At 39.7% G+C, this 221447-nt stretch overlaps 14 protein-coding genes and 3 long non-coding RNA genes across 33 annotated transcripts; 9 read left to right on the top strand and 8 right to left on the bottom strand.

Annotated features, from left to right (window-relative positions):
• Positions 1-250: 250 nt before the first annotated feature.
• LOC147218601 (uncharacterized) lies at positions 251-2116 on the bottom strand. The gene is made up of 3 exons (XR_015108839.1): positions 1893-2116; positions 734-853; positions 251-572 (listed from the first exon to the last, which is right to left on the bottom strand). It is a non-coding gene; the product is annotated as an uncharacterized LOC147218601 (long non-coding RNA).
• Positions 2117-12224: 10108 nt separating this feature from the next.
• LOC147218602 (rabphilin-3A-like) lies at positions 12225-38738 on the bottom strand. 3 transcript variants are annotated; one of them, XM_086173941.1, is made up of 19 exons: positions 38603-38738; positions 38339-38511; positions 25285-25370; positions 25162-25173; positions 23533-23664; positions 23276-23405; positions 23074-23157; positions 22837-23005; positions 20736-20915; positions 19785-19943; positions 18004-18083; positions 17795-17869; positions 17029-17138; positions 16801-16927; positions 14754-14810; positions 14483-14637; positions 14311-14392; positions 13567-13663; positions 12225-13468 (listed from the first exon to the last, which is right to left on the bottom strand). In XM_086173941.1, the coding sequence occupies exons 3-19, from the start codon at positions 25353-25355 to the stop codon at positions 13338-13340; spliced, it is 1851 nt and encodes a 616-aa protein (XP_086030067.1). In that variant the 5' UTR covers positions 25356-25370; positions 38339-38511; positions 38603-38738; the 3' UTR covers positions 12225-13337. The 3 variants fall into 3 exon arrangements, with proteins under 3 accessions (XP_086030067.1, XP_086030066.1, XP_086030064.1); XM_086173940.1 differs by lacking the exons at positions 25285-25370; positions 38339-38511; positions 38603-38738 and having other exon boundaries at positions 25162-25168; XM_086173938.1 differs by lacking the exons at positions 20736-20915; positions 25285-25370; positions 38339-38511; positions 38603-38738 and having other exon boundaries at positions 25162-25180.
• A 19-nt stretch (positions 38739-38757) lies between these two features.
• LOC147218603 (uncharacterized) lies at positions 38758-42368 on the bottom strand. The gene is made up of 3 exons (XR_015108802.1): positions 42349-42368; positions 39418-39493; positions 38758-38811 (listed from the first exon to the last, which is right to left on the bottom strand). It is a non-coding gene; the product is annotated as an uncharacterized LOC147218603 (long non-coding RNA).
• A 401-nt stretch (positions 42369-42769) lies between these two features.
• On the top strand, positions 42770-50154 carry vps33a (VPS33A core subunit of CORVET and HOPS complexes). Its single transcript, XM_086173766.1, has 13 exons — positions 42770-42919; positions 43153-43218; positions 43317-43444; positions 43571-43757; positions 44317-44433; positions 44551-44725; positions 44846-45039; positions 45768-45894; positions 46039-46106; positions 46299-46436; positions 47000-47137; positions 47249-47417; positions 49687-50154. Exons 1-13 carry the CDS (start codon positions 42818-42820, stop codon positions 49878-49880), a joined length of 1803 nt encoding a protein of 600 aa, XP_086029892.1. The 5' UTR covers positions 42770-42817; the 3' UTR covers positions 49881-50154.
• Positions 50155-50388: 234 nt separating this feature from the next.
• Positions 50389-52111, top strand: LOC147218605 (uncharacterized). The gene is made up of 3 exons (XR_015108816.1): positions 50389-50667; positions 50898-51003; positions 51588-52111. It is a non-coding gene; the product is annotated as an uncharacterized LOC147218605 (long non-coding RNA).
• A 715-nt stretch (positions 52112-52826) lies between these two features.
• ppp2r2aa (protein phosphatase 2, regulatory subunit B, alpha a) lies at positions 52827-72931 on the top strand. Its single transcript, XM_086174262.1, has 10 exons — positions 52827-53127; positions 53423-53500; positions 55917-56014; positions 56479-56644; positions 56842-56954; positions 57729-57906; positions 58452-58616; positions 59010-59179; positions 59328-59419; positions 59974-72931. The coding sequence occupies exons 1-10, from the start codon at positions 53121-53123 to the stop codon at positions 60251-60253; spliced, it is 1347 nt and encodes a 448-aa protein (XP_086030388.1). The 5' UTR covers positions 52827-53120; the 3' UTR covers positions 60254-72931.
• A 2046-nt stretch (positions 72932-74977) lies between these two features.
• On the top strand, positions 74978-81073 carry bnip3la (BCL2 interacting protein 3 like a). 7 transcript variants are annotated; one of them, XR_015108826.1, is made up of 7 exons: positions 74978-75090; positions 78291-78546; positions 78629-78710; positions 78804-78910; positions 79019-79162; positions 79584-79768; positions 79993-81073. XR_015108826.1 is itself a non-coding variant. In XM_086174268.1 (6 exons), exons 1-6 carry the CDS (start codon positions 75039-75041, stop codon positions 79630-79632), a joined length of 690 nt encoding a protein of 229 aa, XP_086030394.1. In that variant the 5' UTR covers positions 74978-75038; the 3' UTR covers positions 79633-81073. The 7 variants fall into 7 exon arrangements, 5 of the variants coding, with proteins under 5 accessions (XP_086030394.1, XP_086030391.1, XP_086030393.1 ...); XR_015108825.1 differs by having other exon boundaries at positions 74999-75102; XM_086174268.1 differs by having other exon boundaries at positions 79584-81073.
• A 1093-nt stretch (positions 81074-82166) lies between these two features.
• Positions 82167-94493, top strand: dpysl2a (dihydropyrimidinase like 2a). Its single transcript, XM_086174269.1, has 14 exons — positions 82167-82508; positions 87244-87332; positions 87418-87602; positions 87733-87897; positions 88760-88821; positions 88967-89047; positions 89125-89193; positions 89308-89428; positions 89523-89679; positions 90000-90141; positions 90227-90397; positions 91464-91643; positions 92025-92220; positions 92306-94493. The coding sequence occupies exons 1-14, from the start codon at positions 82467-82469 to the stop codon at positions 92395-92397; spliced, it is 1752 nt and encodes a 583-aa protein (XP_086030395.1). The 5' UTR covers positions 82167-82466; the 3' UTR covers positions 92398-94493.
• A 2556-nt stretch (positions 94494-97049) lies between these two features.
• On the bottom strand, positions 97050-110562 carry adra1aa (adrenoceptor alpha 1Aa). Its single transcript, XM_086174270.1, has 3 exons — positions 110087-110562; positions 105149-106622; positions 97050-99079 (listed from the first exon to the last, which is right to left on the bottom strand). Exons 2-3 carry the CDS (start codon positions 106044-106046, stop codon positions 98526-98528), a joined length of 1452 nt encoding a protein of 483 aa, XP_086030396.1. The 5' UTR covers positions 106047-106622; positions 110087-110562; the 3' UTR covers positions 97050-98525.
• A 7482-nt stretch (positions 110563-118044) lies between these two features.
• On the top strand, positions 118045-122124 carry tmem230b (transmembrane protein 230b). The gene is made up of 3 exons (XM_086173771.1): positions 118045-118339; positions 120987-121109; positions 121191-122124. Exons 1-3 carry the CDS (start codon positions 118244-118246, stop codon positions 121329-121331), a joined length of 360 nt encoding a protein of 119 aa, XP_086029897.1. The 5' UTR covers positions 118045-118243; the 3' UTR covers positions 121332-122124.
• Positions 122125-126514: 4390 nt separating this feature from the next.
• Positions 126515-157733, top strand: igsf9b (immunoglobulin superfamily, member 9b). 3 transcript variants are annotated; one of them, XM_086174271.1, is made up of 22 exons: positions 126515-126860; positions 132449-132544; positions 134129-134335; positions 142826-142972; positions 145820-145971; positions 146155-146272; positions 146544-146685; positions 147023-147168; positions 147265-147407; positions 147500-147640; positions 147724-147840; positions 147931-148081; positions 148197-148308; positions 148771-148946; positions 149023-149261; positions 149863-149947; positions 150164-150334; positions 150463-150499; positions 151401-154751; positions 154895-155067; positions 155248-155459; positions 155694-157733. In XM_086174271.1, the coding sequence occupies exons 2-21, from the start codon at positions 132484-132486 to the stop codon at positions 155445-155447; spliced, it is 6069 nt and encodes a 2022-aa protein (XP_086030397.1). In that variant the 5' UTR covers positions 126515-126860; positions 132449-132483; the 3' UTR covers positions 155448-155459; positions 155694-157733. The 3 variants fall into 3 exon arrangements, with proteins under 3 accessions (XP_086030397.1, XP_086030399.1, XP_086030400.1); XM_086174273.1 differs by having other exon boundaries at positions 154898-155067; XM_086174274.1 differs by lacking the exon at positions 155248-155459.
• A 416-nt stretch (positions 157734-158149) lies between these two features.
• On the bottom strand, positions 158150-161292 carry gatd3l (glutamine amidotransferase class 1 domain containing 3, like). Its single transcript, XM_086173901.1, has 7 exons — positions 161057-161292; positions 160932-160984; positions 160746-160859; positions 160104-160235; positions 159925-160017; positions 159679-159844; positions 158150-159031 (listed from the first exon to the last, which is right to left on the bottom strand). Exons 1-7 carry the CDS (start codon positions 161171-161173, stop codon positions 158897-158899), a joined length of 810 nt encoding a protein of 269 aa, XP_086030027.1. The 5' UTR covers positions 161174-161292; the 3' UTR covers positions 158150-158896.
• Positions 161293-161823: 531 nt separating this feature from the next.
• Positions 161824-164318, bottom strand: tmem127 (transmembrane protein 127). The gene is made up of 4 exons (XM_086173893.1): positions 163927-164318; positions 163563-163850; positions 163306-163470; positions 161824-163192 (listed from the first exon to the last, which is right to left on the bottom strand). Exons 2-4 carry the CDS (start codon positions 163798-163800, stop codon positions 162882-162884), a joined length of 714 nt encoding a protein of 237 aa, XP_086030019.1. The 5' UTR covers positions 163801-163850; positions 163927-164318; the 3' UTR covers positions 161824-162881.
• Positions 164319-165765: 1447 nt separating this feature from the next.
• Positions 165766-168995, top strand: ciao1 (cytosolic iron-sulfur assembly component 1). Its single transcript, XM_086173742.1, has 8 exons — positions 165766-165854; positions 165999-166153; positions 167049-167197; positions 167276-167387; positions 167691-167779; positions 167851-168052; positions 168262-168331; positions 168551-168995. The coding sequence occupies exons 1-8, from the start codon at positions 165835-165837 to the stop codon at positions 168783-168785; spliced, it is 1032 nt and encodes a 343-aa protein (XP_086029868.1). The 5' UTR covers positions 165766-165834; the 3' UTR covers positions 168786-168995.
• On the bottom strand, positions 168993-182012 carry snrnp200 (small nuclear ribonucleoprotein 200 (U5)). The gene is made up of 44 exons (XM_086173741.1): positions 181781-182012; positions 181398-181561; positions 180780-180951; positions 180487-180679; positions 180335-180390; positions 180114-180212; positions 179885-180037; positions 179651-179750; positions 179395-179531; positions 179223-179300; positions 178806-178979; positions 178558-178695; positions 178314-178469; positions 178057-178227; positions 177451-177644; positions 177236-177359; positions 176941-177090; positions 176586-176828; positions 176328-176516; positions 176041-176238; positions 175722-175874; positions 175535-175615; positions 175202-175285; positions 174845-174951; positions 174643-174761; positions 174415-174569; positions 174135-174324; positions 173873-174046; positions 173613-173773; positions 173295-173522; positions 172996-173187; positions 172685-172863; positions 172443-172594; positions 172241-172349; positions 172038-172146; positions 171770-171959; positions 171512-171676; positions 171280-171401; positions 171010-171153; positions 170282-170458; positions 170051-170211; positions 169802-169883; positions 169613-169705; positions 168993-169532 (listed from the first exon to the last, which is right to left on the bottom strand). Exons 1-44 carry the CDS (start codon positions 181823-181825, stop codon positions 169383-169385), a joined length of 6411 nt encoding a protein of 2136 aa, XP_086029867.1. The 5' UTR covers positions 181826-182012; the 3' UTR covers positions 168993-169382.
• A 2672-nt stretch (positions 182013-184684) lies between these two features.
• Positions 184685-191759, bottom strand: zfand5a (zinc finger, AN1-type domain 5a). 2 transcript variants are annotated; one of them, XM_086174433.1, is made up of 6 exons: positions 191470-191759; positions 188074-188235; positions 187644-187746; positions 187378-187463; positions 186755-186883; positions 184685-186600 (listed from the first exon to the last, which is right to left on the bottom strand). In XM_086174433.1, exons 2-6 carry the CDS (start codon positions 188231-188233, stop codon positions 186452-186454), a joined length of 627 nt encoding a protein of 208 aa, XP_086030559.1. In that variant the 5' UTR covers positions 188234-188235; positions 191470-191759; the 3' UTR covers positions 184685-186451. The 2 variants fall into 2 exon arrangements, with proteins under 2 accessions (XP_086030559.1, XP_086030560.1); XM_086174434.1 differs by having other exon boundaries at positions 191474-191683.
• Positions 191760-193332: 1573 nt separating this feature from the next.
• tmc1 (transmembrane channel-like 1) lies at positions 193333-218438 on the top strand. Of its 6 annotated transcripts, none has more exons than XM_086174435.1 (19): positions 193333-193715; positions 206019-206493; positions 206598-206786; positions 206910-207000; positions 207099-207180; positions 208664-208770; positions 208907-209005; positions 210071-210213; positions 210287-210431; positions 210523-210717; positions 212523-212702; positions 212773-212925; positions 213384-213512; positions 213632-213699; positions 213783-214040; positions 214117-214242; positions 214741-214819; positions 216349-216484; positions 216623-218437. In XM_086174435.1, exons 1-19 carry the CDS (start codon positions 193481-193483, stop codon positions 216799-216801), a joined length of 3069 nt encoding a protein of 1022 aa, XP_086030561.1. In that variant the 5' UTR covers positions 193333-193480; the 3' UTR covers positions 216802-218437. The 6 variants fall into 6 exon arrangements, 5 of the variants coding, with proteins under 5 accessions (XP_086030561.1, XP_086030562.1, XP_086030563.1 ...); XM_086174436.1 differs by having other exon boundaries at positions 213801-214040; positions 216623-218436; XR_015108840.1 differs by lacking the exon at positions 214741-214819 and having other exon boundaries at positions 216623-216761.
• The last annotated feature ends 3009 nt before the right edge of the window (positions 218439-221447 follow it).

Consider the following 221447-nt stretch of genomic DNA (forward strand, 5'->3'; position numbering starts at 1 on the left):
GGTACTTAAGCTAGCATATCTTTATGGCATATGATTTGAACATTGGTTAAGTGATTTTCAACTTTACTGATAGCTTTTTAGGTAAGCACAATTTTATTAATTGACAAAAAATTGGGATACTATTTTTAGTTGTATTTCCATTTTCGAAAATATGCAGAACAATTTCACAATTCAGTTTGAAACAACCGCAAGCAATCGTAAAATAATTAGAACCATAACCACAGACCATTTTATTTTCTTACATCACTGTAGATAGAGTTCCAGTCTTTTTTTTGTATCCATGAAATACTGGATCCAGTATTTCAAACACACTTGTATTTACACCGTATCGGACACAAGAAATTCTGCATGAAATGTAAATCCAATAAAATTCATGATTGCTTAGTCCATAATCACGCGGGCGTGCCATAATATCAGCTTCTTTATTCAGCCTTCAGCATCGCTTATAAAAACGAAGAAGAACTCCTCTTTTTCTGTTGTTGCCCAGATTTCGCACTCCAGAAGTGTCTTTCTCCTCTATCTTCTTAAGTGCTTGAAGTAGGTCAGAGGCATTAGTGAAGCCTCCGGAACAACTGGAGAAGAAAAAATGTTTTTAAAAATCAGTGACAAACATGAGCGATCCTTATAATCCATGATAAGGCAAATAGAGTTACAATTCTAGACTATAGCCTCACAATGCTCGAACCAAATGCTGTCTTATAGTAATATGTATAAGCATATTTAAGCTTAAAACCTTTTTTTGCTTTGGCACTCTTTCTCATTCTGCAGTATAAAGCAGTATTGAGACACAAAATTCCTCAAGAGTGAAGGGAGGATGCCAGGTTGTTTAACGCTTTCAATCTGCCCAGCCAAGCTGTAAAATTGACACAAAGACAAGTTCGGGTCATTTAAAAGCTCACATACAATGGCAAAGAAGAAATATATATCTCTAACGTGAACGTCAACACTGCACATTTATACTGGTTGGGAGAAAATGAGAATGACGTCTACGAGAATGCGCTCTCTTCATAGCCAGTAAAGATAAGAAATAATATTTCAAACCGTTCATTCATGAACTCTAATATCAATGTCAATAACCAGGGTCATGCGTTTTAGAATATATGGAGAACAAAAAGGTACTAATATAGAAATTTGAATTGTAAAACTCCAGTATTAATATATTTGGAATATATGGTGAACAAAAAGGTACTAATATTAAAATTTGAATTGTAAAACTCCAGTATTAATATATTTGCTCGAAGGACCCTGGTTCTATTCCGACCTGTGTGGAGTTTGCATGTTCTCCCCCTTCTGCGTGGGTTTTCTCCAGTTTCCTCCCACAGTCCAAAAAATACTGTTTAACTTTAAAAACATATAGCTTAATTTGGGAAAATTGCATGAATGAATGCTTTGTTTGTCTATATATGTGGCTCTGGAACCAATCAATCGCCTCTTCCCCAATGACAGCTTGGATAGGTTCCAGCACGTGCAGGATGAGTGGAAGAAGATGGATGGATTGATGTTTTTGGACTGTGAGAACAAACTGAGAACCTGCAAACTCCACCTGGTTCAATTTGCCTTGTTGGAATTGAACCAAACTTCATGCTGTGAGACTGAAGCGCTAACCACTGCGCCGCCATGCCGCCCCCAAAAAAGAAACAGTTCTTTTATGCTCTCTTGACCAGGGTTAGTCATCATGCAATTTCTGCATTTTTATACATGAAATAATCCACTGCAATCTAAATCAGGAAAGGACATTATCCTAGCAATACTCTGTAAAATCCTCAGCGATCCAGCTCTACATATATACAGGTTTATGAGTGCATGCATCTGTCCGTCCGTGCGTTCAAATGTGCGTGGACGGATGGACCGATATTTTGAATTATTAAAAAAAAAGCCTTTGGGTATGTTACCGGCTGGTACAGTTGCAGTGGTAGGCAGTCTTTGTCTCTCTGTTCTGTAGATTATAGTTCCTCCCCAAAGAAGGGATTTTATAGTCACATTCATCCAGATGTCTGAGACTTTCAAACATTAGCTGATTGTCTGGAAAAACAAGAACAAAAACAGGTTATGTTTGACAGGTATGTTTGGTTATCTCTATGTTGTCATAGAGATTCAAGATTTAAAGTGTTTATCAGGTGTGCAGTCTAGAAATGTGTTTCTGTCTACAATGAAATTCTTACTTTGCTTTCCACGGTACAGCCAGATAAGGAGTGAGAAATAATAAGTAGTAAACATATTGAAGTAACCAGACAAGCAAGAGAAAACATCTGTCAAGGAGAGGGCCAAGGTTTTTTTACATTTTAACAACATAGTGCTTTAACTCAGCAGCATCATCATTTAACTGTGTTTTGCTCAACAAAGACATTATACATCATAAGTGTTGAAAGATCAATGCATCTACCTGTAGGGGGCATAGCAAGATAGCTTGATAACAGAGCAATTCAATTCATTCAAAATAATGAAATAATACCACTTGAAAAGCAATAATCCCTGAAATGTTTTTTTCTTTCTGAGTAACCAGCCCTTTGCACCAAATAATGATAACTCTGCCATTGCTGCGCTGGCTGATCCAAACATAAAGGAATTCCTAACATTTCTTTAAGGTTTTGGACTGTTCCCATGAATTTGAATTCTCTGGATAGTTGAGACCAAATAACTTACTCCAGTGATATTGTGACTATTAAGTGTTAATAAATTACTGTGATAGTTTAACTTTCTACTTAACAAATGCAAGTCACATGTCACCAAAAATGTAAAGAAAACAAAAATAAACAAAATGTTCTTCTGCAACAATCACAAATACCAATATATACACAATAAGCCTTTAGCTATTCCACACACCCTGATATCATTTTAAACTAAGATCAAGCACATAAAATGCAATTAATTTTGTACTTATTCTTTGTTGTCTGATATATAGTTTAATGGACAGACTTGACTCTGATATGGCTGGCCTGAGTTTCTTGGGGAATAAAATAACCCAAACCAGAATACATATGTGTTTATTTCAATTATTTTTTGGTTTGTTTCTTTTGAATGCAACCAATTAGATCTGATCAAAACAAATGGATACCACATTGATCCAAAGGGGCTAAATCCTATATGTATTATATGAAGATGCTGGATCTATATATGTGGTCACATATGGAGAGGCATAGCTACAGTTTCTAAATAAAAGTGCATGATTAATTGAAACTGGCAAAGTGTTTGCTCTGGTTAACTTGGGAAAATACCGTACTGTTAAAAGCTGCAGGAGGAAAAATGGGGGGCGTCTCTTACATGCCCTCACCTGTCACGTTGTGGCATGCATTGTATTTTTTAAGCTTTTGCTGAATAGCTGAGCTCCCGCAAACATCTTCTCGCACCAGCTCCTGAATTCTTTTATTCCGCTGTACATGTGAATCAATTTTCTCGACTTTCTTCAAATTGGTGGTCGCCACCTCAGGTTTTGCTGTGAAACTTGAGGATTTGTTTGCATTGAAGAGTCTCTCCAAAAATCCTTTCTGATGAGATTCTGCTCTATTTAGTGAATGAGTCCAAGTAGCATTCACTTGCTCCATTTCAGTCGTTGTTGAAGAGGTTGTGTTTTGTTCCTGACACCTGCATAATTGTTCAATAGTTTCACCTCTTACAGGAATTTCGGAACCACAGCAGCAATTTTGCCGTCGAACTTTGATGTCAGTTTTGCTTTTTTCTGCCGGTGTCTGTGTTAAACATGAAGTGCTCTGGATTGCGGTTGTGTTGGGACATTTTTTATGAGCCAATTGGCACTTCCTTGTGTTGTTCTTTTTTCCAACACTGCTGTTATTCAATTGTGTCTGACTACTGGAGGCATTGGTAAGATACAATTTCATGAAAGGTCTAGTTGAGTCCCTTTGTGATATTGGTAGCTCTGCTTCTGTAGGTGTTTTCTGACATCTTTTACATCCTTGACCCTTTCTCCTTGGACAGTGGAAATTGTCTCCTCTTGGTGGATCTCCAGCGCTACAGCCATATTTTTCATGAGATGACCTTCTGTCCACGTTGATAGTCGGGATTTCTGTGACAAGCTGTTTATTACTTGATATCTTGCTGCTGTTCATGTATTCCCCATATTTAAGTGAACTATGTGATGTATTGTAGTACAGAGGCCTTTGTAGAACAGCACGAGTGACCTCCTCAATTGCCTGGCACCTAGAAGAGTGAAATGCATGCTAAAAATAGGCATGAAAAAGACACTCCCTTCTAGTTGCCACCTTTCACTTGATTCACTTGCCTTGCATATTTATGTGGATGCAAATTACTTTAGCGTTTTAGTCAGGGAAAACACCTGGTGGACGGTAAAACGTCCATTTAATAAGCAATAGCTGTTATTGGCCACAGCCACGCCATACAAGCCTACAATACAACTACTGTTCCTGCTCAATTCTAAGTAAAAAAAAAAAAAAAAAACAGAATTCTTTGCATCCCAAACCACACCTACAAAAAAAAAATCCCAGCAACCCCCAAATCACACAGAAACAAGCATCAACAAAAACCCCACTTGTCGTGAATCGCTACATTACTATACCACTAATTGGGGCCATTCTGCCATTACAGTAGTTTATTTACCATATATTTCTGAAAAGGACACCATAAAGTCAGGGTTGACACCCAAGAGGGCACACAAACTGTATATTATCATGTTTATAGGACATGTGTGTATTTCAGGGTTTGTCAAAAGGGGGTTGACCCAGAAAATGTCATCACAATGAGAAATAGCTGAGTGTCAATAGTGAGAGGCAGCTGGATACAGCTTAATGGCAATTTTCAGAAAAGGAAAATCAAGTTTTATCCAACAATGTCCAAAACCAAAAGTTTGAATAAAAGGGGAAAAGGCCCACAGCAAATTAAATTCATTTTTTGGGAAAGCGATAAACTCCATTCTTATGTAATCGTCCAGTTCTGAGTGAGATGTGCACATCCCAAGATATAGTGAGCTCTTATTGAGTTTGCATAGTGATACTTATGTTCAAAACCTGATATCTGTGGACTCTGTTTTATGCATGTGAGGATGCATAAAACTAAGGTGGCAGAAGTTACAGTGGAGATTTCGGCTAAAAAAAATCATGAGGTGAATTCAGTCTTTTCAAGTAAGGTTTACATAGTGGGGCTTGCTCAGACTCAGAGTACAGACTACTTGTCTACTGTCTACCAGACAGGATTATAATGCTTTTTAGTTTTATCATTCTAAAATGCATGCCTATAAGTTTTGTTTGTTTCGGAGGAAATTCCAAAAGCTATTTTCTCGTTAAGCACCTGACATTTTTATGTGGACCTGAAAACGTTTCCCAACCTTCTACTGATATACGGGCTAGTAGATTTTGTACTAATAGATTGTTATTATAATACCGTACATGGTTTGGTATTACAAGGCAAATTGTTGCAAGGCAAATTACATCATAAGTCAAGAGATATGTGTTTATATGCTGTCTATGCACTCATATCAACCCTCAACAGTCTAAAACTAAGTCTTCAAAAAGTATACTATCAAAACATCTCTTACTTTCTCCACCAATTAGTCTTTGTGCATTGCTTTTCTTGTTTGAGCTTGAAGCACGGGACCTGCAGGATGTTAAAGAAGCTGTAGCCGACCATGGTGGAAATGGTATCATTGATGCCAAGAAGACACTGTTGAAACCTGTTGAGAGGCAGGAAAATAACAGTGCCAAGATCAACTCAAATGACAGTCCGTAAATCGAAGTCAATGAGGCCAATCGAAACCCCAATTTATTATAATCTGACTTTTGCAGACAGATAAGAATTACATACCGAGTTCAAATAAGAGCAAGATCCAACCCTAGATTGATAAGAGAGAATGGAATGCTTTCTGCCTTCAATTAAAAAGAAAATAGCACATGGCGAGTTCACTCGGGTTTTTGCTGAGAGCTGATTCCAGGGTTCTATGAATTACGATTGAATGAATAGAATCATCACAGACAATGTATTTGCCTTCTCATATATGTTATTACTACAAGAGTCACAAAGGGATATGATATAAGCGTTCAAGAGATGAAAGCTATTCAGAGAGTTGAAGAGGGAATGGACTATTCTAAATTGACCATTAGTATTTTTAAAAGGTAGTAAAGGCCTAACATGTGCGTTAAGACACTCACCTTTGGTCACAGTCACAGTGTGAGATGGTGTAGAAGTTGGAGTTGAAGACTCCGTAATTCACCGTGAAAGCAGGGATGATATGCAGGCACTGGTCGTGCTCACGACAGCATCTATCTGCACTCTCAAACATCCCTACGCACGATTACACTTGAATTCAATAACTTCAGTCTTTTTCATAGCAAATCTGTAACCAGATGTGACACTGACAAACTAAATCACAAAAAAATATCTATCCTCCAACTGCATGCTCAAATTCAATTATATTGCACAAACCAGGAGGATATATTTTACATTGCTTTCTCTGTCTGTCTATCAAAAGTCACTCAGCAAATGGCCATGAGACAAATGGGAAACTTGACAAGGGAATCGTGATTATAGATACATTTAACTTTGGAACAGTTCAAGAACTATCATTTCCATCAAGAAGTATTGAGACAGAACATTTAGTTGATAGAATATTCATAGAAAATCAAACTCTTATACCTGAGTCATGCTGCTCCTGAGCAAGTTTGAGCAAATCTGACTAAGCACATTGGACTATGTCATGCTTGTCTGAACTCACAGTGGTCGGTTCTTTCAGTTGCACTTTACTGGGAGCATTATGTACGAGCAGAGTAACTAAAGTCGAACTAAACGTCTAACCAGGTTCTTATCAGAACCAAGGAAATGAGGGGAGAAATGAGCTAAGAGCTTAAAGAAATAGTTCATTGTAAATACAAAAATGAGCACATGCTGTAAACATTTCTTTCCATTAGAACATTTGGGTGACAAAAATGCATTATAATTTAGCAAAATCATATATTCAAAGATCCCTGGCCAATAAAACAGGTGATTGATTGGTCTCCTCTTTTAAAAGAATAATTTTGCGAACAGACTTAGAAGCCTGAAACCTAATCTTCGGCACTGACAGCTGTGGTATTGATCAATTGATCCCCTATCTTCTGCTTGCTTTTTTTCACCCAATAACTCTTAAAATATTTATGCAATGCACTGCAGTATTTGCTGTATCATTTTATCAGTTGAGTAAAGTCATATTATTTCATTACGGCATGTTAGATAAACATGCTGAATGGAATGCGCAACACATATTGTAAGGTAGATGCAAACAGATGTTGGTGTGTTAGAGATTAACAGCTGGAAGGACCCCCTAATATTCCCCTGAGGTCGGTAAATATACTTTTGGGGACACCTGGCATGTGTCAATGTAATGTAAGTTTCCCTTACACACACACACACAAACACACACACACACACACACACACACACAAAAACACACACACACTGACTGAAAAAGACAAACATTTCCTCACCCAACTGTGTGTATCCAGCAGCTTTGCTTCCAGTACCGCACCACAGCGTGCCTGGGAAATAAATCGAGCGTCTCCGTCGCCTTTTCTCCGCTCTCCCCCCTCTGAATGTGCGCCTGGAAGAGTTTTGCGCACCAGGGATGAGCGCGCACGGAGTGTCGGCGGTCAGCAGTGCGCTCATATTGATGGAGCGCACGGGGGATTCGTCCAGGCTCCGAGCGCCTCTTTGACCGCACAGGATCCTGTAGCTTTCCACCACGACCGGGTTGGTGGTAACCTGACAGGCTTCCAGGAGCATATCTCCCGACCACAGGGTCAAGTACAGGGAGCTCACAGCGGATCTGTTCTCGCGCAAAAACGTGACGCGCGTCTGTCCATTTTCCGTGGGGCTCCATTTGAGACATGTGGGACCGGATCCCACCGCGCCTCGGTTGGCAGACTGGAGGAGCAGCGACAGGACAAGTTGAAGGACATTTAGGCTTCTGTTCTGCATCCTGGTCTCCATCCCAAGTCTCCTCTTTGACGGGGAAGATGTGGCACCAGTGTGTGTGTGTGTGTGTGTGTGTGTGTGTGTGTGTGTGTGTGTGTGTGTGTGTGCGTATGTGCGTGTGTTTGCAGCTGGCGTGAAGGTTTTCTGGCTGAAAGAAGCGGATCTGGTCTCTGGTTTGAATTGGAAGGTAGAAATATGACACTTCTCAAGTTTGTGTGTGTGTGTGTGTGTGTGTGTGTGTGTGTGTGTGTGTGTGTGAGGAAGAGGCTTGAAATGACATGGTCTTGTTATAACACGACTATAAGATAATCGTGAATGCATTGTTTTATCCACTTCCAACGTTTCGTTTCAACTGATGTATTTTGTTGCTTTTTTTAAAGATATAGACCGAAACATGAAAGAGTGGTGAGCAACCTAAATAACTGCGTTACCAAATAACACAAAAGTTTTGTGTGTAATGTATGGGAAATAAGTCCATGAGTTGATTTTTAAATAAATGGGTTCTGTAAACTACCTTCAAACATATATTTACATCTTTTTACATTTTGTTAATAGGATGTATTTCCTAAACGTTTTACACTTTGGATAAACAAACTGAAGTATGAATTGTACAAATATCTATATACCTGTCTAACACCAAAGAGTCGTGGAAACTGGTATAAGCCAGGTTAAGGTGACAGAAATCTAACCTTTAGGAATTAAATAGTTTTGAATGAATAAATATTTTCTTGTGTGTGTTTCACAATCTTCTCAGACAGTTTTATGTCTGGCATTAAGAACGAGACTGGATTTTACATAATTAGTGCTCTGTTCTTTGATTTCCATTTCTGTTATCTTGATACAGGTTTGAAATGCAGCCCCAGGGGGCTAAAAGGCAGTTTTCTCCTTGAGCCAGTGCCAAGCACGGATAAATGTAGAGCGTAGTATAAGGAGGAGACTGCAATGTAAAACGTGTGTGAGATTAGGTATGGAAATCAACCCTATGACTTTCATTCTGTATCACTCATTGGTGCTGATGATATGCAGGTTACATGTGGAATTTGGGCAACCGCAGATCAAAGAAGGAGACAAGAAGAGTCTGTCTGAAGCCAGAGAGAGAGATAAAATGACATGGGTCTGGGATAAAGAGGAGATACTAGGTAGGTTATTATGGTTGATTCGCATGTTTGGTTTTGGCAAATTTTACGCCGGATGCCCTTCCTGATGCAACCCTCTGCATTTATCCAGGCTTGGGACCGGCTCAGGGAGACACTGCTCGGTGCTGGTACGGGGAGACATCGGCTAGTGCCGCCCTGAGGCGGCATTTGGAGGGGTAGTGTATATATTGTTAGACGGATGCTGGGGTTGGAGCTGCCAGGCAAGAGGTCTCGAGGAAGACCAAAGAGAAGATTTATGGACGTAGTGAGAGAGGATATGAAGGTATTTGGTGTGAGAGAGGAGGATACACAGAAGACGGTTAGATGGAGAAAGTTTATTCGCTCTGGCAACCCCTGAAGGGGAAAGCCGAAAGAGGAAGAAAAAGAATTGGTAGGTACTCGATGTTGGAATCATGACAGGAAAAGCGAGAGTTGTTTGTCATTATGGAGAGTAGAAAGGTGGATATCCAGGTTAGAAGCTTGAGAGCCGGATTTAAGTTTTTCAGGAGTTACCCTAAAGAGTGGGTTTGTTGGGAATGTTGTAAAAGTGAAAAGAGCGTCTGATCAAATGATGAGTCTGAAGCTAGAAATTGAATGTATAATGCTCAATGTTGTTTGTAGACATGCCCCACACCTAGGATCTGAGAAAAAGAGAAATTCTGGACTGATGAAGATGAAGTTATACAGAGTATCCGTAGAAAGTGGTAATTGGTGCAGGCTTCAATGGATATGTTGGTGCAGGCAATAAAGACGACCAAGAAGTGATGGGTGGGTTGGAATCCAGGATAGGAACACAGAGGGACAAACTGCGGTAGACTTTGCAAAAAGGATGGAAAGGGCTGTTGTGAATACTCTCTTCAATAGGAGGCAGGAACTTAGGGTAACCTATAAAAGCGGTGGTTGGAGCACAAAGGTGGAATACACCTTACAGTACATAGACAATATAGTCTGTAGGAGATCAGTGACTGCAAAGTAGTAGTAGGTGAAAATGTTGGCAGAGAGCACAGGATAGCGGTTTGTCGTCTGACTCTGGTAGTAAGGAACCCGAAGAGGCCAATGGCAGAGCAGACAATGACGTAGTGGATGCTAAACAAGGTCAGGAGGAGCTTTCAGACGAATGGACAACTGCAGTAAATGTTCAGAGAGACAGGAAGGAGAGTACTAAGTGTGTCATCTAGAAGAAAGGTAGATAAGGAAACTTGGTGGTTGAATGAGAAAGTGCCGAAGCTTTGCAAAAGGTTCGCAAAGAAGAAGCGGAACACTGAAGGTACTGTCGAGAGCAAAGTATAGGAAGATGTGGGGTAACGTGAAGGTAGAGGGGAGAAAGGCTAGATAAAGGTTGTATTGTGACTTGCGGTGGTGACTAGATTGGACAGTAAACAGGGAGGGACTGATTTGTTGGTCAAACAGTGAGATAAAAATCGGAAGGAGCATGCAGACAGTTAGGGTGTTCAAGGATAGACGGGAAATTTGTGGACAGGTGCCATAAGAGTGATGGGAAGGCGAAAAGAGCAACTAAATGAAAATGAGTGAGAACTGGAAGTAAAGGAGCTGATTGTTTTGGACCACAAAGTAGCAGCGATTCATTCGTGTGAACTGAGGAGCCCATTGAAAGGGATGGAAAGTAGAAATGCAGTTGGTCCTGATGTTATTCCTGTGGAGGTATGGAAGATCTAGGAGAGGTGGTAGTTGAATTTTTCAGCTTTTTCAACAGGATTGAAAGAGTTAGGGGATGCCTGAGGAGTAGAAGAGAAGTGTGCTGGTGCAAATTTTAAAGAACAAGGGGGGTAGGCAGGGTAGTGTCAACAACAGAGGAACAAACCTGATGAGCCTTGCATTATAGTTATGGGAAAGATTAGTGAAAGCTAGTCTGAGGTTAGATGTGTGCAGGATGGTTTCATGCCAGGATAGAATACTACCAATGCAGTATTTTGTTATTTTGTATTTTGTTGAGAAGTATCTAGAGGATAAGAGGGAGCTGCCTTGGTGTGCCTTGGTAGATGGAGAAAAAGCATGTGAGAGGGTGCCAAGAGAGGAACGGCAGTAGTGTACGAGGTCTGGCGTGCCAGAAAAGTATGTTAGCGTGGTGCAGGACATATACAAGAGCTGTAAGACACTGGTAAGGTGTGACAAAGGAGTCCAAGGTGAAGGTAGGACTGCTTTGGGGATCAGCACTGAGACCCTTCTTGGTGATGGACGGGTTTACAAGTGAGGTTAGACAGAAATCACCATGGAGTATGATGTTTGAACCTTTGGGATCTGTAGCGAAGAAACGTGTGTGAATGAGAGGGACCAAAGTGCAATGGTGATCTACAGGGATCCCTGAAGGGAGCATCCAAAAGGAAGATAAGAGGATATAGACTTGACAGCAATGCTTTCATAAAGATGTACATACACAAGTCAGTTTTTATTAGGTTTTATTGATCCGTGTAAAGTCTCTGCAAAATCTTTACATGCAACAGTATTTGCAAACATACATATTCCAGTGCATGCATATCTATTTACAACTACTGTGATTGATCAAAAACATTAGAAGACAGCTACAGTGTTAGCTCCAAGTGAAACCTTTAAGAAACAATATAATTTAATACAATTTATATTAACTATTATGGCTAATGTGGCACAACATAGGTTAATGTATAATGCTACTCTCATCAGGCGTTTAATGCATTGTCACAAGGGGGCTGACTCTGGATGTTAAAATGTGTGCATGAAGTGGAAACAAGAGTTGAAACTCAAGAGTCTATGGATTAAAGAGGCATCTTGTGGACATGCCCAGGTGAGATCAGATAATCCAGCCTTTATCTTGTGGATGCTATGAGTCTTGTTTATTTGAATTACATCATGCAGAACATGGTCTCTCCTATATAAAGAGGAATGTTATAGGGAGGCGTAAACATTCATGGAATTACATCTGCGTTTATTTCTTACAAAGTCTCTATATATTTTTTTTGTGTATATACACATACATGTATGTGTATATATACATACGTATATGCATACACACATGTACATATATGTCTGTATGTATATATATATATATATGTATATAAATATATCTATCTTGAATCACAAGACATTTCATGCATAGAATTCTTTGTATTTGTTTCAGATAACTTGCAAACAGCTTTATAAATTGAGGTCATTCCACTGTGTAAGGTGTGCTTTTCTTGGTTTTACGTGATTAGTGCAGAAACACACACTAAAGCCTTACATGATCAGGGGCGTAGCAGAGGGGAAAAGACCCTGCAAATTTGTGCAAAGTGTGTGTGGGTGTAAAAGCAAGCCACGACTGTCCCAGGCACACGAGTCACGAGCACAGTGCATGCAAGGAAAGCTGCACATACTTATGACATAAATATTCTACCTTCAAACTTCCTGTTGTCAACAAGAACATTTGTTAGTCAAACTTGTAAGAAACCTGTCCATGTGCATTCATTGTAAAAACTGCCATAGAAAACCTCTGAGGTGTCAGAGAGAACCACAAGCTTCAGAAGTGAGTTAATACTTTCCACAAACAAATATTTCACAGCTTGAATATCCATACATAAAACTCCTAATATTTAACTAGGTGTGCTATAATTGTAAATCACAAATTAACAGCAACTGCTGACAGATTCATCTAGCTCATCTATATATCAGATTTCTGTCATCTCTATGCTAACCTGAGCAATGTTATCAGTATGTAAACATTTCTTCATGGAAATATACATCATGTTTAGGGAGCACAGTTGAAATATTTGAAGGTGCTGCTGCATGTTTTATTCTGTCTGGGGTTTGGCATGCTTATACGGTTCAAGTGTTACACAGAAGTGTGAGATTATCACACCAAATCAGAAGTAATACCCTGAAAGCCTAATCGATATCAGGCATGAGCTTGACCCAGGGTTTTATGACCTTAAATGATGGTAGATGCCATACCATATTGCTTTTTCTCTGCCAGTGCAACATCTTTTTTTTTTTATCTCAGCAAAGACTATGTCAGGTTTAGCACTCTGCAGCTTACGAGATCACTAACAGGCACGGCTGTTCATTGGGAGAAGGATCAGATACTTTAATGGAATCTACAATTCATTTATGTCATGATTTGTCCCAGAGGCAGATTACATACCCACACAGGCAGAATTTTTTTTTAATAAGATGGTAAGTATATCACATTAGAGAAGAAGAGGCCTGTGAGATGGTCGGATAGTAAAAATTAAATGGAGAAGGGCAATAGGCGATGATGAAGATGCAAACAAAGGAGGGATAAGACATTTTAGCTCATGCTGTTGAGGCGGAAGATGGTTAATCACTGGAGGTATGATTCTCATTCATTAAGGTGTGCCAGCGCTCTATCTTCTTGTCCTTGTTTTTCAGACACTCATACCAATGCTTTAACCTTTCTCCTTTAGCAGTGATGCCCAGCTGACACCCGCCTGTCAAGAAGAAATGGAAGTTTAAAAGGTGACAATCTGTTGAGCGAGTGAAATTTCCCTTTTCCCCATCAAAGCAGTAATTCTGATCAAATATTCACCAATATAGTCATTGGACTTTCCAATATCGTAATCCCAGACAGAGATATCTAAAGTCTTCTTTGCCAGTTCACTGTGTTTGATGTCGTAACCAAACTCCTGCAAAGCAAACAAGACACATAATGCATTAATGTTAAAACCATCCCCCAAATTAGTAACCAATACTATTTATGTGAATTACGGCCCAATCAAGTAGGACTGGATTTCAGAAATAATAATGAAGGTTGAGGCTGCCAAATCGTCTGACGTTGTATATGCTAAAAGAGTACTGTCAGCAAAATGTATTATATCATTGATCTTGCATATGCACTTCAAAAGGGTCCAAACTAATGTTTCATTGATGAGAGATATTCTTTACACAACAACATTTGAGTAGAAAATGCTTGTTGTCTGAAAGTGGAAATCAATTTCAGCACACAGACACTGACTGTCTGGTAGGAGCTGGAAATGAGAGGATTAACTTTAGGCTCACCATGGGAGTGGAAATGAACAAAATATCCATATCCCTTGACATATTGCATTCAAATTTGGAGATTCAGAATATGTATGATTGTACATTCCACATTTAAGCCTAGATATTTAAATGCACGTATTGTACATGTGTATATATATGTGTGTGTGTGTGTGATTGGGAAGGAGGGATCACCAATAGATCGCATAATTAAAGTATTGATCGGTCTTTGTTGACACAGAATTTCATGATATTTTAATAATTGTAGTTTTCCACCATCCACTCTGCCACGAACCTCATTAAACTCTGGATTTAAAGTCCTCTTCTTTATCTGAGTTTTGCACTTGGCCTTCTTCCCCATATCCGGTTTCAGACATCTGTTAATTATTGAGTTACACAAATTAAACCTGGGCCAATTCTCAACAGTTTTATTTAGAACATAAATATAAAAGTACTGATCTACCTACATTTTGACATAGGGGTCAGAATACCCATTAGCATCCATGGCAGCCAGATGGACGCAGCGTACAACGCCCACAATAAGACGGCTCTGTTGGGAGCTGTACATGAGAGAGATCAGAATACGACCACGCTCCTCTACTTCGCCTCCATCTTTAGCAGACTATAGAAGTAGAAGCAGATGGGAGAAAAATAGTTCAGGAAGACTGTTAATGAGATTTGTCTCCACCATTGAAGAAATCTGTTCCATTTAAACATGCATGAAAAGAAAGTTATTGCCTCATCTTCATAGAGGGCGATGCCTCGAGCTCCCCCGGCTGTAGCAGTCCTCTTTGTCTAGGAGTGCAAAAAATATTATCGCAGGTCAAGGCTTTGAGAGTTAAGAGAAAGGCGGGGGAGGGGTGGTCATGAAATTTAAAGCAAAATGATTTCAATTCATGTGAAGCGTTAATAGTATCCTGATTTTAAATGTAAATTTAAACCGTATCGTAATCTATCCTGAACCGCAAGATATCTGTATGACTTCTTTCACCACTCACTCGCTGTCGATTGCGAGCCAATTGCTAAGCCAAGGTTCATCATCAGAGATTTATATTTTTCTCGGCAAATTTATGTGCATTTGTTTTATTTCTCTTCAATGATAGTCTCTAAAAAGGCACGGAAAAAAGAAAAACATGAACTATTGGGATTTCATCACAACCCCTTTTTTTATCAATATCTGCTCAATTACAGAAAATCACAAGCAACAGAAGCGGGCAATAGTGCACTAAAGCTTTATCAGATATCTATATAAAGGAAGAAATTGTGTATGATAATGTAATAAAAAAGACATTCTAGCTCTGAACTTCCGCTTGACATCATGTCTTTTGCTGAGGAACAAATAAACCGTTGATGAAAGCTTTGCGTCTGGCTTGTCTTTGCTTTCTTTGTACATTTTAGGGAAGGATGTGTTTTCCCTACCAGAAACGTTTCATCCGCAACTCTACTGACATCTGACTGGGCTTGATTTACATCCCTACAAAATTTATTTTAAAATCTGCCCTCGCCCTCTTTCAGCTCGATAGAAATACTGAAACCAGTCTCAAATAGAAGGTCAGTACTCAGTATTGTCATTATTTATTTAGTTGCCTTAAAAGATTGGTCAGATGCCAATTGCTTTGATTGCAAAACATTAAAAAACTCTCTGCAGTAACCCCTCGGCTGCCAGGAGAATTAGCAGCATGACTTTGCGCTTTCGCAGGCTGGTTACATGACAGCAGTTTTTGGGAAACGATCAGGATGGAGACTGAATCCGTCCACCTGCTCTCTGTCTCACACACACACACACACACACACATACATACACTCAATCTAAGCTTCACAGTTTGATTCAGTTGTTAAAGAACAAAAAACACTGGACTATTGATTGAGGTTTTAGGTAAAAGCTCTTCTAACAGAGTCTGACAAAATATGTTTGCAAACAAAAGCAACAGGAGGACACAAATCCCAGCTTAATAAATCTTTTACTAGACACGTTTTCTCAGGTGATTGCAGCCGAACGTTGCTGCACACATAAATACAATTGAAACTGCTAAACCTAAACCCTGCTCTGCCCATCTACATAACACAAATGTTGCAAAAGCCTTTTCCAATAAAGTGAACAAAATACTCTGACTTTGGTCAGATTCATGTCCAGGATGTCAGTGATCTCAGCTAAGGCTGCAACTAACTCCAAGAATGAATATTCAGGATCCTTCACAGTGAGTATCCTTTCTGACTTTAAGCCATGTTTCTTGCCTGAGGTGCAGCATTCAAGCCATGTGGTAGGATGCAATTGGATCGTCATACTATCGCATCATTCAACAATAACACATGTTTTCTAACATCATTTATACTCCTACTACACCAGACAATAATAGATGGCACAGCCCTGGTGTGACAGTGAACTAAAACTGAATTTGATCCCCAAGCAAAACAGGTTATTTTCAGGTAATTCCAATCTTGCCTTCTAAGTGTCATATACAGGACTGTCTCAAAAAATTTGAATATTGTGATAAAGTTCTTTATCTTCTGTGATGCAATTACAAACACAAAAATGTCATACATTCTGGATTCATTACAAATCAACTGAAATATTGCAAGCTTTTTATTACTCTAATATTGCTGATTATGGCTTACATCTTAAGAAAACTCAAAAATCCTATCGCAAAATATTAGAATATCATGAAAGAGTATTTTTTGTTTTTTTAATTGCATTACAGAAGATAAAGAACTTCATTACAATATTCTAATTTTCAGAGACAGTCCTGTATGTGGTTGAATGTGACAAACCATTGTCTTCACTTACTGGGACACATCTCTCCAGACACACGTTAAAATTTTTCTTCTGGTTTAGCTTCAGTTTCTTCAGCGCTACCCGTGTTTCCCCGATAAATTCGTTGTGACCAAACTTGTCTTCGTCACAGACAGACAGCCTGAACACATCATTTAAGAAGACAACTTAGAATAGAAAAAAAAAAGTTGAAACATAATCGAGGCTGTCGATATTAAGTGAGTGAGCTAAATGTTTATCCACCTGAGGGTCTTGCGCTGCATGTCTTCCTCTGTCAGGCCATGATAGGTAAGCGTCTCATTCCACATGGGGTTACGAGTGTTCCTCAATGTCTTCGTGCGAAGCTTTGTAGACTGTTGTGTAGACACAGGGTAAGACTACTTGGTAGAATTTACAATTATATACAATCTCAGACATCTGCAGTTGGGGCTGGTCTGTCACGGGATGCATCAATAGCGGGTGTGGGATATTATTTCGGCTGGCGGGCCGCATTTCTTATTTAATTTTTATGCGCGGGCCAACTAGGTGAACAAAATGAAAATTGCAATTTAAATATTTTAATTTTTTGGCATTTTATTGAAATTTTAAATTCATAAACGATCATATAAATGTACCGATCGACATTATTTTGTATGTAATCATCCATACAAAATTAAACAAAAGGAAAAAATACATTTCTAAAGTCAGTATTGATTGAAAATACTTGTTAAAATATTCAAAGAAAATAGTGTGGTGCCCGGATAAAAAAGCAAAACGGGCCGGATGTAGCCCGCGGGCCGTAAAATGCCCAGATCTGATCTGTAGGGATGTATTTAATCTGAGCATATGTATTGCCCTGCACTTTTGCTGTGGGCAAATCAGTCATTTCAAACCACAAGGTGTCAGACTTGAGCTTACAAAAGGTTTTCATTTTTACTATCTAAACCTAGTTTGCTTTTAAAGAGTGTATGGTCATCTATCTTATTTAATGAAAGAAACCACTATCTAAATTAATATGTAAACCGTTTACCTTGCTGGCCCCTGGCAGCAGGTGGAGCTTCACATAGGGATCTGCCAGTCCATTTGAATCCATGGGCTTCAATCCCTGGGTACAAGAAGAATCCCTCATATCATGAACAGCGGACACCAATTACACTAAAGTGCCACTCAGGAGCTCTTTCACATAATCCACTCATTTGTAATTTTCCCTGTGCGTTAAAGTATATGAGGTAGCAGTACCTTTGCTTTGAGGATGCTACAGTAGAGGCTGGTGCTTTCCTGATCGTACAGCAGACTGAACTCCAGAGAGCCCAAAGTGGCTAAAAGAGACCCGAGCAAGTCATTACACTGGACTACTGACACACTGCAATTCTGTTCATGAATAATTGAATGTATAAAAACAGGGTAAAGGCTCTTGCAATTAAACAGCATTAAGCGTGTGGACACAAATGAGAGAAAGCACTGGGACGTTATTCGAGGAAAAGTGCAACGGCAAAAGGACAAATGGCAGCCTTTAATTTAGTTCTATTAAACAGCAGCGAAATTTTGTTAGAAAGAATGTCGATGTAAAAGTAATCAAATAAACACACATCTCCATGGGAGACATTCAGACAACGAGAAACTGCTGCCCACGCACACTTTCCCGGTAGGAGTTGAAGTGCCTTGCTTATAGCTGCTGGAGGAAGAAAAGACTTCATGTCATTTCTTAATTTCTTTGATACAAATGTTAATTATCCTGGGCTGAATCTCACCACCAGTATCTCATAACAGCGAAGAGTTCTTCCAACAAGACCAAGCTCTGTTGGCTCCGATTTGCTTTGGGCTAAATACTAATGCTGGCGCGTTACCATAAAAGTTGCTCAAAGATGCTTAATGGAAAAAAAGCACCAAAAATGTGAACGTGTATACTTCTTGGCTCTTGAGTGGGCACAGTTACCCCTAACAACCTCAAATAACACATTTGCGAGCTTCTATCACACAAAAATGAAAAAGCATTTGGTTCAAGGTTTCATAAGTGCATCTGTTCCAATTCCTGATTATTCAACCTGGCATACAGGGCAAAAGTTCGTGCAAATCCTTCAAATTATTATTCACATATTTTTTTCTCAAGTCATTCCAATTAGAAAATTTGTAAATATCCATTCCTGTGGTAATTACCAGAATGTAAAGTTTAAAACATAGATACATCATGTCCACTGAAATTGGCCAAAAAAATGTAAATATCAGAATGAGAATTATTTCTAACAAGCATAACAATGATCACCATAGCACAAATTGCCGAAACCCCTTTGTTGAGGATGGGTACACGCGTTTATTACTTCCAATTTCTCCATCAGGGGACTTTGTGAACCCAGTGGGAATGAGCTCATTAGCCCTGTTGTATTTTAATTTTTTTGCACAGCACCGTGTTCCTGGACCTAAATAAAATAAATTAATAGCCAATCTCCCTTGACGGCTCATGAAGGCTGATTGATGCTTCAGGCACGATGGAATGACAATTTTCAACTTAAAATTAGATTCATAGGGTTAAAAAAACAACCCATGCAGCTTTACCACTTATGTAATACAACCAGTTAACCCATTTGCAACTTAATTCACATCGGAATTTTGGTTTCTATGATACTCATTTGCATGGTACTTGGGCACCGGATAGTACGGATCAGTTGTAATTCTTAAAACCGGTTGAGGGATTTGGCAGAATAATACTTGCCACGACTACCTGGAAATTCAGAGATCCGAATATTATTGCCAGTAGTCTAAAAGCCAGAGTTCAAGCATCGACACAGCGTGATTCAAAATCCCTCAGGGGAACACTAATGCTTCCAAATTAGGCGCATTTACATGTCAGAACAGTATTTTTTGGCTTTGTTGAAAACAGCACCGATGAAGAAAACACCCCATCTGGTGGTGTTTTGTCAGAAATTAGTAAAAAGAAATGTCAAACTGTACACAAGGTGAAATGAAACCAGACATATTAAACAGTTTACTCAATGAAGAAAGTGAGCAGATGGCATACTCACTGGCTTCATCGGAGTCATAGTCGTTTGCCTCCTCCTCCTCGGCTGGGGGAGGTTGCTGTCGAGCAGCACCGTAGGCAGCGGGCTGCCTCCTGTCTTCTCGGGCAGCAGGGGGGGCTCTCTGTTCTGAGGAGTAAGAGCCTGCGTCTCCTGCAGCTGGAACTACAATTACATCCGATGATCAGACACTACAAACACATTACTACACGGGAGAAAACATTTAGTTTATGTCGGCATGACGGAGGCATAACAGAACCTGGATGCAACACTGTTCGATCTTTGTCAGCGGTACAGGATGCAAAATCCTGTTTGGAGTTGCCGGTTTGGTCATGCACTTTGTGGGGGCCGTAGAGCACGCGCATAAGCGACTTCTCTCTCTATCCTAATGTTTAAATGGGGATAAAACAGATTTATATTGCTGTACTTCTAGACATTGCCCTCAACTCTAACCCACATTCCAAGAAAGAAATCATGTTATGATTTTTGAATGAATACCTCTTCACTATGCACTACCCTACTAATCAAACTTAGCCTCCAACCCAAAAAAAAAAAAAAAAAAAATGGATGAAATTAATGTATGTATGTATATGGTTCTGCGATGGCTATTTGGTTGAGTGGTCACTTCTGACTTCCGACTACTGGTGCTTCGGATCTTCGGTGACTGAATTGCACTTCTTGTAAGTCGCTTTGGATAAAAGCGTCTGCCAAATGAATGTAATGTAATGTAAAAATGTAATGAATAATTTCCCTGAGGCTGTGGCTTTCAAAAAACAAATCACTGTTTTGTAACAACTTCTTCCTCAGTTTAATCAAAAAAGGCTTTTTGAGCCAGTATGCATCATCTAACCGTTATTAAGTTTGCAGACCTCACTGTTCCTGTATCCAGGTTTCTTTATACCAGCGTGTTTGGAAACCTCCATGCAGACTAGTGACTGTGCCCAAGATGAATCTCACCCTGTGGAACAGCATTGGCAGTCGTCCCAAGCTGCTGTCTAGCACTCTGAACCGGTACCATCTTTTTCATCACGACTGGGCTTCCATGTCCCGGCTCTTCAGGATGTGCCCCACCCGTGGCCATGCGCACAACTGATGGTTTAGGGGCCACTGGTGGGTAACCAGCCCTAGCCTGTGTCTCTGGTACCAAAATAAGCAGGAGCATTATGTAGTAAAAGTATATCCGTACACTATTCATAAGAGACAGGCATATTAACACTTCAGGCTCATACTGCAGTGGAATCTATAATATCCCTTGGACTCTCTAGATACTTTTGACGCTGCAGTGTTTTTCTCGCAAAGGCATTGACCTACATAAATTACAACAAGACGTGGCAGTCGGCTACAATCCATATGGCCTCATACGGTCTACCTATAGGGTCAAACTGAATATTCCACTGCACAGGTAATCCAACCTAAAAGAGTGATGTGACCCATCATGCACAGACTTTCCACAGACAATCCGCTGTATCAGTGTGAAGATTCTTATCTTAATTATTAAATACTGAATTCCATTAGTAGGCGGCTAAATTTGAGGAGCAAATGATGGTTGGTGAATAGATACTCAAAGGGGTGGTGTGGCATGAGAAGCGATGTTCAAATGATGTTTTTATGACTGCAAAACATCTCTAAATGGACAGCACCTTCATTTCACCAGTGTTGTAAATGGTTTGTAGTGATTAACATATTCCTCATTTTAATATCAAAAGCTAGGCAATAAAAATGTAGTCCTTAACTCCTCGATGTAACAAACAATTGATGTTAACTTTTGATAATCCCCATCTGTGTTTAAAGAACTTATTGATAAACATACTATTGCAGAAGCTTCCCATTACTCACTGGGAGTTAAAAAAACAAATGAATATAAAATAAGACATCTGGCCAATGTCTAAAACCAATGTGTACTGTTCTTAAAAGAATACAACTTTGAATGGAGCTGAATGGCATAAATAGAAGTCTTAATCTGTTAAAACATTAGAACTATGTGGAATTTTGTATTTGTAGTTTTATGGCCGGTGGCAGATCATGATGGAAGGTGTGTTACCTAGGTGCATTTGCTCATGAAAGAGTTTGTAGGAATGCATACAATATGCACTACAACACCAACTAGTAACCGTTAACAAAGTCGAGTCCTGCTCCAACCACTGAGGATCTAGACCAGTGGTCCCCAAACTACGGCCCGGGGGCCGAATACGGCCCGTATCCAAATTTTGCCGGCCCCTGAATAATACTAGAGATGCGCATTATGATTTTTTTTTTTCCCATTCAGGCCACGTAATCGTGACTTGTACATGCATAGGATGTCACATTCTATTCCACCCTTCTGCAGTCTGAGCCTTATCTGAGGCCCCTCTCTCAAAAAAAAAAAAAACTGGACACGCCCCTGTCAAATAACGCGTAATAATGGCAAAAAGATTAGGTAAGAGAAAAATAGATTCAGATTGCAGGGTATTTAACCTAATAGATGTATTTAACTTGGCAGGTGTTTGTATCAGTTCGGTTTCATAGCCTTCTTGCTTTCTGGTTTCCACAGTGAATTTGATATTAAAGAGCTGCAAACAGTTGTGTCTTCAAGAAAGTTAATGTTCCTTGGTCTTTTTCTGGGAAAAACTTGAAGAGGGTTATTTGGTTATCATATATTTCATAAAAAGTGTTATTTATTTCATTAATAATGTTATGGTTAATTTTCTAATTTTTTTTTTCCTGTCAAAATTCCAGAAAGGGTTAATATTTGGTTACGTGTGGCTTTCTAGAAAACAATAAATGTTTACGTTCCGACACCTCTGGCATCGTCACACAGAAAAAAGTTTGGGGACCCCTCATCTAGACGATGAGTTTCTGCTGAGGATGCTCAAAGTATTCCACAAGTGGAATTTTGCACTTCCCATTGGTGAAGATTTGTCAGATCTTCTATTTATTTTGTCATCTTGCGTATTTATTTGCAATCATAAGAACTCCTAAATACAGACAATTAATGAAAAAGGTCTTCACATTCCCCTGATTAAATGTGACTGTTAATTTCAAACAGCTGACAAAGGGGTACCACATAGGATGCACTCACCTGGTGGTTGCGGCTGGGTTGCCTCCTCTCTGGACTCAGTGGCCTTTGGTCCTTCAGACTCTGCTGCTTCCTGGCCACATGTCTCTTTCGGTTTAGATAAAGGCATTGGTGCGGGTAAGAAATGTTTTGGAAAACCTTTAAAGAACCAAGCGCCGGATCTCTTCCACACCTGACAAAGCAAAGACAATTTTATTTTCATGATTCTGAATGAAAAACCATCCCAATATTGTCGCACACCTCTCTCTGTTCTCTGCAGATCTTGCACAGCCACACAGCGCGTGGCCGGCTGCTACACTGTGTTCCACACTTGGTGCACATGCTCTAGATAAGACAAGGAAATAAAGATTTAAACCTTGGGCCAGAGTAAAATCTCATGAGAAATACATACCAAAAAAAGACAAATTTTTGCTTGGTAATAACTTGCTTACTCACTACCCACCTTTTTGCAGTCCTCACACACCACTGAGCTGATCCCAGGTGTGCCTAACTGCTCTCCACAGAGCACACAACGGGACACTCCATCTCCACACACTGTCTTCTTCATATCGTCAAGCCGGTTTATCAAGCGCCTACAGCAGGAGTGGGTGACACCTCACTTAAAACGTCATGATTAATTAATCTCATTTGCCTCAACTAGTGATATTTTCCTGTACACGTATATGTGAAAAACCCACTCGGTAATTTCCAGTGACTCACCCGATCCTCTCCTGTTCCATGGCCTCCATTTTTTCAGCACGGGCAATCACACTGTTTATTATCTCTTTCTCTTCATCAGTCAGATCTGGACCAGGACCAGGTCCTGGGCCTGGCTGCATGGTCCAGTTGCCCCTGTGAGCCAAACATGTTCTCTAATTGTTCACGTATTAGACATGAAATGATCTGATATATAATCGCACTTCACATGCAGTTGTTGTAGGGGTGCCAGTGTCAATCAAAGGTGGGACGGACAGGGGTACTAACAGAAGGTCACATATTTTCATCGACTTTTTGTACCCCTTTTAGGAAAAATATAACATGCTGACTATTATGGGACTGATATAAACCCACAAAACATAGCTCCAAGTACTGAATACATAGAATGCAGGGTTCACATTCGCTACACCCTGGACAATGGAACCTAACTCGAAAATTCTCTCCCTTCCTCTCTCTCTGTCACGCAAACAGAGCTTGCGTCACATGCGATTAGAATATATGCTGATTTCTTAAGGCTAGAGGTGACTGAAGTCTGAATTCATGTTCCTTTAAGTAGAGACTGATATCTTGCTCATTTTGAAGAGGTATAAAATGTATACCAAGGTTTGAAAAATGCCCTGTATACTGGCTGAAGCAGCAGGTGTGAGAGGATGATCTGTAGTTAAATATACTTAATTATCTAATTGCTTATTGAAAGTTAAAAGGTATTTAGCTTTTTTTTTTCTGTCTCTTGTCTGAGATCCACAACATGCTTCACCCTCGGTTCAACAAATGAACTCTCCAGCTGCAGCTGGCACTTTTATTTGCAGCAATTGCACAGGCTACTATTTGCTGTAGCCTGCATCAAAATACAGCAACTATAGATTTTTCAGCACAAGCTTTGAACTGGATTTCTGGTCAAATTCAGGCAAGAATCCAACCCAATACAAAGGAACATTACCATCACCCTGTTCATTCTTTGCTGACGGAGAACATTATCTTCCGAGAATAACAGTCTGATGAAGGGGATAGACTGGCAGCGCACACAGACTTACGACTCACGTTATCGTACACGGGATCTCATCTTACTGTCCTAATGTCAGCTGAACACTTTTACATAACATAGAATAATTCATTCAGTCTCAATATCATTCATGCAGAGTGGTGGGGGGCTGAAGTCAATCCCAGCTGGTAGTGGATGAATTCAAATTCAAATTTAAATTAAAAAAAAACTAGTATGAGAAGCAGGGTCACAATTTGCGAATACTGAGACTAACAATCATTCAGCCTCCTATTAAAATCTGCAGTAAGATCATGCAAAACTCAACAGAGGCAGGTAAGGTTAACATCCTTAGTTAATATGTCAAAGGACATTATTTGTTATTTAATCTGAGTCTCTCACATTTTTTGCAGAAAAAAATTCTATAAATAATATAATGATTTTCTGGTGATCATAAAACGCCATCCTGCACTGCCCTCGAATCCCCCCGTTTCACCAGGTATGAATGCTTGGGTAAATACAAGAAATGCTGCAATGAAAAACTTCTTTCTGCATGCTATAAAAACACGTTTGTCATATTTATCAGTTGTCACACATTCATACCAATTGATATACACAAAGCAGAGAGGTTGAGAACAGCTTTAGGTACTTACTGCTCTTTATCACTGTCACAGATCACATATCAGAGGGAAGCAGGTGAAACAAAAGATTAGTGTTTAGTGACAGCACAGGCATAAAGAGGGATGTCAACAAGATGCTGTGATGATCCAGCTCACCCAGTGTGCATGTTTCTCTGCCTGTTGTTGGACACCCAGTGATCTGAGCCACTGCTCACCGTGTCTGTCATGGCTGCACTGTCAGTCTGAGGGTGCAGAGGAGGATAGACAGAATCCATGAATTCTAAAACAATGGGTAACTTATACTTGAACTAAAAAAAATACAGTAGCTCTGTATTTCAGGCTCCTACTTTAGGTAGGCATTCTTTTGTTGTCATGATATACCAAGGGCAATGATTCAAATGCGGGGATCAACAAGAGAGGACTGGTAAATGACAGAAGTATCTTCGTAGGAGTAACTTCCCGTCCTGCCGAAAAGAGATCAGGGGGTTTCAAAGTACAGCCTGGCAACTGATGAGGGGTTTGAGTGGACACTCTGAGGACCAGACAGGGAAATGCAGGACACGTCAAGCAAGCAGCCTGAGAGCAGGGCAGAGAGCCACGGCTTCCCAGGAGGTTAATCCTAACACTGAAGATGCAGACAGATCCAGAGGGCCTTTAACTGACTCGAATGATACCCTCTGTTGCAGCAGGGATGACGTCCTATATTGGAGTAGAATAAATTGTGAACTGTGACAAGACCGATGCAAATCAATGATTTAAATAATTGTATTTTCTCTTCTCCCTCTCCCTTTCAACAAATTTGCATAACAATCCTGAAATAGCACCAAAATATTACAGTATCAACTGCAATGTAAGCAAATTTTCTGGCCGAACGTTTACAACCTAATCGGAAATAACACATGAAGTCATTCTTTTCTTTCTACGGATAAAAAAACAAGAATCAAAGATCAAGAAAGGCATGGTGAATATGGCACTATTTATCTGCACAGAGAAGTGTGTTTGTGCACGTTTCTGTGTTTGTAAAAGAGAGCAAACCTATTGTGAACAGTGACAAATGACAATGAAGTGGGTGGTCATTCAAATTTCCGTCATTTAATCGTCAGTGCTAAAAAGTGGGTGGAAACACCACTTCTGTGAAGCTGTGAGGACTGTGCCATCATACATGAATTACAAAACAGATAGTTAGACTTAGCAGTAGTTGTTTAATTAAGGCACAACACAAGTAAATAAACACAGATTTTAAGGGCTTGGATATATACAAATAGATTCATTATTTTGTATGACTTGTGGGATGCATTGTGCTGGAAGAAAATTATCCAAAGGCTTTAATTTTGCCTACTTTTTGCATTCCTGTCATACATCCCAATGACAGTATGCATTTAGCCTAACAGTAACAAGTTAATGTGTATTGATATAGGAAAGCAGATCAATGCTCCCAGGGTTCATGATTCCAATTTCCCAGATTCATAGAGCGCATTTTAGGAATATAAAAAGGAATCTACTTTTCCAGAGTTTCTGTTTTGCAGTCCTACTCGTGTGATTTTTTTTATGTACAAGGCCTATGGAACCGTGATGTGAACTTTAACCTCAAGCTAATGTGAGTTAACAGAATTTTGGATTTGGGAGCATGTCTCAAGGTGAACAGTCTTTTATCTGCTGTATGTTACCTCCGCAGAGTATTATTCTTTCATATGGGAATAATGTAATCAGTTTATTTCTTTGGAAAAGTCACAAGAGCCTGAGAATGATTGTGTCATCAGTGTGTTAAAAATTAACCATGGAGAACATACTTACTGGAAATATGCATTTTGTATTGTTTACAGTGGTTGGGTCATGTGATTGTTGGCTTGACGTAGTAAACCAATATCACCTATTCACACTGGTTTTTAATTTATGGACAAACGGGGTGAAAATGAAGCTTTCAACTTTGCTGGCCGCCATCACCATGCTGCTACCACAATTATTGCTGTGTTTGCTGGCTTTAACACTTTTGACTTTGACTGACATGGTCATATATTTTAGATGTGTACCTAACACACCTCTGTTCTTTTGCCATTAAATCTATGAATGCATGTTCTGATCTTTGCAATCCCTGGCCTATCACATTGGAACTCAATGCCGAGCCTCTCGGTGACTGAAATCAGATCAGTAGTTGCAAAAATATGCACAATTGCTTTTGCAGTTCTGTCATTATAGTATTACACATGGTGAATAAAAAGGTGAAGAAAATCTAAAGTGGTACAGGAAGTAAAACATGTGTGTCTACGAACATTTAACATGAGAGAAGCTTTATATAGGCGATACAAGGTGTACTGTATATTAGGCGTGCGTCTATGTATTGGAAGACGGGGGGGAGATATGTGGACATGTGTGGGTGTGGGCGCAAGAATTGCTTCAACAATACAACATGCAACAGTGTTAGTCCTGAGACAAAGCGTGGACAATCTGAGAAGCCCTGCAGGCTCTGAATAAAAGAAACATGACCCTCAGTGAAGACTTTAGTATCTAATGCCAAGATCTACGATAGTGCAGGAAATACTGTATCGCCACTGTAGGGCAGAGAACCACAGAGATAAGGAATAATAATGAACATGTTAAAAGGAAAATCAATGTTTCTCCTGTCAACGGCTTTTTCCCTTGCAATCATTCCACAGCACTATAATCACGATGGAAGGTCGGTAAGAATTGAAGAGAGCAAAAGGATGGGGGTCGCCACTGTAGTTTGCATTCGATTGCTTATTTTACACCAGAAAACCTTAAGAGTTCACACATTTTTGAGCTACAATATGTTGCTGTGCTGCCTGTGGCATTCACAGCATAACAACAAATTTGCTGTGCAAACCATTCACTGTCTGGGTGTGTGTGTTTTCCCTGTGACACTGCCGTTGCCGCATCCAGTCAACTGAGGCAATGCAGTCTTCAGGGAGCCCTTGTCTTCTTCCACTTTTCAGCACTATATCACCACTGAAACTATACGGTCACTAAATTGTGATAAGAGACTCAAGCCTGGCTCTTGCTACAACACATCCCCAATATGTTAATGAGAGACATGGGGTTTCTGGCCTGGGTCAACATTGACATTGTGGACTCAAAATGACGATGTTTAATGTGATAATTCAAACCGATATGTTCTACAGGTCATGTACATGCATTTGTAATACAGCTTGGACTCCTTTACTGTAGAAATATATAGAGTTAAATGTCAATGATGCCGTTTTTGAAGCGAAATGCTTGTGAGAGGCATCTAGATGTTACTGATATGTGTTTCAAGCCTTGAAATGAAAGCCAAATTAATTTATCCTTCATTTTTCTTGAAATAAACTCAGTTAATGCATATGTTACAGCAGTTTACCATAAATAATTTCTCATTGTCAAACAGATATATTCATGAATAATGATGGATGAAAGGACGACTGGGCATCACAATATTTCATTTTTTCCCTGGTTGTCGATCCCTACCTTCGGATCATATCCACCGAATGTCTCACCAAGCCTCATTATTTTCTGTTATGATGTCATTGCCATCATTAGTCAAGTCAAGGTCACAAATTCAGTTAATCTCTGTTATCCAATTTCATCTCAACAATCAAGACCTGGCATATAAAATGACTCATGTCAAGTGGAAAGATCTTCTCTGGAGAGCAGCAGGTATTCTTCAGTGTTTTTCCCAAAATGTCAGCCTCTCTAATAAAGGTTCCAGACATTGTGTTCTGCAAAGTGGTTTCCAGGAACTAAGCAAGCAATATTGTCCACAAATACAGCAGGCTTGAATAGTAACAGATCATGTGTGAAATGACAGCAGGAAGGAGCCAAGGGAGGGCATCAACTCAGATAGTCATCCGCTTTATCAACATGAACCAGCCATGCAGCAGAATCTCTACTGTATAGAATTTCATATGGGGGTGGAGAGGACCAATTTAGAAACGTATCTCGCCCCTTCGGGCAACAGAGGATGGTCAATACAAATTTGCATGTGAGCAACTTCAGGGATACAACTAATGCATATACCATCCACAGCATTAAATAGCTATATTAAAAAAAGGGCCATGCCTTCAAGTAAGTAGCTTTACATCTGTCTGGATCATGGACATAGAAAAATACTGTTATACATCTCTGAAAAGCAGGTTTGTGAGTCATTACTGCAGAATAGATGACTGAAGAAGGACTGGACTTCTCCATAGCTCCATAGTGTGGCTGTACAATTTTTTCTACCCAAAATTTGGGGTTTTCCACACAGTATGACAAATATAAGAATGAATAACTGGAAGATTATGATTAAAACACCCAGAGCTCAAAATGGGAGGACTCGAGTTGGGAAATTAGTTTTCTCCAATTCCAAGGTCTATGACCATGGTATTTTTACATCAGGATGACGCACCTAGCATTAAAACACTTTGCTTGTTATACAGTCAACAAAATACTTCCACCACAATATTTTCCTTTAAAAAACACATTTGATGTTTCATTCCCCAAAGGATGCTTTTTTTTGTATCAGAGTGTTCTGTATAATGTTTGCAGATGACATTGTGATCTGTAGTGAGAACAGAGAGCAGGTTGAGGTATGCTCTGGAAAGGAGAGGAATGAAAGTTAGTCGCAGCAAAACAGAATATATGCGTGTGAATGAGAGGAACCCGAGTGGAACAGTGAGGCTACAGAGAGTGGAGATCAAGAAGTTTGAGGATTTCAGGTACTTGGGGGTCAACAGTCCAGAGCAATGGAGAGTGTGGAAAAGAGGTGAAGAGACGGGTTCAAGCAGGTTGGAATGGATGGAGAAAAGTGTCAGGGTACTATGTGATAGAAGACTATCAACCAATATGAAAGGAAAGGTGTACAAGACAGTGGTAAGACCGGCGATGCTGTTTGGACTAGAAACAGTTACAATGACGAAAAGACAGGAGGCAGAGCTAGAAGTCGCAGATATGAGGATACAAAGGTTCTCTTTGGGAGTGACCAGGATGGACAGGATCAGGAATGAGTCGATCAGAGGAACAGCACATATTAGATGTTTTTGAGAGAAGGTCAGAGAAGCCAGGCTGAGATGGTTGGGTCATGGACAGAGGAGGGAAAGTGAATATATTGGTAGAAGAAAGCTAGAGAAGGAATTGCCAGGCAGGAGGTCTAGAAGAAGACCAAAGAGAAGATTTAAAGACGTAATGAGAGAGGTTGTGAAGTTAATGTTAGTGTTGGTGTGAGAGGGGGAGGATACAAAGAATAGAGTTAGATGGAGGAGGTTGATTCGCTGTAGTGACCCCTGAAGGGAAAAGCCGAGAGGAGGAGAAGTGTTCTGAATAACTTTTAGGCTTGACAGACAAAATACTTCACTTTAAACTAGGAGGTGATTTTATATGAATGTCTACCATTTCAGAATAATCAGCGATAAAAAGTAATAGGCAAATAATTACTCAGGGGAGTTGGCGTTGAGGAGCAAAAACAATATTTGAATTGTTTAACGACTTAAATGCATGCATATAAATTTACAATGAGTCATCTTTAGATGACAGCTTGTATCTTTCATCTGAGTTATGTGTATATAAGCTTGCCATTGGGTTAACATTTTATAAGGAAATCTTTTACCATGGTGATTCCTACTGTCATTTTCAAGGCTGCCCTTTCAACCTGATATACTAACAGACCTACACATTCATGGTGAGTTTCTAAAAAAAGATTTGTATGATGCAAAATTGTAACTCCTGAGTGTAAATTGCTAGAATTTCTATGTTCTGAACATCTGATTTACAACTATGATGGCTCAAAATAGAAATGGCATTTCATCCAATGCATCCTGGTTCTTTTGCTTTCTGACCTCCTCCTCCCATGATGTTTAATGCTGGGTGAACATATTAAGACTCAAGACGTAAGACTAAAAACATTGAAAATACTCATCTAAACAATCAACTCACATCAGCTCACATCTTAAGACTAGTTTTTAGAGTTTTAATTCTTAGTGTAGTCTAACGTATTCTTACTACGCTGAAACCAGGCTGAGATCAACGAAGACTACGGGTATCACAACTGAAAACTCATGGAAAACAACAATTATCTGAATCTGAATGAGTATCAAAGAAACTTTTTTTTTCCCCAAAGGGCAATTGAACTAGAACAGATTAACCTCTATAATTATATAAAATAAATATAAACATATAAAATAACGGGAGCATAAAGATAAGATAATAATGTGAAGTAACTCCAACATTATTATTATTATTATTATTATCCATCCATCTTCTGCCAGTTATCCTGCACTCAGGGTCGCGAGGGATGCTGGAGTCTATCCCAGTTGAGGCGGGGTACACCCAGGGCTGGTTGCCAGCCAATCGCAGTGCTACAGATACAGACAAACAATCATTCACTCACTAATTCGGGGCAATTTTCCCATTTTTTTTTCCAATAAACGTGCCGCATGTTTTTGGACAGTGGGAGGAAACCGGAGACCCCAGAGGAAACCCACACAGACATGGGGAGAACATGCAAACCCCGCAAAGAAAGGTCCCCTCGTCGGAATCGAACCGGGGTCCTTCATTCTGAAAGCTGAAGCGCTATTATTATCATTATTACTATCGATACGATAATTATTATTATTATTAGTTTTCTTTCTTCAATGATCATGATACGTTGGAGAAGTGACATCATAAAAGGGGCTGTTCTGCCCACAGCTCCTCCATCCTTTCCACTTCCTGGTCGTTCCATACTGATCGGGATGAATTCGCCGGTCCCGTTCATCCATACTGCAAACAAATACTGTCTCTGCCACCAGTACTGCTCTGTTGGTTTTTTGTCTACCGGGTTTTGTTTTTTCCAGTTTTGTTGGAGCTTATCTATTGGTTGTTAATTCAGTCTCTCCAATGACATAATGCTAAGAATTGCGATAATTTCAAACACATTTGATATCGTCGTAAGCCCGAGGACTAGGAAAAAGGCTGAGCCATAACAGCGCTAAGACTTAAGATTTCCAGCTCACACTTACGACTGAGATGACAGGATCGAGCTGCAACTCCGCTAAGACTGTCCAAAGATTCATAGGATTTCCTTATGATTTACTTGCAACTGCCGGTTTTAAGGCTGCAACTGAAAAATTGTAAGGTGTAAGCCATGCATAAGCAAGGTGAAACATGAGTGGTTGGGCTCTTCAGACTACAAATGGAAACCCTTAACAGTTGCAGTAAAAATATCTTGACTTGAATATTAATGCAGATATCTGTTTAAAGAGAATGAGGTGGCCTCGGTAAAGGCTTGGTTAACTTGTTTCCCTTGAAACTATAGAGCTGAAACTATGCCACTGATATTAATTTTTATTACACCCTGGTTTGTGTCCTATTTGTAACCGCACTGAATATGATACTGTAGGACTGCATTGGAATTTCAGGGCATGAATTCCCTTGTCATTCCCCAGGAGAAAAATTGTAAAATAGGTTAATGACAATCAATCAATTTGAATTCTCCCAACTTTCATTTATCTTTTATCAGACTCCTATTCAGATTTTGAAGCCTCGGGCTGGACTTGTAAGCAATGGAGCCGTTATACAGCTACTTCTTTATCGTTTCTTTAGTCCAGTGAAGAGTCAACACCAGTTCAGATGCGCATTTTAAATTAACAAATATTCTAAGGTGCTGATGGTGAAGAGATGTAAGTGTTTTTCAAATTTATGTTTGCAAAGCAGCATACTGCAATTTAACAATCCCATTGTAACCGTAAACATGCTTTCTGAGATGATGTGACCATCAATGTTCCGGCATGGAAAAACACTCTGCCATTCCCATTACAGCTTTAATAGCCACAACAATGTGCCATATTTCACAAATTGATGAGAAACTAACAGTCCTGGGATTGACTGCCTTAGATGAATTTATTATTCATCACGTTGAATCTAGGCGCACCATCAAAGCAGTTTTTAAACACTAAATGAAAACAGCTACTCTGTGCTGAAATGAAGCAAAATAATACTTTTTCTCTTAAATATCTTGCTCCACCACCTTGTATGGGTGTAGTTAACCTGGGCGTGTGTATCATAAAACACAAGAAAGCATACAATCCTCAGATTGAGGACTTTGCAGCTCCATATTCAGCTCAAGTGCTATGATGATTTGGAGATCGTGCATTGGCAATTTTTCTTTAAATAACAAGCCTCAGTTATAACTCAGAAGTGTAATAAACCTAAAAATCATTTGAGAGGACAAAAAGGGAATTTTTCAAAGGTTTCCTTTTATAGCACAATATAGTAGAGGCAGAAGAAAAATGAGCTAGGTGTTATGGGTTATCAGATAAAATGGTAATGGGATATTTAAGTTGTGTTAAATGTCAGCTCAATAAGTTAAACAGAGTTGAACTCACCTCTATCAAATGATACACAAACCAACAAAATAACATTTCATTAAAAATAATGACGTGAAAAAAAAAATCTTTTTAGATTGCTATTGTGAATGTCTGATTCACTGACAGGCCTTGACTGAAATAAACCCAGAAATATTGACAGATCCTTGATTTGCACATGGGCTTTAAGTGTACGACCAGCTTCTATTGTATATTCTGTGGCGACAGGTGAAGGAAAGAAGTTAGTAAAAGTCATTTTAAAAACAAATTAAAAGCCGGGGAAGACAGGGAAAAGTTGTGCAGCCACGGTTCCAACACAATACAAAGACGGAGAGTCCCAAAGACCAATTATTGCTGTAAACTGTTTAAATTAGAATGTAAATTAACACGTAACATATCTATAAACATGACTTATAAGAATCCTTAAAACAATGTGGTACCACAAAAATTGAGAGTTAAAGACAATGATAGTGCACAAGTGACTGTTTCCTCAGATAAATCATCTATGTTGCTGATTGGTGCAGACATGATCTATGACAGTGATTTGCTTTCAGCTTTTCATTGGATTTGTCAGATGCAAATTCTGAATATGCAGCTGCCAGAATTCTTATGTAAAGGGTAACATTAGACTCATGAAGCATTACATGGATTTTACAAATACCATTTCCTTTTGTACATTTAAAGTGCATTCACAAACTGCCCAAGAGGAAACATAGTACTACCTTACGTAACTTGCTGTTTTATTTATATTGACAGTGCAGTCTGTATGTAGATCTTCTTTTGTCTTGTTTAGGCCTTATCTTTGACATGTCTAAAACCTTGTGACATTCTTTAATGTTAAACTTTGGGCTCGGAAATAAATAAATACTGTGCAGTTGTTACTTTTTTTTGGTGGATGTCATCTATTTTTTTTCCAGATTGATAGAATAAATTTACCAATTCAGCTATCACTCTTTTTCTCAATAAATTAACAAATTTCAACACATTTTTTCAAACTGTTCGAAAGAATTTTCAACAAATTGGATTTTTGAATATATAACATCAACAATCAGCCAATCCGTCAATAATCTGCTAGAAATTGGCTAAAAATCTGTAAATAAAACACCTGAGAAATAAGCATGACACTGAAAATGGTAACAAGAATAAAAAGACGAAGGAGTTATCAGAAAATTGGGAGTTTAGGATATTTAGGTGTTCTCAATAAAGTGATCTTTTCAGCTCTATGACCAGCCCTACATTTTATTCACACAGGAAGCTGTCAAACACTGGAGAACAGCACCTGACAAAGCCACTGTCCCTGGCTGTCTCCAAGAGAACCTTGCAACACTAAGCTAAATGTGATAGAAATTTCCACTGATCAATTAGCCCCGGGGCGGGACATGTGAAAAACAACAGCGTACATGTGAAGAATATTTTTCATTTCTCAACTGATATCAGAGAGAGGGCCAATTGTGGCATTTTCTCTGAAGCTCTCTGAAGCTGAAGTCCAGCAGCAAGTACCGACAGAATGATCATCAGACTACGTCACTTGCCGCCCCAGTTCAGGCTCCAAAGATAAACAAGCTACATAGCTCTGCTGAATAATTATCCCACTTAAATGTATAATTATAATTTTATTTATAAAAGCAAAGCTATGTATTAATTCTAAATATCATGAACATTTGGTTTAAAAAGATTATCTCCCTGCAGAGTTTAGCCTCTAATCCTATCACTTGATGAGTGGGGGGTAAAGAGGGAAGATCAAAAACAGGAGACAGCCATCCACCTATATAGTATAACATATGACAACACACTGAGCCTTGGACCGGGGCAATATTGTAAAACACTGCACTGAGAAGCCCTTGACTGCAGGCAGAAAACATCACTCAGCATTTCTTAATTATTTACAACTCTCACCATCAGTGCTTTTCACCCTGTGTACAGTAAACCCCTCTTTATGTTACTCAGATCTTGTTTAAACATCAACACTGGATTCAGAAAATTGAAAAGATGAGAAAAGAGAGGTTACTTGGAATACTGGGTTTGGAGTGTGTTGCATCAACAAATCAGACAATGGTGTAGACAGGCACCGGCTGTGTAAGCAATCTGTGGAGACTCATCACGTTAAAAACAGAAAAGTGTTGGACGAATCCAACCACATTGGGAAGGCAGGCACTGCTCCAGGTCCAGCATGGCAGGAGAACAAAAAGGAAAGGGCATCCAGTGACTAACAAGCTGTTATCCTGCCATCATATTCACCCTTAACAACAAACACACAGACAAAAAACACGCAGGCTGATTTCAGCCTCAAATCATCTTCAAGTCGGTCTTTGGAAAAGACTTTATGGCAGATATGATGCCCAGATTGAGCAGAAAACACTGACCAACATGTGATAGAGGTCAAACTATTTTTATAAAAAATGTATTTTGGACCTATGACTATAAAGAGACCAGAGCACTCACTAAAACTGCACTCCAGCAAAACCCTGCAGTTACATCTCAGATTTGCAGGGAAGATGGTGATTCATCCATGTATGCCCTGGAGGCAATAGGTGGGACTTTGAGAAATGCTAACTGATGTATTGACCTGTAATTTTCCCACAATTTCCTCTTGTTTCATCTCAGGGAAATAAAGAGTTAACCTCGAGGATATTAAATCAGCATGTTACGAAAAGATTAAAAAAATACGATGCGTTTATTTTTCTGCTAACCAGAAAAAAAATGCACCTGTGGTCTGTAAAAATAGCTGGCAAGGCTGAAAACATACAGTACAAGGGTGGCAGCTCCTCAGCGTGATGACGGAAGTCTTGTATTGAGTATCTGGCAAAACTCAGCCTCTGAATATTTAACCTCTCTCTTGTCCCGCTGTCAAATGAGCAGGTACAATGCCACTGGGAGTATTTACCAGCTCTGTTTTCAAACCAGAACCTTTTGTGGTCTGGAACTGATGTTGTATAAACACAGTTGGGATTGAATGCTGCTTTAGTTTTTCTTGTGATCCTTCAGAAAAAAAAAAAAAATATCATCACTGCATGTGTGGCATGTGCATGACTGTATCACAATTATTCAATTATACTCTCGTTTTAGTGATTCTAAAATGGTAGAGGTAGGTCACACAACATGCATATTACTACATATTATTTCACAATCCAGATCGTCATCTTCAGGGGCTATTTTGAATTTGTAACCATCTATTTTGAGGTGTTTCATTAATAACGCCTGCCCTTTTCAATGTTGCAGAGTATCGGTGAATCACTTATCCAGCACTGCTCCGATGACAATTTGAAGATTAAGCCACTCCCTGGTTAAGATGGAACAAGATGAAAAATATGTCACAAATGTGGAAAAAAAATGTCACATTGTAGAAAAGACTCCACAACCAAACTCTGTATCTGACTGTAAGAGCACACAGGGGTACATGAACCTTTTACCAACTGTGGCCATGGCAACAGCAAGATAAAAAGAATCAAAATGATTAAACTGGATTTGTGTGCGTGTGTGTGTGTGCGTGTGTAAGACAGAGAGCGATAGCGTGCGTCTGAATCCACCAGTCTACTGTATGTAGTCATAGAAGTAGACCATAACTGTGCCAAATGTCAAAGCCCATGCTGAGTTGGCCACTGTTTTAGTGTCAGTGGATCAAAAAGGCAGTTACAGTTTGTCAGAAATGATGCATCTAGCATGGCTGAACGGAAGACAAACTGAAGACGTGGGATTCTGCCGACAGTTGCCTTGCATCTTTCAGCTTTAAATAATGCAGATAGCATGCAGAGCACTCCCCCCCCCTTTTTTTTTTACCTTTTTTCCTGCGCACTTCACTTCATGCCCTGATGTTTTACGTCACGTTTTCAGCTGCCTCATTCTTGCTATTTTATTGCCTTGCACAGACGACCGATAGCAAGGTATCACAGTAAGGGTGTTGTCCAATATAAACTGTAGGTGCTCTTATGATAGGAGGTAGCTGCAGATATCTCTCAGACCTTTCATTCAGTCTTTTCTCCCCTCCCCCATTTAATCCCCATGCTCCAAGTCTGTAGGAGGAGTTGGAGATGTTGGAATCACAAGGCATATCCCCTGCACCTTTTCTTTTCTTTTTCCTCCCTCCATTCTCATACAACGGCAGTTATTTGGTCTGGTCCGATGAATCAGTTTGCAAAGCATGTTACAATGACCCTCCCAGAGTAGTAAGAAATGGGTGCAGAACGAGGGAGCATCAATTCACTGGCAGTTTGAATCACCTGCTCTGTGGCTCAGCTGAAGTGGAGAGCTGCCCTGCCCACATCAGCGTTTGAAGCATCATTGATGCTTTTCCTCACAGTCTGCAGACACATCAAGTGTGCACTCCCTCCAAAAAAAAATCCTGCAGCAACGCCCTGGGACTGCAACCATACAATCTCCCACATGACTTACCGGGTCTTTTTTTTCTTCCATCTGTAACCAGGATGCATATCTCCAAGGGGAGAGATGAATTCAAATGTATCTTAAGGGCATTTAAGAACAAAGCTCTCGGTGCACCGAGAGTTCAACTTACCTTTGCCGTGAATAAACAAAGTGAAATTTAGTAAATGGATGCAACAAATATCACTAAGGAGGAAAGCGGCTCTATCCACCCCTTCATATGAATGATAGGACCATTTTGCTGCAGGGCAATGTTTTTCCCCCACTACGTCTTACCTTTTTATGTGAAATAAACATAATCATCAGAAGCATCCTCCTGCTTTATTCATAAAGGATTCTACTCATGAGCAATTGGTAAAAAGGCATGACACACCGTCCCCACTCCTCTTTTGTGAATGAAACGCTGCATTCATTCAACGTGGAAATTGGAATATACCGAGTTACCTGCCACACGCACAGTCCGCAAAGTGTTCAAAGGTCAAAGATGCAACGTTTGTAAATCTGACGAGAGTGCGAATCCCTACCTGAGAGCGCAGCACAGCCTCTCCCACGCCGAGATGTCACACAATGATGCGGAGTAAATGTCTGCGCGGCTCCGGCGGCGTCAGTCACTGAACATGGTTCCCGGCACCGACAGAGAAGTACTCCGTCTCTCGAGGCGGTATCTCGGCGATGCGTGGGGGATTCGTCTTCTCTCCTGCGTGGAGGATGGAAAGCCCTTGATACCCTGGGAAGGAAACCCCTGGAACTGAAGTGATAACGCCGATGCTCAAGTGGACACTTCTCACCTGATGCGATTGTCTCCGCGCACTGGCCGAGATCGCCTCCTAATTTATGCAACCCTGGCTTCGAACTGAGAAAAGCTCTTGTCTTGTCTTTGCTGGTTGACATCTGCGCATTTTTCAAGATGTATTTGAAGTCATAGCCACGCGTGGAAGCGTGGATATATCATTGTTTTAGCTCCATTTGAAACCACTGCTCCTACGGTCATATGTTTCTTGCAGCATCCACACACACAAAGAAAAAAAAAACTTCTTTAGCCAATGCACACTATCATCTGCATGATCTCGTTGTAACGAGGCAAGGGTTGTTTTTTTTTTTTCGTTTTTTTTTGTTGGTCAAAATACATACATTTAGGTTACTATTCAAGAAAATAACCGTGACTAAAAGTCAGAAGAATGGGCCTCTCCTTTTCTGTGCAAACATTGTGCCATCTAATGGATCAATTTGTCATTGCGCCACTTGAATGGCTTTATTTATCCCTTCTCAATCCAACTAAAGTGGAAATGTTAAAATGATCAGTTAATCGATCAATCTTTATTTTCATCTGATATGAATTAAATCTCACCAGAAGCACCCCTATCACATTCATACCCTGAACCACTTCAGCTGGGTGGGATTTTTCAACCTCACTCATCAGTCAGGATTGTCCTTTTCTCTCCAAAAGACGACAGCAAAGTCTCCCCAAGAAGGAGAATCGCCATTCAAGTGGAAGGCAAAGGTGAAATGCGAGACAAAACTGTGCTCAAGAAGTTGCAAGAGGTTAAATGAGGGTATTTCACTCAAGCAACAATAGGTCAGCCATGAAATCTCATGTAATCACCTCAGGTACTGTTAACGCTGAAGAACCTAAAAGTAACACGCTCATCTGCACTGCACAGCTCAGCTCGTTTCTCAGTCTGAAAAAGAAACCCACATAATTAAAATCAGATCTGTCTCCTAATTTGAATATAAACAGAGTGCCTCGCATAAAAGCACCATGAAGAGCCAATTCAGCAAAACTATCCTCTACAAGCTCATCTGAGAGTGAGGAAGATGACGAGTTCGCTGAGAGTGTACATACCCAGGGTGCAGGAAATAACCCGCAATTACCTTCATTCCTATTCCAGATACCGAGCATCATTACTCTTTCCTCTGCCAGTTCCTTTCCCATTGGACAACACTATTTTATCCAGCAGCCAAACGTTTTTTGCAGACCACATAATGAAGACATCAGCGGACTATACACACATACCAATAGAGGCATCCCACAACATACATAGGTACATCTCAAATTTGAATATTATGAAAAAGTTCAATATTTTTGTCACTTATTTCAGAAAGTAAACAAACAATTTAGGACACGGAACCCCTAACTGCTCCGCTGGTGGACGGCAGCCTACTGCTCATGGTTCATCCATAATCGGTTGATTGCAGAGAACACATTTCCCCACGAGGGATTAATAAATTATAAATTATTATTATACCGCATATCATATAAATTCATCACACAGAATGAAAATTTTCAAGCCTTTAGTTCTTGGAATTTTTGTGATTATAGGACACGGGTAGCGCGATGCAAAATTCGGTGTCTCGGAAAATTTGAATATTTCACAAGGTCAATAAAAAAAAAAAAAAAAGGATATTTTAAACAGAAATGCCAGGCTCCTGAAAAGTATGTTCATTTCTATGCACTCAATACTTAATTGGGCCTCCTTTTGCATGAATTACTGCATCAATGGAGGTGGCATGGAGGCGATTAGCCCGTGGCACTGCTCGGGTGTAACGGAAGCACAGGTCGTTTTAATCGTAACCGTCTCCTGGGAGCAGAACTGCCTGTTAAACAGCAGCTGGAAGGAAGGACCTGCGGAATCTCTCCCCAACACACTTGGAGTGAAGGAGTCCGTAGCTGAAGGCACTGCTCAGCGCTACAATGAATTTCTGCATGGGGTGGGAGACATTTTCCATCAGAGCCGAAAGCTTTGCCATCATCCTCCTCTCTTCCACCACCTGCAATTGGTCCACGGGACTCCCCAGGACAAAGCTGGTCTCCTTCAACAGTTTGTCCAGCCTCTTTCAGGAAAGGAGACAAGACCATCCCCTGGGGGGCCGCTATGCTGCAGACTACCATGTCTGAGACACAGTTCTATGATCTGTGGGTGGTTGGTGAGGTAGTCCAAGAGCCACTTTGTGAGGTGATTGTCAACACCCATGAGATCCAGCTTGTCCCTCAGTAGCAGAGGCTGGATGGTGTTGAAGGCACTAGAATGTGATCCTCACAGTGCTTCTTGGCTTCTCCAGGTGCAAAAGAACTTAGTGTAGATCAGGGGTGGGCTATTATTTTGGCTGGCGGGGCACATTTCTTATTTAATTTTTATGCGCGGGCAAACTAGGTATCATGTAAATTGAAACAAATGAAAATTGCAGTTTAAATATTTTTATTATTTGGCATTTTATTTAAACTTTAAAATCATTAATGATCATATAGATGTACCGACATTATTTTGTACGTCATCATCCATGCAAAATTAAACAAAAGGAAAAAATAAGGAGTTTGTAAATTCAATATTGATTGAAAATACTTATTGAAATAGTCAAAGAAAATAGTTTGGCGGAGCGGATAAAAAAGCAAAACGAGACGGATGTGGCCCGCAGGCCGTAAAATGCCCAGTTCGACTGTAGATTATTGCATCATTCACCCCAATGCCAGGCTTGTAGGTGAACTGTGATGGGTCCATCAATGGTCTCACCAGAGGTCATAAATGTGCCAGGATCAGCCACCCCAGTGTCTTCATGTGGTGTGACGTCAGCACTACCAGCCTGTAGCAGATAAGATTATTTTCTTGCAGCAGCTGTGGCACCAGCGACACACAGAATGTTTACAGAGTTGTGGAACGCCCCCCAGTTTCAGGCTTTGGTTAACCCTCATATTATGTTAAGGGTCAATTTGACCCATTGGGTCAAAGGGTGAAATGGGTCAAATTGACCCTTACATAATATGAGGGTTAAAGACATGCTCCACAATCCCGGGACTTTACACAGGACTTTACGTGCCTGTGGCTGATGCCACCTGGATCCACTACCTTTCTTGCGTTGATCTTCCCGAGCTCTTTTCTCAACTGGTCTGTTGTGAAGGACACTCTTTGGCATGGGGGCAGGGAGCTTGGAGGAGTGTAAGTAGTTGGAGGCTTGAATGTAAGTGAAGCTACAGGTGTATATACGGCACTTTATAGCTTGAGATGGATTTTAGGCCTCTACTTAACTCCACTGACATTCTGTTACAGCTGGTCTTCTTCCTGTAGTTTCTCTCCGTGTCTAATCCTCCACCTCAACTGCCTTTGTAACACCTTCATGTCCTCCTTAGTTCCTGATTTAAAGACCCTCTTCTTCTCCTTATGGAAGGCCTTTATGTCTGGATTAACCCAGGATTTGTTGTTAAGAGAAGCACCATACGGTTCTGGTAGGTATAGTGTTCTCCACGCAGAAGTCAATTTGACTAGTGATAGCGTCGATGATGTTGTCTATGTCCTCCCCATGAGGATCACAACATTTCTCCCATGCTGTTTTTGCAAAACATTCTCTCAGAGGCCCTCCGGTCTCCTTGGATCATCTTCTCACTGTGCAGGTCGCAACTGGTTGTCCATGAATGAGGGGTTCATACAAAGACTAGAGATGAACCAGGTTGGGGTCTGATCTCCCCAGGGAGAGAAGGGTGTTAACCTATGTTGGCATAACCTGTTGGCATAAAAAAACATTTGTGCAAAAGGTGACGTACCGTTTGAATTTTGAAGTGTGTTTTAAATCCCAAGAGATAAGGAAGAGGGCATTTGGGTGCTGTGTTTGCAACCTGCTCAGGGTTGAATTCAGGACCTCACAGGCCTCATCACTATTAGCAAAGGGGGGAATATACACAACAATAACAACTGCAAGAAAAAACTCCCTAGGTTGATAAACCTCTGTATTCAGTGAGGTCCAATAGCGGAATATTAGGGCATTTCCCCGATATGTTTTTAATTTTTTTTTATAACGTATTTATCTAAGTAAGCCGATATTTAGAGTCGCTTTAAAATACCGTTGTAGTTCTGAATAACTTTTAAGTAGTTTTCCGGATTCTGGCAGTGACTCGATGGGAATTTAAAATCTCTGGCTTTACGGTGACGTCATGTTATGGCAACTTTTTTTTTTTTGGTCACGTGAACAAGTCTTGAGGTCACCTGACCGTTCTTCCTTGTCACAACAAAAAGATGGCAGCCCACCTTTCTTATGGAAGAGTCAACTTAAATATTCTGAGGGAAGCAGCGCGGAAAGAGCTCCGGGAGTTTTTGGATAGGTGTGCTGGCAGCAAGGTAGAACAGGGCCAGTGAATTGGTGCTAAACACTGCATGTTCCGGCTAGTAGTGAACCCGCTTCCTCTTTAGCCTCTTTGCTAGCATGGAGCTCTGATTTGTAAACACATTCCAAAAAATACGAAATATGAATGTCGATGGCAAGAGTATCCCCTCAGATGTGAATGAAGTTTGTTCTGCAGCTAATACATTTATTATTGTTATTATTATTAACGCGTTCTGCTATTTCTCAGGCCATTGTCTGGGATGAATATCTCACGGGACCTTTCGGATTAATAGCACAATACTCTCTGCTTAAAGTAAGTACTGAGCGAATGGTACTTTTGCAAAGATACACAGCGATCTCCGTCTGACATCCCGATCTCTAGATGCTGAACACATTTTACTGACATTTCAGGAACATGAAGTCGAAAAGATGTTCACCCTCAAGAGCGGCCGGCTCCCCTCTGCTGATGTCAGGAATATCATCTTCTTTGTCCGCCCAAGATTAGAGTTGATGGACATCATTGCTGAAAATATATTTAGGTTATTTAATTTTTTTTATCTCAGCAACACACTCCACATTTAGACAAAAACATTATTTTCCCACACATTAAATCCTATCCCCTACTTTACTGTGCAGTTCATACTTATTTTATTTTATTTTTTTAGTGAAGATAAGATCCATTCCTCACGGGACTTCCACATTCTGTTTGTGCCTCGGCGGAGTATGCTGTGTGAACAGAGGCTGAAGGAGCTGGGTGTGCTGGGCTCTTTCGTCAACATTGATGAGTACATCCTGGATCTGATTCCTTACGATGGTGACCTGCTGTCCATGGAGTATGAAACTGCCTTCAGGGTGTGTTCACTGTTACATACCCAAGAAGAACCATAGAGCTGAATGGCAGATAATTCATATGATTTTATATGATATGATTTTATATGATAATATAATTACATATTACTTCTTTCTGTACCAATATGTGATGATATATTTTTTTGATGTGGGATTTCACTTGCCAACAGCACAGGATGTGAATATGTGTTTTCCCAGTATAATGAGTAATTTACTTTCATTTTTATTTAAATAATATAAATCTGATAGGGTTTATTTCAACAATGAGAAATGGCCATAAAATATTTTCTTCCCAGTTTTGAAATAGATTTTAAGTATTTATTTAAAACTACTTAAATTCCAATGATATTAAAAATAATCTATTAATGTATACTTTTTAATTTTCTTGGTTTTTTTTAGCAGTTTTTAAATCAGTAAAATTTGAATGATTAAATTTAATCGCTGGATAAATGATAATGATGATTTCTAAATCAGAGTTTTGTAATGTCTTTTGAATTAATTGTTCGAACCACAATACATAGTTGCACAGCCCTCTTTCTTTATTTTCTGTTGCCAAGTACAGGAGTGCTATCTGGAAAATGACCAAACAAGTCTTTACCACACAGCCAAAGGCCTCATGACCTTACAGGCGCTGTATGGTACCATTCCACAAATTTATGGAAAAGGAGAATGTGCACGGGTGAGTATAGTAAAGCCTTAGATGGTAATTAGTAATATCAGAAAGGGTCTGCTTTGGGATTTATCTTTTTTTTTTGATCAATCAGATTTTGTGACAAAGTTTTTTGTCTTTTCACAGCATGTTGCCAACATGATGCTAAGGATGAAGAGGGAGTTTGCTGGTATTCAGAATCAGATACTGCCAGTGTTCGATACTTTGCTTCTCTTGGACCGGAATGTCGACTTGCTAACCCCTTTAGCTACACAGCTTACCTATGAGGGTCTCATTGATGAGATCTATGGAATCAATAATGGTCTGTATGATCATTTAGAATATGTAAACATATGTCATACTCATGCATTCCTGTATTTCTCAGATATTGGTTAATCTTGTTTATTTGCCAACCCTTGTTATTGCTCCACCTGGTTCATAGGTTATGTCAAATTGCCACCTGAGAAGTTTGCACAGAAGAAGCAAGGTGAAGCCAGTAAAGATTTGCCCACAGAACCTAAGAAATTACAGCTAAACTCTGCAGAAGAGCTTTATGCAGAAATCCGTGACAAGAATTTCAATGCAGTCGGAGCAGCTCTCAGCAAGAAGGCCAAAATCATTTCTGCTGCCTTTGAGGTGGGTCTTGCATCAAACTTTTTCACTCTAGCCTGTTGTAACCAGATTACAGTTAACGTGCTTCCGCTTTGAAATATAGCTATCGTGTCTTGTTCAGCTGGGAAGCTGCTTACATCCTGTTTGAGGCAATGTAATTGTTATCTCAGTGACAAGGTCATAAGAGAAATCCATGAGGTTGGGGATGTAATGGCATAAGCTAAGATAAGGTACATGTTCTTCAAGCACAACACTCAACAAAGGTCACAGATCTTTCATCAGCTTAGCAGAAACAGCATCTTAGATATTCAGATTGTTAATGAGTAAATGGATGCTCCACAGCTTGGGCACCCAAACCACAGAATAGTTGATCAATAGGGGACATCCATATGTATCAACGTGAATGCTTGGGTATGAAGAATGGTGCCGGATACATATCAAAATTAAATTAATTGAATTGGTTGTATGCATATTGAAGATTAGATTCTTCCAATTGCTAATTGTATACATAATTGTGGATTTTTACTACATAATTTCTCAGTGATTTATCAATAATAAATCTTGTTGTCTGTTATACCTGATTTTTGGGGGGATTTATTTTTAGAATTTAATTTGTGGAAAAAAAAAAAAAATATATATATATTTTTATGTGGATTTTAAATGCATCACCATCTTAGAAGACTTCTTTGGCTACAATATCAGAAACGGTAATATCTGAAAGATCAATGCTATGTCTTTGTCTTGTCTCGCAGGAACGTCATAATGCCAAAACAGTAGGAGAGATAAAGCAGTTTGTGTCTCAGCTGCCTCATATGCAGGCAGCTCGAAGTTCACTCGCCAATCACACTTCTATCGCAGAACTCATTAAAGACATCACTAGTAAGTAAAACGTCCTCTGACTTTGGACTTTATCCATATTACTAAACCCGGAAGGTCATGATCTATGTGAAACACTGAATGATCTCAGCCAACATTTGATGGTATTAAAATACCTATACATTTAATATGATTTTTTTTTTCCAGCATCAGAGGCCTTCTTTGATAACCTGACAGTGGAGCAGGAATTTATGACTGGCGTCGACACAGACAAGGTACCTACCATTCCTCCCTGCTGTTTGTGAGTAGTAACATAGAAAAGCATTTTTCATGTTTTAATTAACTTTTGTTAAATATCAGGGTCAATAAAGGGCTGTCTTGTTTGTATCAGTAACATTTTATGTTCTAAGGGAAACTGAGAAAGATGGATGAATGGATCCACTGGTGAAGGGTATATTATTTTCCAGGTGAACACTTACATTGAAGACTGCATTGCTCAAAAAGATCCCCTGATCAAGATTCTGCGCCTTGTCTGCATGCAGTCTGTCTGCAACAATGGCCTGAAGCAGAAGGTGCTTGACTACTACAAGAGAGAGATTCTCCAGGTAGAGTTAAGGACACATAATAGATTCCCTGTATCAATGTTTGTGAATAACTGTGTACTGTGAGCTTCTCTAAATATGGCTATTGATGTACTTTGAAAAAAAAAAATACTTGACACAAATCAAAAACAATGTCAGTTTACCATGCTGACAATTAAAGATTTGTTAGCTGAGATATTGTCAAAGCTGCCTGAAATGTTAACAATAGCCCAGTAAGGAAGATAGAATAAATTATTTGTCTGTAAAATAAGCACAATAATGTCAGGGCATTTTAAAGGCATTTGGTCCTTTTTGTCAAGTCTATGCATTATCCAGTGTAACTTAGGTATTGTTTCATCGCATTTTGGGTTTATCTTTTGCTTTTGGCTGCGTTCTTTGTTTTGTATCCCAGTTGTTCAGGACAGAAAAGGAACAAATGCACGATATACACTAAAACATTTTTGAATAAGGAAGCAACATTTAAACAATCCCACTGTTTAAATACAGTATATGTATTAATGAGTGCAACAGATACATGTATATGCTTAAAACTGAATCTGTATCTCTCATTTGTGTCATAAATGTAGACCTACGGTTACGAACACATACTAACACTGAATAATCTGGAGAAGGGGGGTCTGTTGAAGCCACAGACCAGCTCAAGAAATAACTATCCCACCATTAGAAAAACCCTTAAATTGTGGATGGAAGATGCCAATGAACAGGTATGACACTTTCAATGATGAGAAGACAGGGGCTTTAGGATCCTTGAACTTTTGAGTGTGTATGTGGAGAAAAGGACCTCACTGATGGTGTTCTCTGTCTTTTTATCCTAGAACCCCAATGACATCTCATACGTATACAGTGGCTATGCCCCCCTTAGCATCCGGCTGACTCAGGTTTTGGCCAGGCCAGGCTGGCGTAGCATCGAAGAGGTGCTGAAGATGCTCCCGGGTCCACACTTTGAGGAGAGACAACAGTTGCCTGCTGGACTCCACAAAAAACGTAAGGACATACAATCTCAGGCAACATTGAAATAGTCCTTCCTTTTTTGGAAACTTTCGAAATAAGCCAAATGATCGTTAATCACTTCCAGTTATATAAAAATTAACTCAAGGAATGTGTAGTAGTTTTACATATCATTTCCTTATAGCACAAGAGAAACTGGACTAATGCTTATGAAAGAAAAGGAGATCATTTTATAAATTATTGAAGCAACAACATGTATAGGAACAATTCACAACTAAAACCAGAAATATATATTTCCTTATGCCCTTTGAAGTGTTTCCCCATCTTAGGGAGGTTGCCACTTAAAACAGTGGAACAAAATTAAATTTCTGAGTGATTTTCATTTAATTCGAAAACATCGTACTCTTAATGTCAGTGCCTATATATTCAAAATAATCTAGATATTGTTGTGACTAATTTAATGGGAAGCCCCCATACCTCCCAAAATGCTCACAAGATTCATATGAGTATAACAAATATTCACATTTCCTTCATTCCTCATCAAACCAGGAATTATTCATAGCTAAATATTGCGATGATATTATTGAACCAGACTTCCTTTTAAACATCTCTGAAAAACAACCATTCTGTCCATCTCACAGTTTGAATGTGTAAAAAAAAAAAAATCCAATAAATTATCATGACATCACAGGTGACCTGGTTTTGATTGTAATAATCAAAAAGATGAGCTAGTGTGATCAAGTTTGGATGATTCAGGATTTTGTTTTGTGCTATTATCAAATGAGTTTAACAGTGCTTTGAGCAAAACCTTAACAGGCTCGGTGGTTTCTTACCAATCTTTTCGATCGAAGGGCACACAACTTACGAATAAATGTGCTCATGTATTTAATCATTTAATACTTTGTCAAGCCCCACAGGCAAACAGTGAAAAGTTTGCTGTTACCATGAACCAAAAATGTAAGTCCACAATGTTTTAAATGAATATGGTTAAGACTGTTGCCTTGTGATGACAGAGGGATTAGCAACTATCCAAAGTTGACGAGGGCACAAATCATTGTATGTCTTTATGTGGTCCTGTGATTGACCGTAGTTTGGACCATAGTGTCCTCTGCTTTTCACTTAATGTCAGGAATTTGCTCCAGCAACCCCAAGACCATGTGCAGGACAATCAGTATAGAGAAAAAATGATTTAAACTTTATTATTTATTGCTTTTATAAACATTCATAATTATAATGGTTTATACCCTTGTACTAATTGAAACTGATGAGGATAAGTTAGTTTGCTGAGCATTGACTATCTCTGTGACAACTATTTCATTTTACTTTTCTTGCTGATCACTTATATTCTATTTGTATTCCAACCATTGGATTAATCCAGTTAATTGGAAATAATATAGTAAGAATGCAAGTGGGCTCATCTTTGAAATATTTCAGGTTTTCCCAATGGAAAAACAACAATAACAACAATACTAATGACAGTACATAATAATTCTCCCTTGTATAATTGAAATAAGATTCTCATTTTTCTATGTCCCTAGGTAGGACAATTTTTATTTGTCCTACCTAGCCTTGATCTCAGGGCATGTTCGATCAGGGTCAAAGTAAAGTGGGTACAAAAAGCAGCTAACACTAGGTACTTTCAGGCTGTAGACTTGATTTTCTGTTTTCCCTGCTGCTCACAAGCAACCTTCATTCTGCTTAACACAGATAAGACACAGGCTTTGTTCATGTAATGTCAAATGCTGCGCAGCTACAGATAGATTGCACTAAGCCAATGATGCTACAGGTCATCTGTCACTGTTTGTCTTGCTTTTTGTTTGCATCTGTGTTGAAGAGGGTAGATTTAAAACATGCTCTGCTGTGTCATTTGACATCCAGTGCTCTACTTCAGTCTGTCTTTAAAACTGCTGAAGCAGGGGTACGTATTTGTGTTAAATTGATGCAAATAATGAATTTATTTCAAGCTCAAACTGAAATGTGTTAATTAGAACTGTTAGATTGGGTATTGGATCTGTTTCTACATGCTTGTCTTAGGACAGATTTGAAAAGGTGATAATAGGAGTCCTATCTAGAGGAAAGATGAGGTTGAATTTAATGTTCTAACATGTTGAATATTTAGCAGATGGGGCTTGGCTCACTTTTACGGTCAGTTGTCATTACTAAAGAGGAACAGCAAAAAATCCCTGGAATGACTGTCTTAAAAAATCAAAAGTGAAATGTTCTCATCCTTTCCAAGCAGAAACTCATCAGTTTCCATTTCTCTGAATTATTTTCAATTCTCTCCTGTTTTTTCTACTACTGACAGGCCAGCAGGGGGAGAGTCGGACCACACTGGTGTTTTTTCTTGGTGGAGTTACGTATGCAGAAATAGCTGCTCTGCGTTTCCTCTCTCAAATGGAAGACAGCGGGATGGAGTACATTATAGCCACAACAAAACTAATAAATGGTACAAATTGGATTAAATCACTGATGGACCGGCCTGAAGCTCAGGCCCACTGAGTCACCTGCGCAGACACTCACACACCTGGACACATCAAACACCCCATCATTCAGAAAAGCCCAGCTGCTGTGTTTCTGACCATATCAGCATGCTGCAGGTGTCTCCTTGATGTTTGTGCTCATCCAACAGCAGGAAGTTCCTTAAGTTTTTTTTTTCTTGTTCATGCTAATTGCCATTTGAATTTCTATTCCTGAAGTAATTGCTTTAACCTGGAGCTGTTGTATGTATGTATGTATGTATGTATGTATGTTATATGAATAAATATAAGTGTTGGGATGTTTGTTTTAAATTTTTACAGCATGCCATTTCATTTGACTTTTTTTGGGGGGGGGATTTATTTAAGTGGGTCTGAGTTCGGGGTGGCATTTTCTTCCCAGATAAAATATGGTTAAAATACTGGGTTGATGAAATTTGCTTTTTTTTATTACTTCATCGTGTGGAATGTGACTTTTGACATACAGTAAGTGGATGGTTTTCAGAAATACGATGAGGGAGGAGATGAAAGGTAGGGGGTGGGAGTGTCCCAGTAAGCAGTGTTCCAGTGCTCCGAAGCAGCAATTAGTGCAGTAACAGGCCTCCTGATAACCCGATAATGATCCTGCTGTCTGAGAGCTCAGCCCACAGCAGCCTATGATTTGACAGCACAGGATGCTGATTGAATTAGGAGGCCATTTGCTCCATGTTCCGGCAGAGGATAACTGCTGCAGGAGGGTATTTGATCTCTGTTTCATTCAATACCATTTCCTTGCCTTGCACCTTGAACATAGGAAGACTTGCCAACAGCAGGTATTTTTGTGTTCCTTACTTTGATAAATCTATTTCAATTTCCTACATGTTAAAAACCCTTATAAGTGCTTGATTAAATCCACTAGAATTTTTTTTATTCCGAGAGTTTGGCCAGAATGTATTTATTTGAGTAGCAGGTGCACAACAGACAGAGCCTGCCATTATTTATGTCCCAGGGGATTTAGATCCTTGTGAACAATTATTACATTTGGCTCCTCCTCTACCATAAGGGACTGAAACGCTGGATGCAGCACTCCCCAACTTGGACTTGAGGACTGGAAGTACTGGAGTCCATGCACCCTTTGAACAGCTCCTGTGCAACTCCAACTAAAAAAGGTAATATTTTTCAAAGAATCTCGACTTAAATATAGCTTATGCCTGGATAACGATGTCATGTTGACTTTTTTGGATATAGAGCTTTTGTTACTCAAATAGCATAATTATTAAATAAAACAGACATAACAATTACAACTTAAAATGGTAATCTGAAATTTCAGTGGTAAAGTATTGTAATTTGCATTATTAAAAGTAATAGTCTCTTTTTTTCAAAATGACTTTCCTGTAACATCTGTCACTATATATTTTGCTGAATTATTCAAGGAAAGCTAATCAATATCTCGCTGTATGTATAAACGCCTAAATTGGAACTGCTTTACTGTATAATTTCAGATAGCTGAATAAGAATCCTCTGTTTGTATAAATAACTATTCCAATAAATAATGAACCCATTAAGAGCAATTAGCCTTATTAATTATTAACAATGTTGTGAGGAACATGTAATTTTTGCCTCTTTCGCATATAAATAAATAAATGTGGTGTAGTGTAGTTTTTTGTTTATCTAATGTGCAATGCACTCAGTTATTTTAAGCAGACTCACCTTGTTGTTAAATAATTGTCTTTTACCTTGTTTGTGTGTGCAGAATGGGTCGAGGTGGGAACATGGGACATGGCCTGACTGCTGCTGGTTGTGGGCAAAAGATGCACCTGATCCATCTGGATAGGGAGCCTTTCTTTATCCGCTTTCTTCACACATTAAGAGAAGTCCTCAAATTTGTGCTCTTCAGCTACACCGTCCTCTTCGGTGCCTTGCTTCTTTCTCGATGGACAACATATTTTATGGTGGGAAAGTAAAGAGACACTGGCTCACGGAGTCTGCACTTGGACTTGAGGCCCATCAATGAAGCTGATTGGGCAGGTTTGGTGATCTTCAGCCGAAATAATCATATTTATTTCCATAATAAAACAACTTATTGCCATATGATCCAATATTCTGCATAATTCCTGTGTGTGTGTGTTGGTTTTTGCAAATAGAAGGGCTAAATGTTAAATGAGAAATTGAGGTAAACTCCTACATTGCAAAACGTGGGTTTGTGTGCAATCTAGAAGTACTGTTGTCTGTTGCATTATACTACTACGATGGCATAATAAAACATGCTTCTGAAAGCAACAGAAATCTCTTGCGCAGTAATAATTGACGCGGACAATGACATGTTTACTTGGGCAGATGACAGAAATTTATGTTCATGAGATACTGTATAATTGCAGGTGGGGCCAAACTATGTGAATAGATCAAAAAATGCCTTCTTCTGACATGAAGACAAAACCAAACTGAATTTACTGATGAGACATCAGGAAAATCATGAAAGTCATGGAGGACTACAGCTCATTTTTCTCAAGTCCGAGCCCTTGGGCCTGGAGTCTCCATAATATGCACTTGATCATTTTTTTCCTGCAAGTTCAACCACAGACCAGGTGCAAAACGTCCAGTATAGACACAAATATATGCTGCTGTAAGAATGATAAACTGTTCTAAAACACACACACGTTGATGCTAATTGATCCCATGTCATCCTAGGGAAAAACCATCCAACATCCGTGTGAATTACATGAGTGCGCCGGGCAGTTCGATTTCTGTCTGTGCAACAATTTACCAAGGCGGGGTTTAGTTTTCCCGGTGATAAGTTATGCGCTCCTTTGAAAAAAAGATAGAATTAAACATCAATTAACCGCTCGAAACGCAACAGAAAACTTGGTCTCATTTGAAATGAACAGGATAGATTTCAGGGAGCGGTGCGTTAGTCAGCAAAGAAAAGAATTCCTGGTGCCCCGTCGCCGCGCTGTCCGCCTAGGATGTGTTAAACGCCACCTGCGTTGCGCCATTTTGAAAGTGTAATGCAGGGAGAGGCAGAGGCGAGGGGAATCTCAAAGTCGAGAGCAAAGTATAAAAAAATCTTTCTGAGGACTGCAGTTCATTTAGTTGTTTTGAAAGCAGATTCCTACACTCTATATCGACTCGAACAAGGACTTGCATGTTTTACCAAATTTCGTTGAGCGTTTGTTGGCTCATTCCTCCACACCTTCTTGGTCCGAGCCAGCCATCCGACCGGGGTCACCAGTGCTCAAAGTCCAGGGCCCGAACCCTCCCCGGAGGTCCCCCTCTCTGAGTCGCAACTATGGCAGGTAAATATGATAGCCGGCTCCACCGGGGCGTTGTTATGCATCTAATTCGGACTATGGTCAACATACATGGTGAGTCTTAACTGTGGGTCAGGTGCGGGAACTCACCAGAGGCTAGCTAGCATGCTAGGTATCTTCCCAGATATTAGTGTGTCAGTGTTTTCTATGTCGAGTTAACGAGCATTCCCAACTATTCCCATTCTCAAGTTAGCACTGTTTTTAGCCATGTTAGCGCAGGGTTTAGTGTTCACGTTGTGTGATGCTGGTGTTTTAACACCGGGAACTATGACTTTTGCAGAGGCGGGTGGTGGGAATGCCGATGTACCGTGGTGCTTTTCCCAGGTAAAAGGGGCGATAGACGACGAAGTTGCTGAAGGTGAGTCAGTGTGGTGACCTCAGACAGCCACCGACATACTCTTGTCTGTTTGTCGTTTGCACGAATGTTGAGCTAAATGGTCATGTTATCATCAGTCTCGAAATTATTCTGGATTGCACGATCAAAATATATTTGGGAAGACTGCATGTGCACTAATTAAAAAAATAAACAAACTAACAACAACAAAAAAGAAACACAAACAAAACCAAGGCTGCGCTCTCACCTTTCTAATAGCCTTATGAGGCTGCAGTAGGTTTGGAACAATATAGTGTTTTAAAAATCTCTGGGATTGATTTATCTCTGAAATAAATAGTATCCAAAAGATAGAGAGTAATGCTGTAATGCAGAGGCACTACTTGTATTTGTCTGTGTGAGTAAACGTTGACTGCAACGGTTCTCTTCAGTCACAAATACCACTAACTGTGTGACATTGCTGAAATATGTGTATTGTTGCAACTACCACGGTTCTTTGTTTTTAATTTGTTTACCTCAGTGCTAAAACAGTATTTCACTGAACTGACTTGAAGGATTTTTATCATTCCAGGTTTTTTTTTTATGTTAAGGACAATTATTATTTCAGTCAGCTGTCTTGAAGGACTGTTGTTATTCTAGATTGTTTCCCATCACAGATATAGTACCCAGTGAAAAAAGGCTGATGATAAGATGTGTTTGTGATCTTCAGTTATGATGGCTGTTTCTTGAAACAGTTGCACACATTTTCAAAAAAATACTGATGTAGTGAGGGGTAAAGTTCCAAGAATTGTAATGAGTTGCTGCCTTTCTCTGGGCAGCTTATTGTTAAAACACTTCAGTTCAAGTTCAGTTAGTCAGCCATCCACATTTTAAGCTTAACTAAGTCTATGACTAAGTCTCACAGTTGAACAGTTCATTTATATATATTCATATTTACATTTCGTTGTGGACTGATGGGTATGCAATGGACCACATGAGTGTTTACAGTAAGCCTTGCCTGAGGACCAGCACAAATATTAGTTTCTCTATATGTCAGTACTCTATGCACACACAAAAGGTCACATTGTCTTTTCCCAGTTGTTATGAAAATATGAATATGTACATTGATAATGAAACATGCACATTGTGAAATGGGGAACTAATTTTCATGTTTTTTCTTTTGCTCAAGGTGAGAGTCCAAAACCATGAGCTTCTGTCACTGTAAATTTGCTATATTAAGCCTAATTCATATGATGATTAATTTACAGTTTTGAGCTGATGGGAACTTCTAACAGCACGTCACTTGGTCTTTAGACCTCTGCTCACTGGTAGTATCGATGAAAATCAACAGGGTTCACAATGATTGTGTGTATACAGTATATATAAATTTAATCACTACCATGAGAGCAAGAGTGCGAAAGAGAATCTTTGACTCTAGCGGCAGCTAAATATGTATACCTTCACACCTCTATGATTCACTATTGTCAGGTGATGCGCTTAGGAGTAATATCAGTGGGTGCTATCAAGACTCAGGTCACTGGTAAAAACAAATCCCTTTGCATTATACCTTTTGAGTTGTTGTCCTGTGAGCTCCCCTGACAGTTGTCACTTTTTAAAAAACATGTCTTGCTTGGCATGTGTCAGAGTAAATTTTTATTCTGCTTTTGAAATTTTTGAGAGGGAACCACCAAAAGGGTTTAGTTAACAGTCTTCACTGGTGTTAGTTACAGTTATCCTGTGAGACCACATAAAATTACAAACTCAGTTTGGAGGCTTTCAGGGCTTTTGTTGTTAAAATGATTTAAGCCATTAATCTTGGTGTTTTTTTTTATAAACCCCCTTTTTTGCCTTTTATAATTTAGATTGAGTATTTAATATTATATAAAACTAGTCGTATTTAAAATGTTTAGATACTGTAAAAACTGCAAAGTGAGTACACTTAAGTGCGTGACTGGTTGTCCTGACTTCTACATTTTTGACTCAATGAACCATAGACTGAAGTTAGAAAAGCACAGTAGTACACTTTTCCATGTAACTCCTGCAGAAATACTTTCTTTGTTTTTGCTGAGCTTGTGTGGTGTATGTATCAGGCAAACTGACTGCTGTCAGGAGAATTAAGCTATTTGCTTATATCAAGAATAGAACAAGCTAAGAATAGTGCTAGGCAGTAGATAGGGATTGATTGTTGTATTGTAGCATTTGATTAGAATGCTTGTCTTTGACGAATGCTGCAGAAGGGTAGTCAGAGTGTGTTGTGTATATACAGTTTTATGTTGCTGCACTCTTGTTTTAACCACAGTTGACATTGTTCCCCCCATTGCCTGCCAAAAGAAGTGTAGGGAGTGTCAATCCATTTCACTGTAATGTCTGCTGGAACAGCTTTTGCAATGAAAACAGTATCAAATTTTAAACTCTGAAAGGGTACTAACTTAATTTTTATTTATTTTTTAACTATTGTTGTCAGCTGACATCATATCTACTGTTGAATTCAACCACTCTGGGGAACTACTTGCTACTGGTGACAAAGGCGGCCGGGTTGTCATCTTTCAACAGGAGCCAGAGGTAAGTTTGCTGTCTTTTGTGATGGAAAGGGATTTCTGGATAATTCGGGGCTAAAAAAAAAACCTACAACACCTTTTATTTTTACACCTTATTTGCTTTTGGATTTTCAGGAAGTACCAAAACAAAAATACAGGTTTGAAAGTATAAAACATCCTTTTCAATGGTCAGACAATAGTGTGGATAGGTTTACTTATGGTGAGAATGTCATCAAAAATGAAAATGAAGGGAGGGGGAGATCTTTGCCAACAAAAAGAAGGCAGTAGTAATCACTTAAAAGACACCAAAACACAAGAAAACTGCAAAGAAAGAATTGGTAATATTACCATTGTACTATTACCATTATAGCACTATACTATAGTAATCACAACCTGTTGCTACTGTGTGAGCCTTGTAGTGCAAGTTTAAAAACAATTGAACTGATCAGCGTTCTGTTTTTTTTTTTTTGTTTTTTGTTTTTTTTAAAGAGTAAGAATCAGCCGCAGTGCCGTGGAGAATATAACGTTTACAGCACCTTCCAGAGTCATGAGCCTGAGTTCGACTATCTGAAAAGCCTTGAGATTGAGGAGAAAATCAACAAGATTCGATGGTTGCCCCAAAAGAATGCTGCACAGTTCCTTATATCTACAAATGGTTGGTTAACTTTTGTATTACAGTGTAAAGATACACTGCAATAAGACTTGATGCCTTGCAGTGTTTATAAATGTTTTTTGTATCTCTTTTTGTTTTTGTTTTTGTGTCTTAAAATTGCTGAGATTTTGCTGTTTTTAAGCTGTTAAGCCATCACAATTCATCTCTTTTCCTTGATCTCTTCTACCACCCCTTTGTAGATAAAACCATAAAGCTGTGGAAGATTAGTGAGCGTGATAAAAGACCTGAGGGCTACAACTTGAAGGAAGAAGATGGTCGATACAGAGATCTAAATACAGTTACAACACTGCGGGTTTGTATAAATTGAGTGCAAACATATGAAAAGTATGTTTACTAGAGATTTTTAAACAAACCTAGAGAGTGTGACAATCCTTTGACAGACAGGGGTCAAAGTGAATTTAGTTTATAAACCTTATTGAAACAAAAACATGCAAAACAATCATAATTGCACATAAATTCACAAAAAGTGGCAGTGTGATTATAGGGAATCCGCTAAACTCACCTGCATTCGGCCCTTATTGACAATACTCAGTGTTGTACTCAATGGCTTTTATTGACGTTTATACATTTGGAAAATTTCAGCCAAGAAGGTCAGACAGAAATAAGCTATTGAATAATTTCCATTTTTAGTCCACCCTGCGTACCCTGCATTGACAGGAAGTTGTCATGGTGTTGCTTTTTGTCTCCATATTGACCCATGAGCAGAACAGGCTGAATGAATAATATTTAACAATGTGTCAATTCTTTCAACATAACAATTTACGAATTCTGTGTTTGACTCTAAAAGCTTTACATTGTAAATGTAGTTTTTATTCCTAGTGACCACTACTACTACTACTAATACTATTACTGTCCAACGACTTCACCTTAAACTTTGTCAAAAAAAAAAAAAAAGATGTTTGATCAATTGGATACTTTTGCATAAAAAAATCACCTCTATGAATCGCTAAACAGCTGAATAATTTTCTCTGTGTATCTGTGTTTTAAATAATTAGATAGTAAAAAAAAAAAGTACAATATTATTATTTATATAGCAATGTGAAACTAAAGCAGTCTCTCTCCATAGGTACCGGTATTCAGGCCAATGGATTTGATGGTGGAGGCAAGTCCTAGAAGAGTTTTTGCAAATGCCCACACCTACCACATCAACTCCATCTCTGTCAACAGTGATTACGAGACCTACTTGTCTGCAGATGACCTCCGCATCAACCTATGGCATTTGGAAATCACAGATCGCAGCTTTAGTATCTTTTCAGCCCTCATTTATCATAACAAAAGATGTTTCAGATTTTTCTGCTGTCAAATGCTATGAAATATGCTGTCTTGCTTTTTCTTACCAAATAGAATTGGAGTTTGTAACAGTATCTGTTCTTTGTTTTGTATTTAATAGAAAATTGCTCGAGTAAAAAACGAACTTTATCCCTCACCAAATCTAGAGCTCAATACAATTACATTGTTGATAATTGTAGTCTTCAAAGTAGCTGATATATATTTCCTGCAACATCATTTCCATACTATAGTTGCAAAGCATTGAATGAAGCACTCTGGGCTCACACTAAAAAAAGGATTCTGAGTAGATGATTACACAATGGAATTCCCTCCAAGATTTGAGCCTGAGAGACCTAACAATGCTCATCGTTTACTGAGAAATTGGCCTGGCAGGGCGTTTTTTTTTTGTTACACTTTGCAATCAAGTTATTGTAATTTAATCAAATTATTTTCTTAGCCCTACGGAATTCACATTTTAAGTTTAGGACATGAACTTTTTCCCTGAACTTAATTTCTTCAGACATTGTTGATATAAAGCCAGCAAACATGGAGGAGCTGACAGAAGTAATCACAGCAGCAGAGTTTCATCCCAACCAGTGTAACACTTTTGTGTACAGCAGCAGTAAAGGAACCATCCGCATGTGTGATATGCGGGCATCGGCGCTGTGTGACAAACACGCGAAAAGTAAGCAGGTTTTACTGACGTAGGGTATAGCTAATTTTCTTCTGCTTCATGTTGGCTCATGAAACTACTTAATTGAAGTTGTGTGTCATGTTAATTTGTCATAGAACCTTAGAAAGGTATTCATGGGATGACAGGATGGTTTTTCTTCAAGTTTTCAAGGACAAACCCATAAAACCTTCCTTTTTATGCTATGAAATTACATTAGCTTCCTAACTAATGTGGTTATTTGGGGAATTATCTTTATTTTAATTAACCGCTCTGGAATACTCTTTAGTGGCTTAATTGTAATTTGATATTCATTCAATATTTCAGCCAACATTGTCAAATATAGGACTGTTTCAACAAAGATTTATTGTGGTACTTTGCAGCTAAATTAATCCTTTCTTTTCCTAGTGTTTGAAGAGCCGGAGGATCCAAACAATCGGTCTTTTTTCTCTGAAATCATCTCATCCATCTCTGATGTGAAGTTTAGCCACAGCGGACGCTACATGATGACCCGTGACTACCTGTCCATCAAAATTTGGGATCTCAACATGGAGACTCGTCCCGTAGAGACCTACCAGGTCTGTAAATCTTGCCCTTCTTTTATTCACCCTCTTATGTATTCAGGAATACCAATTTAAAAATGGATGTTTCTTTTCTTAAATAATTCTTGATTTTGACTACAGCAATTCTACATTTGATTATTTTTTGTATTTATTCTTTTTACAGGTGCATGAATATCTCAGAAGTAAATTGTGTTCACTGTATGAGAATGATTGCATCTTCGACAAGTTTGAGTGTTGCTGGAGTGGGAATGACAGGTAGGTACACTTCGGTATACAAGTTTTCAATCAGTAAAACTACTGTTATGATTTCAAATGGGATTCAGCAGTAAGTCATTGAACATAAGCTCTTCTGTTGATGTATTGCTTAACATTTTACAAACAGGTGTAAATGTTTTTTTCTCCTAATTTTGTTTAAAAAAAACTGTTACATTTGCTAGTAAGAATTTCTTCTTTAAAATTAAATCCAAACTCAGGTAGCATTTCCACAACTCGATTATAGTATGATGCTGATTAACCAGAAACCACTAAAATGCTATAAAAACATAATGTAAAAAATGTTTATCCCAATCATTTTGTTCAGGCTGACCCTGATAAATGACGCCACTAGACTGTGTTACGCACATCTTATCAATTAGGGTGGTTATCTTCTCAATGCAGAGCATAAGGTTGAATGGCTTTCAGTTTCAGTATTCTGTTGCTGGTCTTTTAGGTGTTAGTGACCAATTATGTTCATACTTTCATACAAAGAATCATCCAGATTCATAGGCCAGTGTTACTCAAACCTTTTGCCTCACCGTTTTCACCTGCAGTGTTGTGATGACTGGTTCCTACAACAACTTCTTCCGGATGTTTGATAGAGGCTATCGGCAGGACGTAACCCTTGAAGCATCACGGGAGAACAGCAAGCCACGGTCGGTCCTTAAACCACGAAAAGTAAGCTCAGGTGGCAAGCGCAAAAAGGATGAGATCAGTGTAGACAGTCTGGACTTTAACAAGAAGATCCTCCACACTGCCTGGCACCCTCTGGACAACATCATTGCTGTGGCCACTACCAATAATCTGTATATATTCCAGGACAAACTGAACTAGCACCTGATGAACCACTTGGTTTTTCAGTTTCTGCCTGATCCTTGCTGCTCTGATACGCAATCAAAACACATCAATCCTGCTAAATCTTCAGGTCTGGACTCCGTTATTTTTTAGTACCGAATGCAACAAACATAACTAACGGATCCCAGCAGGCCATTACAAGCACATTTTTCATCTCAAACTCACATCACCATGTAGAGCTTGTCGAGCTCAGTTGAGACCAGGGGTGCCCCCACTTCTACTTGCAAACTACTTTTAGAATAACTAAGTCAGAATGATCTACCTATTTAAATATGCTAAATATACTGTGTGCGTGCACATTACATCAAGTACATGTGCATGCGTGCACAGTATATTCAGTGTGTGCGCGGTATATTCAGTACATGTGCGTGTGTGCGCGGTGTATTCAGTACATGCGTGCACACGCGCACACACGCATATGTACCGAGTATATTTACAATAAACTATATGTTGACATACCTCTTATTAGTGTATGAACCCTTAAGACACAGTACAAATCAATACATTAATGGTCACTACTGTGCACTGAATCTTGTCAACCAGGGTTGCATAGTCCAGACAGTAGCTGCTGTTAGCCAACCTCTAACAGGCTTCCAATTGATCACCAGTAATGCTGGAAAAGTATTTGGACCTAATAATATGCATATAGGAAATTACTGACTAAGTAAGTAGAACTGGATGATGCCGTTAAGGAGGTAACACATTTCTTCACGTTGAAGTACTTTTCGTCTTTGACACTCAAAACTGTCCACTAGCCCTGGACTTCACGCCAGTGTCTGCCTGTAGTGTCAAAACCTCATTTTCTACAGTAGACAGGCTCAGGTTGGGTACATCAGGATTTGCAGATTTTGATACGACTGAAATTTAACCTCAATATCTTCAACAAATGTATGGCACATAAATGGTGCTGTTTACTCAAGTATAAGTCTTAGAATCGTTTGATAATTTTAATCTCCTCTGTGAAGATGTGCACACAACTTGTATTGTGTCTACAGTTCAGACACAGGGTTTTAGAAGTTCAACAAATCATGGCCACACAGCTTTGATGTTCGATGTTGCGTTTTTCAATTGAAAGCATTGACTGCTGATGACACAGGCCAGGTTTTTGTCCTTTTCCTCAACATGGCGGTCAGATCGGTTAAAAATGCCAAGTCAAGCAGCCACTGATAGTTATAAAGTTGCTTTAATTTTGCATGTTTGAGAAGGAGAAATCCTATTCCGCTGGGAGGTAGGTAGAGGAAGTAGTGCAGTCGTCTTTGGAATCGAACGTTCCTGGTTTCTGGCTCCTCCTAGTGTGTCGAAGTGTTGAGGAAGACACTGAACCCCTAACTGCTCCCCTTGCGCTGGTCGACGGCAGCCTAGTGATCATGATTCATACATAATGGGATAATCGCCGAGAACAAATTTACCCATGGCGATTAATAGAGGATAAATTATAATTAAGATTTATTTACATTATCTCTTGGAAGAGTTCTTGAAACTTCTGTTGAAATTTCCCCTTATTACGCCATCCTATGTCTGTGTGGATCATGAGGTAAGCCTCCTCCAGGTATGCGCAGAACTGTGTCCTTTGAAGAGATACTGCTCGAATAGAATAGGTGATTTTTTTTTTTTTTCCACATCCATTATCTCGTTAATGTTTTACATTATTGAACATAATTTTTATTCCTGTATTATGAATTGGTTATTAAGGAAGTTGGGTAAGCTGTCTCTTAACCAATTTTCACTTTGATGACAATTCAGTGGGAGCTGCGCCTGCTAGCTTCACCATCCTGCGGCATTTTTTCTTTCAGGGGGGTATTAACAGCTCCTCTTTTGGACTCATATCTGGACTGTATTGTTTCTATATGTAGTCCTGCGTAATTACAGTGAGAAACACTTGCAGTCCACAATGTCCTTCCTAATCATCGCCGAGTACTTCATAGCACCAGGTAACTGTACTTCACAGTTACACTTGTTGAACTTTGATTAAACATAATTTATTTTTTCTTTGGGGTATTTTTAATCCGAAAGCAACAAGTCTCTTGCGTCAACATAGACTTCATTTATTATCTCCATCTTGAATGGACTTTTTGTGCTTGACCCTAGGCACAGCATGAGTCAAAAATGACCTACAGTAGTTTATGCAGTTATTTCCTGCAGTCATCCAGGTTATTTCCTGGCTGAAGAGTTCCATGTTTTATCTTTTGAAATCAATTTAGCTTGATTAAATATTCCAAAATTCTTAAAAGTATCTGTTTTTGATTACCACATATGATTATTTTAATTGGTCTTTAATACTAAAAAAAAAAATTAAACGAGTCAAAAGTAATCAATTTATTCATGAATAATGTGAAATTAAATTACTTGATACTAGGATATTTTGTTTTAAGAATTTGCTTTTGTCCAAACACTTGCCGGTAGTCAAGACCGTCTGTCTTGTAACATACAATTTTCATGATATGACTCTACATGCCATAACAATAGTTATGATGAAACAACTGAGGCAATTGAGGTGGCTTACAGGTTTAGGTCAAGGGGTTGAACAAAAATAACAATTTGCAACTTTTTAAAATTTTTTTTATATACAACGTCTCCTTTTTTGAGTGGATCAAAAGTAATTGGACAAATTCCCATTACCATTAATGTTAATTTTAATACTATGCTGAGAATCCTATGATGCAGTGACTGCCTGAAGTCTGAAACCCATGGACTTCACCTAACACTAGGTTTGCTTCCCTTTGTGTAGCTTTGCCAGGCCTCTACTGCAGCTGTTTGTGGTGTTTTGGGGGTCTTTCTGCTTTTCTATTTGTCTTAAGCAAGTGAAACACATGCTAGATTGGGTTGAGATCTGGTAATTGACTTGGCTATTACAGAATTTTTGATTAACTTGCCTTAGAAAAATGTTTGAGTTACTTTCACAGTATGATTCAGGTCATTGTCCATCTGTACTGTTTAGCTCCGTCCAATCAACTTTGGTACATTTGACTGATTCTGAGCAGAAAGTATCACGCTATACACTTCAGAATTCATCTAGCTTCATCTGTCCTCTATCACATCACCATAAACCCGAGTGACCCAGTACCACGGGAAGCCATGCATGCCCAATGGGCAATCCCATGTAATCACACTGCCATGTTTCACAGAAGATGTGGTGTTTTTGCGACTAACCAGTAGATTGCACCTTGTGGTGAATCGTCCATTTTTTCTCTTGTCTTTTCTTCATAAATGTTGATTTGGCCACTCCTAAGGATTTCCCTTAAGGATGGTCTATTAACTTCCATTAAAAGCTCCTTTGACTGCAGGTCGTGGCTTCACAGCAACAACCTCAGGAATGCCAGCCCCACTCCTGGAATTAACTCCTGACATTTTACCTGCTTAATTAATAAGTGATTAATGAGGGAATAGTCCATGCAGCCTAGGAAATACCTTTTGTGTCAGTTCACTCTTCGCTCAGCTACACCCCAATTATTCAAGCTCCGAATCAGGATGATGATCCAAAACTAGTAAACTGCGGAATAACATTGACTTCAATTTATTACAAAGTGTAGGAAAAAATAAGAACTGGGTCACAAGCAACCCATGATGAAAATTTTAACAAGTGACTCACCCAGGAGGATGCTTCAGTGACTGCTTTTCCTTTTGAGTATAGGTTTCAGAAAAAATTACTACTGTCTAATCAACTGTGCTTTCCCTTCCTCAACTTTCATCCCACTTGTTTTTTGGAAGTTAGGTAATAGGGTTTATGAACAGCTTGAAAGTGCCTCTGCACATTTTAAGTCTTTGAAATAGTAATGATAAATTGGTCAATCAGAGAAACACAATTTGAATTTGACATGGGGAGAAAAGTCCTCCCAACCCACATTGTAGTGGTAAGTTTTTGGGTTCTTCCTTGGTGCATCTCCCCCACTCATTTCACATTCCCTTTTAAGTAGATCTAAAATGCAAGACCAACTAGGTCTCTTAGCTTGATAAAGTTTGCAGTAGGTTGTGCCTGATGACCCTATGTGCCTGATGACCTGTGTGTTAGAAGAGATTTGACTGGCTGCCTTGTACGCCAGTCATACGACAAATGCCATAGGGATGATGGACTTCTAAAATGTGAAAATAATGTAGTAGCATCTACCTACTCTACTTTTGTGATGAACCGTTTTTTTGCCATCGACAGTGGAAACCCCTGGTCTAGACTGAAAAATACAATCCGAGTATTCTTCCTGTAGGAGCATTTGTTCATCCAGCTACAACTCTATGACCTCCCCAAACCATAAGGAAAATGTATTAAAACACAAGTCAGTTTTGTTTCATAAATATTCTGTGCCATCATGAAATCATTCATTTGTTTTAAAGCTAGCGACTTTTCATAAGTCTTTGTAGCTTCGGAAGTGTAATAGTTTTCATAGGATATTGTGTTCATATTAGTAGAGCTTTCTTTCACATCATTTTTACCCTGGATGAATCACCGCTAACACTGCATGAATTTGCTCCAAGTATGTAAAATTGGCAATTTCTTGACCACTCCTCCCTCATGTCAGTTTATACAGTAGTAAAGCCATTGTTATGTTTGAGCATCGGTAAGCTCAATCTGTACAAAAGTGTATAATGCAAACTCTTATGCTGTAAATTGATATTTAAGTGCTTGAGGACAGCCAGAGGGTTACATTCAATTAATAACAGACTTTTTTTTTTCTTTTTTTTTTATTGCTATGAACATTTAGTCCACCTTGTCTTAGTCAATGATTGTGAGCAACACAGTTGTTAGGAGGAAGAATTATTTACATCATTGTATTGATTTTTCATAAAAAGCTTTTTTTTCTGAAGTAAACTTCTCTAGTTAAAAAAAAACAAACACATTTTCGTTTAGGTTAAAACGCACCATGTTCTTAACCAGTCCCTGCTCTGCTGCATTTCCACACCTTGTTTAAATGTTCACAAATATTTTGTAAATAGAAATGACTGCAGGAACAGGAAAAGTCCCCTGTTGGCCTTGAAACATATCACAATAATGGCTTGCGCACACATTGATTGGTTGTTGTGCTAACGGGAAATGGGGGGGGTGATCATCCCAGAGTAACCAATACTTTGTAAATCATAGGCTTGTATAGTTGTCCTGCAGATAAGGTGGCCCTGGTCAGTCTAGACATCTTGCAAACTTTGGGCCGATTTAAAAAAAGCTCAGGACAAAGACTTGTTAAAGGGCGAGATGTGGCCCAATTCTTTTTGTGAATTGGGGTCCTGTGGCATTAAAGTTGAATGCTGCACGCAACTTCCCCACAAAGTCTGTTTTTGCCAATTGATTGCTTTACCCACTGGATATATTTTTTTAGTAAAGTTTTTTTAATAATGTTTTGTACTGTACCTCTAAAAGAGAAAAATGATAATAGTGGATTTATTTTTGTATGAAATAGGTAATGGAAATACAGTCTAATCACTAGTTTTCTTCATTCTATCTCAGATCGATTGTAGATGGAAGGCTACCTGGCCTGGTAACCTTTTTTTGTCTTTTGACTTCGAGACGCGTTTATTCTGGCAGGTATTTCTTTGAAACCTTGACCTTGTGTAGCATTAAGGAAAAGAATGATTTCTATGGATGAGGACGATTGGAAATTTTATAAGTTAAAAGGAAATCCAAAAATCTCTACAGTTAAACAAACCGGTTTTCTGTTTTTCTGTAACTGAATGTAAGAGTTTAACCGCAGAGGGATGTATGTGCAGCCTGACGCTATTTCGGTTGGACTTTACTGTGCTGGGCATCTATGGAATTGCATTACTGCCACTTTAAAGCTTAGTCCTCCCTCAGTACTCAGTTCTTTCATAATCCGCTCTGAAAAGTGCTTATCTTTTAAAAAAAAATAGTTTTAATTTCTCTTTACTATATTTTTCAACTGTCTCCCTGCCTTTTGTCGATTGTGGTCTATCATTTACACAGTTTTTCTTGCATGTTTAAAGAATGCCATACAATTTCTGCCTCAGTTAAACAACATTCTTTGAATTATCCTTTGCTGCTGCTACTTGTGTCCTTTTATCTGAATTATGATATTCCCTTTGATTTTGATAATCTCATGTCATTATTACTCGCCTCTTCAATGTTTTTTTTTTTTTTGTTGCAATTTTTCCTTTGTTTTATACAATCCCACAATATGATGGAGGCCCTAAGAGTCATTTTTCTCCCTTTTTTTGACTCCTACTTAACCTTCATAGTTCACATCCTGATCTCCCATGGATTTGCCATCTTAATGCTTCTTAAATACCAACACATAATCCCCACATTAACGCACCCTGTTTAGTTTGGGTTTTATTGCCAGTCACAAATAAATCAAATGGTCACACTTATAAACAGTATCACTTGTCGGACAAGTTAATTTCATCAGTAAAGCTGTCTAAGCTCTGTGTTTGTATGAAAAGGTTTCATAGCTGTCGTAATCACTGACTAGATCTGCTGCCCAGCCGTGTTCAAGCTCAACAGCTGGCAACAGTGCTGCATTAATGTTTTTCTAATATTCTCCCACAACTCTTTAACAGGTTTCCAGCACTGAATTTTCCTGATATCTTCTAGATGTATATTTTGTAATATGGCTTACAAGATCTTAACCAAAGGGACACAAGTTACTTTATGCTAGCAGTTCTGAAAAGACAATGCTTTTTTTTTTTGTTTGTATTTTTGTCCAAATTCTGTTTCAAAGTCACGGTTCAAAGTTTTTTTTTTTTTTGTGTTTTGTTTTGCTCTCATCATTTTCTACTGTCTTGTTCAGCAGCTCTTTTGCCAGATGGGGTTCTAAATCCAGCAACTGTTGTGTTTTTGCAACTTGTTTAAACACTAGGCTCTCAGACTTAAACTAGATCTAGTAACATCAAATAAATAAGCAATCACATGCATGGTCCATCTCTTGCTTCTGCTTGACATTTGGAAGGAGCTCAGCATGTGCTCACAGAGGTTGACACCACCCATGTTGTACTCTCTAATGACCTTGGGTCATCTGAACTGGACCTGGACTTCGTCTTTATTCAACCGTCCGATGCGGACATGATCCTTTATCATATGCAATAGAAGCTATCAGCATTGGCTTATAGTCGTACCATTCTGTGATCACCAACATGGGACTACTACTGACTACTGTCACTTCTACTCATTCCTTGTCTCTTCAGTTGTTTGTCATCAGGCAACCGATACAGCTTTGGGACTTTAATATGGTTCCAGTCCAGATCCCTGGACAGCAAGACATTCATGGGGTTAATATATGTAACGTATTGGTTATTTTTATTTCCTGTGGGAACACAATCAACCATACCCAGGACTGCTGCTGCCCCAATTTGGATCCTTATACCTGCAATTGTATCCTTCAAAGTCAAGCATCAGACCCTGTGGAAAAGCAAGTAAAAATACTTTCAAGCCTGAAGGGTTGGCTTGCCTTGACCAAATTACCTGATCGGACAGAGGCCTCGTAAAGGGATCGTTTGTACATTTGGTGCAGACTTATCCTGGTTTCAGAAGGCTAAGGCAGCCTTGCCTTACTCTGTTCAAAAGTCACCTGACTCTTAAAGGATGCATTTCTTCTTCGTTTCCTCTGTTATATCCAAGTCAGTGATAATCTTCAGGGAGTTTCTCAAGTTGAAGAACCTGTTCTTTGACATTTTCTGGCTTATTATTGACAGTTTTGTTTCGGTCATCCAAAACGTTTTGATTTTGGGAAAGACTATTTAGGCCTTATGAATTTGCCTTGTCAAAAAAGCTCCAAATTTCTTCACAGGCGGCGTAAAGGGAGACGCCTTTTAACTGCAGCTCTCCCTGATTTGCAAATGCTGCCATGTCTTCAAAAACGTAGTCATCGATGTTTTGTTAAAAGTACTGAATGGGACTCTAGTCAAATTGGCCATCAGAAAACCTGGGTAGATCAGGGTTGAATGCATGTCGAGCTTAAAAAACACTATCACTGTGAGTTAATGAATAGATTATCTTACCATTCTTTATCTTTTGATTTGTCATTCGTGGTGGTCTTGGCCCACAGAGGACAGCAATTTTCCTGTTCATCTGTGTCAGCTCACCTGATGAGCCTCCTACCTCCTCTTTCTTAACTCAGGAGCATCCTCATCCTTAAAATTTTCCTCATCTGATCAGAGGTGAATTTCCTTCAATTATGCACCACAAAATTCTTTCAGCTCTGCCTCCCACCTTAGTGTAAAAAAGACTTTGAATAAAACTGTTATAAACAGACATGTATTTGTTACATTAATTACTTAATTACTTAATAAAGTAGATACATTAATCACATTTATTACCTCTCAAGGAAATATGTTTTGTGCCAAATATTTAAGGTAAAACCATGAACTAGCAAGCAAGTCAGCTTGTTAGCTATTCCTGTTAATACTCCTTGTGTCCTTTTCAGTTGATATTTATGAAGACTTATCAGTCTTCCCAATACAAAGTTCAACCGTAACTCCAATTTATAATTCCTGTCGTGCTCAATAAACAAAATAAATGATTACTATAGGTAAAACAATATCACAATATTTTACTTACCGCTTCTCTTTTCCTTGCATGTGCATTTTGCTGTTTTTGTCTCCGCATGAATACAGTGTTTCTCTCATCCCACACAAATGCATGAGATATCTTTGGAAAGGGCAGTCTATCAAGCATATCAGGCCTTATTGGGGTTGCTCAAATTATTTCAAAGATATACACCTAAATACAAGTACATCATTGAATCATCTGGATCTCAGAAGGCCACTATAACAGCTAGACCATGAAATGAAGAAACCTTACTTTAATCACTGAAGAACTTTAATACAAACATGCTTTAAGCACTCGTTTTATCCAAGATAAAAAGTGAGATGATAAGGTTAAAGCTTGGAATTCATTTTTTCTTATTTATTTTGACTTCCTGCTTTAATTTCAGCCTGACTTCACGCTCAGAAACCTAAAATATAAATTCTAAAAAAAATTGTAAATTACATGCTTGTGGCAGTAATCAAACATGTTGAAGCCCACATCAGTAAATCATAATATATCAAGGATAAATATTCCCAAATCGTCCTCTGTAACTAAGTCCAAAGAAAAAAAATGAGCCATTTGCCTTTTTTGTTAGTTTATTTAACTGATTTTATCAGATGTTGAATATATTTAGGTTTTTTTAGAGTTCTGTATTTAATATTTTGTGCCATGTCTTTGCTGAGAATATTATGTTCACTCGCCGTGAAAGCTTAGGCCCTTGTCGGCCTAATTGGGGAAGAGCATTTCTGATTGACATGTAAAAACTGTTGAATCACTTTCACTAAAGTAACTCTTGTCAGTTGACAAGGTAGAGACACTTATTGGATTTATTGTATGAAATATTTTCTCCTCTGATGCAGGAGAAGTGTTGTTATTGACATGTTTACTTAAAACAGGAGTCTGTAATGCACTAGCTTTGTTCTTCTATTGAAGCCATTAATGGCTTCTTCCATTAATGAAACTTCTTCTTAAGAAGCCAGGTTGCTTATTTGATTTTTTTTTTTTTTTTTTTCTGAAAATGCTGTTTTAATGGTAAACGAGTGTTTTGAATCAGGGTATGAAAGCTATTGCTCCACTGTTATTAAATGTCACAGTTTCGATCACGGGGATGTCAACATCTCCATCATGTGGCAATGTTGAGCTATTATTAAGTGTCACTTCCTCAGGGCTTTGGGTAATGTCCAGTTATAAGAAACTTTTCACCATCTTTATTTGGTGTGTTTTTAACTATTTGTTTGTTTGCAAGGATGTGTGATGGTCATTCAAGCAGTCATGTTAAATCTGTAACCATATTCCAGACATTGCAGGAGTCACTTGCTTACAGTGATGTCAGCATGGTCCTGTGTTTGATCCAATTGAAACATTGTTTCATACTTTTCATCTAGCCTTCTACCTAGCTGTTGGGAAAATGTGAGATTTTATTTTTTCAGATAGCTATGTAAATATTTTATTGTACCAGAATTGGAAAGAGGTTATTTTTATTTTTGGAAAACATCACCTCTCTAACACACGGCAGAGACTCAGTAGTGTCAGGCTAACAGAAGAAGTCATCAATTGACCTTATCACAAATACTTTAAACTGATATGGCTATTACTTCTTATTATATCCATAGATACTGTACAAGGCAATGGAGCAAACAAATACAATCAAAAGAGCCTTATTGCCTTTCTTACCGCATTGAGTCGAAATAAAATTTCCTAGTATCTCTCTTGCTCGGATTTTCAGGAGATTACTCAGGGGGAATTTACTGCTGCTGGTTTTAAAACCTTTTACCTTCAAAAAAAAAAAAAAGAAAAGCAGCTCTCTGTGCTTAACATGCCTTACCTTCTGGTCCAACATGTTTTTTTAATTTCTATGTGATTTCTGAGCCTTGCCTCAACTAAAAAACTGCCAACTCTATATAACTGTCTTCATTAGAGTTGTGAGGTTTTCCTGCTTGTAGCGGCATGATATGACTAATGTATCACAGAAGTAAAAAACAATGCACTTTTATTTTTGTGAATTGTATGTGTGAGCCAGTTTTTTTTTCCCCCCTCTCCCACCAAGTTCCTTTTAAGGGGCTCTTGATGGATGGAGGAGCTTGGTCAATTGCAGGAGAACTATACTGTTTCTATGTATAATTTTGACTCATTCAGAAGAAGCTAAAGTACAACTTAGATGAAAAGTAACACATAATTTCAAACCTACATTTGAATAAAATGATAAAACCTGTGTTTGTCAAGTCAAAATAATCTGGCTGCATTCATTTCCTTTCACCTATTGGGTGGGCATGTCCAAGAACATTTGGCTCATACAGAGCAAATATGGTTCTACCAGCTTCTGGCTAGATAGCAAATTTCCATCTGCAAGACAAGATAAGATAAACTTTATTGAACAACAGCAACAACATCAAGGATTCGAATGAACAGACTGAAGAAAAAAAAAGACGGTAAGGGTGAAATACGACAACCAAAACTAAACGACAAAATAGAGTGACAATAGCAATGACAAGAATAAAATAAACTAAAATAGGCAGGATTAGGTTGTGGTAGCACAGATGCACCTTTGGCTAGACTGCTGTTATTCAGTCTGATGGCCGTGGGCACAAAGGAGCGTCTAACCGTTGGCTAGAATAGCTGCCCATCAGCCACATCTCGTCGTGTGGGGAGTGGGAAGGATCGTCCAGGATAGCTCAGTGTGTCCTTCATCCTCCCCACTGCCACCAATTGAAGATGGTCCAGGTTCAGTCCTAGCACCGAGCGTGCTGTCCTCACTAGCTTGTTGAGCCTGTTTCCCTCACCAGTCCTGGCACCAACCCACCAGCACACTGTAGGGAATAAGAGCATGCTGGCTACCATAGACTGGTAGAGGATCTTGAGGAGCCCTCTACAAATGCCAAACGACCTCAGTCTCCTTAGGAAGAACATCCTGCTTTGACCCATCCTGTAGAGTGCCTCAGAGTTGTGTGACCAGCCCACCTTCTTGTTAATGTAGGCCCAAGATACTTGTAGGAGTCCACTATCTCCACCTCCTTACCCTGGATGGTGATTGGTACCTTTCTCCTTCGATTCTTCTGGAAGTTCACAACCACCCCCTTGGTCTTGGAGACGCGAATAGGAGGGGGTTCTGGTTGCTCCACTTAACAAAGCTCGCCATCAGAACTCTACTCCTCCGTGCTGTCATCGTTGATGCTTCCAATGATGGAAAAGTCATTGGAGAACTTCTGGAGGGGGCAGGAACCAGAGTTGTACCGGAAGTTGGAGGTGAAGAGGAATGGAGAGAGGACGGTACCTTTGGACACTCCTGTGCTGCACGCCACGGCCTCGGAAACACAGCCATCCACCTGTGGTCCCAAGGAGACAAAATGGAAAGGAATAAAACTTTTCATTATACACATACCGAGTAGTGCAAGCACAGTATTGCCATCCCTATTTGTCAATACCAAACATCAGAAGATTCTGTATAATGAAAACGCAAACATCTGGATTGTGGTCTAGCAAATAGCTGCATCCACATGCCATATGTTGTCCCAAGTGCCTAACAAGTTCACTGCATGTAGAAGTTCAAACTGCAGACCAAAACAATATCCCTATCCCAAAAACATATCCCTCTGTTGCAATTTTGCCATTTATGTAAATAATGGTGTCATCTGCATACATTTGAATGTTTACACTGTCACAAACTAAAGGTAAGTCACTGAAACTGTACATATTTTAAAAACCTACTTTTGCATAGTCTTAACATTGATTTGGCCTCTTATATGAACACAGTGCGTTCGATCTGTGTATTCATGGACAGTTTGTACTGGGCTAGTTTTGTGAAGAAGGGTTCATGATTCATGATGTCAAATGCAATGCATAAGTCTAGGAAAATACCTCCAACTTATTCCCTTCTGTCTCAAGGCAATTCTAAGTTGAGGTAGCAGCAGGTTGTTTCTGTAGAGTGGTGTTTCCTGAAATCAAATTGAGTCGAATGCAAGACGGCCTCAGAGTCCGGATCTGTTACTAATTATTCAGCAAACACTTTTTCAATTGTTTTGATAAGACAGAGAATGCTGACGGATCTGTTATTTTGTCATGTCCTGTTTGATGTCTGATTATAGCATGCTTCACAGCATCCAGAAAATGCACTGCTGAATTAATGATTTCATTATTTTTGTAAAAGGTGTAATGAGACCACCCTGATACTTTTAATAAAATCCGTGTCAAGCCCATCTTAGATTTATCTCAAATTTGTTTGTATGCTTGAGGTTTGATTGCATTTAATTGGCATCTTTTGTTATAATTTTGTGCAGTGATGTATAGTTTAGACCAAGTACAAGGACAAAAGCTTGAATAACAATCGTAGAAGTTGCAAGCTAAATGTAGATTGTGAGTTTGCAATGTACCCTTGTATTTGATTTATTTAATTTATCCTTTTGATGTTTTTCCTTACTATTTTATTATTTCCCTTTGCCTCTTCAATCATCCCCAAAAAGGCTTTTGTGGGATGTGAGGTTACTTTTCTGCATCAGAAAATGAAGGTTTAAATACTCAATATTCAGGCCAGATTTCAGACCTTTTTAAAGAGCAGAGCAATTTTTTATCAGTTAACTAAATGCCTCACAGAATCAGGGGAGACTATTACTTTTCTCTTGTATGTCTTTGCAATGTGTTTATAGTATATTTCCATATTGATTAACTGTCATCACTTTCATCAAAAAAACATTAGTTACCTCTTCACAGTTCGTACCCAGGATATTGTCTTCCCATTAAACTTGTTTCAACTCTTTTTTTTTTTTCTTACCCCAAAGACCATATAACAGACCATCATATAACGGAAATGCAATTGTACATTTCTGTTATATGATCTAATCTGTAAAAATCATATTTAGTAGTCTTTGCAAGTTGACAGTAATTCTAGTTGGTCTGTTGATATGAATAAATGGAACTTGTTAACAATATCCTTTATCCTTTCTACAGGATTCATCCATCCTGTTTGAATTGAAGTCCTCCATAGGAATTATTTTTTTAGTGCTCTATTGTTTTAATATCAGAATCAGAAATACTTCATTGAGCCCGGAGGAAATTATGTAAGATAAATACATTTAGCATATCAGTCAGGGAGTGAATAATATATCTTTAGCAAAAGGTGGCTTATAAGGCACAATAACAAGAAACTATGTCCCTGGGGTGGATGTCACCTTCACACCAACACACTCCGTTTCAGATTAGTCAATGTGCATACACTAAACGCCAGTTTTGACATAACCCATGACTGTTGCCCCTTTAGAATATATGATCATCCTGAAGATATTATAGCCAGGTATGTAAATAACACTTTGGAGCTTTCTGGGTTTTAGTTAGAATTCGGAAAACCATATGTAGTCTTGATTTGAGTTTACAAGTAGTTGTTGAAGTTACCAGGTTTTGCTATTATACTCCATAAATTCAGATGACTTCAGATCCTTTTTTGCTTCAGCTTTGTGTTATGCAATATTTTTGCCTGATCTGCATTCTGAAATAATTTTTTTGAGCTGCTATATGGTTGCACTAGTCTGTATCCTGCTTTGCATCACAGTTTTAGGGACGCTACATGCTCCACAAGAAGCAAGATTTGTTTCCAAGAGTCAAGAACAAGAGCAAAGTTATTTCTGGCCAAAAGTTTGCGGGAAACTCCAGGACCAGGAAGTTCTCACAGGCCCCAAGTACACGGAATCTAACAAACCACCATGCAGCGACAGCGGGTTGACAATGGCAGATTGAAACAGTCATATTGGTGGTAGTTTGAGGTCTTTTATGTGAGCAATGTGATACAAGTCAAGAGCTTTTCAAAAATAAAAAAAGAGTTCTAGCTGTTTCCAATGCTCTGCAGTGGTGACCAACAAAATGAGTTTACAGCAGCAACACTAAGCTCATTCGATATCCACTCATGGTAACTGATGTTTTAAAAGAAATAAACAAAAAAAATGTAGTTCAATCATACGCATGAGTGGTTTAGGTTGTTTTTCCCATAAAAAAATAACCGTTTTGTAGTTTAGATTTGTCAAAAATCTAAAATCTTAAAAAGAAATCAATCAGGAGTATTGGGAGCATTATTTCATACAAGTTTTCTTATGGAATGAAACAATGAACAAATTTCTTTTTTTTTAGGCAAGATAGTTGGTAATAAATTCACGGACTTGTACTGTTCGTGATTTCATCATCCTCAAGAAGTAAATACAAAAGTTGTTTTACATATTGTGCTCTGCAAACCGTGCATCGCGAGTCGAGCGGCTTTGCGCATGCGCACAACTCGATTTGTGTGCGTGTCATGTTGAACGCTGAAACTGGGTAGTCAACATGTCTACCGCTGCGGCTCAGCAAAACAATAACGAAGAGACTGGACTTCACGGTGAGCACCAACGTCAGTGTTCCGTTAAATTCGTTGCAAAAATCTACGTTTTTAGGATATAAAGGTAGTTGCCGTGAGAGAGGAGGATACAGAAAATAGGGTTAGATGGAGAAGGATGATTCGCTGTGGCGACCCCTGAGGGGAAAAGCCGAAAGGAGAAGAAGAAAAAGCTACTTTCTAGCTGTTATAAGCGGGCTCTTGTTTATGAAAATAGTTACGTAATGACGATTTTATTGTTAAAGTTCGGGGTATGGCATTTCCTCTTCTTCTGGGATGGGTGGCTGTGACGCCTTTTGACGTTACAGCAAGTTATCCAATGAGTTTGCACTTAGCTGTTGACTGACAGCATGATGGTCAATGTCGTAGTGCCGTTTGCGATGGGCGGGCTCTTGCAGTCATGAAAACAAGTTTGGGACAAAACATGAAATTAATTTGGCTTTTATTTGTTATTATACTGTGAATTATTCTCCCTTGGGTAATTTCAGCGGGCGGACTCGTCGATCTTTTTGACAAGGTGTTGACTAGCTAGTCATTCCATATTAGGCATACTGATAGACGATAGCCCAAGTTCCATGATCGTCACAATAAATAAAACACATACAACTATAATTTGCCTCACACTGATACTTGAAAAAGCAGAAGCAATGAGGACGAAACGAAACATTCAACTTGATCGGAAAATCACATGGAGCATTTCTATGTGACAACATCGCAGCTGGAACAGCGACGTGTCTGGACAAAATGTGCCTCTGTTATGCAAGACCTCACATGAGGACTGCAATGGTCAACCCGCTTTAAAAAGTACATTTTGGGATTCCTCGTCGAATAACGCACTAACGATCAAATGTATAGTTTCAAACCTACAAGGTGGAGTGTGGGAGCGTTTCATGCTGCCATACATTCAGTTCACTGCCAAGCTCATTGGCACTAGAAGATTACATAACCCCCTCTGTCTGAAAAAAATGTGCAATTTGATTGTAGGGCAGTGGCACAAAGAAATGCACCGTATCATGGATGCAGCATACAATGGATGCACCATGTCAGTTTTGCAGGTGATCACGCCCCGTGTATTATTGTAGTCTACCATAACAAGTAATTGGCATGTTTGGCTTACATGGTTAGGTTTTTGCATCAGAGAAATAATAAAGAGACATCATTCCGGTCCCTAAAAACGCCACGCATTCTGTCAGCCTTGTTTAACTGTCAATATATTGAAACAGATTAAATACACATACATGTTTTTTTTTTTAGTATTGAGCTGCTGCATTCTAGATGACTTGTGTCGTCATGAGGTCAGGAGGTGCACCACTTCAGATAAGCCTCAGTTCAGCTTCAGTTTTGTTTGTTTTTTCAACAAAAAAAACTTTTCTGTGTGGTTTCTATTTGCAGTTACTGAAGCTTCACGATGTAAATTCCAAGGACTAGGGTGTATCCTGCAGGTAGCTTGAGAGTACACATGATGGTGCTGTTCAAATGTCTCATTGCCTGGTTCACAAAGCAGTGTTTTGTTTTTATTTGCCTTGCACCCAGGTTAGAGAAAAACTTGCAAAAGATTAAAATTACCATGTATTATTGCAGAATACAACCTTGCATAAATTTCAAGAATCAAGTCCTAGTATAACTTTAAGAGAAGTGTGTTTTTCATGTTTGTATTGCAAACATTGTAAGAAGTCAGCTTTTTTTTCCCCATTCCTGTACCCAAAACTGGCTTGTTATGCATATTAAAGAAATTATCTAAAGGAATGTGAAGTCAATGAGCTACATTACTGCTTGCATGTTATGCCTTATGATTGACTAATGTTTGAAAAAATCGTACCTGAGAGGTATTACAGTGTGATATAATTATCACAATATTTGTTTTTTCAGCTTGTTTTGTTGCCCTCGTTATGGAAAAGAAAACGCTTTTCAGTGTTCTCTCTGGATTATATTTTTTTCTTTCAATTCCTTTTTTTTCCATTCAAAAATATCATGAAATAGATGGAAATTCTCTTAAAGGGAGAAACAATTTGTAAATAGCTTCAGGAAAGTTTCTTTTAATTAAAAGATTTGAAATAACATTGTAGCTAAGGTTCTTCTCATTAATTTTGTATATCTATATCTCTCTCTATATATATATATATATATATATATATGTATATGTATATGTGTATATGTTTGTTTGTATGTATGTGTGTGTGTGTTATAACGGCACAGTTTTAAATCTCCAAAAGTGTATTCCTTGTATGTTGTTCTCTGGATGCTTAAGCTTAAGCTAAGGGTCAGAAAGTTCTCCACATCATCACTTTTATGTTAAATAGCGGACCAGGATTGGCTTCATGTTTGTGATGTCATAAAGACTTCTTATAGACCTTACTCTTGACACTTTCACCAAAAATTGTGAAAAAACCTTCTGCTGCAAGCAGTTAACACAGAGAGAATAGACTATGTAAAAGACCATAATTCAGGCCTCTGTAAGCCAACTACCAGAAAACCTCACTGTAGAAGAAGTAGCTTTCAAAGTGTGCAGAAGAACTGAAGTTTGCCTGCTTCTACAAGGGAGTGTCGTAGGTTCCACTTAATTTTCAATCATGATAAATGTCATTATTTAGCACAACATAGCCATGTTGTGATTTCAGGGTGGGATTTTCCAAGAAGTGGGGAGCAAAATAGTAATTTAAGTGTTGAGCCAAAACAAACTGAAGACATGACTTAGAAATTCCAGAAGGTAATCTCAGAGGCTACAGACTTTCAGGTATCCACGAAAGTAAATGAGTAGATGAAATTGGCAAAAGAACACCTCAAAATGAGTAGCTGAAAAAGAGTATGTCAATATCAATGTCAAAAGTCAAAATTCAGTCTAAAAGGAAGTGCTAAAGGTAAGCACTTATGAACTCTGTCCACATTGATTTAGAAATGATGAGAAGTATTTGCAAAGAAGTAAGGATGAGCATGCTGGGTGTTTGACTTATCAATCTCAATATTATAGCCTGTTCATAACAGGAACAAGTCAAATAGCTGGAAGTATTTTAGTGAAGATAACACCAGAAAAAGGCATGTGTAAGAAAAAAATTAGTCAACGGTGAAGAAAACCTTTTTAAGAACCAAATGAGGACTGAAAGAATTTTGTTCTGGGATGTATGCAGATTGCTTTTAGTTTTCACCTTTAAGCAACAAGTCTAATTGCCCTTCATCTCCACCTCTTGACTTTTTTGTTGCCAAAGGTTCTTGGGTAGAGTTAAACGGAAACACAGGTACACCGGGGGTGCACACCAGCCTCGTAATGAGACCTGCTGCTGACCAAATAAACGCGAATGCTGGCATGATTCAAACATTGGAAATGGTACCTGAGAACGATGAAACACTGATCGGAGGACTAGAACACGTTCCATCTTCTTCCTCTATCCACAATGGAGACATGGAGAAGATCCTCTTGGACGCGCAGCATGAATCCAGTCCGAGTAGCTCCTCATGCGATAGGTAGAACTAAAAACATGCTCTTTAATGGTGAGATAAGTGCATTTTTTCATACACATGTTTTAACCCAAATACGTTGACCCAGTCCCCACAGGCCACCAAGTCCAGAGCAGGAAGAGGGTCAGATAACCTTCGATGTGGACATGCCCAGCCCAAGAGATAGTCAGGTAAAATAAAGCAACCTCAGATGTAACGTACAGACCCATCGCAGTGAATTTCATTTCCCCTGAAATCCTTATCAGTCTGCTTATGACTTGCAGTCAGAGGAAGATGGCCCAGAGAGGGACAGAGAGGAGGACATCCTGATGAACAAAGAAGTAGACTGGGTTGCTGATTGGTCCAGCCGACCAGAAAACATTCCACCAAAGTAATCAGGCTTGTATTTCTAGTCTCTTGCACTGACAGCGGCTCAGCTTTTTTCCTTCTTCGACTGTCTTCGTCATATGGTCGTGATTGTTTCCATTATTCTTGTTAGGGAGTTTCACTTCAGGCACCCCCGACGGTCCCTAAGTATGAGAAAGAGTGGGGTAATGAAAAAAGGGGGAATCTTCTCTGCTGAATTCCTCAAAGTCTTCATCCCTTCTTTACTCATCTCACACATCCTCGCTCTTGGCATCGGGTAAGTGCAAGTATATTCCACTTAAAAAAATAAAGACACAGTGGTGACTCACCCTCACCGGTGTGTTACTTTTCATTTAACACTGCAGCCTTGGATTTGAGAGCAACTATCTCTTGTCCACTAAAAAAAAAAAGAGTGCAGATCTGAGTGTAAACTCATCTTAAAACAGGGTTCTTGAATGAGTCACGAAAACCACCATTATGTAGCGTGAAAATGGTCAGAATGTCGAATATACCCCATTGTTTGCACTTGACTTAGATACCATTCCTCTCAATATTGACATGGAGAGAGGGAATCAGCTATAACAGCCGTATATACTTTTTTTTTCTTTTTGTCTGTTGTTTCAGGTTGTATGCCTAAACAAATGTTTTTCTCTAAGCTTGTTTTCAATGAAGCATTTTCTTCATGGTTCGATTCGTAGGGTGTACATTGGTAAAAGAATCGCCACAGCCGCCACCAGCTCTTACTGAATAGAAACTGACGCAGTGCCTGGATGTCCTTCCATCTCTCAGTCTTTGAACCACCCTGTAGTCAAGCGGTCTCTCTGCATTCGTTGCACGCCCATAATTCCCCCCAATCAACATAGAATTCCGTCACAGTGTAGTTGTAAGTATATTTATACACATTATGTAATGTGGTTGCACTCCATTAGACCATGACAGTCATCTTTGTATCCAACATTTGTCATCAACTTGTGTCTAGTAGAGAACAAATTTGGTCTGAGCTGATAAGTATTAGTCATGTCAGTCTAAAAAAATTAGGTTCCAAGATTTTGATGTCAGATGGGTTTTGGTTTGGGGATGTGCTTCAGAAATTTCTCTTTTGTTTAGATGTTATGTCATGAGAAGTCTCGCCCTCCCTCAAGGCTGTATCACCCCGCTGGTCTCTCCGTAAGAGCCTGTGGACCAAAAATATGCATCACATTAGCCCCACAAGCCAATTTAACTGGTCTGAGGAACAGAAGTGACTCTTACTCTTAAGCTAAACTGTCAAGGTGCAGTAATTGGGAGGAAATAAAATCATTACAGTGGGATTCATTTTCCAATGCCACACAAAATAGAAGTTTTGTCATTTTAACCCCTGTGGACTTTTCTTTTTAATGTATTGGTGAAGTTTGCCGTGGGGTAGTTTACCAGGCATTCTGCTCTTTTTGTTTCTTTTTGCCTACATATCTTCTTTAGCACATAACATAGCAACAAGGGCAAAGTGCCAAATTTGTATATTTTACCACTGCACATTAGTGATTTATTTTCTTTTTTGTTTTTGTATTTCTCTAATGTGCTTATCTATTTAAACACATAGATGTGAAAATAATTTAAGCTGTGATCTGCTCTATTTCATGGGAACCGTCATTGTGTACTGTGTTTATCCATCAATAATAATGCATATCAGCAAATGCATTTCAACAATGTCAGTGATGTGTTTTTGCTGTCATTTTAAATGCTTCAGTGTTGTGGACAGAAACCACCAAAGAAGAAGGTGTTCCCTGGAGCCTCATGTAGGAGTGTTTGTCTTGATTCTATCTAGATTCACTGTACAATAATTTCAAACAGTGCTATAAAAGTGTACAGTGTATGTAGAATTCCCAGAAAAATGTTAGAAAATGAATCTAGATGAAGAATTTCCTAAAGTAAATGCATGTGGTTTCTTAATATACTGATGCTGATAGGAATAACGGATAAATCATCTGTCAGTGTGTCAAAACGGATGACTTAATGATCAATATGAAAATCATAATGAGCAGTATTGGTTGTATTTATTTGAGCACATGCCACATGCATTTCGGCTTTCATGCATTATTCAACTCTTACTAACTCAGAAACTTTACATCTCATAATGAGCTTGTGTACAGCTGATCAGTGTGCAATGATGAGCATTTTGGAGTTTGAATAAAGTTTGTACTGTATACAGGAATGGCTACATAGGTGTGTTATTTGTGTCATAATAACTCTTCTTATTTGTGTCATAATAACTCTTCATATGTACATATCATAGTCTTTACACTGCTGCTTCATGGCCAGCAGTTAGCATTAACGAAATCAGAATCAACTTTTTTCTGAACGAAGCAGCACAGATACATTACACATTAGGTAAATCTGTTCAAATGTGATGGATGAAGGTCGTGAGGATGCCTTTGGGGGGATGGTAATTGAAAATAATAGATTAAGTCTTCAATTTACAAACTAGGGTTTGCTATTCTTTTGGATCATAAAAATACACATCTGCTTCAAAAAGACTCAAAACGGTTATGTAACTGACAATTTCAACAGAATAACTAATTTTCAAACCTTTTATTTTCTTGTTTTTGGAATTAGAAAATAGTTTGTCACAAACTGGCTGTTTCTGATCAAATGTTTACCTGTTTTACAATGACTGGTTTGGCTCAGTGATGGATCAGGGTGCAAATACTGCTGCTGGAGAAAAACAAGAAAAGGCACTATATCAACATAAATAATGGTTGGATTAAATGGAAACGGATAATATCACTTTATTTAGGAACCCTGTGTTGAGTATAAATATCCCCTACCAATGTGTAAAAAACTACAATGACTGACACATGATTAGTCTTATTATTACAGAAACAACATGTTAATACCCTTTCTAACCAGCTATCAACATTAGATTGTCTGCATTTGGAAGGAGAGATCTCAGCTACTTTATCATCAGTTAAAGACACACTACAAATTACAGCCAAATAAAATAAATGAACATGTAAGTCCGTCACCATTACAAAATTCATTTTAACTGGCCATTATTATTGGCATAGATAAGGTATCAAATCACCAATTTCTTTTTAATGCACCAAATAAATGGACGAATTGCTAGAGAACTGTTTCTCGAAGGGACAGTGTGATGCATGATTCACTTGGAGAACAAAAAGAAAGGTAAAAGTTCACTGTTTATTGAACAAGGGATGCTGCAACTTGTTTCCTCCTGACACATTAAAAAAACATGGAACTGTGGCTGAGAAGGGCGGGGTAGTGCGCATGCGCGGTATCTCTTTGTGGCCCTTCTCTGCCTGGTGCTTGTTCAGTCTTCTGGGACCTATTGTAGCTGTAAATCTTCGGATTTTATTACCTCGCGCAGACTTCACGACTGCTTTAAATTTTTTAGCAAGGCTGCACTGTGCACCTTCTTTACGCCAACGACAGAAACTCTCGGGAAGCGTTGACTGCCCAGGGCGTCGACTGGCCAGCCAGCAGAGCATCCATTCATCCTTTCACCCGGCAGCTGCGCTTTTCCATTCTAGCTAACTAGCGTGAGCAAAAAGACAGGGGACAACTGAGTGAAAGGCAACCTCAACATGTCGGGGTACCAAGGAAAGAAGAACATCCCTCGAATTACAGTGAGTATGCATCGTCTCGGTTAATCATTGTGTGCCACGGTGCGGTTGAACTCCAGGAAGCTAGCCAACGTTAGCTGTCACCAGCTGCACCTCTGCTTTAGCTCCGCTGATACACCCCCCCGAGGGCGAACAGGGGCAACAAAAGCCCTGAATTCTAGACATGCTTATGCAGTTCCTCATTTATAGCTTGTTATTTTATTACAAATAGAATGCAGATCTTGATTGAAGCCCTCATTAGGCTTTTCTGCTGCTATAGCTAAAGACCTCCTAAGCTGTCAGCATCTTTTGCAGGGGGAAGATTCAGGCTGAGTTACAGCTTCCTTCATCACCATCAATTCTCCCTGACATTTATCCAGTCTTCCCCTTGTAGAGCTCTCTAATCATTTGTGAAATCAGTGTCTTATCAAATCTTTCCATCATTGGTGTCCTTATTAAAACATCAGATTTTTATGTTTCCTGATGGTGCATATTTCAAACCAGAGAGCAGCATTAGGAGTGAACAGTGAGGATGCCGTGCCATCCAAAAGAAGTAAAACCTCTTTTGTAAAATAGGTCATTGGACTGCACCCATCCAGACCTTTTTCCATAAGCTTTCACCCTGCAGCTGTTGAACCCAGATTGCTGAAGCATGAAAGCAGTGAATGATCATATGTATTGGCTCAGATTTTTTTTCTCTATAGGTTCTACGACTGGTGATATGAAAAACAATGATTATCACAATACCAAGAAGCCATTTTTTTAATAATGATACCTATTGGGTGATGTTTCTGCAAATGTGTCCATAAATATTATGAGAAATTAGCTAAAATGAGCAGAAGCATTAAAATGAATTGCAAGAAATAATGACTTAAAAATGATACAAATAACTACCAGATAAAAATATGTGAAAGAGTCTGATCATATCGGCAATAAATGGTGTTCACATATACTGGAAATTTCGAGAAATCACTAAAGAATATCATAAAGTATGACAGCTGAAAACCAACAAACACTTGAGAATTTGCAATAAATGATCTAAAAAGAAATGATTGTGGAAATGGGGAAAATGAGCTAGAATTTAAAACTGATAAGTATTACTGACCCAAATACATTATAGAAAATTATTTTTAAATAGCAGGAAAAACTCAATTTTAGAAACAATCTACAGTGCAATGTCAACTACCTGATATTACTTATGTATTGCCCTTCTATATGAAACTGCCCCAGCAGGAAGCGGGGATGTCTCACTTGCAGGTATAGGCAGTTTTTAAGTTTCACAGGCTTGACAACCCAGACATTTCTTTATGACAGCAGTAAGTCAGCAGCAAGCCCTTGGGCCGTCACACTAACACTCAGACACCACTATCAGGAGTAGAACAGGTCGTTTGTTGCTGAAGAGCTTTTTAATTTCTTTACAAAGAAAAAGGACATCTCTGTACTATAACTGAATGATCTGCTCAGCACTGATGTAACATTTGTCATAATTCTGTTGAGGTTGTAGTCTGGGCCTTCTAGTGCAATACTCAAAAGCGATTCCTGGTGGAGACCACACTTTTGCAATCTCACTGGTGGTGCAGATGGCTTGCTATCATGTATGGAAAACTTATGAATTATTGAGGTCAGTGACTACTAGTGGAATCCTTGGTACTAGGTTGAGAATTTTGCACCAAAAGAATCTCAATGTATTTTTTATGCTTAGATTACACAGTATCTTGATTTCTTTTTTTTTTTTTTTTTTTTTGCTTTTTTTCAATATTTTTATCCCTCTAACTAGTGCAACAAAATAATGAGGAAATGCAGTTTTTCTGTGGATTTCCAGATAGCCCACAACAGCAAGTATATAGATAAGTATACTTTTTGAGACTGCACAATATTTTCAATACAGTAATGTAGAGCAATAGTTCTCTCACAAAACAGTTACAGTGATCCTGTCCAACATCATAATTCTCATCTGCTCCTGTAGATGTCACTGTGAGGTGAGCTGCCTCCCTGCATTAAGACATTTGGCAGAAGAAGAGACAAAGCTGACATGGCACATATTCATGCGTGTTTCATTGTGGTCACTTGGGTTTTAAAAGTCCAGACAGGCAGTGGTGATTCAAATGAAACATACTTGCGTACACTTTGTCACAACCAAGTAAAATTTTCCTGAAAACCAAAAGAATCATAAACAGATGAAAATCAAACGAAAAGAAAAATATGCGGAGTACCATTGCTTATTATAATGGATTGTGAATGCAATTGTATCATGACCTGTCATGTAACATTCAACTTATCCTATCAGATAATACTGCCCCTCTGCCAGCGTAGCGCATTTGTTCATTAACACTTTATGGATCAGTATTTTAAAACAAATCATCTGCTTCGTTTTATCAAGTTGCATTCTGAGCAGGTGACAACCTGGACTCGTTGATGTTTTGTTGAGTCGTGGTTTTGATGTCCAAATCAAGCCATTCAATTGTCAACATTTTGAATTATGCTAGTATCAATATTATTTTGTTAACTTACCAAATCCAAGGTGTTGTAAAGGTCCATTTTTGAAAAAAATAATCACTTATTGTGACATTTTAATGTTTTGAAATTGATGTTTGATTTGATTTCATTATCAGCTGTATATTTTTGCGACTAAATGTAACTAAGTTTCTGGCTTGTTCTGGATGAAATAAGTGTCTCTGTTAAATTTAGATTGATTTATTTTTTTTGCATTGATTCGGTTCGCTTCTGATGCTAAAGTGGCATTGCATGAAGATGGTTGTTACATATTAGTGCTATTGTTCAAGGGCACCTGTATCATATTGATATTGCTTCTCATGCAACAATGACAGAAATACAAGCCAATTTATTGATAGCAGATTTTTTTGCAAACAAATATTGGCATCAGTATCAAAAATGCAGTATTGCCCGAGCATTCATTGTAGTCATGCATCATGATTTTTGTCATATTGTGAGGTCATTGCCCATTCTCAGTGATAAACACATCTTTACTTTGTGTCCTTTTATTTGTTGTATTGCCCACAGTAGTTGACTTCAAGCATTTTCCTCAGTGTTCACTCTTTGCAATCAAATCATTGTTTGGACTGTTGGCTATTCACAGTGTGTGTTTTACAACTAAAGTGATGACTCTGTTACATTCAAATAGAATGTTAACGATAACAGTTTTTGCGTAATGTAAGTCATTATTGAGTAGAGTCTGAAATGTTGGTCAGCAGTCATTCAAACATTACCGCACGTTTTATGGACAGAAATGTCTGGGGCATCTTGTTCATACATGTCCATAATGGATATCTAATTGGTTCTCTATGTCCCTGCTTAATTTGAACATTAGCGTCCGACTGCAGTGGTTTTAGAACGCCGCCTTGCCTCTCCATTATCTCTGCTGTGTCGTCAGAGATGCCGCAATTCTTATAAAAATAGGACAGTGGAGATGTTGAACGTGGACACTTATGAGTCTGTGCTATCTTGATTCTTTCTCTCATGTGATGTTTCCTGCTTTCACATTCAAATATTTACCATGTGTTTGATAATGCATTTTTCTGAACAGTCTTAGTTTCCAGTGTTAAAGTTCTTTTTGGGCTCTATCATTGTCCTTAAATTAGTAATGCTTTAACTGCTGTTATTTGAGTTGGGTGTTTAAAAAAAACACTCTTTTCTTTTTACTAGTATGTGCACAGTACAAGGCTGCACAACATAAATCAACTCAGCATGTACCTGTTTGACATCAGGTTTTTCTGAACACGGGATGTAAACTGGTCTAACGTATCAGGTTCATGTGAGACCATGACGGGAAAAGTCTTAGAATTGTGACTGGCAGAGAGGATTACATAAAAACATTATCATTTTGTCCAGTTTTGTAATGACAGGTAAAAATTCCTGAGGCTTGTTTTTTTTATTTTATTTTTTTTATAATTTTGTCACTGTCTGATTGATCCCTATGTCTTAAGTTCATGGTAAATTAACAAAGGCTAGAAAAAACAAATATAATAATTTATTGCTTTTATGTCACTTTGTGATCAACTAAGAGACCTGTCAGGGATAACCCTGCCTCTGGCCCAATAGCAGCTGGGATACCATCTCTAAAGTACCATAGTAATCAATATAGCTCATATTTTTAAAAATCCATATCAGGAGGAGTTACATAATATTTCTTAAAAAATCAATCTTTTGCAAGGCTATCACAATACTTCCAATAGATTGCTTATACAGGTATATAATGAAAGTTTAGAGGGTCAATGAGAAAGCTGGAACAAATCAGCCACTTAGAAAAGTTTTGCCTCTCGAGTTTAATGAGGAACGTGATGAGGCTGCTCGCAAGCATGAACTTTCCAATGACAAGCATATATATTTTCAGAGCTTCTTTAGCATCTTTTTATTTTCTCTTTTTCTTTCTTTTTTCTGAGGGATTCGTCTATCAAAACATATTGGCATATTTCATCATACCTTACCTTGAAAAATTGTGATTTCTGGTGTCTTTCTTTCAGGTGGCTGAGGTTACCCCGCTATGTTTGGTGGCCCAGTTCATCATATTTTTTTATCCTTTTGTATAAATGCTTTTTTATAGCACTCCATAAAGAGTGAAATACACCAGACATGCCATTGCTGAGTGTGTTTTATACCTGCTTCAGTAGCTTTGTTATTTGTGCAGCAGCATTCTGACAGGCATCTTAGGAGTGGAGATACTGAGCATGACACTGCGTGTTCTCTTGATGTTGGATAGTTAGCTTTAGAAATGATGTGAAATATTGTCTGTCCTTGTCAGAGTGACCGTCTACTCATCAAAGGGGCAAAGATAGTCAACGATGATCAGTCTTTCATGGCTGATATCTACATGGAGGACGGGGTCATAAAGTAAGTCTAGTTTAGTGTTTTAATGTTTAATCAGAAATGAAAAGTGGCAACATATCCCCTTGTATTTACTTTGACAATTTTTCAGGCAAATAGGAGACAACCTGATTGTTCCTGGGGGAGTCAAGATCATAGAGGCTCATGGAAGAATGGTGATGCCCGGCGGTATTGATGTCCACACTCGATTCCAGATGCCAGACAGAGGCATGGTGGCAGCAGATGACTTCTACCAGGGCACCAGGGCAGCTCTGGCTGGGGGCACCACGATGATCAGTATGTACATCAGGCACTTGTCTCAACAAGCTCAGAGAGAACCGTAATACTTTTGCAGTAATTCTAACTTTTCATGTGCGCAGGTCATCAGACTTAATGCAGTTTAAACACTCCCCTTTGTGTTTTCCAGTTGATCATGTGGTGCCAGAACCCGGTACCAGCCTGGTTGCAGCATTCAAGTTGTGGAGGGAGTGGGCTGACAGCAAGGCTTGCTGCGACTATTCTCTGCATATGGACCTCACCGACTGGAACAAAGGCACTCAAGAAGAGATGGAGACCCTTGTGAAGGAACATGGTATGCTTACATTCTCAGATTGAACAGGAAATTAATGCTGGAAAGTGTAAGAAAAATAAATATAACCCTATGAGAAAGGCAGTATCCATACATAATTGCAAATATCTGGACTAAAACATTTATATACAGCACAAATAGGATTTGTCCCCTGAAGGAAACATAGTTTCGTTTTCCTTTTTGAACTGTTTGAGAGTTCTTTTCAGAAACATCTCACATTTAGGTTTCATTCAGAAGCCTTTTAAAAATATTTTGTCAATTTTAAGAGAATTTCTGGCTTATTTTTTCTGTGTTTTTTTTTTTTTCTTTTGTGTGTGAATTTAATGTAATATCCGTCATGTTTTCTTTGTGATTTTAAGTCTATGACTTGACTCATTTTAGGTTGTTTCTTCCCGCGTTTGATACTATAATTTATGGATAATATATTTACTACATTTTTGTTGAAACAATATTTAAAGTCATTTTTGCTGACTCAAAAGCAAGTGATTATTTTATTATTTTTCCTTTTGATTTTGAAATCAGTTTGTTTCATTTATTTCTGGCTATAAGGTATGGTATGTAGACTCAAACGTCAACTAAAGACTACATATAGACATTATTGCTCCAACTAACCTGAAGTTGTTTAGTAAACGGTAACTTTCCTTTACCCTGTCACTGGTCCAGTAAAATATTGCTTGTTGTGATTTTGTGACTGAAGTTTCGCTGGCATTACAGGGGGTGAAAATAATCCACAACTTAATTTTTCTGCTCTGTAATTTATATCCATTTGGCTTTTACCTTTTCTTCTTTTGCTCTGGGTTTTCCCTCTTTTGCTCTCTTTATTCTGCCTTTTGCTGTTTTTCTCTCATAAGTTTTCTATCTTCAGGTGTCAACTCTTTCCTGGTCTATTTGGCTTATAAGGATATTTTCCAACTTTCTGACTCCCAGGTATGTTGAGCTCTTGGCCGACATCAGTGACGTCTGCATTCTCCACTGAAGTGTCTCTCTCAGCTCATGCTTTCTTGCCTGTTAGATTCCTTTGTCACATGTGTGACCTGTGTCCTCATCAGTACCTTTTTTTTGGCCCCTATAGGTCTATGAGGTGTTTAGTGTCATCAGAGATCTTGGTGCCATTGCTCAAGTGCACGCTGAGAACGGGGACATCATTGCAGAGGTAAAGAGATGTGTGTAAATATACAGATACAGTCTGCAACGTTGCCATTTATGGATCGATATATGGATTTTTTTTAGGAGCAGCGACGTATTCTAGAGCTGGGAATCACTGGACCTGAAGGTCATGTGCTCAGCCGTCCAGAAGAGGTGAGGCTGATGATGACTCCAGGACAAACATGAACGCCCACATTTGTTTCTCCAGCTCAAACGTGAAAGGTATCTCCTAATACACTATCCGCTGGATGAATCTGGTCTCGGCAGGTGGAGGCCGAGGCAGTCAATCGCTCCGTCACCATTGCCAATCAGACAAACTGCCCCCTCTACATCACCAAGGTGATGAGCAAGAGTGCTGCTGATGTGATTGCACTTGCCAGGAAAAGGGGTATGGAGAAAAAGGCTCAATGTTTTTTTTGTTTTTTTTTATCATGTAGTATACCTTCCAAGTTGTTTAAACTGCATACTTTGGGATCTTGCAGGTGCTGTGGTTTATGGAGAGCCCATTTCTGCCAGCTTGGGCACAGACGGGACTCATTACTGGAGCAAGAACTGGGCTAAGGCGGCAGCCTACATCACTTCTCCACCGCTCAGCCCTGATCCCACTACCCCTGACTACCTCAACTCCCTGCTGTCATGGTGCTCTTGCGCAAATTGCAGCTCTATTACATTTAAAAAATCCAATAAAAGACAACATTTGTTCTCATTGAATATGAACCCTCTTGATATTTATATTAAAAGTAAGAACATAAAATATTAAAAAGGTTATACATGTTCTTTTAGGTGAAAAAGGGCAGATTTTTTTCTCTTTGTCAATGTCTTACATTGTGGGAAACTTTTTAAAAAATCAATTATTAAATGGCTGTTTAATATGTTTTTGTGTAAATGTCTGTATCCCACAATCTATTGATGATAGCGGTGTAAAAGATAAGCGAATATGTTTATTTCCATTTCCATAGTGGGGACTTGCAGGTGACCGGTAGCGCTCACTGCACTTTCCAGACCTCTCAGCGTGCTATAGGCAAAGACAACTTCACCCTAATCCCAGAGGGCACCAACGGCACTGAAGAGAGGATGTCCCTAATCTGGGACAAATGTGTGGTGAGACAGATAAGACCCGCTATTTTTTCATCAAGTGTTCAAGCAAAGGACTTTGTTTATTTCACATCCTGTCTTGTTTCTTTAGGTGACTGGAAAGATGGACGAAAATCAGTTTGTCGCAGTGACCAGCACAAACGCAGCCAAGATTTTCAATCTTTATCCCCGCAAAGGCCGCATCGCTGTGGGCTCTGATGCTGACCTCTTGCTGTGGGACCCGGACTTCACCAAGATCATCTCAGCCAAGAGTCACAACATGGTCAGATTTCGTTTTTTTACTCATGTTGATGTAAATCTCCTATTTTTCCAGATAGCACAATGTCTTGGACATTAAAACTCAATTTAGAGTTTACTGAGTGGTGTGACATAGAGAACTAGAGCTGAGAAGGTTATGCAGTGTATGTTATAGTGAACAAAGCAGTGAAAATATCTGTTTGTAAATTAGGACACCTCTTGACCTCTTGAGAAGGAATAAACTGCATGTATGTGTTTATATTTGAATGACTTTTGACTACTAAACTGAAGACTTTTCATATTCTACATAATGGCTGTCCAATTTAAACAAAACTCCAGTCAGGTTTAAATCAATTGGCTTAAAAAAAGACATAGAAAACCTCCAAAATTTGATCCAGATTTACATAAAAAATTACCATAATTTCTCTGTAATACTGATCATTCCTTCTAATAACACTGTTCAATTAGGTATGGCATCATCAGTCATTGGAGTTAATGATTTTTGTCGTTTTTACCAAAAAATAGACAACCCAGTGGTTCTATTCTTATGCAGAGCTGGTTTCCAGAATAATGTTTCTTTGTTGTTACATGTCATGCTCCTTCTTTCAAAACTTTTCAAATAATTTTCAAATGAAAGGAGACTTTTATTCACCTGTGTTATCGTCAAATAAGTCAGGTCCCAATCTGGTCTAACACCATCCTCAACTGGTTGACCTTTGGGACCTTTTATGTAGATCTTTCAAATACGAAGTGCATTTACAACGATATTGACAATTTGGTTGCCCAGTGGAGGGTCATCTTGTCTAGGCCAACAAAATTCAGAACCAGTAGAGGTGATGAGAGGGATGTAAAATTTGAAGTTTTTTGTTGTGTTTCCCTGTTTTGTTCTTTCACTAAGAGGAATATTACACAATGTCAGCTAGCGGTGATGTTAAACCATGATGACTCACTTGCCTGCAGTGTTTAACCTGGAAATGCGCCCCAATGATCTTACTTCACTGCAGAACCTGTGTCTGCTGAACCATTCCATCAATACTCTAAATGATTTTTGTTGGCTCCTACTCCTGACAATCTGCCTCCTTTTTCACCAGGCTGTGGAGTACAACATCTTTGAGGGCACCGAGGTGCGTGGCGGTCCTCTTGTAGTGATCAGCCAGGGCAAGATTGTTTTGGAGGAGGGAAGCCTTCATACCACCGAGGGCTGCGGGCGCTACATCAGCCGTAAACCTTTTCCAGACCACGTTTACAAAAGGATAAAGGCTCGCAGCAGGGTGAGTGTGGCATTCAGGCCCCCCTCAAATGATGACATATTAGTAGGTAGAGGGAGGGCTACACAGAAATCTTGAGGCCACAGTGATAATCAGAGACACAGTTTGAACTGAAAAGGATGGGAATTTATAAGTAATCTGTCAGGGAGATATTGAAATATTTAGCTCCAGCAAAGGAGGAGCAAATAATTACACCTTTACATCACTTCAGATTTGTCCTTGAATAGAGTGATCCAGCTTTTGTCCTTCTTCCTAATTTCCTGCGTATTTTGTAATTTTCTCTGTTTTTTCCTCTTAACTTTTTCAGCTTTTCAATTTCAAATCACTATGACCAATGAATGGGTGGTTCATGTAATGTAGATTGATGATCAAGTGTGTGTTCAGCTGACAGAACTGAGGGGAGTCCCCCGAGGCCAGTATGATGGGCCAGTGTGCGAGGTGACTGTGACACCCAAGGTGATGTCCACGGTGTCCTCAGTGAAGACATCTCCTGCCAAGCAGCAGCAGCAGCAGCAGCAGCAGCAGCAGTTTACCCATCAGCCTGTCCGCAACCTGCATCAGTCTGGCTTCAGTCTGTCTGGTATGTAGAGGCAAAAAGTCATTTTGCTCAGTCACCTTCAATGATAGTATACCCTCCTGAAAGTGTTTTACTGTCATTCCCCCAGGCGCCCAAATTGATGACAATGTCCCACGCCGTACCACTCAGCGCATCGTGGCCCCCCCCGGAGGGAAGGCTAACATCACCAGCCTCGGCTAGATCTGCTCACCCTTTTTTAACGGCACAAGGTTGCAGGACAACTTGGGACCAGAGGTCACTCACCAATTTCACAACGCATTTCGATCACCTCTGACTCCACCTGCACCCCATTAATATCTCCGTCCACACACACCATCACTCCATCTCCTTTCACTCTTTCCTCTTTTTCTCCACAAATCCTCAAGTGAATGGAAACGGCCCAGTTTGTCTGTTGATGAAATGTATTTGCTTACAGTTGTTTACACATTTATATATTTTCTCCATCCATGTTTTTAGCTGCAATGTTGCCCTCTTGGCTGTAAAAAAAAAAAATGTGGGAATATTAGTCCAAGAAGTGGTCCATGGAGTTTGGGGGCATTTCAGCATTTCAGAAACAGCAGTTGTTTACAGTTTTACTTCTTGTGCTGCTTTTTTCCTGACTGTAGATAGAATGTGCTGGTGGCACATTAATGGCATCCTTAACTGTAAGTTAAATCTCCATTTTTCATGTTGTGTTACACATTGTGGTATACTTTTACTGTTTTTGATTTAAATGTAATATTTTGATACATATAACTCAAAGTCTGTAGGATATTCTGTTTCTCATTAGTATAATGTATTTTATTTTGTGTTGTTTTTTTTTTTTTTTTTTTTTTTTTCTGTAGTATACTGTGTGCAGCCGAATATCTCACCTTTGTCTTCCTTTGTGTTATATTTGCACTCTCCTCCCTTTTCCATTTTTTTGATTGTTTGTGTCATCCGTTTTTTAAGAATGTTCGATGGTGTATTAGGGCCAGTTTAAGCATAAAATGACAATGCCCGGGATTGAGACTAAAAAACTTAAACTTGTGGAAAATTTTGGTTATTCCTTGTGGATCACAAAAGACAAATTCACACAAAAGTTTCACATAAAACTCGGAAAAATCAAAACCCTAATCAATAAAAAGTAGTGTTACTTGTTACCATTGTTCAGGGGCCTATTCTTATATCTGAGTTTTCCCTCTGAATTGCCTCTTTAATTATCTATTATTGGATTGGATCTCCACAATCCCACAATAACTTAACAGCTGCAAAGGACCTAATATACCATCGTAAGAATGCACTGAGTGCACTATGTGGACAAGAAAGGGTATTTTATGGATAAAAGATTCATTCAATTTCCCGCTTAAACTGGAAGAAAAGTAAAGCTTGGAAAAAATAATCATTTTCCCCTCATTTCACAATATAAGACTGTCAGTCACTCAATAATCCAACTTGTGTATATTGTTCATGATTCACACACTACAAGTTTGACAGTCTCTTCACATCTGGTGCTAATTAATGATAACTATATATATGTGCAAATGATATTACCATGGCTCCCACCCATTCCACAGCCATTCAAGCTTTGTAATATCTGCCGCCAGCCTCAACTCGCCCACTTGTGAAAGAATCTGTTTTGCACCTGTAACAATCCAAATGTTAGTGAGCTTGCACCTGCATTTGTGTTGGATATGTCTGTATGTTTCAAGGATATTTGTTGAATTAAAAGTACTTCCCTGCCTGTACTGTAAGATATTGATAGCACACTGTATCTATGAAGGTTAGTTAAAGAAGTGTAATCTTTGAGACCTGATGGAAAATGCTTGGATATGTTCATGAAATCCCTCACAGTGTGCTGATGATGTGTCCACTGTTCTTGGTGTTCGTGCTGTGAATGAATTACCAGATATTCCCCTTCCCTAACTTCCGTCCCTGGAACCAGTCACTGACGCCGGTTTTTACCCAACTAGGGGTTACAACCCCTGAGTTTTAACCCTGTTCACAAACCACAGCCAGTTGTCAGTTACATGGAATTTCAGCTGTTCTGTGCCCGGTTGCTCTGTAAGTTGGAATATAGGTTTTGTATGCCAAACTGCAATGTAAGGAGGGTTGTTGTTAGTGGTTGTTCAGTTGTGGTGGTTAATGGTTTTTGAGCACTGTTGTTTACCCTCTCCCAACTAGTGTGGTACTCGGTTATGTATGTTTTATAGGATACCAGGGTTCGGGGGGACGGGGACAGAAATCACTGGTCCTGTCAGCATTTGACCCTATCTCTGATGACTTCAGTGGCTTCAAATAAATCAATAAAACTCAAAGCTCCGACTTTTTTTCCATGGAATTTATCTTATGGAATCTATATGGAAATATCTTTGAAAACAAATTCGATGCCAGGTATATTCAATTGGGAGGTCCTTTTTGAGTTTTAAACACTCAATCGTTGATATAGATCTGAGTAATAAAATCAATATTTACATGGAAATATAGATAGCTTTACTATCTACATCAAATTTTATTTATTATTATTTATTATTTATTTTATTTATTATTTTTGACATAAACAGGCATTAAATAACAGCCAAAAAAATGGCTCCTCAGTCAAAAATGTTGGCATTTCATGATCTTTCATCTGATATGTTTATGTGAATACTAATTATTCTATTTAGAATTATTTGTCTGTCCTTGCTGAAATTTGAATGACACAGCCCTTTAGCCTACATTATATTTTTAAGACTTAAATTTCAAATATGAAGATGTTCAAACATGTTATATACAAATATTTTCAATGCTGCTGCAATCAAAATTGGAAATAATAGTACCTTAAATGAATGAGTTTCTGATATAGAAATCAGCCATTTGCTAGAGTCACACTACATCACCAGACAAAGTATGCAGAGAGACATCTAGACACAAGGTGGAGGCAAAGATGAGACCAGCAGCCTCCCCAAACTATTTAACTGGTACAGACGCATCCAGTCAAATGTGTTAAGCAACATCACACTGACTGCACACATCAGCAAGACTTGGGTGATTAGTCTAATTAGGACTTAGCATGATGAGCATCCTGGAGAGCAGAGTAGAAGAGAATAGAATTAAATAGAATCCTAATATCATCACATTAAACTGTTGATGGGGGGGGGGGGGGGAATGGGGGGAAAGACCTTGAGATGATTTTACAAAGTTGAAACCTAAATGAGAAGTTCACAAGTATGAGTCACCAGCAGTGGATCCACTGAAACGCAAAGTCCCAAAAGGATTGCAACCTCACACATGACTGATGTGCCATGCAAAACTATCAAGCTTATAAGGACTTTTAACTTGACTGATGATTGTGTACATCATTCCCAGTGGAAGATGGTGCATGTAGATCATTGTACTTGAAAGTAAATGTAGAAATGCTGTGGTGTAAAAATAACAAATTACGTGCAGAAATCACGACTGTATTAAAACGAAACTTTGGCCCAATTAAAAAGCAATGGAACTGCTTCATAGTGGAGAAGCAGACATCAATTTTTTTGTCGCTACAATTTTTTTTCTGCAAATTAATATGTCAATGACTTTCTCAGTAATTGAATTGGATTTCAGTTTAGAAAACCGCAGAAAAGTAAAAAAAAATCTAATGTGAAAATCATTTTCAGAAGTTAAAGATATCTATCATACGAAGGTAAAGAAAACAGTAAAAGTTATAAATGATGAGCTATAAACAGAAAAAGAATATCTCAATATGTGACCCAAACCAAATACTTGTTTTCGGAAAAACAATTAATTTAATTTTTGACAAATGATCAGTAATTGCAGCTACTCAAAATCATATTGAACTGCAGTTATTGAGTAAATCTGCAGACTTTCATCAATGTTTATTCCCTTTAAGAATCACTCTCTACAATCCAAATGCACTCAGCAATCTGTGGAAAAGTATACAAGGAAAATAATCGATGATTGCGATTCTAAATAGTTTCATCTCAATGTATAGACAGATTTACTCAGGAGTTGTTATAGTGCCGGGTAAATCCAGTGAAAATGGGCACTCAGGAAGATGTTCTTTCTCTTGTCCAACTAATTTCTGCAAAACAACGGATCTTTTTATAGCATTCATTGCAAATGATATATATTTATAAAGCAGGTATTTATTTTTGAGCATTTCGCTCATAATCCCACAACTGGAGATAATAGAGAGAGGTTAAAATTAGGTCATCTGTACCATCTGTAGTTTATAGCTGCCTCTGCTGCCTCTCTTAATGGCATCTGTGCAAAAATTGTGTGATTTACAGGTTCACAGAAACACCAGCCAATGACAATGCGGACACAGATGAGCACTCTCATTGCCTCGCCGGTCTCTCCCTTGTGGGAAAGCTGTTGACTCCACTTATACCACCAGACTTAATGCACGGAAGGGCAGATTTGCTTAACGCCGCCAACTGCATCTCCACCCTATCATTCTCACAAAGGGAGAACAGCTTGGCACTGCAGAGGAGGTAGCTAGAGGGAGGAAAATCGATGCTGTTGGCGGAATTTGTCCTCTTGCTCTTTTGATGTCTGTGTATAAGATACACTTTGCAGTCTTGAATTCACACAAAAAAAAACATGAGTTTTCACCTTTCCTCTTGTAAGCGGTGCATGCACAGCTCTTACATAGGGCGCCGAATTCAGTTGGTGTTCGTGAAGAAAAAGGACAAATATAAGGAGTCCGGCCTAAGGGAAGAATGTCAGAGACTGTGTATGACTTATCTTGACATCCTTAAATCCACTGAATTTTTAAGAGGCTTGGAGGCCGGTAAGGATTGAGGTCAGCAACCACAAGGTCAGTTCAAATTCCACAGAAGCACATTAAGACATCCATCTGGCACTGCTGGGAGGTTCATAGAATTGTGGAATGAAAGGGGTACAGCTCATTTTAGGGAGTGTATTTTTAGTGAATCACCCAAAGAAAAAAGCAAATATCTAATAAAGAAAAACAAGAGACAACAAATGTCCTTGCAAATCTGTTGTTCTAAATACGCAATGCATATTTATTGTGATGGAGGATGAAAGGACCCAAGGTTTGTTGAGAAATACACAAACAGCAGTCTGACAAAAGGAAATATTTGCAGCATTACCATTTGCCATCGCTTTTGAAAGAAATGAGGAAATCATGCAGTCTATAGAATGTAATTATATGCAATTGGTACATTAAAAAAATGTGTATATATATAGATATATATATATCTATATATATGCTTTGTTTTTGCGCTTCTATTTTACGAGAAAGACCTTTATTGTCACTTTCAGTTATACATACAGCACAACATCAACTAAATTTGACCACTGCATTTAACCCATCATAGATGAACCATACTATGATTAACTCCTGAGCAGCACCAGGGGTTCAGTGTACAGGACTGTCTCAGAAAATTAGAATATTCTGATAAAGTTCTTTATCTTCTGTAATGCAATTACAAAAACAAAAATGTCATACATTCTGGATTCATTACAAATCAACTGAAATATTGCAAGCCTTTTATTATTTTCATATTGTTGATTATGGCTTACATCTTGAGAAAACTCAAAAATCCCATCTCAAAATATTAGAATATCATGAAAAAGTTTTTTTTTTTTTAAATTGCATTACAGAAGATAAAGAACTTTATCACAATATTCTAATTTTCTGAGACAGTCTGTATTGCTCAACAACATTTATTTGTTGAGGAAGAGCATGGGAATAAAACCTGGAATGTTTGTTTCCAAGAACAACTGCTACGACCCCCTGAGTCACTCCCTACCTACAAATATGTGGTATTGGAGGGACTTGGAGGGGATCCTTCTAATTTATATTCCATTCATTTTCATGTCCAAAAAATTGTGTACAATTTAATGTAACATGATTTTGACAAGATAAAACTGCCGCTGTAATATGCTGACAAATAACCTCCCAGACTGTGATTTGTGACTGTGTGTGTTTAGACGCCCACGAACCATCCCCAGCGGAATTACATGCTGGTCGTAATATTTCTTTGCATCAATCTTACATCAAGAAAATATGATGGAATAATTGGCCTGCATATCATGGATGGTTTGGTCTGCATACCAGTATTCAATAACAGATATCCTTCCATGATATGGAGGGAAAAAAAAACATACATAGCAATGCAATCCACTATTTAGAAAGAGCAGTTTTGTTAAGGAAGTTTCCATTGACATTCTTTCGTATTGAACTTTAACAGAATGAACCAAAGGTCTGTTGAACTTATTATGGTGAAAATGTTCAGTCTGGACAAGTCACTGATAACATTTTTATATAACCGCACATAGCAGCTGAGATCAGCCAACATACCTAATAAATGGTCCGCCACAAAAAGACTAAAGGGAAGAAGTTATACGGGCTCCCCTTTTTCTGACAGGGACAGCTGGTGAATTTTAATGGTTGGAAGGTTCCCCATTGGAGGGGGCTGGCCACAGTGTGTGTCCTGCAGGTGTGTCGCACCACTGAGGATGCAGCAGCACGTCCGCTGAAAGCTTCTCCTGCAGAGTTTCGCCACTTTTTCCCTGCTTGTTTCTGCGGGTCCGGCTCCGCGAGTCGGACTCCCAGAAAATACCCTCCACTCCCTGCTGTCCCTGAGAGAAGGGCTTCTGGAGAGAGCCAGGGGGGAGGTGGGGCTAAGATGACAGGGTCCCCCTTTGCTGTCCAGGCCCAGAGTGAGGGGCCGGCTGTGGCCCTGCATTTGACTCTGACTGGCATTTAGATGATGGTGATGCATTTTGGGAGTAATTCTCAGGCAGTGAATTCCAAGTAAGCTCTGGAATGCCTTCTTAAACTCCTGGTTGGAGCACGGGTAGATAATGGGATTGATGCAGCTGTTGAAGTATCCAAGCCAGAAGGTGATCTTGAAAACAGTGTCAGAAGGTCTGTATGCAGGGAACATGGAGCCTGGAGGGAAAAATACAAGCCAGAAGATCACCTCTATTCATCAAGATATAGACAAAATAAAAGATGGTTCATTATTTGGGGTCCACAAATCTCCAGATACCCGTTTTGCTTTTTTTGGCACTGATAATCATTTTGAATCAAACAAGATCTACACTGACAGCATGCAAACCTCATTCATTCCCATTTTTCAATGTGTATTTCTAATTGCAGCATGTGGTAACAGATTTGGATTCTTAATAAGAGTGATGAAATCAGGCTTATTGGTCATCTTCCCATTTGGCTACTGTCTGCAATCCATCTTTGCGGGAGGAGAGGCTGTCTGGTGAAATGTTTTATTGGCAGGGCAGCCGCAGACACAGTCCTCTGAAAAATGATGTTAGGATACAGAGATGGATAGAACGAAGAGGTGGATAGAGTTTGGGAGCAAATTATTTCATGCATCACCTGTACAAGTCATTTGTTGTATCCCCAGCTGTGCCAGAAACAAATAACTCTATTATTGCTGGTGCACTTGATAGATTGATTTTTGAAGAAGAAAAGAAGGTTGTTACATCTTTGGATCACTCAATTTTTTCGCTGTTGACCAAAATCAATAAAACATCACTCATCGCTTTCGTGTTTAACTCAAGTAGTTGAAATGTTCTTTTGCACATCATATTACAGGTTGTGTATGCCATGGGTTTAGTTCACCTCGACACAAAATGAATAGCAGAAAATAGATTATAGATACTTTCATGGTTTGTGAGCCCAAATTGAGTTGAGGCGAAATACAGTTGGGGTGCTGGGGTTGCTCACTCTGATGAGTTTCTGTTTTCTCCACCAGTTTCAGGTATTGTGGATTTTGGTTCAGTTTGCGGTTCTACCTGTATACGCTATAACTTGCCTCCATTTCTTACTACATTTAGCTAGGTGAGAGATAATGATTGTTTTAGATCAAAAAGGAGAATAAAACAAGAGGAATGAGTCAAGGATACTCAAACCAAGCACAGACAAATGAAATTTTACTGATTGAAATACTGATGATGTCGATACTGAATGCTCAAATATTTTTCATCAGTTAATTTGTTATGTTTTTTGCCACTCAAAGGGAAGCTTGTTGAGAAGTACAGCCGCTGCATTTTTGAAGAAAGCAACGCTCTGGAAGATGCTAAAATGCCCAGCAGAGTTGAGGGGTATCCTTTGTGTGAAAATGACCCTTTTATGACCACAAACAATGGCAAAGCACTTGATAAGAGCTAAAAAAATCTTCACCTCAGTAGTTTCACTTCTGCATTGTGCATTATTGTAGAGATTTCCTCTGTTATAGTGTAAAATAAATTGGATCACCGCTCGGGAACAGAAAAACACAACCGCCTTGCCAGCATATACCATAAAAACTGGTGATGTATCCAGCCAGTTAATGGTTAAGATACGTAGTTTGGAAGTCAACGGTAATACAGTGCAACAAAAATCCAACAGGGCAAGTCAAAAACATAATTTAATTATGATTTAACACTCTTCAGAGAATTGCATGCAACAGTTTCAAAGCCATATTTCAGTAGCAGTAAGCTGAGGCTTTCCTCAAATGTAAGCTATTACTGTACATTTGGAAGCGTGACAACATGAAATGCAAAGGAAAGTAAAATGGGAATTTGGGTTTTATCATCTTTAATTTGTTTCTGATTATTTTCCGGATTCTGGCCATACAGACAGATAATATGCAGAGTTGGTGAACCCCATTCCTCCACAATTTTATGTCCTCACGGAGGAGCAGTATCCTGTAAATATTTAATTTGGTTGAGAACAGGGGGATGATTCGAATCATCTTTGCCTCGCTGTGGCAGGGACTGCATGTCACTTTACATTTGTGACTTTACAGTTAATGTTTAAGATACAAAGTTTTGAAGTTGACGGTAATACTGACGAGCCGGTAAACCGTCAAGCAAACTGATTTTAGGTTTCACTTATAATTGAAAACAATGAATGGCAGTGATCCCCCCCTAGTGGTCTGGGACTTTTGCCCTGGTCTGATCATCCTGACTTGGGGGCGGCTGGCTGTAGACAGATATTTTCAATAAAAGGTCAGAACACTCATTGATGCAAGATGACCAAAGTAAAATCTACCAGAGGTTTAGTGAGAAGGGCGATCCTCTGCTTTTGTGCACATTTGAGCAGAGAATTGCCCTTTACAATGTCGGTATGTTATATCTTTGGCTGTCAATCCAAGTTTTTTTTCTCCCTCCAAGCTCCATTTTTAACTTGGCACCAATAGGTCTGACGTAAGTATGAGAGCCAAATCTGTCATTGCCAAGCTGTAAAAAGGAGCCCCTCACACAAGTGCTTAAGGGCAGTGCAGAAAAAGGTCTCGATACTCGGATCCATGATCTGATCTTTAATCCATGATTAAAATGTACACTTGATATACTGAGCTTTTGTTTACAGGGCAGCAAAAGCACTGCAGGCTGTCAGAGATTTTAGAGATTTATAGAGGCTATTTATAGAGCGTCTAACTGACTGAGACAAAGCATTTACTTCCCTTCTCTAGAGACCGCAAGGCCTGTCCGCAGAATGACTTCAGTGTCCTCCCGCACAGGAGAAATCCAATCACCCTCATCAAGCTACTAAATCTGCAAGCACTTAAAAACCTGTCCATTACATAAATCAAGGGAGAGATTTGTAAAATGAATTAATACAGAGCTAAATAGCTTGGAAAAAAGTAGTTTGTGTATGGAAGCAGCTATAAACCTGCTTGGTTTTTTTTTTTGGCAATTTTATTGATTAGATAATTTGAACGCTGGATATTGCCTGTCCTATGCATCTCCTGGTAAATATCTTTTTATAATACTTGAAAAATGAATTACCAGGGGAACTTGTAACTCGGAAAGGAAGCACGCAAGTTAGTACCCAACTCATCTGAGGTGCCCAAGGATAATGCCTTTTCTTGTCTGCCTGGTCTGCTCACTTGTGTAATACTTTAAAATAACTTCAACCCCCTCTGTCAGATTAGCTACTTCTATATTTACATTACATTTATGAAAACCATAAAAATCAAAAGGTTTGTGAGGCAAGAGGAGGATGATGTTGTTTCAAAATATTAAATATAAAGTTTTGAATTAATCTGTTCCAGTCTCTTTAGCTCTTTATAGCAAACCAGGGTCTTAACTAAAATGTCAGTTAAATGTTGATTTTAATTCACTATAAAAGCACGCAAGTTAAAAAGGAAAAAAGACAAATGAAAAAAAACACAAGAGGGGCAGTATCAAAAATGTCAGGTCATGAATGTTAGCTTTTCCAAATAGATTCGACAACAAATAATGTATTTATATGAAAATCCCAAATATTGCCCCTTAATACCAGATATGGATTATATGTTTAACCACTTGAGAATTGTGATATATTATTTTCAGGCACAAGAGTCTTTTAATTGTAGTTGACAAAAGGAAATTAAATCACAGTGTGTATGACAGGAAGTTATTAAAGTGAGGAAAAGGAAAGATGAGTGATCAGAGCTTATTGACCTCACGTTCACTCCCTTGTGACTCCGATAGACATGTTGCCATGGTGATGACAGCTACCTAGGTTTATTTCGCAGGACAGGTGAAAAAAAAAAAAAACAACCTTCAGAAGGTCTTTGTGTTTGAGAAGACAGAGAAAATCAGTGGGGCCAGAAGATGAGCAGTCTCTGCAAATAACATGCTAGACTTCACATCATCTCATAGAAATTGTTGGAAAGCATTGGCTTCGAATGTTCTGTTACAGGAATGATTCCCACTCGCATGGTTACTGCATGTTTTTGGACTGTGGGAGGAAACCCACACAGACAGAACATCCAAATTCCACACAAAAAGGTCCCCTTGTCAGAATCGAACCAGGGTCAGGCTGTGAGGTTGAAGCGCTTAACCACTGCACCACCTGGTTATGCATATATTGGTGAAAAGGCATTTCAATGTTTTTGTGATTCTTTGCTTCTTTGTGTTAATTCTTTGCTTTTTTATGGGTTTTTAATTGTAAAATTGGGCTAAAAAATGTTGAGTGTTCTTTGCACAGGGTCATAATAACAGAATGCCTTTATTTTAATTTACTCACTTCAAGAGATACGAAGACAAACATAATTCTGAACAAAATTGTTAACAGTGTTTGGTTCGTTTTTTCCTTTTTCATTGAGGTATTTACTTTTTTCATTCAACTGCTTTTGTCACTAGAGGAGATGCAATGAGGGAAGACATCTGGAGGAAAAAAAAAAAAAAAGAAGAAGAAAAGCTGTATAACATCAGACACAGTTTTCATCCAAAAGAAATCACTCAGGATGTTGTACATGGTGATTTTAAATGGACTCTTATTCCTGGATACAAATGTGGAAATCTAGGGCTTGAGGGAGCGTTTCCTCTTTTTTCAAAGGGTCATAAATTCTGTAAATATCAGCTTAAAGTTGGTGGTGTGTTCACCATTGATCGCATCTTAGAAAATTTTGCATGTTTCAGGTTGCTTGGACGGATAAGGCACTATCCTGCTAGTTTCCCCAAAATACAATCCATCAGAAGGAGTATACTTCATCTGCATGTACATATGTATGCATGTGTGTAATTCACATCCATAAAGATATCAGAAAATGACTAAACTCTCTATCCTCTATCCTATAATAGCAGTGGCAACACAAGTATTTCACAGTACACCAGAAAAACTTTCTGAGCTCTCATACTGACAGCATTGAGGTTATATATCTGTCCTATGTAACTGTCTCTGCAACAATAACCACCAAGCAGTAACTATAGCAAACATTACTTTAGACCAGACCTGGGCATTTTATGGTTCGTTTTCTTTTTTTTATGCAGCCCGCCAAACTATTTTCTTTGAGTATTTTAACCCTCTCAGGCTCAAATTAAGTTGTAGTTGCAGGAAAAATCTGATATTTGGCTGTCGCAAATCTGCAACATCTGCCTGGAGAAGGTTAATAAGTATTTTCTATCAATATTAAATTCGGAAACTATTTTTTCCTTTTGCTTCATTTTGTTTGGATGATTACATACAAAATAATGTCAGTACATTTATATGATCATTAATGATTTTAAAGTTGAAATAATTTAAGAATTTAAAAATTCAAATTGCAATTTTCATTTTGTTCGATTTACATAATACATTGTTGGCCCACTAATAAACATTAAATAAGAAATGTGTCCCACCAGCCAAAATAATTGCCCACCCCTGCTTTAGACTGTACAGGTGCATTATAGAATTTTCTATGACATGATGAAATAATTGCTGATTTCATTCACTTTTTGTTATAAAATGTTGTTTTTTTCATCTTGAACACTACACCTTATAAACATTTAAATGCCAAATGAATCTATTTAGCTGCATGCTGTCATATGCGATGAGTTGACAGGACCCAAGTAAAAACAAGCAATGCATAAGACTAGTTCTCATCAAAAATAGATACAGAATGGATTTATAGAAGAGAGGCACAATATGTGAATCTTCTAACTATCAGGCACAACAGTGGCTGAAACATATTTGATTCAACTGATAGAACATGAGGCTGAAGAAAGAATTAAGATACATTTTCAGCTAATTTCACAAGATGAGACAGAGGAATTGTAGTTAGGGAGCTAAATGGGAGACAAAACACTGGCAAAACAAAGGTTGACACATGGAAAATGAAAGAACGCCAGAGAGAAGTCTGAAAGGCAAATAGATATTAATACATAAAGACAAACCTATCAGGATAAAAAAGGAAGTGACACAAAACACAAGGGAATACACACCATGAAAAACAGATTCCACGCTAGAGGACAACCAGGACCTGTGTAACACCAACCCCAGAGCCAATGTATGTACTGTGCATGGTAAAAAAAAAAAAAAAGGAAAATGCCAAAAGACAAAGAACTTTATCACTACTTGACTAGATAGCTTCATTCGAAATAATGTACTGTAAGGAGACACTGTTGTTATTGATATCTTTCATTCCTGTGATCACCATTGGCAGAAAACAGTTTGATGAAACATTTGGAGGCAAGCACAAAAGCATTTTATCTGCGCTAATAAGAATAGAGCCTAAAAAAATGCTCAAAGAAATAGAAGAGTCATACTCACCGATGGGTAAGACGAGGAAAAAAGGCAGCCAGCAAAGCACAAAACAGCCCACAACGATGCCCAGTGTCTTGGCGGCCTTCTTCTCCCGGGAGAACTTCAGCAGTCGCAATGCAAAATGCGTGCGTCTGCGAATGGCCTCATCCTCTGAAACATTTGCGTTGCCTCGATGTATCCTCAGTATCACAAACTCTGAGTCTGACTTGTCTGTCTTATGGCCCTCTCTCAGGCCCTGGCTCTCTTTGTGAGCTACAACATACACCCTGCAGTACATGGCCAGTATGATGGCCAAAGGGAGGTAGAAAGATCCAACAGCAGAGAATATAGCGTAGCCAGGTTCCTCTGTAATCTTGCAGATGGAATCATCCTCCGGAGCCGGCTCTTTCCAACCAAACAAAGGTCCGATAGATATTATGATAGACAGCATCCACAGTAGCATCACCGCCAACAGGGCCCTGCGCTTGGTCATTATAGCCGGGTAACGAAGGGGATAACTGACTCCGATGTAGCGATCCACGGAGATCACGCAGAGACTCATGATTGAGGCGGTGCAACAGAGCACGTCCACGGCTGCCCAAACATTACAAAACGCCCGTCCAAAGACCCAGCGATCCAGGATTTCCAAAATGGCAGAAAAGGGCAGAACCGTGGAACTTAGTAGCAGGTCTGCCACTGCCAGATTAACTATGAAGTAATGGGTCACGGTCCGTAGGTGTCTGTGACAAACTACAGACAGGATCACGAGAATGTTCCCCACAACTCCAAACACAATGAAGACTCCCAGCACCAGGCCTAGAACCACCGCTTTGACAATGTTGAGCTCTGGAATGAACATCTGGCTGCAGTTGGAGCAGTTTTGAGTCAGAGGAACTGGGGTCATATTGTCCAGAACAGGAAGCATCAGTCCCACTACCACGCTAATGCTTTACTATCCCGAGCAGCGAGGGTAGACTGAAGCTCGCCATTGATACTCAGGATAGAAGAATAAGGACATCACGTCATTGTTATAAAAACCTTTTGTGTAATGAGAATAACATGTAGTCTAGCGTATCAAAACAAATGATGAATGATGAATGAATGACGATACATCAAGAAAGTGAATCATTAGACTATGCAAAGGCAAAATAAATAAAACCATGCACAGATGCATTATATATGCAAATGAGATATGGTGAATTGTAACATCTGAATTGATACATCTTGGATGATTACTCGTGGCAAATATTACAGCTGTAACAGTGCTAATAAGAAAACACTTCAAGAAATATATTACATGATTGAGAGATGGGTGTGGAGAGGCACGTCTTTGCTGTTTCAATATCACTAATCAGCGATTATGAAAAAATGGAAAACATTATGAAAGTAAATCACTGTTAAAATGCCATAACAACGTCGGTGAGCAGATGACTCCTCATGTCGACTGCGGCAGCAGTTTCAGCTTGAAAATCACACAGCGTGCACCAACGAATTCCAGAGCCTTAAATGGAAGAGAAAGATAGTTTGCTATGAGAAAAAATTGACAAATCCAGTTTGCAGAGTCCAAACCATAAACAATTTGTCCACGTATATAACTAATTTGTCGATTGTGCTTATTGGCACACTTTGGCGTTGTACTTCTTTTCGTTATAAATGTGTCTCATATACCTCGACTGTGTCTTCGAGGTCATGTTGTAGCCATAGATCGCTGATTCAATCAATGTGACCGCTGCTCAAATCCAATGAGCGGTAAAGAATCAAAGAAAGCATAATCCAAACTTTAGTATTTGCCTGTTTCACAAAAGCAGGTGAAACATAAACCACAAGACTTGGATAATGGAATGCTCTTTGACATGAAATCTGATGCAGATTTTATGATCTTTTTTGGCATTACAATATGTTCTTTACTTGACTTACCCAAGGTAAGTCTACTCTCTCCTCTGTGCCCTGGACAAATCATTATTGTGGCTTCCACATGTGAGGGTTAAAATCAATTGTCAATGTGACTATCTGACAATAATCGATAAGTATTCATGGGGGGAAAGGCTGTGTTCTAACTTCAAAATAGTCTCAATGGCATCCACTTTTCAATAAATGGAGGAAATAGTTATTAAGATTCAAAATATTTATTGTCACATTTACGTTGTAGTAGTGCATTTCACTGCACAGTGAAAAAGCTATCCGAAAATGTGAAACTGTTACTGTAAATTTTAGTAATATAGATGAAGATGTTGTCAGACGACTTGTTTGTTGTGGTACATACTCCCACTCCCATCTGCTAAGCTGCGAACAACAAGAAGGTTGACAACAGGTTGCAACATAAAACAGGTGTTAACCGTTCTGTTTTAAATATGTAGTGCTTGCTTTCAATTGTAATATAAATACATGCTAATCTCAGACTAAAGTAGTGTGAAATGATTGTACATCTATTTTTGAATGAGAAAATGCTGGCAGGTAATTATTATCCACAGAGCCAGTTCCTGTCAACATCTGTGCTAAACTAAACTAAGCCGAGCTAAGCTAAGCTAAGCTAAGCAAAGCTAAGCTAAGCAAACTGGCTCTCAGCCCACAGAGGGTCGGTAAAAATCAAACCAAAAGTGTAAATGCCATTGCATTTTTTGGTGACATTGTACTTTCCGATGCTAAATTTGTCCCAATCTACTCCTTCAATTTCATTTTGAGGGGTTCGTCTGAGGATGTCAAAACAATGACAGATGTGAAAATAATCTTGTCTGCTCAGATTAGTGACATTTGCATCATGGATGTTCTTTAATGAAAGATAGATTAGTAACAAAAAAAAAAAGTGAAGCCATGTTGATGATGTTCCTAAGCTGCTTTATTTGAGACTAAAGTAAAAGTTCATCAGAGTTGGCCCATTTTTTATCTATCTATCTATCTATCTATCTATCTATCTATCTATCTATCTATCTATCTATCTATCTATCTATCTATCTATCTATCTATCTATCTATCTATCTATCTATCTATCTATCTATCTATCTATCTATCTATCTATCTATCTATCTATCTATATTTTTGGGATAGAAGACGTGGGATGGATGTGAATGCGTTACCAGTTCCCTCACGTCTGTAGCTTCTCTATTGCTCTACAAACCACTGGCTAACATGTCCTCCAAAACTGTGCGTCACATTCGATGAACATACAAACGCTCTGCATGTATGATGAAAAAAATGTCTCTGAAACGTTTCTGTCGAAGCTCATCTTTTCTCAGTACTTGAGTGAAATAGCAGCCGTTGTGAATCGACACTTGGCTTTTCCCTCCCCCACCCAAAGGTGGATGCTTTAAGGGTGCTTATGAAAGTGAAACACATGGTTCATCCTGTAGAGTAGTGCAGTTGATTTCAACGGCGTAATTTTTGCACTTCATTGAAATCTCAAATACATGGTGGCATTTAAAGTGCAACCAAAATTTTTTATCTTTGTTGTTCATTGACAAAATCAGTCTGAGTCATACTGACTATTGTTGGATTGTTCATCCGTCATTGAAAATTGGATTAAGCTGTCTATTTATTTTCCCTTAAACCTCTTCACCAAACAAGCTTTAGTGTTGCGTTGTTGACCATTCAATTCTGGCTGAAGCAAAGATATCACATCTGTTGAGGCTTGATGATTTTTTTTACAGTCGTAATAAAACACATGACCTAAAATTTAAAACGGTCACTAATCGTCTTCCAGTTTCTCGTTTTAGTCAAGCAAATTTGTTTGACCTTTCAAGTGAATGTTTTTGAAGGATAGACCTGGGGAAGACTTACAATTACACCAAAAAAACTTATATAATTTGCCAAAATCCTTCATGTCATGAGTTATGATTTTATTTGAGACTGATTAAACCTGACAATTCCATAACATCAAGACACCAAAAAATGTTCCTTTGTTTCCAATTCATTAAGAGGATGAAACTAGTTGAGATGTCATGCACGCAGTGTATTTTCCAGCAGTGATCTGATTACATTTTCATTAAATAAAAGAATATGTATTGCCATGCATTTTGCAGATACAGACAAAAGATTTACAGAAGACTGTACAAGGTAGGAAGTATATCAAAGCAAACCCACAGAGGTGACTGGGATTTCTGCTTTGGCAGGCAGAGCCTTCTATTTTTGCCATTTGCTTTCTTAACATTGCTTCTTACCCTCGTGCAACTATGTTCTCGAAATGATAACGCTGGAGTGTTGTGTGGGTTTGACTATTTTCCCAGCCTGGCACATAGCAATATGAAGCGGTGGACTGTTACACTACTGAAGTTGGGCTGCTGAGGACAATGTCCAAGAGTAAACATTCACTCTGGCTCAGATTTAATTGAAAACTGTTAGCGGGGTGTAAATTCCAGCTCTGTAAGTTATGGACAGAGCGCATGAACACTCAGAATATGGAACTGCCTGACAATGACAGGCAGAGACTTGTAGGCAGATGTGATAGTCAAATAGTCATTACAAATAGGCAGTGATGTGAAAAGTGCACTGTTCTTATTAAAAATTGCTCTCACTGAAATGATTGAAAATATTTCTGGAAGCCTATGTTTTGTAAAAGAAATATTTTTTAAAAAAATCCAAGATTTCTATAGCAGTTGTTCTAAAAGAATTAAAATCAACCCTCAATTTATTTGATTCAATCCACTCTGAGTGAGGATAAAGACAAGAATTTTCAACCAGAAAAAAACATCCACCATATTCCATAAGTTTGAATTCAATATTTAATCACTATTACATATTCATTATTTTCAAACTTTAGGCTGCACAATTTGACACGAGGCTATAATATTTCCCTTTTCTTTTTCCTTTTTTTTCACAACCTATTAATTTGATCAGAGACTGTCAACGCGGGTGAAACTGATATTGGAGGGAGGAAAGGGAGCAAAAAGAATGAAAAGAGAAAAAAAGTTGCAAACACTTAAAGGCAGGCAAGAAAAAAAACAAATTCAAAAGGATCTTCATCGCACTCACCGCACTTCGGAGCCTGGGTCCGCATCCCGCACGCTCGGCCGAGACTGCGCCCGCGGAGCCGCTCGGTGAAACGCCAAGTGCGCTCATCACGAAGTCATTTCAGGTGCTCGGAGTCTCTTCATCTGAGTACCAAATGACTCACTGCTTCCCCCCTCGAACCCCACCATCCAATCCACCATCCTCATCCTCCCCTCTTCCCCCACCAACCTCCCTACTCGCAGGCGCTCTCAGCATCACTCCCCCGTGCGTCATCGCAAGCGCACACTGTCAACCCCGACTGACTTTTCATTCAGAAATGTTGCATTGAAGAGCGTCACTCACCTTCATCAATGTCAAACAACAGAGAAAGAAAGGGTAAGGGACATGATGGATGGGGGTCATTCTCTTCTCACACTCTAAAGTATTGATTTATCACTTTTACACCTTCGTTGAATCGAATTCCAGATTTCCCTTTTCCACAAAAGTTACTTTTTTGAAAAGAAGTACACTATCAGATGTATATTTTCGTGCTATACGCATAATGGTAATGAATAAACATAAATGGGTACTCGACCTCACTAGCTCCGATTCTCCTTACTCCTCCTATAAATATTTATCTTTATATTACAGTCTCCAGGATAACGTACTCATTCTCAGTTCTTTTTTTACTACCCACCTCTCCTACCACACTTGCCATTCCTTTAACAATCATATTTCATATTTTTATATTTTGTTGCCTATTGTTGATTCGTAGTGGCGACCCCCGAAGGGAAAAGTTGAAAGGAAAAGAAGAAGATAAGATAAGAAAAGATAACATAGGCTTTATCGATAGGGGGGGATTCCTTTGCCACAGCAGCGTAACAGTTATAATGTCAAAATAAAGAAATACATCAAATAAAAAAGATAAGAACTTTCCCATTGTTTATATTGTAAATAGTCTTATTCATTTGTATCTATTTCCTTTAGTTGCATATTCTGCTTCTTTTATTACTATTTGCACACTTTTCTACCCTGTAATGCTACTGTGACGATTGAATTTCCCCGTCGTGGAGTCGATATAGTCTCTCTTATCTTATCTTACGTGCATTTCCTTCATTATATATGATTTGAAACCATATTATAACTGAGCATGATCAGAAAGTTATCCTTGAACAAATATCAGACATGCATATGAGGCTCTTCTTACCCTCTGGTGTACAAGTCAGTCAATACATATTCATTATTGCCTGGGCCATTGCAATTAATTTTGTGGTGCAATTTCATGAGAGACATTATTCATTTGTACTCCCCTCTGCTTCTTGCAATTATTGAGAAGATCAAGCAAAAACCTCAAATGATAAATAAATAAAGTTCCATTAATATTTTCAATATTAATAACAACAATACTGAAAATTCCAGCTCTGCCTAAGTAGATGAAGAGGATTTAGCAGGAGAAAAAATGATCAAAAATTCATTTTTATTTTTATCTGTCTTTCTGCGGATTGAGCTGACATATCCACTTCACAATGTCGTAACATAAAGGCTACACTGTAGCCTTTATAGAAAATTGCAGTAAATGTAGTAAATCGCAGAAGAAAAGTCCTTGCACATTTTGCTTGCACATTAAACTGACCATTTTACAAAAGCAAATTTCAAGAAGATTGCCTTTCAAAACTGATAAAACAAAAGGTGACATTTATTTTTAAAAAAATCAGATTTGTCCTCGACATGATGAATTTGCATGTATTATAAATGAATGTGTTACACAGGCAGAACATTTTCAACAGAGGATGCTGTAAAGGCAGATTTATCGACGTGTTATACATTACGGCATCATTGAATAAATGACATTACAAAATTATGAGGAAGTTGATTTACATTCATATACCTTCTTTATATTTGTATCAAGGCAAGGTCTATCGTGCTATCTAAGACCTGTTGGAAAAAGCAATTACCTGTCTGAGTCGACCACGTCTCAGGGTGGGCTGCAGAGTTTGAGAGATAGTGGAATCAATATCTCTGCACAGGAGGAAACATTTCCCATCATGAAGGCAACAACTGATCCGAGCATTCACACTAATGTTGGCATTTACAGTGACATTCACTTAACTGCATAGCGAAAAATTCATTTATTCATTCCTATGTTCATGAAACAAACAAACGTGAAACATAATAGTAGCCCTAGATTTTAATCAAATGCTGGGAAAGGCTCTCTAACCGATATGAATTGTCATATTTCCATTTTTCAGGAATATGCCGAACGGAGATATGTTGAATGTGTCGTCGTATTTCAAAAGGGACACACTTTTCAAAACTGTGCGTGTGGCGTAAAGGTGCTATATTTCATCATCATGTTTAAGTAGCACCTTCATGTCCAGTCAGATATGCACCCACACACAAATGCAGCCTGAAATCCAAATCAAAGGAAGGAAAAAACATGTGACTCATCAGTTGCAACAGCCTGAAACCCTCACCAACTGCCTTCAAGTCAGACTAATAAAGTGCTTTCAAAAGAAAGTGTAACTTTATCACATAATGGGTGTGATTTTGAATGCATAATGCTTTTTATTCGATGACAACAATAATGTTATGTATAGGTCAGCATGTTTAATGACTTGCTCTCCTTGAAAAAGTACTTTAAAAAATGATGAGGAGAAACCTCTTCAACAGACTCACGTTAAATCTGCATAGTTCAGGCAGCAAAGCAAAAAAAATCACAACCGAAATGAATGATTTATTTCCTCCATATGTCACTGCATGAGTCTAAAAATACACTCTTTATATTATTGGTTGCATGCTTATTTCAAATTCTGAAAAAGCAGCACCTGTGCACCACCTACATGCTGCATATGATCATTTCTAAGCCCTGGTTGCTGTAAATGTAAAAAGCTAAGGTAGGGAGGTTGCATGATGTTCAAGTGGTATAATGGTTTGGCTTTTTATTGCGCTCCAGTCGTGGCACTATCTGCAATTTCCGTAATGAAGACAGAACTAATTATCTCAGCCGACAGAACTCCACTCTGAACAGAGCTCTAATTATGGCCTAAACACTGCTCTCTTACTGCTCAGCTTCATTCCCAAAGGTTATAAGAGGGGCGACTGCCACACAAAACCTATAGACACACACACAAACATCCTGAGGGTTCAATGTGCTCAGCTGCTTAGTGGCAGGGATAATCTAACATCGTACTCTGCCACCCTCTGACCGGAGACAGTCTTGCCTATCATCTGATTAATTAATCACATCTCCAGATGTCACTCAAGCAGTGTAGTTATTCGCAACATGGAGTCCATTTCACCAGTATTTTATCTTAAAATCTAATGAAAGCCCAAAGTGATTCCTCCAAGAAGATCACTTATAAGACAATGCAGGAAGTAATATCTGAAACATGGAACGGCAGCCAAGTCACCCAGAGACAGAGAATCCACCATGTATGGTCCTCATTTTAACCAGTTGTTCATAAGACAACTGCAGGTTCACCCTCTCTTGCAGATGATTCAAAGAGGAGCAGCAGAGGAATTAAATTTCCCCCCTTTCTATTTTCATTCATGTAAAAAGCTGACATACAAAGCTTACATGCATTGAATCCTTATACAACAGAGATTAAATCAAACAGCATGAGTGGTATTGTGGCTCTTATATATAAATAAAAAAAAAAATCTACAATGAAATGAAGAACAAAACAAAAATAAATACTAAATCTTCCTCTTCTCCTTTTGGCTTTTCCCTTCAGGAGTTGCTACAGCGAATCAACCTTCTCCATCTAACCATATTCTCTGTATCCTCCTCTCTCACACCAACTGCCTTCATATCATCTCTCACCACGCCCATAAATCTTCTCTTTGGTCTTCCACGAGACCTCCTGTCTGGCAGCACCAATTCCAGCATCCGGCTACCAATATATTCACTATCCCTCCTCTGTACATGACTTAACCATCTCAGTCTGGCTTCTCGGACCTTCTCTCCAAAATATTTAACATCTGATAAACTCATTCCTGATCCTATCCATCCTGGTCACTACCAAAGAGAACCTCATCATCTTCATCTCTGCAACCTCTAGTATTTTCATTATTGTAACTGTGTCGTGTCCAAACAGCATCGCTGGTCTCACCATTGTCTTGTACACCTTTTCTTTTCAGTCTGGCTGATTGTACCCCTGACACTTTTCTCCACCCATTACAACCTGGTTGAACCCGTCTCTTCCCCTCTTTTCTGCACTCTTCATTGCTCTGGACTGTTGACCCCAAGTACCTGAAATCTTCCAACATCTTGATTTCCACTCCCTGTAGCCTCACCGTTCCACCCGAGTTCCCCTCATTCACATATATATACTCTGTCTTGCTGCGACTAACTTTCATTTCTCTCCTTTCCACGTACCTCCACCTCTCTAGATTTTCCTCAACCTTTTTCCCTGGTCTTACTACAGATCACAATGTTGTCTGCAAACATCATGGTCCATGGAGATTCCTGTCTAACCTCATCTGTCAGCCTGTCCATCACCACTGCAAACAAGAAGGGGATCAGAGCTGATCCCTGATGGAGTCCCACCTTCATCTTGAACTTCTCTGTTACCCCTACAGCACACTGCACCACTGTCTCACAGCTAGCATACATGTCCTGCACCAGTCTAACATACTTCTCTACCTCTCCAGATTTTCTCATACAATACCAGAGTTCCTCTCTTGGCACCCTGTCATATGCTTCTTCTAGGTTTGCAAAAACATAATGCAGCTTCCTCTGGCCTTCTCTGTACTTTTCTATTAGCATTCTCAAAGCAAATACTGCATCTGTAGTACTCTTTCTAGGCATGAAGCTATACTGCTGTTCACAAATGCTGACTTCTGCTCTCAGTCTAGTTTCAACTATTCTTTCCCATAACTGGAATAACTTCATTGTATGGCTCATCAACGTTATCCCTCTATAGTTGCTGCAATTCTGCACATCCAACCTTATTCTTAAAAGTGGGCACCATCACGCTTCACCTCCATTCTTCAGGCATTTACCTCCAGAGGTAAATCAACAGGACCAACTGCCTTTCCACTCTTCAATGCCTTCCTCACTTCACTTTTACAAATCTCTGCTACTCTGCTATCACTCTTCTGGCATCTGTCAATACATTTCCCTTTCTATCCTTAATCACCTGGACCTATTGTACTGGCTCATCCTTTCCATCTTTATCTCTCTGTCTCACTAACCTTTATAGATCATTCTCTCCCTCCTACTGTCCAACCGAGCATACAGGTCATCGTACACCCTTGGTTTTGCCTTCGCCACCTCTATCTTTATCTTACCCCGTATCTTCCTGTACTCCTGTCAGTCCTCTTAGTGTCCCACTTCTTCTTTGCCAACCGCTTTCTTGTATATACTCCTGCACTTCCTCATTCCACCACCAAGTCTACTACTACTACAACCTTCCTTCCAGATGACATACCAAATACTCTCCCACCTGTCTCCCTGATAACACTAGCTGTTGGCGTCCAATCATCTGGAAGCTCCGCTGACCATCCAGACCCTTTCTCAACTCCTCCCTGACAACAAAACTCCTCCCATTTCATCTCCCACCACTTTGTCCTCTGTTCTGCCTTTGTCCTCTTGATCTTCCTTGTCACCAGAGTCATCCAACAAATCACCATGGCTACGCTCTCACCCACAACTACTTTGCAGTCACTGGTCTCTTTCAGGTTACCTCGTCTATACAAGATGTAGTCTACCTGCGTGCTCCTACCTCCGCTCTTACAAGTTACCCTGTGTTCCTGTTTTTTCTGGAAAAGGGGTTCACTTCAGCCATTTCCGTCCTTTTTGCAAAATCTACCACCATCTGTCCCTCTGCATTCCTATCCTGTATACCAAATCTGCCCATCACTTCTTCATCCCCTCTATTGCCTTCACCAACATGCTCATTGAAGTCCGTGTGCACCGATTTTCACTCTCTCATCTCTGGGGATAGTCTGCATCACTCCATCTCCAGAAAGAAATACCAAATACATTTTAAAAAACTTGGAAAGACAGGAAATACAACTGCCGAAAGAAGCAATTTAATTTCAAATGTAAAATAATGCAAGAAAACATCTATCAGAGCCATATGATAGATGATACCAAGGGGAGAAACAACATAAAACTGAAAAAGAATTGCTGTGATATACATAGAAAAATGTCCATCAGATAACTGATAAGAAAAAACAGAACATGCAGTAAAGTATGAGGCACAGTGATTCACAGCAAGAACACGAAATACAAGTTAATGCTTGCAGCGCTCATATTCCTCTGAAGGGCAACAATGTAGCTTTGAAAAACAACAATTTCACTGGAAGTCAAGGTCACTGCGTGCCCTAATGGTCACTTGAGACTCATTCTATGCCAACAAGTACTTTAAGGCCAATGGAAACACGTCATTGATGCTCCAAGCACATCTAGTAAGAATATTAATATGCTTCATTATAGTTGCTCATGAACGGGTGGTGTCTTCCTGAGCTATTGACAATGTGTAGACTTTGCCCAAAATTTAAAAGAGCTTGATTCACAATGGTACAGTTCTGTCATTATTTTCTAAGGACCAAGCAGATATCTCAATTCTGCCAAGAGGAGATACATTATTTGTCTATCTGACAGTATTATTTCCATGGGTGAGAAAAACAGTGTAAATAAACAATTTAAACAAAGGGAGAAAGATCAGAATTCTATGTGTGTGTGTGTGTGTGTGTGTGTGTGTGTGTGTGTGTTATACTGATCACAACATCTCAACATCTCTACTTTTTTCATTTCTGTGGAATTGTCATTAAATGTTTTATGTGTAGAGAATAATATAGCTGGCACGGGTCATACAAATCAGACATTAACATTTTCCATCTGAAAACAATTTAAGCACTTTATATTATTGAATTATTACATAGCCCCAGATCCACTTTTGATCAAATAAATAAATAAAAAAAATCGAAGGGATCTGTTGGTGTGTCTTTGGGGAAATTTAGCAAAACATTATATCATCTTGATTAATGATATATGATTTTCATCCAAAGGTCCCTGTTATAAAATTGTAGCCCTGTGGCTCCGGAGGGCCCCTAGACTGTTTGAGTTTCATCTTCTGTCACATTATTTTCTTCCAAAACCTGCAGCGTAGACAGAAACTCTGTCTTCCGAGAACAGGCAGTGATTACAAAGCTGTCCTCGGAGAGCACCCCGGGAAATGATCATGCACACAGATAAATCCTGACACCGGTTTGCCTCTCTGCAGCTGGCCTTGACTCATTTACTATGAGACGCAGTGGTGCCCTCTATTGTTGTGAACGAGCAGAGTAAATTACAGCTGAGGGGAAAACAAAACATATAGTTAAATGAAAATGAAGTAAAAACTATTCTAGTGGCCCAATACATGTTTCCCCCATAATAGATGAATGGATTTTTTCTAAATGACATAAGGTGAAAAAAAATTGGGAAAATTGCCCCGAATAAATGAGGGGGGTAGTGGTTGACTGTCCAAATACGTGGCCCAGCAATAGATGGACAACCAGTCCCGGGTGTAGCCCACTTCTCACCAGATGACAGCTTGGATAGACTCCAGCATCCCCCATGACCCTGAGTGCAGAAGATGGATGGATGGATGGATGGATGGATGAAAGGATTTAATGTGTTCTTCCATTTTGTTTATGATGTAGATGTGTATGCCGATTGACACATAATTTGATAGGATAGGTAATTCAATGACTTCTTTGAAAATGACATGAAAATAATTGCCACAATCACCCAAGTAATAGATATGTATTGGCTTTATTCCTAACCTGCGGTAAAAATGTAAACCTTCCAAGTTAATAATAATAAACAAAGTAAACACATGTGGAACTGTAGCCTTCAATCTAGTCTGAAAAACTTATCCTAAAAAAAACTCACAAAAAGTGACATTTCGATTTATGGTCTTTTAAACAGAAGTTTTTTAGAGAAACTCCTTGTGTGGATGGAGAAGACGCATGTCAAATCTTGCGCAAGCGCAGTGCGATGCTGATGATCCCTGGCAACACGGAAGTACTATGTCAAAGCATACGATACACGACTGAAATCTGCTAAACTATTTTGAATCCACTCAAATCTGATTCATCAACAGAATCGATTGCTTTACATTGACAAACGCTTGCAAAGGATCCGGAAGATGAAATCTAAGTTGTTGATGTTTTTTAACCACTGAAAACCAACGGTAAGCAGCTAAAATGCCAGCTCGTAACGTTGTTTCTAATGGGATTCCTAGTAGCAAGGCTCGCTACTCCAGGCTAGCCAGCGATGACGACGGCTACATTGATATCCAGGTAAACACCTACTTGTGGTGTCATTCTTGTAATATTCATTAAACTGATACTCTTTGTGTGTGACAGCTTTAAGAGATGAGTCATATCTTAATCATATTTTATCCATATTACTTATAATATTCCGACTGTTTTGTCAATTTCCATCGTTGAACATAAACCAAACACCAGATGGTCGTTTGTTGCTCGTTCACGTCAAAATGTACTTTTAGAGCATTTGAGCATTGTAATATTGTATTTCTACAGATTTAACTGACTCATCGTCTGCACTTGAAAATGACAGAAGTTAAAATCTCAGGCTTTTAGACTTTGTCAATTTATCACAGGGTAGGAGGGGAAAAAGTCTTGTTACTGAACCCTTGTTGTGTCCTGCAGAGCAAAGTGTTCTGACCTGAAGGTTCAGACTAAGTTAGTGATAGAAGAAATCATCGTACAGAGCCTACGCTGAAACTAGGTGGTGAAGAGGAACACTGTTTGGCCATTCCTTAGTTCTCCAAGTCTGTCCTCATGTGTAGATCAGGGAGAATCTTTAAGGGGAGGGGTTGGAAAGAAAGGTCTTTCTCATATAACTCAACAAGTCATCACTTGGCCATAATGAACACCGTGTTTGAGCACAAACATATCCATAAGTGTATGTTGTACAGATTGCAAGGTAAAGAACAAATATCTACATTGTAACCTCTAACATTAAAAACAATGTCTGTGTTGGATGCCTGAATGATGAGAGAAGCAGAGCTGGTTGCAAAAGGTCCAGTTGAGGTCTGCCTGAAATACTTATCAAACCCAAATGGATAATATGAGGAGACCATGAATAATTTAGGGACAAGTTCTTAATTTGCACCATGAGAAGAATTTCTTTCTTTCACACGCTGAAGGATTTAGGAACCTGAAATCTCAAAAGGCCATGTTTCAACCATCCATTTGCAAAAGTGGCTTACTAAAGCTATTGTCTGCTGGTTGTTATAGAGGTAACATGAGAACCCATTAGTGGACACTGGGAGTGAAAGGGGCTGTCAGGCCAGATGAAGAGGACCTTTCAGGCCTTTTTGGATCATGGGTCTCCGGGATCTGCAAATGAGGAGTAGAGAAACCTTTGTCAAAGCATGAAGCATGCAGGTTAGGGTGTGGCTGTGGAGAGGGTTTTTTCGGGTGACCTACAAGATGCCATTGCAAAGTGTCAGGCAATATAGTGAGCAGCCATACAGACCTATTTATGGCAGGAAAAGATCATTGATTAACTTTAATATGGACATTGCCACACTGAGGAAAAGAACATTTTTAGGCACCCCTAAAGGTATCCGAAAAGCTCTCTGTGCAGGAGGATGCTTGAATATTCCGAAGAAGCATTCCCTGTATCCCAAGTGGAGGTTACACAGGTTGTCAACGAGCATTATTTGTGGATGAAATTCAGCCTAAGATGTAGAACACTTTGAACACTGAGGTGCTGTCTGAACTGACACTTCTTCAGTGACACATGAAAATTAAAGACAGAGGGACTAGTCAACAGGAGAAATTAATCTCTATATTGTTTTTAAAAAAGGAACTATAAGGTGAATGACACGACTCAGCTCTTGGTGATTGTTGAACATTTAATTATGGAGTTACAATGTGGATTCCCTCCCGGTCTTGGAACAGCGGGACAACTGTGAACCCTCTTAATTCTCTCCTCATAGACAGGTTACGGACAGTAGTTAGGGACACTGATATGTGCCTGAATACAAATAGTCTGTGTGTGTGTGTGTGTGTGTGTGCGTGTGTGCGTGTGCGTGCGTGTGCGTGCGCGTGCCTGTGTGCGTGAGAAAGAGAGAGTGGAAAATAGCATCTAACAACCAATTCCTCAGTTAAACTATGTGTTATTCATAATCTAGACAACAGCATTTTCTCCTGGGAAGAATGCATGTCGATGTTTATCCTGAGGCTGGAACAAAATGAAAGCAACCATCTGCTGCTGAAGAAGCGTCATTTACACAAGAGGCATTGACAAAGTGTAAAGCCAAAAATATCTAAAATCTTATTTTGAAAAAGGACTAGCTTGGGTAACTTTAAATCCAGTTACTTTATAACAACACTTTAATGATTTTAATATTTGCCTTGCTTCCTGCCTCCTGCTGTTCTACCCTGCAACTGACAGAAAATGCCATAATATGACATAAATGCACAAAAGAATGGTCAGTGTTACGGATAGATTTGCCACAAATTGTCCCCAGGTTATTGGTAATAGAGTTCATATCAACAGCTAATAACAGAAATATCCTTTTTGTTATAAAAACAACTCAAGCCAAAAATGTGATAAACCGGATTAAATATGCCACCCTCGCTGCAATGTTAATAGATTGGTAACTAAACACTTGAAACAATGAAGCTGCTTTTCAAATATATGTAAATAGCATTGCCCTGTCCTTGCCCTGAATATGCACTGGCTCTGCAATGCATAACCAATACATCTAAAAATAGAGCTGTTTCATGGCTAATAAACTCAGTTCTCCCTGCTAGAAAATTTTCTAAGCATTTGCAGAGGGAATTGTCAGCATGTATCGTGACAGACTAATTAAGCCTTAGCAGTATATGAGTAGGGAACCCTGCAGTGCCATAGAAAGCCTTCTTTTTTTGAGAAAAGTTTTTTTAATGAAGCATTTCTCCTCCTGTACAGTTCAAAAAAAGCCCACCAAAAGTCCCATACAAAGCCATAGCACTTGCCACCGTCCTCTTCTTGATTGGCTCGCTGTTAATCATCATTGGTGCCCTTCTTCTGTCTGGATACTTTGAGGTCACTGTGAGTAAAATTAAAAGTCTATGTGCGTAAAACGAACTCTGCTGCATTAATTTGTTACTAAAAATCTTCGGTCTCTTTCAGCACTCGGATCGCACTATTCCTGTTCTGATCATCGGGATCCTTGTCTTTCTCCCAGGAATTTACCACCTACGGATAGCTTACTATGCATCAAAAGGCTACCCTGGCTACTCTTATGATGATATCCCAGACTTTGATGACTGAAAGACGTTGCATATAACCTTCGATTTCATGTTTAGCTATAAAGAATTTGGGATGTCAATAGATATAATACCTGCATTCCATTTTAAGGGATGTTGTTGCAATATCTAAAGATTTATCTTTATATACCTTGTTTTATTCTAACCTGCTGTTATGACACCAAAACAGTATTGTAAGTTATCTAATTTGCACACCTGTTTTGTTAGCTTAGTAAATTTATAAAACTAATGTCACTGGTGTGCTTATTTTTAATATGTGACTCATCTTATCATCAGGGCAATGTTGAATGTGAACAATGAACAGAAGAGTCAGTTTTCAAAATTACAAAATTACTTGACATCATAATTGTTGGAGAAGCTGTTTTCAGTCTTTGAAGATTTCATGGGATAAATGCTCTCCTTTTATGCTCTGTGATAGTAAACAGGGATATTCGGGCAAAGACCATGTTTATCACTTATTTTGAGGAGACATTTCCTTTGCATTGCTCCAACAAAAGAAATGATAATTTCACATAGCATAGTTTTGTCACAGTATTCTTGACAAGATTCCCATTTATCATGTCAGCCCTCAACTTAAAACCGTCCTTTAGAGTGAAGAACATGCTTTTTGCTTTTTCAGTTTCATGTTTTTGTCACTTTGAAGCCAATCCACTCCATCCTTACTGATTACTTTGCTCATGCTGACTGCACTGTTCTGTAGACACACAATAAATGTGCAGGAATATCCCAAAAATATATTGACTTCATTTTTTTCTGAGTTTGACATTACAATGAATAAACAAATAAGTAAGCACTTCTATCTCACTTTCTGTGGCTTTTTGATTAGGGACTTGAATGCAACGTTTCAGTTGGCCACGCTCATGCCTGCTGTCACCAGGAACATTAGCGCCTACCTGTGGTGAAACATGCCTGGCACTGGATTTGTCACTTTAAAAGAGTGATATCAACAAAATAAAATACAAGATGCCACCTCTGACCTTCTACCCTTAGATCACGTCAAAAAACACCCGACACTCTAAATTTTAGTTATCTATTGCCTTCTCCCAGAGAATCGCGTCGGCCTGCCCTCAAACAACAAAAGCCGCTTTGATTGTTTGAGGTCTAACATACACTGGGTGTGTATTACTGTGTCCTGTGGTCACCGGGTCAACCATCTCGCTGATCCGGCCGGGGGTCCTTCCTGACACCCGTGATCCTGAATGTCGGAGCTGGAAACGTACCCAACCACAGCATCACTACTGCCACGGGTCAGCGCACTAAGATGCTGGGAGGGAAGATCATCCCAGTAATTGTTGCCTCCAGCTGTGTAGAACATAAACTTTAGCTAGCGAGAAATCAGGATCCCTGGATCAGTGGCCTTGACCCTCTTAAAAATGGGGGGTTTGTGGTTGATGTACCCGGGGAAAGACCATACCCAGGGCAGGTCACTTTGGGGTCACCAAAACGCTCCAGCAGCTTCGAGCTCTCTTCTACTAGCATGGGTGCTGCCAGGATGCAGAGCTTTTTGTCCACTATTGCAAGGCTTGCACCAGCCAGAAGGGACCAACCCTATGGAACACGTAGCTGTCGACATCCTGGGTCCCTTTTTGGTCACAGATTGAGGGGACCGCTACATCCTTGTTGACATGGGCTATTTCACCAAATGGCCAGAGGCATTTGCAGTTCCTGACCGGAGCGCCATCACCACAGCAGAGCGTTTGGTGAATGAGATGTTCTGCCGCTTTGGGGTGCTGGAGGAGCTACCTAGTGACCAGGGGTGGAACTTTGAGGCCCAGGTGTTCAGCGAGGTCTGCCAACGCTTGGGGATCAAGAAAACCCGGACAACATCACTACACCCTCAGAGTGACGGGTTGGTTGAGCGGTTTAATCGAACCCTGGCTACCCAACTGGCAATTCTGACCAGTCAGCAGCAGCAGCGAGATTGGGATCTGCACTGGTCCTGTAGGCTTATTGGTCACCAGTCCAGGAGTCCACTAATGCACTTATGTTTGGGAGGGAACTACCTACACCTGTGGACTGAGGTGGATGGCAAACCTGGCTTGGATTACCTCTACCATCTCCGACTTAACGAGTTAACCAGGCAAGCCTTCACGGAGGCGGGGTCCAAACAGAAACTATGACGTCCACTGTTGTGGAGAGGATTTCACTCCGGGGGCCCAAGTGTTGGTCTACATTCGGTGAGGATAAAGGGCCTCTCCCCCCAAGATAATGAGCCATTAGGTGAGATTAGAGTATTTAGATTATTTAGGTGTTGCGTATAGGCCAGTGACGTGCGGTGAGGTTCATGGCTGGTGAGGCACTGACATCATCACCGCACATCTCTTCCTCATATTTGAACGGTAAATGTGAATTTTTTTTAGCGATTTTGAAAAAAAAAAAAAAAATGGTGAAGCTATGCGGAAAATAAATTTATAGTACAAATCACTGAATAAATATAACCATTTCATTTATTTTTTCATTTTGCATTTTTTTGCTTTCCGTGATGACAGGTGAGGCCCGGCCTCCCCTGCCTCTACTGACTGCACCCCACTAGTATAGGGTGAGACTAATGCAAAGTATTTTCGTGGTGGTCTTGCAAAGAGACAGACTTGTCCCGTACCAACCTCTACTCCAACCAGAGGGCGAGATTGGATACTGGCCGCCAGAGACCAGCCCCCCTTCCGAGCCTGCTCAGGCGGGACCTAGTCGACCTCGCCGATGCCGTAGAACCCCGACCTGCTTTAAGGACTTTGTAATGAACGGTAAGGTTGCTGAGGACAGCTAACCTGCTTGGGGGGGGGCTATTGTGGGGTGGGGACCCCAAAATCCTTTGCGAGTGATGATGACCGTTGGGAGCTTCTCTTGGTTCTCTGTTGAAGAACTCCATTGTCAAATAACTGTACAATGTTGTGTTCGATGTGTGACATTAACTTGCACCGTTGGTTATCATAACGGGGGTAAAATAAAACCATTTTCTAAAAAGCATTATCCTGAGAGCAATTTATCCTTGAATCAGATTGTTGTTTTGCCAAACCACAATATTCTATAATTTCCCCAGTGATGGGCCTCCAAGGTAAACCGCGAAGGGTAAAAAGAGCATTTTGCATTCGTAAATTATCTAGAGAGGGTGTTTGCACCCTCAGACGACTCGCCAGTCGATCTGCTCTCAAATGGACCCGTATGGCGAGCTTTCGCCTTTTGTTAGACCCCCGACTCGCTTTCCCACGGAAAGGCGCTTTTGTGTGAGGCGCTCAAATACCAGCAGCATCAAGTTCGCATTGACTGGTGGGAAAAGTAACGGAAGTGCATCTTTTCACCTCCAGCATAAAGGAGGTTAGGCCAGCTTGGACGCATTTATCAGATCAAAATGTAAAATAACAACCCTTGGGCTGGAAAATACACTTGGTCATGGCTGACATTTGAAATTATCTGTATCAGTATGGCATAAACCAAATATTATGCATTGTTCTTCAAACTGACTAACCTATTTGTTAAAGTTTAATCGAACTTTCAAACAGTTGTAGATGTATCTCAAGGTGTAAAGATACTGCACCTCAATTTTTGAGTGACAGTTTAATGCTTACGATATTTCAATATAGTAACACTTTGTTTAACAGACACATAGCAGTTAGCTATTTTTTTCTTCCTATCTTTATAATAATAATAGGAATAATAATTCATCTGTAATCTTTGCACTAAATTCTCATGTTTACAATGAAGCTTGTATCTTTTGTATGTGAATATATATGCTTAGAAAGAATTCACAACCAAAAGATTAAAATAAATAGATATGTATTTCCAGAAATAGTTATAAGGTAATAACTTAAAAACTAATATGCTTTTGAACTGCGCCAGTGACGCTGCGACACAACTCTTTTAATAAATGTTCGAGGAATTTTGCTGAAATATTTCTACCTGGATGTCCAGAACTTTGTAAAGTTGTGGAATATTCTCTGAGGGGGAAAGACAAATAGTTTGGTAACAAGTATGGTATATTTTGAAACATTTTCCACCCGTCAATGGAATTTATCAGAGAGAATCATGGCTCAATTGAATTTAGTCATTAATATTCTCATTTAAACCTTACTTTACAGCTTACCCAGGTGATTTGAAAATAAATCAGTTATAAGCTTTTTCGCCTCACGACATGAAGGACCCTGGTTGGTTTCCCATAGGGGGCCTTTCTGTGTGGTGTTTGTCACTGTATTTATATGATAGTGTTGTTTAGTTCTAGTTGTGTATTTCTCACCCTCACTGTTCCTTGATTGTCATCCCTGATGTTGTTGTTTGTTGTTTGTTGTTGTTGCTGTTGTCTGTTGTCTACTTATCTGCTGTCTAATTATTTGTGGATTTTTTTTATCTTGCCACCAGTCTTCTGCCTTTCTATTTATATTTATACTCATATTTATATTCATATTTATTTCCTTTTTTTTCTTTTGACATTATAACTGTTACGCTGCTGTGACAAGGGAATTTCTCCTATGGGGATCAATAAAGTTTATCTTATCTTATCTTATCTTATCTTATCTTATCTTATCTTATCTTATCTTATCTTATCTTATCTTGTCTTATCTTATCTTATCTTATCTTATCTTAAGTCCTGCTACTACTGTCTTATTTTTTTTCGGGGGGGGGGGGTAATTTCTAGTTAATTCATAACTTTTCCACAGATATTAGGAACGAATCAGATGGCATTACTGTAAAATATTTATGAACAAATATAAAAAAAAAAACAATCTCTGCCAGGCATTGATCTTTGCCTATAAACATAAACTGAAACCTTTGTGAAATTTTAGAACTTGACTGAACTGAGATGAATGTTCACGCATTTAAAAAGCCGACATCGGGATATTTTTATTTATTTATTTATTTTTATTTTTATATATATATATATATATTTTTTTTTTTTTTATTTGCCCGAGGTAAATGTAGGATACAGATTTATTTTGAAAGGATCATTAGGAAATGCGGTTATGGCGTTTCTGTTGACTTGGCGCGTCTTTGCGTGTCTGCGGTGGGAGGAGGGAATGTTAATGATGGGAGGGGAGACGCAGAGTATCAACATCAGGGCTTTTACTGAAACATGCGTTCTGCTTTCTCTCATGTAACGAAGCACCGTTGATCGAAGATACTTTTCAGCGCATTTAAGTTACTTGGAAGCTCTTACTTAACATTGAAGCTACTTTCAACAAGTTCGGAGGAGGAAGATCGTGGATTAGAAGCTGCGCCGTTGAAGAAAAAAAAGTTGAAATTGACTTCAAATGGGCTAATGTCGGACTGGGTTAATGGGATTTCTTGAAAAAAGGTGTTTTTAATAAGGGTGGTCGTCTTGAAGTTTGAGGATTTATGAAATTATTTTTTTTGATTCATCACCATCCGTGGAAAATGTGACCACCTGCGCAATATCGTTTTTAAAATACCAGTTGTTTTTTTTTAACCTCACCTCTCAGAAGTGAAAGAAACTCGATCTGCGAGACGAATCTTCGAGAAAAACGTCAATGGAGTGAAATATATTACCTTAAACTTCAGATTTTGAAAAAGTGCCTCCAGCAAGGTAAGGACCTGTATAACCAGACACATTCTTTGACTTCTCAACCAGACATCCTATTGTAGATTAAATGAACTATTATTTTTATGCTAGTTTTTTTTTTAACCGCTAGCGTGTCTCATCCGAACAACACTACACGATTATGTTGTTTTTATCTACACAGTTCAGCTTTATTTTTCAGAGTCTCAGTGCTGTTATGAGAACAGCCTCCTTGTCAAGTGTAACGCAAGAACACTGATGCAGTACGTTATGGTTTCTTTGTTTATATCCGTCTCATGAACTGTTTATGTACATTTCCACAGTGTGCTGGTGATAAACAAAAGTGTTGCTTGCTGTATGCCTGTATACAGACAAGCAGTGAGTTCAATACAGATGCACAAAATGCACCTGTTTTGTTTATTTAGTGGGTTTGTTCAGGCCAGGTGTCATAAGTCATTAGAGTTGCAGAAAAAAAAGGGCTTGGTGTCTTGACATGGACCTTATGCTACTGCAGAATGTGCAAAAACCACTTGCTACAGCATCTGCTCAAGGTCTGTCTCCCTTTTTGTTTCTTCTAAGGTTGGGAATTTTTGATCCATAGGAAATAGCGTTCCTCGATGGCATCCGCATTCTTGAAGTAAAATCCCTTGTGTTGTACCAGCAAATTGGCGGTTATGAAAAAAAAGATTGTTCATTTTTGACAAGTATTGAGAATAATAGAAACACAACAAACTATCAATTATTCAGTATTCGGGGGGATTTTTGACTGTCACAGAATTGATGAGCTGTCATGCTGGAGAGAAGGGATTGTATATGAGGAATGAATTATTCATGGGCTCATGAGCAGAACTGCAAACTTGGGGTTGTTAAATGTACTGTCCTGTGCAGAATATAGACATTTCCAAAATTCAAAGACTATAAGGGTTTATGTTCTGCATTATGTTCTTGCAAATCAACAAACATATTTCTTTAAAATGTGTTTGTTCTTCCCTGCCCCCATTCCCCAGAGACACACACTAGGTAATGCATGGGTGAGGAGTGTTCATACACTCATACAAAGAAAACTGGGTATGTCTCAGAGAAAAAAAAAATCACATATCAGAACTGTTCAGCATAATCTGGCCATGTAGCTGTGTGTTTTACGATGTAAATCAATATCTAGTTGGCTTTTCATCATGAGAGCCTCACTACTGTGCCCAGTTAATTTCCTTTTGTTAAAGCGAATTTCAATGCAGTTGCTAAATTCGGTTGTAGTATCCGAGGAAAAAAAATCCATAAATTGATTACTGTATCGTGTAGACTGGTCCAACCAGCCATAGTTGAATTGATTATCCACAACCGCAAAAACAAGTCTATGATGTAGAACTGCCGGGTGTTTTGACGTATGCTGTTTTGAATCCTCAAACTTGTCATTTTGGCAGTATTCTGTTTTTGGCACCGAACATGTCTATATTTAGATGAAAGTCTGTAACGCTGCGAGAGCACCTCTATTCTGTTGTAATTCTGCCATACCAGCAGCTTGTCCGTCACTAGGAGGTCATGGCCCGGTGCTATCACCAATCTTCAATATTAAAATCCTTTGTTTGAGGGCAACACAGGAAGGTGAGATTAAGTCCTGTGCAAACAAAGTATTAGCAATTTATAACCATGTTATGTAGTATTACAAGCCAGCCAATAGATCAAAAGCGAGGAACAGACTTCTGTAAAGGGCAAGTGCAATTTTATGATGGCCTTTGTGGGTGATGCATAATTATCGAACAAAGTCAAACGATGAGATATAGTTTATACCCCGCTCCACTCTTGAACCTGTTTGCTGTGTTTATGTTGTGCATTGCCAAGGGGACATCAGTGCTGCCCTCTGATGACACCTTAGTAAGTTAGGAAGTCAAACAGATTATGGCACAGAGAGGGAGAAGAGAATCGGCTAGACCGTGTCCCTGTTTTCTCAACTATATAAAGTCCCTGAGGGTTGCATCATTTGGGACTCTCTTCATCTTTGCTGTGGCTCGTGTCCTAATTTGCATAAATTATGTCAGGGCTTTACACCGATTAGACACAATTCTCTAGCTTCTCTGTGAGTTGCCACAATCGGGATTGCACAACTGCTATAGCAGGTGTAGAGCACATCACATTTAGCTCAAAAGCTTGTTCAACTCCTAACGTGACAGTTAAGACCTGCTTATCTTTGGCGATCAGTGTGATGTCCGGTGGCCGAAACGATGATGTTTCTTAAAGTTTCTCAGTTAGTCTTGAATGTAATCATGTCTTTGCACAAGTCAAAATAGTGGTTGTAACACCAGTTTGTCTAAAAGTGGGCTTCAAACAGTGCAGTTTGGGGAAAACTCAACCTCAAACTCAACTAGAACGCTGAGTAAATTATGTTGGTGCAGAGGGAGGTTGTCATTGATTTGTCGCCCAAAGATGGCATCACAGTTTTTCAATTAAAGCACCGAGTTCAACAATAGACAAAGTAGAAATTTTATTGTGTTTTTTTTTTTTTTTTTTTTTTTTTTTTTGTCATTTCTAGTGCATCCAGTTTTGGTTTCGAGGCAGATCATATGCAAGGTTGTCAATGGACAAGCTGACTGTATTAGTGATCACTTGAAAGTAGATAGTGAAGTATAACTATTTACTACTGTAGTACACAAATTGAAAAGCAGGGCCATCACTTTTTTAGATCAATAGAGCCTCCCTCCACCCGCTGACTGAGTCAAATTTGTGTTTCTGACCCACTTTTTAATTCATTGCACTTTTCAGAACTGGAAGCTACAGAATCTTTCACATCGTTGATTTTAAACTTTTAAACTCTGATAGTCTCTGAAAGTCATCCCTCTTTACCTGTTACGGTTTCTGCTGAACTGACGCTTGTAATTCCCACTACAGCTGGTTTTGCAGTAAGGCTAAAGTCTCTGTCAGGATTAGCAAGGATTACTAAGAGAGTAATGCTGCTGCTTGTCAGGCCTGTATCTGTCATCAGCATCACTAATGCTTCCGCTTTAATACCTTAGGATGGCGCACAAAATTTCACTTTTTTGTATTTAAAAATCAGTTTGTAAATGATCAATCGCTAGGTTTATAGAACAGTTCTCAATCCCTTCATTGTAACATATACCTTGTCCACCTTAAAATTATACATTATTCAATTTGTGCCTGTCCCATTTGCTTACTCAGGTGTGATACACAGAGGATGCATATGGAGAAGTCAGGCCTACCAGCTGTTGTGACTGACTACCGCTCACTTGATTTTTAAACTAAATTATGGGGAAATGTGAAACTGCTCAGACGCCTTCGACCATCCATCCATTCACTCATCATTCATATTTAATGAAGTGTAGTATGTCAGTGATTGGATGAAGTTAGAATTCTTTGTAAAAATGGTTTAAATGTGAAGTTACAGTTACACGAGATAATTGAAAAAGGCTTCTGCAGATGTACAACAAGGGAAAATTTGATTTTTTTCCAATCACTTGATTATCCAAGTCGCCCGTTGTTGAATGAAAATAGAATATGACACTTGAGCTGCTAGCTGTAGAGTAAGTAAGCCTCATTTTATCCTCCAGCAATTGTAGACACCCAGTAAGCACTATAATCTAGAGTGTTTAGTGACTTGATTTAACAGTGATTGATGACTGTGCAACCTGATGACAGAATGTCCTTGAATTCACTCTCCAGTTTGATCTCTAATTCAATTACAATATTAACACTCAGAGCAGCAGGGCAGGATTAGTCTGGGTGCTACAAATGAACTACCAAGAAGGCTAAGTCATGACTAGATCCAAATCAATTTGTGTCAATGAAATCCAGTGAAACGGGGGATGAGTTAGTGGATTTGTGTGTGTTACTGAGCTAAATGTCTCGGGCATGCATTTAGCAGATGTATTTGCTGAACACATGCAGTAAACCTTATTTTGTAGCCAAATGTTTTATTCTTCATATAGTTTCGCACTATTCTATCCAAAGTTGTCCTAATGGTAGGAGTCACTGTAATTACTTTTTTCTTAATGACTTAGCTAAAAGATAAATGCTTGTCATTGGTCTGCAAATGCTTTTGTCTCATTTTGGCTTGGTAAAATTGATGAAATGAGTGTTTTGCTGTGACATCATTGCTCCTTGTGTTCAAGTGATCCTTGTGGCCCCTTAGTCTGTGTTGTTGTCTTGAGGAAATACTGTGGCTTTCTAACCTTTACACTTCACACATACCGGTTATTCCATCCACTGGGAAATCAGCGTTTTCAGAGTACTTGATGGATGCAATTCATCATTTACTGTTTACTGAAGCTGCCATCTTCAAACACCAGCTTTGGTAATGTCTACAGATGGACAAAATGCAAGATATAAAATATATAAAGGTATAAGATATAAAAACTACTCTTCTAGACATTTCATATGCAATATTTATGACTTTTATTACAATAGATAGTGCAGAAGTCACCAACCACGATGATGCAGTGCAATGCAGTCATTCACATGCTGTGGTTTGACAGTTGAAAAGATTTAATTGAAAAGGTTTTTTTTAATCATTCATTATAAGTCACCTTTATTTCTGACATCCTTGCAGGGTGATTTCCTCTCAGTCGACTTAACCAATTCAAAAGTGAAATGAATCATTCTGCTGTGTAATGATTACGAAGCTTTATTTTATGAATCCGCTCATATATACGTCTCATTATTCTGTCAGTCAGACGCAATGAGCTCGATACATGTTTAGCTGCTGTACAACTGGCTATTGGTTGTAAAAATACTGCATAATGCAGCTTATATCCAAAACCTACTCAGTATCTAAGAATAGCCATGTCTTATATTATTTTAAAAGATCCCAATGTAATAAGCTGGTATTAGTGTTACTGAATGGGGCAACATCAGGAGCATGTGGGAGGTCCTCCATTACGTTTTAAGGGAAGTAATTTAAACACATGCCTCAAATCCAAATTTAAGACAAGAGTCTCATTCATGTCAAGAGCTTTTCCCTGTCAATTTGACTATGAAATTGGGTTACAGAATGGGTACTTTTTTTTTTCAATTTCTATTACAAGACGAGTTGTGCTGTTGAGCCTATATGTGCTTTTATTAGTCAGGGTGAGCCGCTTTTAAGAGTTGTTTGCAAATTGGTGACAAATTTCTTTTTTTAAGCAGTAGTTGTAAGATAACATCTGGACACCTGTTACACTCTGCTTTTGTCACCTGTCAGTTGCTGTTGGCCTTACCTAGTATTAGGCAAGACCATCTGGATGAGCCAGTCCAATCATGAGCATCAGGTTAATCTGCACATACACTTTGAGCCTTGAATAGGTTTAGGCAAACACATTGGCAAATACAAGTTAACCTAAACAAGATACTTACTCATAACGGTCTCACAGCTTCATGTCTTTTTGTGGCAGTTCAAAATAGTTCACTTGTCTTAATCAAACCACAGCTCAGAAATGTAACTTTCCACAGAATTAAATATTTTCAAAAAGTGCAGCCGTTTATTAATTAAGAATCTTTGATTATGAGGATGATGCACCACTCTGAAAGTGAATGAAGCAATACTTCTCTCTTGAGGTATAAATAATAAGTGTGATCAATATATATATATACATATATATATATGTCTTTATATATTTTTTTTCTTTCAGCTTGGGAAATGTGTGAAGGTGTGTGACGGACGGCCATGGGACTGGAGAGACGGTGGCTTCAGGCTGTCACCACTGCTTTAGCCATTTGTCTAATAAGTAAGTAAGCAGAGCAAATATTGATAGCTTAAATCTTTCCAAAATTCATTTTTAATGTATGATATTTAGTTTTTTTTCAACTTATTACATATATTTATAAATATCTTATTATTTTTCTCTAAATATACTATATTGTATAATGAGGTTTTTTTTTCAACGTATTACATATATTTATAAATATCTTATTATTTTTCTCTAAATATACTATATTGTATAATGAGGTGTTTCAAGTAAATAGTACTCAAATAAATGTAATAATTGTAGCTGAAAAGAAACATTTTCATGGTCTTTCAATTGTGTGTCAATGGTCATCATTATGGGTGATGATTTTATATAGAATGAAAAGCAAATATTTTTGGAAAGTGTGCACGTCACTTTATGGTAAAGATTTCAACAAAATTGTGCTGCACAAAGAAAGGAAAAATGGTGGAAATGTGTAATGTGTGTAATGCACATTACACATGGTTAGTTGAATGTAATGTAACGTTAGTCCAATGTGTCAATGTCACGAGTTTATGAAAAAACTGATTTCCTATTTGTGTTATCCAGTGGGTCAAATTCTTAACAGCTCAACTTCTCAGTATTTTCTCATTTGCAGATGGTTTACAAACGTACCATATGTATCACATAGCGAAGTTACATGGTGTTATTTCGTGGTCTTCATACTTTTTGCACCCTGTTGATGATGACTCTGACACAGCTCCCATGGCTTTGCATTGAAGAAAGCCTGGGGGGCTGGAGTGGGGGTGGGGTTTACATCACAACATTGCTTGGATGACATAGAATGGGGGCCAAAATCCAACTTAAATAATATCTCTGGTGGTGAAAGTAGATCAATCTGGGATTTATGCGGCCCCCGACCTAAGGCACACTTCTCTATGTGCATGCATGTGTTTGTAGGGGGGGGGGGGGGGGGGGGTTGTGGGATTGATTGTGCTGGTCCGCAGAACATGTGTGTACCCCAGGGGGTGGAGAGTGGGAGGTCAGCTGGATAGAGCATCAAGGGGCCTACTGCCCTCCATCAGAGTACCACCTCCCCCTCGCTGAGATTAAACTAATCACCAAGCCAGATGAGTAGCAGAGCAAACACTGGCAAACGTTTGTGCACACAACCACATGAGCACATGGCAGGAGATGGAGGCAGAAGACTGCTCCAGGTGTCACTAATGGGATTGGAGTGTGTTTGCAGGCTTTACAGTTACATGTTCTTGTCCCCAGATTGCATATTGTTGATTTTAACAGGAAACAATCTGGGGAAGTAAACACCTTCAAGTTAGAGTCAATGGCTCACTGAAGCTTCACTTCAGCAGTTCAGCATCAAAAAATTTCTGTTTCAGTTTTTTTCTGTCTTCTCACCTGCTGTTAGCTCCCTTGTCTCACTATAGAGAGAGTGTTGCTGTTGTTCCATAACATATTGACATGCTTTTAAAAAAGATGTATGATTGATGAAGTACTGAAAGCTTGGGTATTCTGGCCTGTCTACAATAAGCTAGTATTTCACAGTACCTCAATGTATTTCATTTTCCCCTGTTTTTTTTTGTAACGCTCTAGTGGTTTATCTTGATGATGTGCTTTTATTTACAGATGTGTCTCAAGGTGTGTCAACTCTTGTTCGTGCCAGAGAAGGAGGCTCAGCGGAGCTGGGCTGTAATTTCACTCCAAAATCTAATGAAGCTACCACCCCAAACCTCTTCCCTTTACATGTGGTTGAATGGGTGCGCCTGGGCTATAATGTTCCCATCCTCATTAAATTTGGAGTGTATGCTCCTCGAATTCATCCAAACTACAAGGGTAAGAGACAGTTGTATGTCTTCAGTCACTCTCCATTAGGGAGTAATGTGTTAACTAACTGCATCTCATTGTCATTTGAAGTGGTTCTATAAATCTTTGGTTCAAACAGTTGTAACAGTGTAATTTAGATATTGAGTAGTAATTAGTAATGAATCTAAAAATGTGTCATATTTCTGTCCCTTTGTTTATTTTTATTTGTTTTTATTCAAGTCCATTCTGCCTTTTCAGATTTTAATTTTAAACATATAGCCAACCTACATTTTCATTAAATCCTCACTCTCTTTATTATCAGCCTCAGTGTGTATTGAGGTTTGTAGTATCACATCATCTATCCATCTATCCATCCATCCATCATCCATCCATCCGTCTTCTGCCGCTTATCCTGCACTCAGCGTCGCGGGAGTATCACATCAGTGTTTTGATAGTTTTTCCCTTTGCTAATGCACACACAAATTCAAGACATTTTTATTTTAAGGCCTGTTGTTGTAATAAATGATTTCTTCACAACTATTGATAACCTAATGCAACCGTGTGAAAACTGCCAAAACTATATAGTCTGCTCCATGAAACTCCATCTTATGCATTTCTACACACTCATTATCATCTCTCTCTCATGGGTGAGAGCGCTTTTCAGCTATTCATTTCTTTTATTAAATATGAACTTGTTCAATATTTACCATTCTCAACTAGAAGACTACACACTATTACAGTCATACAGAGTGAAGACACAATACGCAAAGATCCTCAATCTAGCATTCTAGCTACATTGGTGGTGTAATGTCAGCCGTAAGATATATAAAATATTGTAATTCTACATTACTCCAAAAATTATACATCAGACGGTATTTATTTCAAACATATGTATAAGGAATTTATATATATAAAAGAATTGAGGCGTTAATTCAGATATATTAACTTGCATAATTAATTTGATTACAATTTTTAATATAATTGATGCATGTGTAGTGCACACTGATTCCCAATCTCACAATTCCACCCCCTGGTGTGGATCAGTGATTCAACGTTGTCTGGTGGCAGAACCGACATGATTAAGGGGTCAATAGACCTATATAAAGTATTTTGCACACTCTGCAGGAAGGAAATTCTCATTTTACTAAAGCACTTCAAGCTTAAAGTACCCCATCAATGCAAAACATACATTAATCAAGGATCACGTTGCAAGTTTCGGCGACGTTGATGCCCGTCTTGCGTAAAATATTCACAGAACGTCTTGAGCTCAGGTAATGTAAACAAGCTAGTCTGTCCTTGTATCTGGCCAAAAGAAAGCCAAATTAATATGGATATTCATTGAAAAAAAAAAAGAAAAATTTGGTTGTTAAATAGGATGGCTTTTTGGGGGGGGGTGCAATTGTGTGTGCGTGTGTGTGTGTGTGTGTGTGTGTATGGTTGTGGGTGGATGGATGGGCACGTGTGTGTATGTGCATGTGTGGGCCAATCCAAAAATGCTCTAAAGAAACAGGCATTCAACCTCTGAATTAAGACATTAGCATTGTAGTACTAAACTGACCAATGTGATTGATTTGTGCTTTTATTTTCCTTTTTTTATACAACAACTGTGTAGTAGTAAACTATTAGTGTAACATTTTCTGATGAACATGCGTGGCACACACATTATATTTGTAGATATATAACCCAACCGAAACAACAAACCGCATCTTTGTCATTAGAGCAGGTGTTTAGTCTTGTGGTCAACAGTTTCCTGCTGTACTGCTGGGAGAGGGGAGAGAATGTAGAATAGATGTGTTTTAATGGAGGCAGTTATAGGGGGTGGGGTGGCTGAGCATGAATGAGGTGTGTCTGTCGGGTGGGTAGTATTGAGGTTCTTGGCAAGGGGGGGCTAGGAGTGTAGATGGAGGGCTTGGTGATATAAATTACTGTTTTATTAGTATGCTGAGGGGTGACCCAATAAGGGTATATATTGTGCTGGAAGAAGGATGAAGCATTGGGAATAATGGGAGTTTTCTTGCTGAAGCCCTCTAATCCTTTCATTGTCTACTCGAGGACAAAGGACAAAGAGGGGCATCAGTGTCCCTGTCCCAACAGGATGACTAGGACACCTAAAATCCTACCACATCCCAATAGCTCTGTGGAATATACATAAACCCCTTCTTAAAAAAACCCTTAATTTAACATAGGTCTTGTTAGAAAACAGTTCAGAGTGAAGCTTGCTTTGCTTTTATCAGCACCAACAAAATCACAGGATACTCACTGGATGTGCGCAGGGACAGAGACGCAAGGAAACAGACCATTGGGCTTCATGAGTCTAGCATGTTAACCCTCTTGTTGTGTAGGTCATTAACTCTGTCATTGTTTCTGAGCAGTCATGTGAAGCACAAGAACTGATAATTAGGTAAACAACATTGCAGAATGATGGCTCTTAGTACTCAAATGCTGTTCCGGATGTCCAAGTATTTTTTCATATCTGTGCCTTGTGTAGTTGTCTGGTGGGAGCTTACCCTTGTCTGTCTCAGAGCCCCCTATCTCTCCTCCCACTGGAGGCAGATGGCAGCATGTGAAGCATGTCAGTGTTGCTGGTCTAATGTATCTTACCCTCAAATTAAATAGGTTGGGGGATTTCGGATTTAACAACAAGAGAGGATAGTAGACACCCATTTCCTGATTTTTGCCTAGGCTTGCCAGAGATCAGAAACAAGAGAGATAGAATGAGAGGGCTGTTTGTAGAACATTGCTAAGTTTAAGTTTAAGATCAAGAGAATGTTTTAATGTCAAGCAGAGGCCTTCCTTGCTCTGAAGAGCTGGATGACTATATCCAATCCAGTGCTAAGTAAATTATCAGACGTGAATACAAAGTGCTATATTTGACCAGCTCGTTGCATTCCAAGTGTTCTCACACTTTGTAGACTGAAATAGAAAATAAAAGTGTTCATATTTGGCATCTGCTGCTTGCCTCAGGCCCACTGATATTATTGGCCTTTTTTAGAATGATAGCATACATCACAGCAATGATATCTAAAACCTATTTTAGCCTATGAAAGAAATATTTTCTTGAAATGATACCAGGTGTATTTTAGATCGGGATCCATATTACAGTGTTTTACAGGTGGTCCTCACTTAACTACGTATTCGATTAACGACGACTCAGGGTTACGGCGGGCCGGCAGCGGATTGTGAGTGAATATGTATTGTACATGCTTACCTGCACTTATAACTGGCCTACGTTCATGCAAATATAAATATTAAAAGGAAAAAAGGGTAAAATAACACGGTATAAATGGCCGATATTTATGCAAATACTGTACAGTAGTAACGGTGTTTCGCTTAATGACAAACTCACTTTTTTAAAGACAGACCCCTTGGAATGCAACACTGCTGTTAAGTGAGGACCACCTGTACTCAAAGCGCTGCCCTTTTGTTGACCCCTTTAGACACCTTAGTCTAAGTTTGTCCTGTTTGCTTGAATCAGATCGTTGTACTCGTCACCCCTCTCCTTCTGTTTCACTCCCAGCATCTCCTCCAGAGCTGAACATCAGTGAACTTACAACAAAGGGGAAACCGCCAGATAACTCTTGACTGGGACATTGCTATAGTCTGTTAGAGTTTGATGTGTTGTAAAAAATGTGCTATATCTTGCAGTGTCAGGGAAGATTACGGTTGTAGGGCTATATCAAATGGTTTTTGTGCTCTGAGGAAGATCAGCATTGACTGTGAACCAGAGAGCTGACCTTTGGCCAGTATGACAATAGGAAAATCTCAAATCTCAGTGGGCATCTATTCTGTTCACAGTGGGGCACACATACACACTAAGACTTGTACAATATGTATTGAAGAGGAAATGAGCAGATGAACTTAAAAACAATTACTGAAGCAGAAAATATCTATAGAAATGTGAAACTGATCACCTATATCCATCAATAACCCGTCTTTGTGTTAGAACAAAACTGATTATGTTGAGCAAACAATAACTCGGTCAAAAAAGTAATGGCCACAACCTTGGAATTCTGTGTTCCCTGGCCTAGAGCAACTGGCAATAACAATGCCCTGTTACCTCATGCCTCAAGTTTGTCAGTGCTCAAATTTAAATGGAAAGCATGAGATCAGTCAGTGCCGTGTTGTGATCCTTTTCACTGTGAAACCGAAGAAGGGTTTTCCCTGTTGCTTTTTAATACAAATGTGGGAAAGGATAGAGAGCGTCAGGTATTGCATACATGATTTGTAGACGTATATAGAGTCAAAAGCTGAGTTGACAGATGTAAGTGGCATTGTTTTTGACTATTTTGTCATAAAATGGAACAAAAGTTAGATGGTTAAGCTTAGGATGAATTAATGTATAATACAAAGGTGAGTCCAATGATGAGTGAGACTCCTGAACAGTAACAGTTTGATCTAGTTTTATGAGATTACAAAATGTGTGTAATTTAAATCTACTCTACCTATTCCCAGTTCAGTCCAACTGAGCTATTTTTAAGCATTTAACCCGCAGTTTAAGGAACAGCTGACCCAACATAAAACTCAGTCTATTAAAAAATGTAAATAGATTGATTAGGCTTTTTAATTCAGTGTAAGTCTTTTGAAACTACACAGGAAAACTGCTTTTTTACTGTTAAGCACATATGGCATGAGACAACATCAACAAGAATTTGTGGCCTTGCAAAAGATTGACACGAAGACACAAACATTACCTGGTTAACTAAGGTGTAAAGAATGTCTTTTCAAGTTTGCATGTCATGGCTTTCAGAGATAGTTTCTATGTTTGTTTTATACCTGTTAAAAATTAGAGCCTGTCCACATCATATGTTAACAATGATGTTGCTTAACTGCTTTACCCACGACACTCACGTTTGTGCTATGCTCTGATGAAGTCTAGCTTTAAGAGTGGCTATACCTGTGGTGAACTGAGTTTTACTTGTCACTGTAGTAAAATTTGACATGTGAGCTTCGTGTGGTTGCTGGTGCAAGGGTTAACAGAGCTGGACAGAGTGAGAGGGACAGAGTTAACTGTAATCTATCTCACGACAAAGAGCTATTCATAAGAGGCTTAAACTGATTAGGGAGACAGGAGGATTGAAGAGAGAAATTTGGGGGAATGGGAGGGGTGAGCTGTCAGAGGCATGGGGCCGGTCCCAGACTTATGATTGTGTTCAAATCAAAACACATCCCACAATGCACCTCTGCCCAGCTCTCCTATGCACATACGGATGGACAAAGAAAAGCAGGGCTGATGCTTCTTTAAACAAAATTATCTGTCTTCCTCTGCAGTCACCCTCATTATTGTATCAAATGTAAATCTTGCTACGTAATATATGACTATGTCAGAAAGGTCGAGTGGGAACCACCGAGTTTAAAATCACAGAGGATTTCATTCATGTGGGATAACCAAACCCTTACCATCCAAGATTATTGATATGAGTGTATGCATGTATATATATGTATATGAAAATATATGTTGGCATAATATACAATGCGCACACTGTCTTCAGGTCAGTTACATTATATTTCTTCGGTTTTGCTCTACAAAAAAGCCGTATCCATCTTTTCCAGGAAAAAGTTCAAGATAAAAACAGCAAGACAATTGGATCACAGATCAACTATCACGGTTGAGTTATTTGCAACCTGTCTCTCACTTGGCAATGAACCGTCTTCGGTTTATAGAAAGAGGGTCACACACCACTGGTCGATTACTTTTCCACTTTATACCCTCGGCTGCGCTGCAGCACAACCTGTTGGAAGTAGGTCTCATTTGAAGGTAGACTGGAGCTGTCGTGTGATGGCTCCAGAAGGAAAAGCAGTCCATAAGAGGGTGGGCATGAGAGAGAAGCAGCGATTGTTTTAGTCCATCTAATAATGTTACAGACCACTTGACGGCATTGTGCTAAGAAAGAACCAGAGAGAATGATGAATGTGTTTGCTGGGAAGCAATGCATTATGGAGGTCACAAAGGTCAAGCTCTCATTGGTTGTCAGTGGGTTATTGATGTAAGCCATTTGAGTAACCTCTCCATAACCTCTCATTCAACCTGTTTTGACTTTAAAAAGGCGATGTTTTAATTCCCTTGTCAAGTATTGTTATATATTTATGCATCCGTCCATCAGTTAAAAGAAAGCCTTTTGTCTCAACCCTTCCTGCAGAGCATCCCTCATAATTCGCCTTTCAAAGTTTTGGTTCAAGTTCAAAAGTTCCAACTATCAACTTGAACAGTTGGTAGTTCTCAGAAGGTCAAAAGAAAAGTCCTCTTTCTCCCTCACCACCGCTCATATCCTATTGGATTGACGCAAGGCATTAAACGTGATTCTCCCTCTATTGTTATTTTTTAAAATCACAGAGTGGAAACCCACCCAGTTTTGTGATTGACCCTCTCCTCGCCGTGGCTTGTTCCTACAGCAACTGAATTCAAATCTAAACCTACAGCCTAGGCTTTCCTTGGTGTTGTCACTATGGTAACCTGAGAGAATGACGAGTAGGGGGCTGCTCTTTGTAATGATGGAAACACAGAGAGGCAACGGGAAAGGGTTAAGTGTTGGACAGTGCAACCAGGATTCCCCAGTTGAGCTGGAGGGGCAGGGCACACACCAAATTTGAAAATCCGCACTACACACACACAGACCCATGTGCTGCTAACCCACAAGACCAAGGCACATGGTCATGGATTTTTCATATTCTGCATTGTTAAAGATGGTCTGTGTGATTTGGCACGTGGGAGTGTTCTCTTCTGAGCCCCAAGAGGGCAGGTAATTCCACTTCTAATTTGAAAAACAAGTAAAGGAAATAAATTGTTCAGGGAGGATCCTTTCATAGAGAGATAAAAGAAAAAGTGCCTCAGGCTATCCAGTCACCTGCTATCATCTGTGTGCACATTTCCTCTCTTGAGTCCCCCCTCTTTTTCTGGCTCTTGCTGACCTCAAAGCAGAGGTATCCATTTTATGGAGCCTTTACAAGACCACTGCCCATCAGACACAGGTCTGTATTTAGGACTTCAGTCAATCATTAAACCCAACTATTAAGTGCAGCAGCAGCCCCAGTCAGGAATGCAAGGTTAATTGTTAGCCATTGTTGCCTGTCTTTGGTCTCGGTGTGTTTCACCCTGTCCAAAGGCCATGCATAGAGTTAAAGAATTTCATTGCTTTCATCTACTTGTTCAGACACAGCTGTCTGGAGGGAAAGCAGTTACGATATCAAATACATTGTGTTTCTTTGGCGTTATTATTATAAATGACTGAGCAGTATTGAGTAGTATAGTCCCTCTTCTAAAATGTCTCTATAGGAGGAAATAATTGATACTTAACCTAGATTAAAATGTGTAATTTCCCCCTAATTTTAAAACTTATTGTTATAATAGATATAGAAATTAAAAAGATTTTAAAAAGCTCAACACAATTTACAGAGTGTTGTTTGCAACAGACAGAAAAGAACGGGATTCGGGAAAAGGCCCCACATATTCTGTTTACGTTCAAACTTCTCTGGCCACAGCCTGCCATGAACAATGTGTGTTTTCCTTGTGCTCATATCCTCCAGTTGGTTAAAGCCGGGAGATTGAAGGGTGGAAAAAAGAGTTCATTGAGAGACAGAATAAAAGAAAGGGGGGATGAGGAATAGCAACTCCAGTACTCTGAAAACCATGCTGCAGTCACCAGGCAACCAACAGATCAAGTTTCAAGGCCTGACAAGGAGTTTTATGAAGTGAGATAAAAACAGCAAGACAAAGCCAGCAATTGGATCACAGATCAACTATCACAGTTGAGTTATTTGTAACCTGTCTCTCACTCACCAAAGAACTGACTTTGGTTTATTTGTAGAGGGTCACACACCACTGTTGGATTAGCTTGTCCACTTTATACCCTTGGCTGTGCTGCAGCACAACCTGTTGGAAGTAGGTCTCATTTGAAGGTAGACTGGAGCTGTCATGTGATGGCTGGAAGAAAGGGAGCGGGCTATGGGTGTGCATGATAGCAAGATGTGAGTGTTTATGTGTGAGACTGCCTCTGTGCGGTCCTATCAGTTCAGCTGCAGATTCACAAGATCAAGAATGTCACCCTCCTGATTGATGTTCCACATGATCAATTATGTCAGTGCATCATTTGAGAAAATTCCTTTCAAAGTTTAATACTACAGCTGAGCTAAGAAAAACACTTTATGTTTTCTTTTTTGGATCATCCTGCATGCGTTTTTTGCACTCACTGTAGTTTCTCGTTCCAAATGTCAGAATATTATTTTGCATCTCTATTACTTCGTCATAGTCAATGCGCACACACACACACACACACACACACACACACACACACACACACACACACACACACACACACGCACACACTGTACATGTAATATAACACTTTGAATGATTATTGATTTACCACCATGGGTTTATTTTTTTTAGCCAAAAGTATTTTGCATTGGACTAGTCCAGCATGTGCTTAATGTGCTTGCCCAATTGTGTGTCAACTGACCACTGTCTATTTCTCTCTCTCTCACCCCTTCCCCTTTGCCCTTCCAATGTCACCCTTCCACCTCCAGGACGCGTGTCACTGACTCGGGCTGCTTCTCTGCGAGTAGACCATCTCACCCTTGAAGATGAAGGCTGGTTCGAATGTCGCATCCTTCTCCTGGAAAGCAAAACCGATGACTTTCAGAATGGCACGTGGACATTCCTCTCCATCACAGGTGCTGCTCTGCATGGTTTCTGAAACTCAGAAGCTGTTTCCTTTCATTGTTCATCTTTAAAAATTGACCTTGTTTAGAATAGGAGAGCAAATGACCCTGCATGGCCCTTAAGTATTATTCCTGTATATGAAGAACTGCAATGGGACATTCTGTGCACATTAGTTGTATGTTTCTGTTTTTTAGCATCCTTTGTGTGAGTTGGTGTCAACTTTAGGGTGTGATCTTCAGTGAATATAGAGAACAGCATGTTTGCTGTCTGTCATAGAGTCCAGGATATGGTTACGTGTTTGAATCTGACTATATTACTGGTAGTATTCCTCACTTACACACATACACAAGTTATTTCCACAGTAGAACACAAGGTTATTGAGAGTAGGAAGCATGGTTTTAATTATACGGTGGCCAAATAAAATATGCTGAATCAGCTTGGAGATGATCCTTATCTCAAACCACACAGGACTCAGCTGTGTTTATGAAATTCAACTATGTATTTTCATTCTGTCATTATCTATGCTGCCTGTCCTGCAGTAAGAGTCAAGTGGGGGCTGCAGCGTATTCCAGCTGTCATTGAGTGAGAGGCAGGGTACATCCTGGACTGGTTGCCAGTCAATCACAGGGCCATATATGACGTGTAACCACTCACAAGGGGAACCCATGCACACCACGGGAGAATATATAAACTGCAACAGAAAGGCCCCCTGCCAGAATCAAGGTGGTAATGGTAACAACCATTAATAAATTGGAGCGGTCGTCTTTGAACTGAACATTCCTTGTTCGAGTCCCGGCTCCTCTGAGTGTGGAGAAGTGTTGTTGACCAAATCACTGAACCCCTAACTGCTCCCCTGGTGCCGCTAGATGGCAGCCAACTACTCATGGTTCATCCATGATGGATTAAATGCAGAGAAGGAATTTCCCGGAAGGTTTTAATAAAGTATGAATTATTATTATTAGCCGTGCCCCCCTTGATACTTTTTACTTAAAGCTATTTCAAACTCCAGTAATGCAATTAATGCACTGGCAGACCCAAATGTTACGTTCGCCCTGGGTTCCTCAAGGCTCTGGATGTTGTAGGGCTGTCCCGGCTGACATGCCTCTGCAGCATTGCATGGATGTCAGGGTGATCCCCCTTTTTAAAAAGGGGGATCGGAGGTTGTGTACAAACTACAGGGGGATTACACTCCTCAGTCTCCCTGGTAAGGTCTATTCAGCGGTGCTGCAAAATCCAGTGTGGTTTTCATCCTGGTTGAGGAACAGTGGACCAGCTCTATACCCTCAGCAGAGTCCTTGAGGAGGCATGGGAGTTTGCACAGCCAGTCTACATGTGTTTTGTGGATCTAGGGAAGGCATTCGACCGTGTCCAGCGGGCAAATCTGTGGGGGGTACTTCCGGAATACGGGGTGCCAACCTCATTATACTGGCTGTTCGGTCCCTGTATGATCAGTGTCGGAGCTTGTTCTACATTGCTGGTTGTAAGTCGGACCCATTTCCAGTGCTCTTTGTCCCCGATTCTGTTCATCATTTTTATGGACTGAATTTCTAGGTGCAACCAGGGCATCAAGGGGATCTGGTTAGTGGTCGCAGGTTCGAGTCTCTCCTTTTTGCTGATGATGCGGTTCTGTTGGCTTCATCAGGCCATGATCTCAAGCTCTCACTGGCGTGGTTCACAGCTGAGCATGAAGCAGCCGGGATGAGGATCAGCATTTCCAAATCCGAGACTTTGTGCTCAACCGAAAACAGGTGGAGTGCCCTCTCTGGTTAGGGGAAGAGGTCCTGCCCCAAGTGGGGGAGTTCAAGTTCGGATTCATGTTCATGAGTGAGGGAAGGATGGAGTGTGAGATCGACATGCGTAGTGGTGCAGTGTCTTCAGTGATGTGGACTCTGTACCCCTCTTCGTGGGGAAGAGGGAGCTGAGCCAGAAGGAGGAGCTCTCAATTCACCTGTTAATCTACATTCCCACCCTCACCTATGGTCACGAGTTGTGGGTAGTGACCGAAAGAACGAGATACAAGCGGCCAAAATGAGTTTCCTTTGCAAGTTGGCAGGACTCACTCTTAGAGATAGGGTTAGAAGCTGGGTCATTAGGGAGTTTGGAGTAGAGTCGCTGCTCGTTGGTATAGAGAGGAGTTAGATGTGGTGGCTCAGGCATCTGGTCAGGATGCCTCCTGGACACCTCCCGGGGGAGATATTCCAGGCATGTCCATCTGGGAGGCGACCACGGGGAAAACCCAGGACACGCTGGAGAGACTATGTCTCTTTGCTGTCCTGGGAACGCCTTGGGGTCTCCCCAGAGGAGCTGGACTGTGTGACGGGGGAGAGGGAGGTCTGGGCTTCACTGCTCCGGCTGCTGCCCCCGCGACCTGACTCCGGATAAGCGTGGGGAAGATCGATGGATGGATGGAATAATGCACTTATTTTTAGTAGAGACAGTCTGAAACACCAACCCTGGCTCTGTGGGGCAGTGAGGTCTAACGTACCTGGATTGAACAAATGGGGAAGAAAAAGTTTTCAGGTCAGAATTTTCATCAGAAAAATCTGCCCAAATTTATTGATGAATACTTCTATATCCTCCAAAATTTGACTGACATTGCTGACAATGACCCACCGGCAGCCATTCGTTGAAATGGATTAATGTATATGAAATTGATAAAAGGGGGTCTAGGCATTTTTTTCTGTTTAAAAGACATTAAACAAATGTAAACTTCTTGTTCCCTGAAACACAACTAAAAACCATTGGCGTGTTGGTTCTGGTAGGGGAACTGTACCTTTAAACCCCTACGTTGGGTATGATATAAAGCGTTTCGGTTGTCTAAAGTAACAACCTGATCTAAGTTGTTTTGTTTCTTTTAGCTCCACCTGTGTTTATCAAGACCCCACCAGGTTTTGTGGAGGTTCTGCTTGGGGACTCGCTGACTCTCAGCTGTGGTGCACATGGAAACCCCCGACCTACTGTTGTTTGGCACAAAGATGAGAGCCCAATTGAGAAACATGAAAAGATAAAGGTATGGGAGATTAAGAAGTGGCACTTAACAGAATCCCAACTAAAATAGTTAATAATGATACTATTCTGTCAGACTTCAAATTTGAATCCATGTCAATATGTGAGGCAACTGCATTTACCCTATGATCTCATATCTTTTCTTCTCCCTTTTATCCTTTGGCTGTTAATTTTTGGTCAATGGTAGGTGCTCAATGGTACCTTGTCTTTGGCCTCCATCACAAGAAATATTTCAGGGGTTTACAAATGTCACGTGTCCAACTCAGAGGGAAACTTGACTCACTATACACAGCTGCAAGTCAAAGGTCAGTATTGAGATTTATAGCAAGAGAGCGTCTATTCTAGTCTTTTGTTAAACTTGTAATGAAATATACAGGTATTTTTGCATTTGGAAGTAGCATACTTAGAACAAGAAGATAGATTGTTTTGTCAAGCAATTTGACAATTCGACAGCCACACAGCCTTTATTGGTAGTTACAACTCAGTCCCTGCTATTGCAACGGTTCAAGAAACTTAATTAGCTATACTGTGCTGAGACACTAAAATCAATGTGTCTTTTGTCACTTTGTGAAAAAGGTCCCCCAATCATCATCATCTCACCAGAAGACACCACTCTCAATATGTCCCAGGATGCAGTTCTGCAGTGTCAGGCTGATGCCTACCCTTCTAACCTTACATATGAATGGATGAAACAAGGACAAAATGTTTACCATATTGAGTGAGTAATAGACATAGGCAATCACAATATACCTCACTTGTGAGCACAAAGCTCCCTTACTTCCACAGCCAAGCACGAGGGATCAATTAAAAGTGTTTTCCAAAGCATGCTGATAATGCAGTCAAATCTAATTAGATTCATTGAGACTATTATGTAATGTAATCACTGTCACGATGCAAACCTGTGGAAAAGCAGATTGTCATTTAGATTAAGCGAACTCATAACATTGTACCTTCGGTCCATTCTTTTTTTCATTTTAAATAAAAATACCATTTTAATTCAATTTATAAGTTGTAATAAAATGATCTTTCACTATGATGTCATTATATGGTTTTAGGTCCCTTAAGTCCAGAGTGAAAGTTTTGGTCGATGGAACACTCCTTATACCAAATCTGATCCCAGAGGATGCCGGCAATTACACCTGCGTCCCAACTAATGGGGTATTGACCCCACCCTCAGCCTCTGCACATCTAAAAGTGAAACGTAAGGGTTTTATCTCCCTACACAAGGCAAAATTTGTTTTGATCTGTGTAATCACACTTTAATTGTTAATTAATTCTTTACTGTCCTAAACTCCAGACCCTGCTCGTGTAGCTCGAATGCCAAGGGAAACATACCTGCCTTCTGGTATGGAGGGACTCATTGTTTGTCCTGTACAGGCTGATCCCCCTGTGCTATATGTCAACTGGACTAAAGATGGGAACAGTTTAGATCTTAACAAAGTATGTTGATACCTAGTGAAATGATATATCTCTTGCAATTGAGTGTCTTATGTTTACGATCGGTATTTATTATTTCTAACCTTGACAACTAGTTCCCGGGCTGGATGGTGAACTCTGAGGGCTCCGTTTTTATAACAACAGCAAATGACAATGCAGTGGGCATGTACACCTGCACCGCCTATAACAGTTACGGCACCATGGGCCAGTCTGAACCTACTCAAGTCATTCTGAAGGTAAGGCCGGCCCTCTGCATTTGTAAAGAGAATTACAGAGAAAACATAGCTAGATGTGACAAAGAGACTCCTCCTATTTCCAGAAGCCACCATCCTTCCTTGTGCGCCCGCGGCCAGAGTATTTGCAAGAGGTGGGCAGGGAGTTGATCATTCCATGTGAAGGCAGTGGTGACCCTGCGCCAAACATCACTTGGAGCAAGGTATAGCTTATCCACCTAAAATCACGAGTCCCAACCCAGGTATGCATTTTGTACTGAACTTAAACTGATCGCATTTGTCTCCCCACCTAGATTGGACCCTCTCCTCGTTCGACATACTCTGTGCTGGCTAATGGCTCTCTCCTGCTACAGCCACTCAGCAAAGATCACCATGGGGGCTGGGAGTGCCTGGCAGCTAATCGTGTCGCAACTGTCAGTGCTGGCACTGTAGTGATGGTCCTGGGTAAGCCGGCTTGCCTATTTTCTTCCTAAAAAACAGGTAGTAGATCTATTTGATATCCAGCCTGCATTTATTTACATGTTTATTAACATCCTATACTTCTACTTTTGGTTCTTAGGCACCAGTCCTCATGTTGTGTCCTCAATATCTGTAATCGCTGAGATGCACCAGGCTAATGTATCTTGGGTGCCTGGGTTTGATGGTGGATACACTCAGAAATTCACTGTTTGGTCAGTAACCTACAACATTTAGATTGCAGTTTTTAATATGTCAAGTTGGACTGCTGTTGACTAGAACATGCTCTGTCTTATCTTGTATGAATATGTTGCGTTATTTTTTTTCAAGATTTGCATCCAATTTTCAAATTAATGATTAAATTGAATTGTGTGTAAACGTTCATTGGATCTAAATCTTTGTGATATACCATGATTGGCTGTAAACTCAGGAATGCACTTACCAAAATAACAAAGAAAGAATGAGAAATCATTAGGTGAAATTGAATTTAATGCCCAAACGGTTTAAGATCAGCTTTGATATTACTGGAAATTCTCCCATTATAATCTCAGTAACCTATTGAGGTATTATTTTGTCAAGGCAGAGGAATTCCTTGTCAAATTTTAGAATTTTCATTGCAGTTGCAGGATACTTAACAAAAAGTGGTTTACGACTTATCTTGTCTGATGTTTTCACAGGTTCAAGCAGGCATCCAGAGGGAAGCATGAATGGGCATCTTTGCCTGTACCTACTTCTAAAAACTATCTGCTGGTGACTGGGCTACTTGCTGGCACTTACTATCAATTCAGTGTCCTTCCTCAGAATAAACTTGGCTCTGGCCCTTTCAGTGAAATTTTTTCTGTTCAGACCAAAGGTTTGTGCAAGTTGATTTACTATGAATTTTATTGTTTTTTTTTTTGTAATGCCAGCTAAGTTGGTATTTTTATCAGCTGTGTCAACAGAATCGCCGACTGTCTTCACCACACTATCGACTTTGGAGCCCCCTATCCTCTTGTCGGCAAACCAGACCAGACAAGGTGTTCTCCTGCAGTGGTCACCTCCCGAGACTACGTCCTATCCACTGACAGGTTATGTGCTGCAGGTCCGACGTAATGGGGGCCAGTGGTTAATCCTCAGCAGCAATATCAGTGCCAATCTGAGTGAGCTACTTGTACAAGGATTGCTACGTGTATGTCCATTCTTGTGTAATATCTTCACTTTTTATTGACAAATCAGTGTGGTGTCATTATATCTTGTTTTTATGAGATGGATGCCTATAAATTAAGTACCTGTAATGCAAATTTTTACATGATTTTAATTTTCATCATATCATAGATGCAAATGTTTATGTTTTAAAAAAATCATTAACTTTCAGCCGTACAAAACAACATACACTGCTCAAAAAAATAAAGGGAACACTTAATAAACACATCCTAGATCTAAATGAATGAAAAATTCTTATGAAATACTTTGCTCTTTACACAGTTGAATGTGCTGACAACAAAATCACACAAAAATGATCAATGGAAATCAATTGTATCAACCCATGGAGGTCTGGATAAGAATCACACTCAAAATTAAAGTGTAAAAACAAACTCCAGGCTGATCCAACTTTGATGTAATGTCCTTAAAACAAGTCAAAATGAATCTGTGTTGCTTCCTGAGTGGACACTATGATTTCACAGAAGTGTGATTGACTTGGAGTTACATTGTGTTGTTCAAGTGTTTCCTTTATTTTTTTGAGCAGTATATTTTGATAAAATAAAAAATATGATCCTGTTGTCTTTCAGGATTCTAGTTATGATCTGAGATTGATGTCTCGCAGCGGCACAGTTCTCAGCAGACCAAGTGACACTATCTTTGTATCCACCACAGGTAAGGGGCTTAGTAATATATGAACATTACACACATACAATCTCCAAGGTAAATTACATTACATTACATTTGGCAGACGCTTTTATCCAAAGCGACTTACAATAGAGGACATAGGGACTGCAAATAACACTTGCACTTGTAAATCCTTTTATGTCATGTTCAATTGGATTAATGCAGTTTCAAGATGACCAATAACTTTCTGTGATTTTCATACAGGGATGGAGGTTTACCCCTTACGGCCAAGATTTTTGGAATTTGTCCCTGAGCCTCTGATGGCTGGTGTTTTAGGAGGAGTATGCTTCCTTATTATTGCCATCATGCTCTCCTTGTTGACAGCTTGCTATATGAGTAACAGACGACGACATCAGCAAAGAAAGAGGAGACATGGTAAAACATATTATTTATACACATTTCACTTTTTTTCGCTATATACAATATATTTGTTTTTAATTATGGCAGTGTTGAGTGTTAAATGGTAAATCTAGAAAATTAAAATGTTTTCATGTATTTTTCAGATCTACCGTCTGCCTTCCAAAAAAGCCCTTCTCAGGAGTAAGTATATATGCTGGTCATTCACATTATGATTTTAATGCTCATCTATTACTTATTAAAACTGAAAAATAAACCTTGAGCAGTTTTACAGGAACAGCACATGTTAGATATTTTGGAGAGGAGGTCTGAGAAGCCAGACTGAGATGGTTCGGTCAGAGGAGGGATCGTGAATATATTGGTAGACGGATGCTGGAATCGGAGCTGCCAGGCAGGAGGTCTCGAGGAAGACCAAAGAGAAGATTTATGGACGTAGTGAGAGAGGATATGAAAGTATTTGGTGTGAGAGAGGCGGATACAGAGAATAGGGTTAGATGGAGAAGGTTGATTCACCCCTGAAGGGAAAAGCTGAAAGGAGAAGAAGAAGAAGCAGTTTTACAGTTTAGGGGCTGAACAGTCCTATTTTTAATCACTGCATATGAAAGGACAAGTGTCTATTATTAAAAAGAATAGAAAAGCAATATTGTCATTATATAGTGCAAATATAGACATAGTTAAATCAAAGTAAATGCCAAGATAGACATAGTTCATATTAAATAACAACACTATTAGGTCCACTGTTAAATGTACTTCTTGGGCAGCTGCCTGCCAGAGTTTCTCCTCACCTTAGTGTCTCTTTTTCCTAATTTTTCTACTTTTTTTTCTATTTACTTCTTCTTGCTTTAGTAACTATTTAGTTGAGAATTTGCAAAAACAAGAGAAAATTCAGACCATAAAACACTTTATAGCCTTGACTTTGACACTTTATAGTTTTATTTGTATTTCTTATTGTCCCTCCTTCCTACTATTATTTATTATTGTTACGTTTTACTTGAAACTCTGGCACAACCATTTCCTTCGGGATAAATAAAGTTGTTCTTATTCTTATTCTTAAATATTCTTCTTGATCTGTCTTTTTCTTCAGAGCGCAGTCTCCTCCTCGAAGCCCGGACAGTGTACTAAAGCTGAAGCTTTGCCCGCCACTTCCCTTCTTTCCAAACTCCTCTCAATCGGATCGGACGTCTTTTGATAAGGGAAGTCGCGGGGAATACCAGGACCAGCGGAAACAACTCTTGGCCAACTCATCGCCACCTCCACACTATACACTCTTTGAGAGTCATCTTGGGTCTCAGGCACCTTCGCCAACAGCTTTGGAATCCATTTCTAGAGGCCCAGATGGTCGCTTCATAATACAACCTATGCTGGAAAATTCTAGTCCATCAAATAAGAAAAACCTGAAGGATATCCTTCAAAGTAATGGTGGAGCAAATGGTTCCGAAAGCAAGCGGACATCCTTCAGGGACTCCCCAAAAGCAAGCATCGTGACCTCGGAGAAGGATGAGAGGAAAGACTCACCTCTAACTGTGGATGTTCTAGAGCTTAGCCGGCCACCTTCATCCCCCGGCAGAGTAAGAGCCATGGCGAGGAACTTCTCTCGTCATGGTTGCTTTTACTCTGATGATGAACAGGGTTCGGAGGCTCTGCTGGAAAGAGCTAGCTTTTATTCTGACAACAGTGAGAAAAAAACTTGTGATTCGCTCCGGAAACATCGTATGCCAGGCCACAGTGAAGATCTTTTCCCTATTTTGGGCAGAAAAGCAAAAGTTCTGGAGAGCAAGAGAGACGGACCAAGTCTTTCAGCTATGGAGAGTCAGTTGACTAATACTACCACTTTGGTCTCACAACTAGACAGTAAACTGGAAAGTGATAGTATTAAGAAATGTGTTCAATTAGCAAAGGAGAGGGAAGAAATTGAGAAAGAGCTAGAGAGCTATACAGATAATCAGAGAGCCCAAGACTTTGGAAGACATGAACGGCCTAATAAGAAAGAGAGCTTTCAAAGAAACACTTCCAAGCAAGTTGAAGAACCTGTATGGAAGCCACAAGATGTAACTATCAGACAAAAACATAGACCCTCCGGCCAGACAAGTCGAGTTTCTGACTATCGAAGGGCATGTTACTTTGGGAACACTAGTAGTCCTATGGGACACCTTCCTAAACCTCACATACAATGGGACATCAGCCCTGTTACATCAATTACCAGCCTCATTCCTGTACAGAGCCCCTTAAAGGGTTCATCCTCAAGGTCACACTTTTCTCACCCTGGTAGACCCGTCACGGAGGCCTCTTCGGCGTTTAATTCACCCCACTCTCCAGTCACTCAGAACACGTCCCTTTCCACGCTATCGCCAAGTCTTGCCTCAGAACACCTCCCTGGCCCGTGTTTAGAGACGCCTTCCAGAGCAAGGTCATTAAGTCCTTTGAGAGATTCCGATAGATGCAGGAAGTCCACAAATGAGGAATACGTTCAGGAAAAGAACCAGTGCAAGGGCTATGCGTCAAGATCCAGAAATTCATATGCTTATGGCACTCGGCCGTGGGATTCTGCATCTAGAAATCCTTTAATTTGCGGCGAGAGGCAAGACAGTCCAACGCAGCTTTTCGCTGCCTCTAAACAATACAGAGTCACAGGAGATCTGAATCTTTCAAGTTGTTCTACCCTACCTTATGAACATCGAGGAGTTGGGTCAGAGGACAAAGATGCACGAGCTCAGGGTTGTGATGAGCGTCCAAGCTCTGAATTAGAAAGAGAAGGTGTCCGAGCACGCTCTGGGAGGAGTGACAAATGTCTTTTCTCTGATAGTCCCAGTCCCATTTCAACATTGACACTTTTAGAAGAAGTTGAGAGTGACCAGTCGCAATTTTCTGTCCAGAGAATGTCAGGCTCTTTCAAGGCTAAGCCTGCAGCCTCATCTCCGAAAATATCACCTCTGCAGACAAGTGCAATTCTTGAGTATCTCAGCCTCCCTGGTTTTATAGAGATGAGTGTTGATGAGCCTGTAGAAGAAATGGAAGTCACGGCTACTACTAGACCAAATTTAGATCTGAAATCAGACAACTCTCCGGTTACTAAACCTGATGTAGTCCCTAGAAACTGGGAGGTTCATGTCCAGGAAAATCAAGAGGCTGATGCAAATCTAAAGGATGTCGAACCCACATGTCCTTCCGGTGCTCCAAGGGCCGGCTTTGAAACAAGTAGAAAACAAGAGTACAGACACCCCAATCACAGTGACGCAAAAGACTTATTACTAAGAGTAAGATTTCCGGATGACCCAAAGCAACAATCACTAGGTCCAGAAAAAACTAGCAAACAGCTGTATAATGAGAAAACACAGATTCGAGCTGGGAACAAAGTCACAGACAAACCCTCTTCCAGCCTTGGGTCCAGGTCATCTCATACTTTGTTTAGCACTGCTAAGGACATGGCAGATATAGTGTCAAAACATTCTCAGAGTTTTGTTGACAGTAGTGACTCTTTGCCAGAGTTATCCCAAAGACAAGCTTCTCAGGGTAGTAGGGCTAATAATATTGCACTGCGCATTTGTCAAGCTCCTATGCCATTTCTGAAGAAATCCTTCAGCTTAGGCCATGGTAGAACATACTCAGGTTTAGGACAACCTCAACCTTTCCTGAAAAAATCCATCAGTTTAGGTTCTCAGAGGTGGGAGCACTTTGAGAGTCCACGGACATACATCTCTGAGAAATGTCACTGGGATGAGTTCCCAAACCCAGATGTGAGGATGAAATCCTACAGTCTGGGTCGCACTCAGTCTCCCTTCCCAAGACCAGGACCCTCATGGAGGGAGTATGTACCATTTAGACGTCCCAGTATTGGGAGCTTAGAGAATCCTCACCACGCACAAAGATCCTTAGCTTGTCCTTCCTACCTCACTCCTTCAGCGTACCCACCCAGACTGACTTCCATCTCTCCAACGCTCGAACCCTTCGATCCCAGGCGGCAAGCTACTGTTTTCCCAGAATCTTCCCGTTGGTCCCCCTGTTATCAAGATTCCCTTAGGCCGGCTCAGTTTAAAAATGTTCCTATGCCCTCTTCCATTCCTGTTCCCTACTACCAACAAGAGCCAGGTCCCAGGGAAAATATGAGACCCATGGACCTCCGAAGGGGCCCATCACGGTCGTACTTGCCCAGGGGTATCAGCTGGCCATCACCCCACTATGCCCCCTTTCCTCCACGGGAGGTAGAGAGTTATAGACCACCTGAGAGAATAATGGGCAGGGTTGGGGAATCAGAGATCCGGGAGGTCAGAGAGGGAGGGAGGGCCAGTTATGCCAGTCAAAGCAGTGGTAGGGGTAGTGCTGGTCTCTTTCGGCAGTCTTTGTCCATCACTCCTACCCTGCTCAGCTCCCCCGAAACAACAGAGGAGAATGAGCGGCATGGAGCACAGATGGAGCTACCCGAAAGGAAAGCCAAAAGGTGAAACACCACCGCACCTGGAATATATCCACAAACACCCTGGAATGTGTCCTATGTGGAAGGATAGATTTCTGTTGCCAAAATGACACTGTAATTCTTGCAATGCTGTTCTGTCTTCTGAGTATTTGTCTTGTATATTTCAGTAGAAGGAACACATCAGTAGATGAGAGTTATGAGTGGGACTCTGCCGATGCCTGCGTGGACTCGGAAGTCCTGGAGGCCATGAGGTTTGATCGGTCTCTGATGGAGTTTCAGAAAACCAGAGCAGAGTTGAGATTCGATCAAATTAGTGGCCTCCAGGACCAACAGGCAAAAGGTAACCGGTGGACTTGTTTACGGTTTGCTTGATGTTTTGTGTAGCATGTTTCATCACGTGTCTGATGTAACGTGGTGGTGCTTCTCGTGCTTATCTCATTCCCTGTGTGCCTTTGTTTTTGTGAGTTTGCCCCATAATGTGTCCATTCCATACATTTCCTGTCCCCGATGCCCTTCCTAGGCCCGTCTTCCTCCGCCTGCCCTCCAGTTTCCAACCCACCTCGCTGCCAGTACAACCACTCCCTAAGTGAGGCACGCTTCAACGCTCTCCGCCTGGAGTACCAAGAGTACAGGCGGGCTCAGGAATCCGTCTGTTCCCGTGAGCCTTGCCTTGTCCCTGGCCACGATTCAGACTCGGACTCCAACTCAGCACTGCTCTAGCGGCTGAATTCGGTCCGTTATTTCGAGTGCTTCTTCTACTTTTTTCCTCTTTTTTTTTTTTTTTTCCTGCGTATTGCTGCTTGCCTGCCTGCCTCCTTTTCTCACCTGTCACTCTGATCATCCATGTGCAGTGAAGCTTGCTTTCATGTTAAAAACCTAAGATCGTCAAATCCTGCTCAGTTTTTAGTCACTGCTTAATTCCAATAGGTATTCTTTAATAAGTTGCTTTCTGTTTCTCTTTCACAGGTATGCCCAAGAGAGATAAATAAAGGCTTTATAAAAAGACAACACTGCGGTCCTGAAACGTCATCTTTCACCTGGAGTGATGCCATGTGAAAGCACTCATTGATTTTATCCTCTGTAACGGAATACTAAATTTACCCCATTGTGATATGTACTTGGTTGTCATCAGATGACAACTTTGTGTTTTATTGTGCTATGGAAATTGAAGCTGAGAAGGGATTATTTAGGTCTCTAACAAGCCTGTGCAGCTATGTTCTGGGATGAGAGTTAAAACTTTGACAATCTAACACAGGACATGCTTACCCTTAACTAAATCCAAGGGTTCAGTCATGCTTTTTAGCAGCATGCAACATGAGGAAGCTGTTACTTCAAGTTCACATCTATTAGAAAACATTTTTAACTGTACAGGAATGCTAATGACAATGATGTAGGTCCATGTACAGGATTACAATTGTCCTTGACAATATCTAATACTTCCTGTGTTCCCATTATAACATTGCTCAAAGCATGTTCATCACAGCTCCTTGTTAATAGGACTGAAGTACTCAAATAGTTGTACTTAGAGTAACATGGTTAATGTTCTTATCCTGAAGTGCAAAATCTTGGGCCAACAGCTGTCAAACCTCATTCACAAATTTACTCCGGTTAAATCGTTGTTTTTATTTCAAAATGGTATCTGCTGGCGCCCTGAAACTGTTTCCAGCTTTTTCATGATGCCCCCATTGAGACTTTACACAGGTCACTTTAAAGAGGCGCCCAGTGATTGTTAAATACATAGCATACACGTGTTTACATGTACAGTTAGGCCCAGAAATATTTGGACAGTGACACAATCTTCATGATTTGGGCGCCGCATGCCACCACATTGGATTTGAAATGAAACAGCTACAACAGAATTGAAGTTCAGACTTAAGATTTAATTCAAGGGATTGAACAAAAATGATTGAACATGTAGGAATTATAGCTATTTTTATACAGACACTCATTTCAGGGGCTCAAAAGTAATTGGAGAGTGTTCTTTATTTGAGTGAATGTTGTGAAAGGGTTTTTCTTCACCATGGAAAGGATTTTGTTCTGTTCCATTGAGAGCTCCTTCACCCGATGTTGTGTGTTCACAGCAACAGCTTCTAAATGCATTGCCCATTGTCCAGTTAGATTCAGTCCCTTGAAAAAGAGGCAGCTACATATTAAAGAACTGTAATTCCTGAACCCTTGCTCCAATTTGGATGTGAATACTCTGCTATTACAGCTGAGAGTCTGCACTTTAAGCCCATATTGATTATATAATTGTATCTTGAATATGTTTTCGTGAACAGCTGAAATAACAAAACATCTGTCGCTGTCCAAATATTTCCGGGCCCAACCGCACCTTTATGTGAATGTAATCTGCTGTTGTATTGTAAAGTCCATATTCAATACATGAAAATATGCTTCCTTTACTTGCTCGAGTCGACTTGGTCAGACTTTGCCTCTATCAAATGATGTATAAAATAATTGTTGATTTAAAAAAAAAAAATCAGAGGAAATGCTTTTGCCTTATTGTTGACATTATAAATACATTTGTTGATTGATGACTGAAAAAGAACGCTAACAAACTGTAATTACACTTATCAGGGGATTAAAAAAAAAACATTTAAAATAAGCTTTGCTCACATGGAGAGTTCTGGTGGGTGTTTTTGAAATGAGTTTTGATATGCAAAATGTTTACATTTCACATCACAGATGTGAAGACAGCACTGTGAATAGTTCATTTATTCTAGCTCTGTATATGAATTGCAAGTCTGTCATGACTTTTGTATCCAGTTTTTTTAAACAGAAAAGCGAGAAAAGCTGTTTTGGTACATCACCTGGCAAACAAAGAGTCCAGCGGGATTTAACTATGCTTTGGGATAAGTTAGCATTTATATTGTATTTACTTTATAAAGATTTGAGTGAGTATGCATTTCTGGTGAAGTTTTGTATAAATTTGGAAATTTTTATATCTTGCCAACTGGTTGTTTCTGTCATTTTATATGTTTGTAATGAATAAATGGTTTTATTCAGTGATTGGTGATTTTGAATTCAGTTAAGATATTGACATCTTGAGACATGACATCCAAGAGCCTGAATCATGGAGGATTTTTAGCACTGTGTGATGTACAATTTGCACAAATGAAGTTGAAATGTAAATAGGAATATTAAATACAAGTTACGCACACAAACCTATAAACTGTACACAATGTGTCAGTACTCACTAGGATGCCATGTAGATGGCTAAGGATGGAATTTCATTGCGCAGGAAAACATGTTTCCAGCCTGTACAAACAACGCTTTGAATAATGTACCTTTGAGCTTCCAGCACTGCTTTCACACTGCTGAAAATGGTTTTTATAGCAAATTCAAGCATTTTTGGCTGACTTGTAAAAGATGGAAATTAACTTTCCAGTTTTGTAACTCATCGAATAAATTACACCAAATGCTTCCATCACACATTTATTACATTTGTTGCATCCTCCCAACATTCATCCTCGCAGTCATCTGCAGACAGACAGGGAGGGCCTTTCGGCTTGTTAATCACAAGTGTTCTGTCACAGTTCTCCAAAAAATAGTTTGTCATCTGACAATATTTGAAACAGAGACCCAGAAACAAACAGCCAGTAGCTGGTGATTTCATTGGATTTTATTTTAACAGTTGTTGGGATGATGATTTGTTTCATTGAGTTCTATACATATAATGTATACAAGCGGGTGTAACCAATAATGATAATAAACCTGATTAGACATTAAATGGACTCTCTGTAATGGGGCCTTGCTAAATAACCAACTTGATCAAGCAGCTGCCATCACAATGATGACCTCTAGTTATAAAGTGATATTTCATTAGATTGACAAAGGATCTGCCCTCCCACAGGAATCGCCGTATTTTATCACAGATGAGCCAACGCGAGCAAGAATGAAGATTTCACAAGCCTGTCTGTCGTGGTTACTCGCTGTCTGCAATTTAAATGACCCGTACTTATTGTCAGAGTTACACATGTGATCGCGCTCACCTACAGCACATCATATAATAATCCACATGAAGCAAAATCATCACTGAGACCCGCGACTCGGGAAAAATCACAGTACAACGAGTCCGTCGCTCTTGCAACTACAACATATCTATCTTTTCGATTACAATACAGATCGACACACGTCAACATCAACTTACTCCTTTCCATTGTGTCTGTTCAGTTGGTGGACAAACGCAGGACATGTTTGACCATGTTGCCAATGCCATCAAATATATAGTGATAGTGATAGTCTGTCTCCCACATGAAGGACGGAGTGCTGACCACTTTGTTCTTTTCATCCACATTGGCTTCGTACAAGAGAGGGTCAAGGTCACATACAACATTCTCTTAGGAGAAATTAAAAAAAAAGGAATATAAAAATGTTTGAAAAAAACTCAAGCGTCACAGGGTTAATCAGGATTTAACTCTCATCTAAATAGAGACACGACAAATGATCAATGTCAGCCGTCCTGCCAAACCATCTGATGCCTCAACTTGTTTTGGTTCACCCATCGGTGTCTGCCATCGGTTGACAGTTTGGTGCGTGATTGAAATACAAGCACAATGAACTGTCAGAAATGAAACCGAGTCATCGAATAACTCAAATCTCATCTCACGACAGGAGTCTGAGGCGGCTAGTGGAAAAACTAAATGTCAACAACCACGGATGCTTTATATTGATGCAATTGTCTACTTTTGAACAAGAACATCAATGCATTTATATCTTTAAGGCTTACTTCCATGTATGCTAAAGTCAAAGTAAAGTTGCAAATCTGTCATCGGATTTCTGACTTGAGCTCGTCATGTGACTAAAGTCTGAACATCTGCAGAATTTAAGAACCTTTTAAGTTCTCATTCTCTTCCACTTCAGCCAGCGTCTAAAAACCCTAATATTAGTTGATAAAGCATCAATCAATGTCAGCGTAACATCAGTATGAGAGAGAGATCTTAAAGGATATGTATGGCTCGCGGACGTTGTGACGTGCACCCATGCTCTTCACTACCTGCACCATGGAGGTGTGAGGCCACCGTCCCCAGCGGGTGCCGTCGTCCCTGTCACAGCCCAGAGTCACCTCGATGCCGGGCAGCACACGGCAGGCCAGCACAGGAGCCATGCTGGCCAGGCTGGAGAAGAAGAGGCAAATTCAAATTTGCAAACTATTTCAGGCATAAACAAATACACACTGATCACAATCAGCTGTTACCCAATAGGTTTGCGTGAACGGTGGAAGTCTTTGAGAATCCTCTCCACATCACTATGTAGCTTGCAGTCTTTCCCGTCCTTTGCGAAAGAGGATCTGCATTATTCACAGCAAATTAAGAACATTAGTGCTTCATCAGCTTCCATCCTTTTTTTTAAGTGTGACATTTTATTTCGCCTCACAGGTTCTTGATGATGCCATGGCCTCCCGGAAAGATGACAGCGTCAAAGCTATTGACGTCCAGCTTGGACAGGTCCTGCATTTGTATCACTCCTTGATTATGACTGAAGCGAGCTGACTCCATCATGATGTTTCTATGTGAGAATTAATTATTATAATAAATAGTACCTTGCGCAATTAGACACGATCCACCTGTCAAGAATCGTAACAAAAGGCACTTCATGCTGGGGCTAATTGAACCCCTTAGTAGCCGGAGCCAGAAGTGTATTTTGGGATTTTAAGTCATCCTCCCACAGCGCTATCGAAACTGTCACTATCCGAATGGAAGTTGGGAGACCTTAAATATACAGTTGAACACATTCCAGTCATGACATGAGTGAATATAATCAACAGGACAGAAACAACATAATTTAAAAATGCAACAACTGAATGATAAAGAAAACATCAAAACAAAGAATAGCATGAAACTTACAAAGAAGAAATGATTCTAGCAACATTAGAGAGCCTTCCTTTTAAAGTCCATTAAACTCTTGCTAATTTTACTAGGGGAAAACATATACATTTAGTTTTATTTTTCCCATAAAATAAATTTAGAACCCCCAACCTTAAAGGTGAAGATGTATCTATGGCCCCAACAAGCATACCGATTCTCGCCAGATGCAGGTTTCTTCATTATGTGATCCATCACATCCATCTGCTGCTGGTTTGGAGCAAACATCTGGAAACGAGCACCATTGGAACTCAAGTGGTACATGGTGCTGGAGATGGAAGTGTGAATCAGATTTCTGTGCATGAAACTCAAAGTCTTGACCTTGGTAGCTGATACTCACTATACTCCTTCATGGATGTCAGTCCCATCCCACCATCCACATCCTGAGAAAACCTGGAAGACAAAACAAAAGTTAACAATCATTGCCCTTTTTTTTGTTGACAGGTATTGATTTGTGTTACTTACCAGCGCAACATTGGTGTTTCCCCAGTTGCCATGGTCACCCTGGTGAACAAAGCTGGCAGGCTGGCGAACAAGAGTGGCCAGTGTTTGTTTAGACAGCAAGGTCCTGGTCGCCAGCATGATTTAACCACGGTCTGAATTCCACCACTGAGCCTGAGAAAACTTCGGATTGAAAATGCTGGTCTTGCTGAGTTTTGCAGTATATATACTAGTACTGTGTCACTGAGTGATGTCCCACGTAAGCTCGTCATTGCCTTGACTTACCCATTCCACTCCGAACACCTTTCTCTATAAATACCTTGTTTATTTATGTAATTAACTTAAGTCATTTGACCACTGACTCTTTAATCTAAACATGTGATTTAGCCGTCTGATATCCCTCCACACTTACAACTTAAATCTTAATATCAAGGAATAAAATAAAAACTATGAGGGTGGCTGACTGATTTGCTTGATCAGCTTCCGGCATCCTATCTCTTGTGGTCGGAAATCAGGAAATTGACATGATGCGTTTGTATACCGCAAGACAGACTGTATGCCCTTTAAAGTCCATTAAGTTGTAAGGCTCTTACTTGCAGTAATACCAGGTTCTAACTTCAATGTCTAGACTGACCAACCCAGGAATATCTCTGTGGGACAGAAATGTCAAAGTCAATATATTGTTCAATCAAAACTACAGTTGCGACCAACAGACTATATATGGTGGGAGACAGTTAACAGTAATGAAGGCTGAATTCTGTCGGGTTCAACACCAATTTAAATGGCATTCATGAGGCAAAAATAGGGCATTTATTTTATTATGACCTCTTTTTCATGTATAAACAATATTTACATAAAGATGAAAGAACAGCCGAAGTTCCATGAAAAAACACAGAAATTATGTAAACAGAATACAACTAGAATCACCACAATGAATGACAATTTTAAGTCTCAGTTGTCACTTTTTGAAACGATCTCATAAAGTCTGAGTTTAAAATCTCCACGCGACACAAGTCATGCAACATTCTGAAAACTTCTTGTTACGGTTCACAATGTACAACTAATGTTTTTAAAGAAATTACATGAGGACATGAAAAGACCAATTTATGTGGTGAGGTTTCAGCTAATTAATCTTGATTTATTGAGAATCAAAAAAAGTTCATCCATTCCTGATGAATCCTTTAAAAAAAATGAAATGAAATAAAATAAAAATAAGAACAAATTATCTGAGCTTTTTCTTTTTCACTTGCAAAGTCTCAAGCACAAAGGTGATCTTGTAAGACCGGACCACCCACAGCAAAAGACACAGCACAGACATCTAATAAATAAGGTCTGTTTTATAAAATAAATGACTCAAAACTCCTGCTTATATTTCAGAATTTTCATCGTCAAATGTGTTTGGTGTAAAATAAAACAAGGGGCAAGCATATCAAAAATTAAATAAAATGTTTCACAAAGCGCAATTGAACTGTTGACATGGTTGACAGCTCAGCTTCTGTAATAATCAGATTAGATTTTAGCTATTTTACCAATCACTTGTAATCAACCATGTTTAGCACTTATGTTTTACATGTAAGGACTAATACCTAAAAGCCATTTACATGCAAAACACTAGACACTTCTGTGATGAATGAATTAATCATCTCCTTATTTTCTGTCACCACAAGCAAAAGCTCTCATGCACCCAAAGCACTGTCATTTGAGGAGTTTGGGAACAAACTGTGCATGATGTGTTCTGTATGGAGAGTATTTGCAAAGATAATCCATCTGATAAAAGAGTAAGTTTGCTCATTAAGCAACCAGCCGTGCTCAGACAGAAGCAAGTGTAACACAAACCAGCATGGCGGCTTTATGGTGTGTAGGCAGGTGGCGGCTGAAACTGATTGGCAATGTCATAATCAGCAGGAAAAGTTTCACTGCTGTCCTCCATCTCTGACAGCAGTTCCAAAGCCTGTTCTTCCTCCTCAGTGGGATAGTGGCGCAGGAGGTTCGCAGCTGTAGCGAGTATGGAGGCTCCACCAGCTCCTGCAACCAGGTAGAAGCTGATGGCGAATGTGACGTATATGAGAGAGCCATGATGCTTTTTGTGTTGTTGCTGTAGGGACAAGATCAGCTCCGAGGCCCAGTAGCAGAAGCCTATGACTGTGGCGCACTGCAGCACTGCAAAGACAAACAGAAGCAGGGGACTGTTAGCCACGGCATCAGTTTGAAAAAGAGTTCCAACATTTCTAATAAGTGGCAGGATGCAATTCGGTAAGGGGACTTTTACATACCTGTGAGAATATGCGCAAATGCATATCGACGGGTAATCTTGAGAGCCGGGTGCTTTGGTCCAAACACATCCAGGAGAAAAGCTGTCAGGCTGCACAGGATGCCCAGGAAGCAAAAAGCAGCGATCACTCTGAGCAGCAGGACGGTCTGAGAGTTCACGCAGTAATCTTGGAGGGGGGTGTAAAAAAAGCACCAAGTTTAAGATCAACATCAACCTGCCCATCTATTGGGCTATAAAAAGTTTGGTACTGGTCCTCACCATCAAGAAGTTTGGGGTCAATGTAGCCCAGGACATCTGCCACCCCCAATTCTTGTCTGGGACAGGTGCCTCCGTGGACCCGGAGCCATGCCGGTTCCGCCAAAGCCGTGCAAAGCGCTGTGATAGACAGGGCGCCGGGCAGAGCTGAGACCAAACTCCGCTCCGGCTGCTTGGGCAGGGAGGTGCCTCCTCGCCGCCGCCTGCCTCCAGAAGCACCGGGACCCGGGGGGGCATACATGACTGTCCTCTCTCCTCCTTTTCTGGTGGAAGACGGTCGTGTGTTTGTGTCTGGAATGGACCCGACACAAGTAAGGTCAACCACTCAAACCAAAACGTATGTCCCACCAGATCCCGTAGGCCTTACCTTGCTGACAACAATCCCGGTCTTCTCTTCCGAGGGATACCAGCTGTCTCCGGGGGACGTGCGACCTTTAAAATATACTATTGTTTAAAAAAAACAATGTGTATCCGATTGATGGGCAGACAATAGACAGCTGGCCTTCAGGCCCGTGTTAGCTTCCTCAAATTAGCCCCTGCAGCTAACCCACAAAGCGCGTCGAATCTTATAATAGGTTGAACAAAAACAAGATTAGAATGAACAAGACAAACACACCAAGAACTATAAAACGATAAAGACAGCTGTCGCGATGAAAAAATGACGATAAATCAGGTAAACAAAATAAAGACAAAACAAAACAATAGAGAGCCCTTCACTGGCTTCCGGTATATTGACTTCCTTGTTCTTCTCGATCTTCTTCTGGGCTTGTTTTAACTGCGAATTCAGTAAGAGAATCCACCAGTGCTGCCCCCTGCTGGTTCATTTTGCGCATTACACCCAGGCAAAGTCGCTCGTATACAGGACTGTCTCAGAAAATTAGAATATTGTGATAAAGTTCTTTATCTTCTGTAATGCAATTACAAAAACCATGACAAGTCAACTGAAATATTGCAAGCCTTTTATTATTTTGATATTGCCGATTATGGCTGACATCTTAAGAAAACTCAAAAATCCTATCGCAAAATATTAGAATATCATGAAAAAGTCATTTTTGTTTTTTTAATTGCATTACAAAAGATAAAGAACTTTATCACAATATACTAATTTTCTGAGACAGTCCTGTCGAATATTAGGAATCGATTGAACCCTTGGTAGTTCTACGTGGATCATTTTACAGCACATCTCTGAATGTGCTCCTGGCTAGATCTTTTGATATGAGGGATTTTCTCTAGGCTGAATTTCCCCGGCGTGGTACGAACATAGAAGTATCTTAGTCCAAGGAAAGGGTTATTATATCTTAAATGAAGAAGTTTCACCCCTCATCCGAGAGGCTGAGACCTAGTTTTTTGCCAACTGACTCATCCATTTTCCATCACAAGCCACCATAAACCCTGGCAGCTCTATTCGTAAACTTAGACGTGAAGAAGCCTCTTGGACAAAGGCTGAAACATCTTCAAATGAAGAAATCAAGTCCAATAATGCATTAAGGATTTCCATTGGAACACACTTGTTCAAGATGGAAAAATAAAGGTTAATGAAAACAAGGGAGGGGAAAAAAAAAGTTACATGGTCTATCTGTTGGGCGGCACAATGGTGTGGTGGTAAGGCCTCAAAGCGGGAAGGACTGAACAGTCGTCTCTCTATATATGTGGCCCTCCGATAAAAGCTGGGCGACCCTAAGTGCAGGATAAGCAGCAGACAATGATGCTTACCGTGTAATGTTTCCCGAAAAAGAACAGAACAGCGGGTCGCCACCCATCTTTCGCTGTGAGCTAAAAACATACCTCTTCACCAAGCACTACCCTAATAATCACACTTAGCCTCCACCCTCCCCCCCAAAAAATGAAAAAATGTATGTATGTATGTTTTTGAGATGGCTATTTGGTTGAGTGGTCACTTCTGTAACATATCTTTCTTTTCTTGTTCCGATTGTAAGCAGTAACCACAATAGATGATTAGGGCTTTTATTGTGGTTACTGCTTACAATCTGACTCCTGACTACTAGTACTTAGGTGACTAAATTGTAAGTCTTGTAAGTAACTTTGAAATAAAAGCGTCTTCCAAACAACTGTAATTTAATTTAATTCATTTTAATTCAATTTAATTTAATTTAATTTAATTTAATTTAATTTAATTTAATGATGCATGGATGGATGGATGGACGGTCTGTTTGCTTTCCAGATTTGGCTGCAGACACTTCCACGTCCCACCACTAGGGGTCACTATTTCACCAACACCAGTCGTGGAAGAAGAACTCTACACCTGATAACAAAGATGGCGGCATCCCCAACATGGTTGTGTTTTTGAACTTTTGTACTTTATCCATCTCCGTAAACACTCACTAGACAGCACTTGTTCGTTCCGAATCTACTAATTTCGACGGGTTTCTTACCGAGTCCGTCACCGAAGAGTTTGATAGTATTCGGTTCCCCCGGTAGGAGCCGGAGCTCGGAGATGAAGGACGGGTTAGCTCTGGTCCAGAGGCTCGACGCTCATCCGGATTCTCGCTGCTGGTTCGTCAGTTGGAACCCGGCCGGGACTCTGCTTGCCTCCTGCGGGGGTGACAAGACTATCCGGATCTGGGGACGTGAAGGTGAGCTGTTATTAACTGGTTTCTGATTTCAAACAGGAGGGGGGGGGAAATCGATCATCGATAATCTTTAAATGGAAGCAATCGAGTTGCGTTCATAGACATAAAATCCATTGCGATGCGCACGGGATTTCCGTGTGTTTATTTGGTTATTTCCAATCCCCGGAAGTGACTTTCATAATGTAGCTTATTAGTCATGGTGACGGTTAAGCATCTGTCTAATGAGCAAAAGCTGTTGTTTGCCACACACAATATATCTAACTGTTCCCGCTCAGTTCCAGTTAAAACAAACAAACAAACAAACAAACAAAAATAAAGAGAATTCATTGCACCCCAAACCACACACACTTCTTTCCCAGCAACCCCCAAATCACACAGGAAACAAACATCAACATAAACACCAAAATTCGTGACTCGCTCGCAAATATCACAAAAAATGATGAATGGAAAACTATGACACATATTATATGTTAGCCTCCTGGATAAGAATGGAAAAAACCTTGATTGTGTGTAAAAAGCAGGTAAAATTACCTATTTGCACCATGAAATACAAGTTATTTATCTATAATTGCTTCCTTGGATTTTGCTGAGGTTTGTAATGTTGCAGATCGGGACTGGATCTTGATGGCGTTCTCTATCATAGTACTTTAAAACATATTATTCTAAAATGACAAATGGGGATATAGTTGTCAGAATAAGAAAAATGTCTCCATCAAAAGTATTTCAAACTTTGTTCAGACATTTCACCTTAGTATGAATGCTAATGTATGATGTGTACACCAATAAACTAGGTAATAACACTTGATTCCTTCTTACCTGTCATTTGTATGAATGTTATTTGAATGTGATGTTAACAGTGGGCGGTCAAGAATAATTCTTTAACCTCTGCCCTGTTTAGGTGATTCCTGGGTATGTAAGAATGTCCTTCACGAAGGACACCAGCGCACAGTGAGGAAGGTCGCGTGGTCACCCTGCGGAAATTATCTGGCTTCGGCCAGCTTTGATGCCACCACATGCATCTGGAAAAAGAAGAACAATGATTTCAAGGTGTGTGTAATCGTTTGGCTCTTTGAAAGATGTGGGCTCCACCAAGTATTTCCCCTCTAATCCCATCTTGTCTGCCAGAGCTTGACTGTGCTGGAGGGACATGAAAATGAGGTGAAGTGTGTGGCGTGGGCGCCCTCCGGCAACCTGCTGGCGACCTGCAGCCGAGACAAAAGTGTCTGGGTTTGGGAAGGTTCGTGTTGAGTGTCTAACACTTCTAGAAATTGAAACCCACTCACTCAAACCATTAGTTATTCCAGCTGCATTTAGCATAACATATATATATTATAATATATCATATAATAATATTACATACATTATAAAAGAGGGATTTTATTTTAATGCTAAATAAATGAATATCTGAAGGTGTCCTACTCATTCCATTGTGTTCAGTTGATGTTTATTTTATTTTAAGGGACATTAATGCCTGAAAATGATACTTTTGTACAACCTCACTTATGATCTCACGACTTGGTATGATTGTTTTTTTCCCAAGTGGATGAAGAGGATGACTATGAGTGTGTCACAGTGGTGAACTCCCACACGCAAGATGTGAAGCATGTTGTTTGGCATCCAACACAAGAAGTAAGTCTTTACACCTGAGTGACTGGCACCTGCTGCTCCTCTGTCTGACATGGTGTTCATGTGTTTTCTAGCTTCTGGCCTCGGCGAGCTACGACAACAACATCTGTATTTACAAAGAGGCAGATGATGATTGGGAGTGCAGAGCCACCCTGCAGGGACACACCTCCACCGTATGGAGCTTGTCCTTCAATGCAACTGGTGAGAAACTGGCGTCCTGCAGCGACGATCGGACCGTTAAGATCTGGAAGGAATGTTCCAGTGACGATGGGCAGGGTGAGTTTCAGTGGCAACTTATCTCCATCTTGACCGTTCGAATGAATTGAAACTGTGAAAGCAGTTGAGTACAGAAGCGTTCTGCAGATCATTTATCAGAACAGTTTAAGAGCTGCGGATTTAGATATTTTCTTATTGGGTGCTACAGTGAAGAACTTTTCTGCCTGTTAAAAGTACAATAAATGATATGTGATTTTTCTTCTACACAGGAGACTCATCTTGGAAGTGTGTGTGTACTCTGTCGGGGTATCATGGACGCTCAGTATATGATGTTGCCTGGTAAGACCCGATTTCATTTTTAGAAAGGTAGAATTTTCTCATCCATTGGGGCACATTTGCAATGGATAATCAATTTGGCATTATGACCTCAGTGTTTGCATTAAAGGAAAAAAAAAGTATTACTAAAAGATTTGATTTCGAAAGGAGACCCAAAAATTTAAAGTGTGCACTAAATTATTTGTGGCCTGATTCGATTACTGTGAACATGTGTGTGTATAGGTGCCACTTGACAGGTGCCCTAGCAACCGCCTGTGGGGACAATACAGTGCGAGTGTTTAAGGAGGACGAGGTAGCAAGCCAAGATGGGATGGTCTTCTTCCTGGCTGCTCAAGCAACCAAAGCTCACGGTCAGGATGTCAACAGTGTTGCTTGGAACCCAAAGGAAGCAGGACTACTTGCTTCCTGTAGCGACGATGGAGACATTGCTATCTGGAGATTCAAAGTAGAGGACTAGATATAGAGTCGACTTACAGGGCTTACAGCATGTCTCACTGGGAAAACAAGGAGTTTGGATTATTCTTGCTCTTTTATCTTGATTATGGTTGATTAAAAACATGTTATTTCTATGTCAGTATTTGGTCAAAGACTGCTTTGTTCATCTTCATAAATCAAGTAAGAACTTGGTGTTTCATTACATCATTATCAATAAACTTCAATCAAATTACACAGGCTCCTCTTTATTTCAAACATTTCAGACAGCGCAACGTACTTCAAAACAAATGTAATATTCAACAATGTAATCTGACTGTGATTATGAACAGACCAACCAGGATTTTCACAGAGGAGACTAACTGGAAAACTTACAGGCAAAGTATAAAAACATTCTTAATGTAAATTTCTCACTAGGTGAAAACATTTTCAATCAGACACCATTTTGGTTAAACAAACATTAAAACAACTTGATTCTGAACTGGGATACTGTATTCAGGGGGTCTTGACTGACAAATAGCAGCCCCGTAAAACATGTCTTCTACATGTTGACAATGTGAAAAAGCACACTATCTACAAAAAAAAAAAGATCAATAAGTCATAATTCTGAAACCTGAACTGATCAGTCTGAGTCACTATCTCCGTCGCTATCAGCCTCCCTCACATCTACACTGAACTTGTACTCCTGATCGCAACCCATGTATGCGTCGCTCATGAAATACAGGGTATAGTTGTGAACGCCCATTGCTGGTGCCACGAAGTCCAGCTTGACCTGCAAAGAAAATGATCATCAAATCTCTGGTTTAAATTTGATGGGGGATACAGAATAGTCATAACCTTCACTTCACTGACCTTTGCTTTCTGTTGAAGAGTCAGCCTCTTGATAGAGATTAGACTGTTAGACTTGGGGTCTCCAATCACCACCCACCAGCCCTCCTCACGATTCTGGAGCAAACATTTTTTCAAACGTTTTAGAGTTTCCATCATGCATTACATATATGAAAAATTTGTTAAAAAGCACAGATTACATTTGGCACTTACCTGAGGGAACAAAGGTGCAATGACTGGACCAGTCACCTCCTCTTCTCTTTCCAGCTGAACCTGAACCAGAACTGGGCTGCCACTGTGGTAAAAACAAGCAACATTTAGGACTGCTCCGCTGCTGATGTAGCAAGCAAATATCCCAACACTAACTAAAAGCAATAGTTAAATCTTGTACTGCCATGCAACTTTTTTGCTTCTAAATAACTAACGTGAACCGTGAATTAATGTTGCGAACAGGAGTCTCACCTCTTAATGTTCTCCTTCTCGGGCACTTCGTAAGACAGCTCGATGTTGGGATAGCGGTTACAGAATCGAGCCACGTCCGCCATCTGGGCATCAGACAGCTGCAGCAAAGCAGTTCTGTCTTCATCCTCCATCTCCATGATGTCAAAGATGCTCTCAACACCCTGAGGGGCAGTGGCAAAGATTATGAGTAACATAGCGATAGACGGGGGAGGGTCATGTCAGAAATCTTACCTTTTCTGTGCAGCGTTTGATGTGCTCCAAGGTGAAGAAGGGCAGCTGTTTGAGGTACGAGTCCTTTGACCACATGGCCTGTGTCACCATCTGCGCAAGCTCCATGGCTGCCAGAGCTGGACTCAGCCACCCGTTACTGGACAGGACATCGACGCAGGCCTGGATTAGACGGATCGCCTGAGGAGCAGAAACACGAGTTTATTGGACTAAAGTGGGTAAATTAACTGGAATTCATGCTATCTGCAGCGGTGAGGAATGTCAACTTTGTGAAGTACTTTCACAAAGAAATTAACTGTTTGGGTCTCTGACATGAGAAACAATTAACTCAGAGGAAATGTAGTAAATAATCTGAAAACACATCACTGACCTGACTTGTAATAATTATCTAATTATTACAAACCTCCCAATTTTCACATAATGTTCTACTTTACTCTTAATACTTTAAAAAAAATATTGTAACTGCTTACCAATTTCATGATTGATTTACAGATCATATTAATGTTTTGTTTTATCAGCTATTAAAGTAACCTTACTGATTTTTCAGATTCTGATCTATTTTGGTGATTTTATTTTGTACAAATGAAAACGCAAAGAAAAAATATTAATGTCTGAATGTAGACCATAAAAGTATTGGACAAAATTCTTGATATTTTTAAGAAAAAAAATCTAGTATTAGAATTTAGCAAGTTCAAGTGCTATTCAGTGTAAAAATGACACGAAGGCGAAACCTTGCTCAAGATCTCCTCGGTGTCTGACTGCAGCTCGGCGCTCAGCTGCATCCTGGAGAGATGGGCTTGGAGCAGCAGGTTGGTCTTCACATGTGGGTCATTGAACTTGGGGTTGTTTAGTTTGTGGGGCACTTTCTGCGCGAGCTGAAATTCAAAAACAAATCCAAAATACATTTCAAATAAATCAGTTTTATCCCGCAGACACTACAAATGTCTTGCACGATGAAAAAATGCTTGATCCTGAATCCGTTTGTAAAATGGAGTATTCACCTGGCGGAGGAGAGCATCCTCGTGATGCCTGATGGGAATGTTCTTGTACTCAGCGGCATTGGAGATAATCTCAATTAGGCCACGGATCTTTGTCTTGGCATTCAGAGACATGCTGAAGAGTTCTGCCAAACAACATGAACAAACAATTGTGTTTGAAATTCATAAATTATGTTGGTCAGAATATACAAATAAGTGATAAACAGGTGAAGACAATAGATATACTGGTACGAACCCATGGTGGTGTAGTTAATGTAGTAGTACGCAGCAATCATGCCCAAATTCAATGGTGCTACATCCATCTCGTCCTCGATACTGATACACTTGGACTGCTCCAAGTCGTGCAAGGTGTTTTCCACCAACTCTGACAGGTGATCAGACAGATGACGATGGGACATGCCTGGAGAAGTCAACACAAGTCTCCATTAATTTGATTCGGACTATGAAAACACGATCGTGGGTGGAATCTGTAAAACAGGCGGGGCGTGTTGACCTTGAAGATTGTAATAGTTGGGGTTCTGTGTCATACGGCGATACAGGAACGTCCATGTCAGATAGTCCACAGCGTCCTGCTTGTTCTCCACCGTCTTGGTGACAATCTCGGCGTTGAAGTGGTCATGGAGGCAGTGGTCCAGGTGAGACTCAACTGGCAGCGGCTCATACAGGAACTTCTTGAAAAAGTCCTGAAGAGATAATACAAGTAATCAATTAATGCTTATGAAAAGACATGGTTTTGGGGAAAAAAAAAGAACATTTCATACCTTTTTGGAGCCCTGGCACATGATTACACAGCGACCTTCATCATCCTGCATGGGTCTATTGGCCTTGCCCACCATTTGGAGGACGTCGTAAATAGGATAGTCCACATAGCTGAAAATGTGTGTGGAAACAGAAGGTGAAAGTCAAATAGGGTGGGAGCAAGAATGCTGTTTGGAGCTGAAATCATAACTTCAGGGGGGCTTACGCATGGATTTTGCCATTGTAGTACTGTGTGTCCATGACAATGACAAGATGTGCAGAGACGTTGATGCCCCAGCAGAGGGAACGAGATGACACTACCACCTGAACAGCACCTGCGAAAATCAGAAAGGTTTAAAAATAAATACATTCCCCCTGGAGCTACAAACTGAAGTCCAACAATGATAGCACAGAGTCTTCTGTCCTACCAGTGTTGAAGAGCTGCTCCACTATTTTGCGCTCAGTCGGTGACAGCCCTTCGTGTAGGTATCCCACACCATTGGCCAGAGTCTCCTTTAAGGTTGTATCTGTGATTTTCTCCAAGAATGGAGCGAGGTCTTTCTCATTGCAGTGCAAGAACCTACGGAAACATTTACCCCTTTTCCTTAATATCGAAATAATCTGCATGAAATTGGATTTCTCTGCAACAAAGTTCAGTGATTTGACAAACCTCTGAGGGACCACATCAGCAGCACAGAATGTGAGAATGTCGATGGCCGTGAGGCGAGTCTGCCTGCGGGACGGCACAAACACCACTGCTGGTTTGGAGGGTGAGTGCTTCATGATGGCATGATATACAGGTTTAGCCATGGACAACAGGCGAGTCTGGGTGTGACTCACATTGAAACCCTATAGAAAACACCAGATGGGGGAATACAACACAAATTCGGGATCAGATTGCGTCCTGGATCGGTGAGTCTAGGTACATGTCAGCTTGCGCTGTTTTTAATTGTATTGGGTGATTTCGAGGTTTCCGCAGACCTGAATGTGCAACTCCAAGGGCACAGGCCTGACATTGGGATGGAAGTTGAATGTGGCCGTGGTGCTGCAGCCCAGCCAGTGAGCCACATCTTTGGCATTGGAAAGGGAGGAGCTGAGGGCCACGATGCGGATGTTTCGTTCAATTTGAGAGGAGATGTACCTCATCCTTGAGCAGATGACCTCTAACACCGGCTAAAGAGAAGAAACAAAAGGTATGAACAGGATGCAGCGTACAAATAATCACTTGACTGAATGCATAGCACTTGATTGCAGAAAAGCACATAGCTAATCAATCTTACTCCATTCTCTCCTCCGATGAGGTGTGTCTCATCAACAATGAAAAGACTGACGTTCTGCACATTCTTCCTCTGTTTCCAGCGACGAGACAAGATGTCCCATTTGTCAGGTGTACTGACAATAATGTCTCCTTTTCCCAACAATTTCAGATCCGTGCTGGTCTCTCCGGTCAGCAGCACCACCTTCTTGTTTAAGATGTCCTGGAACTTCTGGTGCCAGTCGATAAAGACCTGATGAAGCAGATGCGAGGCAGATGTTTAATGGCTGGAAAGAGTTCTAGAAGCTGACTTTGGTTTACTAAATTCTAGCAGTCAAATGACCTGCTCAGCCAGAGCATCCATGGGGGTTATGTAGACACAGCGACCTTCTGCGTTGTGTAGCAGCATCCTCAGAATAGCGAACTCGGCACAAATGGTCTTTCCGCTACCGGTGGGAGCTCCCACAAACACATTATCATCACTGTTATACACTGCATTAAACACTGGTGAAAGAGAGGACAAAATAAGAGCGTTTTGAGGGAGGCAAAACAATGAATCACACAAACACTCAGTCCCTCTAACTCCCGAAATCTTCTACATACCTTGTGTTTGAATGGGGTTGAAGAATGGAAACTTGTTCTGGTAAAGAGCCTCAAAGGCTGAATTCCTAAGAGCAGTGACGGGCAGTGGCTGCAGGTCCAGTAGCTCAGTGGGCGGGGGATATTTCTCAGGAAGGATAAGATGACGGAAAGACACCGGAAGCTGCGTCTCACAGGCTGAAATGAACCAGTTAAGACACATAAATGGCAGCCACTGGGACCAAAAAGTGCCATTTGCGAATCCTCCTCCATTAATGTTACTTACAGAGCCAGCGGTCAGAAACCACACGGATAAAGTACTGCGGTGGCAGCGGCTCAAACACAGGGACAAAGAAGGTCACAAGGTGCTCGTCTTGGGCATACTTGGCTTTCAGCAAGAAGTACTCATGATGGAGGATGACTTCACTGTCCACATCCTCAACCAGAATCCAGAAAGCCTCAGATGATCCATGTATCTATTGCACAAAAATAATAAGGGGTTAGCTAAAGTCCAGAAAAGAAAGAGTGTAACACTACAGGGCAGTTCAGTGGGTTAAATCCCAGACCTTGTCATCCCACTGGAAGTCAGGAGTGATGGTCAGCTCCACTTTTAGAGTGGAACGGGTGATCGGTTGAAGGTGGACGGCAAGGTCCAGTTTGGGGAATTGGTGGACATATTTGTGGATGGTTTTACCCATTTTTGGCATTCGAATCAGCTCCCCTGGTGAGACAAACATGACTTGTTACTCTTCCCATTCAGGAGGGACTAAGTATTTGAGAGAAAGGAAACTCACCAATCTCATTGTGGTTGAGATCATAGAGACGTTCGAAGGGGAAATTTTTCTTCTCAATCTTTTTGATCACTTCTTCTGGCAGTTTCTTGAACTGACGCAGTGGAGACATGGACTGCCACCTGCAACCAGAATATCAGCAGCCTGTCATTGCAAACAAGTCACTCATTATCTATTTTCATTAAGACAGAAAACTGCCACTCACATTCTCTTATCAATCATCTTGCAAAGATTCATGGTCTTGTCAGTGAGTTGAGCCCAGCCTCTGTTCAGGACAATCTCAAATATGGCCCGCATCAGTCTTCCAGCACTCTGGAAACATTTTTAAAATCTCTTGAATTTTTTTTGTAACCTATAAACTCTCTTCCTTACTTAACATTGATGAAAGGACAGTCTCATTATTGAATTGTCATTTTCAAATTTCTGCAGTCAGCAGGTCCATATTTTCATGACTGTATTTCACATTATATTAGAAAGCATTGAACATGAGGAAGAGGGGATAAATAAATGCAAAACGGAATAGGAATTTTTCACTGAAACAGTAAAATGTCAGGTGTTCTACCTGTGTCACATAAACCATGTCTGCCATGAGAGCGAAGCCTTCCAGTTTAAGTTGAGAGATGAACGCCTGAAGAAGCACGTTGATCTGAAATAATACAACAATATGGGGTGACTTTTTTTAAGGATTTAATGGCTTCTTCTGAAGACTGCCTTCTACCACGAACCGATAGAAAGCTCTTCTTCAAACTTATTGTACGACATATATTTTCACATAAGACTGGGTATAATGGAAAAAAACTACAATAGACATGGGCCTTCTGTGTGTTACATCTTCAACGAAAGGTGCATACAATATGATATCATTGACAGATGTTTGATATCAAAAACATTTTACCTTAGCGCTTGGCTCCTCAATGCTTTCCTTCACTGGAATGGGAACCCTTTCCAGCAGCTTCTGAAGCTCCAACTTCTCCTCCTAAAGACCAAGCCAGTCAGCGTTACGCTTTCTTATGTTTCATATCTTATGTTTTGATAAAAGCCTTTGATAGAAGCTGCACTGCCAAATGTTTGGAGAATCATACCTCTCTCACGTTGATATTTCTGAACTCAGAGGACAGTGAAAAAACACGGAAGAGCTCGATCTCACTGAGAGTTGGTTTCAGCAGCTGGTTGTATGTTTGAATAGAGTCATGAGTGATGTAGAAGTGACTGGCAATGCGGCCAAGATCTGTAACCTTAAGATAAAGCGAAAAGCATTTGTCAATAAAGAGAGAGAGAGAGAGAGAGATAGAATAACACATCCTCTCTTTTTGGTTTTGTTAATGACCCTTTTCAGGTATTTCCTTAGGACAATGTTCAAAATAATCCACAAGAAGAAAGAAGTCTAATTTATGTGCTTACCTGGAAGCTACCGGTCCTCTTGTCATATTTTACAAGGCTGTTCTTGTCTAAGACACTGGCAGCAGTGTGAACCAGGTCCATCCTGCGTCTCTCCAACAGGGGATCTGAGTTCCGGTCATCATGGGACACACCATACAAGGTGGGATTGCGAAGCATGCGCACATATAGATAGGTGTAGCCCAGCCAGTTCACGGCATCCTGGAAGAATAAAGGATAAGTTACAGATGTGCAACTTTAAAATGTACTTTCCGATTTTTAAAGAGATTCTGTGCCTGTCAGTGACTCACCTTTACATTTTGAACGTTACCAAGCACTATCTCGGCATTCAGCATGTCAGCGAGCTTGCCCACCATCTGACTCTCAATGGGCAGCTGTTGGTTGAGCAGGGACAGGTAGTACTGCAGCTCCCCATGAGACGTAATCAGGATTCCCTCTCCCTTAGTGTCATACTGTGGACGTCCAGCTCGACCAAGCATCTGAAATCAAACAATAAGCTTTGGTTATTGGTAAAAGTACGGTTGTGCTTAAAAACTATAGGGACTAACCTGTAGTATGTCCAGAGCTCCAAGTTCAGTCCATCTGCCTTTCTCTGGGCTATACACCTGAGTGCCCTTGATGATGACAGTGTGTGCTGGCAGATTGACACCCCAGGCCAGTGTTGCCGTGGACACCAGGACCTGGATGTGTTTATCAGCAAACAGATCTTCCACCAGGGTACGGTCTACTCTGGTCATACCGGCGTGGTGGATCGCGAACCCGTAAGGCAGCAAATCTTTCAGCTCAAGATTCTGAAATAGAAAAATATACAAATTAACTGTCACGAGGATTTAGCTTAAGCTGCTGAAGTTCTTAATATTTTGTTGCAGCTGGGTTTCAGTGGCTATAGTGTAAGTGAGTCACCTTGCATTGCTCAGCCTCAGTCCTCAAAACTTCTGTGGATGCTGAACCTTCCCTCAGGAAAAGGCCCAGAGTGTCCTTCTCCAAACACATGTCTCTGATAGCCCTGGCTGTTTTTCCAGTTTCTTTTCTGGAGTGGACAAACACAAGTACCTGTTGGAAACAAAAAGGAGGAACCATTTAAGTCTAATCATAAAACCACGGTAGCTTTGGACAGCTATAGACCACAGAGGTGGTCTGATGGAATCACATTTCAACAACAATTTGGAAATCAGGTTGTTCTTTATGCAAGACTTACCTGGTTCTTCCCAGCGTGCTCCATGATTTTCTCATAAACTATTTCGTTCATGATCTGGAAACGTTTGATGGCCTTCTTTTCTGTGATGCCAACATATGTCTGTTCCAGGGGCACTGGGCGAAAACTACAAGGGCAAAAGGGTTGAAAACATGAGAAGCTGCTGACAGGCTATGGTCCTCTCTTTGTTAAAATGAAGAAAGTAGTGTGCTGCACACCTGTTATCAAAGTAGAAGAGTCCCTTGGCAGGGTCAACACGCAGGCAGGTAGCCACATCCTCATAGTTGGGAAGTGTGGCACTGAGGCCCAGCAGCCGCACATCCTCTTGAGTTAGCTCCACATTGCGGATGGTCCTGGCCACCAACGACTCCAAAACCGGTCCACGGTCATCGTGTAGCAAATGAATTTCATCCTGGACAAGACATGGACTTAAATATCAGAAGCCCATTCCACTGGAAACATGACATTACTTTTGTGATTTACTTTTTTTTGTCTACTGGTGCGCCGTTATTCTGATGAGAATTCAAAAGTTCTTTAACCAGTCAGCCTAAATCTGTGCTGAGTGTCATTGGGGGAAGCATACTTGATAGAAGTGACACCTACAAAGTGCAACCATACCAAAAATATGTGCCTGGAAACAAAGAGCATTGACAAATTTGGGTGTTTTTATCAAGACATGTACCCCAGCCAATGTCTATGCGGGGAATTACATTTATATACTTTAAAGAGTTGTTTGAAACAAGCTTCAGTCTAAATGCTCAGCAAACACAACACATGGATTTAAGGCTATTTTTAAGAAGATGTCTTGAACACACTGCACTTACAATGATAATGAGGCGTACTAGCTGGGTGTAGGTACGTTCTCCTCCTTTGCGAGTTATGATATCCCATTTTTCAGGGGTGCAGACTATAATTTGAGTGGCATTTATCTCTTCTTTGCAGAGTTGGTGGTCACCTGTCAGCTCAGACACTGTGATCCCATAACTTGCCAAACGCTGAAAGAAGATCATTGAATTATTGATACAATTTAGATTTACAAAAAAAACATTCACAGTGCTGTCCATCAATTGAACAAGCTTACCTTACTGAAGCTTCCCACCATCTCCTGTACCAGCGAGCGCATGGGTGCAATATAAATGATTTTGAAGTCATCAATATTGATAGTTCCGTCCAGGTTGATGTGTTTTCCGATTTCTCTAAGCATCGCCATTAGGGCAACATTTGTCTTACCAGCTCCCTGCATATACAAAGTGAAGTCAAACTCATGAAAAAAATACAGGTGAGACGATATTACAGTCACCTTAAGTTAAAAAAAGTTTATTTACCGTTGGTGCACAAACAAGTAAGTTCTCATCAGTCTCCATGGTGGTCTTGAACAACTTGCTCTGGATGCGGTTCAGAGTTTTAAATCCCTCAAAGCCAGCCTGGGCATACTTGGGCAGCTTCTCAATAGCCACCAGAACCTGATGACACAATATGTACAGTGGTTGAGGCAAGTCTGTCTATGTATGTTTCTGGTTAGAAATACAGCAGGGATGGACCAAATACACATTTGAACCAAGCGAACACCGACCTCGTCTTCAGCAAATGGTTTTGGTTTTAGGGCAGGTACATGGACTTCTTCATAACCTTTACGCTGTTTGCGAAAGGAGCCGTCTGGAAGCTGGCATCTCTTGTTGGCCATGAAATGGCTGCCCTGGGTGAAGGCCAGATCCTCGAGGTCGAGCAACTGACGTGGAGCGATCGACTGTGGGACAAGAATGGAAAAAAAAAACTTCAGTCTATTCTGCAGCTCTGATTTAAGTCATTTTTACTTTGATAATATTCATATTTAATATTTATGGGTCCAAGATCCCAACATAAAATAGACCACAGACTGCTTTTTACATTCTTTTAAGAACAGATAAAGACCTAAAATGATTAGCAGAAGATCTAAGTTTCAATGTAAAATTTTTTTTTTTTTCAGTAACTCATTAACTGCATTAGTTACCTCCCCATGTTCAACATCCATTGCTTCCATGTCATCAACTCTGGACTTTCTCACTCTCTCTCTGCGAGACCGCTCTTCCTAAAACATAAAGAAAACACAAATTAAAAAAAGAGAAAAGACCAAACTGAGATGTATTTGTCATGAGATTCCTGAAATGTTTAAACTACCATACCCGAATAATATCTTCCTTCTCAGTCTCTTGCAGCTGGTACAGAATCTTTGACAGCTCCTGATCCGATTCCATCTTTCCAATGATCCGTTCTTTTTCGGCCTCACTCTGAGCACTCGCCAGCATTGTGCAATACTGAACTGTAAGTCGTCAATGATGACAATGAAAATGTTTAATTTTACAAAAAAGAGGGAAATGAATGTATTCTATGAAAGATGAGACTTCAATTGGTAATTCAAGGGGGACAAAATCAACTAACTCATGCGACGATGCTGGCGGAGGATTTTTATGAAGTCAAAAGTGTTGAAGCCAAGCAGCAACACTAGCTGGTTCTCACACTCCCTGTCGTCACTAGCAGTCTGAAAAACAAAGACAACACGTCAGCTAGTCCGTAAAAATGCATATACAGTATACCTACTTTCTATGACAATCTTAGAAATATTTGAAAACATTAGCAAGGTAAGTATTATTAAAACAAAGATGACAAACTGACTTTCAAGATTTCCAAAACTTCATCTGCTTTCTTCTGGGAGACGATGGCATCATCATAGAATCGGCTGAGCTGACGCTGAAGCCAAAACGCATCAATGTCCCTGGGATGCAGATCCTTTTTCTTCACGGTCATCACATCGCCTGTTACTCCAAGCTGAAAGAGGTACAATTGTGAGGTTTCGTAAAATTCTGATTGAAGTCAGGTGATGAGAAAGGGATGTTGTACTTACATTTGCTGAAAGAGTGCAGCTAACATCGGCCTCCTCTCCTTCACTGTCTTCATCAGATTTTTCATCTCGTACCTCTCCAAACTGGTCTTCATCACCCTCCTTGAAACCAAGTGGAAGAAAATTTGTTGAAAACACATGGAAGTATCTATTTCATATCTGAAGAAAAACAGCTCCAAATAAAAGGTTAGTTTTAGTTTGTCAGTTTTTAACAAGAAACTAACCTCCTCATCAGATTCAAACTGGACATTCACACCATAGGTTTCATCAATGTTGTCATCTGTAAAAGGTAAGATAATACATAGTTGAGAAATTTTGTCCATGTATTTAACAAATCAGCTATTTACATAGATGCAGTTAATTGTTTTGGACTCACCCATGTTCTGTAAATCTTTATCTCCTCCATAGTCTGTTATCTTCTTGCCCAGATTGACCAACACATGGTAACGTGTGTCATCAGCTGGTCCAAGAAGTTGTTCTACCTCCCGACGTCGTTCTTTATCCCTCATTTTATCATTTTTTAGCACTGCCAAGACCTCATCAGCTGCTCCACACAGAATATCACGTGGCTGCAAGTGGAAACAATAACATCCAAAGCAATTTTGGATGTCAGAAAGACAATAACAGGTTGCAATTTTGAGAAATGTAACTACTACCACATTCACATACCTGATCTCCCAAAGCAGCATGGATAAAGCTGAGTAAAACCTCATAGGTCTCTCTGGTTTCTTTTGTTTTCGGTTTGTATACAATGCCCACCATTTCATCAATACCTTCTGAAAGGAGGGTGAACCCCTTCATTTTGTTGATATCGTGTCTGTCCTCATCTCTTTTCCGCCTCCTGTTGAGACACATTTTGAAACCAAAAGATAGAATTTGGTGAATTCTGAAAAGCAGTACTTAATGGAATGCAGGAGCTATGCTATTACATAGGAGCACTGCGATGAGAGTTTGTGTGAGTATGTCATTGGAGGGGCATGATTTCAGACCTTTACCTGCACATGATATATAGTATCCCTTGGTGGTATGGTCAAAATAACCAGAGAAGACTGAACAATGCATATGTTAGAAACAAACACAATGCAAGTATTCATCCTCTGCCAATCAAGTAGTCTGAAACCTTCCATGTCCCGTTTATAAAATTGGTTTAAAAAAAACAATTCTGTGCAAAAAATCTTTTATGATTGGGTCGAGTTGCCCCGAGGCCTGAGGAAGGTTAAAGACTAAAACAAACAGTTGCATGGTGAAGTATATGACTTGTGAACAACACGCATTGACAGCACTAACTTGTCTCGTCTCTCTTCCAGCTTCTGAGGCTTGGTCCGCTGAGCTTTGTCCCCCATCTTGGTCCCCTCAAGCTTCCCCACCAGGGACAGCACTTCTCCCGTGGGTTCATCTCTCCGTGTTCGATCGATCAGAGAGCGATCCGCTTGCAGCACCAAGTTGGAATTCTAGGTTTCACAACAAACGTGCCACGATACGTCAAGGAACACTTAGTGCCGCTATCGAGGCTAACTGCTAGTTAGCCGATTGGGCTGCTTGATGTCAAAAAATATCACATAATGAACTCGCACGCACTCAATCGTGTTTAGGCACAATAATAAATATAACGAACGTTATCAATTTGTTTTCCAAGGTGTCCTAAATAGTTTATCCACGGACATACTCACCGCTTTGTACTCATACTGTAAGCTACGAGCGGTAACATCCGCCATGGTGCGACTTTTCTCTTGTAGCTTTCTTGTGCACTTTTAATCGACGATTGGGAATATTCAAACCGAACCTCCTCAAAAAAAACTTCTCACTTCCTCTCCAAGAGAAGAGGTAGCATGGGATTATTATAAAACTGTCCAAGTTTCATTCAAGACTAACGCGTATCCCCTACGTCACAAAACCCCCGAGCACGAGCGCACAACAAGCCGTCGTTTTCATTTCCGGTTTCTCGGAGGTCACACCGAGTGATAAACAAAAACAACAAAAATATGACAGCGACCCCTACATGCCAATCTGATATTACAGTCTTTTTATGTACATTTTCCAAATAGCAGCAGGTTAATTGGAAAAAAAATTGGGAGAATTTCCCCAAATGAGTAAGTGAGTGACTGTCTGTCTGTATCTGTGGCCCTACAAATGACTGGCGACCAGTCCAGGGTGGACGAGTGCAGGATAAGTGGAAGAAGATGGCTGGATACAATAAACATGCCTGTTTGACTTCTTGGACAGGAGTGTCATAAAAATATTTGGGAATTTTCACCAAATTATATTCTACAGTATAAGATAGTTATAGGCTGTGACTAGGTAAATGGGACTGATTTGGTGAGATTTTTAACATTTTTTTGTATATTTTGATTAATAGTTTATGTGTATAAATAGGTATAATATAGATTAGTAAAGCAACATGGTGTTGCATACAGCAAGTTACCTTTCAATTAACCTACATTTAAATAAATCAATACATGTATTGGAGTTTTGGTACAGTTAGTGGGATCAAATCTCTTTGTGTATCGCTGTGTTTAAATCATCAGTCACATACAGGCTACAAATAAAGGGAAAGCGGATATATTTGTCTCAGAAAATATATACGGATCATATATATGTTTTGACATATTATAGATATTTTATTGCATTATCTTATCTTATATTGTATTATATTGTATTGTATTCTATTCTATTATATTATATATGTGTACATATAGCCTGCATTATTGCAGTAAATGTTGGAATGTTAACATAGGACAAAGACACTGAAAAATACCATAATAGTTAAAAAATAAGAGAAGAAGCAGTGATGGAAAATGACAAGGTAAAATGAAGTAAAGTAGGGACATTTCTGAACAAACTGTTCTATAAAATGATATATTTTGGTTTTAACTATATGTAATTTCTTTTAAAAATGTTTACATGTGAAAGGTGATGGAGTATTACATAAACAAATGATAACTATATGCTATTATGATGTTCTATTTAAGATGATCAATATAAACCAAAATCTAAATTGACTCCATAACGACAAAATACAATTTAATAAATTGCCCCTTTTATACTTGCTAGTAATCATTACAAAAATTTAATGTCCCCCAAAGTAAACAGTTCACGTAATAATTACTTTTACTATTGAAATTAACAATGTTCTTTTGGCTGCTTCCTTCAGGGGTCGCCTCAGCGAACCAACTTCCTCCATCTAATCCTGTTCTCTGTATCCTCTCCTTTTACACTAACTAATTTCTCTTTCATTCCATCCACAAATCTCCTCCTGCCCGACATTTCCAACCACAGTATCCTTCTACCAATATATTCACTATCCCTCCTCTGTGGATTTCCAAACCGTGTCAGTCCTGCCCCTCTGACTTTAGCTCCAAAATATTTAACACCTTACCTTAAGTCCCTGGCTGATACTCCTTTATTACACATACCCTGGACACTCTTCTCTATAGATATTAATACATATTCATGCTTATTCTATTTCTATCTGAAGAGCTAAGAATTCATTATTATTACTTGTAATTTCCTTCTTCAGATTTCTAAATTTACTTTAGTAAGGGTGCTAAATACTGCCGCCACTTCAAAGATCGCAGAAGTTTGGATCAGAGATGGAACGGTTGAATTTTACCTCCAACCCCTATTTCACATCTGCCAATTACATCAGTTGTCTGTGTCTATCAGTCAAGGTTGAACTGCAAATATCTAATCACACCAAATGGCACCACGATAGTGGCGACAATGGTAAATTTCCTCACACGCCAGTGTAACATGATTAAGGTATTTATGTTTTTTGGAGTTAGTGGGGGAGCCATGAAGGGGGCTATCCTTGCCACAGTGATTGAAGTCCATGTTGTGAGCCTCTATAACTGTGAAGAATAAAAGAAAGTCATCACCTTGTGTAGTTGTCTTTTCTAAATCTAATGAGCCTTCTCTGTTGTTCTCCACACTTGTGTCCACACAAACAATGTTATCCCTGCAGCTCTCTGTCACAGGAACACCACATGAATACACCTCAGCTGTCTGAGCAGCTGTTGCCGTGACGCCATCTGTGGAACAATTCTGCGCTCCCAACTGGAGTGTGAGAGAACATACTGTCTTACAAGCACAAACACATTGAGGCTCACCCCAGAAAGAAGAACAAAATCACAATTCTTGTGTGACCCAGACAAGGGATGGAGAAATTTGCACCGCCAGCTTGCTGCATTAACATGAGGCTGCTAACATGTTCAGGTTGGCCAAATTCAGGTATTAAGAGTATCATGCTGGATGTTCAGAGAGGCTTCTATTCATGTCCCTACTGAGGTTAGAAGCAGGATCCTCACTTGCAGTTCTCCAGATTGAACACAATATGAAGTACTGGTAACTTTATTTCTAAGAAAATGAAAACACCTGTCCCTCCTCAATGTGTTTTGAAATGTTTTGAATTAGATTTATGAGCTGATCTTGCCTGTTAAAGCTGCTAAATGAGTTACACAATGCATGTTTATAAGATTAATTCACTGGTAGACTCATTGAACATAAACCTACAAAAGCACAACATTATTGTGTTGAAGACAACATTGTGAAAATAAAAACACAAAATGGCATGGTAATGTCTCTCTGTACAGTTTTATTTACATTATACTATTCTGTTGTAATGCTGGATAGCAAGATTATATGTAATACATAAATATCAACACAGTTTGTTGTTTTTTTCTTTTTTGTACAAATTTGCATATAACTAAGAATCAAAGGGGGAATAAACTCAAAAGTATGGGTACAGTTGTCTTAAAGAAAAAAAAAATCATCCTTATGGGGCATAAAGGAAGATACACTCAATTCACAAACATACATGGGGTTCAATCTATCAGGCAGCCAGAAAACACACTTTGTGAGTATATGCTCATGTGCACATACATGCACTCATTCACCCCCACACACACAGACACTCTCTCCCCTCTATGGTGCTCTACAGCAAACACATAGACCAATTGCTGTTAGATAGATGAGAAGTTATCTAATATTTGTATCTATTGTTTTTCCATAAATCTAGCTCTGCATGCTCTTGAACTTCTGTAAACATGTGCTGATAAACCGGCTATCTCAATAAGGATAAGGAAACACACACACACACACACACACACACACACACACACACACACACACACACACACACACACACACACACACACACACACACACACACACACACACACTTTGCTCACATGAATAAACTGTTAGCGCATTAATAAAATAAAAGCAACAAGAAAATCATGGTTCACATACCCTAAATCCACAAATGCACTGAATACATGCGCTAACTTCAGAACAATAATAAGGGAACAGGGAAAAAAGCTAATAGGTCATAAAAGATAACGGTCTCTTTGCAAGTAAAATGTCAGAAACTCTAGTTGAGTGATGCCAAATACTTGTGAGACAATAGAGTAAAGGAAGGGTAACTTTAGCGTTAATTTCCATTCATTCCGGCCCCACAGTAATGTAGCATAAACTCAGCTACCAACATGCAAGGGCCAGGCCTCACCACTGGCACAGACAGCCATCTGGACGTCTGAGCTCAAATGCCCTTAAAAAAAAATCTATTGAAAGTGTTTGGATTCAGTGAGACATGGAGTAACAGGTTTGTCACTGTCTAGCATGATACCTTCAAAAGTCATGGAAATAGCCTCATCACAATCAAGCCAATCAGTCAACATAGGCATGCTGATCAGAAGGGTACATGAGGCTGATGATGACCCACCGTCTGCTGGGGTCAAAGCTGATAATGGCAAGGTAAATGGGAAGACAACAAGCTTAACACAGCAGCTGTGAGGTAGGTAAAGCTAGGAAAGACAGAGACAAAGCAACAAAGCCCCTTGTGCACAGTTGGGGGACATTTGTATGGTTCTCCAAATGCTGACTGGACTCCAGTGTCATGAATTTTTAGACAGACCTGCCAATGTCGGACAAAAATTGGGGTCAGAGCAAAATGACTGTCTACAGTTTGGCACAAAATGGCGCCTGGTTTAGGTGAGAGGAGCACAGCATATCTTGGAAAATCACTCTGGGCTGCTCTTTTATAAGACAATATGTATTTTTAGAAAAAAAAAAGGACTTAACAGCGGCAAAGCCACACCACAGAAGATTGGATAAAACAAACTAACAGATTAATCAAAAAAAAGAAGCGAAGTGATCATTCATGCATCTCCCTAAGACAGGATATTTTCATTTTTTCTTCTTTTTTTTCCTGGAGGTTTTAATTTTGTAAATCAAGTCCTTTCAATTGTCACTTAGCCACTCAAGCCAGTGCTCATTTTCAAAGGTGAAACACTTCAGTCTTTTTCAAAAGGTGATGTCATCTTTGTTGCCACTGCTTTGTTCATCTATATTCTCTGGATCTTGTCGGCCACCACCACAGGGTTCTCTTTGCGGATCTTGGCGGCAGCCTCGGCTTTGTAGTCATAAGGACAGTTGTGCTTGTCTGAGTACCGGTGGATGCCACAGAACAGGTTTCCACAACGACAATCAAATCCTGGAAGTACAAAGGTAAGAGGTTAGAGCTTGCTAGAGGAAGGTCAAAAAATGTGCAAGACAAGCCTTATCAAGAATCCTTCTTGATTTGAAAGCATTACATTTTCAATTATTTTAATCCAGCACAACTCAGAATCACTGAGTGGTCCGCCTACCTGTAAGGCCCACTCTCTTGCGGCACATAAAGCACCTATTCTTCTTCGGCTTAGAGGAATCTGCCTTGCTTTCATCAATGCTGGAAGAAGCTACAGGTGTAGGGCTAGAAGCAGCAGGCTGGCTTACAACTGCACACAAAACAGAGTGGGAAAGTGGGACATTATTTCTTTTTTCTGCTAACTTTGATGGGTCAAAGCAGTTTTTTTTTCTTATTTCTGAAAATCCTGGACAAATCACCCCCCCAAAAAATCACACTGTAGTAATTAAAATATGCTTCATCTCTATAATTGCCTCTTTGTGTTCTTGGCAGACAAGACTACACTACTCTTATAGAGGTACTGGCAAGCAGTGTCAACTCGATGAGTGTCCTCTGGCAAAGAAGTATATTTAAAAAGGTCTATTTTTAGGTAGCCTCTCTCTTTCTTGCAAGCAGTATGAAAAAACAAGAGCTGGGACCAAGGTATGCAACGTGGTCTCAAAAATAAACTGTGGGTACATTGACTCCTAGAAAGCATGTTAATGTGAGCTGTCACCCGCATATGAGTCAATTGCCCACTACTGTTGGCTAGCCTGTCTTCACCCTAAATGTGTCTTTGAGTGTGTCTCTGTATGCGTCCTGTACCAGGCTCTAGGGACTCTGGCTTGTCCTCTCGTGAGATGCTCATCTCTGTCATTTGTTGGGTCACAGGAAGAGATCCTTGAACAGTTCTAAAAGATTACAAAAGGGAAAATACTTATGATACCCATGTAAACGGGATAATTTTCAACAAAAAGCAATTTACCTCTTGGGGATCAATAAAGTACTCTGACTCTGATGATCCTTATTCTGATTTCTGGTTTAAAAAGAGTGCTAACTACTTTGATCAGTTAAAAACAAACCATACTGACCTAGACATGTCTGGTGAAGAGGCAGGAGACGCATCGACCTTGGCAAGACTAGCTTCTAGTCTCTGGATTGCAGAGGCCTCTGAGGTAGGGCTAGCAGCTGAGCCTAACAAGCATAAGGGAGAAAACAGGGGGTTGAAATTGAAGTAAATATGACCAAAAATAAGAGAAAATTACATATTTTACTTTTTTTTTTTTTTTAAATGACAGCGTATTCATTTTTAAAATAACTATATTACATTTTCAAAGTAATCTTCATTATGAAAGACTAGGAAAAAACTCTGTGTTCAAACAACAGACCTCCTTATTTATGACATGCTTGTCTCATTATAAAAAATAAGATGCAAAAAGCAGTGTGTGTGTGTGTGAAACCCCAAAGATCAACATCATTTTGCTAGATGGGTATGTTGTGTGTTTGTATGGTCTGACTTACCCATAGGGCTGAGGGGGCTCATCCTGTCACTGCTCTGCTGTCGTGTCAGGTGTTCCTTGTAACATACAGAGCACATACCATTGGTTCTAGGGTTACCATAGAAACCACAACCTGTGGCACAAAGCATGGGCACCGGGCTCTGGTTTGTCTCTTGGGCCATTGCTGAAAAATGACACAACAGAAACAGAATAATTATGGGAATAGAGTGAACCTTATTGCACAAAAACTCAAATGTGAAATATAATCTCAACCTTGTTTTTTCAACAGAAACACTTTGCCATGAGAGATCTTAATTTACTGCAACATTAGCTGTGTTAACGGCAAAGAGGAGAACCACATTTTACCATTTGTTGAGCAGAAACCTATCCATTTTGACTTGCAATTTAACCTGAATACAGTAATGAACAAGAGCACTTCTCCACAGGAACTCACGAAGCACACAACATTCGTTGTGTTCCGTCCAGCACCTTGGCAGACACTGGACGGTCTGGTTCCACAGCTTTGTCCACTATTGAGCCCCTCTCAATTCCCCTTCCACTCTTTCGCTAAGAAGACTTGGGATTGATCCTCACATGGATGACAAAACAGTAGTTTCTCGACAGCAATTGGTTCCCCTCCTTATATTTTATGACAAGCACTGAGTCATATGTCTGTCTTCACAATTTTTTACACAATATGGTTTGTGTAAAAAAACAATGATATTCAGCCAAATGACCTCTAGTTTAACAATTACTCATGTGTTATCATTCTGTGTCACAATAATGTTATGACTAAGAATTACTACCTTTACAAAACTTCTGAGTCAAACTGGGTCTAAAAATTCATTTTAAAACAATAAGATCATGTCCAGAAACCTCTCTTTGGGAATTCAACGTATAATACAAGAAAACAGATAAAAAGGGTCTATGATTTCTTTAAGGTCTTGTGAAACAAGGCCTTTAAAAACTCTCTGAGTCATTTCTCTCCCCCATTCACACAAACATGTATGTGTGGATCTCAGCAAAATGTGCAGCCTTATGACGTGGTTGCTCCACTGTGCTCTGATGAAACACAGGAGGAAGTTGTGTAATGGGAGACACTGCCTTTGAGGCAACAATTCAAAAAAGGCTTGATGAATGAACAGACAGAGGAGCAGGCGGGAAGACCTAGATTAGTTGGATAAGAGGCATCCTGTCTGCCAGTAGTAACTGTTTTCTAAATCATCTGATGTATTGCTCAACGAAAACCAACAGCAACTAGCACACATGGCAAAATTATCATACATCTCTTGTAAACAACCTTTGGCCCTCTTGTACTGCAACATTGCAACTGCCTGCTTGCGTTGGTGTGAGGCTTGTCTTTAGTCTAGTCACGGACACAAACAGGCCAGGGGAGTTTTATGTTCCAGGAAAGGCTGGCAGTTGTTTCAGAACGTCCTGTCACTAGAGGTATCTAGACAACTGACCTGGCAAACAGACCAACAACTGCTATTAAATCTAAGGCTAACCCACCACCCCAACACAAACACACGCACACCTCCCTCCTCTCTCTCTCCTCCCCCCGCCTCTCTCTCTTGCCCTGCGTGCTATCACTGCTGTGTCAACAAAGGGTTTCCTTGCCCACAAAGACCTTCTCTCTCTTTGTCATGTGTTCAACTGCTGACTGGTGTAAAATACAGAGGGTGGACTAAGACATCAGTAGTCATCATAATGGTTTAGCAGTAATTTCATTACAAGTGATAGTTAGACAGACCTTGAGCTGGGGAGATATCGAATTTGCAGTTAATGAAGATAGCCGATGTCTCTTTCTACAACAAAAACCTAATGACATTCATTAGTTCTCAACACTGAGTACAGTATATGTTAACTGTCAGAAGAACAAAGATGTCCCATTGAAGCACAAATACAGGACAAACAACCATGACAACTCTTGACGATAATGACAACAGGACGTTGAGTCCATTCACACTGACCAAGACAAAATGTTAAGAGTAAGTATCATTCTGTTTATTGAATGTAACTATTTTATATCTTAAGCAAATCGATTATCATTCGCCAACATCGATTAACAGTATCTTGACAGCAAAAGAATATGGTAATGTCCCAACATGAGTAGTAACAGCCAAAGTTTCATGAAAAATCCGTTTACAATTTCCTTAATGTACAACATGGCAAGTTAAGGGGGTTTCCAGCAGCAGCAAGATAACTTACAAGCGCCCACCGTTAACTTACTTGGATTAAAAGCTGATTTGATTCTCCATTTCTAAATAATCATATAACTGAAGCCAGTTATAAATCATAAGTCTTGAAATCCAGCCAACAAAAGAGGAAGCGACCTCTCCTTGTATCAGTCGCAAGCTTAGCTCATATTTCAGGCCCTGCTGGGCTGAAAACTACTGAGTCACAGTGAAGGACAGACCAGAAAAAGCCCAGTTGTTTTGTTCTCGACATACACCGATTCTTTCTTTGTATGAACGGACACAACGAAGCGAATCGTTACCGGAGACCGAAAAAAAAGGCAGTAGCACAGATGTCAAGTGAAATACCCAACAGTCTAGACAGTGTGGTCTCTGCCTCCTTTGTTTCTTCATTTTCCCCCTTTGTCTGCATTCTGTATGCTTCCTGTTTAGACATCGTTTGACGCCTCCGTCTCTCACGACACTTCTGTGAACTACCATTTTACCAAGTGTTCCAAGCGAATCAATATTAGCATCGACTGTTATATAATGACTCTTAAGTAGTAAGTAAAGTCTCGGTGGTGTCAAATGGCCGTAAACCCGACAGAACCCCGTTTCCTTTAACGCAGAAACTACAGTAAACACTTGGCGAAGCTGGGCTGTCGCTACATGGAATGTAACCTGTTTTAGTCATTTCAAAGAACTCTTTGGCCCTACTTGCTTATCAGGCTTTTGAAATGTCTATTTCTAGACAGGAATTAGCTAGCTTTGCCTCCCCATCCCCCAGCTCGGGGCAAATAGGAAAACAGAGACAGTAAGCAGCACTAGCTAACTCCCTCCCTTGTTGTTCCTCTCATTCACACGGAATCACGTTTGAACGCTTGGGATATCTCCAGTCGTGAGGAGTGGAGGTGGTGTCGACAGGTCAAACGACCCCGAGATAGACGAAGAAGAAAACGATGATGAAGAAGAAATACTTGTTTACCACACACACACACACACACACACACACACACACACACACACACACACACACACACACACACACACACACACACACACACACACACACGAGAAGACTTCACATCAACCGCCTGACCTTTCAATCTACCGTTAAAGGTCGCCTTGACCGGATCTTTAGCTAATATACACACACCTCTATCGGTTACTTCGACGGGCTATGGTTGTTGTTAAACGTGAAATCAATAAGTAAATAAATAAATAAAATCCAGGATAATCACCTACTGAAAATGGGTGAAGTTTCTCGCGAGACGACGGGAAAAGTGGCCGTTTTCGGAGCGAAGCAAAAAGATGGAATATATATTCTGGTCCTCCTTAGCGTTGATGTGGCGTTGTCCTCCGTTACAGACCGGTTCGGACGGGTTAATTTCTCCTTTCCTCGCCCTCCTCGCTCCCTTCCTTTCTCTTTGGGACTCCTGTTCTTTCTGGGTGGATGTTTGTTTCCTTCTTTAGTAAGAGGAGTGGCCGATGTTGTCACGGGTAGAACAACGTGTCGCCATTGGCTGCCCGCGGAGCCCCGAGTACAGCTCTGCTAGACGGCGGCGGGGGAGCTGGAGGAGGGCTACGACTGCGCAGGCGCAGATCTGGGCTCGCTTTATTACACATCCCGTCGTCATCCTCCTACAAGGATAGAAACCTTTTTATTTAATGATTTACCCAAATGACTGGACACATGAATAATGGTGATGACATGAATGAATAGAAGGAGAAAGCAGGGGATTCCTCTTTCCAGAAAATACTAGGTGCTATTTTTTGGGTTAGAGATCTTCGCCCCTCCTGGCTCAACGCATAATTATTTTTGTCATACACACAAAAGGCCTTATTACCAGACACATGTGACCCCCTCCCCAGGTTCATAGGAACACACACACACACACACACACACACACACACACACACACACACAAAACATGCACACGTGTGTTATTAATGCCGATAAGAGTGTACAAAGGACCATACAAAGACTTGGGACTTTCATTGTTTTTGTTATAATTTGAAATGAAAATAAACAAGTCACTGGAATGATCTTTTTTTTGACAAATTTATTCAGTTTGACACCATCATTTTCGTCTTTTCTGGAGATCCTAAAAGACCTTTTTTACCTGTATGTTTATCAATGCCAGACAACCAGTTAACTTGTTGAAGAGGCCCATGTGTGACGACTAAAATAAAAACGCCCCAAAGCTAAAATTAATTACTTAGATGCTTGACTTCAAATCAAGTCCTAAACATAACCTAGAATTAACCTTTACCCTAAAATCTGGTCTCAAGCTTTCAAACAGCCTCTTCCATGTCAGGGCAGATGAAAATGCTCTCGCAGTAGAAAAACATCCCTCAGTCCAAAATGTGAACATCACATCGGTTCATACAAGGAATGACAAAAACAACACCCACCCATAGCTGATGGTGGGTGTAAAGATTAAGAGCTCAGCTGTTAGAAGAGATCAAGATATTTTCAGGATGCATCAGTTGGGAAATTGTTTTTGAAGTTTGTTTTATCCATCACTAGTAATATGAGTATTAGTAATGTGATGTAATCTTCGCGGAGAGTAAACAACTCAAAGTCAAATATACCAACGTTACAGCTGTAGTTTCTGTCCTTGGAAAAGAAGTAGGAGTCTATGTTGTCCAGTTAGAAGCAAAATATGTTGGCTTGAAATTTAAATCATATTCTAATTGGTTTTACAATGATAATCTTTCATTTTGGATAGAAATAAATAAAGAAATATACTCAAGGAAGATACATGCTCAGTTTCCATGCAAGAAGTAGTAATAGTAAACTTAAAGGTCTACTGTGTAGTATATTTTGTGATAGCTCCTACTCAAAACCCTACAGTACCTCCAGGTTTATTCACATCACATACTTGATACTATTAGACTTCTCAAATTCCCAATGTAAATTGTGAGCAAGCACTTGGAACCTGCACTTGGAACCTGTAATTTAAAATCCAAAATGGGGGTTCAGTGTCATGCTGAACAACACTTGGACACAATAGGAGGAGCTGGGAATCAAACAAGGAGTGTTTGGCTCCAAGGGCAATTGCTTAACCTCTTGCACCACTTCCATGATAGGTTCCCGCTTGGTTGTGACAAATAGTCTTGTGCGTTCCTGTGGTATGTAGTTCATTGCCATCTGGAGCTTCCACCTGGCAGGGTCACCCTTGGAGGGCTAGACTCCCAAGAAGGTTCCAGACTAACTGGGACCTGGCTGCATGTCAGCATGCTGCTAAGATGGCAGCTCCATCATCGAACAGCCAACAACGCACTCAGGAGAAACTTGCCAGCTCGCTTGTCGTAATTAGAAGAAACCAGACTGTCAAAACCAGGACTGGAAGTCGGCATGCCCCAGTACAACAAGTAATGATCAACCTTGGCCATCAGAACTTGCTGCCATCCTTAACAAGGGGGATTGATGCCCAACTGATCCACCACCGATCACATTTCCACCCTCGGTCTAATTGTGAAGGTCAGATGGATTATATTTTGCTGTCCTGATATGGAATTTCCATGTAAAATTCTTTGACCCTGTCTTATGATACACAACAGGCAATCTTGTTTCTTACATACTCATCATTGGGATGTGTGAAAATGCTGTATAGTGCTTTGGAAAACGATGAAAGCCGTTCCAAGTGATGGTCCAACCCGCACTTTTTGTCAAAGGAAACAATCGGAAGCCTAGGATTCCATCTGTTTCTCTCTGAACAGGCTGGATTGGCTCTGCAGTGCCGGTTATTCAAAACTCTTCAATTGTTTCCACCTATATCTAGTGACAAAATCTTGGGGAATTTTTCTTTTTGTGAGCAGATTTTCGAATGACTAAATTATCCACCTAATATTCCAGATTATCATAATTTAAAACACAATTGTGTGAATAATACTGAATTTTTTATCATGGAACCATCAAAAGCTAAAAGATATGGTAAATAACTGAAATCTTTTTTCATCAAAAATTCTAAAACCTGCCTGGAGGTAAACACATTTCTCATGAAGAGTGATTATCATGGGCAATATAATACTTCATGGGGGCTCTTTTCTTTATTAATTCTGATCTTCAAACACTCTTGTGTTCAACATCAGCAGCCACTCAGGCAGGACACTTATTATTTGAACATTTGCAAAAACACGTTCTTTCCATGCACTTGCAGTGTGTAATGTTGTGCCTTATAGTTTACCCTACAAGTCTAACAAGTCTCAACGTATTCCTCAACCTTGTCAGTCACACTTCATAGGGTCCCCAGGCACAACAAGCCCAACCAAGCCGAAAACAAACTCTTTGTGAACATATGTGAGTGTGTTTGGGTGGGTTTAAAGGTACATATTGCCAACAATCAGTGGATTCGTGGAACCCAGAGGACTAATATAATGCAGACTGTTTGGCCTGATTTAAGCCTGTGTTCATGTGACTCTGAAAACTAGAACAAGGTGTAGCCAAGTGAAACCAAAAGTAGGTGCTACTTAACTTCCCGTAACTTCTTTCTCTCTGTCTTTTACCTCCCTCTCTCTTTCTCTCGGTCACTCACACACACACACACACACACACACACACACACACTGACTGTCTATCAGATAGTGACTATATGTACAAAGGACCATCAAGACCTGCAACTTTTATCATTTTTGTGATAATTTGTGATGAAAATAAGTCACTGTAAAAATCATTATTTTGTCAAATGTATTCAGTTTGACACAATAGTTACATTATTTTCTGCTTTTCTGGATATCCTCAAAGAGCAACTTTTATAGCCTTTATAATCTGTCTACTAAGAGAGGATCTTGAAAAACCAAGCACATTAATCTCAGATTAAAGTGACAGTGAGGTCACCTAATGTAATCAAATGATAGTGTCTGTTGTCTGGTTGTTGAAATATTGACGAGTACTGAGTGGGCAACTGTCAGGTCACGATGAGTCATCTAGATGCAAAGTGAGTGAAAAAACATAGGAGATTAAAATAAAACATTTCTTGCATTTATCTGTGTGGTTCTCCAACGGTATAGACATGATTTAATACATGAGCAAAGAAAGCATAGGTGTGTGTGGGGAGGCAGAGTTAGACCTGCTCTATTTGACACTGGAGTCTTTGTGAGAGTAAGTGTAGTGTTAATAGAGGAGAAACAAGGACCATGGGTATGTGAAATGTGTATGTGTTTAGTATGTGAAGGTTCATGGGTTTCAGAGAGGGAGGGAGCAGCTGAGGAGAATGTGGGAGTTGAGTATCATTACCCATCCCCCTGTGTATAGGCTGTCATGGCTTGGCTTCTATATTTGTATGTGTATGTTTGTAGGTTTTGGTACCACTGAGCATGTGTATGTGGGAGTGTAACGTGCTGGTGGTTGTTTTAAGAGTTGTTCCATTGCTCAATCACGCACGTGAGTATCTTCAAGTGACAATGTTGTCATGACAACAGAAATACACATATTTCTCTATGTGTGTTGTGTTTTGCCTGTGTTCACGGCGTGTTGGTATGAGGATTACTTATATGAATCTGGAACAGCCTGTCTGTAACTGCCAGGCACACACACACACACACTCACACACACATGCACTGAGGCATTCAAGCACAGCTTGCCTGTTTCAGGCATCTGTGTGGTGAGACACTGTTGATGAAGGGGCTAGTGGTGGAAATGGCAGCTTATTCATTTACATAAGCTCTGTGCAGGGCATGATAAGCTCTGCAATGAGCTTTTGCCTCAAAATCTGATCCTCACCCTGCTCTACCCACTATCAACCTCATGCGTAACCTCAGAAAAGGTTGCTTGGTCGTACATGAGAGCTACATCTTCAGAACTGAGTGTGTGCGTTTGGATAATTCCTGGGTGCCAAGGTGCGCTACTTTGTCAATTTTTGCTATTTCAGCTCAATTTTTAATATTTTTAATAGAATACTTGTGGCGAAGTATGTTAGGTTGCATATGGACTCTACTGATATGTAGTGAATGTGAAACTGAAAATGCGCTCAAGAGAATGTCAAGATCTTGATCAGTTCCTCTGCTGATTCAGCACCAACTCACCATTCAATCCCTTACTTGTTCTGAAACACAATTCTTGCACAGTGGAAGTGTTATTTTTTACTCCTGGCCAGGGAGGTGGCAGCCCAACTTTCCAAGCCACTCTCTGTTTAAACATTCTCTGTTTAAATCGTACACACAAACCTTTCCTTACATAGTGATCTGGATGATTGCTGAAATAACACAGTGTGTGTTTTTGTATGTGTGTGCAAATGTGGTTCTTGTGGAATTCAAGGGGGTGGGGTGAAGAAAAAAGGTGAAAGGTGGGGTATTTGCATATAACAAGGTGTTCATGTTAGAGTAGAATTATAGGTTGTCCGGCCTTAACGTGCCACTCTTTAGCTCTTGCGGCAGATATATACTGTATGAAAGACCACATGCATGCAGTTAACGAATGTGAACTCCTGTGAATGTGAGTGTGCATGCGTGTAAGCGAGAGAGTGTGTATGTGTGTGCGGCAGATGTCCCGTGTTCTGTTCTCTTCCCCAGACTGGTTGGTCTTTGTTGCTGTTCCCTCGTGCAGACTGGCTTGGCCACGTGCTTCTCTGTCTGCCAGGATAAACCACGCCTCTACCGCCATAATCTGTCAATTGCAGTCACCAAGTCCCGCCTCGAAACACCCATGGCTGAACAGAACCTGCCTTTGACTTGATGACGTTGCTTTACTCACACGTACACACCATGCTTTTCTCTCTCCCTCCCTCTCATACATGCTCTGTGGCCATGCTAGAAAATTGAGCAACACACTCCTCTGTGTCTACCCACGTCTAACTTGCTCTCCAGCCCCCCACATGTTTGGGATAAAGTTACTTTCTTGAAAAGTCCCTGTGCTCCCATACTTGGGCAAAAGTCAGTTCTTCTCAGAAACAGAAAGAAAGACATTATTGAGGAGGAAAAAGTTTGGGTACACCTAACTGTTGCCAATGACTTTTGCATTAAATATTAAGGCTTTAGGATAGAGTAGTGTAAGGGCTGTCAAATAGTAAAACTATTTTTGGCAACATCCCTCAATGTCTTATGATTCTTTTATATTATTGTACAGTACAATATGGAGGTTCATAGATCCAAAATTATTTGGCCAATAATATTATAGGAATTACAAGTGTTTTTTTGACCAAAAATATTTACACACCATCTATGTGGGCAAAGGCAATGCTTATAGCAGCGGAAACAGAAAAGGACTGGGCATTTCATACAGTTCCAAAAGAAAATACAACAATAGAACAAACGTAATATGCAATCTCATATTACAACATGAATACATGACCAGAATATTTCGAATGCCTAGAATAATACTGTCAATCATTTATACCATTTTTCAAATGTATTCTGAAATTGTTGAACCTATCCTGTGTCCACATATTAAATCTGTCAAAGTTTAAAACCGCCAGAACAAAAAAATTCCAAGCTTCTTGAAATCCGTCAGCACAAATAGTCTTCGAGGTAAACAATGATCAAGCTGAATCCAAAGATATGTGTGGAATGACCAGTCATTTTGAAATCCCTGTCACCCGATTCACCTATGCTGGGTTCCTTTATCTCTTTCAAAAACAAACCGAGTTTTCCCCTCTGGGCCAGAACATCTACCTGCTTGACATCCATTGTCAACAGTTGCAGTTCTGAGAAGAATTTATTGCATTACAATGCCCTTGGGCTCATCACTCCTGTCATACCAGTGTTTGTACATTTGTTGTTTTGCATGTTAAGCTATATAAAAGATTGCACAACACAAGTGACTAATAATTACCTTTTTGTAATCAATCAAATGGGTCTATGCATTTTTTTTTGTCAACCACAAGAACTAAGCCCTCTTTGTGTCCCCGTGTGCTGTGGTATCTATGGCCTGCACTGTGGAACAGAAATGTTACAGAACCTATATTTGAGTAAAAGAATGTACAGGTATTTTACAGGGCTTTATAGCCTATTATTATGTCAAATTAAATGGTCATGAACAGCAACAATTCTTTGTCAGTGATGTGACTAATTTTGTGCTTTATCTAAAAAAAAAAGAAAGATATGAAGCATTGACACATCACTAGTTCTCGCTCCAAACATTCGAAATCAACAAATGCTTGCACAACAGACAGGAACAAAGAGTACACACACAAATGTTTTGAACAATAGCTACCACAATATGCAGTATTCAATCTACATGATGTGTCATCTGAAATGTTACAAAAGAGTTGGTCTGCAAATTCAAAAAATTGAAAATTATTTCTAATTTTCCACCTCATAATATGCAAAACAGTATATGTTTTTCATTGATTTTTTTTTCTCCTCATGAATATACAGGCTATTGTTTAAACGGCCAGTGCACTGGCCGGTGTGTCCCCGAGCCAGCCTTGGGGGGGCACGGAGCAGTGTCTCCCTGAGCCGGTCCCAAGCCTGGATAAATGCAGAGGGTTGCGTCAGGTAGGGCATCCAGCGTAAAACTTTTGCCAAAACCAAACATGTGAATCAACCGTAATCACCAGATCATACCGGATTAGTCGAGGAACGGGTTAACAATGACCACCATTGGTACCGATGACATACAGGGTACCAGTGGGCTAGTGTAGGTCAAAGACGGAGAGGAGGAAGGTGTGTTCAGAAGCAGAGAGACAAGAGGAAAGGAAAGAGCCTGGGACTGAGAGTAGGGACTTTGAATATCGGTACTATGACGGGAAAAGGTAGAGAGTTGGTCGACATGATGCAGAGAAGGAAGGTGGATATACTGTGTGTCCAGGAGACAAGGTGGAAAGGTAATAAGGGTAGTAGCTTGGGAGCAGGCTTTAACCCTCATATTATGTTAAGGGTCAATTTGACCCATTGGGTCAATGGGTGAAATGGGTCAAATTGACCCTTAACATAATATGGGGGTTAAGTTGTACTATCATGGTACTGACAAGAAGGGATATAGAGTAGGAGTTATCTTGAAGGAGGAGTTTGTTGGGAACAAAGGAATTGAGAAAAAGTCTGGGTGGTCAGGGAAAGCTTCCAGATGATTGGAGAACAACAGCTAGTGTTATCAGGGAGACAGGTAGGAGAGTACTTGGTGTGTCATCTGGAAGGAAAGTAGATAAGGAGACTTGGTGGTGGAATGAGGAAGTGCAGGAGTATATACAGGGAAAGCGGTTAGCAAAGAGGGAGTGGGATACTGAGAGGACTGAAGAGAACAGACAGGAGAACAGGGAGGTGCAACGTAAGGTAAGGATAGAGGTAGCAAAGGCAAAACAAAGGGCGTACGATGACCTGTATGCTCGGTTGGATAGCAAGGAAGGTGAAAATGATCAATACAGGTTGGTGAAACAGAGAGATAAAGATGGAAAGGATGTACAACAGGTCTGGGTGATTAAGGATAGAGAGGCAAATGTATTGACAGATGCTAGAGGAGTGATGGGAAGATGGAAAGAGTACTTTGAAGAGCTGATGAATGTGGAAAATGGCCTAGAAACAGTTACAATTACGAAAAGACAGGAGGCAGAACTAGAGGCTGCAGAGATGAAGATGTTGAGGTTCTCTTTGGGAGTGACCAGGATGGAAGAAGAAGAAGAAGAAGAAGAAGAAGAAGAAGAAGAAGAAGAAGAAGAATTCTAAAGGGCTCTAAAGGGCTCCTTATACTTCAGTAAGTGCTCCTCCTGGCACTCTTGTTTCAAGCTGGTTAAGATTGCAGATGACACCACAGTCCTGGGCCTTATCAAGGACAAAGATGAGTCAGCTATTAGAGACACAGTGTCACAGCTGGCAGCATGATCTACAGCTAACAACCTGGAGCTCAGTGACAATATAAGAGAGGAGTTAGTCATGGACGTCCGTAGACACTCATCCTCATTCTTCCCACTCTTCATTGACAACTCTGCAGTACAAGCGGTGGACTCTGAAGTTTCTGGGCACCATCATCACCAGCAACCTGAAGATTTACTCATCAAAGGCTATCAAGTGAAATTGGAGGAAACTTAGGAGACTTAAGAGGGGAACGTGCAAACGCCACACAGAAAGGTCCCCTGTTGAAATTGAACCAGGGTTGATGAGGCAGATGCACTATCCACTGCTTCACCATGTGGCCCTCATTGTGCATATATCCAACCTGTATATATTTCTTAAGCACAACCTGTGTGTGTGTGAGTTTTTTTGGTGATTGATAGTCATAACTAAGTAAATGATTATTTTTCTTATAACTTTGTCCCTCATCTTACTGTCATATCATATCACCGTCATATCATATCAAATTCCTGTATACATTGTACATTTGGGGATTAAAGAGATTCTGATTCTGATTCTGATGTATTTGCGGTGGGTGATGCATACATTAATTCCAACAGCTCAACAAAAAATTTGCATGGTTATAGTTACAATCTAGAGAACTTACATAACAGTAACATTACAGAGGGCTTTTCCAAATTTCTGATATTTTCCGCATATTTCTATACAATTTACTTGACTTTGTAAATTGACTTAGTAGTAATAGAAGTACTTCTTCCACCAATCTACAACGTCTCGAGTTGAGGTCAGCAGCATCCCGCTCCCACTGTGTTGATAGAGCACTGCTTCCCCCTCCTCAGCCATCAGATGGTGGACCAGAATCTCCTTGAAGCCCACTGGAAGTTGTTATTCCATTGTCACCCCGAACTCCTCCCACACCTGAGTTTTGGCCTCGGTCGATCACTGAAGCCGCATGTCACTTGTCCTGCTTGTACCTGTCAGCTGCTTCTGGAGCCCTACAGGCCAGAAAGCTTCGATAGGACTCCTTCTTCAGTTTGATTACATCCCTAACTGCGGGGGTCCAACAGTGGGTTCGAGGGTTGCCGCCTTGACAGGTGCCAACAGCCTTATGGCCGTAGCTCCAGTCTGCTGCTTTGACAATGGAAGCACGGAACATTGCCCATTCTGACTCAATGTCCCCTGACCTCCCTCGGGACGTGAGTTGTAGTTCTGCCAGAAGTGGGAGTTGACAGGGGACTCTGCCAGACATTCACAGCAGTCTGACAGGGATCCTCCCCCACCATTGGAAACAGCTCACCACCATGTGGTGATCAGTTGACAGCTCTGCCCGTCTCTTTACCCGAGTGTGCAGGACACGCAGCTGCAAGTCTGACGACATGACGACAAGGTCAATCAAAGAACTGCGGCCTAGAGTGAGTTGGTGCTAAGTGTAAATATGAACACCTTTATGGCTCAACATGGTGTTTGTTATGGACAATCCGTAACAAGCAAAGAAGTCCAATAACAAAACACCGCTCGGGTTTAGATCTGGAGGGCTATTTCTCTCAAACACGCCCCTTCAAGTTAATCTGTTGTTGCCCATGACAGCGTTGAAGTCTCCCAGTAGGACGAGGGAGGCCCCAGTAGGAGCGCTTTCTAGCAGCACATCTAGGGACGCCAAGAAGGGTGGGTAAACTGAACCGCTGTTGGATGCATAGCCGCAAACAACAGTCAGAGCCCATCTCCCCACCTGAAGGTGGAGGGAGGCTACCCTCTAGTCCACCAGGTGGTATCCCAACATGCAGGCGCTGAGACGGCGGGGGCAATCAATATGCCCACACCTGCCAGAGTAAAAAAAGATTCCAGCCCCTCTCAAGAGGCCTGGTTCAAATCCCCACCTTGGGTGTTGGGGTGAATCCGACTATATCTAGTCAGAATCTCTCAGCCTCGCGCACCAGAGAGGTGACAATCCATGTCCCTCGAGCCAGCTTCTGCAGCCGAGGGTCTTCTGAGCCGCACATTGTCTGGTCCCTCAGCTGGGACCTGTTTGCCTTGGGTGAACCTTCCAGGGCCAGGAAAACCCCTGACAACACTGGTCCTTGGATCACTGGGAAGCGCAAATCCCTCCACCACAATAAAGTGGCAGCGCAAGGAGGGGCCGAGTACTTTTGTTAGCTGTAATATACTCTCTTGGTCATCAGCTCCATAAGCAGCAGTATAACTCTAACCAATCAGATGTGTCTTGTAGTAAGCTTTAATGCCACTCTCTGCCCAGATGGCCTTCATCTCCCCACTCTAAGTTTCCCCTCAGCAGTAACTAACTTTAGCAACAGCAAACTGATATCCCTACAACTCTCCTTCCTTTCCTGATACTTTGAAACATGGATACACACATGCTTCCAAGTCATGCTTCCAAGACTATAACTTGCACGTGCAAACGCAATTTCACATGCTGCACAAAAAATAAAAAAAAACATTTTTTGAGGGATTTTTTTTCACACATATTTAAGTACAGAGCAACATTGCCCTCTGCAGGTGCACCAAGTTTGATTTTTGCCACACCAGTGTTATCCACATTGAATTTTGATGCTGGTCTCCAATATCTTCCCATTAAATGTTTCAGAAAAAAGTATTTTTCAACAACTGGTTTTATGGTTGATCTCTCCTGTGGGGAGACACGGTCAGTAAACTCAGAATACAATGTTTTTCCAAATATACAGTCACATCACAAAGTACTTAATTTGATACTGTTAAGCTTTGTATGGTTGTTGCTTTTAATGCAGAATATAGTGTACAAATGAAAAGAAAGAAAGATCAAAATCAAACTCCTCCTTCAATTTCCATGACTTTCATATTCCAGTTTCATGGTTTCTGCCGACATGGTATAAATTATAAGATGGAGAATTTAAAGATGCAGGACTCAGAGGCATGTGAAGAGTAAAATATACAAGCAAGGAAAGTGGAACAGAATTTAAACAAGGAACATGTCGCATGAATAACATGTTTGGCTGTGTTTTGCAAAATGCTGTGATTTAGACACAAATACACAAGAGGAAGGGGCCTTCGTGAAGACATGAAAACACTTTCTCTGTAAATGACAATGAGTGAAAGTTACATTGATAAAAATAAAACATTACATCAAAATAAAACACCAAATAGGAGTATCTGCATTGTGTTTTGATGCCATTTGGTTTATTGTAGTGAAAACATTTGGAAAAACAGTTGAACTGTGTGCCTTGTGTTTGCCTTCTGTTTCCCGAAGCATTATGTTATGGGAATACATAAGTACATACTGACAAGCATGAACAAACACAAACACAGCTGTTTTAAAGCAGTCATAACTCTTGTGAATAATTGATTGCTAGTGAAATTGTGTGGCTCTAGGGTTTCCAGGCAGTCATTGTCCCTGTTTCGGGTCATTGAGTGGCGAGGAAAAACTGAACTTCTCAAGCGAGTTGCTCATCATGTGGCAGGAGCCCCTCCATGAATAGACACACACACACACACACACACACACACACACACACACATGAGTTTGACAGGCTGTATAAAACATAAGACATAAGACCACTGTAACAACACAGCACCCTGGGACGAGCATTACTGAAGAAACATATGAAGAAATGCCTAGGGACAATGTCATCTGTGAAAATGACAGTAAGATGATATTTCTGAGTACTTTATAAATCAAACTGTGTTTTTTGTTTTCTCGATATGCAAGGTTTGTCTTTAGAAATCTGCCGATTGTTCAGATAGAAATCCTCAGGATTAACATTGCACACATGTCTCTATATTAATGGTGAAAATTACGATGCAACTATAATTGCTGTCAGAGAAGGGCCCTTGCTGTTGTTGTGACATATGTGTTTATTACAGATTATTATGGCACGGATTCCTATTCCATCCAAAACTATTCAGACCTTTACTTTTAAGAAAAACATCAGTGTCAGTTTATGAGACGGTCAATCAATAACTACAAAACACAATAACTGAACACTGATCTACTTCTTGCATCTTCAGCTGGCCTGAAGCCCAAGGCTGACAACCTCAGTGCCCTGTCTTTCATCATTAGGTTACATTTTTCACTTTTGTGTCTTAGAAACTTATTCACCCGTATGATTGCCACTTCTGTTTTAAAGAGAAAACACATGAGGCCAGATTATGATACCTGCTCAGACTGTCAGACGTCTTTTATGTCGGTTTCGTTATTACAATAGCACTTTTACAGTGAGGTATATGGTGCAGCAGAGAAAATACGTACATTTAAAACACTTTAAAACCTTTATTCAACATAGGAAACTCACCTGGAAGACTCAGCTGAGAAAACAGATAAAACATAGAAAAAATGACTCAGGATACTATAAAATAGTTTTATACAAGGGCATAAATCTTTCCACTGCCTATAACCTAATTGATATTGGTATGTATTGCATTGGAAGTGTAATTTGGACCTTTCTGGGTGAAATGCAAATATCTCTATTAAATGTTGTTATGAGTGAATTTTTGTCAAAATTTTCTTGTCATGGCAACTGGACTTGAATTTCCTCACTTGGTGACGTTTAACCTCCCTCATCCGAGAGGCTTCTTCAGTTCTAATGACCAATGGGGGAGTTTATGAATATAACAGCCAGGGTTTTGGCCAGGCCTAGTTTATGGTGGCTTGTTGTGTAAATGGAAGAGTTGATCTGCAGATAGTGAGTATAAGGGCGTTGTTATGCTAGTGGAGATTGTCGTTTGTTGGAACAGAAGAGCAACTTCTGTGGGATCACTTGGATTGGAAAGTGAATTGGTAAAGCTAAACAAAGAAGTGAAACCCATTGGATCACATGAACTGGGGCTCATGTTGACGTTAGCTGGGGCTGGTTCTGGTGGTGGATCTTTCCTGTTTTTTTTTGGTGGGTGTCGATGGGCCTGGTCGGTGTGTGCAAATCCGTCTAGTTTTGATCCCAGTACGGTGTCATATGCTTGTGAATGGTTGTGTCTAAGGCCCCCTCCTCTGTTCAGAGAGGGTATTTTGTCCTATGGTTGCTTGGGTGTTTTGTCCTTGCAGTGCACCAGTTTTGCCTCGGGGTGTGGTGGGATTTGAAATGTACTGGATATGTTGTTTGTTGAACACCCTTTGGAGTTTCTCCGAGACACCAGCAACATACGGTATGTTGATGGTCTTTGTTGTTGTTTTCCTCCTGTTCTATCTTCCTGCGTCTGGTGGTTTCTGATACGGCAAAGGCCCAATTAGGGTAGCCACGGGATCTCAAGGCTTTCCTAATGTGTTGTACCCCGGTCTTGCTTCCTTTGCCGGTTGATGGGATGTTGTTGCCCCAATGGTGTAGTGTACTGATTACCTCCAGTTTGTGCTCAAGGGGGTGTTGTTGGTCGAAAAGTCAATACTAGTCGGTGTGTGTTGGTTTCTTGTAAATCTTGATGTCCAAGCTTCCGTCCTGTTGGATGTGAATGCAACACTCCAAGAAGGGGAGTTGGTCAGCAGAGACAGCCTTCCTTGTGAATTTGATGTGGGTGTCGGAAACTCCCCATAGGTCATTAGAACGGAAGAAGCCTCTCAGATGAGAGGTGAAACGTCTTCAGTTGAAAAAATTAAAGTCCAGTTGCCAAGACAAGAAGATTTCGACAAGAATTCACCATGACCTGGATGATTTTGAACCTCCACCAACATGTAGCTTTCTCTAATAGTTAGGTATTTTGTCGAGAGGTGTGTTCAGCGTAAATGGAAAGACTGTCTTCTCCTCAGAGTCTCTGTGGGGCATGCAAAACTCCTTCCTAATAGTTTTCTATGCTTTGTTTCTGTTGAACAATAGGTAAAAAATGGTCAGTAACCTCTTTGTCCACAGTTGACATTGGACTGGAAAATACAGGTTAATGGGTCCTTGTCATTAGCAACTCCTGAGTTATTTTCTGGCATTCTCTGTAATAATGTTTTGTGTCATGTTTGGACTTTTCTGCTGTTTGAAACTGCAATCGAAATGTATAGATATATTGAGTTACCTAGGATGCTTTCATGCAGAGAATGTCAGTCATGAAAGTTAAAACAAATAATTGCAATACTGACACTGTTGGTTTACTACAGGTGAGCAAGAGGATATCTCTGCATTTCCAGAGCAATACGCGAAGGAAAAAAGCAGGAAGAAGAGGAATGGTGGTAAACAAGGGAAAATTAAAAAGAGAAATGGAAAGAAAAAGGGTACTTCTAGAGTAAAAGAAGGTGATGAGGGAACAATGGACAAATGTAAGAAAAGACAAAGGGGTAAGAAGACAAGAACAAAAACAGCTGAAGGTGAACATGTAGCAGAGAGAGACTATGATGAGGAGGTGGTCAAGGTAACAAAGGTGAGCACGGTCAAGTCAAAGAAGAATAACAAAAATGAAAAGAAGAAAAAAGCAGAGCAGGTTGGGGGGGAAGTGGAAAATAAAAAGTCGAAAGGAAAGGATAAACATGGAAGTTCCCTAAAGAAAAGGACAGAGGAAGAAGTCAAGGATAGTCCAGTGAAGAAGACAGCGAAAGATGTAAAGAAGAAAAAAACAAAAAAAGCAGTTGAAACAAGGTAAATTACTCTCCTTGTTTCAGTTTACTGGGATAGTACATCAGTATTAAAACATGCGTACGGCTATTAGCTCAATTTAAAAAGGAAAAAAAAAAATCTTTCAGTTCAGAACAGGTGACAAGTGTGGAAGAGGACAATGAAGACGAGGAGGAAGAGGAGAAGGAGTTGCGACCTGAGTGTCTCTCACCGGAGGAGCTCGAGGAGCTGAAAGAGGCTGTTGATGAGAGGAAGAAATTGATCCAAAGTCTAAGGGGGAAGCCTTGGCTGATGAAAAAGAAACTTGTGATTTTACGGTAAGGTCACTTCTTTTTGAATCAGGCCCATGTTGTGACAAAGATACTTTGACTTCAAAGAATCGACTGTAAATACAGGAGTGGCCTGGAATTTATTTGAATCAGAAAATCTTTGTCCTTCAGGGAGTCTCAAGAGTTTGTGGAGAAATATGAAGGTGCTTTGGGGAAGGGGAAGGGGAGGAAGCTCTATGCGTATAAAGTCATGATGATAAAGGCAAGTGGATGTCTCGTCTTTAAATAAAAAGAATTAAAAAAATCACAACCCTTGCTAATTCTGTACTTCATTTCTGTTTTACCTTGTCTTTTCATTAGAAATGGATGAAATTTCAAAGGGACTTTGAAAATTTCAAAACTGCCTGCATTCCGTGGGAAATGAAAATCAAGGAGATTGAAAGTACGTTTCTCTGCTTTCTCTGCAAATAAATGGTAAATGCTGTCCACATTTTAAAGTGTTTTATAATGGATTACATTCAATCATTCACACGCCATGTGCGGCAGAGCTGCAATGCGAGGCGCTATACGGGCCACCAGGAGCAACTGGGGGAGTTCAGTGTCTTGCCCGAGGACACTTTAGTACGCAGGCAGGAGGAGCCAGGAATCGAACCGCTAAAATTCTGTTTCAAGGGATGCCTGCTCTCGCAGCTGTGGGACAAAAATGACTTTATCAAAGAACATTCAAAATTCTTCTTCTTTTCCTTTCGGCCTTTCCCTTTAGTGGTCGCCAAAGCGAATCAACCTTCTCCATCTAACCCTATTCTCTGTACCCTCCTCTCTCACACCAACTACCTTCATATCCTCTCTCATTACGTCCATAAATCTTCTCTTTGGTCTTCCTCTAAACCTGCTGCCTGGCAGCTCCAATTCTAGCATCCGTCTACCAATATATTCTCTATCCCTCCTCTGTACATGACCGAACCATCTCAGCCTGGCTTCTCTGACCTTCTCTCCAAAATATCTAACATGTGCTGTTCCTCTGATAGACTCATTCCTGATCCCACCCATCCTGGTCACTCCCAAAGAGAACCTCAGCATCTTCATCTCTGTGACCTCTAGCTCTGCCTCCTGTCTTTTTGTCATTGTCACCGTTTCTAGACAAAACAGCATCGCTGGTCTCACCATATTCTTGTACACCTTTCCTTTCATTCTGGCTGATAGTCTTCTATCACATTGTACCCCTGACACCTTTCTCCACTCATTCCAACCTGCTTGAACCCATTTCTTTAACTTTTTTCCACACTCTCCGTTGCTCTGGACTGTTGACCCTAGGCACTTAAAATCCTCCAACTTCTTGATCTCCATTCCCTGTAGCCTCACCGTTCCACCCGAGTTCCTCTCATTCACACGCATATATTCTGTTTTGCCACAACGAACCTTCATTCCACTCCTTTCCTGAGCATATTTCTACCTCTCTAGATTTTCTCCAACCTGTTCTCTGCTCTCACTAGACCACAATGTCATCTGCAAACATCACCCTAAGTAATGTGTGATATACCTGGTCCACTTTTAGTCCACTGGTCCAAAGAATAATTTACCAGTGTTTTTGAGCAACCATCTTCAGTCATTCGGGTTTTCATTCCACCAACCCTCGTCTTTATGTGCTACGAGAGTATACTATATGGTACAAAAATTTATGTTTTTTTTTTATGTTGAATTTCTCTTCAGTTCTAAATGCTACATAATGTATCAGTGTTTTCTTTTTTTTCGATTATATAGACATGCACAGAGATTTTCTGGGTTATCATGTTTCCAATATGAACATCAGAGATAAACCTGATGTTATTAGCTGATGGTTTATATAAAAATAAATCTCAGATGAAGTTCTTCAGAGTCCTTATTCTTGTAATTGTCATTCTCATGTGTATTTACTGTATTTGCAGGTCATTTTGGCTCCTCAGTTGCCTCTTACTTCATCTTCCTGAGGTGGATGTATGGCATTAATATGATTCTGTTTGGACTGACCTTTGGCCTAGTCATGGTTCCAGAGGTATATTTATCTCTAATTTTTCAAATTCCTCTAATTCCTTTCTAAAGCTTTTGTTTTTTAAATATGTTCACTTTATTATTGTTTCATCAAGATTAATTTCTAATACCACAGCATGTTCCCTTCTTATTTCTGACAGGCATTAATGGGGCGGCCCTATGGCAGCATCCCAAGGAAGACGGTTCCGAGGGCTGAGGAGGGAAGTGCCATGGACTTTGCTGTCTTGTGGGATTTTGGGGTAAGATCACTGTGGGTCATCCCTGTCATCTCACCCTATAATTTTTTCAAATATAGTCACATTTTTGTCCCTTTTATTTATCTATTAACATTGTAAAGTTGTTGTCTTAACATTTTTGTATGGTCAAAATATTACTTTTCCTATTGCATATGAAGCATTCTTTCTCTTTGTTCTCTATTCTTTTCATTAAGCGTGTATTGTGATCTATTCCACATTTAAACAGTCTGAGCCTAAATCAGCCATATAAATATATATACTGCTCAAAAAAATGAAGGGAACACTTGAACAACACAATGTAACTCCAAGTCAATCACACTTCTGTGAAATCATAGTGTCCACTCAGGAAGCAACACAGATTCATTTGGACTTGTTTTAAGGACATTACATCAAAGTTGGATCAGCCTGGAGTTTGTTTTTACACTTTAATTTTGAGTGTGATTCCTAATCCAGACCTCCATGGGTTGATACAATTGATTTCCATCGATCATTTTTGTGTGATTTTGTTGTCGGCACATTCAACTGTGTAAAGAGCAAAGTATTTCATAAGAATATTTCATTCATTTAGATCTAGGATGTGATTTTTAAGTGTTCCCTTTATTTTTTTGAGCAGTGTATATATATATTTCTTCAAAATTGTTAAGTGAGATATACATACATTCCTGTGTCCTTGAGACAGCAATTCTCTTGATGTATCTTTGATTTGTTCACACGTCCGCTTTTAATGCTTGACCCTAAGAATGCCTTTATAAAGTGTACCTACTTAATTATAAAGGGCACATTTTAGACATTGCACAATATCTTTATTGTGTGATAAATTGGAATGGATGGAAAATAAACCATTGGTTAATTCATTGTTTTATTGATTTGTTTAGTTCATAAATAGCATGAAAATTGAATTAATGCTGATGCTGTAAATGTTAGCCATTTAACACAACAGATTCTACATTCATTTGAATGTCAGATGTCAAATGAAAACGATAATGTGGTAAAACAGTCCTATAGTTTCAAGTTAAAGTGTTCTCAATATCACTTTTTGACAGTGAATGCAATCACCTGTACCCACAGGGTTATGCCCAGTACTCTGTACTCTTCTATGGTTTCTACAATAGCCAGCGAGCCATTGGATGGCTCAAGTTTCGTATGCCCCTGTCTTACTTTCTGGTCGGTGTGGGCACAGTGGCTTACAGCTATATGGTGGTCATTAGAACGTAAGTATATTTTGGATATGAAAATGTCTCTAGTGCTTAGTGAATTACTAGATTTGAATACGTTCGATTGCAGGATGGCCCGTAATGCGAATGAATCCGGGGTTGGAGATGATAACAGCTTTAATTTCAGTTGGAAAATGTTCACCAGCTGGGACTACCTGATCGGAAACTCTGAAACTGCAGACAATAAGTTTGCCTCCATCACCACCAGCTTCAAGGTCAATGCACTAAAGTTTCAGTTAAAATCAGATGATTTATGTAATAGATTTCTTTCAACTTGTTACCTTTTCTTTTTTTACTCCACCCCAGGAGGCCATCTTAGAAGAACAAGAGAGTCGAAAGGATGACAATATCCATCTGACTCGTTTCCTGCGAGTTTTGGCCAATTTCCTGGTTTTGTGCTGTTTAGCGGGAAGCGGCTACCTTATTTATTTTGTAGTACGTCGCTCTCAGAAGTTTGCCCTTGATGGGTTGGACAGTCACTCCTGGTGGGAAAGGAATGAGGTACTAATGAACAATAGAAAAAGGGAGATAGATTAAGCTAACAGATATAGAGTAAGTAATACATATAATTTTACTGGCAGGCACAACGTTATAGTCTTTAGTTATAAACATTTGTGTGCGACATATACAATAGTCTGACATACTGGTATACTGGTAGCAAATATTTTAGGAAACTTGAAAAAAATAAAGATAAATATTTTACATATCAAATACTATCAGTTTCTTTGATTTTCAATTGCAGCAGGTTCCCAAATTAGACATTAATTTTTAGATGTGTCTTTATGTCAGTTGTGACATTAATGTCAGGATATCCAGTGTAACAGTTGGATTAAAAATACTGAATCTCGGCAATGCTAAAATTTTTATATTTTTAGTTTTGTTGTTTTTAAAGGCACAGTTTTAAAATCAAGTGAGTATGTGTCAGGGACATCCTACTCATAAATAGAATACTGTACATACTAAATACTTATTTTCATAGAGCTGTGTTATTGTTTTTTCTGTACAAGAAATCTTTCTGTTGCTCTGGTTGATAGTAGATGCTTACCATCTCAGCATCTTACTTATCATACTTCACATCAAATGCCACGTATTTGTTCAGCCTTACAAAGCCATGGTGCATTAAGATATCGGAAGTATTTAAAAGTATGATTTTCCTCTCAAAGAATTACAGGTAGTGTTTATTCTCTTTCCTTCACGACCTTACTTTTATACAGTACAAGTGACAAATACAAAGTTTCCCAAGTTATGTTCCCATCTTATTGAACCTGTCCCACTTTTTATTATTTTGCTGACATTCAAATCAGATCTGCTTTTTTCTTAATAGTGTGAACAGGACAAAACCCCATGAAGTCTGACCTCTTTAATTCTGATTTTGGCATTCAAAATCTCATATTATTTTTGCAATGTGACCGGAACCATCATATTTGAATTCATGTACTGTACTTTCACTCCTGAAATTTGTTATGGTTCTTTGCTGGTGAAAGTAAAATTTAGATTTTTTTCTTTGGACTCTTTGAATATTGTTAGCAGGTGCAAAGGTTGTCACGGGAGGTACTGTAAGGATTAGATGGAAGCAGGATTTGGGGTTTCACTGCGCATGAGAAAAACTCAAAGGGTCAGACAATAACCATGCCACTGATTGCAGCACAGCTGAAAACACCCACAGGAGAATGCATTTGCAATGCTTGTAAAAAAGTTAAGAACCTTATATGTAAGCACAATATAGATTTAGTGACCAAACTGTCTGCATGCACACGGTAAATCAAAATCTGAATAAATGTTGTTGTACATGTACATGTGTACAATGTGTTTTGTACTTTTAAGCTTTAAAAAGTAACTTTTTCCAATTTATATCACTCACATGTTCATATCATAATACTAAACAGAGCAGATTCAGGAAAATGTATTTTCTTTGCCTCAACCTTGAAAATGTTTTTTAAAAAACAAAATGTGGTTAAAGTGATCGTTTCGAGTCATAATCATATTTACTTTTGTACTCTTTGTGGTGTATCCTCTGTCGAATCACTTAACAACAGTTTCAAATCCAATAATTTATGTGAAATACTTTAAAATAAGCTGCAGGATTCTTGACTGGCACATAACAGTGAAAATAATTTTGAAAAACACCTTCAAATGTTTCCCCAAATGTTGCATAATTTTGTGAATTACTCTGTCAACAGTGGGGCCCTTTTTGCACCATAATGAAGTATCATTTAACCTGCTATTTAAGGTTTAACTCTTACCTTTAATCTATTGGATATTTTATAAGATCCTAATTGACACTAATGAGACAATTTATCTTCCAGGTGAACATGGTCATATCATTACTGGGAATGTTTTGCCCCATGCTGTTTGACGTCATCAGCACCCTGGAAAACTACCACCCTCGGGTTGCCCTGCAGTGGCAGCTGGGTCGCATCTTTGCACTCTTCTTGGGGAACCTTTACACCTTCATCATTGCTCTTATGGATGAGATCAACCTCAAAGTGAGAGATCCTAAATCAATGTAATAATTTTTTCATTGTATAAAAGCTGGCCTGTACTTGTCTGTTGTAGAGGGAAGAGGAAAAAATAATAAAATTCAATATAACAGTGTGGGAAGCAAATATTCTAAATGGTACAATATCAGAAAACAGCACCGCTCCACTCAGTTTGAGTCACCCTGCTGATGTGCCCCGAGGACCCTGCTGGGAGACAATGGTGGGGCAGGTCAGTGTGTATTTATACTGTTATGTAAGTGTATGATCTCATCATTTCCTATCAAACCTCCTCTTAAACAAACACAAATTATTCCATGTAGATATAATTGCAACACTCTCTCATAGATCCCCCCACCTGCACACAGACAGACAGACACACACCAAAACATGCACGAATGCATGCATGCATGCATGCACACATCTCTATCTATCTATCTATCTATCTATCTATCTATCTATCTATCTATCTATCTATCTATCTATCTATCTATCTATCTATCTATGCATACATATGTATATGTATATGTATATGTATATGTATATGTATATGTATATGTATATGTAAAGCATTGAATTAAAATACATATACTGTATTTTCACTGTTCACATTAGTCTAACTTATGTGGTATGTAACCTTTGCCAAATATCTACATTTCTAGTGGTTGAATAATCAGATAATAATTGCAGGAGTTTGTACGCCTGATCATTTCTGATACTATGACAACATACACCACATTGTTGATTGGGGACTTCTTGAGAGCTGTGCTTGTTCGTTTTCTCAACTACTGCTGGTGCTGGGACCTGGAAGCTGGATTTGTGAGTCAGCTTGTTCCACGTGACTGAAGTGATTGTATTTTGTTGTTTTTTGTAACATAACGTCTGCAAACGGATGAACTGCAACTGATAATTCATGTTCTTTATGGCCTTTTTAAAAGCCATCATACTCCGAGTTTGATGTCAGTGGGAATGTCCTTGGTCTGATCTTCAATCAAGGGATGATATGGTAAGAGAAAGCCTGCCGTGAAATTTCAAAGGTTCCAGTTTTTATGTTTCACTGAATGTAACATCAGCCTGTCATCTATTCAGTATTTTTCTAATCCTCAGGATGGGCGCTTTCTATGCCCCCTGCCTGCCTGCTCTAAATGTGCTCCGGCTTCACGTGTCCATGTACCTGCAGTGCTGGGCAGTCATGTGCTGCAATGTGCCACAGGAGAGAGTCTTCAAGGCCTCTGGCTCTAATAACTTCTACATGGCCATGCTGTTGGTCATCCTCTTCCTCTCCACTCTACCTGCCATCTACACCATCGTCACAATCCCCCCCTCTTTTGATTGTGGACCCTTCAGGTAATGAAAGGCTTGTTCAGGTTATCTCATCATTAAAATATCAGTGTTTTTGTCATAATCCCCCTTTTCACATCAGTGGCAAAAATCGTATGTTTGACGTGATCCAAGAGACGTTGGAGTTGGACTTCCCGGCTTGGATCAGTAAAGTGTTCAGCTACGCCTCCAACCCTGGTCTGGTGTTACCCTTCATACTGCTTATGGTGTAAGTTAGCACCAAACGATGATAAAGGATTTTTTTTGTCCATAGTGTAGATCAGATGTGCATTTTGCAGCCCGCGGGCCACATCCGGCCCCTTTTGCTTTTTCATCCTAGCGGCAAAACTATTTTCTTTAAATATTTCAATAAGTATTTTCAATCAATATTGAATTTAGAAACTCCTTTTTTTCCCTTTTTTTTTCATTTTGTATGGATGACAACACACAAAATAATGTTGGTACATATATATGATCATAAATGATTTAAAATTGAAATAAATTGCCTAAAAATTAAAATATTTAAATTGAAATATTCATTTTAATCAATTTACATGATACATAGTTGGCCTGCGCGTGAAAATTAAAAAAGAAATGTGGCCCGCCAGCCAAAATAATAGCTTACCGCTGATGTAGATCATCTCATTTTGAAAGTTCATATTTGTATTAAGGTCTAAAATTACAATCTTGTTTCTTGATGGTCATCATCTATTATTTTGTCTTTCAGACTGGCCATTTATTACTTACAGTCCACGTCGAAAAGCTACAAAGGGGCTAATGTTGAACTGAAGAAAAAACTGCAAACAGTAAATATATCTTTTGTTTTCACTCACTACTTTTTTGAAATTGTGAGCATAATTATGATTGAAATTTAGATCTCATGCTTGTTTCAATATGGAAAGGAAAGAGAATTTTACCCACGACAGAAATAATTGTTGACAATGGGGAAATAAAAATAGAAATTATAGTAATCATACCACACAATATATTTCGAATTCTAATACTAAACTAAATAGATCGTGTGAAAGCAAGTCAAAATAAGTTTTGGTAGTTTAGCACAGAAGTCCAGAAGAGCAAGTGAGATTTTTATTTTTATGTCTTACTGTAATTCTCATTCTGGCCATGACAGTGCAAGTTTTTTTTGAATGATCAGAGAAAAGTAATCTCTTATTTCTCTCACTGTTTAAGAAATGAAAGCAAGACTTCAGAACTTTCTACGGCAGATTATTTTTAGGTTATATATGTGTGTGTAAATGTGAGCACTTCTTCAAAGGGGAAGTTAGTGGTCTTGCCTATTCCTAGTTAAATGATGCTTATTTGCATTCCTGCTACACTGATGCTCGCAGAGGAGCCAGAAAGGCAGGAGTTCATTGCCTGCTGGAGGCCGGGCTTTACTGCAGGGCAAATTGGAGCTCAAGAGCTGGGTCTAAATGACAAATAGACAAGGAAAGACTGTATAAGAGCTTTCTTTCCAATTGGATTTGTGGGAAACAGCAGACTTATTTTCAATATCTGTTTGAAGTCATCACAGAGATGTCAGCTGGATATTTCTACTGTTTTGTGCTGCTTGTTTTGTGAATATCACCGAGCGACACCAGAAAATGTCAAAAAATGCAACATCTTTGATTGCACATCTAGCTTTTGAACAACTTACAGTGTCCCTGCAAGTGACATCCAGATGAAACTATTTTCACCTCCTCTTCAGCTGGAAATAAATGAGAGAACATTGTTTTAAATCAGACATTTTGAATTTATAAGAACATTCAAAGTCAACTATATATGTTGCAAACAAGCATACGTTTCAGCTGCCCTTTGTAGTTGTACTTTTAGTACCTTTCCAGCAGAGAGCGGCAGAGAAACGCCTCATATCAGGATGTGCAATCAGGGGCATGGACAAATGGAGCCAACTATGGTCAAGACCAGGGGTGGGCAATTATTTTGGCTGGCGGGCCACATTTCTTATTTAATTTTCATGCGCGAACCAACTGGGTATCATCTACATTGAACAAAATTAACATTACAATTTAAATATTTACATATTTGACATTTTATTTCAACTTTAAAATAATTAAAGATCATATAATTGTGCCAACATTATTTTGTATGTAATCGTCTATACAAAATTAAACAAAAGGAATGTAATAAGGAGTTTCTAAATTCAATTTTGATTGAAACTATTCAAAGAAAATTGTTTGGCGGGCCGGATAAAAAAGCAAAATGGGCCGGATGTGGCCCTGCAGGCCATCAAATGCCCAGGTCTGGTCAAGGCGAATAGCAGTGTGCCCACGAAGAAGAGAATACGATTTCTGTCATTTGTTACGTGATTTCCCTCAAGCAAAATGAAGAGAACAAGAAGAAGAGCAAGAAAGCAGCTCTGAAAGCTGCAGTGGATCTGGAGGAGGCCAGAAAAGCTGCATCAGAAGCTTCAGAGCAACAAAAGGACCATCATTTTTATGTACAAAGCCATCAAGGTGAGACATGGGAGTCGATGAAATATGTTCAAATTTGATGAAGAAATGTATCTAAAGGAGATTCTACTTCTCACAACATAGAGATATTTCACCCTTTTTAGCATGAGGAAATGGTAATTTTGTCTCCATCTTTTACAGGATGGGGAGAAAGCCTTTGCAGGAGTCAGAGGTTGCAAAGTGGTAAAAATGGACGTCACCTCTCATCTCCTATCATAGACCGGGAATGTGTTCCAGTCTCCAGGAGTTACCATCATCCCACCCATGGGGCACATGGATATTTGCCTGGTTTTCCTCGGGAAAACGACCCGGGGATTTAAAGGGTATAGAACCAGCAAAGACACAGGGGGAAGGGAGGCTGAATATAAAAAGATGTTACTCCTCAGCCAGGGGTGTCAAACTCATTTTGGGGCCTCATACAGCCTAATTTGATGTCAAGGGGGCCGGACCAGTAAAATCCCTACATAGAAGTAACACTAAGTCCAAATTTTTCCTTTGTTTTATTGTTAAGGAGGTAAACAGGTAAATTAAAAATACATGATGACTGAATATTAAAAATGAATATCAAAACAGAATTGATGAAATTACACTCTATTGTTGAGTTGAAAGAGAAATTCATGTCACCGTGGGAAATTTGCCACAAGAATTTATTAGAAAATTGATCGGTAGCATGTATAAGAGGACGAATAGTGTTTACAAGGAGAATGGTGGGTATTCTCGTTATTAAATCAATCTTTTTAATTTTGCCTGTTTTTTTTTGCTATTGTTTTTGAGGTTTTTTTAGAAATTGGAAAAGAAAAGATCATTTTAACAACGTCACGAGAATTTTTTTTTCATCAAAAAACCATTTGTTTTCAAATTTTGAATCAAACCCACCAACATAAATCACTGATTAATCATCCTTGAAACTTATACCTTCTTCAGGGGTGGCTGTGATTTCTATTTGGAGTAACATAAACATAGGCAAGTGTTCCTGCATTCTCCTTCTACTTCTTTATATTTTAAATGAATAAACTTTGTGCCCTACTACAAGTCGTGAAGTCACTTTTCTTAATATTCTTACAAAACAGGTGGACTCATCATGAAGTTGTTTCACTTTAAAGCTTAACTAAGATACTGCTGAACATCAGTTTGTAATTCAGATATTTTAAACAACTGCAATTATTTACTTGACCTCTCAGACACTGAGCACAGCTGTCCTCAGTTGAGTTACTGGGACAAAGTATTAAAGAATTCATTAGACATGGAAGCCATTTAACCCATCCAGCAAGAATCACATGGAACATGACACCTTCACGTGAAATGTAAATCCCTTCCCAGCTGTATAATGCAAATGTATTACACAAGTAAAGAGAGAGAGAGAGGGAGAGTGGGAAAAAGAGATCGACCAAGCCAGAGAGAGAGCGAAAGAAACTTTATCTGCGGGCTGTGTCAAACATTCAGACATTGTGAATCTATTTATGGAGGTCTCCTAACCTTCATTACGTTACACAGATGTCTGACCTGTATCATCTGATAATCAAATGTGGCCAGATCCAGTGTCCTAATAGGGGATTCAGCTCTGCCATTCATTTGCTGTGGATAAAGTACTCCTGTCAATCATCAGATTGTTCATTTGACCACTCTGTTATTCTAACCTTGTTGATTTTAATTCTTAAGTCCAGGAAGTTGCTGATCATAAACTACCTTTTTTCCCCATCAGATTTTGATGAAATGTAGGATTTGATTATTGGGGCTGCCTGAAGCGTAGAGGCAACGCTGACATGTCTCGTTTTGCGGATAACTAAAGCAGGAAATAAATTCATAGGATCATTACAGAATCAAGGCACCCTCTGCTTCTGAATAAACACTTCCCAAGGATCGCATCCGTAATCCCACCTGTCATTCAACAATCAACAAGCTCATGAAGAGTTCATGTTTTTTTTTTTAAAACATTGACATGATTATTATATTTTGTGTGTTAAGTTACAGTACGGATAGCCTTGTTATTGGCCATGCTTGTGCTTCAGCGATAAGCAAAGTCTCCAAGGGGGAATAATAAAGGTTCATTCATTTATTTCATTCAAGATTCCTAATAATGCTACTCACATTAAATTACCATGCCAATAAGATCCACTTCCAATGATACTCATGATCAATTCATGACAAGTAGCCATCAAGTATTGATGCCGTAGTTATTTGAGATCCAGGGGATTGAATAATCCCTAAGCTTTATGCTTTCATCATGAGCCAAGGATGGTCCACACACATTATTAATGAGAACTGAAGAGACTTTGATAAGACTTTGATAAGTACGGCTGACATCCTCTCTGTTTACCTCGCTTTACTTACAACATACTGCGAGCCGCTATTCCTTGACTAGGTAAGACCAACTCTCCCATGTCTGCTGTTTCACCGTCCGGCTAGAGTTGTGTTTTGGCTCCAGTACCATTCTTGATTCTTCCGTATACATTGTTGCTGAAAACTGAGCCATGACAGGCTTCACATAACCGGATATCTCAATGTCCACTGTACAGTTTCCAGTTTACTAATGTTAATGATGATTAGGAAATTCTTACCCGCACTGATTTGACTACTTGGACGGCGTTCTAATCTACTTTGGAGGTCACCAAGTAACAAAAAGTTGAACCATTCATTTATTCATATCTACCGCTTATCCTGCCAGGTATTGTCGCTGGACTGCGGGAACCTATCTCAGCTCTCATTGGGCGAGAGGCAGGGCTCACCCAGTCGATCGCAAAGTTGGACAATATTTGGAAAAATATGCTCCTTTGAACATAAAAAAATAACAGTTGAGGTATTGATGGAGAGTAATACCAAATGTTTGCAGATGGTATGAGAGACAATCACAGGATGGGGCAAGAGGACGAGGTTAGCTTTTCTTTCACGTGTTAAACTGAGGACCAACATCCATATAACCTTTAGAAGTGTGTCAACTACACAGCAGGTTAGTATCTCCTGTTTCAATGCATTATTCAACCAGGTCCAGTTTGACATTTGACCGTAGCGTAGTTGCATCTTGTTAGTTGTGACATAATGTCAACCCAGCTTGGCAACAAAAACACTGCAGCTGAGTCCTCTGTCATCATTTCTTCATCATTTCATCTTTCCTAAAGGGTTGGCTAACAATTTTGAACTTACCTTAGCAAAGTATACAGTATATACAAAAAAGATTTTAATGAAAAAAATTAAAAGGTCAAGCTCACCTGTTTGAATGACGGTTGAAGTTGAAATCTTTTCCAAAAAAAAAAAAAAAACAGAAGAAATGAATGCACGTATGTGTGCATATGGTTTTGAGATGGTTATTTGGTAGAGTGGTGACTTCTGAATAACGACTACTGGTACTTTGGATTTTCGGTTATTGAATTGCAATTTTTGTAAGCCGCTTTGGATAAAAACGTCTGCAAATTGACTGTAATGTGATTTGATGTAATGTAATGTTACAATACGGTTGACTAATAGTAATTGATCGATTGCCTGTATTGTCTAATTTACTTGTACATCAACAAGAATCTAGACTGTTAATGTTATCTGGACGAAGATTATTTTTTGATAGCTTTCCCTGAGTCAGAACCAAACAGGGAGAAGTAGCTTAAGGGCGACGGAGCGCAATCGTCTTTGGAGCCGAACATTCCTGGTTCAATTCCCGGCTCCTCCTGGTGTGTCGAAGTGTTGCTGAGCGAGACACAACTGCTCCCCTGACGCTGGTGGACGGCAGCCTACTGCTCATGGTTCATCCATGATGGGTTCATTGCGGAGATCGAATTTCCCCGTAAGGGATTAATAAAGGATAAATTGTTATTAGTTACTACAGTCTCCTTTATGATGCCTGGACTATGCTAACAGAGTCAGCCCATTTAAATCAAAGCATGAAACTCCACCATATAGATTTCTATGATTCTCTATTTGTGGATTACTTTATATTATATCCATACAATACCTGGATTAATTTATTTGTGTGTGCTCCATGTTCATGTTTTACTTTGGTTCCCACCTCTAGTCTGTTAAACTCTTGCCTCATACTGAACCCTATGAGTTATTTACTCTAATTACTGTTAAAGTCTGTTGTCTTGATCTGAATTTGAACTAGCCACATACCAGTTCTCAGCCATTCCAGTTCTGTACACTCCATGCCAAAAGACACGATGAAGAACTCAAAAAAAAAGCAAACAAATGTATCCTCCCAAATTACATTACATTACATTACATTGCATTTGGCAGACGCTTTTATCCAAAGCGACTTACAATAGAGGACATAGGGACTGCAAATACACTTGCAAATACACAATGCACAGGAAATATACAGAACAGTAAGCTTGGGTTAGTGAGGTTTTTTTTTTTTTTTTTTTTTTGACAAAGACATACACAAACGTACACACACACACCGCATAGTCTAACTTGCTGCCTAACCTGATCTGGGGCATCAGCACAGTAAAAAGTCCTGAAAGAGAACAGTTTTTACCTGTTTCTTGAAGGTTGAGATAGATGATGCTAAATATTCTACCGTTATTGCCTTCACCCAGATCTTTCTAATATATTACACCAGGGCACAAGCCAAGAGGTAGTGACTTTTTCAAAACCCTGAAAGAAAATGAAGTGGGCAATACAAAGGGATGTGTGAACATGATAGGAATCTCAGCATGCAGCTTTTTCCCCCAACCCATAATTTTCCAACACGTTCTCCCCACAGCACCTCCTTTAGCCTAGGAGGAACCCAAGCAAATGGGCTACACTTTGCTTTCAGCAGAAGAGCAGTGACAGAAGAGTAGCAGTCAGGTTTCAGCTGCTGGCAAACAGGCCGGATTATCTCATGGGGAGAGTCTGCCTGTGCCACAGCCTCTTTGACGCCCCTTCCTACAGAGTTCACCCTGAATTAGATCCAGGAGGAAGTTAGGTAAAAGATTTGAACAAAATTTCAGATCGGCTCCACAACAACAATGAAAACAAATAGTAATTTGATAATTAC

The sequence above is a fragment of the Fistularia commersonii genome, chromosome 26 (genome assembly GCF_037954325.1).
Source record: "Fistularia commersonii isolate RoL2024-O1a breed Wild chromosome 26, RoL_Fcom_v1.0, whole genome shotgun sequence".
Lineage (NCBI taxonomy): Eukaryota > Metazoa > Chordata > Actinopteri > Syngnathiformes > Fistulariidae > Fistularia > Fistularia commersonii.

Bases quoted from the DNA above. Each gene is read 5' to 3' on its own strand.
- snrnp200 (XM_086173741.1), bottom strand. From the start codon at position 181,825: ATGGCGGATGTTACCGCTCGTAGCTTACAGTATGAGTACAAAGCG. The intron at 174,952-175,201 runs GTAGAACACCTG...AAATGTTTCCAG, and splicing joins ACATGGTTTATGTGACACAG to AGTGCTGGAAGACTGATGCG. The intron at 173,774-173,872 runs GTATGTAGAAGA...CTCTTTCACCAG, and splicing joins CAACCCCATTCAAACACAAG to TGTTTAATGCAGTGTATAAC.
- ppp2r2aa (XM_086174262.1), top strand. The intron at 56,645-56,841 runs GTTGGTTAACTT...ACCCCTTTGTAG, and splicing joins GTTCCTTATATCTACAAATG to ATAAAACCATAAAGCTGTGG. The intron at 56,955-57,728 runs GTTTGTATAAAT...CTCTCTCCATAG, and splicing joins ATACAGTTACAACACTGCGG to GTACCGGTATTCAGGCCAAT.
- dpysl2a (XM_086174269.1), top strand. From the start codon at position 82,467: ATGTCGGGGTACCAAGGAAAGAAGAACATCCCTCGAATTACA. The intron at 87,898-88,759 runs GTATGCTTACAT...TTCTATCTTCAG, and splicing joins GACCCTTGTGAAGGAACATG to GTGTCAACTCTTTCCTGGTC. The intron at 91,644-92,024 runs GTGAGTGTGGCA...GTGTGTGTTCAG, and splicing joins GGATAAAGGCTCGCAGCAGG to CTGACAGAACTGAGGGGAGT.
- bnip3la (XM_086174263.1), top strand. From the start codon at position 75,039: ATGTCTACCGCTGCGGCTCAGCAAAACAATAACGAAGAGACTGGACTT. The intron at 78,711-78,803 runs GTAAAATAAAGC...TATGACTTGCAG, and splicing joins CCAGCCCAAGAGATAGTCAG to TCAGAGGAAGATGGCCCAGA. The intron at 78,911-79,018 runs GTAATCAGGCTT...TATTCTTGTTAG, and splicing joins CCAGAAAACATTCCACCAAA to GGAGTTTCACTTCAGGCACC.
- tmc1 (XM_086174435.1), top strand. From the start codon at position 193,481: ATGGCAGCTCCATCATCGAACAGCCAACAACGCACTCAGGAGAAACTT. The intron at 193,716-206,018 runs GTCAGATGGATT...GGTTTACTACAG, and splicing joins CCCTCGGTCTAATTGTGAAG to GTGAGCAAGAGGATATCTCT. The intron at 206,494-206,597 runs GTAAATTACTCT...AAAATCTTTCAG, and splicing joins AAAAAAGCAGTTGAAACAAG to TTCAGAACAGGTGACAAGTG.
- LOC147218602 (XM_086173941.1), bottom strand. From the start codon at position 25,355: ATGACAGACACGGTGAGCAGTGGCTCAGATCACTGGGTGTCCAACAAC. The intron at 17,139-17,794 runs GTAAACGGTTTA...TCTACACAACAG, and splicing joins TGCTGCCAGGGGCCAGCAAG to TCTACAAAGCTTCGCACGAA. The intron at 14,393-14,482 runs GTAGGTAGATCA...AATAATTAACAG, and splicing joins TCTGACCCCTATGTCAAAAT to ATGTCTGAAACCGGATATGG.
- igsf9b (XM_086174271.1), top strand. From the start codon at position 132,484: ATGGGACTGGAGAGACGGTGGCTTCAGGCTGTCACCACTGCTTTAGCC. The intron at 146,273-146,543 runs GTCAGTATTGAG...TTTGTGAAAAAG, and splicing joins TACACAGCTGCAAGTCAAAG to GTCCCCCAATCATCATCATC. The intron at 147,841-147,930 runs GTATAGCTTATC...CTCCCCACCTAG, and splicing joins CAAACATCACTTGGAGCAAG to ATTGGACCCTCTCCTCGTTC.
- gatd3l (XM_086173901.1), bottom strand. From the start codon at position 161,173: ATGCTGGCGACCAGGACCTTGCTGTCTAAACAAACACTGGCCACTCTT. The intron at 160,860-160,931 runs GTGAGTATCAGC...TTCCATCTCCAG, and splicing joins GACATCCATGAAGGAGTATA to CACCATGTACCACTTGAGTT. The intron at 160,236-160,745 runs GTATGCTTGTTG...ATTCTCACATAG, and splicing joins CCTGCATCTGGCGAGAATCG to AAACATCATGATGGAGTCAG.
- tmem230b (XM_086173771.1), top strand. From the start codon at position 118,244: ATGCCAGCTCGTAACGTTGTTTCTAATGGGATTCCTAGTAGCAAGGCT. The intron at 118,340-120,986 runs GTAAACACCTAC...CCTCCTGTACAG, and splicing joins ACGGCTACATTGATATCCAG to TTCAAAAAAAGCCCACCAAA. The intron at 121,110-121,190 runs GTGAGTAAAATT...GGTCTCTTTCAG, and splicing joins CTGGATACTTTGAGGTCACT to CACTCGGATCGCACTATTCC.
- ciao1 (XM_086173742.1), top strand. From the start codon at position 165,835: ATGGCGGCATCCCCAACATG. The intron at 166,154-167,048 runs GTGAGCTGTTAT...TGCCCTGTTTAG, and splicing joins CCGGATCTGGGGACGTGAAG to GTGATTCCTGGGTATGTAAG. The intron at 167,388-167,690 runs GTTCGTGTTGAG...TTTTTTCCCAAG, and splicing joins AAGTGTCTGGGTTTGGGAAG to TGGATGAAGAGGATGACTAT.
- tmem127 (XM_086173893.1), bottom strand. From the start codon at position 163,800: ATGTATGCCCCCCCGGGTCCCGGTGCTTCTGGAGGCAGGCGGCGGCGA. The intron at 163,471-163,562 runs GTGAGGACCAGT...CCCCCCTCCAAG, and splicing joins TGACCCCAAACTTCTTGATG to ATTACTGCGTGAACTCTCAG. The intron at 163,193-163,305 runs GTATGTAAAAGT...TTGTCTTTGCAG, and splicing joins ATTTGCGCATATTCTCACAG to TGCTGCAGTGCGCCACAGTC.
- zfand5a (XM_086174433.1), bottom strand. From the start codon at position 188,233: ATGGCCCAAGAGACAAACCAGAGCCCGGTGCCCATGCTTTGTGCCACA. The intron at 187,747-188,073 runs GTAAGTCAGACC...TATGCTTGTTAG, and splicing joins GAGCCCCCTCAGCCCTATGG to GCTCAGCTGCTAGCCCTACC. The intron at 186,601-186,754 runs GTAGGCGGACCA...TTGTACTTCCAG, and splicing joins CAAGAGAGTGGGCCTTACAG to GATTTGATTGTCGTTGTGGA.
- vps33a (XM_086173766.1), top strand. From the start codon at position 42,818: ATGGCAGCCCACCTTTCTTATGGAAGAGTCAACTTAAATATTCTGAGG. The intron at 44,726-44,845 runs GTCTGTATGATC...CCTGGTTCATAG, and splicing joins GATCTATGGAATCAATAATG to GTTATGTCAAATTGCCACCT. The intron at 46,107-46,298 runs GTACCTACCATT...ATTATTTTCCAG, and splicing joins CTGGCGTCGACACAGACAAG to GTGAACACTTACATTGAAGA.
- adra1aa (XM_086174270.1), bottom strand. From the start codon at position 106,046: ATGCTTCCTGTTCTGGACAATATGACCCCAGTTCCTCTGACTCAAAAC. The intron at 99,080-105,148 runs GTGAGTATGACT...TTTTCCCTCCAG, and splicing joins TTTCCTCGTCTTACCCATCG to GCTCCATGTTCCCTGCATAC.